This window comes from Leptosomus discolor, chromosome 3, assembly GCF_034619465.1.
Source record: "Leptosomus discolor isolate bLepDis1 chromosome 3, bLepDis1.hap2, whole genome shotgun sequence".
In the NCBI taxonomy this organism is placed as follows: Eukaryota; Metazoa; Chordata; class Aves; order Leptosomiformes; family Leptosomidae; genus Leptosomus; species Leptosomus discolor.
Window position 1 is genome coordinate 60,856,070 of NC_141393.1, and position 246,058 is coordinate 61,102,127.

The following is a 246,058-nucleotide window of genomic DNA, read 5'->3' on the forward strand; positions in this document are numbered from 1 at the left end:
CTCTCCTCCTGCTTGCTTATGGCTCTTCTCAAGCTTTGTTTACATCCTGGAGTTGAGAGACTTAAATTTCATGTGCGTGGGGATGGCCGTGTCAGCAGGCGGCTCTTGGGGCACACCGCTCTGCTCCCAGGAGCATGCTGTATCCTTTGCCTAATTAGAGAGCGTTTTCTTGGAGACAAAGATCTTGCCAGCCTGTTTACGAAGTGCTCCACAGGAGGTCTAGCAGAAACTATTACTTTGTCTTACAAGCCTTGCCTCGCATTCGGCCAGGCCCTAGGTGATTGTGATATTAATAGCAGTCCAATACCATGTTTAAAGTGTCTGCTCAGTGTTTAGAGGGGGATTCAGATTAGGAACCTCAAGGAATCCCCATGACAGTGACAGCTGATATATATACTGTTTCCCAGGAGGCAGGAGAGAGATGAGGGTCTCACGTTCCCCCTGTCACCACTACAAATAGTTCCATCCAGCTGATCTCACTGTAACGAAGTGACTCTCTTTTGGTCCCATGTGAGATCACCCTCTTATGCCCTTAAAAATCACCGTTTATGCCCACTGAAAAACTGGCATCCCCAGTTATACGCTGGATTCATTGCAAGTCAGGGAACAGCTGTGAAGTTCTCGCTGCTATGTTTATGTTCAATCCTGCGGCAAGACATAGTCCCCCAGCCAAGAGAGAGGACGACTGCACCTCATCACAAGATGGGAGTCCAGGAGTGAGTGGAAGGTACGCTAGAACTTTTGCTTTTTTCAAATAAAAATTAGGGTATTTTAATTTCAAGAATGAAGTGAAAGGAAAAAGAAAAGGGGGGAAAAAAACAAAACCATTTTGGTGTCATGAATTTCGTGACATCAACATGAAGATAAAAGAAGAGATGCAGAGGGAAGATAAAGAGATTAGAGTATCAGAATTATTACAAATATTGCCAGTAGCAGTGCCTGTTCCCAAGGCTGCCTGCCATTTCTCAACGATAAGATCCAGGTTTTCAGGTTTGGGTTTGTTTTGGGGTTTTGGGGTTTTTTGTTTTTTTTTTTTTTTTTTTTTCTGTTTGTGCTGGAAAGCTCCTAGCTATTTTTTGCTTTAGACTCCAAGATATTCATGCTGAAGGGTTCAGCCATTTCTACAAATGAGGCTATGGAAAACTATAAACAAAGCAGTTTTGTTGAGGAAAGAGAAAAGCTGAGGTTGTTTGGGGTTTGCCACACTGGCCAAGGACTGTGCTCTTTGATACACCTGTGAAAATCCAGCCAAATTTAGCCAAATTTTAAGTCTCTGAAAAACCCTACGACTTGCGAATAATCAGTGAGTCTTCCCTAGAGTCTGACAGCTCCAAGAGTGGAAGCATAGTGTAAAAAGCCAGTGATTCTCATAACTAAGGTAGAGGTATATATATTTCATGTGCTCAGTAAAAAGTTTGATGCTGAATGTAATGAGAAGTCCAATCCTGTACCCTTTGACACACAAGATACGTGATGTCAGTAGCGGTTCTAGCCTTGTGAAGGTTCCTATGGGTCTGGTATCTGCTGCTGAGGCAAATGTATACTCATCCAATGCAGGGTACTGCTGATGCAAGATGATATTTGAATTGAAAACAAGTTTAAAAAACAAAAGAAAACAAAAGAAAAGGCATCTGATGTTATTCTTGGAAACATTTTTTAGATTATCCTAAAACTGTAGAAAAAGTGAAAGTAAAATAATATTTTGATTTTCATAATAATCTTGCAAATAGTATCTTCCAATTGTGTTTACTCTTTCTGTAATCTATGTGTAGCTAGAGCATAACACAGAAAGAGAAGAACCATGGAAGAATGAAGAGATCAAGAAACATGAATTAGAAATTTGTATCCTTTGTTTCACAGCATGGGCATCTTTTTTTTTTATCCATAAGCATGAAAAATACTTAATAGTTCATATGGCCTTGATTCAGGAGAGAACCACGGATATTCGAAGAATTCCTTAAACTGTTTCAAACAGAGTTCGCTTCTCATTCACAATTTGCTAGGAATACTACTCAGTGAACCATGTCGCTCCTTAATAGAGTTCCCCCCCAACGTGGGTGATGTGCTGCTAAAAGAGGTTGTCCCAGGTATCATATGGGCAAAGGAGACACGCTGAAAGCATCAAGTTGCTGGATTAAGGAAAGCTCATCAGCCTAGAGCTAGGATGAACCTATAGGACCATGATTTCTGGAAAAGGCTCCAACACGCTTGCCTGCTGCCCTGAATCTCTATGGGAAAGCACAGCAGGAACTTCGGTAATACTCGGGGGTGGTATGGCAAGAACTGCATGAATACTCTGCTGTCTACTGTGGCTGGTGAACTCTGTCAACATCCTAACAGGCTGGTTTGCTTACAGGTAATTATGTGATTATATAAAGGTCGTGACTTAGAAATTGCCATGGACTGGACAACTGGTTAAAAAAAAGCCATGCCATCTGCTTTTATGGTTATATTAACCCCAAACTGTTTGACTGCATCTTTCCTGCGCTGTCTAGTCGTCACTCTCTTCTACATTGTGACAAATTGTGCCTATTATTTTTCCTGTATCATGAACTTTCTTTGTAACATCATGCTCCCACAGTGGTTTTGTTCCAGGAGAAACAAGATGTGCTGAGATGCCCTTGTGCCCAGGCCCCAGATAACTCTTTCTAGCGAAGGGTAAGAAAATGCTAGTGTACCAGAAAGCTCTGCAGGGGGAGGTTTCTGGCTTTATCTCCCATTTTCTCTCTGGGGCTAGCAGCAGGAGCAAACCAAGATCCTTGGGCCCTTCCGTTGGCTTCCAGTGCTCAACCCACCCCTTCCCGTGGCTGTCTCTTCCCCATGGCAGGGATGCCTCTGCCTCGCCCCCTGTTTAGCACTTGCTTAAAAATTTCAGCCCTGCATGGTGAGAGTTGGAAGCCTATGAGTTTTTCTTCCTTACAGCACCTTTTAGTTAAAATTTAGTATAAAATTAGCTGACCTGAAAGGAGACAGCACCAACAGTGCTGCAATAAAGCCATGCTGCTAGCATCAGGCTTTTTCAGTACCGAGCTGTACAGCTGGGCACAATACTCACTTGGAAATCCCACACTGCACACGTGATGCCTTTCATTAACCATATTATCTGGTGATGATGGTGCTATGGAAAGAACGCTCTCATAGGCACTTACAGAACCAGGCTGGGGAGGGAGGAAACCAAGGCATTTTTTTCCATTTTCATTACTGGTTGTAATCTATAGGGGAATGACTAGTTAAGCTGGCAGATGATGCACTGACTACAAGATAAGACTTGGAGTTTAGAGTCTTATAGGCCCTACCATGTGATACCTGTGGAAATGGGTACATAGGAGTAGTACAGACTTAAGAAAGGTTTATACAATTGCTCTCCCAATCAGGAATTAATGAATGTTCGAGGAACGCTTATATCTGATGTATAACGCAGCTTGTCATCCGCATACAATGAGACAAGGTGTAGAGAAGCAGTTTCCAAATGCATTGATCAATTGCTACTTGAAATATTCCATGCTAAATCAAAGAATGAGATGCTCCCCTTGGTTTCAAACTAATGTGTCAGTATGTTCAATGTGTAACTCTCAAGAGGGAGCAAAGATCAAACTTATTAAGAGAGCAAGAACTGTAGCCAAAACTAACACAAAGATGTAACTTCCAGAGAAAACATTTACAGATATAGTGCAAGAGGTGGGAAACTAAACATGAAAGTCAACATGGGGAAATTAAGCTCTTCAGACTTAGCCTATTTCCATCTTACGGGTGACCACAATCAAAATGAAAGCAAATACAAAAGGAGTCAGGTGAGAGTAAAAAAACAAAGCACATGTATTGGGAGCTGCAAGAGGAAGATTGTAGCAAAGCGAAAAGTAGTAGCCTCATTCAAACTTTCATTTTCTCTATTAAAATCTGGATTTATTCCAAAAGATTAAATTTAATCTTTGCTTTGAGGTTAGAAGTGAAAGCCACAAAGATTTTTTTCAGTTCCTTTCTTGGTGAAAAACTGAGTATCTCTCTGCCTTTGCAGGGGTTACTGGAGGCACAGTTTGCACGTGACCAGTTAGCCAAAGGGCTACAGACTGGGAGAGAGGATCAGGCAGAAAGTAGGAGGCTGCCAAACAAATATTTTGTCTACCTTATACTTTTTTTAAGTGTGTATTGTGCAGGTGTGAAGATTACTGCTGTGAAAGAAGTGGCACTTTCTAAGAGGTTTTCCAGAGGTCGGACCATGCTTTTTCAACATAGTGCCCCTGATTTGCTGGGAGAGTGCAGGGACTTGCTGCAAAGTGAAGCAAGTGCATCAGCCTAGGGGTGCCACAAAAGAGACCTCTATTCATACGGATCTGTACCTGTCTATACAGTTAGATTACAGTTTTAAAAATATAAATTAAATATTTATCTGTAGATGAACTTCAGAAGACATACCAATGATGTCATGATCCCTACAGAGGGATATATGCAGTTAATAAATCACATTGAATCATACAGTACAGAACTAGTGCTTTTTTTTTGGTGCTGTCACATGTACCGGCTGTTCTGGAGACATCTCACTTGTTCTGTTTCCCAGCATTGCCATATACTGACCTATTTGGCATCTGCGTATGCTGCTGTCAAAAGCATGTTTACTCCCGCTGTGGTGCTGGAATTTATATCTGACACGTGTTCCTCTTCTTCCCATACTCCAGCACTTAAACTCCAGATTCATTCTTTTCTTGCTCTTTAAAAAAAAAAAGGGGGACATATTTCTAGTGCGGCCTCATTTTTGCAGATCTTAATGGCTGCATTATTTATGCCTGAAGGCTGTTAGCAGAGACTTCATCTCTTTTCTTGTTTGCATCTTTCTGGTGCTTTCCCTCTCCAGCCTGCAGCCCATGGATGCTGCACTTCTGGGGATGCCACAACCCTGCAGCACCAAGCAAGGGCAATCCTCCTCTTCTCCAAGGCTTATTCTAAAGCACGAGGAGACAGATTTAATCCACAGCTGTGCCAGTCTGACCATCGAAGCATGTGAAAGACCAGACTGGTTTAAGAGGGCAATAAACATCAGGTTGTCCGAATGGGCAGTTTTGACTGATGTCTTGTGACTCCAAAGATCATATGATCTGAATTTTTGGGGTTTTTAGATATCCTATTCTTTTTTCCCCTGTGTCATTTTGGAGGTAGTTGTTTCCTATTTTTCTTTAAGTATTTTGGCATGTGGAAGCAAGCATGTGTACAACTAATTCAGAAAAGGCACCACCGGTGGTTACCCCGGTTCCAATTCTGCATCAGCTCTGCTTTCCACATTGTGGGCCAGCTGCTCCATAAATACAGGAGGCAACGAGCTGCAGGGTGGAAGGAAAGGTTGCTAACTGGTGCTGTGCTGGGAGCTGGCTAGCTTGTCTGGGGAGGCAGTGGTGTAGGCACGAGGCATATGAGAACTCCAGGAGGAGTCCAGGTTTGCCTTGAGGGCTGTAGAGTAAAGGAGTTTAGATTGTACATGAAAATGTTAAACCTGTTCAGTCGGTTCCCTCGCCATGAGCAGGATCCCGAGGCTTTGGAACCAGAAGGACAATTGCCTCATTCATTTCCTGAGGTTAGTTTGTTAAAAAAAAAAAAAAAAAAAAAAAGACTCTTTGTACCATTAACCTTGTGATTTCATGATTGGGTGCATGAATTGGATGACTTGGATAGCTGGAAATTCAGTGGTGTTGCTAATGCAGCTAGCTGCTGACTTAGCTCCAGCTGTCACCTTGATTTGATAATTTTTTATGTTACGAAGTTTACAGAGACAGAGTTTTCTTTTCAAACATGCAGCTGAGGACTGAAATAAAATAAAAAAGTATGGGTAGTTTAGCCAAGATATTTTAAAACCACTCAGCTTTTCACTATAATTTAAAACCTTTGCATCCTATACTAGTGAATCTAATAAACATAAAATATAATATGAAAATTACTAGTGCTAACAGTGAATTTGGCTGAGTTTTCCCTCTCTCTGTCTTGGGCCCAGGGAAAATATTCCAAGAGAAGTTCAAAAGCTTTTGCATGATGGAAAGAAAATTCCTTGTCTTTCAGGTAGCAAATGCTACTTCAGCATTGGAAATACAAGATACTGATTATGGCAGTTTTGAGAGGCATTGTTTTGGTTTAGATGGATTTTGCTAAACCAGAAGTCCTCCTCAGGAAAACCGAAAAAAAAAAGTTAGACCCATAAATCACTTAAATGAACAAAAGCCAAGGATAAACTGATACAGCTTTTGTGTAGTAAGAATTAAATTTCATTTACTAAAACCAAATGAAAGACAGTTTTGCTGACCTCCCTCACAAGAGCAGCAGCAGGTAAAACCTGACCCTGAGAGGTGCCAGCAAATGCTGCCTGGCTGCATCTCCCGCAGGAGAAGGGCTTTGGGTCTCACCCAGCTCCCACTCTCAACAAAGCGGGATGTGGAATTGCTGCTGGCACCCAGCACCTGGGAGAATTCAAAAAATCAACCATTAAAGCAGATAGAAACCACATTTCAAGAAAAATAGAATATGATTATAGAAAATAGTATGTCACTGTATTAATCCTTGGATGATAACTCGTGGAATTTACTGCTATGGGACACAAGTGACTCTTGTAGGACTCTGTTAAAAAAATTAACTACTGAAGTGCATATTGAAGACATCTAGTCACTATAGATTAAATTTATTTTAAAACTATATACATTTGCAGGGTTTCAACATAAAGCGTTAATTAACAAAGAGAAATCCAGAGGGTATGTATTTCCTATGCGCTTAGTATTTGGCTTCTTGGGCTCGCTGATGGCTGACCTGGAACCACTGCTGGGAGCAAAATAAAAGGACTCCTGCTTTCATTTGGCAAATTTTATTCCCCTGTACGTGTTCTCCTAATACAACCCCCTGTGCATGCAAGGCTTCTGGTGTGTTCCTAACAAGGCGCATAATAAGGAAGGAAGGCATAAGGTGTGAGGAAGAGGAGGGATTAAGAAAGATGCTGCTGCTGCGTATCACTCGGCGCAGGGCTTGGCATGTGCTTGCCCCCATGGTGGTTTACGAGCACAGGTTATGGAAAGGGGTTTGTCTGCATCACCCCCAATGTGACTTTGTTCCTACCCCAGTGTTTCATCACCCAAAGGAGACGTTTCTCCAGGGGTCTTGGCTTGTTATGTCCTCCGCGCTGGTCTTCCCGGGAGGATGCTGTCGCTTGTGTGCCATCGAGCGGGTTAGGCCGTCCCTGCGTTCCTTTCATTTATTTATTTTCCCCCCTCGTTGCACGATAAACATTTTCTCAGGGCTCAGTTGCTTGACACGAGCCCGTGCTGCCCGGGGATGGGTGCCTTCGCGCTCCGGGTTGCAAGAGGAGACAGAAACACTGCACTCTGACTTAAAAAAACAAAAACAAAACAAAACACCAAAAACAACCAAACAAAAAAGGGTAAAAAAAGTTTTTTAAAAAAGTATAAATAAATTTTAAAAAGGTTTGGAAAAAAACCCCAAACCTGTGCTGGCTTTCCAGGGCTGCGCTCAGGGCGGATTAAACAAACACTTGCGGTTCCCGCGGCCGCAGCCCGGGCGGGATCTCCCGCCTCCCCAGCCCCGCTCCCCAGCCCCGGGCGGCGGGCGGCAGCGCGGCCCCCCCGCGGGCAGCGGGCGGGGCGGGAGGGGAGGGAGCGGGGAGGAGGGGGCCCGGCCCGGCCCCGCGCTGCCCCCGCCCGCAGCGCGGCGGCACCAGACACCTCCCATTCCCCGCGGCGACTCCGATCCCGGCTCCGCCGCTCCCGCTCCTCCTCCTCCGCTCCGTACTTTGCGTCTCTCCTCCGCCGCCGCTCCTCAGTCAGCGGCGGGGCCGCGGTGCGCAGTGTTCCCGGAGCCGGGCGCGGGGCGCAGCGGCCGCCCGCCGAGCCGCCGCCGTCCCCCTGCATGGCGGCCGCCGCGCAGCCCTAGCCGGCCCCCCCGGGGCCCGGGGGAAGGCGGTGCGGGAGTCGCGGGGGGGGCGGGGGGGGGGGGGTTGGCCGGAGGCGGTGCCCGCGGCTCTCCCACCGCGGCAGCATGGCGCGGGGCGGCGGGCGGCAGGAGGCCGCCGTTACCGCCCGGGGCCGCCGCCCGCGGGGTCGGGGGCCGCTCGGCCTCCTCTGTCTGGCGCTGCTCTGCGGGCTGGGAACGGCCGAGGCGGAGTTCTCCATCCTGGACGAAGCGCAAGTTCTGGCCACCCAGATGAGGAAACTCGCCACCGAGGAGCTGGGGGTCGTCACCATGCAGGTACGGCCCGGCCCGGCCCGCGCCTCGCCTGGTTTTCCCTCCCTCCCTCCTCCACATCTTGCCCTTTCTTTCTTCATTCCTTTCTTTCTCCCTCCCCCCCCTCCCCGCCTGCCCTCCCCGGTTCTTTTCTTCTTTGCAAACTTTCCCCTGCGCGGGCCGCCCGGCTGCCCCAGCTCCGCTCCCCTCAGCCCCGGCCGGGCAGGCAGGTCCGCGGCGGGAGCGAGCAGGGCGGGCCGAGGGGGGTGACGGAGGGACTCGTGTTTATTTGTAATTTAGACAGCAGAAGCGGGCAGAAAACGCCCCCCTGCGAAGTCCCGAAGGCCAGTTTTTGCAGAGGGGTCCGAGCCCGGCCTTGGGGCTGAACCCGCCGCGCTGCGGGGCGGCTTGTGGCTCGGTGCTAACCTGCCTCCCGCCCGAGCATCTATCCCTCTGCTTGCTGGCAGGGAGCTGTAATGAGTCGAGTCCTGCCCGAAAACGCTCAGATCGGAGTAAAGAAATGCTTCCCGGCGCGAGCGTGCGTTTGGACAAGTTTATTCAGATGCTGTTAATTCATTTCGGGATTTGGGTGAAGGTGGTGATGAAGCAGTTATTTGCATCTCGGCCTTAAGGGCTGCATCTTAATGGGGTGTTCTGCGTAGGGACTGGTCGGACTTGCAGGGTGTGCTGATGCCTGCGTTATAGCCATCGGCTACGGACCCTCTCGGGGGGGGGGAAGTGAAATCGGATCCCAAGCGGCTTTCAGAGGAAGGTATGGTCAGTAGCAAATGCAGTTTTAAAAGCCTCCCAAATTGAAAAGGAGACACTTTCATAGGATCAGCAGGGGTCTCTACCCAAATGGCCTTTTATCTTCTCTAAACTGGCTTCATTCTCTCACCTCTGCAACATCATTGTGTTGAGCGGCCTCCTAGGGCTGTGTTTTGTCCGGGAAAACACTGAGCTGTCTCTTGTCCTTGATGCTAAGACGAGGTGGATTTAAATGACTTCGCTTAACAAGGTAGATTATTGATGTACTGAATTCAAGGGAGTCACTTTTTTTTCCGTGCATATGTATGTGTGTATTTCTCCTCGAAAGATACGAGCATAATCCTGTAAATGGTGAAGTCGCTGGTTAATGCAAATTAAGTCAGTATAATTATATTGCTAAATCTGTTTCTGGTGTTAAAAAAAAATCTAATACAATCATCTCAACACGTATTGTCTTTAAAAAAGCAACTCATAAAAATACGCGTGGTTACCTTGCTGTGATACACAAGCTAAGCGTAGGATGGGCCAGGTTTTCTTTCCAAGAATTGTACTGATGATACGAACTGGGGAACAATCTGGGTGCACAGGGATGCAAATAATAGTAAACATGGTTTTAGCATTAGTTGGATATTTAAGGCCACAAAGTAATTTAATGCAGTGAAACTGGTAGTTAAACTCCCAAAACCCTTTTCATACTGAGCTCTATTTTTATATGCTTAATATTTTGGCTGTCTTAATTCCCATCAAGCTAATGCGCAGTCTGTCCTTTGCACTCCTCTGTAACATTTTTACAGCTGTTTAAGATTAAAAACCGGTGGGAACAAACCTCCCCTGATTTTAGAAGCTTCTTTGCTGACCTCCTACAGTAGAACGAAAAATGTTATGACATGTGTCACTGCAGCCCGTGCTTCTCACTTGATTTTAGGGCAGAAATTTCCCAAGCCCGCGCAGGCGGGGCTGGGTGTAGCGGGTGCAGAATCACCCTTTTTCTCTGCTTGTGCAGGGCCATTGGTGGGCAGCAGTGGGCCAGCGGGCCCCTGGTGCCAGGTGGAGGGCTGCCTGTGCCGCAGGACCGTTGGCACGGTGGGAATGCTTGGGATGATGCAAACAGGTGCCATGGTGAGGCTTTTCCCTAGGCAGAAAGGAGGAGTGGGGGATTTTGGAAGAAGAGCGAGAGAGCTTTTGGGCTTTAATTGGATATAAATCTAGAGGTGTTGTCCTGGGTTCGGAGGGCGACGTGGAGGCAGGCCCCAGATCAGGACCAAGCGAGAGGAAGTTGTGGTAGCGAGAGGAAGGATTAATATCCAACCATTTGGGAGCTGCGGTTTTATTTAGTTTCATAAATAGTAGAGGAGGAAGCGGTGGGATTTAATGCTTCCCTTGCGTGCTGTCTTCGTGCTTTGGTCCGTGCCAGTTGTGGCTCCCACGTCTGCATGTCCTGGTGATAGGCAGGAGGTGGTGTCCCCAGCCGCTGGAGTGGGACGGAGCTGTGGGAGAGGGCTTTGGAGGAAGGACAGGTCTGAGCTGGAGGTGGGGAGGAAGCATCCAATGAATGAAAGAGCAGGTGGAAATGCTTAAATAGTGAAGGTGAGAGGTTGGTTTGGGTGTGGTTTTGAGCCTGGAAAAAAGAGGAATTTGTAGGTAGAGTCTTCATAAATGCAGGACGGGAGGATGAGATGGAGCCTGCAGAGCGGACACTAGAGGAGCAAGTGGAAGAGGTAAGAGGAGAACCATGAAACTTGTGAGCCTTAAATGCCTGTAAAAAGGGGCAGGGTGTAACGAATACGGAAGTCGTGAGGCAAAAAATAAATTGGATTTCTGCTGGAGCAGCCATCAGTGCTGTAAACGAGATCCGTCTCCTCCGCGTGGTATCTACTTCCTGCGATATGTTCTTCTGCTGCCTGTGTTTTATGTAATTACTCCAATGGCAGTAAGGACTTAGTGTTTTTAATCAAATCACATTATTTTGCATTGTTGAGAGGAGCAAGGTGCGCATGTGTCTATATTATGATATAGGCTGAAGCTACAGGGAGGATGAGGGTGAGAGAGATTTCTGATGCCAGCATCAGCCTGACGATTGTTTTCGGCACCTGCACCACTGCTTTCTATTTGTAGGCACTTGCGTGAGTGCAATATCTGACTCCTACCTTTAAGTAATGCTTTGTTTTTTCGCCCATGTAAGTGCTCTGGTTTCATATATAAATTTATTCCTTGAATGGTACCACATAGAGCAGCTGGGGATATTGTAGCATAGGTGACAACTCGTGAGATGCATCATTCGCTGAACACATTGGACAGCAGTTTAACAGTGTCTTATTTAGGTTTCAGATGAGAATATATGCCATTGTATTGTACGAAGTAGTCACTTATTGAGAACACATGTTGGGCACTGCAGTACAGAAGGATGTGCGGGTTCCTGGGTGTCTGTGTGTTACTGTCCTGGGTGTTATTTCTCCAGGATTGGTTAAATATAGAAAGTTCATTGATTCTCTGACTTCCTCTGTTGCACCGCTCTATTGTTGTTCTCGCTCCGTTTGACAGTTCTACCAAAACCACAGTTAATGACATTGCTGTGTCTTAATCTCGGATGTATTTCCTTTTATGCGTTGGGGTATGGGGTGGTGTGTACGTGTGTGTGCTTGCGCATTTTTTTTGCCCTGAGTAATGGTGGTGATCTGTTTACAGTTCTCCCAAAGTTTGTCAATGCTTCTTCGAAATTAACCAGAAACAGCCACACCACGATCTCTTACTCTTCCCTCTCCTTCCTGTGGGTCAGGGGAAGGAGAGCTCCATCTTCAGTAGCCCAACGTCATAATTCAGAGCTGGCACTCAGCAGTAATTAAAAGCTAAGCGCCCCTTTCTAATAAAATTATAACTAAATGGATGGTTGTGGCACAACCTGGTCTGTCGGTGGAGTTTCACCATCCCCATTACCTGGCTTGTGTTATCCTGGCTTCTCTGACCTGGTTGAAATTACAGAGTATGTGGTTGGTTGAAACAACTGAAATTCTTTGGTTGGGAGGTGAAGACAGGAAAAAATAAATCAGAACTTTCATGAGTATTTTGCTTGGTTTTGGCAAGGCTTAACCTTCTAAATCTGCACGGGGCGTCCAAGGTGAGGTCTAGTTTTGATAGTGTGGGGCAAGGTAACATCTCCACCTCCAAAGTGGGGATACAATACTTGCAGTGAGAGTTGAAAGGATTAAGCAATGCTTTGAAGATGAAAAGCGTCGGTGAGTGCTTCTATGACGTTCAAAACGCCTGTTGATGTTTCTAGCCAGATAGTAACAAAAGTTATAGGCCCAGAGGGCCTTGAATATTTTTGAAGGCAGCTCTGCCATCTTAATACTTTACACTTACTCCATGAAGGAATCACAGCCCTTTGTCATTGTCTGTTTCTGATCTTGGAGATTGGAAGAAAAGAAATGCATTTTGAAAACAGCAGTTTGCTGGTCATTTTTTTCCTGGTGGTGTTTTTTTGTTTTTTGTTTTTTTTTTTTTTTCCTTTTTAGATTAATACTTGCTCAGATGATGTAGTGATGTGTAAAATGACAAACAGCATAGTACAAGCGTCTTCAAGTTGATTGGCAAGTGTATTATTTATTTATTTTACTAATAACTTGTCTGGCCATATGTTTTTCAAGAAGAGCAGATTGTGCGCCAAGCAGAATGACATGGAGATGGGAAGATTTTGGGGGGTTTATGTGGAGAGGATGCCCTGACACCGTTATTCTGAAAAATCCACATTCGTTGAAGATTTCTGGGTAATGGCAAAGAGCTGCAGTCAGCAGAACTAACTGTCCACTTATTTAGTATCTTTGAAAATGAATACTGACAGAATATGGTATTTTTTTTTCTAATGGGATGGTCTTCTGGCTAATGACAGTGGATTTACAACTTAGAAGAGAGAAATCCCATTTGGAGCTGCACTGCAGACCAGTTGAAATGCCAGAACTGTGGCTCTCCATCTCTGAAATCGGGGGTTTCACACATTTCCCCTCTGCTTTCTATGGGTGTTTGCAATTAAATCTGTCGGTGACTGTGAGGTACTTGCACAGCAAGTGATGTAAAGCACCTCAGGTCCTCCAGCATCATGTCTGAAACCTGGACCTATGTGGACACGCAACCAAATGGCAACACAGCAAACCACTTCCCCCCCCCCCCCCCCCCTTTTATTTTCAGGTTGTTTCCAGCTTGTGAAGCTGAAATACAATAGAAAAATGTAAGTGAGGAAGGCTGATAAATGCTTGTCTTTTTTTCCTTTAAATTATTATTTGGCAGTAGTGTGAACTTTAGTAATAATTACAGAGTAGAAACCGGTGGAGTAAAACCTCATCTGTTTTACATGATTATGTCTTGGTTTGAACCCAGCTACAGCAGCCTTTTTCAGGGCTCTCTGAAAGCCCAAGACTGCAGCAGTTTTTCATCCTGTTCCACACGGATTCTTTTTTTTCTGGCATGAAACATTTCAAAAAGATAGAGAGGTCCTGGTGGAAGGGCAGTGAAAATGGCTGTGCGTAGGAGACAGAATCTGAATTTTTAATTAGGCTTTGAGTTGTTTCTTCAAAGTGTCGGGACATCGTTAGTGATGTAAGTCTTGTTGCATTAGGGAAGACTGACATTTCACTTCAAATGGGGAGAATGCAGCTGTCCTGTGCAGATAAAAGTTGCCGAGCGTGGTGCAGCAAGGTGGGTTGGTAGATAATTAGCTGTCCCCTGCGCTGCTGCGACGAAGGACCCTGCCAGTCATGGTGGGGACCGGAGGGGTTATTAGCAGCAAGAAATCCAAGTATGCTGTGAAGAGACTGGGAATCTCTCAGCTGTGGCAGGGCTGATAACACATATGTTAAGACGGTGCAAAACTAAATACAGCGTGTGTTAGCCCACTTTTTTCTTGGCTTAATTCAGCAGAAGAGGAACAGTTAGTGCCTAACAAGCCGAACATAGCAGAGAAGCTGCTCTGCTGCCAGTAGCTTGGCCAGGGACTGGTGAGAAAAACTATAATGCTTATTGTCAAATAACTTTGAGCACTTCACCTTGTTTCAGACAGAAAGGCAAGATATGTTTGAGAATGGAAGGAAACATGAAGTATTTTTGTGTGTGTGTTTACCAGTTAGTCTTTTATGTCTGTGGATAAAAGGAAGTATTAACAGTTTGCTTTTGTTTGTTTGTTTAACAATTACTTTTTTCTGCTCATCAATTCTTGGTGAGAAATCGGCAAAGAAATGATTGGAGCCTTCAGTTCAGTACCCTCATGTGTGGAAATGTCCAGCTATAAGGGAATACCCCAAATTTCTGTTATTTCCTTTGCCAGAGCACTCCACTTGAACTGCTCAGGGCTGGGATACAGGGCTACCTGCATGTGAGTCTGGCTCTCTGTGAAGCCTGGTAATGGCACTGCTTCATGGATCAGAGCTTATGGGGGCTTTGCTGGGGACCTCAGTCAGGGTTGGATAATGTCCCAGGATTTATTTATTTGTATGTAGTTGAATAGGAAAATACTAACTTTTTTTTTTCTTTTTTCCTGTACTTGGATAATGTAGTTTGAAAATTGAAATTTAAGTAACTTATTTGATGTATCAGCCTTTGTTTTGTATGTCAAAAATTCTGCTGAGGTTTTGACTAATAGCTGTACTACCTCTTCTGTTATCATAGGCAGAATAAAGTGTAAAATCATAAAGTATGGAGGGACTGTGTTCTGCAGTCATCATTTTCCTGTAGTTTATTGTTGTTTGATAATATGCAGTATTAATGAAATACAAAAGGATATTCTTGTGCTCTTGCTCCCATGGAAAACAGAGTCTAATAACATTGATTACCCGGTGTCTGTTGTGAAGGCATGCTTTTCTAATATAAAATAGAGTGCATGCTAAGTCATTGCCTGAGTCTTGCATGATGTGTGTTCTTCCCTGGTACAGATTTCCGTGCAATACTGTATGTCTAATTTAGCAGAGAAAATCTGAGTTGACTCTTGAAATAATCATAATGCCACAAGTCAATAATACTGATTTCCAATCCCATGAAAAGTTTTAATGGAGTCACTTTTATCAACTGCCTGCAAGGTCTCTGTAGAGTCTCCCAAGTTACTTTGCTAAAGTATATTTGCACAATTACAATCATTAGAATCTCCCTTTACCAGCTTCTTAGCCAGAAACAGCTGATAAAACCAGCTTTTCACTAGTACTGTTTCCTTTTGAGTTTTGCTCAACTTTGACTATGTGATTTGAGGCTGCAACCACTCTACTAGCAGAGTAGAAAAGCCTGAACAGGTTTTTGAGAAAAGCTGTAATTTTACTTTCAGCATTTCTGCGGAGCTCTCTAGCCAATGCTCCCTGTCCAGTTTTGGCCATCTCTTACACATACTCCTGCGATGCAGTAGGAATTTTTGGCTCTACTTATGATCGTCACAGGTGGGAATGAGGCCAGCGAAAAAGTCTTTAAAATAGACACATCTGGAAGTTGCCTTGAAGGTTTCTAGAAGCTGGAATGCCTTAAGCAGAATTTCTTGTGCGTTTGCCTTGGTAGGGTTATGAGAGTATTTTTGTGCCCTTTTTTTGTGAGTTTCAGACTAGATTGCATCTGAAGGCAAGTTCAGCTTGACGGTGGTGATATAATGGTACTACACCAAAGGGCTAGGGTGCTCCCACAACCTCCCTGTCTCTGATTCAGTCCCTGTTTCTCTCGCTTTCAGCAAAGGAAGTATTAGGAATATTTGCTCTTGGGCCATACTTTCACCTCAGAAGTAATATTGAACAAAACCTGGGGAGGAGATTAAGGTGGTGAGGTGGAGAGAAGGGACAGGCTCCCCAAAATAGCTATAGTGGTAGTCTGTTTGCCTGGAGCAAGTCCAGGCTCTGAGCCAAGGCTGGAAAGGGGTCACCAGCCCTTGGGAAGATCATGCGGAGAGCCAGGACGGCTCTTTGCTTTTTATTTGTTGGAAAATAAAGGAACCCCGGACTGTGTGGGTCAAGAGTGTAAGATTTTATCATAGCAGACTTTCCTTTTGTGTGAAGGTAGCATTTGATACTAAAATGAGTGGCAAGTTAGCAAAATATCTTTGTTTTAACCAAGTAAGCAGCAGTCTTCACCAGTTCTTTCCCAGAAGCCACGGTAGCACACAGAAGATCAGCTGTGTGATCCCTGTATGTTTGATCATTTCCTCTCCTTCCCCCTTACCGCGTGATGGCGGATGGGTGTCAAAACCGGTCGAAAAATGCTACAGCTGCAGGGAGAGGCATTTGGCAGCATCCGGATGACAGTGTGGCCAGTGGTGACGGCAGAGCTGTTCCTGACCAGGGACCATTCCACGTCTGCTGTGTATCAGGCAGGTCATGCATTATGGCACAGGACTAGTACTATTTTGCCTCAAAACAACGAGGAAGAGAAAAACATGTTGTGTGATGCTTTTCAGGCTGAAGTAGATGCTGAGATGCATTGACAAGCATCAGGTGAGGAGCGTTTCTGGGGAATACTCTACAACAGACACCTTGGTATGGCTATGGAGGCATGCGCTTTGTGGGAGCAAAATGGAGTTTTCCTGGAGTGTTTCCTTTCAGTGGTAGCCTGTCCATTGCAAATCAACATGTGGGCAAATGCCGATGGAAGATTGGTACCGAAGCAGGTTGTTTTCAGGATATTTTTATTGGTTTTGTTCATGGTCGGTGAACTAGCGTGTTATTTTCCCTTGTTTTTTTCCGATCTGGAAGTCATACAGTGTTTCTGACTTTTGATTTTGGAGACCTAAACACCATTTGGAGGAAAAGAAAGCAGCAGGATCTCTCATAGTTGAAAGGAGTGTAAAATGGAGGAGGAAAGGCCACTTCAACCCAGTGGATCCTAAATTGCAGTTTGGTGTTTTGTTAGTGGTGGAGGCTGAAGCGTGTGCTGTGGTTTGCGGGTTCAGCTTACAGTTGACAACAGCTAGCACGGTCAAGCCCTCATGGACTGGTGTATTCGAGAGAGGCCAAACCAACATTTGAGAGACAATTTTTGTGTTATATGGAAGGCATACGAAGGATAAAATAAAAGGATTTTTAATTTGAGGATAATACATTTAGCAGTTTTAACTTAATGAAAGGATATTTAATTTAAATATGCCACAACTGCAGTCTAGGTAGTTAAACTTCCTTGGGCATATTGTTTGCCTAAAGAATTATGTAATGCAAATTTCTTAGTTGTCTTTCATTTCTTTTGCCAGTGGTTATCCAGGACTGCCAGGTGTGATGTGGGATTTATTCCCTTGGTCTGGCTTGGTGGAGTGCAGCTACAGAAAAATTTACAGGGAAAACTGCACTTTCTGGTGCAGGCAGGAAGACAGGAATAAGTACTGAGGGTGGCTCGTCTGTCGTGTTACCCAGCAGTGGTCAGGTGTCTGTTTTTAAACTGCAAGTTTCAAAGTCTTTGATCTGTTAGGTTAAAATTAGGAAAGTTATTCCTGGATACACAGTTTCTTGTGTCTGGCTTATACGAGGTCATAATTTAAAAAAAAAAAAAAAAAATTAGAAAAATTAATATTCAAATACATTGCAGGAGGAGGATAAAAATTGCAAACTTTTCAAACTTTTTAAGCTTTTGATTAGCTTCACCAATGTCTAGGTCACAAATATAAAGCTAATGACACTGAAGTAGGCCACCTTCTTTTGTGAGTTGCTGCTCAGTAGTGTAATTTGGGAAAAAATGAAGTCTTGTTTTTTATTTTTGACTGACAAGAAACTATCATTTTTAAATTACAGTGTTCCGGCTCTTCATTTTGAATTATTCTGCTTTTGAATTCTGCTGCTCTTGTGTTTTACATAGCCCGAGATGATTTCGGTAGCTGCTCTGAGGGTTATGCTTGATGGTCTTGAAATTGTTAAAATCGGTTAGCTGAAGATCCAGCTGTTCTTGGCAGAGGTACCCGTGCTGTGCTGAGCTTGCTGCTGGGTCCGTGGGATTTTAGTCTGAAAGCTGTGTTCGGTTTTTAATGTTTTAGATATCAAAATACTGATGATACTGTAGTTCCATTAAAACTACTGGATGCAAAGCAAAATTTAAAATAGCCCCAACATAGCTGTGATAGTGGTTAACTAGCTTAATAGAATGACTAGTGCTTTATTTCTGTTTGGTAAGAAATTGAATCTAATGAATTTTAAAATACCATTCACCATAGTGTCATGTAGATGTAATTTTGCCTCCCCCTTCATATTTATGTATTTATTCAGTAAGTTGTTGACTGTGAGTCTAGAAATACATTAAAAAAATACATTCTGGTAATTGCAACCTCAGACTTTCAAACACCGCTTTTTCATATGTGTCCAAGAATAGAATGTCAGCCTCCAAAAATAAACGAAACCCAGCATACATCGCCATGGTTTTCAGTGTTTGAAACAGAGGATTTCAACTCGAGGAGCAGCAGCTATTTTGAGAAGGTAAGGAAAGACTTGGAATCGGGATGAAATGAATGCAGACCTGCTACACGAAGCCTCGTTTGAAAAGACCTGCTGAGTGAGCTCTCTGCTTCGAGTGTGTCGTCTGGACGATTTATTAGAGCCTGAAAATTCGTGCTAAAGGGGAAGATGAAAAATAAGCAGCTAGAAAGGGATGATACGGTCATTAAAAATGTTAGGAGACAGTGCGTTGTTTTGGGATTCTTTGTAAATGTAAAGTAAGTTGTTGTCCCCTTTGAGCCAAGTTAGATGAGAGCTGCTTTGCTAGATGCGCGTGTAGTGTAGGTCGGGCTTATTCCAGGCTCTTACCTGTTTTTTATTAATGCACATCTTGATGCAGCTTTGATACAAAGAAATGTTATTGTGTGTTCAAGGCCTTTGACCCATGAGAAGTGTAAGGCGTTCCCATGAAGTTGTACTTCAGGCTCTCTTGTGCAGCCCGAAGGTGCAGCTGAGCTGGGTTTCTGCTATCCTTCCAGCATTTCTCCACCATTTCCTGAGCTTTTGGTTGCTTCTTTTGTGTAATTTTTGCCATTCCCTGTCTCCTTGCTTTCTAGTACCACCAGTCTGCTGGAAGCAATTTCCCGGCCCGTTGGCATCAGATGAGCAGGTGGTCTTCCTCCACATGGTGTGCGTGGGGCTGAGGTGGTCAGTTCGCAGATCCGGTATGGCAGATAGTCACCCCCTTCCAGTCAGCACAAGAAATAACACAATTGTAACAGATGCCCTGAGATTTTGTGCTTGATGGAAGATATCCCTGAGGGACTGGTAGGGAGCTGTATGGATGCCTAGGGCTGTGAATGCGTAGACCTGAAGATCTGCAGGGCACTGTCTGCATGACAAAACCCGTCAGTTTTGCAACCAGCCTGTCTTCCTCTGTGGTCGAAACGAGGAGCTGGACTGGGTTTTTGCCATTGCTGCTAGGAGACGACATTTCATTTTAATACTGAAAACAGATGTACAGCCTTTTTGGGATTCTTGCTCTGAAATAAGGTTAGAGCCAGTGTTAGGCATTGGGCTCTGTCTGATTGCCTGCATGTCCAAAAATGTATTTAAAGTATTAAAACCTTGCTATAGCAAGTCTGTGGGCTGGCAGTGTGGCTAGTTGCAGATCTGCGAAGGCCAATGTGTGAAGCTGGAGTACAGCCATACCCACGCTGGTGGAGATTGTCAACTTGTAGCCTTGCTTTGATGCAGAAAGAAAAAAGACAGATTTTTTTTTTTTTTTTTTTTTTTTTTTTGGTGGAAAGAAAATAACTTCCTTTCTGACAGGGCTGGCAGGAATGTCTACCTGACTTAGTTATTCAAAAGCTTGGGAGATGCTTAGCCCCTGTGGGCAAAGAAAAGGTAGGAAAAAGATGTAGAAAGGGATGTAACAGAGAAATTGGATAAAGGGGCTGTTACTGCTTTGGTTTTGAGGAGAGCAGGAGCAAATGCTCAGGATCGACAGCTTACCAGTTCATCCTGACGCCATGATGAAAAAGCAGGATCCGATCAATTTTTTTTTTTTTTTTTAACTTTCCTGTTGCCAACCTGCCAGAGTAGAGATGCTGCTGTCCTCTGAGCATCATGTTTGGTGCAGGTACACTGTCAGGGCTTGAATCGTCCTTTCTGTTTTATCCCTGAACAGTGCTAAAGGCAGAGTGGTCATGGTCTGAGGTGCCTATGTGTCACCAAATAAAGAAATGAAAGGATTAAAACACACAAAGTACACCTTCAGCTGTCGTTGTGGGTACCAGACCTATTTGAGTATTACTGCAGAGGAGTTGTGAAGCATTCCCAGCTAACTCATTTTAAATCCCAGTTTTCTAGTAATAGACTTAAAAATCTTATTGTGTAGTTGAGTTAGTGACTGAGTCTTTACTTTATAATCTCTTTATAAAAATGTATGCACATTAACAGGACTTATTTAATAGACACACTGCCTAGATGAAAGGGTGCTTTGTGGAAGAAGGCTTTTGTGCGTTTCTGGATCTCTCAGCAATTCCTGCGGAGCTTCCCAAGTCTGGCTGACACCGAGCGGCAGAGGAAAAGACCTTCTCGCTTTCAGCTTGAATGGAGAATAATGGGGAGTCAGATGGGAGTGGGGGAGGGAACCCTGCTCCCGACGTGGGGCAATTGGTATGGGCACTCACCAGCCGAGCATTTAACACGTTTAGTTCTTGCTACCCCCAGCTGGGGCTTTGCATTTGCAATGAGCTCTGTGCTACCCTGGCAGCACAAGTGGGCCTGCGTCAACAATAGCGGCTTTCGAGCCCGGTGAAACTGAGACAACTTTTCTCAGCCCAGGTAGTCCCTTTAATTCTGGTTTGGTCCACAGATCAGATTTGTCTGTAATGGCCACTTACCAGAATAGCATAGATTTTTTTTTTTTTTTTTTTTTTTAATTGGGATCTGATGTTATCTTTCATCTTCTATTTAATCTATTTTTTTTTCTGTCTGTGGTTCACCACAGATTCTTGGTGAGAAAAAGGGTTTATTTCTCAAAAAATAAGGCTGCAAGGTCACAAATGTGTTCGGTTTGACCTGGCAAACTTCATGAGATCAGGAATCTAGTGGACATCTAATTATGTTTCAACTAGCAAAAAGAACTAAACTTCAACCAAAAAAATCCTGAAGTTCTCTGATAAAGGCATCTCCTTTTGCAATCACTGCTAATTCATGTGCTCTGTGGGGTTACAAGCAGAGAGCACTTCACCTTAATCCTGTTGCAAGGACCCCAGAAAATGTATTCCAGTTTGGAAAGGTCTGAGTAAAGATTTGTGGAGAAGATTATTTTTTTTAAAAAAAAAAAGGAGGGGAGGAGCGAAGCCACACACTTTTAATTAGGCTGGTAAAGCTGGACAGATGTGATTGGGGACCTTTGGAGTAGGATTTCTCATTTGGTCGTATGGTCTGTCCCTGGTGGGAAAGGTAGGTATACTCTGTATATTGGGTTATTTCTTGCTGGTTGCTGTGCTAGTGCTGCCCATCTATTTCTAAGAAAACAGCCAAATGAGGAAGAGCTGGGGACTGGTGGTGGTTGGGTACCTCCAAACAGATGTGTGTTGATAGCAGTAACTTGAGGTGCACCTCTCCTCTGCTTCTTGCCTTGGACCCCAGCTGCTTGTCTTCATCTGATTCCTCGTACTTGCTGATGGTTTTTCAGCTGCAGTCACAGCTGGAGACTACGTCATGTCAAGAAAGAGCAACAGTAGGTCTGTGTCTGGCTTGAGTGTGACTCATTTAATAAATAACTGTGTGTTGTAAGGTGGCACAAAAGTTTTACATTCAGAACTTGTGGGAATTAGGTACTTTCTGATTAATATTGGTAGGAACTTCATCAGGAGCACAGAGCAGGGACTTCCCAGCAATCACCCAAGTAGTCTGTTTTAGCATGCTGCATGCGGGTGTGTGATAAATGTTCATGTTGTTAAAATCTTGCTAGTTTCAGGTGAATAAACAAAAATACATGCTGCATCACTGCAAATCTCACCTTTCACTAGGCTTTCCATGCACGGGGGCTTGTACCACAATGGGATGTTACCTGTAACCTCACGCAGCTGGTTGAAAGTTGTCATGTTTGTGAATTTGGTGTCTTTCATAAGGTTTTTTTTTTTTGTGGCTTTACCAGTCGAGTGCAATTCTTTTGTAATAATGAAATTCAGCAAGCTTTGAACTGGTTTTGCGAAAGCAAGAGGTAATTGAGGTTGTTAGTTTATAAAAGGAGGTACTTGGAATAGATGAAGCACCTGAAATTTCTGTGGTTTGATAGCAATCCCCTGTATAATTATCTAATGCTTTTCTATCCTACTTGCTTACTGAAATACTTGGAGAAGCACACACAGTGTATGCTGTGTGGTAGTACTGTGAGCGATAAAAAGCGTACATGTTCTGAAAGCTAGAGATTTCTTTTTTTATAAACTTTTTTCATTAATTTCATTGCATATTTGCTGCAGGTTTTGTGTTCTTCACATTTGTTCTTCCGTTTCTTTAGGGGAGAGTTAGGTGAACATTGAATTGAAAATCAGGTTCCTAGTTTGTCAGATGAAGGTTTCTCATGAAGAATTATTATTTTTTTTTTTAATGTCTGCAAGGCATGCAGTAGCTTAGGGTAACAATATTTTTTCATTAGAAAAAATACACTATTATTATTATTATTACTGTTTTATTTTTGGTGACTAAAAACTGCAACAGGAAATGACCTGAGACACAGTTTCCATGACACCCTCTCACTTGAATCCAGTTTTCAGGAAGATGAAAGGCCAAAGCAGCCTTTTGATAGTGAACAGCTAATTGGGTGGCTGTTAGAGGCAGGTTTTTCTATGTGAAAAAAAAAAAATAAAGGGGAAAAGAAGTGAAACAGCTGTGTTTCTGGTACATATGTATAATCCCAGCTAAAGCTCTCCAAGGACAAGAAAATACAGTAATGCCTCAGTGAAACAAAAATTAAGAATCTTGGAAAGCATGAATGTGACTTTTTGGAGGGAGCTTGGATTTAAAATAAAAATCTACTGGAATGAGTGCATTAATAAATAATGGATTTGTAAAATCAGAACAGAACGTCTTGCTTTCTGTGAATTGTGGTGGTTGGGTTGTGTTTCTGTCTAGGCAAATCCCAAGAAAATGGCGATGTGCTCAGGTTTTTTTGCAGTTTCCGTTGCTCAATATGTTACTACCCAGAGCAACGTGTGGTTAGAGCAGCATGCAGCCTGGTCTGCTGTTACCACAGCTCATCTGAGGGCAGTTCATGGGCTTCCTCGCTTCCAATCGTTGCTTTTGCTCTGTGTCTAATAGTGTGTGTTTAAAAATGTCACCGTGCAAACGTAGAATGTAGAAATTTGTCTTTTTGGAATATAAATAAACTAAGTAACTAATGACAAGACCAGAGGTAATGACCTCAAGTTGCGCCAGGGGAGATTTAGATTGGATGTTAGGAAAAATTTCTTTACTAAAAGAGTGGCTAGACATTGGAACAGGCTGCCCAGGGAGGTGGTGGAGTCACTGTCCATGGAGGTGTTCGAAAGACGTACAGATGTGCTGCTTAGGGACCTTGTTTAGTGGTGGGCTTGGCAGTGTTAGGATAATGGTTGGACTTGATGATCTTAAAGGTCTAAAGGCAGTCCCACTGCCAGTTTTCCTCTGCAGACTAATGATTCTATGATGCTATGAAATTTAAGTCTGAGAAGTCTGTTCTGTTGATAACGGGAATGGTCAGGGTCTTAGTGTACATGTAGTCTCTAATATGAAAAATAATCTTCCTATACATGGCAAAGATGATAAATATCTAAAATAAAGTAAAATACTTAGCACAAGGACTTTTTTTTTTTTGATAAATAGTTCTAATCTCAGGTAATAAAGCAGATTAAATGTTAGATATTCAAACAGTTTTAGATGAAGTTTGTTTTACTTTCTCGGACTTGATGCAATATGAAGTGAGTGCAGGTTCCCTGTATCCATATAACTGGATGGATAGAAGAAGAGAGTACAGATCATACTGTCCTGCCTTGTTAATTTTTCCCTGTACCATCTCACTTGGGGAACTCCGTATGTCTGAACAAATTATTTCTCCTCCAAAAGTGGGTATTTTAAGTTGATAAACTTAGAAACCTAATTGCTGTCTGGCATCTGTTTTTGATTTGACGGACAAGTCCTGAAGGAATCCTAATAAATTGAGTTGTAGAGCAAGATGTGACTGATGCAATTTCGAAGTAAAGTAGTAGTGTTTGCTTCTGCTACAGTGACTATAGGTGTTACCATGCTGTTGTATTTCATATCTCTTAAAACATAGGCAGCATGCCACAACTGATAACATTTTGTTTATAAACTGTTGGTAACACTGTCCTATCCAGATAGTGAAGTGAGAAACTAGGTTTTAAAGTCTTGTTTTAATGTCATGAAAATAGAAGGTGCGAAGGACATCTTAACATGCAATCATACTGAATACAGTTTCAGATTTACTCCGGTGAGGTAGGGAGCCAGTAGCTTTGAGTTATGGATCCAGACAGAGGCTGTGGTTAGATGTGTTGGCAGATGATGGCACATCCAGCCTCGTGGCTGGCTGCTGTCCTTCTCTGGGCACCTACTGCTGCAGGCCTAGGGTTGCAAAGCAAGCTCATGAGAACCTGCTTTATTTTCATGAAGAATCTGTCAAACTGATTCATCCTGCAGCCTAGTGGCTTTGTTCTAATAGCAAACCATGCATTCAGGAGGGTTACAAAAGCAGTTGAGCTGATCCTGCCTGCTGAGAGGAGAGGGTCTTGCTTGCACCCCTGCTGCCACCAGGCCCAAGGTCCATCCCTTGGGCTCTCTGAGCTGGCTGCCCCTGCCCATGCCATAAAACATGACTCCTTTCTGCTGTCCTGAGATTAGCCTGGGCTTTCATGAATGGTTGGATGGATTTTCACGGCTTGCTCCCCCTTCAGTGGTGTTTTTCTGTCCAGATGGAGAAGATAATTGCTTAGTCTAATGTGTTTCTTGTTGCCGTCCTTGGGTTACCTTTGTTTTCCCATGAAGTTTTGAGTATCTGAATGGCAAAGTTGTTGTAGGAACCGTTTGCGGTCACTGTTGTCCTGGGACCTTGTGTGCTCTCCACATCCGTGTGGTACTTTGTTGGTCCTGGAAGTCCAGCTGCTTAGTGCTGTTTCCATCCATTGTTTTCTCCTTCCGAACTTCTTATGCAGAATATGCCATCTAGGTTGGCATACTTCAAACTAAGTGAAATAGTCTGGGTTTTATCTCCTGAATATCAAAGCAAGCCTTTTTTTGCATGCCCGAGATTAGGATCTCCTCAGTGAAAGCTATCTACAACAACAGTTGCTGGACTTTCACAAAGACTTCAGTGGTTCGTGAACCTAGAAATCTGCTGCACCATTGGGAAGCAACCAACGGGGGATGGGTCTGGAGGAATTTGGCACAGCTCTGGCTGATCGATGGAAGACTTTTTTGCTACACCATCCCGCGCTCGTAACTTCTGCAGTGGTAAGGAAGCAGCTTACTGTCTGAAAGGGCTGCTTCGACATGAATAAATAAAACCCTCTAAAACCAGCTTGACCGCTAGCATTGGGCAGCTCCTCTGCCTTCTCATATGAAGATCTTATTAGGCAACAGCCGCAGTCCCACTGCCAGTTTTCCTCTACAGACTAAGCCTGGGGGACTGCTCATTAGCTCCCTGCCTGCCTGCAAGAGAGTGGCATGTAAAATTAATACACGAAGAAAGGGCCACGGTCTGACACTGCGGGAATGCAGGTGGGCTGGAGCGATGTGCAGGAATTAAACTAACGTGCTAATCGTGCTCTTTGCAGGAGGCTGACTGCTCTGTGCAATTTCAGTATTTTCTGGTATAATAATCCCAGTGGGTTTTCACCAACTCTTTCCAGCTCTCTCTGCTGATATTGCGGTTTATATGAGAATTTTGGTGAGTATTTTGTGAGAATGTTGAGAAACAGATAGGTGTTCCCTGCCTTCAGAAATTGGAAAATATTTCTTTCTTTATAAACACAGCATGGCATTTGCTGCCACTCCTGTGTGACGGTGCTGTGTCAAGCGTGTAATTTCCCAGGAACAGTGTCTGCAGCTGGCAGAAATTTCTGTGCACTTTGGAATTTTGAAATCAAATCTTGCACTTGTGCTGTCGGTATAGATCTTTGTTATGGCACTCTTTTATTTTTTTTTAAAGGCTGAAATTTTAATATTGATTCCAGAGTATGTATTGAAGTAATTTGCTCATAAAATAGTCATTACATGTGCATTGTGAGAGGCTGAAAGACAATAAAGTTGATCTGCTGTTGTATGTGGGAGGGAGAGGGTAGCGTGCTCCCTGCAGCTGTGACAATCCTATGGGTCCTGCCACCCCAGGGATCACCCCTCTTTCCCTGTCCCTTTCTTGTAACAAATCTGTTTCATCTGAGTTTAAATTAAATCAAACTGAAAATGAAAAATGGTAGCAAGTCATTTGAGAAGCAGCAATTTAGCTATAATTTTGAAATTCAATGCTAAAGGAACAAGTATTTCATATAGATGCTGTTGCCAGAGCCCTGCTAAAATGTATTTATTCTCACGAGTACTTTATATGGAAAATGTTTAGCAGGCAGGAAATATGGAATCTTTTTTGCACCTTTTTTAATGTTTATCTTCAGAACAGGTGGAACAATAAATGCTTAATAAGGGTATTTGTCTTAAAGGCAACCATTCAGGAGGTTGTAGAACAAATAAATTGGAGATTAAGCAAAACGCAGGTCAGCTACAGGGAAGATAAAGTTGAGAGGGAAAAATGGGAACCCGGGTCTCATTTTCACTTGCACTGGTCTACATCACTCTAATGGTGTAAGTGCCTCGAGGGGGTTGCAAAATTGGTTTATTTACATTGGCAGGGTCTTGTATGCTTCTAGCGAAGCACAGAGCACTGAGTAAATGAGTGTTAGGCTTAAAAACTGCCTGATGGACTTTATATTTCATCATCTGTACCACTTGGTAAGTATTATTTTTAGCAGTCGTCTTTCTTGCAACATGCTGTGTGATGATTTCTGAATTTCTGCATGTCCAGCTGCATTATGCTGGTTTCCGTAAGTCAAGTTGCACCATGCCTCCGCTATTGCATGCCAGCCCGTCTCCTCATGTAGCAAATTTGGGGTGGAACCTACCACTTTCCACAACGCTGGCAGCTCAGTGATAGTTACTGAGTGATTACCACTGAATATACAGTGGTCCGTTCTGTGTTGAACGCTTGATGTCCCTCAGGCACTAACAGTATCGGTCCATACCACGTGGGTTTGGTGTTGCAGCTGTAGAACTTCAGAGGTTCCTTCCTTGGCGCTTTGCCCTGTCTCTCCGCTGAGGTTTGACTCGCTAATAGTCATGTTAGTGCAGCTATTTGTGGGGCTGTAGTATAAACTTGATCCTTGAAATGAATCCCTGGGATTTCAGGGATTCAGCACAGCACTAGCAAACAGTGGTGGTGGCATAGCAGAAGTGCTAAGGTTGATATTTCTTATGGCAGATTTGCTGCTTCTGCCCATGTACATGTAACTACACTGTTTGAGGTAAAGAATAATTGTGTTTTAAAACTCAGCAGTTTTAAAGATGGGTGATCATTGTGTGCCAGTCTCAAAGAATTCGTCCTTCAGAGGCTCATTCTCATTTGTTTTGGAATGAAAAGTGCATTGCCAAGAGGTGCCTCTTTGCCCTGCTGCTGCTGGAGCAGCTGCCTGAGCTGCTGGGGTTGGACTTCAGCAAGAATCATTGAGAGTGAAGCATGTACAGTGGCAAAACAGATATAAAACTGTTGTTAAACTATTTGTGTTCACAGAACATGGATTGAAGGGTTTGCTTATTAGCATTTAATACACAGAGAGAGATGTAAAAAGACCCTTAAGCCTTAAGCTTTTTTTGTGCTCAAAACTTGTGTTTCTAAAAAGTCGTCCATAGGCTGATTTTGACTGATTCTGGTCTGCAGAGGTAAAGGAGAATGTTTCAGTGCTTAACAGGGGCTTATAAGAAAGATGGGGACAAACTTTAGTAGGGCCTGTTGCAATAGGGCAAGGGGTAATGGTTTTAAACTAAAAGAGGGCAAATCTAGACTAGACGTATGGAAGAAATTTTTTACAATGAGCGTGGTGAAACACTGGCACAGGCTGCCCAGAGAGGTGGTAGATGCCCCATCCCTGGAAACATTCAAGCTCAGGTTGGACAGGGCTCTGAGCAACCTGATCTACTTAAAGATGTCCCTGCTCACTGCAGGGAGATTGGACTAGATGGCCTTTAATGATCCCTTCCAACCTAAAACATTCTACGATTCTGTGAGAACACTGTGGAAACCTAACCAGGGCTTGGAGTCAGTTCTGGTTGGTGCTGACCTTCGAAGAGGCAGGTTCCTTCAAAAGAAAGCACTTCCACCTGCCGGGTATTTCTCTAGCTGAAACCTGTGTTACAAGCAGCTGGAAGAGCTTCTAACTTGTGTTTGTTGCAAAAGACTACCATGCCCAAGGTTGGTGGGTGTCCTCTCCATGGAGAGATGGAATAAATGCTTAGAACACTTTGTTGTTGGGGTTTTTTTTGTTTGTTTGTTTGGTTGGTTTTTTTAAAACCAATATGTATGTTTACATTAGGGCTTTCTCAGCAATTGAATCTTGCAGCGTTGGGGTTTTTTTGTCATTGTTGTAGCTGGGTTTGGTTTTGGTTTTTGTTTTCTTCCATACATCTCTCAGCTCTGTTTTGGTGCTTGAACAGGACATGACACACTCTTAAAGTAAAACCAGCTTTGCAAGTTGTACATGTAAAATGGCATTGATACTGTAGAAATTGTCTTTTGTCCACTTTTTCAACAAGGAACACATCAAAAACTAGTTCAAGAACCTTCTTCCCCACAATTTCTTCTACATTTTTGCATTTGAGAGCTTTATTGTATGAAGCTCCTACTCTTTGTTTTAAGTGAGAGGAGTACTTATATTTCATCTATAAAATAACAGGTTAGAGTAGGGGGCAGATGTAACAGCTGAAGTTGCCTTTTTAGTTATCCACAGTAAAGGTGACTGCATCTTTTTGCAAATAGAAAACAAAGATACTATAGGTCATTCATGTTACGGCTTCTTTTTCCATTGCTTTGCAGGGGGCTGCATTTTGTACAAACAAAACCAAACCAGCAACTTTCCTGATAACTTTGGGAGGGCTAAGCAAGGAGGGTCACAAGTAAAGTGATAAGGTAAAAGGTATGGGTGGGTAGGAGGAAGGTACATATTAAATTTTGTTCTTGAGGAAAGGGCTCTGAATTGTTAGTACTTCAGGATCAAGCAACTAAACCTTCCCAAACCCTGCAGAGCTGACAAACCAAACCAGGACACCATCTGGAAATTATTCTCTGCTTCATTCCACGTATTGCTAGTCTGATGAAATAAAAAATTCCAACTCCTTGTAATTGTTAATTTTGTCATGCAAATGTGTTTTCGACTTTGAAAAGGTTTTGCTCTGATTTTCATGCTTTGAAGAAAACCTCTGTGTCCTTGCTGCTTTGGTTGAATAGAGGAGCAGCTTGCAGCAAGACATCAGCTTTTCAAATCACTTTTATATGAATAATAGCTCCTGGTTGTGAATAGGTGGAAATTGGATGCAAATATATGAAAAAAATATTAAATTAATGTTAGCATCTAGTGATTGCTATGTTTATCAAATAGAATACCTTCTTAAACTGTTTTAAAGTTCAGTAATTATCATTCATCTTCAGATGATATGCTCAGATGTTTCTTCCCTGGCTGCTACAGGGAGGATTTGGTTAGTGTTCCACTTTTTTATAGTTTGATGCAAAGGTCACCACCTCGTAATTCTTAACATGTGGAACAGAGCACATACTGTGGTGCGTTTTCTGTCCAGATAATTTATGGTTTTATTAGATAATGCTCATAGTGGAAACTTCGCTTTGTGGATGTGAGTAGAAACACGGTAGAGGAGGGAGCAGGTGGGAGCCAAGTCTGGTGCATGGGGGTGAGGGAATCTGGAAAGCCAGGGGCCTCACCTGGAAATGTGGAAGACAGAGGTGTGAATTGATGGTGTTTACTTCGTACTTAGTGATATTGGTATAAATACCACATCATTATTTTTACTTAAAAATAATACAAGTAAAGTCCATAAAAACCTTAAGGTACAGCTGCTTCATATTGCCACTTACTCTTCATTCAATTTGCAAGTGTAGGGAGAAACAGGAGCACACCATATTGCTTAAACCCCTGATTTAATGTGTTATGAGACACCAGAGAAAGGACTTTGCCTTGCATGGAGATAGGACTTCTGGAATTTTAAGATTTAATTTTTCTGAAACTTGATATTCTGTGACTTTTTCCTAACCCTGCCACTATTTCGTATTACTGTGCTGTACCACATCTGTTTTAGGATGGACATCACTTTTTGGAATCTTTTGAACTTTTATGTTGCCTGATGCTTTTGATTTTGTAACCTTAGCCTTGTGTTTATATCCTTGTTATGTTTAAGAGTGAAAAGACATAGAAAAAATTAAAGTCAAGCTGGGGAGGTGAGACAGAAGTGTTAAGCCGATTTCATGTAGGTCTGTCAGCTCTCAGTGTCTCTGTATAGCAAAAACTGTATTGTGGGAAGACACATTTAAATTGTGTCATGGAAAGCTTTTGGAAATGAAAATACAGATTGCATGCTGAAACAGAGAGGTAAAGTTAATTTGTGGATATCAGCAATTTATTAATTTATTAAAGGTAAAATTTATTCATTAAGGTAAATTATCAGTATCAGCATAATTAAAAATTTCCTGTATAATAATTTTTTTTTCTTTCACTTTCTGACTGTCAAACGCTGATACCAGTGTAGTAGTAACTGTGTTTGACAACAGGAGTATTTGTTCCCTGAGTAGCATTAATCTACTTCAATTCTGTCTGCTTTCAAAGTAGTGTTAATGCCTTTATTTCTCTTTGGTGTCTGAACACGCTAATCCTGATACCAAAGTGGATTACAGTGTCATTTCTGCATGTTCAGACGGATGTGCAACACACAGATAATTGTACAGAAAAGTAAAAGAAAGGGAATTTATTTAGATTGCCGAGCTGGAGGTGGTCTCTATACAGCCTTAAATCCTTAATTCAATTTCAGGTTCGCCAGTCAGTCCTGTTGGAATCGTGCACCGAATGGGGCTCGGCAAGCTGGTGGCTTTGCTTCATGCGCAGTGTTAACATCGGAAGCTGTTCTTCCACCAGAGTAATACCTTGACGCCTGTTCAGTGCAATTCATCTTGTATGCATAGAGAGAGGAATTATTGTATAATGCTTTAAAAGACTTGTAGGTTTCAGTAAAATAGTGTTTGTTGTAATGCAGCAGGATGTAGCAAGTATAGGCTTCTCATTGACATCTTGTTATTTCTGAATTTGGTAAAATTTAACGAATGAAAGCTTGGATGATTTACTGAAAACGAAATGAAAACTGAGGAAGAAGCCAATATTAAGCATTCTAATTTGAAAAACCCTTTGACTGATAAATATTTTATGTGCACTGAAGCATCCTCAAAAATTAAATATGAATGAATGGTAGGAAACCTTGCAGTACTGTGAAACATTGAGATTTTATAATTTCAAGTGCAAATGTCTGCCTAGGGATTCTTGATTATTTTTAATGAAGATGACACTGTACACATGATTGGCACAAGTGCTTCTTAAATAAGAGCGTTCATATAAGTAGTATCTTCTGAGGGAAATCACAGCAGATTTATTTTGAGTAAATGAGCAGCCTTTTCTCCAGAGGTTCCAAAGTATTTTATTTAGACAAAGTTAAACAGGAATTTAGGTTTTTAAAAAAAGGTCAAATAATTATCTTCTGTTTTGAAACAGAAATTGTTTTAGTTGTGTTAATTTACCAGCAGCAGTGGAGCTCGCTTCATAGTTTGTAAATGTTTGTGAAAAAGCAGCTTGTAATAATATTTACAGAAGGAACGAAAAATAGTAATTGCCTCTGTCATTGTTTTAATTTTAACAATGTGTGTGTGCATGAGTTCTTTTTGATCTTTTTAATAGGTACGACGCAACTGGCAATGACATCATGTCATGAAAGGAACAAATACTACCATTATAAATTTCCTGGGGTGTTGTGTTGTGTTGGGTTTTTTTCTCTGAAAAGCTGTTTCCCTCCGGTTTAAATTCCTTTTTTACAGTGGAAATCTGCTCTCAAATTCAGTTGTCTGCTCTGTTCCTCCTGCCCTCGCTGTGTTGTGCTATGTTGACCATAAATTACAAGATTGTGTGGATGTGCAGGGTCCCAGGACAGAGCTTGTAGGTTTGTAGCAACTGTCTTGTGTGTTTTAGGTTGCAAAACATAAATCTGATGTCAGTCAGTTCGAGACTTTTGTTCTTTTCTCCACAGCAGGGATAGCACAGGGCTCAGCTCCAGTCTGCTCTCCTCTTCTCTGGGCTTGGAAGGTGGCATTGGGAGTAAAACCAACTGAAAATAAAGGAAAAGCCTATCTTCAAAAAAATCTTCAGAAAAGGTCTAGGCTGTTTCTAAACATCTTGAAAGTTGTTTTCTTTTTCCTCTTTCCTCTTTGCGTTGCTTTGCAGCTGTTTTGCATTGTGATTTTTCTTGCGTATTTCCCTGTGTTTTTCAGTAATTACCTTGGCCACATTCAAAGTCTGGTCTGTTCAGAAATAAGCAGTTTTTCCAGCCAGAGTTGGAGGCTTGGGTGATAATCATACGATAAAATTGCATACTGATACAGTCCCTTAAAAACTTTTTCTAAACATCCAGAAATAAACTTCTACCTTAACTAGTGTGGGATGACTATACAATCCTGGCAGTCAAGGGTAACTAGGTTAAAGTGCTTGATGGGGGGTGTGTTTTTTGGAGTGTAAAAGAATAGTTCAGATGAGGAAGATCAAGGACTTGTTATTTCATGACTAGGTACGGTAATGATGCTTTTTGTATCATTAGTGATCTGCATTTGAAGGTGCTTTACAGTTTTGGCCCCTTAACCTTGTGCTTTTCCATCTTGTCTGCCAAAGCCAGTGAGTTATAAAAGGTAACTCCTTGCAGCAGGTTATTGAGCAGAGTCCCTTTGGGAGGTGGATGGTTTCTTTACATCTTCTGACAAATGATTGAGTCTAACATTAAGGATACTTGTCTGCAGAGTGGTGGTGGTGGGAAGAGAATGCGAGAGTCTCCTGCACAGCATCTTCTGGAGCCTCTTTGGCTCTTCTGTCCCCCTAAGTTGTGTTGTACAGTTGTGCTGACCTGGGTGGGTCCACATTAAACTGATTAAATCCCACGTTGTCATGTTTGTTTTTTAATAATCTGCGGAACCCGATGAATATTCAGTTGAAGGATTCCACGTATTCTTAGAAAAATAATATGCTTTCTTCTCTTTTGGTAATCTCTTAAGAAAAAAACAACCAACTAGAAAAAAAAACAAAAACAAACCCACAAAACCTTTTGCAGCTTCCAGTGTTCTTGCTTATTTTCTCCACATTTGCACAAGGATGTTGAACTTTAGAAATAAATAAGAGTATTTTCAAAGGGCCAAAGGAGCATAGTTATTGAATACCTTTAAGATTAGAGTGGGAACTCAGGAAATGGTGATGCTACTCAATCTCCAGCATGTGTGCCTGCAAACTCAAGTATAAATTAGAAGACTTAGTCTTTATACATCTTCTTTTAAAATAATTATATTTCTTTTCAGTCAGTGAAAAGGACTCATGCTGAAAAATAAATATTTGATTTACCTTCAATACCTGTATAATGTTTTTGTTCAATGTTATGCATGAATGTATTTGGTGCTTTCATCAAACGATCAACCTTCATTATCCTATAGTGAGTGTATTTTGCAAAGGCTTCTTAAAAATAATAGCTTACAGAAGCTCATAGTAGTGCAGGTCTGCTGGAGCTGGAAGTAATGCATTTCTGTCTTGAAAACTCTGGGGTAAACAGTGGGACATCTGGACACTCCCAGCAGAAAACTCCTGCAGTGACTCTGAGGTTATATGGCTTTAATGTGAACCACAGGAATCTGACCACATGGTGAAGAGTATCCCATTTGTTGAAATAGCTGCAAAAAGATATTCCACTAAGGAAAAGGTGCCTATGTGGAAACTCAAGGAACTCCTGCATTGTAATCTGAGGTGTCATCTTCAGGCAGGTGAAATGCCTTTAAGAGATTTGCTGGGGAAGGAGGCTTCTTACAAATTTCAACTGCTAATTTGTAGCATCCATTTTTCAAACACAATCATTCAGATGTTCTTCATCTCAGTATTGTTAATCAGCAGCTCATCAGAAGAATGCATACTCCAATTTTTAAGTTGAGGTTCAGTCTAAGATCTTGTACTCAGTGTTTGAAAGAAAAATATATTTTTAGTAATTTCAACAAAACTAATCTTTAGAAGGCTGAAGTAATTATTTTTAGTTAGGCTGTTCTACATCATGAATGACACTATTGTTTTCATGGTGTGTATTTATTGTGTTTAAGATGATAATACTGGCAAACCAGTATTTCAAATAATTAGAGGAGGAGATTAGAAATTCTGTATTGTGTTCTGATTTTTCCATAAGCCTTTTATGCTACTTAATAGTCTTTTCTTGAAATATGATTTATGCTAAAGTTGCTGTTGTGGCAGGAGAGAGAAGAGGAGCCAAGGTTGGTTTTATGTTTTGAAGCCCTGGTTAAATGACTCCCTAAATAACGACAACATGTGTCAGGGAGTCTTGGAGACCAATATAGTATTTACAAAAATTTATTGACATCTGCAGTGTCAAATCATGGACTCTGTTTAATTGAAATAATGGCACATGCCTGAATAGCCGCTGCCTGAACGCTCTTAACATTAACCAAACTTGAACTGTAGTGTTCGTCCTATAGAGAGAGAGACACATAGGTGATACGGAGGATGTCTGTGTTGGGGAGACATGGTATAGACACGGAAAGTGGAGGTATGCCAGAGACACATCTCTTTCCTTTTTGTATTGGGAAGACTTTCTTTGTAAAAACAAAGACCACTAAAAAGCAAAACACGAAAAAGCTCTTTTGCTTGGTGCCAAGCCCACCTTGGTCTGCAGCAGGCCCTTCTGGCCTGAGCCCTCTCCATCTCAGCAGCTGCCTTGGTGGAACCATCCCATCTTCTGGGATCCACAGTCAGGACCCCAGAGCCCCACCCTTGCAGCATCTTCAGTTTGTAAAACAATGAGGGTGCAAGATAAAGGACTCTTCTTTGCAAAACAGCTGATGATTTTTCGCTCCCGAAGGCTGGGTGTAGAAATTCTCGTGGTATGGCTTGGCCGGAGTGCTACAGAAAACATTGAGGCGAGTTTTGATCTTCTTCAGTGCCTTTCTTCATTAAATCTGGAACTTTCTCTCTCTTTTCTGGATTGGAATCTACTCTGCTCTTGATTAACACTGGAGGTTTTGTTTGAGTTGTGGTTGTTGGTTTTTTGGTGTGGTTTTTTTTTTTTTTTTTTTTTTACTCGCCCCTCTCATGTAAATGATGTTTTGCTATTTTCTTTGGGTTTTTCCTTTGCTAATTAGAAGAATAAAAGCTTGCATTCATGCACAAATTGTTTTGAAATGCTGGAGGAATTCAATTCATGAGCCTCCCCTTAGTCTCAATCTTGTAATTTTTTTTTTTTTTTTGCAAACTGATAACATCTAATGGCTCTGCTCTTTCCAGAAGATTACATTTGCTTTCTGTGGGTTGCTCTAACTCCTTCTGTGTCCTGAGATAAATTAAACATGAGGAAGAACTCTTAATCCGACAGCTCCCATCGAGCATTCCTCCAAGGTTTTTGTTTCATGGAGGGGTGACTCATGCTGGACCACAGATCTCTGAAAGAGCAGGGGAAAAATACTCCTAGGGACAAATTGAACTCCGTGCAGAGGAGCCAGCTGAAGGTGGGTTGCTGGATGCCATGGGCCAGCTCTGCTCCTCTAGCTGTTGTCCTGCAGACTGTGGGGGATATCACTGACCTTGGATGAGTGCTAGCAGTTCACTTGGAAAAGTGCTTTAGCAGTTTCTTCTAGAGCTTAGCTTCTTTGCTTTACTGGCCTAGCAGTTTTTTGCTACTTTGCACTGGTACATTGTTTTTGGGGGTACAGGATACGTTTACTTCTGTTATAGGTGTGTTTAAGAAGACTACCAAGATGAAACATAATGGGGAGAAGTTGTCAGATAATTAGTCCATTAGCGTGCTTGCTGCCTGAGTTCATTCCACCCCGGTTTTGGAAGCAAGAGGGGAAATATCGCATTTCCAGTGCTGGTTGGTGGATAATTCTCTCTTTATTAGCACCTAAGTGTAGTGAAATGTTTCCCAAAGCTCACAGAGAGTACAAGGGGATTTTGAATTTCAAGGTCAGAAAGAGTGCAAATTAAACTAACTCTTCTCTGCTTTTGAAAGTATCTGGTGATTGACCTGTGGTTTTAGTGCGGAGGTCATGATTCTGGGACTGGCACAGTGTCCTCAAAGAATCGGAGAGCAACTGAGGTGGGACAGGACCTCCTGAGGTCCTCGTGCCCTGCTTGGCCAGGTCGCTGTCCTGTTGGGTTTGGACACCTCCAAGGATTGGACTCCCTAAGCCCCTGGGCAGCTCTTCCAGGAGCAGCATGCAGCGTTCCCTGGCACACGAGCATGCAGGCATAGGGAGAGCTTTGCACGTGTAAGGTGCGCTGCTATAACAGCCTGTTCCTGCACCAAACCGACCAGGTTTGGTTTGAGAAGTGTTTTGGGAGGCTATGTCTGCAGGTGGGATATAGCCCTGGTACATACAGCAATTATTTCTAACCCATAAAATATGCTGATGTTAAACTGGAAGATATTTTAATTTATACACCGTCCTGTAAAACTCTGTCAAGAGCTTGATTTTCTAGTTGCAGCACCTATATGAGCCGGTGTGCCAAAACCAGCTGTGTGAAAATGGGGAAATGAGTTAACTCGCTCAGCTCAGCAGCTGAACTTGTCACCCTTGGCAGGCACCGCTGCTCTGGGCCACATGCTTTCATCGATGTGCAGGTCTCAAAGCACTTCAGGTTTGGTGAGGTCTTGCATCTGAGAGTTGATGTGCCTGAACTCCCCTCTGCAATGAGGGGGTCAAGTTTAAAGTCAATTTTAAGCCCTGGGTCAGTTTGAAATGTAACAGTTGTTTTCAAATAACTTTACTCCAACTCCAGGTTGGAGAAAATGATTGAGATAATAAATGATGCAAAGTGTTTATCTTCCTGAGTTAATTTTTTAACTTCTTTTAAAATTTAATTGATAAACTAAACCTCCTAAGACTTTAGAAGTGTAAAGAATTGCTCCCGCTCCCTTCTGCTTGAAAAAGGAGGGTGTGGATTATATCAAAGAACAACAATGCAAATGAGGTATGTGAACAGGTGACCTTAAAAGTCTTTTACGTATTAATACAAATAATATTATCACATGAGAGTATTCTTATACTTTTTATTACAGACACTGACTCGTATAGGAAGATACTTATGTACAGTCTCTTTCAGGTTGTTACTCATCTATTATTTTTCTCTTGAAGAAAGTGTTGGTGCCTTGTGTGGAAACAGCTGAGAACTGACTGCAGTATGTGTTAAAGTTTTAATCTTTTGTGTCTTTCTGAGTGCAGGCATTATTAGACAGTTATTGTTCGGAAGCGCTGCAGCAGCAGTTTCAGGGGAAGGCTGTTATCTTATTTATCATGTGTGTGTTGATGGTTCCTGCTGAGAGATCCTGAAAAATTATACTCTTGGACATTTAAAGAAAACAGTTCTGTAAGTGTGTTAGCATCAGCCCATTCATTTTATGCACAGAAGTTTAGTGTCGTGATTTATGATCTATAAATTCCTATGTTTAAGCATGTCATTGTTGGATTTTTTTCTGATTCAAGTTAGATCTCTTTTATTACCGCACTCCAACCTTAGTGTTCCTGTGCTGCAGCATTTCTCCAGACAAAACCCAACAGCTTCTGCCTTGATGATGCTAAACAGATCAGAAAACAAAATCATGTGCTTACAGTGTGTGTCTCTATGTCCCTTTGTTTTTTTTGTGGTGGGTTTTTTTTTTTTTTGAATGTTACATAAGTTGAACCATGTTTCTTCTGCATACTTGCTGTATATTGAATTCATGAACACATTGGACAAGCACAGTAATTATACTAAAAGGATATCAAGCTCTTTTGGCTATAGAATTGCATCTATATATTGGTCTGCTGCTTAAATGTTTCCCCATTTGTAGTTAGTCATTTTGTCATGAGCTTGAAAACAAGCCAGAGAAGTGAAACCCAGGGTTCTCCCAATAGAATGAAGTTTCAGGTCGATTTTGCTCCTGATAAATGCTCAAATTTATGTTCTGTTTAAAGGGAACAGGACCAACAAATTGCAGTGAGTTGAAAAATGTCCAGTAATCAAAAGGTTTTCAACCTAAAAAAATACGTATAAATATTTTAAGTTTCACATCCTAGAGGCTGGAATGGGAAATAAGTGTAAGGAGAAAAAAATCCAATCCTGTTGAGAAGACCATCTGCTTTATATTTTAAGGTTGGGTAGCATAACTTCCCTTTATCTGAAATACTGCCACATACATTGTCATGAGTATAACCTTAGTCAAGTTACATTGGCTAAATGAATAATCTTTTTAACATATGGAACTAATTTTCTTAGGGTATTTTCCCCTCTCACTCTTTTTTTCCCTCCCTCTTCTCTGTTCCCTTGAAAAAGAAGACAAAAAAATCTGCCAGTTCTTGATTGCATTTTTGGCAGTTACTCAGTTTTCCATAGTTTTCTTTCCTTGCAAATGCCTGAAGTTTTCCAAGGAAACACATTTGTAAGAATTGTGCTCTACTTTGACTGTTTTCAAGCAATGTCGTACCTACTTACCATCTCCCCTTCTGAATACGACTCTTGAAACGATCCCAAAGGCTTTTACCTCCCACAGGCTAATGACAGTAGATAAATTATAAATGCTAACTGTGATGCTTGCTACCATTGAAATTTAAGATCAAACCTGAATACTGGTTCTTATGTTGTCCTCTGTGTTGCACAAAATGTTTTGCTCCAGTGCTGGCCATGGACCAGGGAGCAGAGATGCAATGGACTAACTCAGCACATGGCAGAAGATAATGGTAGCTTGATTCATAAATAGTGAATTGGTAAGTGATCTTCATTAAGATAAAGATTGGGAAGAGAGGTGATGTCTTCCTGCTTAAAACCTTCTCAAATATTGGGAATGCATGCACCCATGAAGGTGTGTGTATATGAGCACGTGGAGTTACACGTCTGCAAACGCACGCACGCTTGCATCTTGAGTGCCAGGAGGGTTCACTTTCCTTATGGAAAAGCTGTGTCTGATAGTCTCAGCTGTTTCTCACAGTTGATTTCCCCCCCCCCCCCGCAAATTCCTCCTCATTCCAAGTAATATTCTGTAAATTTTATGTGTAAAATAAGCAAAAATATTTAAATGAAGCAGCCAGAGGAGTCTTTCAAATGATGATGTGGTTTAACAACACTCCAGCAATGTAGATAATTGAGCACAGACCAGCTTGGCTCATTAGTAACATAGAGAGCTTCTCTGAGCAGAATGCAGATGGTAGGAGATTGTCACGGTTTGAGGCTGGGCCGGCCACTAACAAATGAGAGACACAGGGGACAGGACAGCAGAACCATGAGCTGCATGAGCCTTTGCGTTTCCACATTTTTTCATTGAAGATACTGCTTGTGGTGCCTGCTCTCTGAGGAGAGGCTGCCTGTGCTCTGACCCCCATCGACCTGAGCTCAGCTTGCAAGCTCTGCATCATATTGCTCTTTGTCTACCTGTCTGATAAAGATATCCATTGCTGCTTGACAAATAACGTAATGAAAAAAAAGGTATTTCATAGTTAAATCCTTCCTGAAAAATTGTTCTTTTCTGAAACCCACAGAAAGAGAATGACATTCGCAGTGTAATGTCTTGACATTCCTTTTAGACGTGTAGCTGCTGTATCTGTCCCTGGGCTGAGCAGGGTCTGTAATACTGGGCTGCTACCGTTGTTGCTGTCATCTGACCGGGTCTGCCTTTTGCTGCGTTTTCCTCCAATTTACTTTAGCTTCTTAGATGTATATTGTAAATTCTTGGAGAAAAACACAAATCATGTCCTTGATCTCATGGGAACCAGCTATTTAATGTTTCTTGGTTTTAGAAAATGGTAACAAACCATAATGTGATAAGACTTCAGTCATTGCAAAAATAAACTCCAGACAGAAGCCACAGGTTTCCCTCAAAACAAGCTCACTCGGTGAGTTTCATCAGCAAAAGGATTTGTTTTATGTTTGTTTGCTCACCACTTTTTAAAACAATAGCCTTTGAAACAAGAAACAGACCTTAGTTAGTAACTTCTTGAAGTTTAAAAAGTGTTGCAGCCCTGCTGAACTAATACTGTGTATATTTGAGACGCGTACATTTTGCTACTGCTGTTTTGTATACTTTTGAAATATTGTTGGGTTTTTTTGTCCTGTCATTACTCAAATATGATGGGTAACAGCAGTCTACATTTTTTTTTTTTTTTAGATATCTTGTGTAGATGGTAAACCAGCTTCGACATTTCCAGCTCAATGGATATTTAGTAATCCTGTATTTGTTTTTCCTTATCTCTTTGTCTCTAAAAATGTTGTTTTTATCAGTAGGGAGATGAATTCCTATCTCGTCTGGCAAATAAAGTGATGTGCAAATGGTTGACTGCTCTGCGGAGCAGTTGCCGCTTCTATTTTGTTGGGGACCTTGGAGGTTTGGGGGTGGTGGCTTTTTTTGTTTATTTTGATGCAGCGCTGACAGTCAAACTGGGGACTTTTGAAGTATTTTCTCACTGCAGTGCATTGCTGCTGAGTTTATTTTAATCTCAATGAACTGGGGGAACAAGCCAATTAATATTTTACTTTTTATGCTAAGCTTGGTTTAGTCATCTCCCAGATTTAAAACTGAGTTGTCTTCAGCTTCAAACTATGAATAAAAATCTCCTAAGCTTTGTTTTGGCACACCACGAGGCTAAACCTGAGCTACCCCTTATCTCTGGCTTGGTGGGAAATCCGATTCCATCCCACCCGGAGATGCGGGTTTGGTGCTGTGCCCGTTCATCACTGTCACACCCCATCTGTGGGAGGCATTAGATGGTGGTCGCCAGAATCTTCCCAGTCCCAGCCTCAAGGACCCCTGCCCTTGTATCCTCTCATCGCTTCCTGATATATCTCGGTTATCAAATATTTGTCCTGTTGTTCAGAGCTAAAAGTGAGGCAGGCTGGTGTCACCAAGCAGCACTTGGTTGCAGTTAAGACATTGAAGGACATATCTGGATGCCACAGAAGAATATTTTCTAGGAAGTTGCAAGTGCTTTGACCCAGACAGGTAATTAAAGAGCTTAGGAAAGCAAGAGTCTCTAATGTATTGAAAATGTGTATTTGTAAAACAAACCCCTGCTTTCTCAGGGCTATTTCCAGGCCGTGGTCATCCTCTGCAGGCTTGTAGGGACACGTTGCTCGGCTCTCCTGAAGTCTGCATGTCTCGGAGCTGTCACGGATTGCCGGAAATCCTGCAGTGGTCCCTGCAGATACCATGATTTTTTAGGCTTCTGTTTGTGTAGCTAAATGCGAGTGCTGCGTTCCATAAGGGAAGGGGAGGATTAAGAGCATGACTGATGTGCGAAGCATTGTGCTGCAGGTTTCAGGTGTTGCCGGAGGCGCAGGGGCCCCGGGGGATGGCACAGGGCTTTGTGCTCAGCCCCTGCCTGCCCCATGGAGTTTAAATGTATAAAGCAGCAGGTGATAGATAGAACCAGCCAGATGAGTGTTATTTCTCTCTGAGCATCTCCAACGTTTGGGTAATTTGAAAAGAAAATTATACTTTCACTGACTTTCTAATTTAGACCTGGCTGAATCTGGAATTCATGTCACTTCTGAAATTTGCTTTTGGAACAAAGGGCAGAAAACACAGATACTTCAAAATTCATGTTTTGATGAAGTTTTCGGTTTTGCGTACTTCTGAATGTTGTGTTTGAAAACTGATACTTTGTGGTGGGAATAGCTGAAGTGAATGAAACAAGGTTTGCTTGCTGTGCTTGGGTGAGCTGTGGAAGCACAAAGGAAAAGTTGTAACAAAATGCTGGTTTCTAAACCAGATCTTGAAATCTAAGTCAGTTTGGATTGGAAAAAAAAAAAGTTGCTTTTGTTTCCTTTTATTTTTGTAAGTCAAACTTTGTGAAAATCTGCTTGATGAAATCAAGCCAGTGGCGTGGCTGAAGCACTGTGTGCACTTGGCAGGCGTGTTGTGGTATGTGCAGGGTTGGAGCATGACTGTGAACCAACTGTTCTCAGCCCAGCACCTGAGATAAGTAGTGGATACTGTAGAACGTGAAGTTTTGCTCTCTGCTATGTGCCACAAGAACAAAGCTGTTGTCTTTTAAAGATGTTTGGTTTAAAGGAATTTGAGAATTCCTGAGAAAATGAATCTTTTTCACTTAGTTGACCGATGTTCAGCAAGAACCTGAATATTTATAAAAATTATAATGAACTTAAAATAGCTGATGATGGCAAAAAGAGGTAGGGGAAATGAAGAAAAATAAAATAAAACGCTGTTTCAGGGCTTGAGGCAGTATGCGATGAGGAGGCGTTGAGAGTGGTGGCAGGGATGCAGATAGCTCTGTGTCTGGTGGAGCACCAGCTTGGCGGAGGGAAAGGCTGGATGCAGAACCAGCGCGGCGGTTGTGAGAGCAAGTGGTGATGGGTTATGGCAAATAATCCCAGGCGAGCATCTCATTAAACATGTGTGTAATTGTTCCTGTTGGAGTGAACTTAGCCTGCTGCCATCTGCTCAGCAGATTCAATTAAACAATGAGGGGTGGGAAGACTAAGGTACAGATGCTAATGCGCTGTGTAAACTACAATGGGCAAGTTCTCCTAAATATTTAGACTATTTCTGTAAGTTTGTGAAGGTGATAAGCTTACCCTTGCATCTGTGAAGTTCCCTTAACTTCATTTGGAGGTTGCCACTTAGCTCTGTTTTTCTGCCTGAAGTTAGATAACTTTAAGTTCGTGAAGTTAGCTTAAATAGAGCAGGGAGATGTTTTTAGCTTCAGGTGAAATTCTGCTTAGGAGTTCTTGAATAGGAAGAAGATACCCTGAGTAACGGGACTGTACCGAGGTAGGGGCCGAGCAGTTAACGCATAGCCCTGGGGAGCTCGGTGTGTGATGGCTCACATGGTTTCTCAGTATTTATTTAGTTTTTACTATTGGTTTAGGCTTGTTGTCTGTGATGGCATTTTGACTAACAGGCTCCTGCTACCCCCTCTCTGATATGCACAGTACTTTTAGTTATAAAAATAGAAGATACCGTAACATTTTAAAGATCTTAGTTAAATTATAAATCAAGCAAAAATAGGTTAAAAACCTAGCCCTGTGGCCAGATAAAATTCTGTTGGCACTGTGACTCTTATATACCTATGTATAATGTTCTCTGGCATTATTTTGAAAGTTCATAAACACGGCTGCATGTTAAAGGAGTGGAGGAAGGGGTCAGCTTTGTGTTAAGGACAGAAAGCTCCATTCTCACTAGCTGACAGTCTGTTTCCTTCTTGCTCCTTTTGATGTCTGGAGACTAAATGCTGCGTGGAGAGAAAAATTCAATTCATTTAAAACATTTTGCATCAAAATGACATGCTTTAATGTATTTTCTTCTGATGTTTAAATTATCTTTTCATCTCATGGCGGGGCGGGGGAAAGCAAACATGTTTGTAGTTAAACTACCCAAGCAGAACTTTAAACAGAGGTCTGGAAGAAGAGGAAGTTTCAATGTATGGATGGCTTTTAAGGGTAGATGCCTCCCCCTGCCCCCCCTTCTTGGCTCTCTGAGACTTGTAAACTGAGGGGGTTTATTGCTGCCCTTCCAAATGCTCCTTTAGAATTAAGAGTTGAGATTTTTGAAATTCCTGAAGTCCTCAGGAGGGAGAAGGATAAGGGAACGTGATGATCATAAGTGGAGCAGAGCACACCAAAGGGTTTTCCAGGCTGGTTTTGCCAGTTATAGCTGCCTATAGCCTTATTAGGATTACACTGGATTTGGATTAAATTTAGACTTCTTTAGTAATTGCAGTTGTTATCGCTAGTAATTTGGAGAGCTGGCTCTAGCTTATTGTGTTGCTGTAAACAAGAGTCTTAGTGATTTCACAGCTGTCATGTTGAGGGGGGGCTCAACAGGATCTTTATGAATCACTGTCCTTCACCAGATGTGGCCGTGCCTACAGATGCATTGTCATGTGTTTGTCTTAACGCTGATAGACGTGGAATCAACCCCATCAGAGAAATCCCAGCTCCCCTTGAGGCTGGTAGAGAAAAATCCCATTTACTTATTTTAAAAATTTTTTTTATGCCTCCCCCACAATCTAGGAAGGAGTTCGCCCTCTGTCTTCTTTCTGTTTATGTCACCAATCTTTGGTATATTTGAAGCCCTAAGATGTATTTCCCATTCTCTTTCCTACCCGATGCGCAGAAGCTCCAGTAAATGTCACACCGGTTGCAGTCTTAAAATGCCCTCTTGGACCACCCGCTGCCGTGGAGCAGCAGCGCAGCTCCTTTACGACTGAGAGAGGCTCCCCGTGCAGTTGTTCCTGTGGCAGGCACTAGCAGCCTCTCTCGGGTTTGGGCTGTGGTTTTGTAACAAGTCCAGGGTGCTGCAAACACCCATGTTTGCAAGGAAGTGTCAGCATTTTAATAAGGATTTGCTTGGAAAATTATTTCAGCTTCTATATTGGATATCTTGCTTTTGTAGAGGTTAGTTCATATACGATGGGGAACTGGCTACTTACTTTCTTAGGAAACCTGCAAACCCTGCCCTTTGGTTATCCCCAAGCTTGCAGGGCTTGGCATGCACCTGAGCAGGAGGACAGGTGATCCTTCATAAAGTAATGGGATTTTTTTTTTTTTGTTTGTTTTCCAGTGTGTAACAACCTAAATAACCTCATCGTATTACCATTACGTTTATTGATCATGAATAACCAGCACTATTCTTGTTTTGTGTGATACTCTTCTTGCAAAGCTATGTTGTGTTACGCAGCCACTGCATATTGCTATTAAGATAGATAGCAAAGGACTATTTTAGGGACACTTGTAGCTTTTCCAGTGGGAATGGCTCCACTGTCCCTAAGGGGAAAGCTGCCCTTGGAAATGAGAAATCTTGGCAAACGTCAGTGTAACCCCAAATCCTTGCAATCTTATTTTTCAGTGTGGAAGCAGAATATTAACAAGCTGTTGAGTGTTCTTTCCTCTACGTAACCACTGCAGGCATGGGTGGCAGTGTGGCTGTCGCTTGCATCCCTCTGGGAAGAGATGGGAAGCTTTCCCAGGACAGGACACAGCTCTCACTTCTATCTTCTGATACATCCTTTTTTTCCCATTATTGAGCTCGATCTGGTTGTGTTCAGAAGTGGGTCTCATTTTTCTCTTTTCCAGATACCAAATATATCGAAATTCAGCTCACAGCTTCTCATGTGTTAGTTGGAAACAGCAAATACTTTTAAAAATAGTTATGTTGGGTTAGATGTTTAGCACTAAAAAACGGTCAGTTCTCCACACAGCAGTAGCTTTCTAATGTGAAACACTTTTTTTATCACCTTATGTCAGCTTGGTAAATAAACAGATGTTCTGAAAAAAATCTGTTGTGTCTTTGCCTTCAAAACCAAAACCTCTTCATGCAGTTCCACAAACAGGTATAGATGATTCCCCTTGGGGAGACTCCCCAGGTGACACGGACCTTTTCTGACACCAATTTCCTCACCCACACGTTTTTTGGAGCTGCTTTAATGTGATGTTTGTGACAAAACTTCTCTTACGCATCCTTTCTCATTTTTCTTGCAGAGGATATTCAACTCCTTTGTGTACACAGAGAAAATATCGAATGGAGAAAGTGAAGTTCAACAGGTGAGTCCAAAAACCCCTTCTCACCACCTGCTGCCAGCTGGCGGCGTTACAAAGGCAGAGTCAGCTTAGAAATTACAGCTCTGTCTGGATTTATTGTGGCCACTTACGTAGCATCCAGCATATCGGATAACAATAAATGGAATAGAATATAAATGGAGATGGGGTATATGGGCTGATGATGTATTTGAGAGTTTTGCCATGAAAAGGATTTCCATCTACTTTGAGTGGGTCTGTCCTTAGAAACAAAAGAGCAGAGGCAGAGCTAGGGCCCTCATGTAGTATCTCACATTAATTGACTGGTTTACATGTCGGAAGTGTCTCTTTTAGAATTGTTTTAATTCAAAGCAAAAACACTAATATTGTTTCTGAATGCAGAACTGATATCAATTGCTTTGCGTAAATAAGGGACAGCTACAGCCTCATGCATAACTGTTGTGGTTGAGGTTTTTTTGTGATTGTGTGTGGGCTTTTCTTATGGGAACACATTTGAACCTTTAACTCTTCGATTTGACATAGAGATATCTCAACGCGTGGGCTATTGGTGTTTTAATACATGTGTACATTTGGAAAATTAATTTTGGATCCTTTTTAAAACAGATCAAATAGGTCACATTTTCTTCTTTAAGAAATTAAGGTACCAGTTCTGTATGCTCATAACTACACCTTTGTGCTAAATGTGATGAGAATTCTTTTGGTAGAAGAGGCAGGCACTGCCCTGCATGGGCTGTCTGGGCATCCGAACAAAGAACTGGCTTTTCCTTCCAGTTTAAGCATGGGAACACTTGCACAAACTTCAACGAGTAACCTGACCTTCCTAGGGCCCTGTCAAATCTGTTTTAATGTTCAGTAAAAACAAAAGTGCCTCAGAGCAGGGCTTTCCCTGGGGAAAAGGGAATTGCTTCTGAGCCTTGCAGGTAGCCTGATTTGTGCATGAGTGGCTGTTGCTGGTTTCCAGGAGCATATCAATACATTGCATGCTTGTGTGCATTAAAACTGGTCATGTAATACAAACAAATTAACACTCTGAGTCATGTTTACTGTAAATAGTAAAATTTCCAGACTTTTTTTTTTCCCCAAGGTCAAAGTCAAAGCAGAGCTGGATCAAATGGGATTGTGAATCCCTGCACACTGTATTTAAACTTTTGGAGAGTAGAGCTCAGCTTCTCTTTTATTTCAGAAGAAATATGGTGGCTTTTGGTGGGATTATGGTCAATGTAGGAACTAAATTAATTTGGAGAAAGTGGAATACTTCAGAAAAAGTTCCATTAACGCTGGGTTTCTGTTAAATCAAAACCAAGTCTTTGGTGAAGAAGCCTTGTCCCATCTGGCATTAAATTAAGGTGCGTAACAATGTTGACAGAAAAATATGATAAATAAAAGAGCATGTGATTAATGCTCTGGGGTATAAATGAGGCTCTTAGATTGACATCATACAAATTTTAAGGTGAATCGCTTGTGCATGTTGTCATAAAAATGACAAGGTTTGTGTTTAGGAAAAAGCCAGCGAAGTTCACCTTTGGTACTGCTTGTCTGTGTTAGATGTTTGTTTGGTGAGATACAGATGTGTGTGGGAAAACAACAGAAGAAACCAGAGTAATGCTTTAATCCTAGTAAATTACCCTAATTTTGATATTAACGATTGCTTGAACCTGCGGATAACAGTGTCTCAAGCATAATACTAGATGTTTGCTTTACAGGAGGTTTTTCCTCGCTGTGGTTAGTTAGAAGACATTTAACGCAAGTTTTTCCTGAAGCTTGGTTATTTTATGGGATACTGGCCTACATACTCTATGTGGCTGTAGAAACACATTTCCTATTTTCAGTCATCACAGTTGATATCATCAACTATAATACAAGAGTAAAAGATATGGGGAGAGGTAAATAAGCCAGGAGGATGTTCCCTCTTCTGGTTTCGATCTCACTGCCTGCCTTTGTTATGCCACCTTCCCCACTTTGCTTCTCAAGTGAATTGTGCAGAAGACTTTCCGTGCCTTCAGTAATTATCCTTAGTCTCTCCTGGGTTGGTTCTGCTTCTGCGTTATTTTTTTTTTTTTCTTACTATTTTTTTCCTTTTTTTTTATTAAGCAGTCACCAGTATGAATGTCATGACATGGGGGCAGCAGATGTGCCGTTAATGTTGTATTATAACCCTTCAATTATTTTTTAAATCTCCTCTCTTCCGAAAAAGCCCGTAAATTATTTTCCTTTTTTTTACAACCTCTATTGGAGAACACGTAGTTAAGGTGGTACAGAACTGAGTATGATGACATCCTGGTCTCTTCTTGTAAGTGGTACCTTTTTTTTTCCCTGGAGGTCTAGATACATGAGGCTCTGTATTTGAGTAGTTGTATCATTATTACTTATTTATACAATTCTGATGTGTGTTCCTATTACTAATTTGGGCATACATTTTTTTGTTGTTGTTGATGTATCCGTGAAATATTGTAAATAAAACAAACACAAAAAACATCGGATGCCCAAATTACAGTCCCATAGAAGAAATTTGCTGTTTGGCCTTTGGTGATGCTGGGTCGTTGGTTTATGTGGCACCCAAGGTCGGATGTGCACGAACAATGATGGTTCAGCAGTGCAGACGGGAGATGCGTGCTGTGCTTGGCATGATGCTGCAGCCCACCGTCCACCCTCGGGAAGCTTTGGCTTCCCTGTAAGTGTGCACAGGTGGGTGCTTGTGTGCAAAGGGACCATGAAAAGGTAATTGTCGCCCAAGTTTAAAAGTTTAAATCTGAAACCATCCTGACGTCTTAAAAGAACGGTTTGCTGGCTTTGACGTTGCGCTAGGGTTACGTTTTTCTTGAGTATTTCTGGGTGGTCTGCACACCGCGAAAGGGCCATGTGGGCTAGATTATACTTATCAGATGGCTTTTGAAAGCCAAAAGTGTTTTTCGGAAACCAAGAAACTGGATTAAAACTTCTTTGAAGTCTCAACTATCGCTTCTCCACTTAGGAAAAGACACTTCTTGTTTCCCAGCCGCAGATGTATGTATTCACCCTGAGTAGATATAAATAACTGTCTAAACACTGTAGGTAGTGTGATGAATTTGGAGCTGTCAGAGGAGAAAAATGAGGCCCCGGTGAAGCATAATTACTGTGGTTAAAAGCTCAACAGTGAAGTGGATAGAAGAATAATTGAGCACTTCTGTTTCATTAATAACCAGGTCTTTTAGCCCTAATGAATCACAAGCAATATAACCGGAGTTTTATGAGTAAGAGTAGTACATCGAACGGGATCGTCTTGAGCAAATGCAAACAAATGTAAGCAAATGAAATCCCCTGTTGCTCATTCCTGATTTTGTCATTCATTAACATTTTCTTAGCAACTGATACCCGAAGGCAATTAATTACGGTTTTATGTCAGCTGGGATTTTTTTCTGGCAGACCACTGAATTGTTGTGGGGGGTGTTTTGTTTTGTTTTGTTTTTTTTATTTATACAAAACTATGTAAATAATGACTTTCAGTTTGAGAAAGTGAAAAAGTACAGCTGTTGGCCTTCAGGCCTAACTATTTAATACGCTTGACTTTCTTCATGCCACACAAGGAGTGGTTTACCTCTTGACGTTGAACTGCTTACAGTTTTAAGGTCTGCAGTTACAGAATTAGTGTTGTATGTAACAGATAAAACCTCTTTTGGTTTGAATAGGTTATTAAAAATTGGATGGCAATTGCCAAAAATTACTCGGATTCCTTTCCTGTGAGTTATTTCAATATCAGAGAGCTTGCATACAATATGGAAATTTAGTGGTGTGAACTAGTGATATAAATAAAGTGCAAGATGGTTAGTTTTATTAGGGGAAAATCGAGATTAGCCATTTTCAAGGTGTTCGGCCTCCTGCCAGACATCTGGTTTCTGTGGTATAGAGAATATGAAACTGGGCTCCAGGAATGAGAGAGGACGGTGACATGGTCTTGAGCAGGAGCATATTTACCAGCTTCATGCAGAAAAGTCTTGGTACTTTGAACACTGTCAGGGCAATTGGAGCACAGCAGCAACATCTCTGCAGAGAGAAATTCATCATTGTTTCTTCTATTTCTGCCTTCCATGCATCCTGGGGTAAGAAGCAGTAGTATATAAAGTAATTAATTTCATTGAGGTAGTCATTTGTAAATATGTATATGTCAGCTGAAAATCACCTTGCTGGAATATTCCTGGGAATATTCACTCCTCTTTGAAGACTGGAAAGGACAGAGACAGGGGGAAGTTTTTAATTTAGAATAAGTGAATGCATAAACAATTAAATATGCCTTTTGTCATTATGTTTTTTCTTGTTTCATAGATCCTTCTCTCCATGTAACTCCTGTGTTTAGAGCTAAAAGGCTGTAATTCCTTTTCCTTCTAGCTCAGAGTGTAATTATCCTTCATGAAAACAGCAATAATAACCTAGAGAATCAATTTTGTGTAAATCTGCTAGGAACTGCTAAGAAGTTGAAGGAAGTTAGTTGGGAATAGGAACAGAATTGGGAGCCAAAACCACGGTTTTTTACACATGTGCAATTTTGTTTCTAATAGAATGAGGTTACTGAAAGTATTTTTTTGAGAAACAGTATATTTAAAACAAAATATCCCTGAAAGCTGAAATGTTTAATGATTTGGGATTGAGTAAATTGTGTCTGCGACAAGAATGTCTTTCAGAGTAACGCAAAGCATTCTTCATGCAATACAATATATTTTTAATTCAGAAATGCTTAGATTTCAGAGTTATAAAAGATAAGACTCAATGATCTTAAGGGCCTTTTCCAACCTAGATGATTCTAAATCAAATGGTTAAAAAAAATCAGAAATTAAATGATACATTACATAATCTAAAGTGAAACTTCCTTTTTTTTTTTTTTTAACTTTGCTACAAAGAACACCTACATATGCTTGTTGTCAATTGGCTAGAGAACTTTTTGTCTGAATTTGGGGATTATTTTTTTCCCACGTCTGACTACAAACTGGAAGATCCACAATTCAAGAGTTTTGCTTTGCTTTGCTCTTATACTCCTGATGGACAAAAATTCTTTCCTACATTGATTTTGCTGTTATACTTGAGCAAGTTCAATGAAATGTGTGCTATTCATTACAGTTAGAATAATTAGAAATTTTGCACAAGTGGGATACAGCTGCTGAGGATTTTTGACCCTGGCAGGACACTCATTTTTCGAGACACTTTTGAATGTATAGGACCATATTAGTGAAGGGCACATTTCTGTTTGCTTGTGAAGGGTTCTTCTCTGCTGACTATTATGGAAGTAGCATTTATAGACAACATCAGCTTTAGTTCCAGAAATATGGTAGAGGGTGGAAGTTGTGCCCTCTGAACTGAATCGGATGCAGGCGCTCACTGAATTTGAGACAACTCTCTAAAGATCAAGTAACCCGTTTTGCAAACTCTGTTGACTTTACGGCACATGGAGAGCAATAGACTAAGGCGAATAAAAATCCCAGATGGTGATGATATTACTATGGGTTTCTTTTACTGGATCCTTAGGGTGTTAGGCTGCTGTCATCTTCGGGGTTTCTGGAGGACTTCCACAGAGCCTGTGTGAAACTTGTTAGGTAATGCATCACTTTTTCTAAGCCTACTTCAGAGCCAGACCTCTCTTGGTTTTGGTTTTTGGTTTTTTGCTTCCTCTGTTACCAACTGCCAGGTGATGGGATTCCATTCAGAGCCATAGCCAGTCCTTGTTTTCCCTTGTTTCTCTTTGCCGGTTGATTTGTATTCTATTAGTTGTGAGGTTTTAAATAAGCTGTGAGACAGGACACAGCTACCTCCACCATGTTTTGTTCTCTACACGTTCCTTGCCAAGGTCAGTGTCACATCAGACAGCAGCTACACACAAGATGTTCTGTGTGTCTTCAGGGAATGTATTTCTTATAAAAAATAGTTAATGATACGTGAATTTAAGGAGCTCCTTTGCAGTTGCACTGATGAAGGGACTGATCACCTGATTTCTTTTACTTATTTTTTACCAAGATGTGATGTCTTTCTAAAATTCAGCTATGCCCCAGCCTGGGAGGATAGGCTTGCTGCAGAAACCCTTGTGCTGATGAAGGACACGGGCCATCAAAAGCCCAACTGGCTTTAAAGTGCCGGTACCTGTGAGACAGATGAACACATTTGCTCCCTCTGTCACCAAACTAGAAGAAAGTGTCTCCTGCACTGTCCTCCATGGCGGGAGGAAAGATGCTTTCGGCTGCCATCCCGCTGCCTCCAGTGTCGCACGTCAGCGGTCAGTGCCCATGGCTGACGGCTTTGACAGTCACACCAATCCAGTGCCAGACACCTGCAAAAACAGCACAGCAGCCTTGGAGAAACCAAACGTTGTTCTCCTGAGCAATGTTCTTGGTAGAAACAGGGTCCTGACATGTCTGTCCAGGGTGCTGCTCTGCCTGCTCAGCTTTTGTACAAGTGGTGAGAGAAAGCTCTGCGCTTGCTGCAGTCACTCTCCTGTGGGCCAGCGAGGTAAGACCTAGCTGGCACATCGGCATGCTTTAGGTTGGGCTGGATTTTTTGTTTGGTTGGTTTTGGACTGGGCAAAGAGCTTTTGAATTCTGTTGAGTGGAAATATATCAGTGTGCTGAAAAATGTAGACTTTTGCTGTTGAGCATGACGTCTCCCTAGCTATGAAAAGTGATATGCTCACAAGATGTTGAATTTTATGTTGATTAATTGTGGCCTTGTGATAAAAGACAGTGCATACTGTGTTGAACATATTTCCAGAATCACTTTCAGGAATTGTGGCCCTTTCTCCAGTTTTTGAGTGCACATTTGACATCTCCTTCTTTCGGGTAAGCCTTGGGAATCTTTGCCAAAATTACTGGCTGGTGGAAAGCCTCAAATAAGTGCAGCTCTCTTTGAAGAAATGCACATTGCACAGTTTCCTGCATCCTGACTGGATGCTCAAGAGTGTATTTTCAGTGTCATCCAGAGGAGCAGGAATGATTTGAATCTGTTAAAGCAGAGGTGTGGGAAGAAGCCGGTGACGATTCTGAGATCCTTTCTCAAGCCACGTCCCTGCTGGCCTCTGCGTCCTGGGTTTGTAGAGAAGCAGTGGTTTCTTCAAGAGCCAAGCCAGTTAGGATTAAATATGTTAAAATTTTCTAGACTAGGAATCTGTGGATGCACAGTAGTGTTAAGTTGTGGTACAGGGAGAGGAGTGCCTGGTGGATGTTGGAGCAAGGTACTTCTGTGTCAGGTTCTTCTGGTTCAAAGAGGGGATTTAAAAATAAAAATACTAACTAAACTCTTCAATGTGTAAGTGATACTTTTTGAGGAGCCCAGCAGTGTTAAATCCCTAGCTATGAGTCCATTATGGCATCCATGCCTGTTGACCCCATTGATGCATATTTTATATGCAGTCTTGAAAACATTAAAAATACCTTGGCTTTCAAGATACAGCCAGAAATAAAATCTAACCTTGGAGCTCTGCTTTCCCTCAGCGCTGCCTGAAAAGGAAAGACTTCAGAGCTGTGGAGCTTTGAGGGGAGCAAAGCTTTAAAACAAGCTCGAGGGAACTATGCAAATGAGGGAAATGTCTCTGGGAAAATTAGAGAAGCTCACTGATGTTGTGATGAAAGGTTGTCAGTGGAGATGGTGACAACTGAAGTGCATTACCCATGGGTGCTGCCGTAATAGAAACAGGTGTTACCGTCCAACCTGTCTGCAAACTGAAATGCTTTGGCTGCATGCCAGCTGCCAGGAAAAAAAAAAAAAAAAAGTAGAGCTAATGGCTACATTGTTTGAGCGAGCACTCCTTTCCTATTATTCAGGAATTATTAAATTAAATTAAAATTAAAATTAAAAACACAGAAATCTGAAAAAAAGATGAGAGGAATGCTGAGCAAGGTTTTCCACCCCTGCCCCCCCCCCCCCCCCCTTGGTTTTTAAAATGAGGTGAAGTGCACTTTCAGAAGTGACCTGAGGATAATAGCATTTTATGTCAATCTCAAGGTATCCAGATTTATTTTAGTCTCCATTAAAATGGGTGAATTTGAGTCTTTCTGTGAGAGCAGGAAATGTCTGTCACACTTGGTACCTACCCAAGGGTATACTCGAGCAGGGGGTGTCAGCTACCTGCCCCTTTTATGTGCTTGATTTGGGACACAGTTTTCCATTTTGCCTTAAAAATTTTTAAACAATTATCTTAGGACAGTTTCATAGTTCAATGTTCTGTCCTCTGATTATTTGTTATCTCTTTTCTTTCTGTACCTTTTGTAACCAGTGTCGTGTGGGTCTTGCATCCATCAGTATGCAACGGCTATTGAGCTCTGGACAGGTTAAAAAAAGCAGGGTGTATGTTGGAAAAAATAGTGATTTCTTGGTTAAAGGTTTTAGTTTTTTTATTTAGGAAACTGAGATGCTGATTTAAGCCTGCAGCTTTTATTCTGACAGGCTCTAGCAACTGAGTGCATCACTTCGCAAACTGAATAATGTTCCTGAGCTAATGATGTGAGTGTGCATGCATGCATGGGCATGCAAGGCATAGATGAGGAGCTAGGAAGTATGTATTATTTTTTGCTGTTGTTTTAATCGTTGAGAGCTGGAATGCCTCTTCAATCACTGAGAGCTGGAATGCCTCTTCACTGTCATGGATTTTTGTGCTCCAGTGAAGCCCAACTATGGAAGAAAAATTAAATTAGTTTTGTTAGGCTTCATCTGGATTATACTTTTTGATTTGATGAGTTAGAACCATTTGTTTTTAGTAATTTTTCAGCTGATTGGTGTGTTACCCTTAGGTTCTTCACATGGTTTATTCATTGTAATCAATGTTCAATGGAAAATTGCTTTTGGATCATCTTGTCATTGGTGACTCTTTTCTGAGTTAGCTGTTTTTAAAGTGGTTTTGGTTGTTGGGAGTATTCTCTTGCTATCAGAGGGCAGTGTGTTTAGGATTCTTCAAATCAGACAAACTCAGTTCTTCCAACTGTTCTTATGTCCGTGGGCAGGACATAGATGACTTCGTAGCTCTGGGAGGCTTCGGGTCCCTTGTTGCTGACATACACTTGGCTCTCTGCCCTGACTGAAGCGTTGGATCCCATTTAATAAAAGTAATGTAATGACTTTGAGCTGTTTAGAGGTTTTTTGGTGGAAGATGCAGTTTAGGTACTAAGCATTTGCTTTTTATCAGCTTCTGAGGTAGGGTCTCTTCTGAAAAATAGATTTGTCAGATCTTCAGACTCTGCACAGCAGGGTAAAATTCAAAGGCTGTGGGGTGCTTTTATCATTCAGTCTGAAAGGTGAAAACTCATCAACACCGAAACCTCATCTTGTACAGCATTCATTTATCAGAGAAAAGTGGCAATTCCAAACGAGAGTCCATTTGCTCTGATGCTCCATGTTAGTTTTGTTACTGGTTGGTAACCATGAAACTTAAATGCTTTGATTTAGGAAATTTGGCTTGTGTATGTTTGAGACCCTCTACACTTCTGAAGGACACAAGGAGTATGATCAGACAAAAAGATTGCCAGAAAATAGAAAAGGAACTACCCAGCAGCTTATTATCTAACAACTGGGAGCAATTTAATAGTGTTGGATGCCTAACATGGAGGAGACGTTAGTCCTCTGGTGCATTGGCAATAAATCATTCTACAAAACTAATTAGGTATAATTCTGCAAGTCATTTGAGCAAGGTCCTATTAAAACCTGTGCTCCTAGGAGACCTGTCATTGAGCTGCAGCATTTGCTGGGAACAATGGAGGCAAAGGCAATGCTATTATCAGTGTGGGCCTCGTTATTCGCATAACAAAGTAAATCATGATGAAATGTCCTGTTGATAATAGTTAGGAAAGACATTTGTCAGTCCAGGGGATCTGGAAAACCTGACTATTTCTCAGCACACAAACGTAGCAGCACCGTTAAGTTATCCCTGTAGAGTTTGGAGTGTACAGGGAGCAGGAGAGATGAGTATTACGAATTAACGGGCTAACTTCAGCTCTGAAGAAAGTTTGCAGAGATGCAAAATGCAATGTTTCTGAATATTCAACACTATAGTGTGTTCCTTAGAGATGATTCTCTTTCATTTAGGATGCATCTGGACGATGATTAAGTGTAATAGATATGTTGGTGTGAAAAGGATACCAAATGTGCCAGAGCAAATTTTGTATGTGCCTGATCAGTTTCATTAATTTCTCACTTTGAATGAAAGTCCAGGAGCAAAAGTCTTAGTAAATGTTTCTGATGCTTCCTAGGAACTGTGTTTACTGTCACGTTTGCTCAAATAACAGCCACAAATTTTTCCCTTCCCATTTTCCCCTGCAAAGTCATTAGTCAGGCTTGTTGTGAAGCGCCTAATGAACTAAAGACAAGCAAGCTCTTATCCAACAGTACTGGAGTGTCAGTCGGCCTGTGATGTGTCCCAGCAGGCTCTACCCTTGTTAGTGCCTTTGGACTGCTTTGAATCTGCTTGGCATGGAGAAAGCACCAGGGCCCTGCCTGCAAAAGACATGGGCACAACCATGCCTTTGAATTGCATGCCAGCAAGGCCCAATGCAGAGCTCGGAAGCATTGTTTGCAAAAATTTGTTGACTTGATTTTTTTTTTTTTTTTTTTCCCAAGAAACATTTGAAGAGAAGGGCTGAAGTATCCAATTTGCTATTTCTAAAGTTAGGCACTTGGTTTTTTTTAGAGGCCTGAGAATTGCTGGGGAGGGATGACAGTCTGTTTGTTTTCACTTTCTGAAAGGAGAGAAATACGATCGTCTGCTCTTAACAAGTAATAGCGTAACCTCTAAACCTTGTCCTGATTTGTAAGTGTTTGCTTTCATCAGAGGGACCTCTGACAACAAAAGGCTTGTGGAAGAATTTCACCTGTGTGAGATGGTTGTCACTGTTTTCTTTCTGTTATATTATAGTGTCAATTATAGATTTTTCGTTTTGTTGTTGAAGTTTGTGGTTAAAACTGTTGTAGCTTATGACTAGCCACGGTGAGCTGCTAGATCAATGAAGAAAATCACTCAGAAGATGCTCAGCTAAGAGCCCCCCCGGAAAGCAGCAGGGGATACAAAGAAAAAAGGAAGAACTGGGATGGCTTATTTTGCCCAAATTGCCATGAGAACTGCATGAAAGGAGTTGTGAAATATTTCTGCACAGATCTGCCTGTGCTGTTGATGAACAGAGAAATATTCATGGCAGTATTCGGGGTTGCCTGGATCCTGAGCTTGTTCCCTTAAGTAGATTCTGTGCACTGGCAGATGTACTGTTGGCTGTTTGCTCCTGAAGCAGTAAAGAGATTTCGCTGTAGGTGAGGTCTTCTGTAATACTATTATTTGGGTTTCCCTTAAGTGTCCGTATAGAGCTTCTTTAAATTGACTTGTGGCCTGTGTATTCTAGTCTCCATCATGTCCTTGTCAGGTCTTGCAAGAGCATCATATTGGAGAGCTTCAGTGGTGAGTTGGTAGTATAGGTAGATTTCATCCAGGTGTCCATTCTTAATGAAAGGGAAATTTGATATAATGGAAATTTCACTTTCATTCATGCAAAACTTGATATTCAAGTACCCATTGCTAGATAGTAAACGAGTCTTATCTTTTTGTATAGACTGCTTTCTGTGGCCTATAGTATTACTTGACTTCACAGTGCTTAAGCCACCAACATAGAAGTACAAAGAGCAAAGCAGGCAACTATTACCTTTAACACATGCAATTTTTACTTTCCATTTAAGTTTGTTAATAAGGAACGTGGTAATCCAGAGAAACTGGCTTAATTTTCATCTTTCTTAATTTTTTTTTTCAGTTGGCAAAAAAAATTCGTGAGAAGTTTAACCGTTACTTGGATGTTGTGAATCGTAACAAGCAGGTAGTGGAAGCGTCGTATACTGCTCATCTCACGTCGCCCTTGACTGCGATCCAAGACTGCTGTACTATTCCACCATCTATGATGGAGTAAGTATTAGAGTCTGAAATTACTTATGCCGTCATTTAATATGGGAAGAAAAAAGATTATTTCTTCGCTAAATAGCCTGTATTTTCTGCCACTCTTGTTAACTCCGAAAAAGGGGGAAGGCAGTACTCCAAAGGTGCTCCTTATCTTGTCCTCATACTCTTTTACGTTTCTACTACGCGCACGTTTAATGAGGAGCTCTGAACAAGAACTGGGACTCAGCTTTGATGGATTGTAAAATGAAACAAAAAGGAAAAAAGTTTGTTCAACCCTTAATTGCATGGAATAGCCTTCTATACAAAATGAGTCTGTCTATATCCAAGATACCATTTTTGCACTGAAACACTGCTTACCCTGGATAACTCTTCTGAAGCTGGTCATGGCACTTCTGGGTTTTTATTTTCCTTTGAAATGCAGTAACCAAAGTCATGAGTTGGTCAGTACGTCACATGCTAGAAATACTGCATTATAGTTTAATCAAATTGACATGATGCTGTTTGATACACAGAGGTTTACCAAAATTGAGGACATTGCTTGGAAATGGAATTTGTTAATTTTCAGTTTGTTTTGTTTTTAAATACAGGAGTTTTGAATAGTCTAAATCCAAGCAGTTGGTTGTCTTTAATCATGTTTTATTATGCTGTGTACTTGCAGAAACTTCTTTGGGTTTTGTAATTGTAGGAAGGTGTGATAGAAGGTCTGATTTTTCCAAGAAAAGTGTAATAATTTCTTTTAAATGCTCAACATTTTAAGCGTTGACTTCCATACGTGCTAGAAAAGAACAAGAGTAACTTTCAGTTTATGCAAACTTTGATTATAGAGCATATTTTCATTGTTTATATCTCAGTCTGATTTAAAAACATTTTAGAGGAAGGTAATTAGGGTAATAAATATTAAAAGCACTTTCTGCAATCTAACTCTGTAAGACAGCTCTTCTCTTAATGACAGAGTGCTTTCATCTTTTCTGAAGTATGGCATTAACCTTTGTTGATATAAGGATTTAAAATACTCACTGCATTCAAATATGTGGTATGCGTCTGTGTCTGGAGAGAAAGGCCACTTGCTGGTTTTGTGTTTGTTTTGATTGGCACGAAAGTAAGAAATCTCAATAGGGTTAAGCTTCACATGGCTCCAAAGAAACAGGTACCTTGCTGTTGGGGTGTGTATAGATTTAGTGGTCTTGGTGCAGTTCCTACTGGACAAGGTGCTACGTAAAATGCTGGCACATCTGATGTTCAGTGGCCAGACTGTTGGCAGCATTAGTAGAAAGGTCAAGAATTAGTTTGGGATGAAAACCTTTCTGCCCTCTGATCTCGTGCAGGAACTGCCAGCCAGCAGTAACACCTTCCAAGCGAGGGGTGAAGAGAAGGACAAAAGAGGAGATTTATCACCCTCTTGTCAGCATTGCATAATTTTTCATTAAAAATAAAAAGAGAGGTCTACTCTTAGTCTGGAAACTTTCATGAATTTCCTTTCACTTTGTCCTTCAAAAGTACTTAGCTTAGAAGCCCTTTAGAAATTTCTTTACTTTTGGACTTGCATAGGGATCCTTCACAGTAAGTGGTTTAAAAAACGAACCAGAAGTCACAGCTGGCAAAGCAGAGTTGAATTTTCTGTTTGCAGAGCTCCTCTTTCAGGCCTTAAAATATGATTCTCATTATTTAATTACTTGGATTGGTAATATTAAATCTGCTTAAATGTTTACCAAAGCAGTCCATCAGTCTGCAGGATCTTTCAGACAGCACTTTAGCAAGAACTGGTCGAGTATGTATGGTTGAGAATGGTGGCTTATCAAACCATCAGGAACATACCCACTGCCGTCTTCAGGAAATCGTCTGCAAGTCATACAAAGAAGGAAAGTAAAAACATGTTTTGCTTTTGAAACTTCACTTCCAAATTGTTAGCGCTGTGCTTTGTTGATTACCTGACTTGTCTAAATGCTTCTGCCATCATTTCAGTTGTCGTTTCTCCCCCTTCTCCAGCCTGCTGCTCTTCCTTTTGTTTTTCTTCTCTGTGGCATCTGCCTTCTAGGAGATTCCCCATTTTGTTTAAAAAAAATCAAGGGAAAAAAGCTAATGTTGATATCCAAGGTGGCATTACTAGGTCTTAGTTTGACATAAGCCTGCTAATGGAGAAAGTAGAACAGTTTGCATGGGAAAGATGTGATTGTTCCTGAAAAGCCAGGAGTGTACCAAATGCTGTTCCCCTGCTGACCATCATCTACCTCAAAACCTGTCCTCTTCCTGCTTCTTCAGAAAAGAGTTTAATTTTTAATAGAAATTTCAAAATGAGATAACTTTCTTTTTAAGCAGACGCTTTCCATCAAAATTAAAAGATTACGTGCTCATCAGGATCCCCTTTGTGCACCTCTAGGTCTGGTTAAAAGAGGGGAAACAGCTAGTGGGGCAAGTGTCTTTGCAAGCAGACGTATCTGAAATCACCAATAACTTTTTTTTTTTTTTGGTCCAAAGAGATACGTAAGCTGAGATTTTTGACAGAAAATATTAAAAGTTAAGATACTAGCCTTAATGGTCAGATTTTGAAGAATTGGAACACATGTGTGAGTGTTGTAATGTGGCTTCAGGAATTATTTTTAAAACAGACACAGGTATCTTGCATCTGGATATTGTGATCATATTTTGAAGGCTACTAATTTACTTGAACTCTTCCACCTTTAATTTTTGGACTGATTTGCTTCAGCTATGAGGAGACCTGCGCTTGTGAGAAGTTAAATTAGACATGCTATTGCTGGAGGCAGCTTAGCCTTGATGTTTAAAAGATGTGTGTTAACGCTGGGCAGAAGAGTGCTAGTGTTTGAGCAGCAATAATTGTAATAGTTGGTTTAGAGCATTTATTACCTGCTGCTATAGAAGAGGTCACATTTAAAAAGACAACGGATTTGTCTGTACTATTTGCTGCTTTCAGGAGATACTTTCTTTTAGATTGTACCTTGAAAATATGTGTGTCCTTAGGGCTATCTTCTTTTTGGAGGGTTGTGAAATATTTGTGTTACGACTGCTTAATTCTGTGTATTCTTTTTCTTGGTGTAGGGTGGTGTTTTGTCACATGGCCTCTTTACTTGAGTAAATATTTGATGCAAGAACAGTGTCAGAAGCACATTATCTTCAGGGTATGTTTTTAAGGAAAATTTGAAGGCCTGTCCTGCAGCATTTAAGGCTGTTTATCACATGATGTTCAGCCTCTAAATGCAGGGTGACATTTGAAATTCTGAGGGCACTTTGTGCTGTCAGGTGATTCTTCCATATTCTTCCACCAGCCTTTTACATTGCTGTCTAGCTTATTGACATTGCATTGGGAATGCAGCAAGTTTGGGCTGGCTTTGGAAAAATTACTTGGGGAGGAGATGATGAACTATTATGTAGAGAGAGGATTTTTTTTTTGGTGTTTTTTTTGATGGCTTGGTATCTTTAGTTTATGTTTGTTGTTACCATTAACAAAATTATCCATGTGTGGACTTGCGTTTGCTTGTATTTATCTTGAAAATCTAGGCATTGGCTTTGAAGATAGTTTGTCATGTTGCTTGAGATACACAGTGAGAATACCACACCTGGTGGCTGTAAGCAAATGATACAAAATAGGACTAAGAAAGCACAAACTGTGATGTAAAGTGAACCTGGCATTTAAATTGTATGTTTAGGTGAGTAGTCAGATATGACAGGGAAAGCAATATTTATTTTATTGCCATTAAGTGGTGTTGGCTTTTGCAGTGAAGAGCCCAAATGAGTGAGTTTCCATATGATTGTGATCCCAGCCCATAGTGACTAGTTCTGAATTAAAATTAACGGTGTGACTGTGCTTTCGGTTGCTATATTGTACCCAGCATATACCAGCCTAACTAGTGTAAGTACTAGCGATTGTGTATTTGTTCTCCCCACCAAGGTAGGTTTGTGCAGTGGAACTACCTTAGTTTGGAAAGTGGTGAAAATAAATTAGATTAGGCAAAAACAACTTGATGAGGCAGTGCAGTTGGTGGCTGTTGAGCGATTTTGGCAAGGGACTTTTCCATAGGCCTTAATGCGACAAATATTTAACCACCTGATTATGCTCATCTGGTTTAACAAAGCATTTAAGCTTGTGCTCATGTAAATGGAATCAATAGATGCTGAAGTATATACGTAAGTACTGCTGAGTAGAGGCAGATTGCTAAATTGGAGCAACAGAGCAGGGACTATGCATTTTTCTCAAGTTTTTGCTGTTCCTTTCTTCAGATATAGTTGTTTGCATTTTCAGTTCTGCTTAATCAAGGTTTGGGAATAGAAATAACAGGATGGCAATGGAGGGAGGGACAGCAGTTGAGAAGAGCTTTCAGTTAAGCTTAGAAGTGGGTGGTACAAAGATATGGTATCTGCCCTACCATCCAGGCTATATTTGTGTCCGTGGGGTCAGAGCCTGGAGACTCGCTCCTTTTCCCAGGGCTGTGTACCACATCGAGGAAGCACCCATAGCAGTTGAGAATAGGTGTTGCTCCAAACAGAGTTAATATGGATAAAGTGCTCTGGGCTCTTAGCAAAATGTATGGGTAAACTGATGGCAGGTAAGGGAAATGGATGTCAAGTGACATGCATCTTCTAATACTTGAAGAAAACCCTGCTGGAAAAATAAGGCTTTGTGTTTCCTTGCTAATAAAGACTGCTAAAGAAGACATGAGAAACAGCATGAAATCTGTTTCCATACATTCCTTATCATGATTGAATTGGGTGGTTATTTACAAGACAATGTTTTAATTAAAATATCTTCCTTCTTAAGAGGATAAATACCTGTGTGTGCAAGACGGTGTCTACTTTGACATGCCTGAGATGTTTCGTTCCTGAGAAGGCCCTCGGTAGGGCTTTAGGAAGTTTTGGAACTGAAATGGCCTGATGTACGTGGGGTGCAGATGAGGCTGTAGCAGAGTGTCAGCAAAAGGGTAACGGAAAGAATAAACAGTGTTTATTTATCAGAAGTACAGAGCGCTGGCAGCTTACCTTCAGTGGGAACTTACGGGATACGTGTCGGTTGTGAAAAGTGTCTAAATAGGGACTTAAGTGAGTTTTGGGAAACAGGATTGGTAGCGTTAGCTTTGCATGGGATTGTAACTTTGCACATCTGCGTGGTCTGACTTGTGAATGACAACTGAAATAGCTTTCTCCATAAAGATGGTGTTGGGCTGGGTGGCAACACGCAGATCAAATAGGTGTTTTATGTTGGATATTTGCAGATGAAAGAAAATCAAACTCTTTCCACACAAAAAGAAGTAGTCTGATAATGTGTGTAATATTTGAGTATTTGTTATCTGCCTGGTATACAAAATGCCTTTTTCAGGAGAAGCTGTGATTGATGCTGGCTGGCTCTTGTAGGAGACTTTCAGTAGCTTTATATAGTTCTAGATTTGCCAGGTAAGTTAAAGTTACGTTCACACGATAAGTACACGTGAAGACACAGTTGCAAGTGCATACTTTACAGAATTGGTGCCACAGAGTACACTCCAGTGGTTGTCTGGACGTAGCAGAGCGCTGCATATCTGCAGTAAAATCAGCTTCTGAAGGAAAACCAAAAGAGGCTATAACTTCTTATTCAGATGCTTTTGTGAGGAAACACCCAGCTCCTGTGCAGCTTTTCCAACACAACCCAGAGAGGATGCTTTTAAAGGGAGACAAAAAATCTCCCCTAACTCAGTCTTGATACCCCATTTCTCCTGCCCAGTTTTAAGGCCCATCATGCTCTGCTGTGCTACAGCATTTCATGACCTCACATGTCTGTGAGAGAAGGCAAGGAATGGTTGAGTTGCCTGTGACTGGGACCTGAGCAGGGAGAGAAGGGCAGAGTTGCAGCGCTGGGAAGCTGATCTGCATGGTGAGGGGTGGCGTGGCCGACTGTGGTCCTCTGATAACCCTACACCTGCAGAGGGGGCATGAATATACACGTGTGCTGGTGGAAACATCCCCTTTTCTCTTTGCTTCTACCCTGGAGGACAGAAATGAATTTCACTGTTGGTTTTTATGGAAAGTTTTCATGGGTCGCCAAAAAACATGTGTTGAGAGGCGCATTGCTGTTCATTAATGCCTTTGCTTCTGCTGCTAACATAGATGTTTCAAGGCAGCTGGAAATCTGGTTTTGTTCTTTATTTATCTGTGCTGATAAGAGCTTAGGGAATGCATTTATCTAAATTTGTGAAAGGAGATGGAATGGAGAAATATTGTTGGTAAAACATAGTACTTGGCAGTGTTGCGTTACAAACATTAATAGGGCTGTTTGAGTAAGTGAGTTACAAACCTATTTTTGAAAATCATTTACTACCTGACTCTGATACCGCCTTCAGAAGTGGTCTGGTTTTTTCTTTTTTAAACAGATGGTTAAATATTTGCGAATGCAGTTCAATTTTATCGCAGCTCTTTCTGTGTTTATCTTTCCTCTCTGGAGCAGTTAAGTGGGAGATAACAGGAATCCCATTCAGTTCCTTCAGTTGCCGCAATATCTGAAGAGCTGCACTTCCGAAGGAGAAGTGGGTGGGCCACACTATAGATGACATTTAAGATGTATTTGCTGTTCTTGCAGAGTATCAGACTACAGTAAATGCATGTGGGTTTCTAGAAAATGTAGGGAGCATGCATAGTGCTAGTCTTGGCATGACCTTGTTTTGTCGATAAACTGTAGCAGGTATTTAGGAAATTGCTCTCTTGGACTGTTGCTTTTACTTCATAAATGTGGCGGAGTTCCTTGTGAAAAAGTGGGATTTGGAATAGTTTGTATTACTGGATTGCAGTTCTCCTTCCAATCATACACTTTCTTTACATCTGAAAGCAAGTATGCTTTGACTTTTTCAAGCAGTAGTTGAAATAATTGAACAACTTATATGCCTTGCCAGAAGAAACTGGTTAACTGAATCATCAGTACCTTTTTTTTTGTTGAATTTATTCATAAAAACATTGTTTTCCAACATTCTGTTTAGATGCGGTGGGAACCATATATTCGAGTGTTTATTTAAATATGTAGAATATGAGTTAAAATCTTGCCTTATAATCAAGAAAGCATGCCTAGTTGTGAATTTCAAAGGAAATGCTGAATTTTCAATGAACTTACGTAATTCCATTTGCATACTAAAATCAGCTTTAAATTTGTATGAACGGAAAGGGAGGGGAAGAAATGAGTCTTAAAACAATGAGAACCCCTGAGTAGCTTCTCAAGTGTCATTTTTATATGCAGCGCCCTCATTTTTTCCTAAACTGAAACTGTACAAATGAGGTTCATTTACACTGTAAATTCAGGCCGAACAGAATCCAATTGGAGCTCACTTGAGCACTGTTTTGATGTAAGATTCAAAGCTTCTGCAAATTTATTTTATCTTCTACACTTGCTGATCTCCTGCTTGTAAATCCTGTTGAAGGAGAATAAAAATGAGTGCAGCCTGATGGGAATTTAATGTCTGAAGTTCAAAGCAGTTTGCACATCAGAGCAAACGTCAATCAAATGAACATCTTGCAAGCTAGGCAGGGAGCGCGTTTTTCCATGGGGAAGAGATCAAAGTGGGAGTCGCAGCTCTGTTTGCTCCCTCGGGATGCAGTTTCGATTGGTTGTTCATTAAAGTGAATCCAGAAGGAAGGGCTTTATAGAGAGAGGAAGGGGGATGGGGTGAGTGGGCCTGTCTTGAAACTGAATTTCAGCCAATGTCTTTTAGAATCGTAGAATCACAGAATGATTTGGGTTCGAAGGGATGTTAAAGGTCATCTAGTTCCACCCGCCTGCTATAGGCAGGGAGACCTTCCGCCAGACCAGGTTGCTCCAAGCCCCATCCAACCTGGTCTTGAGCACTGCCAGGGAGGGGGCAGCCACAGCTTCTCTGGGTGACCTGTTCCAGTGCCTCACCACCCTTATGTTGAAGAGCTTAGAATCATAGGATAGTTCAGGTTGGAAAAGACCTTAAGATCATCGAGTCCAACTGTTAACCCAGCACTGCCAAGTCCACCACTAAACCATGTCCCTAAGTACCACATCCAGGTGTCTCTTAAATACCTTCAGGGATGGTGTGTCAACCCCTTCCCTCGACAGCCTGTTCCAGTACTTGACAACCCTTTTGGTAAGGAAATTTATGCTAATGTCCAATCTAAATCTCCCCTGGTGCAACTTGGGGCCATGTCCTCTTATCTGATCACTTGTTACTTGGGAGAAGAGACTGAGCCCCACCTTGCTACAACCTCCTTTCAGGCAGTTGTAGAGAGTTCTTTCTTACATCTAATCTAAATCTACCCTCTCTCAGTTTAAAGCCATTACCCTTATCCTTTCCCTACGTGCCTTTGTAAAAAGTCCCTCCCCACCTTTCTTGTGAGCCCCCTTTAGGTACTGGAAGGCTACTATAAGGTCTCCCTGGAGCCTTCTCTTCTCCAGGCTGAACAACTGCAACTGTCTCAGCCTGTCCTCATAGGAGAGGTGCTCCAGCCCCCTGATCGTCTTCGTGACCTTCTCTGGACCCGCTCCAAGAGGTCTATGTCCTTGTTACATTGGGGGCCTCAAAGCTGAACACAGTACTGCAGGTGGGGTCTCACAGTAGTGGAGTAGAGGGGGAAAATCATCTCCCTTGACCTGCTGGTCACACTTTTGGACAGCCCAGGTTACAGTTGGCTGTCTAGGCTGTGAGTGCACATGGCCGGGTCATGTTGAGCTTCTCCTCAAGCAACACCCCCAACTTCTGTGCAGGACTGCTGTCAATGCAGTCGTCACCCAGCCTGTATTTGTTGCTTGGATTTTACTCTTGTTTAAGTAAGTACAAAACCTAATTATGTCTAAATATAGGTTTTGGTGTGTTTTTCTGGTGATGATTTTGGAGGATTTCTTAAGTGTTGGCTGTGGTGTTACCACCTAGAACATTTTTGGCCAAACCTCAGAGGAGACCTCAGTCAACCATCGCTGTTTTCATCTGCCTTGTGTCCTTGCTGCTGGCAAAAGCGGGAGACACTGGTAAAAATTAAGTATCCTTTGTGCAGAGAAAGGGTGGTGATCAGTGCTTGTTGGCAAATCTTAAAATATTAAAGTTTTGGAGTTTTTAACTTCTTCCAAAGCAAGTGATGGGAAGATTTGTACAGTTTGAAACTCGTGTGGAAAACGTGCAAGGTATAGATACATTGTAGGAAAGATAAAACCAGTAGTTACAGCCAAGAATATAAGCATTTAGTGTAAACGCCACATGGCAGTGTTGAGGCTTTAGTTTTAATTGTTGCTTTAATCATGAAGATTGCCAAATAGGTTAATAGCACGTTCTTAACTGAAATGACTTAGAGGCACCCAAAAGAAGCACATGGAAAATTCTCCAGTGTAATTAAAATGATCGCAAATACTGCAATATAGATTTGCCACAGTACTGTCTTTGCCCAGTTTCTGGTCTTGGTTTTCTGAGGATGTACATTTGCAATGGGAACTGGTCTCTTCTCAAGGTCCTTCTATCATAGAACAGTCACACTTTAAAAATACACTCCATTGCAAGGTGCAAAAAGTCAGTTTTAAGGCAAACTGGACCTGGAAAGAGATTTGAAGTAAATATCCCACATAACTCAGTCTGGAGCAGTCCTTGCACTAGGATGACAGGTCTGTCTGAGGGCTGGTCTTTAATTTATGGGCTTTAAAACAGTTCTTATTCTTCATATTTTATTTATATCATTTTCCCATTAACTGTATTCTCTTTTTGCTACTTGTGTGCTGTAGCAAGAGAAAGAGGTGGGCTGGGCTGCAGTAATTTTTTGCTTTCCTTTTCCAGCTCTGCTGCAGATTATTTGGACATGTATGTCTTCATTTTCCTGATGGGTAACATAGTACTTGCTTACTGAGAAAAGCTGAGGGATTTGTTGATTTTTGCATTAAAGTGCTTCAACATGCCGTAATAAGAAGTGCGATGTTAAATAGTGTATTTATAGCTGAAACACTGATCCCCTTGGCCCATAGTGATTGGTTTGGGGCTGCAGCATAGCCCGTGGCAGGGCAGTTGAGGGTGATAGCTTTATTTTTGCCTTCCTAGAAAGCATGCCAGAATTGGACCTGGTGTTCATCTGCTTGAAGCCCCATGTTAGTATCTATCATGACCGAGAGACCTGAATTCAGTTTGGCAGCTTTATGTGTACGAAGAAGTGGTGTAGCAATACACTCAACGTTTTGAATCAAGGTACATACAACTTCTCTGCCAGGTAATTTAAAGCGAGTAGTTTGGGTAGTGTGAGAACTACATGTCAGGATGCACATGTCACTTCGAGTGAGTGTGAGTGGCGACTTTTGGCATAAAATAAAACTAGAGCAGAGGAAGATTCCAGATGATTTTGAATTAAATCCCAGCATTTACTGCCTGTGTTCTGAGACATGAATAATGTTAGTTGCTAGCAAGGTATCCTGTTGCCATCACTAATAAGATTTTGATGGGAGCACTGGGACAATTAGCTAACATCCTGAAAAGTCATTATTTTTCCCTAAGAGTTTGTTCTTTAGTATTCCTCGGAAGTTATTTCTTTAGCATGGAGATGTGTAATTTGCAGTCTCTAGCTCTTCTGCGTCTGGTTTTGCCCAAAGATAAACATACTTTTTGTGAAACCCTTCTTTTATCAATCAGTCTTAGTCTTGAGATTCTTTAGCCAACAAAAAATCAACAACATTTTTGGTTGCTTGGTAGGAGCTGTAATTTTTTGAAGTGGTTACATTTTAATGGGGATATGAAAAGCCACAGCCTTGATCTGAGAACTACGTTCTTGTGAAATGTCAAGTCTTTTCCTCGATGGAGAGGACTTTGGGGAGTTTTCAGAGAGCAGGTTGCCAATAATTCAACAAGCAGCTCCCAGCAGAGTGGATGAGCCCATGCAGAGCTCCATGCTGTCCTGGTTTGGCTGCTTTCAGTGTCTGATGTAGCATCCCTTCCTGATCTTACAACCTGATGGTGGTGGGGTCTGATCAAGAGGACAGGAGACCTTTCTATCTGTTTATTCATCTGTTTCTCCCTCTCTCTTCCTTGCCATGAAGAGTGGGGATGATGCAGAAGATCATCAAAAGCTCTTTGCTGCTATCTGAGTCTTGAATCAAAACACCAGCGCTGATGGAGTTGATGATTATGCTGTTTTGGATAAAATACCAAAAGCACCGAAAATATGCGTCCAGTAAGGAACCCACAGCACTTTTTGTAGCGCAAGGAATTTAGCTGCCTGTTCTTGTTCCCACTGTATATGGCATTATTCACTTTACTCGTCGCAGAGTGGCTTCCATGTGTTGAGCAGCTGCCACAATTAAAGATGTTTCTTCAGTGAGCAAGTTCATAATTGCATGCGTTAGGTGGGAATGGAGGAGGGCAAGCAGAGCCAAATGTTTGTGTTTGTGTACGGTAGCCTGCCTATGTCAAAAGACTGAGGTATGTAAAATATTTCTAAAGAGATGAGAGAGCGAATTTGTGTACAGACTGCTCTGGGGACTCCCTGACGCAAAAACTTGCATTCTTCATCTACGTTGGCATCTATATGGTAGAAGGTTTGCAACTTCAAAATAAATCTGCCTCCCCCCCCCCCCAATATTTATATAAATATATTGACCAAAATTGATAGAGCTGTCTTTATTCTATGTTATTTTTAAAGTGTATGGTGGGCAGGAAATTATTTCCAAATATGCATGTCATGAGGGGGTTTTTGGGGTTTGGTTTGTTTTGTTTTGTTTTCCCTTAAGTCTGTGTTTGAGAATGGATCAAAAACTGGTGCCTCAGTAACTCTTAACTGTGCATTTGTAGTCTCATTCATCTCCTTCAAGAATAACACAGTTAAAGATGCACATAGTGCTTATGAGTATAGATTAAACTAATTTTAAAGCATGCCAGTTTAAAGAGACATTGTTTTTATTGATATGTCTGTGTGGCAGTGGAGGTATTAAAATTAAGCATTTAGTAATCAATAATGTTTACCTTTTGCATATGCAAAAATGCAGTTTGATCAGAGCCTCTTCAAACAGAGCTTCTCATCTGATGAGCTCTAGCTATGCAAAATGAGACTTCTGGTGACTCTACAAGAAGTATAAAATGAAATCTGATGTTAAGACCGAAGAAGTCAGTGTCTGAGGTTTTGTTCTGCATTTGCATAAAAGACTATTTTACTTACATGTAATTCAGAAAATCATTAAGGATTTTAATAGGAAGTTCTTGGGAAATGACTTCTGTACTCGAAGCACAAATTTCTAAATGTGTGAGAGGGCTATGCTGTACGCTTCACTTGTAACACAAGTTAAAGCTCTGCCTTAAGAAAAAAAAAAAATCAGCCCAACGTTATACACAGTTATCCTGGCACGAGTCATGGACAAAAGGGAAACCCATGGCTTCTGTATGCAACAGCATTGCTGCTTGCAGTGAGCTCCAGCGCTCCTCTCCAGAGCATTTGTCTGGTTTTGTAATGCTAAAATTTCTGAAAGTGGATCCAGTCACCTACAGAGGTGGTGCTCTTAAGCCTAGCAACAAATATTTTTCTTTTTCTTCGTTAATTTTCACTTCTAAGTCATAAAAGGTTTTCCTATGTCCTGCGTGTGAGGACCCCATTAACTGAGAGATGGAGGCTCTCAGCAAATCCTGCGTCTGGCTGACTCGGGGCTGCTGCATCTATGTCCCTGTAGAACGAAACTGTTTTGAATTGGGCTGAAAGAAAATATGTTGAATTAGGAGAGTTCTAGTTTGCTTAAAAATACTTGCTTCCTGTGGTCATAACTTGAAATTTTCTTGTGGTAACCAATTCCATCTGTCTGTGGGTTTTGTTTCTGCTAATTGTTGTTTCAAGGGGATGATTTAGAAGTGCATTGTTTTATTGTCTGTTTGTGTCTACAAACCCCGGCCTTTACAGCAAGCACTCTGTAAGGACGGAACCAGAAAATCAGTTTCTTTCCAGTCTTACTGGGCACCATATTTGTTGAAGTAGTTGCAACTAACTGAATTTCAATTTCTTGATTAAAATCTTCAACCAGAAGAACGGTGCTTGTTGTTCATACCATTTTTGCTTGCAATACTTTGGGCCTCCACTATGTGATAGCATATATGTATGTGGGTGTGTTGGTATGTGTACGAGTAAGTGTGTGTATGAAAAAATGTAAGATCAGTTTTTAGCAATTAAGTGCAGTTGACAATAAGCAACTAAATAACCTTAAGCACAAATATGATGTGTGTTGAGCTAAATGGAAAGCATTAGAATGGCACTGGGTGACTGGTATGTAGACGTAAGCCGGTGATTGATGTGCTTTTGATATTAAGTTGGTCAGTGTCTTTTGATGTAGCTGTTTTTTTTGTGTAATTAGCTGTTTTCATCTTGACAGTATTGAACAAACCCCTACTCTGCCCAGTTTCTCTCCAAGACTGATTTCCTGTTGTCTTTCATACCACAAAGGCTAGTTAAGGCTCTTCATCCAGAACGGGATGTTACGCAGACCTCGCTTGCAGTTTGTTGTAATTTCTTAGGAATAGGTTGATGGTAGAAAAGTTCTTTGATAGGAATTAAATAGTTTTCTTAAGTACTAGAATAATCACACCCAAATCATCAAAATTTTCAAGGTCATGAAAATGTTAACAAATAAAATTGGCCAATGTAAACGATGCAAAACTGCATTTAAGTCCTTGAGAGCTTCAGAAGTGTTTCCAGTTATTTTTAGCCCTTTAAACACCTTTTTATTTAAGTTTTGTTAAGGCATTGTTTTAATTATATTTTGTCATCATCAGAACTATGCACTAGAATACTTTTTGCATTAGAGTTATGAAAGTATTTGAATTATTTAACCTAACCGAAATGTAACAAAATTTCAGACTGTCAAGTTCCTTCTGCTATTTGGAGTGTAAATCCTCAAGTTTTGGTACAGTTTTCTGTTTACAATGGCTCTGTTAGATCTTTTTCATAAAGACATAAAGAGGAAATCCTCTTCATACGAGAATAAATATTTTTAAAAATGAAAGATGAGATATTAGTACTGGTGAAAGAGTCTCTAGCAAGAAAAGGTTTGGTTCAACAACAGGAGGAAGCATTTCCTGATGGCATGCCTGAGTGCTACGTGCATTCCTCAAGCTGGAACCTCTACTGTTTAATCTAGATGAAAGAGCACACTCTCTTATGACCCTGTCTTTCAAGGAATACTGTGGAGGAAGATGCAACACATCATTGTAGACAGCAGATGCAATCCAGCCATGATGAGTTTATCCCCCCTGGTTTTGGGTTTCACAATTTTTCCTGGACCCTTAAGATAGATATATGATGTTGGAGTGTCCAAAATAATTATTTTTTGTTGACATTCATTGACATTTCAGGAAGATGCATTTCGCTTGTAAATGCTGTGTAGGTTTAATAGTTAATGTTAAATTGCTAATCCTTGTCATTTGTTGTTGTCATTTCAGATTTGATGGAAATTTTAACACAAATGTTTCTAGAACTATTAGCTGTGATAGACTGTCTACCACTGTCAACAGCAGAGCCTTCAATCCTGGACGTGACTTAAATTCTGGTAAGTGGTGTAGTTTTGGGTTTTTACCTTCTGTTGTAGGGTGGGTTTTTTCCCATTAGACTTTAACATTTCCTTGGCATAGAGAATTAGCATTGATTGCCATAGCAACAAGCTTTTATTTCTCCTTGAAACTGTCACACTGCGCTTAATTTGAGATTTCATGATTGAAAGATGATACCTAAAGTAATGCCCTTAGACTAAGTGCTTTATAAAAATGTCATGAAGATTTTATTCCAGCCTACTGTGGATAATTTTGTTGTGGTTTATGCATTTTTTATTTCTTCTTCCTTTTTTTTTTTTTCCAAGGCCCTTTCCTTCCTAGGCCTGTCTACTTTGGCATCAGTAGTGTCAGCTGCTGAAGGGGCCATGCAAAGAAGTTTCTCTGATCTTCTTAGCTGAGTTCAGTTAATGTGAGGCTGTGGTTGCAGTGATATGCAGAAACTACAAAATATAAGGACATCCTAAAATACTTCCTTTCTTTGTCTTGTCAGGGCATTTCCATCTTGACAGTCAGTGCATTTGCCTGAGACACTTAAAGAGCTAGAAATATGCTTAGAACCAAAATACCTGTGACTTATCCCTGAAAAATTCAGCTTCTGGTCCTCCAGTGCAGCGAGGGTTTTTTTTGGGGGGGGGGGGTGTTTGTTTTTGTTTTTGTTTTTGTTTTTTGCATCCTAGTCACTGGAATTAATACATGGATTTCAGGTTTTTTAGTCATAATTTTATCTAGCTGTTCCATCTTTTCAACTTTTTATGATGCCTTTTGCTGGATTTTGTTTATTGATTTCTTTTTTTTAAGGGTTTTTTTTTTTTGGTCAAGTAATGCAGACTTGAGAGAATATTTTTTAAAAAAAAAAAATTAATTTTCAAGTGTCTTTTGTAATAAACACTGATTTATGATGAAGTGGCAGACCCGCCATTCCACCCTCACCATGCACAGAGCATTTGTATATTTTTGTAACAAATAGCGTGAAAGAATCCCAAATTTCTCTGTAGCCTGTCTTACTGTGTCCCTTCTTATAGCTTTGCTTTCTGGATTTCTAATGAAATCTAAAAAGGAAAAGTAAAAACCAAAAGCAGAATGAACAGTCCCTGTAGGTTCCTTTCCATCCCATCCACTGTATACCACATCTTGAATGCAGGTGCTGGCCAGACAAGCTAATTTGCTGACATACGTCTCCTCGCCATCGTTTCTATAGTGTTTTCCATCCTAAAGCTAGGCAGTCTTTGTTCACTTACCATGATTCGCTGGGCTTTATTTTACTTATAAGCTATCTCTATTTAAAAAAAACCCAACCAAACAACAGCTTATTAAAACAAGGTTTAAAGTTGCATGCAGTTGTTGGTTAATCAAAATAATTTTTGAAAGCAAGTTTTTCAGACACTGTTATAAAAGCAAAGCATTGAATGAATCACCTAATGCTTTTTACTTAAGTAAAAAACTGTGTTCCTTTTCTAGTGCAGAAGATGGATGTAAAAAAAGTATTAAAAAAATATTCTTTCTGGAGTGGTGGAAAACAAATAAGCTATAGTTTCCCTTAAACATTTTTTTAAATGTCTGGTTTGAATTCTGACAGAAACAAAGTGAGCATTCAATCTTGCTGTCCTGGCTCGTCTGTAAGGCTTGAGTGCCTCCTCTTCCCTTGCCTTTGGCTTCAAAGCTTCCTGATGAAAGCAGTATCTTCAAAAAATAGCATTGGCAGCAAAGGGCAGCAGAAGAGAAGAGGGAATTGGAGCGATAGTAAGAACAGGGAAGTGCTTCAGGATTTATTGACGGCAGACTCTCCTCCGGCTTTCCTATTAGCAGCTCTTAGAAACACAGCCTTTGGGGGGAGTTTCTTTATTAGCAAGAAAACACCTGTAAGAGAGGAATGGAATTGAAAGAGTGGATTGATGCAAAAGAATGAGATGGAAACAGGTTTATCTGAGAAACAAAAGTTGATACTGAGTACACATCTCGTGAAATAAGAAGTTAATTTTCTGTAGGTGAGCTGCAAGGAATACCCTTAGCCCTCCCCTCCTTGTGCAAAGGTGTTTGAAAGTCTGAGATGTTGGTTCCCACCTTCCCTTCCCTTCCCTGGGCCTCAGTTGAGAACATCTAAACCACATGAGCTCCACCACCCCAGCCACAGAACAGGAGACTAGTGTGGCTTCAGGGAGGAGTTGCTGCCAGGAGGGTTGAGCAGAATAATGCTGGTGTGGAGTGGGACATCGCCGCTGTCCAAAGCAGTGTCCCTGTATCACTGTAGAAGTATTTGGGTTTTGGAATAAACTGGATGTGGGAAGGCTTAGGGCCAGGAGGCTGAGTGTTTGTTTTACGGGTGGAGGGTATTGTGTTGATGGTATCTGTAGCACTTACGTAGTCATGGACCATGACCTGTTGTGCCTGAAAAGCAGTCTCTGCCCAGAGGAATTCATGGTCTAAGACAATAGTTGGCTGGAGACAGACTTGGAGTATAAGCAGACCAGCAAGATGCTTTGGTTGGAAGGACAAAGTGCTGTCAGTGCACCAGAGTCTTTACAGCTGTGAAGATGGCTGTCAGGTTAGAAATGGTTTTTTAAAGTACTTATTTAGTGTTATCTGTCTCTCAAAACGCTCTGATTTTTTCTTATTTCTGCAGTGACCTAGTTCTGTGAAACTGCTTACCTTACAGGATCTGCTTAGGACAGAGCACTTTGTCTGCACAGGGCTATTTCTCAATAAATCTACATGTGTGTATTCGTTACTCTAAACTAAAACCACCTTTGAAAGAGGATGAAGATCAAACAAGAAGTTCATTCCTCTGATCTCATATTTTTCTTACTTCTCTTCTAAGTGTCCTTACGTAGAGCTACTGAGGAGTATCTCCTGCGCTTTGGATTCAGACTCTACCTCAGCCTAAATTAATTTTCTGCTCTAAAAGACCTGAGAGTTGTTGGTACATCTGGGTGTTTTGATCCTGTCTCTCCTGCCTTGCTTTGCTTGTTCATACTTGGAGGCAGGATGGGAGCCACAGCTTTCTAAAACTCATGTCATACTTCCTTTCCCACTGAATGCAGTGTGTTGGGGAGGACCCCAAACGTGTCAGCCTCCTAGAGAAAGGGTTTGAAAGCACTCTGCTCCTTCAGCCCAGAAGCAGGAGCTCCCGTACTTTTCTCTGGTTTGCCCACAGTTTCCAAAACCAGCCTGGCCTGTCCGTCAACCAGGTTGTCTTCCCGAGTGGGTGCATCATTTCATTCTTAACATAAAAAGAAAAATTCTCCTGAGTGTCTCTCTTTTCGTGCCTGAGTTTTGCAGTTTAACTAATCCAGCCTATAAAAAGCTCTCAGCAGAACATAAATTTAAACTCTGCTCTGTACGACCTCAGTCTCAATTCTTTAAATGTTAATCTTGGCCCACTCTGCGCGCAGCGTAAGAAAGTGGGATCAGAGTGGTGAAGCTGTAGGTGTTGGAAGGGAATGGAATTTGCACCGCAGACTCCGGGCAAGCCACAGAGGCAGAGCTGGGAGAGCCCTCGGTGCAGACAACAACCTCAGCTTCTAGTCTGAACGTTGTGTTAAGAAGGGTAAGTGTAGCTCATGAAACTTGCAAAAATAAAGAACTTTTTTTTTTTTTTTTTTGCAGTGTTCTATTGGATTTTTGTAACGTGAAGAGAAAATAAAGATTGTTCTTGGGGAAAGGAGGAAGAAGAAAGAAATAGATATACTTCTCTTCTTTCAACCCTTAATAAAATGCTTTTGCCACTTTTTTCTTGATACTAGGTGACTTTTTTTTTAATGTCTTGAAAAGGTTTTGTTTTGTCTTGGCTTGAGTTTTCCATTGGATTACTTTTAGCCATTACTACAAAACAGATAAGGAGAGAATCTTTATTCTTCAGATGGAATCACAGGCTTCGGTTAGTTAGATCAAGAGATCTGTCCTCATTGGTGTGAGTAGTCCTTTATCTATTAAATAGACTCAAAATCTTACACAGAGCCAGTGCATTATGTTATCAAATTCTTTCATGGGTTGTTTTTTTTTTTTTTTTTCTTCATTTTGAATAAACAAGGAACCAGTAAATCTTTATTCTTCCCATCCTTCAAAGCGCTGAAATGTCTGTTTCAAGTCAGGTGTCTTTAGCAGAGTGTTCTCCCCCAGCAATATGGAGAGATGGTACCAAGTTGCTCAATAAACTTTGTCTGTGTCTTATTCGAGGTGTTGCTAATTTAAAATTTGGAGTGCCTTGGTCATGTTCATTGTATTGCTACTTTAAACTGATAGTTCAGGTGCATTAGAACGTTGGGAGGTATTTGAGCAGAAGAGTTAATACCTCCCTTCCAAATCCTTTCAATCAAGGAAGCTGGGCTCATTCCTTAAAATGGAAGGATTTTTTTTACTTCTTTCCCCTTCAGAGTCAAAAGAGCTCCCAAGGCATGAGCCAGGGCTCTGTCCTGGCTCATGCCATCAGCAGAATTTTAATTGGGTTTGAGCTACAGAGCCTTTTATTTCTGGTGAAAATACATAAACTGGAATACAATTTCACTCAGAAAATCCTGGATCAGCTTTGTAGACTTGGAGAGTTAGAGAATATCTTTACTTGTAAAATACACACATTCGCTTTCTGCCCTTGTTTCTGGGGAACACTAAAGTATTTTCATGATAATTATTTTTAATGGAAGGACTTGTCGGAGAAGAACTGCAGCATGTGTTTTGCACAGAGAATTAAACTTTTCTTTTTTTGCGGGGTGAGAACCATGAGGTCTGCAGCTCAGTAAATGTAAGGCTAAAGAAGAGGACTGTAAGAAGCTCTTTCATAATGAGCAATTATGTTCAGTAGTTCCTTTTTTTTTTTCACTGACTGTTTGTGCTGTTCTTTGAAGATTAATTAGTTAATGATTTGACTACTCTTTGAAGATGTAAAGTGGTATCTAGAAGTGCTAAGTGTTATCATATCTCATTCCCTTTGAAGTTTTATAAACTCTATCACACAGGGCTTTCTTTCTAAAAGTCCTTTTTGCCTTATGAGATATTTATAATTAGAGAGAATGATCATTTCAAATACTCTCATGTTAATACTTTCCAACTTTTTCTGTCTGCAGCAGAATTTGGGGTCAGATAGTGCTGCATTGTAAGTGGAAGGGGCAGAGGTTTCAGAGTGGCTTGGCAATGCCAGCTCATGGCAGCTCCTAGTTGGCCACTTACATCCCCAGTCTGTGTCTGGAATTAAGGGATTCCACTAAGATTTCTGCATTTATAAGACTGACTCTTGGCTTCCTCCAAGTAGTGTGTTATCAAGGCTGGGTCTTTATTTAGTGGTGATGCTCACTTTAGAAAAGCAAAATCACTTACAATACTGTAATTCCGGTTAGAACAGGGAGACGGGTACCACCTTAGACTTGCAAAAATCACTTGAACCTGACCAGAAAATGAAAAAAGTAAATTACTTTTTGTATTAAAATGGGAACCACAGTCAAGCATATGGAGCCTGGAAAGTGAGTATCAGCCCTGCCCATTTGTGCTGGTGCTGCCAAGGGTGTGATTTTGATGGATTTAGCCTTAGCTGTAGGCTAGGCAGGCAACTCATCTCACAGTACGAGTTTTGTTGGGGTCTTTTGATTGTGTCATCTGTCTAGAGGCTGGCTTTTCTGGAAGGAAGAGGTGAGAATAAAGTACAGGCAAGCGACTGAGTGGAAAGTTTGGGGGAGTAAAGTTAGGCTAAAAAAGAGCATCTGCCGGCTGTTCTGGCAGGGACCAAGAAACAAGGAAATATCTGCAGGGCATTCTTACAGCTTTAGGGGATGGAAAATAAGAGTGCACTTAAAGAGAAAAAGTATGTCTCTTTCAGCCATGGCTTATCTGCTGGGAGATTATCTACTGTGGTCATAAGAAAAAGAAAAAAGGAAGAAAAAAAAAAGCAGAGCTACAATAAAATTGGTAGTCTCTGGGGAAGGTGTTATTGAACTAACATACTAGCTGAAGGAAAACATGAGCAGACCTTTGTGAAAAGGAGGAACAGCAGAGAGAGGCACTGAGGCTGTAAGAAGTTTGTTTGAAGTTCAGAAACAATTGTTTTATGGGGAAAATACTCTTGTGGGGAAATAAATACAAATCATGGCCTTGTGGGAATGAGGAGTTTATCTTTAATACAACAATGATTTAAGATTAAACTGGACATGTTACTTCATTCAGGCTTTAACTGAGTGTTCACGTCTGATTTGAAAATACATTTTTCAAGTTCTCTAACACCTAACAAAAGCTTAAGTACCAGAAATTCAGCCTCTTCATACAAAACAAAACAGTTGCAATACTCCACCCCCAGAACTGTGAAATCCTAATGGCTAGACATAAAAGGAAGGATTTAAATGTTCGATAATCTGACCCTCACTGCCTGTGCAATCACGTGAACCAGCGGCTCAGCCATAGTGGTCTGGCTGAAAACTGTGTTGTCTAAAAGAAGCACTCGGTGCACATGATGGACTCTTGCATAGGTACTCCATGCCAGCACCTAAATAAATAACCAAAAATGAGGATGAGTGCTTTTGGAGGGGGATGAGGAGAGAAATTTCTGGTAGTCCTAGCTATAAAAGCTAGAAACTCTGCGTGGATTAGGCTTGTTTTGTTTTTAATTAAAGTTGATTTTTGACTGAAGTTTTCCAAGGTACCTAAGTTTGGTAATATTAACATTTCAGATTGCTTTGTGTCCCTGCTACACAGAAAGCATAGTCCATGGTCACAGAAACCTGCTCTTTGTACGAATCAGAAATGGTGCTGCTAAACTTGTATCATATCAGGTGTGCAAACAAAACAAGGACTTAAGAGAAATTTAGGGGGAACTTGAGTGAAACAAACAATATTTGCAAATTTGTTTGACATTTAATTGCAAGGTCATGGGTGCTTTTTTTGAATGTGTGGAAATTCATGAGACAAAGGAACCCTGCTCCCAAGACCATCACCAGACGGATTTTACCTGTGCACAGGGGAGAGAGAGAGAAAGAAACAAGCTTTGGCATCTTTGTTGGAGTTGAACTGGTAATTTTTGGAGAAGGATGAGAAAATGAGAGGCGTGAGCACAGTGTAGTTCTCGTTCCTGACACGGTCATTAATGCAGGAAAACCCTCATCAGCTATTTCCCATCTTGTTCTTGTTTCTTCCTCAGTCCATTGAGGCACCAAATTCTTCAAAGCCACAATCGTGTAATGCTGCATCTTTGTACAGAGTCCGGCAGGGTGCAACCAGGACTTCCACTGGGACTTTCAGGCACTGTGGAAATGTAAAAAACTATGGCAAAAAGGGAGTGAAAAAAATCCCCAAGACAGTGGTTTTTACAGGGTAATTATGCTGAGCTGAATGTGGAGAGAACATCCTGGCCACAGCCAGTCTGGGAAATTTGAGTAAGTGCTAAACTGTTGAGGATGTTGAACTTAAACTGTACTCTGTGTGGATATTCTGTTGTAGGATGTCTTGACTAAGGTTCGAAATGTCCCCTGCAGTGATTTCCAACCCAAATATTGGCATATTTGATAATGAATGAGATCCAGGAGATGAAACTGTCTGGCCTATTTTCAGCATCAGTCCTAAGGGAAATGCTGAAAGTAAATGCTCAGCAAAAGGTGAAGCACTGTAAATTGGAGCTCCCCTCTGCCAGTTCTGGCTAGTTTTATAATCAAAGAATATGAAAGGAGAAAAAGCAAGGAATTACCTTTTTTTTTTTTTTTTTTTTTTTTTTTTTTAAATGCAATTTAAGCTGATGGGATCCATTTTAACTGTTAGGTAAAAACTAAAGATTTCAAACATTCAAGTATAATTTTCAGTTTGCTGTAAGCAGAGACGATGATTTGCCCTGAGTGGAATATAATCCTGTTACTGCTGTGGTGGTGAGAGGGTTTGTGCCTCCCATGCTAATGACTTTCTGTTCCCTCTCTCCTGGGAGTGTTTTTACTCTCATTTTAAGGGGCTCAGCAAGCCTACGGCTGCCTTCACCAGCATAGCAAAACTATTGCATGAGATGAGCGGCAATCCCTTCATCTCACCAGGCTTTCAGGGAGAGAAGTCAAGGTGCATGCTCCGGATGGCAGCTAGAACATTTCCACCATGTTACGAGGCAGAAATCCCAGTGCTGCTTCTGCCTCAGGTGATTCAAACACGACTGTTCCCACCTGGGCTCTGAGTGTTTGGGATTTCCACAGTGTCTGTACACTCTGTTGGTTTAGCTTGGCATATTAAATAGCTTTATAAGATATTAGTGCAGATGGTCTCAGCCCTGGGGTTGCTGCTTTATTTGGTTGTTGGTTTTGGTGGTGTTTTGTGTTTTTACTATTGTAGTCAGTTTTGTTAATATCACTAAGCTGTAGCTTTTGAGTTGCTTTAAGTGTTAAGTAGTGCTTCCTTAGAGATTATTTTAATAAGAAAGCGGACACATTTTAAAGAGAATGAATGTGACCTACAAACTACAGGAGGGTTTGAGATCTGTACCCTATGGTTATATTCTGAGCTCAGTTCCTGCTTGACTATATGACTTGGAAATGTGTCATTTACCTTCGTTGTTCTTCACTTTCTGTCCACGCAATGAGTAACTAATAATTGCCTGCCACAGAGGAGTTTGAGAGGCTTGAAGGAAAGTTGTGATATAGCTGCTAAGAACTGTTATTATCATTCTTTGTGAACTTTATGATCTTGAGAACAGGAACGTGGCTGAGATGTTCATGGTGAGGATGGGTGGAACCAGCATGGAGCCACCACCCGCCAGCTGGCACTTGGAGAGTTTGGCCACTGCATAACCCTTTGAGGGAAGGTGCTGTCTTTTCGCTGAAAAGCAGCTCTTTCTTCTAACAAGCAGTACTTGTGGTGCCCACAGCCTTGTTAATTATGGCACAGAAATGAGAAACTTGGGGAAATTCTTAAGTCCCAAGAGTGGGAGCTGTACCTATCTACCCTTACACAAACAGGAGAGCATGATGAACAAAGGGGAAAGATTCTCCCTTTTTTTAAATGTTTTCAACTATTTCTGTACAGTGAGTTTTTCCTTGACCCACATTTGCATGTGAAACTATTTTTGCTGAATGTTCACGTAGACATTTCTAAACAGGTGTCAGAATAGGTAATGTAACAGATGGGGTTACAGAGCTGTACGCAGCAAACCTGTTTAATGTTTTGGACTTATATTTCAATACAAAGAACAAGTGATTTTTTTAACATTAGAGTTTTTTTCTTTATGTGGACAATGTATTTATCATTACATGTAAATGTATGTATGTATGTATGTTTACATATTATATGTAATTACCTTAATCTTGTCCCTCCTTGCTCCTGCCTTGGCTTCTTGGAACCCAGCTATGCTTCAGAGATTCAGCAGTTGTCATCGCATATTAAAGAAAAGCTGTCGAATCCAGTGTTAAATTTCGAAAAGACTGTAATGATTTGCAAACCAGATGTGAAGCTCTATCAAACCTCAAATAGAGCTGCTTGTATTTTGTGTTGGGACACTGGACATAGTTTTCCAAGCACATAGATGAGAGGCCTTGAATAAACATACCTCCATGTTTGACCTCGCTTTGTAACTCTAAATAATTTTTGATTTTTCCTCTCCAACTTTCAGTTCTTGCTGATAATCTGAAGTCTAACCCAGGGATTAAGTGGCAGTATTTCAGCTCGGAAGAAGGCATTTTCACCGTTTTCCCAGCCCACAAGTTCCGGTGCAAAGGCAGCTATGAACACCGCAGCAGGTATGATTTGTCTTCTTACAGTTTACTCGGCAAAGCGCTAAAATTGGATTCCTCAAACACTGATTTCATTTCAGGGTTATGCTTTGCCAAGATGACAACATTCCTGAGTAACTTTTGATGGAGTCCCTTGGGTTTTCTTATGTTTATTTTCTAAAGCACCAGTTTTCACTTTCAAGAAACTTTGAAGTAAAATAAAATTACATGCGGGTTCCTCACCTCTCCCAAATCAAGTAAGCTGTAAATAGCAGTAACTTTTATATTGTAGGTCAGCCTATAGGCAAAATTTGACTTATGTTTGACTCATACTTGACCCTTGTTAATAAACTAGTGAACATGTATTCTACTGCTTTGGCAGGTGCATCGCTTTGGGGAGGTGGGTGGAGGGGTGAGAGACTGGAAAGGGGATAGGGAACAGCTTTTTTCCAGTCTCCACCCAAGGTTCAAGTGGCACATCATAGATAGTAGGGAAGCAGCAACAGTGGAAGCTTTCTTTTTCTACTAAAAAATGTGTAGAAAAAAGGATCAAATGGTGACAAGAGTTTTCCTGCACAGGGGAGTATTTCTGTTCTGTAGGCATGAAGCAAAGCAGTTGCAGTGCAGTACTTTTTCCCTAGCTTTTGCTGTCAGTACTGTGGGACTGATAAAGACTCAAGGGTGGCATCTTCTAAGAAAGCACAGTGGCTTTGGTATCTCTGGTCACAATTAGGTACTGGTACCAGTTAGTCAGTCTATGTGGAGGAAATATCAGCACATCTAGGTGCATTTCCATGTAGCTGAGTGCACAGAGACTAAGAAGTGTTCTGGTTCCCTGTCAGTGTTGAGCAATCAGGTGTTTACAGATGTTATCTTCTATGTGTCATCAAAGCATGAAGCGTCTGGGCTTGACTAAGTTTTCTGTGGTCTTGAAAGGTGTGGTCTGAAGATGTGAGTGCCGGGGGTACCCCTGTATATTGATCAGAATTTTGACGCTACAACCATTGGTGATTTTATCCAAATCACTTAGTCTGGGTCACAATTTCTCCATGGCTAAATAAGGGATATCTTTTTGCTAATATTTACTTCAGAGGGTGGGTTGGATGGATTAATTAGTTAATACTTAAGTGCTTTGAAGATCAAAGGCCCTATTTAAGTTCTAGGTATTAATACCAGCAGAGAGCCGCAGGCTGTTTTACAATGGAGAACGGATTTGTGCTAGTTGTTTATTGCAGTGCCTTGTCTAAAGTCTTCTGCATTTCCTTTACTCTTAATAAGATTTCTGTGGCTGCCTTTGATATAATAAAATTTAGATCCCGAAACTCACACTTGAGACTAACTAGTTTTGGGTCTGGACTAATGAGGGAAGAGAGTTCTGTTGTCTTTTTTTTTTTTTTTTTTTTTAAATCCTTCCTCCTTACTGAAGATTTTCCTAATTTGTTCCAGGCTGAAGCCTTGCCGTGAGCGCTTGTGAAATCTTTTACGCATCTCTCACAATATTGAACTGGATCTGAGCAGTACTTCACTGAAAATGTTTTTTAATGTTAGCCCAGACACATGGCAGCACCGCCTTCACCAGGGTTAACTCAGATTGGCCATGGGGTTTAAAACTGCGCAGACCCAAGGGGTTGTGGAACACAGCCCGCGTGAAATGCATTCAAGGGCACCAAGAGAAAACCCTTTCTTGGCCAGAAGCCTTCCCTTATTACAATAAACCAAACACCTCAAGCTAATGCAACTCTGCACAGTTGCACAGGTTTTTACTCGTCATGTAACCATCAAATACCCAGTATTGTACTTACTTTTACACGAGTAAGGTTCCCAGCACTCAACATTTATCGTGAGGTATTTCTTGCTTGTCAACACTTAATCCAAAACTTGGTGTGAGCTGCTGCAAACAGCAATCCCAAACACTGCTGCTGTGTCAGCAAAATTGTTTATTCCTAGCTGAAAGCAGTTGCTGTGACAGAGGGAGAAGGATCCGACAGACACCTGATTTGGGGTAAAAAAATCAGAAAGAGAGTGCAAGCTAGGTCCTTTTCTGTATGTTCAGATTTTCAGCTGGTCTTCCTAGAAGTAGTTTTCATAAAACCAAAAATTCCTGTTATAATTCATTGTTTTATGTGGGGTGTTTTTGGTTTTAATTCTTGACTATTTTCGCTTGTAAATGTTGTAGTGGAAATTACAAAATGACTCATGACAGTGGTTTGGGTTTTGTTGTTCTTCAGGCCTGTCTATGTTTCTACTGTTCGACCTCAGTCCAAGCATATCGTTGTCATTGTCGACCATGGGGCTTCAGTCACAGAGACGCAGCTTCAGATTGCCAAAGATGCTGCTCAGGTTATTCTGAGCTCTATAGATGAACACGACAAGGTAAGTTTTCTCCAAGCAATGAGCATATTTTCATTGGTTTCAGCCATGCTCAGTGTTTTCAGTTTTCACCAAAGCAGGGTTTTTAACTTGTGGTCCATGGACTCATGAGGATCTGTGGTCTACCTAATGGGTGATCAAGACTTGAACTCACTTCTGGAAGCCTGCATTACTGCAGGGGAAACATTTGGAGATCCGCAGGCTGAAAAAAAAAGTGAAAACCACTGGTCTAAGGTGAAATTTTGTTTCTGAGTAATCTTGAAAGGCTCCTACATCTTGGCAGAGACTTCAGGTGATGATCAGCAGTGTGATAGAGTGTGCAATGAGGAGAACCATGCTCTGAGCCTGACAACTTCTGAAGTACTAGGTGGCTTTGAGCAACTCATTTTACTTCTGAGGCTGTCTTTTTTTGCTTGTGAAAATGGAAATTATTTATTCTGCTGCTGTGCTGGCATAAGCTGAAATGTAATTAGTGTTTGGAAGATTCCCAGACAACTATGATATCAACAAGGAATGGATAAACCAAAGGGCCAAGAAATCTGGGTTTTATTTTTCGCTGTGCCATAGATATTCTACTTGACAATGAGAAAGTCACTTAACCTGTAATTTAACTTAAAAAACAACTAGGGGCCTATAAGCTGATTCTGTAGGACCACAGGCAGTCCCCAGTTTGGTCTTGACTTTTAGTAGTCCTCTGCTAATGGGACCTTGATCATTCTTTCTGCTTGGGTTTTTGTTTTTGTTTTAGTTTTGTTTTTTTTTTAGTAGGAAAGGAATTTCAGTCAAATCAAGTTGAAGAACGACTGATCATAATCTTTACCTTAAGTCTTCTCGTTAGCAGCACAGGAAAAACACTTCTAACTTCTGTGCTTTTAGAGAGTTTTAATACTGTAAAATAATGCTTATAGTTTAGCAGAACTAATAATACGTGTCAAAAGTGTTTGTCTTAATGTAGACCTGTAATGAAGAAAATACGTTTAAGACACATACTGCTTGGTCAGTAGCTCAGTGGTTATGAAACCTGTTGTACGGGTATACAATTACTGCTTAATTCTGTGACTGTCTTGCATCAGTTGTAATTTATAATAAAGTATGCTACTCATTTAATAAGACTGGTATGTTATGTGTGTATTAATGCAAGTTTTAGCACTACATGCCTTAACTTATTTACAGGATAAAAACTGGTGGTAGGTTTGGCTTGCTTTGACTGAAATGTTAAAACAGCATAATGCTTTGCCTATGAAAAGTTCTTAGAAGGTTTGTTGTTTTTTTTCATTTTCTGTGTGCACTGCACTTTTCTGTAGGCACTCAAGGCTTTCCTGAGAATGCTCTCTGCTGATTTTATTTTCAGTTATCTCTAGTTCACTTAGGCTTCTGCCCAGAACAGTGTATTAACTATTATGTAGGAGCAGAGCAAAGCTGACTTCGACTGAGAAACAAAGACTGAAGTCTCTTTTTCTTGAAACCACCATAAGTCTAATCCTTTTCAAATTTGATGGATTTATGCCTCAAGCATTTATTTTTTAACAATTGAATTTTAAATCCACGGAATCTCTTCAGTTGGCTTATCATTGTGTTTTCTATATCGGTGCGTAAAGAATTATAAATGGTAAGGTAATCCAATATAGTTTCTTCTCTTTCAAGATCTCCGTGTTAACCGTGGCAGACACAGTCAGAACCTGCTCGTTGGATCAGTGCTATAAGACTTTTCTGTCTCCTGCCACTAGTGAGACAAAAAGGAAGATGTCCACCTTCGTTAGCAGTATAAAGTCATCTGACAGCTCTACACAGCATGCAGTGGGATTTCAAAAGGCTTTCCAGTTGATACGAAATACGAACAATGGCACAAAACTCCAAGGAAGTAAGTCTCTTGTTGTGCAATCCTGGTTATTTCTGAGGCTTGCAAATGTTTTCTTAGTGGAGATTCTCACTTTGACAGAGGCCAAATGAGTGTAGTGTCTTGAATATTTTAGTAAGTAGCATTTACTTGATCTGGAATCTGTGTGAGTGACTGAATATGGCAATTCCCTTTTAATTTATTTCACTTGCTGGCTTTCTTTTGAACTCTAATATGAAATTGCAGGATTGAATTTCCTGATAGCTGAATTATTTCTCAAATGTGTGCAGGGGGAGTCCTTTTAATGAAAATTGCTGTTGCTGCAGGTTCATTGACTTATTGCTAAAACACACATGTATGGGTCATCCGCCTAACTGAAATCCTACAGAAGTGGCCCTTCTTTTCAGGGAAAAGGTTTTTTTGAGAATAGCAATTGTGGATGATATTTTATGGAATGTGAGGTTGGCCTGGCAAAATTTTCCTTCAGCTAAGAATATCCTCCTGAATTTTGGTGTATGCGTTACGGCCTTTCTCCTTCTCATTCCCAAGACTGGGGCTTTTTTCTGTTTTTTTTTGTAATGAGGCTGCAGTGAAAGGTGTGGAAAAGATAGATGTAAAGTTGAGCAGCACGTTTGCTTGCCAGGAAGCCGTGGAAAGCAAATTCTTGAAGCTGTGCTCTGAGTGCTCTTTGGAGTCGAGTAACATTGCCAGTGCCGTGGCAGGGTACAGAAAGCAGATGGATCTCTGTTGGTTTGGTCAATTTATGTAATGCAGATCCCATAGCTTGGTCCTGTGCCTGCTCCAGTGGGTGCAAATTCTTCATCGTCCTGAAGGGCACCAGCTCAGAACAGAACAAGGTGAAAAAGAAGAGTCCAGGAATGAAAGTGCTTTGGAAAGACTAAGGAAATGTGATCCTCCTTCATGTGGCTTGCCTTCAGTTTTATAAAATGGTGCTTCTGCTATTAAAGGTTCAGCCAGCTTCTGAACTTTAGGCCATAGATGCAGTGAAACATCTGACTGTACACTGCTTAGCTGAAAGGTAGGGTTGTCAAGGGCAGGTTTTTACCATCCTCTGGCAAAATGATGAAAGGAGTGCAACTTTGTAGAAAATAAAAAATAAGTTAAAAAAAAAATAATAATCCAGCGCTGCTGAAGCTGGCTGGGTTAAGATGTATTAGTCGTCAGTAGTTATTCCAAGAACATCAGCTGTAAAGTCTTGCAGCATCCTCCTATGTATCTTTTATGCTTGGCACTGTTTGTATGTTAAGATTAGAAGGTTTTGGCATATTTGTCATTACTATGTAAACACATAACACATACTTTCACTGGGTTTCATACCAAACAATTATTTTGGGGCACAAGTACAGAAAGTTAAAAGAAAGGCAAATGCTTTGGATTTAGGTTTTCTCTAAGTGTGAAAGATTTTGAAGACCTAATGTGTATATAGCAAAATTCATGGGGCGAGACACAATAGGTTTGAGAAGAGGATGTTTATAAAAAATGTCTCATTTTCTTGTAAATAATCTTTTCATCTTTTTAAAAAAGAAAAATAAACCTAGAAAAAAAAATCATTCATTTCACTGTTAATTTTCTAACATCCTGTTCCCAGAGAACAATGTGTGGGTGTGTCAGGGAAGCTATTGAGATACAGCCTCGCTCCCGAATTTGCACTGGAAAAGTTAGAAGGGAACTCCTGGTATGAGAAGGAAGAATTGTGCCATTGAACACGTCTTAATTTCCTGCCTTACGCCAGTTCCTATTGCAGTCCTGCTCAGCAGACCCTCATCCCAAAGTGTAAGATAGTGCTCTGCCACTGAGTACCAACATGCCCTGAAACCTCTAGGAAAACAGGTATAGGGGGTGGTATGTGTCTGTGTATATTTATATAAAAAATTGCAATGTAGATATTTAGATTATATACACGCATATGCTATAGATAGGTAAATGCAGTAATGGTACACTGAATATAAGGGTCTTTCCCAGCTATCAGAAGTGTGGCGTATCAAATAGCGCAGGATGATCAGCTGTTGAATGATAAGATGCCCTGTTTAGCACTGGTCCCTAACGCAGACTTAGGACTGTCTTGTGTTGCTCCTGCTAGCAAAGCTTTTTAGACTGCATCATAATGCCTGGCTGCAGGAAATTAATAGGTATGCTATAGCCTAGGACACACATGAACAATTTTCCTTAAACTACAGCCAAAGCTGTATTAATACCTGGCTTTACTTTTTTCCCCTAGTTGTAGCTTTTTTTTTTTTTAAAAAAAAGGCAGAAATTCTCCCAAAATTAACAGCTCCTCTTGTTTGTATCAGAAGCCAATTCTGGCTGAAATTCTTTGCAAGTCACAATGGCAAAATGTACAGGTCAAAGCATTCATACCTATTTAAAAAAAAAAAAAAACAAACATGGGAAAACCACGAAAAACCCCAAATGAGGTAACAAATTTGGTATGTAACCAACTAATCTCATGTGCTTCAGATTATATGGTGGTGTATGATCCCTACAAGTGTCTTAATTATATGTATAAAATACTTGTAATGCTGAGATACAATATGATGAAACAGGTCGGTGTAGGCAGCGATTCGAATTTACATCTTCAAAGGCTTTGAGGCAGGCCTTTCACCAAGAACATACTCTGCTTGGAAAATGTGTTCGGCTTCATGTGAAACAAGCCGATGATGAATGGTGGTGTGCCGTGTCACATTTCTCCAGAATTAGCTCTAGCCTATGCCATAGGAAAGCATCGGGTGACTTTCATCCTGCAGTGTCCTCCAGCTATCACGCAAGTCAGGGACTAAATTGCAGCAGTGCTAATCACAGAATCACAGAACAGCAGAGGTTGGAAGGGACCTCTGGAGATCATCTAGCCCAACTCCCCTGATAAAGCAGGTTCGCCTACAGCAGGTCACACAGGACTGCATCCAGGCGGGTTTTGAGTATCTCCAGGGAAGGAGACTCCACAACATCTCTGAGCAGCCTGTTCAGTGCTCTGTCACCCTCAAACTAAAGAAGTTTTTCTTCATGTTGAGGTGGAACTTCCTGCGCTCCAGTTTGTGCCTGTTGGCCCTTGTCCTGTCGTTGGGCACCACTGAAAAGAGCCTGGCCCCATCCTCTTGACACCCGCCCTTTAGATATTTATGTGTTGTTAAGGTCCCCTCTCAGTCTTCTCTTCTCCAGGCTGAAGAGCCTCAGGTCTCTCAGGCTTTCCTCATAAGAGAGGTGCTTCAGTCCCCTCATCATCTTTGTGGCCCTCTGCTGGAGTCTCTCCAGTAGTTCCCTGTCTTTCTTGAACTGCAGGGCCCAGAGGCACAAAAAAGCCCAAAATGCAGGCATAAAGGAGGAGTGGGTGAAGAGGTCTTCTACAGGGGTTTTGTGTTTCTGCCGTACCATTGTTGGGGTGCCCGCCACCGTGCTACAGCAGGGGCTGGTTACACGTCCAAACCTTACTGGAAGGGAGGACAAGGAGGGCCCCGTGATCAGCAGCAACTGCGATACCGAGCCCCCTGCACAGCTCTTGCAGCAGCAACGTCTGGGAAAGCACCGTGCACTTTTCACGTAGGAAATACAATCAGATGCTCCCCTAGGATGCAGCGCAGCTCGGCTCTATAGAATTGCAGGACAGGAGAAGAACAGCGGGTCAGGAGACGAAGCTTGCAAGTTTTTTGCTGTTGTTAAGCCCTCTCCATGGAGTTAAGAACAGCTTTTGCAGCACGCTGCATGCTGGTCTTGGGCGCTCCTGCCTGGTTGCAGCCAGGCCAGAAGGTGCCTGTGAGGTCTGCTCAGGAGAAACAAGCCACAGTTCTTCTGGGTGGCTGGTAGGCGCCGAATCAAACAGATGTTTGTTAAATGCTGTGAAGGGAAGTTTAATAAGAAGGATGTAATTCATAAGACTGCAGTGTGTTTATCCCCTGTAGATTCCTGTGAATCTCACAGATGAAGCTGTTGGCAGTATATGGTTGTAAGCAGATGTAAGGACTCTTACCACATGACTTTCCTGAGTTAAAAATCTGATGCGCTTTCTCTTATGATATATATATATATAATTATTTTTAGATACTGATATGGTCATAATTTACCTCTCGGCTGGGATTACATCAAAAGATTCCTCGGAAGATGATAAAAAAGCTACTCTACGTGTCATCAATGAAGAAAATAGTTTCCTCAATAACTCAGTAATGATTCTTACTTACGCGCTTATGAATGGTGAGAAATGTTTTTGTATTTCCAGTGGATGAAAATTCCTTTTTGTTGTACAGCTAGTTTATTAAGCTCATGCAAATGTAATTGTACGCCTTATTGAGAGCAGTTTGGTAATGGATTTTGGCCCATGTAATCCAGAGGCTGCATCCAGATGTTGCTCCTTTTGTTTATAAAATTGTGTGTCACTATATGCTTATATATCACAGTGCAGCTGCTCAGGATGTAAAGTGTTGTTGCCTGAATGGTCTGGTGGCAACCAGACTGAATTAAATTTGATAACTGTTGCAACTGTAAACCTTACTGACCCTACCCTTGTTTCCCAGTGCCACAAAATGAGAGTATACATGACCTCTATTTCAGTCATTAGCCAAGGAGCATGAATGTAACATCAAACGTAATCTGAAATGCTTTGATACCTTAGGAACCAACTTAAGAATGAAATTAAATATGAAGATCACACACACAGTAGTTTGGCGTCCTATGCCTTTTCCAACAAAGCATTTTCAGTAAGAAGGCTATATGTTGTATTTTAATAATTGCACATGGACTCTAGCCAAGGAAACTAATGCTTAAGCTAACTTGTCATTTGACTGTAAATTCATATACTCATTTGAGACTTAATATGTACAAAAGTCTTTGATTTGTCTGCAGGAATTGAGCCTGGGACTTGTGTAAAATGTGAAACTTTCCTATTTAAGCTAAAGAACAAAGCCTGTTATCTCCCAGGACATATAATGCACTCCTGGTCCTTTATGTGGGCTAGGCACCGGTGGAGAACAAAGAGCTGTCCTGTGGATTTATGGGTCACATAAGTCTTTGTTAAAAGATCTTTGTTTAAAGTGGTGATGTGAACAACATGTTAAACTTTTGCACCGTGCAACGGTATGTGAGAGGCAATCTTAATAAATTTTGTACTAGCTGATTACTTTTCCTGAAATTGTACTGGTCTTTCAGCGCTTTACCTTATTGCTTATATAAGCCTATAGTATATTCAGTCCTACAGTTTAGCTTATGTATGGTTTTACTTTTATTTACAGTACCTTGGAGTAAGATACAGAAGTCTTGGTGGAAGTTAAACTTCTCCTAACTCCTTCCTTCTATTTCTCGCACCTCTGTTTCAGAGGGAGTGACAGGTTTGAAAGAACTGGCCTTTCTGCGAGACCTGGCAGAGCAGAACTCTGTGAAGTATGGGGTGCCGGACCGAACAGCCCTGCCTGTGATCAAGGGAAGCATGATGGTCCTAAACCAGCTGAGTAACCTGGAAACTACAGTTGGCCGATTCTATACAAACCTCCCCAACCGAATGATTGATGAGGCAGTCTTCAGCCTGCCTTTCTCAGATGAAATGGGAGACGGTAAGTGCTTACATTGAGTTTAAGTATAAAAATGTAAGAGATTAGCTTCCTTTTGCATATGTATTCTCAAATATACTGTTATCTTATAAGATGATGGGTTTAGGTGTGTTCCCATGGTAAATATAAAATTAGCCTTTTGTGCCATTTGTTTTTTTATCTGCAGAAGGTCTAGTTATGAAAATAGTGGTAATAAGATGTGGAGGAGATAGATTTAGGTTGGATTCGCGGGTGTGAAATCTGTTCTTATGTTTATGTAAGTATGCAGCATCCATAATTTAATTTGCAGAGAGAAATTCTTTTTAATCAAGGGAAGCAATCTTGTCACATTGAAGTGACAGCCATCACCATGCTGCACCATTATTGTATTCGTAATTTCAGTACTTCTGCATGTCTTGAGGCCTTACAGGGAAAGATCTCAGGGGATTGTGTAGGTCCCCATAGTGGAAGAGAGAAAAAGGTGATATCCTTTGAGCCTCCCTTCCCTGTGGAGCCATGGATATGACTTCTGAGTCATCCTTCCTGCTGGAGTTCCCTTTATGCTGTCTTTGCACCCAAGCAGTGGCTCTTCACGACTAGTTTAGCATCCGTCCTCCACTGTCGGGCTCTGAAGATGGGGATGCTGGACACTGGCAGTCAGACCTCTGGGGGAAGGCAACCATCTTAGCAGATGGCATGAAGAGAGATTATTAATTATTGTCCAAAATTTGCTATCCTTAGCTCTTCCTTTAGCTTCAGCACACTTGGTCTGCCCCTAGCGCTGGGCAGAAGAGGAAACCTGAGCTGGCTGGTGACTGCCTGGCCAGTCTGGAGCGAGTGATACACTGAATTTAGTGGAAGTCTGGTGACAGTTTTTCCATAGACTAGGAATGTGTCCTGAAGAATATCTTAAGGCAGCAGCTGTCTGCAGTCTGATTCTCCCATCAGTTTCTAATTTGCGTTGACATGGCAGGAAGGTGCATGGATCTTCCCTTTTATGTTAATATTAGATGCCATGTTGATAAAAACTGTGTGTTCAACTTGATCTGATCTCGACACTACATCCAGCAGTGGGGAGACTGAAGGCATAGGTATTGATAGAGACTTCTGGGAGTGTTTCAGCATGTGTGTGAGATGGCATATGTAAGAAATGCAGAAAATAGTTTTGTTTGTGCTCAGGTAAGCATGCACTGTAGAGTGATCCTTTTTGGGTTCTTGCTGGAGACAGGTTCAGGAGGTAGGGAGCAGGCTGAGGCTGCTCCCACAGTGCTGGCAGAGCTGCCTCGGCTGGACACACACCCATCCATGGGTCCCACTGCCTGAGTTAATCCTTGCTTAAGCAGCATCAGTTGTAAGCCACAGTGGTGCTGCCCCCTTTACCTCTGGGATGTGGTGCCCTTCCTAAAGCTCTGTGTACATGCTTGGAAGGTCAGAGTTGTAGGGTTTACCCCTGCTAGTTCTTGGGTAGCTCACCCAACATTTCTGTAGGAGTGCTCCAGTGCTCTGTAAAGAGATGTGACCATCACAGTGATGTTACGAAATACGTTGGCGGTTATATATTGCTTTGTCAATTGGGTAAATTCTGTATTTCTTCATTCAGGACTTTGCATATTCGTAGTCTCAGCTAGTACGTAGGAGTAGTTGAGGGTTGTGCTGAATGGTTTTCAAGGCCTGCTGAGTTTAGGTTGCGCGTTTGTCTTGTGTGTTGAGTCACAAAACAAATTCAAGACTATTCCTGAGCAAATCTCTTCTGAGTCAGAATGCTTGCTACTTTCTGCATTTCCTAACTTCGGTAATTAAACTGTATTACTCCTTTCTCACAAAGCCGTATCCAAGCGTAATGGAAAATTTGAGCAACAGAAGGATTAGAAATGGTGCAATAGAGAAGGTTTGTCTTGCATAAATTTCAAAGTCTACTTAAAAGCTTATACATGCAAATGAATTTTGTATTGGTTTGAAGGAAAAGAGTTGCTGAGTTTCCAAATAGTGGTGTAGGAAGTAAGAAAAATAAGGTATTACCGAGAGTTCTTACCTCAGGCATAAGATGCACCCAAAACCATTGTGTAATTATGGGTATGATTCCCAGTACAGTGGTCGTAAGTACAAATTCTCTTCTTCCCTCCTCCTTGTTTTTTAAATTGCATTAAATGATGCTAAAGGAACAAAATACTGTCTTGGCTTTTCAGGCAAATGCATTTCTTACCTGTGAGGCATCCACTTGTAGGCTGACAATAATTGTGGTGTGTATTTTAATAAATTGATTAAATGTACCTTAGGTCACCATCAGTAACATAGAAATCAACTAATTAGGGAGAGTGGCTAACAACAGCCAGACATGACAGATAACTGCTCAGCCTCCTTGTAGGCGTGCCAGTTTTTGTCCATATTCAACTATATAGCGTTGTGAAATGATAAAACACATGCTCTCTTTCCTGTAAAAATAATTAACTAGATGTTACTGCTGATGGTTTTATGTTATTTCTCTCATTCTAAGGCTTGATAATGACCGTCAGTAAACCATGTTACTTTGGAAACCTGCTGCTAGGGATTGTTGGAGTAGATGTTAATCTCGCATATATCTTGGAAGATGTCACCTATTATCAAGACTCCTTGGGTTCCTACACTTTCCTCATTGATAATAAAGGTAACTTTTTGGCTCAGATAACCCCTTCTAGTCCCACTGAGGTCGTCAGCCATCAAAAGGATACTGTTAATTCTCATGTCTCTAAGCGATGTGTGATAGTATTGATTAAAAGATTAGTTGCATGTTGTTTGCTTAGTTTTGCCTGTGAGTTGTTGGAGACTGTAGGTGGATTCATGACTTGAAATTTCTGTAGTGGAGTTTCGATGTGGAAATGCTTGCTTGCTGTTGAGATTTTCTGCATGTGTAACAGCTGAGGTTTTCTAGATGTGTAGGGCAAAAGGCAGAACTGGTGTATATGTGTGTTCAGCTCTTTTCCTCTGATCCCAGCCTCTTTTTATTGCTTGGTTCTTTGAGCTGTCTTTCATTTGCAACTTACCTAGTTCTTCATTTGCAACTTCTTTGATGATAATATTGCTTGTTTACTGACATTTGTTAAGCCTTTGCAAAAACTGTATGTAGTTACTGTGTTGTTTTGGGTTTTTTTTTCCTATAAATATTAATCCTGGGCTCGGTTGTTGCAATGCATTCGATGTCTAGGTTTGTGTCTTTATTTTTTAGGATACACTCTTATGCACCCATCCCTTACGAGGCCATACCTGCTGTCTGAACCACCACTGCACACAGATATTATCCATTATGAGAACATTCCTAAATTTGAGCTGGTGCGCCAGAACATCCTTAGGTAAGGAATCCTAGGGTCAAGTCCAAACATTAGCAGTCCTTAGGGCACTAGCAGTATTTCTAAAAGAATTTTAAGGGAATATAAGGTAAAGTTCCTTTTCCTACAGTATCTGGATACTCAAATGGATTTACACACACACACACACACCCACACACCCCCCCCCAAATGCAGAACAGTTCTGGTTTGCTTTTTCCTCCGATTTTCTTCGTTTTATCATTTGGTGTGCTAAGCAGTGTTTTCCACAGCTGATCTCAGGTATGCTCTTTCTAATTTGTCTCTTCCATGTCAGGAAGATTTTCTACTGTTTGGTTTGGGTTTTTCTTTAGCCTTTGTCTAATCTGAGTATGTGTTTTAACTCAAAATGTGGTGGTACACAAGTGTATTTTCAGCATATATACACTTTTCTTCACCGAAGACAGATAGCAGTTAATCTCTCCATATCTTATGATACTTTTACAAATGTACAGTAGACGGGTTTTGCTTAGGAGCTTTCTTAGTGTTTAATAAAATGCTGTATGTTTTATTTGCCAATATAGCATTCCCCTGGGCAGCCAGATCATTACAGTTCCTGTGAACTCCTCGCTCTCTTGGCATGTAAACAAACTGAGAGAAGTTGGAAAAGAAGCCTACAATGTCAGCTATGCCTGGAAAATGGTAAGGACTTAAAGTGACACTGTTGCAGGATGGCATAGAGTAAATTCACGTATTGAAGAGTACATTAATGTATTGAATATAGCAAAGCATTGCTATATATTGAAGTATGAAAGGTTTGAATTACTGAGAAACCACATGAATGTGGAGTGTTTTCTGTTCCAGTGAAGAAGCAATGAAATTACCATTTCAGGTTTGTTACCATGTCATCTTCAGAGATGTGTCTGTGTGGCTACACGTGTCCTCTTTCTTCATGAAGGCACTCGTTTCATCAGACATATCTAATGTGCAGTTATGTAGAGGTTATACTCGTGCTTTCCCCATGGAAGTAAATCTGTACTGGTCTGGATGTCACACTGCAAGCCGGGTGACCCATAAATACCTACCAGAGACCACATTTGAATACCCTGCTGAGGCAGCATGTAGTATTAAGTCATTCTTTTGCTTAATACTGTTGTTATGTTTGGGGCAGAGTAGTACGATCCATTAATTAATACAGTTGGGAAAATGTCAGCTCTCATTCTGTCTTGTTGCAGAACTATATCAGTAGCCAGTGATGATGTTTACTGTAATTTAACGCTTTTCTTACAAACATTAGTTATATTGAAGCTTTCATTGGAATTGAGTACAGGGTGTGTGCAGGCTATATTACCAGTTGTAAGAACTTTAAGAATGCTTCTAGCAGCTGTCTTCTTTTCTTCAGTTTTGAACATATCTGAACACTAATCTTGACCCAGGGATCAAAATGGAGTCTAAGGTTAAATATAATCCAGGTGAATTTTGCTGCTGCCAGAAATAATTGGCTGTCGCTTTGTGCCAACAAACTCAAGAGGGTACTTGTGGATCATTTCACAGTAGTAAGTTAAATCCAACCTAAAAGGTGAAGCTGAGCAGATTTAAGAGATTAAATCTGTCATTGTGTAACAGAAATGCACATAGGAGGGTGCCTGGAGTTAATTTTCTGATGTTGTAATGCTACATTAAATATCAAACAGGCTTGCAGAGCAGCAGGGCAACTCCACATTTTGCTAGTCTGATGTACTGTAGGATACTTAAAATACACAAACCAGTAAAGCATGGGACACATGCAGTACACAGTCAAGAGAGGTAATGATAAAATCTTATTTTCAAGAGTTAATTTGTCTGTATTCTTCATAAAGGGGATACCAGTGTGGTTTTTATCAGTTGTGAAGCTGAAGCCTTTCTGTCAATGACACTTCAAAAAGCATCCACGAAACAGTGTTAGAAATTGTTGCTAATTGAGCAACAAAATTAAAGTCTTAATGTAATCTTTTTTCCTGAAAACTAAATATTTTTATTTTATGCATAGACTACAGAAAAGTATTTTTCATACAACTTAGTGGCTCTGATGTATACAGGATGATTACAGACTGAAATGTGGCTGTATGGGACTGAGTTGCAGTAATCAGACCACTGAAGACAAGTGTCTGTGTCTGTCCTGGAGACCAATATGGCTTGAGCACAATCCTTCTCTCTGTTTTCTGTAGGATCAAGTCCACATTAGCTTCCTTGAAAAGGAGTTGTCTGTTGTCAGAGAGAGTGGGAACTGTGATTGAGAGTGTGGCGAAGTGTGGTGCTGCCTTCCAGAACTGGACAAGATGAGCAATTAAAGAAAAGAAAATGAATGCTAAATAGAAAATAAGTTCTGTAACTCCTCAGTGTTTTTGTTTCTGTTTGATGACCTGCCCATGTTTTTCAGGTCCAGGACACATCCTTTATTCTGTGTGTCGTGGTAATACAGCCAGAAATACCTGTTAAACAGCTGAAGAATCTCAACACTGTCCCCAGCAGCAAGCTCCTGTATCATCGACTGGATCTGCTGGGCCAGCCAAACGCCTGCCTGCACTTCAAGCAGCTGGCTACCTTAGGTAAAGCTTGCTTGCAATTTGTCTTGACCACCTCATGTGTGTTTCTGTAGAGTGTGGTGGCAGAGCGTAAAACTCTTCTCACAAAACACTGGAAATACTCTCCTCTTGAGAGGCTTTTATTTCCAAGGCTGACTTTTCTGGTCAGCTGCTACCTGCTTATAGCTCTTCGTTGATCATAGCCGCTCTGCTCAATGGCGAGCAGTTGAGTGGATGAACGCAGTGGGACTGCTCATCGGAGAGTGAGATAAATGCACCGTGAGTCTTGCTTGATGAAATTCCCGGAAAGTGGAGAGGGGAGAGAGTGAGATGTGTCTCGCCAAGCTTAAAACTAGGTTCTCTTCTCCTGGCTGTAAAGCAGTTTATTGACAAATAACATAAGTAGGATGAAGTCCTAGCCATTCATGCAGGACTGCTATTCTTTTGACTTTGGATTTATGCAAGTTTTTTACTGCCATAAGCATTTAATACCATCGATCCATGTGAAGTCAGAAGTTAAGTCTCTTGGGGGAAACGGAGAACTTCAGTGGTATAATGGTTTCCAGACCCTCCCTCTCTGCTTAAAAATTCTCAGGTTATTGACACGTTCATGTTTTTGATAAGTTAAACTGATTTTACTCTACCTGACCAATTTCAGTCATTGCTCAAACATTACTGGAAAGAGGGAGAGTCTCCATGGCGGTGTAAGTTCTACTGTCTGGAAAGGGTAGAGAATTTTAAAAACATAGTACATCCTAACAATGGAGGGTTTTTTATATAGGCATCATAAGTTGCAGGCTTTCATATTGAAGTATTAGTCTTGGGGGTTTTGCTAAAATCTGTGCTACATTATAAGAAGTTCTGAATTAAGTGCTTTTGTTTGTAGCAAGGTTTGAAGGTCTCATGGTGGATTAGCGGCACAGTTGTGATATTTTCTTAGCTATACTGCAGTTCCACAAATAGCTAAGTGAGATTAGACTGGACGGAGTTATGGAGGAACTTGACAAACCTATGGAAATTGCTTTCCCAATTGTTTTAAATACAGGGGGGTTTCTTTCTTTAATGTGGATTCTAGTCTTGATTGTCTTATATCCAGAAAGACAAGGTATAAATGGAAAATATCCAAAAAACGCAGTACTAAGCTGACAAGTGGAAAAACTTCATACAAAGCAAAATGCAGTCACATCAGAATATTTGGTATGGGAAGCAGATGAAGGACTATAACAGAAGTTCGTAAGTGATGACTGCAGTACATATGGCTGCTGGATGTGTGGTGATGCATTTTAGAGGAATGTGAATAAAAGCAGAACACTTCACATACTCCAGTGGAATTTTTCCTCTGGAGACCATTACACACAGGGAAATTGGGTTCCATGGGTCAAATGTTCAGAAAAGGCGTTCTTCTCAACCTTCTGCCCTGCATCATCATAATCGTTTTTCTTTTTAAAAAGAAAAAGCTGTCTGGTATTGCAATTTCTGCACAATGAAAGTTTACTTTCTAGTCTGTTCTGAAAATCAGCCGAGACAGCTACTCTTTTATTGGTAAGCTCCTTCTTCTGCTCTTGTAGCTCTCAATTTGTTCACTTTCTGTAACTGGAAGTGCTTATTTATCATTTTCCTCTGCCGTGCCTAACCTAAACATGGATAATGAATTCCTTCTTCTTCGGAACAGTCTTTTCTTAAGGGAAAACAGCTTCTATAATCTTTCGAAAAGTAGTAATTCAGAAATGGTTTAGACTTTGAGAACAAGGGCACTAAAGTCTACCAAATAACACACAGAGATCAGAGTAAGTGGACTAACTTTGTGGCTTCTGTTTTTTGAAGCAAGAAAGGTAGTTCGTGTGCAGCCCAAGTTTTGTCAGTACCTGGGGAGGCAAGCTGTGCTGGTAAGTGCTCTGGTTTGGGTGGAAAGCATCACATTTCCTGCTCTCGTTCACAGTCCACCCTGAAGGAGCTGTGCACTTACATCCTGAGGTGTGGGAGAGTGGAGGAACAGGCAGAGGATACCCTTTCGTGGTATGAATGTGTTCACTATGCAATATGTGCAAGTCATTGTCCTTAACTTTCTCATATTTTGCTATTTTTAGAAAGCCCTACGGTAATGCTCTCTGCAGGCAGCTTCTCTTCTCCTTACGAACATCTCAGCCAGCCCGAGACGAAACGGATGGTGGAGCATTACACAGCATACCTCAGTGACAACACACGCCTGATTGCCAATCCTGGCCTTAAGGTGTGTCCTCGGTGCCAGCCGCTCTGGTCAGACCTGGAGACCCTGGTTTCCTCATGTCCCATGCCCTCATCCAGGAGGGGAGCACCCAAAACACTGATCTCCTGATGCTCATAGGGTTATGGAGTGGTGATTTGGAGTGGTATTTCTGTGCCTGGAGAGATGGCTCTGGGCCTCAAGGCCCAGAGGAGTGGAGAGAGGAGAGAGAGGGCTTCCTCCCCAAGATGGGGGGAAAGAGTTGATAAGCGGCTATTGAAATAAACACTAGAAAAATTAAAGCTACAGTAAATTCTTAGCTGAAATGTCTCTGCGTTCTTAGGCATATAAATGAGAAATTTCAATTTTGTGTGCAAGCGGAGCGGTATTTGTATTTCCATGAAGTAAAAAAGCAAACTCTAAAAGCTGCAGAGATAACAACAACGATATTTCATTATAATAAGCTTTTCCTTTGCTTGGAATGTGCCAGATCCGTCTGGTGTGAGAAGACTTTAAACAAGTAATTGAGTTTAGATGATCTCCGATCACTCTTTAAGAAACCCCGTGAGCAGCTTATTATCTTTTCATGCAAGTCTAAGAGGAACCCTGCTAGGTCTGCCTTTGTTTTGCAGTTCTCTGTCAGAAATGAAGTAATGGCTACCAGTCACGTCACAGATGAATGGATGACACAAATGGAAATGAGTAGCCTGAACAGTTACATTGTGCGCCGTTACATAGCAACCCCCAATGGGGTTCTCCGAATTTACCCTGGTTCCCTCATGGACAAAGCATTTGATCCCACCAGGAGACAATGGTGAGTTTTTAGGGTCCTTTTATCAAAGCTTTGGATAATCTTGGAGGGCAATAAGGAAAATATTTGGTATCGATGTCATAGCCTGGGTTTTTTTTATGGCCAGCTATAAGCTATTTAACCAGAAATATTTTCATCACGGGTAAAGGGCTTGGTGCTTAAATACAGCTACATAAAACCTTTATTGGTTCTAATTCCAACCTTTTTTATTTTAAGTGATTGTTTCTGTTTCATATCCCTGCTATGGCAGATGGGAATATAAATATTCAGAAAATGAGCATCCCCTTCAGGGAGTAGCTAATTCGGGAGTGTTGTCAGCTTCTTATGCCATTTTTGGTTGTTAATGTTTTAGTCTTTTTGTTTGTTTGTTTACAGTGGATTTCCTCACTAATTTAAAGTAGGAATTTGCTGGCTCAACTGTGCACTATTAATTATGCACCAGCATGTGATTTGGGAAAATAGTTGTATACATTACAAATGAGAGCCTGAGATGTGGGAGTGCTCTGGAGTGTGTTTTGACATGTGTGCTTTGTCGAACGGAGCCAGCCAGGTGCTGCTGCACTGTGACACTGGCAAAGGCATGAGCCAGCACCAGGTCCCGGCCCTCCAGCTGTACGGGGAAGGCTCTGACTTGCTGCTGGCATTGGCCATTCTGTATCTCTCCTGACCCTTGTTTTCCTGAAAAAAACCCCATTACCATGGCTACTCATTAGCTTCTCTTCAGATTTTCTTCCTTGTTCTTTTTTTTTTTTTTTTTTTTCCTGACAAGATAAGGTAGTGGAGTTTTGTGCTCTTTTTTTGTTGTGAGATAAACAGGGCGCATTCATGTTGGGAATTAACTGAGTGCACTTTCACAATCTTTGTCTCCATTTTGAAAGCTCTCAAATTATTTTCATTATCAGTTTTAGGAGGGGTTTGGGTTTTTTTTTTGCTTTTATACTTCACTGATTTTCTCAAACCAGTTTTGAAAAAGCATCCATACACAGCATGCTGTAGTGTCTTGGGTTTTGTATAGAGCCAAATGGCAGTGTTTTGGAAAGAAGATGGAAGCAAAGCACAAGTAATAAAGTAGGATTCAGTCACTTGCACAGCGCAGCCCAGACTTGTGGGTTAGTATGCTGTGGTGGGGGAAAGCAAAGTAATAGATTTTTCATACACAAAGGTGTTTCCAACAGTTGGAATGTTTTATAAACTTCCTTATGTCACAGGAAGATAGTTGACGTGATTGTGGCTTATTTTATGTTGACAGTAAGTTTTAAGAGATTGTGATTTGTTACCACTTTCTGACATCTTTCTAGATTTTCATGTGTGAATTCTGCCTATAGGATGTCCTTTCTCCTGCGTTTGCAACTTAATAATTTTGCCAGTGTTTGAGTTTGAGACTCTGCTGGCACTAAGTCATATGTTGTTCTGGGGAAAAAAGTCTACAATGATGTTAATCGTATCCTATGCAGAAGTAAATTGAGCTTTTTTTAATGCAGTTCTATGTACTGAGGAACCATTTATTGAGCAAGTCCGGTTTAGGTCTGGTCCTAATCATACTTAGGTACTTCTTTAATATTAAGAAACGTTAATCTGGTAGCACGTTGTTCACAGTCTGCAGAATTCAAGGTTGTCTTAACATTTACGGTAACCCTTTTCCACTAATTGTGAGTGTTTCTTTTGGCTTCCCTTAGGTACTTGCATGCAGTGGCTAATCCAGGACTAATTACCTTTACTGGTCCCTACTTAGATGTTGGAGGGGCAGGCTACGTTGTTACGATCAGTCACACAGTTCATTCTTCCAGGTAAATGGTGTTTTGAGATTTGCGTCAAGCAAGAATACTCTCAATTCTCAAGAGGTGCTTTGGCTACTTGAGAGAAATACACTGAGCGACTCATATGTGTTCAAGAACTGAAAACCAAACCTGGTTTTAAAGAGCTTTTGTTGAAATGTAATATAACCTTCTGTAGATTTAAGGAAATAGTATATTGAAACACTGTGAATGCTTGTTATATGAATAGGTTTATATTCTGTGGGCTTATTGATTTGCAATATAGATATACATATATTGTATAATAATATATACAGTAGAATAGGTAATAACGATATACAGTAGAATGATTGGGGAGAATGCGCTCCTGGATGGACGTGAGATGAGGTGACACGCATGCAAGTCAAGGACCTAGGAGGAGAGGGATAGCTTTCATTAGACAGTTTGGGATATGTTCCCTCTCTGCTGGTAGTCAAATACTTTTTCATCAAGACTGCTAATCTAAATTTCCTGAAGTTACTCACACTTACGCTTCTGAAGTTGTATGTACCAGGGTGACGTCTGGAAGGGAATAAGAAGTGAAAGCAGATCTACCTAACTGCAAATGGAGGTCAGTCCACAAGATACTTTTTATTAGAGGGCTGTCCGTACCCCAGAAACTGGGGGAGCTCCACACCTGGGCTGTTTAAATTTGGCACGTCTGGGCAGGGACTTTCAGAAGTCAGAAGCACTTGAGGAGAAGTCTGTAAGCCTTCAACTGCCCTTACAGGATTGCAGAAAACAAATCGGAGTGGAAACAGCTGCCCGTGCCTTTGGGATCAAAACCAAAATGGACATCACAGCCATATAGGAAGGAGCATTTTCTTTATTAATTAGTCTTCTATGGCTTAAAAAAAGGAAAGGAGAAATTCTAATATGTCTTCATTAAAAGTTGATCAAGAGAATCTCGATGTTTCCTTTACTGTCAGTACAGTTAATATGAACATCCTGTCAGCACTGGAACGACCCTTGCCTCGAGGACCAGACTTTTTTTGTTTCAGCTTCCTCTGGCCAGGCCCCCAGCCTAAGGCCGAGGTTTGGTTTCAGAAGTAGGATGTTTAAAGGAGGTCAGTTTATAGAATATGTACTAAACCTTTCTAGCATAAGGTCTCCCAAATTTCAGAAATGGTAGCTTCTCGTTTTGCTTTTCACACGGAGTCGCTTCCAAGACTTTCACTGAGCACCTGGCTTCTGCTCATGCTCCATCTAAGACCCCACTGGTACAAAGATAACTTCTAACGTTGCACTGGTAAATACAGATGACAAAGCCAGCAGAGCCCAGGACGCTGCTTTTCTACTCTTCTCAGAGACATCTTGGCTTTGTTTGGGATTTCCCACCACAGGACATCTGCCTGTCCTTTTTGGCAGGAGTATTATCAGGCCTAGAGCCTGCATGGTGCTTCTCACAGAGGAGTTTACCTAAGGGAAATAAGCACTTTTGTAAGAAGAAAAGTGCAGTTAATCAAAATTCTGATTTTTATCTTGCAAATGATGGTTCAGTTAGCTTTAAGAACTTAAAGCTCGCGCGGGTTATTAGAACATGATTAAAGAACGGTTAAACAAAGTTTGGCAGATGTGAGCGTGACTCCTGAGTAAATATGACCTCTGAAGCTTATAGTCACATGCGGTTATAATCCCCAAAGAAGTCTTAGTTAAAAAAAACTAAGGAGGAGTGGGGGAGGAATCAGTAGAGTTGATAGTCATACTCGCATTAGAAACTGCTGTGTGGGTTTAAGTAACATTAGTTTATCTGGAACTGATGCTTACCTCTCATCCCCATTTTATGTATGTTTTACTCTTTTTTTAGAGGCTGGGAATAGAAGATTGATGCAAGAAGTTATTTAATACAGCTTGCATCGGCAAACCAGAAGGATTTAATGCTTTTAAATAAAGCTAAAATATTTACAGCATTCCTAATGGCTTTTTGTCTGTTAGGACAGAGCAGTAACTTCATAGCTTGACACCTTGTCCCGTGCAGTTAAATGTATCTGTGCAGCTTCACTGTCATCCTTTTCCCCGTTCCTTCTCTGTGAAATGACTAATGTTAAAAATAAATTAAGTGCAGGTTTTTAGAATCTGTATTTATAAATCTACAAATTAGAGTTGACTACATCTTCACTGTACCCCTTTGAAAGCAAACAGACTTTTCAATCCACTAAACAGAGTTGGTTTTGTATGGGTTGGAGGTTGCCACCAGCTTCTACTTTGTAGAGTCCAGCTGTGCTGCTCCATTATCTTCTTTTTCTAAACATTTTTATTCCTATCTTCAGAGATAAAATTATTTAGAAAAGTAAATTTTAAAAAGTGGTAAGTCAAAGATGTCTCCTTTTTCATCAACATGAGGCCCACATAGGTGCAGACTCACATGCCCTGCAATTTGAGGATGAGCTGATCATTCTGTGTCCCTCAGGGATGAGACATAACTTGCTCTGGCCATGCCATCTCAATGCTGCAGGAAGCAGAGTTGGAGAATTTGGGTGTTAGAAATGTAGGAGTGACAGGGATTGCTCAGGGACAGGGATTGCTCAGGAGCCTCAGGCTACTGCAGACCACCACATCATATAATAATTTTCATAACCTGCCTTAATAAATGTTAATTATTTTCCTCTATTATTGTATTAGAAGGCTTTTGTTTGAGAACCTTGCTGCTCTGATGCCCAGTGAGAGTTTGTACCTTAGCTCAAGTGCATTGGTTCAGGAGGTTTTGCATATCTGGATGTTTCTCCTGAGGGGAAGGTGGGAGTTTGCCAGGACAGGAAGTTTTGGAAAAATAACAACATAAATAGAATATAATTTCTCTTTGGAGCTTTCAGCATTCAAATGGTCTCAGCCAAATGTCAAGACTCTGCTTCTGCCAGGAGGGCTCTTGCAATTGCTTCACTGATTGTGAGGAAAGTTAAAACGATATGACTGAGCAAAAGTAGCACTTTTTTACTTCTATAGAGCTGTAAGAAAATACGCTTCCATACATACAGCCTGAGACTGTTCTGTTGGTCTTTGATGTATCAGTTGCTAAGGCAACTGTATGTTCCCAAACTGGTGTGTAAAAATAGGAAGACAAGCGCATTTTCAGTATGGGCGAAATACTGCAATTCGCAGCAGCGCTTTCTGCCGGTGCTGGTGAGCACCCTCAGAGACCCCAGGTTCTGCCCTTTCCGTAAATGACCCTTTTATGGTTGCCCTACACTGGGGAAAGATAATGAATCAGAACATTTGTGAAGTGATACGGTTGTAAATGTCACCTGGCACTCCATAGGCAGTGGGAGGCAGCGTCCAGTTAACATGAATAACTCCTGTTTAATTCCAGCTAGCGTGGATAACTGGCCTGCTAGTAGGATGTGATTTGAAGCATTTAACATGGCGGTCACTAACCAGCACCTAAATACCACCTAGCTGCCTGGTGCAAGGTAACCTTGTTGATGTCTGCACCTTGGCCAGCTTTTTTTACTGGCTGAAATCACTCCCATACTTTGAAATTTTAGGGTTCTAGCAAAATGTCTATGGCAGCTTCATAGTCAAGTCCTAACACTGTGAGCTGAGCAAAGAGGAGCGGTGCAGAACATAACCCCCCCCGAGGCAGTGGGGATTCAGGTGCTAGAAATGCAGGAGCTGTCTCCTGCGTGCAGTTGTGCGAGTGGGGAATTTTTAATCCTAATTTATGTTGCTGAATATTAAATGTCTATAAGCAGTAGGGGTGTATGTAAGAGCCAAGGGAGAACAGGCTGGTCGGTTCCTAGGTGTGACCCAGTCCTTGCTGAGCTGTCTTCTGTCTCCATGTTCTTGTTATATGAGGTGCAATTTATGTGGAGAGACTTTGCAACAAATAACTAACACTCTTAAGATACTGTTCTCTCTGGGTACAGCTGCTATAATTGTTCATTTAAACACAGGCAGGGTGAACTGAGCTTCAGGGTGGAGGTGTGGATTTGAGCAGGTCACTTATATGCCAGGGAAGCCAGTCCCCTTTTCAAATAGGGAACTGAGTAATTAAAATATTAATTATTAATACAGCCATTAAAGCCTTTTTCCTTTTTTCCCCCTCTCTTTGCAGTGCACAGATGTCTTCAGGGCATTCGGTGGCAGTAATGGGCATTGACTTCACCCTGCGATACTTCTACAAAGTTCTCATGGACCTGCTGCCAGTTTGTAACCAAGACGGGGGAAACAAAATAAGGTAAGCTGTTCCTTCCAGGCAATAAGTATCTAAAGCCTTTTATTTCTGTTGAACCAGATGACCCAGAGGTACTTTCCAACTGAATTTATTCTAGGATTCTGTTACTTTCAATGTGTGTTTTCTGATTTCCACTAAAATTTGTGCTTGTTCTTCTCATGAAGATTATGTGGACTTCTTTGTTATTCAAGATCAAACTGTCATCAACTAAATAAACAGTCTGCAGGAATACAAAAACGGGAGATGACTTTTTTTTCTATTTAGGCTTCACTGAAATCCTGGGGAAAAAACCCCATTGTTTATTAAATGAACACACTTCCCATTCTCTTATGTTTGTTTTCATTTTCCCTATTTAGTTACTGTGAGCATGTAGTAATGATGTATTATCTCTAGTTATTTTAACTGTGATTGTTAAAATATACTTTCATTATATTTTTCTCAGAAATACATACTACAGCGCTAGTCAGAAGTTGTCCAATTTCATCTGGAGTATCTAATTTTATTTAGACCTATGCGTGTCTTGTTTCTCTTTACCCTTTTTTGAAAAAAATCATGTCAGGGGGTGGATTCTGGTTTGGATCTGGAGTAACTTGATAACATGGTTTGAGCATTGTTGATGTTTCTTCGTTTGTTTTTAAACTTTAAATTTGGGAAGGGAAGTGGTTTTCTGTCATCCTCCCAGTTCTTTTGTGGTTTGGGTATTTTTTTATATATTTATGGTGTATTAAAAAAAAAAAAAAAAAATCAAGATTCCTGGTTTGGCATTCCTCCCGCCCCCCATTAAAAACTATTAATGCAGTGGGGTCAGGTGCTTTATTCTGCTTCTACATTCCCTAAATGAGGAATTTCAAGCATATTGTTAAATGCTTTGTTAGACCATTCTGACATAGAAGCCGGATCACAGCCTCTGCATAACTGCAGATACTAAGACACAACTGTTCTATCTGGCAGGCATTTGGGGTTTTTAATGTGTCTCTACTAAGCTTTTTCTCTCTGCAGTCATTCTGGGGTAATCACAAGCCTACTTGTTCTGCTGCTTACTATAGCATCTCTCAGAAAAAAGGAGAAAATGCAACATCACTACATGAATTTCTAGTGCAAAACCCAGGCAGTTTGGGGCAGTAAAAAAAAAAAGAAGACTAAAATGACTCCTTTCATGACTCCTTTGCCTGCCTAAAGCATACAGTCCCATCTATTCTGTGCTGATTGTGTCAAGTTATATCTTCTGTTTCCCTCAGTGAGCCAATGTAGGTAGAGCTGTACATAGCAGCCTGCCATGGGAATCGTAGACTTTAAAGCCACCCGAAGTGTCCGCTGGCCCCAGGCAGGAGGCCGGGGCAGCGGCACAGCTGTGGGGCCCAGCTAAAGCCCTGCGGCAGAGGGGGACATGGCTGCTACCCCGCTGGGCTCTTCGGGAGCATTGAGCGGCCGCATTAACCTCCTCCCGTCTCCCTTCTGCAGCCACCGATTCTCTTGATCTTGGCGCAGGCTGTGCTGTCCCCGGTGCTGCTTGCTCCTCTGCCATCCCGGCATGGCTGTCTGTGGCTATGGAAACGGGAGATGCCCAAAACATTACAGATTAAAACCTCGCAGCACACTGGTTTCTATGTATGGGCACAGATCTGACATCATTTCCCTGAGATCACACAGGAAACTAGTGGGAAGAGTTGAAAAGGGAGAGGAAAGGTTGGGAAGTCTGAGAATGAAGCAGGAGTGATTTATCTCCCCATTAAATTTGAATTCTGAAGCAGGAGGTCATTAAAAGAGAGTGTGAAATCTCTGTTTAATCAGTAACATAGTAGATTAAGAAACTGTTAGAGCTTTTCGAGTTCATTATGCTTCATTTATTTCTGGATCTTCCCCCGCCAGACAAGACAACGCACTGATCAGTTTTCTTTTTTATTTCTAATAGTTCCATTTTCGAGTCTTGATGGTCCAGGCTTGCTGTCACAGTAACAGATTGAAGAGCTTCAGGGACATATCCAATCTATTCTTTAAAGACATCTTGCAGAGAATCTGTTTGGTGGCCCTGTTATTTTAATAATGGAAGACTTTAAAAATTCTTCCTCTAGCTGTACATTTAAGATGATGTTTTATTTCACTGTATTTCTCTAAAGACCAAGGAGGTCTAATGGGAGGCGTTCCGCTTTGTTTGTTGTGGGTAGGTGCTTTATCATGGAGGACAGAGGGTACCTTGTGGCACACCCAACCCTCATCGATCCCAAAGGACACGCACCGGTAGAGCAACAGCACATTACGCACAAGGTCTGGCTCCTTAGTTTATTCCTACCGTTTCTAATTTCTGACTGTAGAGAGAGAAGCTTCTGTTTGTGTCTGATTTCAAAAGCTTAAAATCCGATCTTTTTCACTTAGGAGCCTCTGGTAGCAAACGACATTCTGAACCACCCAAACTTTGTCAAGAAAAACCTCTGCAACAGCTTCAGTGACAGAACAGTTCAGCGGTTCTATAAATTTAATACCAGCTTAGTGGTAAGTGTGTTTTTCTGTTTTATTTTGCTTTTGAATGTACTTTGGTTGGGTTGGGTTTCTTTTGGTGGAAACGCAAATTCTTGCCAGGATCAGCAGATGAGGCTGGAAGCCAGCCTTCTGTGTGGATTGGCCTCCGCTCACCCTCTCCAAACACAAAATCAGTGCTCTGGACTGCCCAAACTGTGCTCACACTGGGAGTCGGTTGACATACAAAGGATTACGGATGTGATTGCTGGCCAACTGTGGTTGACATCTGCAAAGTCTCATCCAGCATCACGAAAATAAGAGCAGTTCTCTGTTGTTAGATGAGGACTTCGCAGCAGTAGTTGGATTTCTTGCTTTGGATCGTCTGACCTGACCTCTGGCTTCAAACTCTGACCAGTGTCATGTCCCCCTGTGCAAAGTCCAAAGACTGCAGTCTTTGGAGACCTGAATGCTCTGCGGACCCCACAGGTCATGCGTGAGCTTCCTCTTGTGCTCAGCAGCGTTGAGAGGTCTCAGCCAGGGACTGTCGTCTCTTGCTGCGCTATGAATGCAGCACCACAGATCCGCCCTTGCAAGATCACTGCAGAATTATTCAAAAGATGTTAAGCCCTGTGGGAGAAGCTGCTCTTTAAATAATACTTTTCAATTATTACTGGGAGGAGAAGGTAGGAAATCAGCATCAATATTTGAAAGTTATGTCAGAATATGCTGATTTATGTCAGGTAGGCTTAAACTTTTCCCCCTACTTGAAATGCAAAATAGAAAGTGTATTGCTGTAAAGGAAATTGTATAGGACAGAGCAAAAACTTAAGATTGTGGCATGCAAATAGGAGTCAGGAATGAGTCTACCAACCAAATAGATCACAGCATTACAGTGCTATGGTGTATTTTTTTTATAGTATGTGTGCCAGGAAGTTTTCAACAAGTCACGTGGTGCCTCCGCATCAGAGCAGAGCCTCTTTGTGGAGGTCACTGGTGGCTGGCACAGTGGGGATGGGTCTGTGAGCGATGCACGGTGTGAAGTGTAACCTGCTGTCAGCAGGATATGGGACTCAATGCTGCTGCCACGTCTCGTAATGGTTACAAGCCAGGCGTATTTTTTTTTTCTATCTTCAGCAAAGTCTTTGCACTCAGCAGTATCTTGGAAGCAAAACTCAACAGGTTGATGAACAATTGTATGAGCCTCTTGCTTGTGAAGGCAACATTCCCGTGCTTTTGTGTTCCCGCAGCTCTGTAGTCTTCCTTGGAAGGGGGAAAGTCTTCAGCTCTCTAAAACGATGAGTTTCCGACTACACCATTGATACTATGTTTTTTTCCTAGGGTGACCTGACAAACCTTGTGCACGGCAGTCACTGCTCCAAGTACAGGCTGACGAGAATCCCAGGCACCAATGCCTTCGTGGGAATCGTCAACGAGACCTGTGATTCACTCGCTTTCTGTGCCTGCAGTATGGTAGACAGACTCTGCCTCAACTGCCACAGGTGAGCAGGGGATTGGAAATGAATGGTCCAGGCATTTACTTCTTCCCCTCTTTCTTGATTCAAGGTTTACAAATACACATTTATTTTATAAGCTAAATGAAAACATGCAGTGCAAAACTGAAGTGAAAACAAAATAGTTTACCTGTGGTATTTGTAAGAGACGTGGTGACTAACCATACCTCTAATCCTTTGCCATATTGTCAGTGTACTAAAACACAGGGTGGTTTGTTCTTGACACGTTTGGGTAAATAATGTTAAAAGACCACAACAGATTCAGTTTCTCAGGGCAGTTAAAAGATCAGGCCCTTTATTCTGGCATATTAATACCCACGATTTTTTGTGGATTGACGTAGTTTTTCATTGAGGGGATCCTGGCGCTTGCAGGAGTTTTTGCCTACACCAGCATTGTGATGTTTGTTGCACTGGCAAGAAGGATCCTCGTGTCTAGATCTGAGGCTTGTCCGAGGGATTGTCTGCTTTTTAGATTTCAGGGGGTGGGTGACAGATCAGAGAGGCTGTTACTGCATTGTCCTTGATCCCAGTGCAGAATACAGCAATGCCTGCATTCCTGGGGGAAGGAGAAAGGCTACTGAACAGCCTTCTCCATGGTGAGCTGCTGTGACGAAGCTGCACAGTGGGGTTAAAGTCATGGTACAGTGTCTGATGCGTTTTCTGTGTGTTTTCTGCCCCTGAAGAATGGAACAGAACGAATGTGAGTGCCCTTGCGAGTGCCCTCTGGAGGTAAATGAATGTACCGGCAACCTCACAAACGCTGAAAGCAGGTGAGAGCGAACCTCCTCTTAACGAAGAGCATGTGACAGAAGTTAGTGAACAAAATGACTTGTTTGTTCATGCTAACTTATAGGGGATGCAGGATAGAGTAGACAGTATTTTCAGTAGAATTAAGCAGATGATGTGTAATAGGTAAAAATGATGGTTTTTATTGATTGTGCTTTGACTGCTTTTATAATACAAGGCTCTTTTTGCCCCAATGTAGGAATCCAAGTTGTGAAGTTCATCAGGAGCCAATGACTTTCACAGCAATCGATCCAAGCCTACAGGATGCTCTCCCGCAGTGTATTAACACTCAGTGCAATCAGAGAACAGAGAGCGGGTAAAGCAGCCTTCTCCATCCCTCAAAATATCCTGTGCTCTTGAAATAATTCAGTAAAAATAATTCTTCCTTACACGTTTTAAAGAAAAAAAAAAAAATTATGAGATATTGTAGCACACACTGATGATGGCATTACGCTGCAGTGCACAAACAGAAAACCTCGGTATTCCCGTTTGAGTCGCATACACCAGTAATAGTGAACAAATGGTTTTACCGTCACACTTTGTGACTCTGAGAACTGAGGGCTGTGCAAGTGGAAGATTTACTGTTGAAAGGACAATGAATTCTTCCTTTTTTGCAAAACGGGTAGTGCTGCTGTGTTTGTCTGCCTTCTGGAGAAATGTGTGGAGTGAAGTGTTCACAGAAAGCAGACAGTACTTTGGCAACAGTGACTTTGGAGCACGTTAAGAGGTGATAGCTGCTTGTCAGCTTCTAGTTTCCTGCTTCTCTGTTCTACTTCTGGCATTACCAAGAGAAGCTTGAGGGCTTGTTTTTTGCTAGTTATAAGCGGTCTCTAGGGAACCGAGATTGCTAGAACATATCGTGCTCTGACCAGACTTTCCAAGTCCTTTCTTCCATCTTCCAAAGGACTGCAGAAAAAGGGTGGAACCGTAGTCAGGCTTTACTGTGCTGAGAAATGTCTTATTGGAGGAGTTACAAGTAGGAAGTTTTCCCTTTGCTCAGGCTGAGTGATGGAGGGGAAAAAAACAAGCAAACAGACTTGGAAGATGCATGCAGAAGATGCAGCTTCCCTGTATAACTTCCCTTGTGGTACTTGAGCATTTTAGTGAGAAGTTTTTGTGGCCAAATGTTATGTATGTGGGGATTTATGGATGATTTTGGCCTCCCTCTGTCTCATGTTTCTAAAATAGACTGAGCTATGCCAAATGAGAAGCGTTGAATGTGACAGTGAATGTGGTTCTTTCATTTTTAATTCTCAGGGATTGCTTTGGTGTGTTGGACTGTGAGTGGTGTATGGTAGACAGTGATGGGAAGACCCATCTGGATAAATCCTATTGTGCCCCTCAGAAGGAATGCTTCGGTGGCATTGTGGGAGCGAAGAGCCCCTACGTGGATGACTTGGGAGCAATAGGTAACTCGGCCTGTCTGAACGGATGCGTTTAACTGCTTGTATTCAGTAACAGGCACTTTCTGTGTCAGAGAATGCTTCACATGACATGTTTCTCTCTTGTGCTAGTGGTAAATTGGCATAAATGCTGCATCAAGCATTAAAGAAGTAGCATCAGGACTGTTGTGGGTATTAGATTTTTGAAAATATTGATGTGTAGCTGTACATTCCTGTCTTCAAGATGTACCCTCTGAATTTCTTCTCCTATTTAAAGCGTGCTGTCCTGCATGTGTGCAGTTAACCACCTAGAAGGCCTTCAAGATCTTCTCTAATCTTCAGAGGTGTTGATTTAAACCTTTCTGCAGAGCATTTATGCGTTTTTCCTCTGTTTTGTCCCTTTTGATTTAGGAGATGAGGTAATCACTCTGAACATGATCAAAAGTGCACCAGTTGGCCCAGTGGCTGGAGGCATTATGGGCTGCATTATGGTCCTTGTCCTAGCAGTATACGCATATCGCCACCAGATACATCGGAGGAGTCACCAGCACATGTCCCCTTTGGCTGCCCAGGGTGAGCTGATAACTTGAGAGAGGAACAGTAGGGTGGGGATTAATAAAAAACACACAACAACAAAACAAAAACAAACCAAACAACAAAAAACCACCCTCTTTCCTTGGTTTTGTTTTATTTCTGTTTTGCGGACCCTTGTAAAAGTCAGGTCTCATCCAGCGTGCTTGTGTATTGCTGCCCTCTCCTGGGTGCAGCCAGAGCCGCTGCTGCCCGAGGAGAGTCTGCCCGAAAACCTTAACATGCAGTTCTTGATGCGTTTTCTAGAGCTAAAGCGGTAAGCCCAGCTTCACAGCTTTCTGGGCCTTGGCATAGCACACCGATTGTGTGTGTTTATTTCTGCACAAGCGTGGTGTTTTGGGGAGTATTACAGTTTTCACACCCTTTCTGCTTGGGCTGTTCAGGACATGTTTTTTTTTTATTTGTGCTTCTGGTCCATGTGAGGTTCATGAGGTACTTATACATAGATAAAGCCACTGAAGTCTGAAAGACAAAACTGTGTTTGAGAGAAAGAATACTGGTAGAAAGATACAAAGGTGAGAAGTGTGATCAGGGCTAATTACCTCTATATTTGATTATGCCCTGGCTCTATTTTGAATCAATTCACTTTCTTCAAAACTGAAAGCCTGTTCCTTTCAGGGGGAGGTGGGTGTATCATTTTTCTAGTACCCCTAGCCCCGTCTGTCTTGGAAAAAGAGCACATCAAGCTCAGACTGCATCTCTTCACACAGTAATGCAAAGTGCTTCCGCTATACTACCAGGGTGACAGCCATTAGTAAGATGATCCAAAATTTTTCTCTTAACAGTTGCATTTTTCTGTTTGTAATGGTGTGTAGAAATGTCAGTGCGTATGTCGAACCTGGAAAATGATAGGGACGAGAGAGACGATGACAGCCATGAAGACAGAGGAATCAGTAAGTACCAAGTCACTTTGCTGTGAAAAAAAAGTTAGGTTAAATAAGCCATTTGCTTTCTTAATACACTAGAATTAGAAATACATGAGGAAGCCTTGTGCTGATTAGCAGTAGAAAATGACAGAACATAAACTGAAACTTCCAGTGCACCTTTAGTCTTATGCTGAAAAATTATGGGTTTTACTTTTAAAAGAGTAATCTCGATTAAAGCTGATAGGCTTAAAAATTGCAATTGTGACAGTACAGGGAATGGAAAACTTCTGCCTTTGTACAGCCTTGGAAAGCAGAGGCCAAGTCTGGCATGTACGTTCAACAAATGTGGCAGTAAATCTTACTTGCATGGATTTGGGATGCTTGTACTTCACCAGTCAGTGAAAATGGCACTTTGTGTACGATACTGGTGTACTCTAAGATGAGCCGGGCATCTACACTCTGGGAGAGCTCTGGAGTCAGACCAGATCCCTGTCTCTGGGCCCTCACTAAAATGGAACTAAAATAATAGCCAAGGTCTGAAACTGTGTCAGCTCTCAAAGATTGAAAATCAAGCATGTCTGAGTTTCATGGCTTGCACCTATTGGTTCTCCAAGTCTTTTTTAGTTTCATTTTGAGTGGGCTTTCAGTGCTGCCACAGGTTCTTTAGCAGTGGCACAGTAGTTCTCTAACTTCTATTAATTCAAGCAGACAAGGTGAATGAGTTCAACTAGATCTCGTCTATTCCACATTTAAGCACCATCTCTTTGCTCCTACTCCTCTGTCGCTTGCCCATCTTCTTAAAAGAAGTAGTATTTGAGAAGAATTAGTTTGTAGAAGGCCTATTGCCCTGTGCCTGATTTGTCCCACTGATAGAATTCAGTAAAAGCACTTCCTTTAAAAACCGGTTCTGTTTCTTTCTCTCTCCCAGTTAGTAACACTCGATTTATAGCAGCGGTAATAGAGCGGCACGCCCACAGCCCCGAGCGCAGACGCCGGTACTGGGGGCGATCAGGAACGGAGAGTGACCACGGTAAGACCTTGAATCACTGCCCTGGCTCCAGGCTAATGATCGTGTTTACTCGGTTTCCGTCAGATGTCTGGCACGTTGCAGATGAGGCTGCCAAAACCAAACCAAAACAAAAACCTTTGCTTCTTATTGCTTCACAGTTCAACAGTTTTGACACCCATCAGCAGAGGATAGTGCCCAGTGAGGGAGCTAGTTTTGTGAGAGCGGTAGTGTAGCAGCAGCTAAATGCCATGCTGCCCCCGTCTGATTTGAGTTCTGCCAGCTTTACTGGGTGACCAGAATTCAGACCGACAGAAATGGTACTACCTTTACCACACTGTTTTTCCATCGCCAACCCTAACAGGCTAGATGTTCAGTTGAGATAATGGACCTCTGCTACTTAACGAGAGAAAACAAATCCGTCGCAATCAAGTCAGCATCTCTAGTGCTCTTCTCTTTGCCATGACATGCACATCTTTCATAAAATTCTAGCAACACGTGCTGGACACCTGCATTAGCTGGGGTAAGGGAAGCATGGATGTGGAGACCAATGTGTCAGGTGCCTCCTTAGCCTTGCTGTTGCACATTCAGTCTGTACCATCACCGCAGAGGACATCTTGCATCACCCTTAAGCAAATAATGATCAGCATTAACTGTGTACCTGCATAGCAGTGAAGGGTATTTGGCCATGTGTGTTTGCCACACACACACACTCTTCAACCCTGTTTAGGTTCAGGGAATTTTGACGTGTCTCTCACACCCTCAGACTAAGTCGTCTTAAATCTTGAAAGCTGTTAGAAGGGAGTAATGCTGTTGACTCATGAGGAGGCTTAATATAAATTAAGAGGAGGGTTAGACAAGGCAGTCTGCCACAGATGTCAGCTCTAGCTGCGTGTCATAGTGGCTGGGTATGTTACAGCAGACCTGTTCAATTAGTAAGACAGTAGTTGCCCTAATGGAATTGCTGAGGGACAGGAAATCTGAGGGCCAAAGCCTTGGAATGTGGATGAACAGATGTCTGAGAGGCAATCTTGCTCTAGGAGGAATTACCCTGGATTTGGGGCCAGATTACCTGTGCTGAGGCAGATTTGCTAGACTAATGCTCCTTTTGCTCCATTTCTTGTAGTCGCAGTAAATCCTTCCCATCTCTCTAGTCAACATGTCAGGGTTAGCAGGGTAACTGTCTACCCATTTCTGAAACGTGCGCTTCTATTTTTAGTCTCTGTAATTCCACCTTCTTCAAAGGGCTACCCAGTCTTCATCCCCAGTTCCCCTATGCCAGCTAGAAACCGTGACTCAGACCATGGGAAATGAGAACCAGCTTTGGGTACTTGGCCTGATACTTTTACACACTTCTTTTAGTTGTCTCAGGCTGAAAACCTGACCAAGATGCTCAGAAGCACTAGTGTTTTTTCAGCTCTTAGCCCGGTTTTCTGAGAAGGGTAATTTTTCTCATTAAAGCAAGATCTTTCTCCTTTTAAATTTTGTTTGTGTTTTTGCATTTAGAAATATTGACGTGGTTTTGTTTGTACTGCAAACTGGTTTTGAGTTGTAACAACTGGTTTCAGTGGTGGATCCAAATCTCATGGTAACTACTAGCACCTGCTATAAAAGAAAGAGACAGAAGAATCTCCAAGGGACCTGTTCAGAGACACCTTCCTCACTGAGAAAGCACAATCTTGTCTTTCAGGGTTAGCTGTTAGCTGGCTTTCTAGTGACATAATTTCCTTAGGATATCCCAGTGAATTTAATGTCTCCTTACTCCTACAGACGGCTGATCTGGTGGTTTTTAACTTCTCAGGCTCCAGTAGCAGATATTGTAGCCAAAGGAAAGCCTTGAGTTAATTGCACTGTGTGCGCCTGCTTAGCTGGAGGCATCAGTGCTGTTTGGCTTAGTGGACCTGCTGTGTGAAACACTTCCCAGGTGGATTCAACAGATTTCTTTAACTGTATGCAAAGCTCACCAGTGTTGTTAGACCCTCATGGGTGAAAAGTGCTCTCTTCCTTTTAAGACAAACCTGTGATTATACAACAAGATGACGTGGAGAAGTTTTGCTGCTTCTGGATATAATAGCTGGCAATCCTTCCTAGGGAAGACTTAGTTTGATAGGAATAGAGGTGATGGTGGTAGATCCCACCTATTTTTTGTCTGTAAGAATCCAAGTAATATCTTACAAGATACCACCCTCAAAAAATTCTGTTATGCTTTTTTGAAATCAGCACTAGCAATTCTCCTGTGACAAACTGTTGAATGCCTGATTGGTTTTTACTCTTTGGGGTGGTACAGACCATAGGTCCCCACAGTTTATAAATAAAGACAGGGAAAGGGATCCATTATGAACTTACGGGAGAGGATGGTTTTGTTTGTTTCTTTCTTTCTTTTTCTATTTTTAGAAAATTAAATTAATTTTGTAATTAATTAAAGAAAATTAACTGGTTTATTCTTGGTAAAGCACTGACTGTGTCTGATTCCATGAAGGGTGCAGCAGTCAGTACCATGACATTTTAGTCTGGCTTTTAATTCTCAGTTCTGCTGATTTATTTTCTAGGCTACAGCACTATGAGTCCTCAGGAAGACAGTGAAAACCCTCCGTGCAATAATGACCCATTGTCAGCTGGTGTTGATGTTGGAAACCACGATGAAGACTTGGACCTGGACACCCCACCTCAAACCGCTGCCCTGTTGAGTCACAAGTTTCACCACTACCGGTTACACCACCCAACTCTTCACCACAGCCACCACTTACAGGCCGCAGTCACGGTGCATACTGTGGATGCAGAATGCTAATGAACAACGACAAAAGAAACGTAACTTGCGAACAATGATCTGTGCAGCAACGGGCAGCTTTGTTTCGGTGCTTTTCACCAGGAACGATTTCACTAACTTCCTGAGTAAACCGTTAGGCGTAAAAGCTTTACATTTGTTTAAATGTAAGGTTGGCTCTGAAATGGAAGGGAAATGTGCTTGATGAATGGACCTGCCATAACATTTAATAAAATGGAGCAGGAGGCATGTTAGACCTCCAGAAACAGGGACACAGGTTTATACAGCAGCTGAAGCTTTGGAAGCCCTGTTATGCTGAGCCAAGAGGAGAGAGAGCGAGCTTAAGAGCCAGAGATGATTTGGTTTCCTTAACTGGAAGAGCAGAAATCTGTGCGGCTGAAGACTAAGAAAGTGCCAGATAGAGGCGGGGGGGGGAAAGTCTGTCGCTTTCTCTGCAGTTTGTTTTGCGCGTAGAAAGTTCACTGCTCCGACACTTGCTGTATGGAACCGGGGACAATGCATCTCCAGATTTTTAAGTAAAGGATTATTTTTCTACTATTTATTGAACTTGAAACTTTGGGGGGAGGGAGGGGAGAAAACATGTTAGCAATTCTCAACAACTACCACATATATTCTGTGATGGTGAAGTGGTTCTTCCAAGGAAGACATCTGTTTCTTATTAGCTGATATTCATCCACTGCCCCACTCTGCAAAAGGGAAAATGAAGAAGTCGTTTCTGACGTGTTTACATTATGAATGCTTTCTTTTCCACAATTGTTTTCTGTAAATATTACAACCTGATTTATATTAGTATTTTCTTCCTGTTTGCAGAGGAGAAATCCTGTACTCCATTAGGAAAATTCTGAGAATTCTGCCCATAAACCTCTCCATCTTCACCTCTCTGATCATCCTGAAAGGTTTCCTGTGTGGAAGTAATAAAGAATTTGTTTAGCATTAGTTCCCAGATAATTCCAAATGAAATCTGTGCCATTCTTCTGTTTCCTTAGGACACTGTCAAGATCAGACATAGGGTTAAACCAGTGTTTCATAAAACTCTGGTTACTGTGGAAGGTATCTTTCTGAAATCATGATTTTAAGCTGCTGCTGTTTGTCTGGAATTTTTAACATTGCTTGGTAATTCAAACGAAGATTAATCAATCTGTCTACAACACAAAGCATCATAATTATAAATTAGTTTTAATTCACAGTGTTGTATTTTAGATTCACATTTTGTGATTACAATGATAGAGAAACATTCTTGCACTGTGCATATGATAAACATCCATTTATATGTAGTTTTTTTAAAAAAAATCACTTGTTTTAATATGGTACTTAATACTGTATTATGTAAAAAATTGGTTCTTAAACAGTACGGTAAAATAACTATATGTGTGATATCAGGATACCCCTTTATACTATGTATAAAATTAAAAGCTCTAGTGAAATAAACTGTATATAAAGTATAGTTCTGTGGATAACTGGCTGGATTGAAATTGTCCTGTCTCAGTTTCCTTTAATTTTCTGGCTGAATGAGGGCTATACCTTGAATGAAGCATTTGGTCAGGTTCCTATAGTTTTTATCGACAAACTTTACATATAAATGACAGTACTGACATATGTTTGAAAGCTTTGGGGTTTTAGCCTGTCAGTCATTATTTGGGAAATGAACATTTCTTGAAGTGGTCAGCCACTGCATAGACTCACCGAAGCAAATAATTGGTGAGTTTCTTCTTACGTGCTATTGAAAGCTCAGTTACACTGGATTTGCCATTCTGCTGTGTTTGTTGGGTTTGGGTTGTAGGTTTTTGCTGACCAGACAGCTGTAGAAATCTATTAAGCACTGCTTTATGCTCTCATAGGTCTGAATCTGATGCCCTGTAACAGTTTGTGTGTCAATCTGTAGAGCCAACTTGCTAGAATTTCTAATGTGGAATCCAAATTAATGCTGGTGGTTGGATAGTGGACAAACTGGCCGCTCTGTCAGGTTTGCCTTTAGAAGAAAATGCATTATTTTCATATTACTGCTAGGCCAAAGAACAACCAGGTGTATGTATACATTTATTAACCCATATGGGCATATTTTGTAGTGCTTTTTTATAGTGTGAATAAGCACATACATTGTAAAATGTGATCCTATGAATTACTTTCTTAACTACAACACTGTTTCAGTGGAGAGATTTTTTTCTTTGGTTGTTCTTCACGTTACGTGCCGGGTAGAAACTGCTTGCAGCGTTCTGTTGCAGCCCTGCCAGAAACACAGCAAAGTGTTGCAGAACATCCCTCTTTCAACAGCTACCGAAAGTCGCAGCAACCAAACCCCCTCGCTTTTACTTTGAAAAGCTTCTGTAGCGCTGCACCTCGCTGCTGTGCCGTCACTTCTGTTCTTGATTGGTGGGGTCCGGACAACCTTGCTTATACGTGAAGTAATGAGAAGAGCCAAAGCTCTTGCTATTAAGGAAAAACAGATCTAGAGATGTGCCAAATCACGACTTCAAATGCTGACAGCTAACCCTGCCCCAGCAGGGATAAAGGTGATGCTGGTAGAGATACTGCTGTTATTCATTTTGAAACAAAACCTGGTAATGGATGTAACTGAGGTTTCTAAGAAGCTGCATGATAGCTCTTCCATTTTTATTGCCCATGTTGTGGCCATGGCCTTCCCTCCCCTTTATTATTTTACTGTATTGACTGAGGAGCAAGATCATAAAAGGAGCAGTTGGACGCCTGCCCTGTATCCTCATTACCTGTAACTGGTAGACTTTATGGCTATTTTTTCCCACTTGTTGCATTTTTGAAACTTGGTTGTATTAACTTCCTGTAGGTTTTCTTTCATTCTTCCAGAAAAAGTTCATTTGAAATGAACACCAGTGTTGCCTTTCGTTTGTGGTCACTAATGTTAAATTGACTCGACGCTTTCAGTATTTGAGCACTGTGAAGTGTATTGATTTTTCCTGTATGTAACACACAGGTCCTCCGTCCAAGTAACCCAGCAGGCCTGCCCAGAGATAGAAGCTGTTTGCATGTTCAGAACATAATGCTTGAAAGGGAATAGAGAAGATTTTTTTATTTGTTTATGCTATTGTCTTGATAAAAAATGTGAATTTGGAAAGAAGAGTATGTTACAGTTTGCCCATGAACATTTTATAAGGCCACTTAATCCATGAAGTATTATCTTTACCCTTGCCCTTGACAATGAGAGAGATGAGAATCTGTGAGATGTTCACATGCGCAGCAGTAGTTGTAACTATAACTGGTCAAAAGGAGGTCTCCAGCTTTCAAAGGCTTTATTCTGTAAAGTGACCCAGAAATGGCGATGAGGATAGAAAGTGCATTTGTCAGAGTACGAATTATGGTAGCGTAAGCTGGCAGCGAGTATGGAACAGGGAGAAAAAAAGTAGGATGCAGAAGTCCTGGATCAAGTTAAGAAAGCGCAGGTAATCCAAAAGGCTGCGTGCAAGTGCAAAGATTAATTTGCAGCATTCGTAGCTCTTAGCTACCCGTTTCATTTGTTTTTTAAAAGAGTATCCCAGCTATGGCTGGGCTTTTCAAAGGAGCCTGCATGAGGCTTTCAGTGATGTTTGGAATATTAATTCCTACAGCAGTTAATTCGGTAACTTGGGTTGTTTTGCTGTACAGCCCCCTCTTTGCCATGGATCCTCACTATGAAAAGGTAAGGCAAGTGCCATAGAGTGTTTCATATTACTTATTTGCAGTGCTTCTGCGTGATGAGAGGTAATTATTTTCTCTACTTTATGTGCTGTGAACTGAGTCACGGAAGGACCTTGGCCCAGAAGGGCTTGTGTTTCTGAAGCCAAGGCTACAGTGGAATTTAGACACTCGAGTCCAAGAGTGAAGTCCTCCAACCCCTGCCTCGTTAGTGAAGTGCCAAACATAACCGGTACGTTTGCCAGCGCATGCGCAGAGACACTGCCAGTTTTATCTCCATTGAGGAGCCTGATGCTTCCCTCTTGCCTGCGTTGGATTGTGCTTTTTGAGGTGGGGTCTGCAGATCCTCTGCCTGGGAACCCAGCGGAGTCCGAGCTGGCAGAAATTCAGGCGTATCTAACGCTGCGTGTGAACAGGAGTTTCCGAAGTGAGTTACTGACACTGTGTGGCAGCCTGCACCGTTCCAGGCAAAGGCTTAATCGTGTTCTACTTCTGCAAACTCCCAGTGAGATTCTCAGTAAGCAGTTGATCTAATAATATATTAAAGGAAAAGAAATGTCTGAAGTACGAAAGAGATTCCTTCAAATAATCAGATCTGCTCGATTTAAACAAGGCTTTTGTCATAACGCAGCACAATTCTATGCCCATCAGAAAGTGGCAGTCGATACCAGTTAGCAGTGGCGGTGGCCTGAGCAGAAGAGAAGCACAAAGTTGACGGCAGAGCCGGATCATGCGTTCAGCTCATGTGGCCTCATCTAAAGGCTGTGGAAGAAATTTACGGTTGTTATCCCTGGGCTGGTTTCATCAGTGGCAGCAGCCGATGGTACTGTGCTCAGAAGCTGGGAGACAGCAGTTACAATTATGTTTTATTCTCTTTTATTCTACATTTTTATATAACTGACCCTGGCAAAACCACCAGCTTCTTGGAGCACTGCCTGAGCAAGTGCTCTTCGCTGTTACTGCCACTAATGGAATGAAAACGCTGATAGCGAGAAAGGGAAACTTGGCCAAAAGCATAGTGCAGGGACCTTCCTACCCCACCCTCCACCTGGCAACGAAACGTGAGGGCACGAGTACAGCAGCCTTGCCACGGATAAAAGGAACAACCTTGGCCCCTGCACCTCTCCCGTCAGCATTTTTTACAAAGTCCGCATGAAAAAACGCGCAGGAAAAGGTGGTGCCACGCCACACCAAAGCTCTTACAGAACTGGCCGTCTTGCTGCTTTAAACCCAGGCCCACCACTTGCAGAATGGGCCAGTCTTGGATTAGATGACCAAACTGGAAATATTTGGCAAACGTTGATGGATTTTTCTAATTTTAAAACTCTTCCACTGCGCTGAGAGGTAATGAAATCAGACAGATGCTCTGAGATGAGTTGGCACTGAGACCTGCAGGAAACTGGGAACTTGGTCAAATAGTTTTAGTATACTTATTTTCAGTTTCCAGCTTCCTGACACTTCAACAATTAACTTGCTCCCAATATCACCTCTTGGCATAATGTATGCAAATCACAAGCAATTGGGAGAGACTGAGTTGAACAATTAAACTACATGATCTAATTCCTGCAAATTAATAATCACCTCTTTCAGTATGTTTCTTTCCATTGCAGCTTAACTAAGGAAATCTCTATAACCAAGTCAAAATGTGTTACTGCTGTGACCTCAGCCAGAGAACCTGGGTGACAGGAAGGGGATGGGTTTTTTTTTTTGCTCCCTGCGAAAACAGAACGAACATGGAGAAGTCGGACACTTCAGTAAGTGTGTTTACAGCACAGTCATGTTGCATGACAGTTTCTATGGAAACCTTTTTATAACTGAATAGCAGAACATTTTAAAGTCTCATAAATTTTTTAAGAATGCATTGGGAAAGTTCAGCTTGCATTACATCCTGTATGCCAGTTTTCCATATTTAACAAGTTAACAGCAGTTTTAAGGACAAAATATTGTGGGGGTGTTTCAAATTCCAGCCTCTACTGGCAGGGATATATCACTGCCTGCTTCATCATATCAAACAAATTGCTGGTAAGATGCCTGTGCACTCCCAGTATGTACTAGCTCTTCAGTTAATCACGGCAAAGATTTTCTTCAAGTTTATAATGAGCCAGAGCTGTAGGGGCTATAAAGGAGATAGTAGTGGAGATGTACCCATTTACCCTAATGAATGCTGTAATTCAGTATCATGTCTTCACTATTTTTTGATGTGAAATAGTTCACAGGAAACTGTGAAATTATCAATATCTGTTTCCAATGCCTAGAAAATAGTCCTTTACAAAGAATCTGAGACAGAATGATTTGAAACTACAATTTGCAGCACATTAAGAGGTTAGACAATAAAAATAGTCCGTGTAGGAATGTGGGGCTGTACCTGCTTTTGCTAGAAATCATAGAATTGTAAAATGGTTTGGGTTGGAAGGGACCTTAAAGATCATCCAGTTCCAACCCCCTGCCACGGGCAGGGACACCTTCCACTAGACCAGGTTGCTCAAAGCCGCATCCAACCTGGCCTTGAGCACTGCCAGGGAGGGGGCAGCCACAGCTTCTCTGGGCAACCTGTTCCAGTGTCTCAAGGAACATTTTATTTTTTAATACTAAAATTGCCAAAATGTACTTTCTGACAGTAAGTTATTACTAAATTTGAAGCTGACTCTGAATGAGGAAAAATTAAGGCCTATGCAGAGAAGACTGGTGATTGAAAGGAGGGATGGCATTGCTTTAGGAGAAAGTATTGCTGAGGTTCCCCAGTGAGTATATTGGCTTTTAGGGGCATTTATTGAAGAGGACTGTACTTACAATAGTTGTTCGATCTTGTTTTCTTTTGTTCTCAGTTATTATTCAAGGAGCTGGATTTGTTTTGTGGTGGTTTGGTTTGAGATTTGCTCTTTTATTGCTGTCTTTAAATATAACCTTCACAGGGATTTGCTAATGACATGCATTAAGCAACAAAGGTTATAAATTCTACTGCAAAGACCATGATTCCCAAAATAGACCATTACATTACGTTTCAGTGGAATGATTTCCTCAGAATAGTCACTTGCTTTATAAGTTATAGCTTTTACACCTTACATCTTTTTATTTGCAGACCACTGTGCTACAGAATGGAAACGGAGGAGAAGTTGCTAACCAGTCTGTTACTGAGATAACCTATCATTCCTAACACGCTTGGGAGCAGTGCTACACCAAGTTTAATAGCTATCAGGTTCCACTTAAAATCTTCAACCGTGGGCAAAGTCACTTGAAGTGGTTTTGCATGTGTATGGAAGAGTAGTTCCAGGAGTAAAGAAACATGCCATTTTTGGTCCTACACAGCAGTACCTGACATGTTCCAGTGAACGTGAGCTACGTATGGCACATGTAAGGCTCCTGGAGTGTGAGCAAAGTGAAAATATTTATTGGCAACTCTGAAGGGCACGTGTGGCTGTTGTGGTCTCTGAAGCAATCTGTTGCCCATCTGGCATCTCTTCGACAAGATGGGCGCTGGTGGGATGTGATTTGATGGGCCTGAAGGCTGATCCTATATTACTGCAATTCCTAAGTGCTTGGAGAATGAAACATTAATGAAAATATCTCTGGTATTAAAAGAAGCTTAGCAGTTAGCTGGGAGGACTTACCATGCCACAATACCTGTCTCAACAGAATCTCAGTCTAGACGTGCTGAGTTATTCTAATGGTTAATTAGCAAATTGTAGCCCTGCAGAACAAGCGAAGCCTGAGACCATGCAGTAGCTGCAGAGAGGGGTTACGAAGTTTTTTGCTTCGTCACAATACTGAGGTGTCAGTTGCTGCTCACTGTGCTGTTCTAGGTTGGTAATTTGGTATGAAATTCCGTTTGTTTCTTAATGATCCCCACTTTTACTGCACTACGCAACTGAGAATGCTGAAGGTATGAAAATTTGTTAGGAAAATGGTGAAAGGAACTTCTTTCCGGCACCTCTGGTATACTTTGGAGGCAATAGGCATTTATGAGATAAATGACTGAGCACCTAGATGATCATCACTGAACTAATTATTGGTGTCGACAACTGAATCTACATCTTCTAGTTTCAAAATTTCCATTTCCTAATGAAACAAAAGCAGCAGCTAGAGCTTGAAACTGTGGGCATAATATAGGCTAAAGAGAATGGCATTGTTTACACTTTGTTCTCACCAAGTGCTGCTAGCAATCGGGGATTTTTATGGAAGCTTTGAATTTGCAGCAAATGATGGATTCCTCGTTTCAGGAAACATACCAGCCACATGGTTTCAAGTTTTAGAAAATTGTTTAGATTTCTCTTTCATTATAAGAAAGCACTTCTCTGAAGAGGTCACAGATACATTCCTAGTATCTCGTATACCTGGGAACATCAGGTGGGCCTTTGAGATTCAGCAGATGTTCTAAGTCCTGGCTTTTATTTTATCTGAACAGATCTGAACTTGTTTGTACTTTTGAACATGGACAATTATGCCTGAGTACACTTTAATTCGGAAAGAATGTTTGTGACACAATTCTGTTTTAACACTCTCATCCCATAAAAATGAAAAAATAGATATGGCTTGTATTACTCCAGAGCTGCAGAAGCATGGGTAAATTAATCTTCAGCTTAGAAGAGCTACAAAAGCAACTGCTGTGGATGTGTACATTACTCTTAATTAACAAGGAATTTAGTAAACTAAATTACTGCAAAGTGGCTTATCTGTGTAATAGCATCAAGACAGCAGCACAACTAAAGTTATGCCTGCAGATCACTGTACTTTTCTGCTATCTTTTAAATAGTGCTTTTTGCTTTTGCAGCAATTTTGAAACGTAATGGAAGTGCATTAGAAAACTGAAGACTGTTTAGAGTGCAAAGCATAAACATGCAGGGCTTTGTTTTGAAAGCAAAACACAGTGAGTAACAGCATACTCGTACAGACACATGTATACAATGTCTACGTATAGCAGGATGGTTTGTAACTAACAAGATGAAATTCTTTCAGGAAAATACATACATGCATTGGCTTGCTGTCCTCTTCCTCTCCTGGGTACTGCTGTGACCACTTGCATTTCATCCTGAGTTGCACCATCTCAGCATCTCCCTGAAGACGTTTGTGAGAGGGTTCACTGGCATGGGTCAGCAAGGACTGTTCAGTCTACACTATTTATTTCACTAAGTAGTTACAAAGTAGTGAGCAGTTACAAAGCACAGGGCTGAGAGCAGGAATGGCTGACCTGAAGGAGCCCTGGCCAAAACCATCATGGAGTAACCTGTGCTACCAGCCTGGGGTTTTGGTACTTGTGGCAAAAACTGTGTGGAAAAATGGGAGAATTCCTGAAGGCAGAAGATTACCTTGTCAAACGAGAGAGCTGCGTACCCAAGGCATTGATAAGTCTGTGGAGGTTCAAGGGAGGCTGCGTTGTTGGCTTGCACAACCTCCACACTGCACTGGTGTGCCCGCCGATGCTCTGCAGGCGCTCCAAAGGACTCTGGTGGCTTACTTGATTGGTGACCAATTCTGATTGTTCTTTTATTTAAAATTGTATTTTAGTTCTCCAGGTTCCTGCTTTGAGGCTGTACTCTAGTTCAAAACAAGGATGCATCTGGGTTCAAGAGGGACCATTTCCGCAGCTCAGGCTGGTTATTCGTGCTGATTTGGCTGATGTTGGTTGTCCCATGCGGTGGCCCGTGGCCTTCCCCCTTGTTCATTTTCACGGACCACCTGCACGAACAATGGCAATATCTTTCGTCTTTCCTGCTCCTTTCATGCAGCACTTTGTAGTTGCCTTTTAGTGCAGGCAATTCCTTCATCTACTGGTGGGAAGATGAATACTTTTACCTACAAAATACAACCGTTTAAATATGTATCTCTAGGCAAGAAAAATGCTTACATTTCTCTGGAGCTATTTACAACTAATACTGCAGTAGTTTTATTTTTTCATTAGTATCAAACTATTACTTTCTGAACTATTTCTTTTAGCAATGCACCTTAACTGCTGATGACTTGCATTCAGATACATCTGCAGCCTATCAAAACAAAAAGGCAGCTTTTGAGAAGGTAATTGCTATAGGTAGGATTATTTTTCAGCAGCATACAGGTGAACCAGAGTGTCCACCTTCAAACTGGAAAAATTAATGGTATAATTAATTACTCTGCTGTCACTACTTCATTAGCTTCCTGAAACTGTATGATGTTTGAGCAGATCCATAATGTCTACTGTAATAGCTTAATCTGGTAATTATTTCTGAGGAGATAGTTAGGTGTTTCTATATTCTTAGCAGAGCAATCTTCTTCATGGTCCCAGAATAATTTACTTCACATAATCTATGTTTCAGATAGGCTTTGACGAGACAGTATTTAGAATCCCTACTTCAATTTCATAGCTTGACCTGAAAATCAGTTTGTAGATAGTCAGTAGCAGACTTTTCACTCATAAATTTTTTTATCTTTGCCCAGGATAATTTTATTGGTAGCATGATTAATACTTTGTAAATCCTTAGGACTTAAGAAGCCTACACCTCACAGCTTGTGCTGGAAAAGATATTTCATAGTTTTAAAATGCAAATCTTCATCTGAAATTTAAAAAACCAGCAAGTGTATACTTATTCTTCAGTTACATTTCTCCAAGAGTGGTGACCTGTGAAAAGTATTTTTCTAAGAATATGAAATTTTCTTTAGATCGGATCTCACACTAATAATTTGTTATAAGAGTTTTTCCTCATTCTTGGTTTAAGTATGCAGGCTAAGCTGATATTGTTCAGGAGAGGTTGAATTTGGCTGTTCTCAAATTCTCCCGTGACAAATACATGAACTATTTACAAATGTGCTTCAGATCTCTGATTTCCAAATATTCATTGAACATACTGCAAATATTGAAGGAGGAGGAACGTTACCTGTTTAAAAAAATTAGGGAAAAGGAAGCCCTTGGACTGAAACTTGTCAGCCTGCACAATTTTTTGATAATACACCAAAAAGAACACAAAGTACTTTATTGTTTGCTCAGTAGTTTTAAAATTAATTTTAGAAGTAATGAAGGTCCAAGTCTTAACTTGCTAGCTTTGGCTTGGAGTAAAGCAATTTCTAAAACCACTATTGTTATTTGGGGGAGGGGGTGTGTTCTGTAACTGGTAATCCTTTCTCTAAAATGGCACTTTAAACCTAGTTAAGAATTATCATACAGGATTAGATTTTCTTGGTAAGAACTTAGTCACATATACCAAATTTAACTCAAAGTGTGTTCCTAATTTCCTTCTTAAGACTACTGTTTTTCAGGTTTGGATTCTCTTTTGCCTGTTCTTTGTGGTCAGCCTCGTATCTAAAAATGGATACAAATATTTAAATTATTCTTCATTCATTTATAGCAATGATGACAACAGTAAGAGCTAGATTTACTGTGCTGTAAATGACATTGCAAGTAACCATGTGAAGGAGAAAGGAATTTTCCAAGAGAACAATCTATTTTATTTTTTAAAGTAAGTGGTGACGAACGGAGTGAAACATTTTTACAAACTGAGGCTTCGTACAAGGTAAAATTTCTTAGTGACTCCCAGAAATACTTTCCTTCTCTCGGGATGTTGTGCTCCCTCTCTTCACACGGCAGTCAGAAGCCCTGTGCCTGCCTATCCGCCATTACACGGTGCTTTGCCACAAGAGGGTGACTTTTGCCACAAGTGCAGCACCCAGGGGTTGGTTTACCTATTTGGATACTTTGTAATTTGTTTGGTATGTTTCTGATGAAGAATAAAATTAGAACAGATCATCTTTGGCCATCGTGCCTGCTAACCTCTGATGGAGTATTTGGGTTTGCTCGAGATCAGCTTTATGGTGTTATTCTGCCTTTCAGTCTCTGCGGGTGGACTTGTATCAAAGGAAGGTATCAACAACGGGACTTTGGGGAAAAGATGCCTTCTGGGTGAGACGAAGGACAGCGTCCAGGCCTCGACCTCCTTGAGGTGCCGCTATCGCGATGGCTCTTGGGCTGATTTCCTTCGTAACGAAGCCCCAAACTCTCCTCCAGAGTGCTTGCGTCCTTCCCCAAAATCTGACTCGAGATTATGTTACCGTGGGGACGAAATTCACCCTCCGACCCCCGTTTATCCCCACACACGCCGAAGAGCTTTTTAGCCTGAGGCTATTACGGGCACTACGGAGCTTCGCTCGAGTTTTCTCCGTTTCCCCCTCCCCGCCGCGCGTTGTCCTCCTCTCCTCACAGGGGATTTGCGTCCCTTTCACCGCCTTTGTGCAGCACCGGGCCAGGGCCGGGGTCGGGGCACCCTCCGAGGCCAGCAGGGAGACCAAGCCCGCTGTCCCCTCACGGGGCTCCTCGGCGGGGGCTCTGCGGTCCGCAGCGTCCCGCCTCCGCGGGGCTCCGCAGATTTCAGCCTCCGCCGGGCGGGACAGGGAGAGGGCGGCGGGCGCGGCCAGCCAGCGGGGCGGGGCAGGCCGGGCCGGGGGCGGGGAGGGCGGCGGGGCCTGGCGTGGCTCCCCGCACCCCGCCGTGCCGTGCCCCGCGGCTCCCCCGCCGCCTGCCCGCCCACCACCGCGGCTCCCCCCGCTCGGCCGGGCGCTCTGCAAGATGGCGGCAGCAGCCGAGCGTGGAGCGGAGCTGCCCGCGGAACAACCGCGGGGGGCTCGGCCGTCGCCACTGGGCCGCGAGGAGGTGGCGAGGCGCTTGGCGAGCACCCGCCGGGAGCTGAGCAACAGGCGCAAGATTCTGCTGAGGAACCTGCCGGCCGAGAGCAGCAGCCAGGTACGGCCGCCGCCTCCCCGCAGCCGGCCGGCGGCGTGGCGGGCTCCCGCCGGCGCCTCAGGCGGGGCCGTGCCCGAGGGCGGGGGAGCGCTGCCCAGAGCGGGGCCGGGTGCCGCCGGGGAAGCCGCTCCCCACGTCTGGCGTGAAGGAGGTGGGGGGCTGCCTGGCGTTTGCCTCGTTCCCGAGGGGCTTCGGGGACTGCAGCTTCCCTTCCTCCACCCCCGGCCCCGCGGGTCGGCTTGGGCTGCTCCTCCCGACGCCTTCTTTAGCAGATGGCTTTGTTGCCGCCGGTAGCTGCGGTGCCTGCGGAGAGCGGCTCCGGCTCGTCCTGCCCCCGCGGCGGGAACTGTCGGTTTCATCGTGGGGGGCGACGCCGGGCTGGCAGGGCACGGCTCCACGGCAGCTTCGTGCCGGTGCCCGCCGCTAACCCGCCCGCCTGGGGGAGCTGGCGTCGGGCCCCGGGGCGTGAGGGAGCAGCCCCCCTCCCTGGGCAAACCCGGGGTGGGGGCTGCGAGGAGCAGCGGGTTCTTCTGCAGGGCGGCAGCAAGGTGTGCGGATCGGCGAGGCTAATGAGTGCTCTAATTGCACCGGTGTGGCTGCTCCTGAAGGCCCGTTAGCGGCATTCGTGAGGAGGCACCTGTGTACTCACGGCGTCCACGCAGGTCGGGCGGCTTTACGGTCCTGCAGCACTTTCAGTTGCTGTGTAAAAGCAAAGCTAAAAAGCTTCGAGTCTGGTTTTTTTTTGGTGGTGGTGTTGTTTTTTTTTGTTTGTTTATTTTTTTCCTGAGGTGAGCAGCGTGTAGTCAGTGAAAGTGATTTTCTGCAGCCTGTTGGCGGTTTGGGAAAATTTCGCTCAAACTACTGCAATTCGTAGGAGAATGTCAGTGAACTCTTAAACCTAATACATGTGAGTCAGATTTTGAGGTGATTTAGTTGTACAGTCACTTACCAGTTCTTTACCGGCTCCAAATATTCAGCTTGATGCACAAGTATTTAAAAAAAATGTACTTACAGCTTTTGTTCTGTTCACTCCCAGTGGCTCTTCCCCTCTCTTTCTAAAGCACAGGCAGCTTTACTACCTGCGGGTAAGTGCAGCACGTGAAGGCTATCATTTTCTCTGTAACTCCAGGAGAAAGGGACCATTCATTTTGGAGAGAATCTTTCAGCAATCGGTGTAACTTGAGCCAGAGTACCCAGCTTGCTTGACACTGCGCTGCTTGGTGTTTTGTTTGCGCATTTATGGTGCCTTTCGGTCTGTTTGGCCCTGCTGTAGCGCAATTGTAGGTAGAATTTTAGATATGACAGTTTTGCTATGAATCCTGCATGGTGTTTTACACGCAAGAGCCTCACTTCTATTTATAGCAACCTAATGTCCTGATCAATAGCAAACTCGCAACTTGGAAAATGCTGCTAATCTTCATCGTCTCTTCAAGAAGCCATCATGCGTGGTGACTGTGTTGACAGAAGGGGCTTACTGGTGTATAGCAAGATGCTTGCTGTGGATAGCCAGAACAGGATCATTCTGTCTGACACTCCAACAGTTGCATTACTTGCTCCTGTTGCACGAAGGAAGTACTTCACAAATTCACATGTGGAATGGTTAAAAGCATATCTCACCTATGTGGAAGCCATAAGGTTTGGCGTTGCTCAGTCAGACAGAGAACGCTTACAGTGAAATACTCGTGTGAAGGTCCAATTTGGCAGCCACACGGTATTTTGGAAGTTTGCCATTTTGTTTTCATGACTTAAAAGTAGCACTTTTTCTCTATTTGTAAGGATCTAATGTTCACCTGTGACTAGGCTAGAACAGTACCACCATGTACAGATCCTGAAATACAGTTTCAAAATATGTAATTTTAATTTTTAACATCGTTGAGCTATTGGTATTGGCATGTAAAGGCAGATAATAGTGCTATAGAGAGGAAGTTTCTGTCCTGGAGCAGTTTTGGCAAGGAGAAGCGTGTTTGTGGTCAGGCATGTTGAGTATACCTGTGTATTTGGCCATCATGCATTTCGAAAAATTACCATGAAACTTAACATTTCTTCTTTCAAATCAACACCCTTGGTAAACACTGTGCAGAGATGTTTTGCCTGTTGTTTTATTATTGCAATGATTGGTTAGTCAAGTAAAATCAGATAAGCTGTTGTGAACCTGGCCAATTTATTCACCATCAAGAAAGAGATGAACATCACTAAAATGCAGCAAAGTCTTCCAGAACAGGTTTTTGTAAATGTAATTATTCATCTCTAATCACTGGGGTGTTCAGTTTGCTATCATTTGTTGTTGTTATGTGAAAAGTGAGGTCAAGATTTACCAAAATAGTTTTCAATAGTTTTTGTATAAGCTGTTCTGCTTATATAAATTGGTGGAGATGCTCAGTTCTGTCAGAAGGTTCATCATCTTTGAAATGAGAACAAAACCCCAATTTTTTTTTAGGTGAAATTAGCTAAACATTTTCCTCTGCCAGTTGTAGCTACATATTAACTTTTTTTATTTATGATTGTACTTGTAATCTTCTGTTACCTTTGGAGTTCCACCTGTGTTAAACTGATTTTTTTTTTTTTTTTTTTTTTAAATTACTCTTAAGGCCACAGAAGAAATGTACCTTAGCCATGAAGTTTCTGAACCAGAGTACCACAGGCTTGTAGTCTTAAAAACCAAACAAACAGATCTTTAAGTGTCAGAAGCATTCAGAACTTTAGGTGCTGGGTGGCTATTGTTAAGGGGCAAAGGTTGCCTACTTTTGAATCTTGGCAAGTGGGATTTCTCTCTAAATGCATTTGACAACATCTGTGTTCTTAAGGAAATCCAGAGCCTGTTTTCAGGAGGAAGGACAATCTGAAGAAAGCACTTTGCAGTCAGTCATACCAAGTCAGTCAGCATTCCCTTATGAGCTTTTTTCATTGGGTGTGAGTATGAAACAAATCCAAAGGGGGAACAAATTAAGTCAAAATTATGTCAAGGAGATTCTTTCTGCATTGGGCTTTACAGCTCAACCTGCAGATATGTGCAGGATTAGTATTTCTTTAAGTAATTTTCTCACTGGAGCCATGGAGAAAGATTTTTTTGTGACAGATCTGTGGTAAACATTTTTATTAGCACCTTCACTGTTCTTGAAGGCAAACTCTCTATTTACTCTTGAGTTGGCAAGTCAATTGATTTTGTAGTAACTGTCACGGTGAAGTCCTCCCGAGTTGCCGGTTAGTTCCCCATATTCATCCTTGTCTGGTTCCTCCAGCACAGTACCTGAACTGTGCACTTTATCAAACGTGTGGTGTGAAAATGACCTAAAAATGGACATATGCTGTGGCTGTGACCTCTAAATCTTGAGATGAAGTGCCATTGGTGTATGTACAGCTATATTTTTGTTACTTTTTAGATTGCTGAACCTATAAAATTAGATAGAAATGCACTGGTTACTGCTCTGATTCCTGTTAGGTGGGTCAGTGTTTGAGTAAAACAGCTTACCAGATCTTAACTAATGTCGTGTTTTCCCTCCCTCCCTCCCTCAATCTGGTGTTTTTCTGTCATTGTAGCTATGTGCAAACCATATTAAAAATCTGCTAAGTATTTTGTTGTGCTTAGTGGGTGTTCCTTCTCCTGTCAATCTGATGTTGCTCTGAAGCTCTGGAAGAGGTGAAATCTGATTACACACCATGCACTGAGAATGTGGGACTCCTAGGTGTTTTTCTGAATATATTTTAGATTTTGAGGTAATACTGTCCTAAAGAGATAATTCAGTCCTGAGTGTGGACCAGGCTGCATGGAAGGTCACAACGGGCCTTCCTCTTTCTCCATGGAGCTTTGCTGCTTGCATCAAGAACATTGCACTGCGTACCAGCCTTCACCTACAGGACACACTCTCCAGAGAAACGATCCTCTCTCCTCCTACAGCCCTTGCAGAACATACTCTTCTAACTTGCCATTCCTCCTGCAAGAGCAAGGAAGTGTCATCTGCTCTTACCAGAGTAATCATTTTATGGCTTCATTAGGACGAAGGGCCATAAGCAGGATCCCAGGAATCCTAGCAGGACAGTGGTATGTGATGTGTTACAGACAGGCAAGATTGTCCCATTGGTGTCAGTCTTTTTGAAAAATGTCAGATAGAGGGTCTGTTCTTGTTGGTGTTAGTATCCTCTGATGCAGTGTTGTGGTAAGACTGGCGTTTATACCAAGAATCTTTGCAAAGAGACTTAAAAGTAAGCTTGGTTGTAGTCATTCATTTTACTCTGGTCAGTGCTTGGCTATGAATTAGCAATCTCTTGGTTGGACATCTCTTGCGATTGCCATGTTGTGCATGCGTCTCCCTGAACTGTCATCTCTGATGAGTCAACTAATCCATTTCAATAGTGAGGGACGCGGTTGCCTACAGTGGTGGAAGTGCAGTGTTCAAAGGCCTGTGTCGCAAATGGCAGGTCCTTGGAACTGTCATAAAACTGCTCCGAGTGCTCTGGGCAGAGGGAGGGGAGGAAACAATAACTTCTTCTCTCCTTTACTGGTAAAGAGATGCCAAGAACTACAGGATGACCAGAGTGTAAGTGAGGTTGTATGTTACTAAATGGGAAGTTTTATTTTGCTGGAGTATTCTATGGCAAGTCAGCTTCTGTTTGTTTTGGGTTTTGTAATTACCCAGTTAAATTAGAACTGTTTTTGCTTTCCCCCAAGTCATTGTTTTTTCACCATTAGTGGTTGCTTATTTATGTCTGATTCATTTCCATAGGAGCAGTGGCTCGTAACTGTGATGTGACCAGCAGTCTGGTGCCCTTGCATACCAATTTGTATCCCATGGAGTTGCTGTTAGGAAGAGTAGATCTTGGATTATCTTTCTTGCTAATCGCTACCGCGATTTGTAGCAAAATCTGCAGTCTTCACTCCTAAGATTAGCTGACCAATGAGGGCTGTTCACTTTTTGATTCCCCACTTTTCAGCTAAGGAGCTGGTGTTCTGGAAGATGCACTTGCTTTCAACCTGTTTTTTCTGTGCTTGATTATCTTTAAATGCCCCCGTATTACATTCACATTTCTGCCTTTCTTTAATGTCTGAGGCTAGAAAATAAATCTTATGGGGGGATGCTCTACTTTAATGTAGGACATGGAGTAAAGTAGGGCTGATTAATTATGTTAATACCCTGTAGTTCTTCTTTGGCATGACAGGATCTAAAGAAAGATGAAACATTTAGGTGTTGGTAAGAAACTGGTGCAGTCCACCCGGGATAGGGATTTATTTTGTGTTTTGAAACCTAATGTACCCGTCCAGTTTTTTTCACTGGTGTCTGTTCCTGATCAAAAGACAAATCACTACTCAGCATGATGCTATTTCTGGTGGGGTTCTGGGGTTTGGTGGTTTGGTTTTCTTCATTCTCCCTGGATTAGCCACAATTTTTCCTTGTTCCTTTTTGATCGAAAGCCTTTAATGAACTGTGATGATTTGAGGAAGTACTCTCTTCCCATCTGTTGTACGCCAGACGTTTAAGTAGAAAGGGCCTTTGTGTTTTAGTTAGTCCTCCGTCACACTGACTGAACATGAAAGGCAACTTGCTGGATAGTGAGTAGCTCTCATGCCTTAGGATGTACATGCTTTTTGATTTTCATTATTGCTTTTCTTTTGCTTTGTGCTCTTGTTCTCTCATGTTACCTCTTCTATGTCTTTTTCATACCGCCCAGTATACCCAGGATGATGAATTTAATTTTCAGTCCCATAGTGTTCCTCTTATCAACATCCTAATATGTCTCTGGACGATCAAAGAAATACATTTTTCATTCCATGTCCATCGTAAGTAATTGAGAAACTGTTGTTTTTCTGTCTTAATGTTTTCTTATATTACTTTAGTAAAGATCTTTGGAGGATATGATCTTACAGGAGTGAGAGTCAATTCTCAAACAAAAAGTTTGGCCCCAAAGGCAGTATATGGTCTAGAATTACAGGTTTAATTTTATTTCAAGCATCATAGTTTGTGACTGTTCGTGGAAGTGAAGAGGGAATGTGCTGAGCAAAAGCTTTAGGGCACACCTCAGTGCTCACTGTTCCTGGATGCCTGGGCAGGTAGACATGTGCTACACATCTTAGACTTGATCCTACAGCCATTGCTCATCCAAGAACTTTCTTTAAATGCAACATTGAAAAAAACTTGAAAATTTGTCAAAGAAGAGAACATGCTGTAGGCTATGGTAAGCCCTGTATTTGTCTGGAATCTTGCTTGTTAGGAGTAAGGGAGGATTTATCTGGCAGTTGATGCCCGGTTGGTGAAAATTTGAGGACCTCCTACCTCTGTGGTCACTAGTAGTAAAGAGGTGTTTAAAATTGCACTTTGCGTCAGACCTTGTGCTTTGTTATCTCACCCTTTGTTGGTGCTATGTACTCCACTTCTTACTTTCCAATAGAGTCTCTGGGATTTTCCCTCAGTAACAGATTATTATTTTAAACCATGTTGATGTTCTCTTGCTTAATACCTTTTTTTTTTTTTTCTCCCCAGTAGATCTTTATGTTTTTTAATCTCTGCAGTGAAATTCGTGTGTCTTGTCATGGACTTGAAGATTTAGTGGTCTAAAATTTGAATTAAATGAACACCCCAGTATATCATTTGTAAATGTAAAGCTGTCCTGGTGTGGCTGGGACAGAATCACAGCCCAGCCATGCTAGGCTGGCCATTGGCAGCTTCAGGTCAGCCAAGGCAGCTGACCTGAGTTTAGCTACAGGTGTAGCCCACACCATAGTGTCATGGTCATTATAAATGGGGAAGGTTTGCTGAGGAGAGGGAGCTCCTGTGGGTTCTTGCTGAGGTTCCTTCTGTGCCTTCTCTGGCTTTGCCCAAGGACTGGTCTCCGGTTAATTGTGATGACTGGATATTCATTTGACTGAGTATAACTGTGTATCTCTGTTGATATTGGTGGTGTTTCATTAAATCTGTTGCAGTCCCACCCATGGGTCTGCTCTCCTTTCTCCCAGTTCTCTGCCCTGGCTGCTGAGGGGTCATTGATGATCGAGTGACTGTTATAGTTTAGCCCTGGGTATAGGCTCAGCATAGACAAAAGTTTTTTCCTGAATAGTCCTACTCTTTCCTGCTCTGCCTGCACAAATAAAAACAAAGTCTTTTTTAGTTATGAGATGATTTAAAACTTCTTGGTTACCTAAACATGTTATTTAGTTCAACTACTTAAAACGTAATTGATTCCCATTTCAAGAATAGGCATGTGAAGTTTAGGCCTTCAGCTACTCACTGAGCGCCAAGTTATAGACCAGGCTTGTACAGTGTTTGTATTGGAAACACCACTAAAGCTTACCGTAGAAATCTGGCCAGGCACTGTTATAATTGTTGAATAGTTTTGTTGCCAGGATAACACAAGTCGGTATTACATCTAGAGAGAGAAAAATACTTGGGTTTAGAGTGTTGTAGGCTTTATACCTATGGTATGTTGTTCCAGGTGATGACTGAGTATTTCTTGCATATTTCTCCTCTTGCACTATGAGATCCTGGGTATGAAAAGCTGATGTTATTAGAAATAATACATTGAGTTTTACTAATTTCATAAATAGGGCAAATAGACCTGTTAATGACTCCCTTTCTTGTTTGCATTTCAAACCATGCATGTAATAAAGCATAAAGACAGATGCTCTCTAAGGCAGGCATTCTTTCTGTTTGAGAGATGCAAACTTCAAATTGCTAGTATGTGGTAAAAACTCATGTTGCCAGTTTTTCTACCCAAGACAAGACAGGACAGGCCAAGAACTGAAGTATTTCAAGACCGCATTTCTTATGGTAGTAAATAATACATTTTTAAAAAGTATATTCAGCCTGTATTTACTAGTGGTTTCTCTTAAACGCCTTTTAATATATTTGGGTTTGCTTTTTCTGCTAATTTTAAAGTATGAACTGATTATTTTCTAGTTAGGACTTTAATTTTTACTGATGAGAAGATTAACTAGCTTGCAAAGTCTGCTTTTAAAAACTTTGAAGGTTTGAAGGGCTGCATAGTAGCTGAGCATTACTGGTTACATTTCTGTTCCAAGATGTTTAGTTAGAGCTGCTGCCACAGCCCGCGTATTTATGCTAGTGCTGTTACTCTGAGCAAGCTCTCTCCTCCCTTTTCTCTCCTCCTCTCCCTTTCTGCGGTACATATCAACCTTGCTTTGACCAGGGACGCATCCTCCATGGCCTGCCTGGTGGGGGCTTTGCTCAGGTACAAACTCACCTCAGTGCCCAAGGGTTGGTGCTGAGTTTTATGTCTGGTTCAGAAGCCAACCACAAGTCAATCCTAGGAGTGCAGTAGTTAAAGGCCAAGATAGGCACCACTATAAACAGTGTTTGTGTTGGAAACTTCACAGGATCCATGGCTGCTGTATGTCTGCCAGATAGCTTTATAACTGCTTACAAATTTTTATGTCAAAATATTATAATCTAGCCTGATGTTCAGTGCGTGATGCTTGTGACAGCAAGACCTTCAGCATGTTGGTGGATGTTGCTGTTTTGTGTAGACTTAATATAATGCAGCTAAATGATGACTATTGGGGCAGTTGTCAGTCACTTCTTTTAGACTAGCAGATTCATTTGTTTATAAAAGAGGAGAAAAAAATCCATTAGGAGAAGCAGTTTTGTAAAAATTATGTGGAAAAAAATACTAATAGTGGCTAGGCTTGATGATCAGATGGTTTGGATGTGGGTATTGTGAGTGTGGGCAACATGGTGGCACTGGGGCTGGCAGCCACCGCTCACGTGTGGTGCCACCACTGGGTTTGTTACTACTGCTTTGCTAAATCTGTGATAAGAAGCGGTGAGTGCTTGCCTTGCCTTTCCGGCGTGGCTGCCCCAGCACAAGGCAATGCCATGCGAAGGCTGACCCAGGGAGTGTGAGAGGTTCTCCTACCGCAGAGCGTGGGTAGGGGCTGACGGCTTCTCCGTGGGGGTGTGCAGTTGTGCCAGTAGGTCCTGATGGGGGGAGGGGGCTGGTGTAGCTTGGCTGGGGGTGCAGAGGCCAGGATCACTGGGTGCATGAGCTGGCAGGCTGGGAACGGGGAACGAACTGTGGCTGTTTGTTTCTGCTGTGCTCAGGGAAACAGCCCTCTGCTTACATTCCTTGCAAGTTAATAGGGTCGCACCAGAGAATATACCTGATTTGGATGACCTGTTTCTCCTCCCAGGGTAAATGCTCCTTCCTGACCCAAATACCAGCTAACTGCTTCCACCAAAGGGACCTCAACTATGTTGAGAGTTGTTGGTGTACGATGTTTGGTGGTGCACAGCTGAACCTGGTTAGGAACAGCAGGTAAAGTGTTCTTGTTGCTTTTCCTGACAGTTCTGCTCTGAGCTGTTGAGAATAGAAACTGTTAACAACATTGAAATGGTAGTAGTGTTCATTCTTTTGTAACAGACCTAGATGTTGAAAGATGCTGAAGGTAAAGTCTAGAGAAGTGCCCAAGTTCAAAAGCCAGCTTAGTAATTCTGAAAATATTATGAAGAATCTTAGTCTAATGAACACAGATATTTACATATCTTTAATTTGAAGGAGTATATGTTTCCTTAGGAGTCAGCATGGTGTGTTGTATTTTTGTAAATTTATGTGAAAAATGCTTTCAGTGAAATACTGAATACACAAACCCAGTTCCGCAGGTAGAGGTCTCAGCCCTGCCATGGGGGCCGTGAGAGCACAAGAACAAGTGCCTGCCTGGAAGAGCCCGTTGCACAAACCTGGCAATGTTTGCAACAATTTGTGGAAATTGGTGTTAAAATCTTTACTAAAACTCATTTTCTTTAATTAGGTTTTCATTTTAAATCTTACTTATGTTCTCATCACTTTTTTTACCTATGTCTTCATGGGATAATTATGAAGTCTTGTTCAATGCAGGCTATTTTCCCCCTCAGTTAAAGTTTCAAACAGTTACTGCGAAATCATGTGGAATCATCTGATTCCATGTGATTTAGTAAAGCCTTTGACACCATTTCCCACAGCATTCTTCTGGAGAAACTGGCTGCTCATGGCTTGGACTGGTGTACTCTCTGCTGGGTAAAAAACTGGCTGGATGGCTGGGCCCAAACAGTGATGGGGAACGGAGTTAAACCCAGTTGGCAGCCAGTCACAAGCGGTGTTCCCCGGGGCTCAGTACTGGGGCCAGTCCTGTTTAATATCTTTATCAATGATCTGAGCAAGGGGATCAAGTGCACCCTCAGTAAGATTGTTGGGAGTGTTGATCTGCTCGAGGGTAGGCAGGCTCTGCGGAGGGATCTGAGTCAATGGGTCAAGGCCAACTGTATGAGGTTCAACAAGGCCAAGTGCTGGGTCCTGCACTTGCATCACAACAACCCCACACAATGCTACAGGCTTGGGGATGAGTGGCTGGAAAGCTTCCAGTTGGAAAAGGACCTGGGGGCATCGGCCGACAGCTGGTTGAACATGAGCCGGCAGTGTGCCCAGGTAGCCAAGGTGGCCAACAGCATCCTGGCCTGTATCACAAATCATGTGGCCAGCAGGAGTAGGGAAGTGATCGTGCCTCTGTATTCAGCATTGATGAGGCCGCACCTGAAATACTGCATGCAGTTTTGGGCCCCTCACTGCAAGACAGACACTGAGGTGCTGGAGCATGTCCAGAGAAGGGCAATGATGCTGGTGATCTGGAGCACAATTCCTATGAGGAGCGGCTGAGGGATCTGGGGTTGCTTAGCCTGGAGAAAAGGAGGCTGAGGGGAGACCTGATCGCTCTCTACAACTGCCTGGAGAAGGAGGTTGTAGTGAGGTGGAGTCGGTCTCTTCTCCCGAGTAACAAGTGATAGGACGAGAGGAAACGGCCTCAAGCCAGTCAAGGTTTAGATTGGACACTGGGGAAAATTTCTTTACCGAAAGGGTTGTCAAGCACAGGAACAGGCTGCCCACAGAATTGGTGGAGTCACCATCCCCAGAGGTGTTTAAAAGACATGTAGACGTGGTGCTTAGGAACATGGTTTTGTGGTGGTCTTGGGAGTGCTGGGTTAATGGATGGACTCCATGACCTTAAAGGTCTTTTCCAACCTAATCGGTTCTGTGATTCACAGATGACTTTGAAAAGAGTGTTCAGAGCTGTTTGAAATATTATTTCCTGCTATTTAATCGTCATACAAAACGTTCAGTGTTACTCTTGTAAAATAATATTGGCAATAAAAAAGCTAAATGTGTCCCCCTTTTTCAGGCAGGATGGAAGTAACTTCTTTAGAATCTTCAATGCCACAATACAGCTGAGCTGTACAAAACTGTGCAGAAAGTGTCTCTCAGTCTCTCACAACTGAGAACAAACTACCGTCTAGTTCTCTTTAGAGAGATGTCCACAGTCAAATCGTCTACCTGACTTGAATCTCTGAATTGTGCCTGGTGTATTTTGCTTTTCAGAAACCACATCCTTATCACATCTGATTAGAAGATGGCTGGTAGCTTGAGAAACCCTGCCATGTTTTATTAATGTAGTATTTGACAGCTGTTAACTAGTGAAACTAGAGATTGGTGCTCACTTGACTAAAAGGTACCTGCACCTGATACCAGTCATGGAGAACCCAATTAACCTTTAGGCTATATATATTGGATTAGCAAACGGGCAAGTAGACTGGGCTGCTGGAAATTGTCTGCAACTTCAGACAAAGTTGGTTGATTATTTTGCTTACTCAAATGGTCTTTCGCTATTGCGTATGGGACTTAGCTAAGTACAAGAATACATATATCCATGTTGCTACACATGGTTTCTTCTTGGGGATGATTAATGTTTGTTTCTGCATTCTCATCAGTGAAATGATAATAGTTCATGTGGTTTTTGTGAGTCACCTTGTTCTTGTTGGGGAATAGCTGTAGCAAACTCTTCTTATACTTGCTCCTACCGCACCCCTGTTCTGTCCTCATTAATTAGTGGGAGCAAATAATGTTCTTGGGGTTGAGTCTTCGTTAAGCATCTGTGCAGTAATTGATAGAGGATACTTTCCAGGGGGCTGTTCTGGGCATGATTATCTGCTGGTTGAAAGAATATTCGTTATTAAAAGATTGTTAAAGTGAACTTGAGCAGTTACAGGAAAATAAAGCAACTGTTGTATTTTATGACAGTGTTGCCTGCCCTCAGTAAACTGCATGATGTGATGTTGCTGGTATTTCTTGTCCATGTGGTATTTTAACTATGCTAGCTGTGCTTTGAAGAAACTGTGACGATTTTGCTATTTAATGAACTGTGATGTTATTCCTCTTTATCAAAAGACACCCTGTTGTGCTTATGTGACTTTATATAATGAAAAGTAAATTAATCAAATTCAGTAAGCCAATTTTTTATATGAGAGAAAAACATTGCTGCAGGAGTATAAACGACTCTTTTCCCCAACAAACATTTGATAATGTTTCTATGATGAGATTTTCTGTTTATTGGGAAAATTTTTGGTTTGGTTTGGTTTTTTTGGTCTGGTGAAGTATTTATCTGATGTTACTTGTACTTTTCTTTTTCAGGAAATCCATGACTTACTTAAAGATTACGAAATCAAGTACTGTTATGTGGACAGAAATAAAAGAACAGGTAAGAACTTAAAATCTTCCAGTGTCATATGTTTCAATTCTGTGATAACTGGTGAGGAACATCATCTGCCAGGTATGAAGTCATCAGCTTCTGTGCTGTCACATAGCTTGATCATCCCTTAGTGCCTTTTTTGGCTGCATAGTTTGTCACCTTCTGCTGAAACCAGTGGAAAGCTGGAAACTTTACTGATATCAGCCAGAAGTAGGTTGCTCCACCACAGTATTTTGCAGGCATATGCCCTTAGTGAGTGTCTCTTTGAGACAAAACTAACCTCAACTATCTGATTTCCTTTGGAAAACTAGTCCTGAGGCCTCTCTTAGGACAAACCATGTGTGCCTATGACATGATCAGAGGAAAATGAACCTAGCTCCAGATGCATTTCTGTCAGGTAATATAAGCCAGAAGCAATTTATTAAAGGAATACTTAAGTCTTTGAAGGAAATGCTGTCCTGAATTAAATCCTGAATTATTTCAGTCTGATCTTCCATTTACGAATTAGTACTCTAAATAGGGGATTCATCGATTTTTAGTGCTTGTGAGGTACAGAAACGGACAAATGTTTCTCTGCATGTCCCTGTCCTTCCAAATCACCATAGGTCTTGCAGCTTGGGCTATGTCTTGAGGCAGCCTTGGTTTCCAGGACAAAATCTTAGTGCCGTCAGATTTCTATCAGGATGTTCTGAGGATAATGATGTTTCTTCAGACCTGCCTGTAAGGACCAGAAATTTATGCTTTACTGTCCCATTATCTTGCAAATTTGATTTCTGAACGTGGAATAAGACCAGTTTGTGTGTGAGGTACTATAGTCTGCTACCTAACAACAGACTGAAGGTCTATATTCAGAGTGAAGGGAAATACTTGAGAATACTTGGAAAGAGTAAGAGGAGGATGAATTTTTTTCATTTAATCTAGATGGTCTCACATATAACCATTTTTTTTTTCTTGTGTTTGTGTTGGTTTTAGAGTGTATATATAGGTGTGTCTTTGTGTGTATATATGGTACTCTTCCTATTAATGTGATTTTTTTTTTTTTAATTTTTTTTTTTTTGGGGTGTGTTTTACTGCATGTGTCCGCAAATTTTTGTGACTGGAATACACTGTAGGTGGTTTATTTTTTTATTGGCTTATCATTTGGATAGATTAAATTACTTTTATCTCTGGATTCATGAAGGCTTTAAAACTGTTTGGAGGCCCTAATGTCATGGAATTTTAACATGTTACTGTACAGTCCACAAAGCTGTCGAGCCTCTCAGCTCTTCCCACTCATGTTCTTTATATTGCAGGTTATTTTTGGTGTTGCTAGTTTTGCTGTGCAAAAGGCAAAAGTTCTGTTAGCAGTTTTGACTGGGTCAGTGGGTGTTTATGTGTATTTATTCCATCTTGTCCAAATAAGTACTGACACAACAGAACAGCCGTTCACCCAAAAGACGGACATACGTATTGTAGTGCAAACTATTTGTGTAAGGAACCCCATTTGTGTAGACTTTTTTAAGCTTTTTTTTTTTTGTTTGATTGATTGGTTTTGGGTTTTTTGTTAGGTAGATTTAATGACTTTTTAATTTAATGGACATAATTGGAACTTTGGTGAGCTCTGTAGATGTTTTGAATTAGATCTTCTAAAATTCTCTTTTCACTTGATCACACAAACTAATTTAAGATTAATGATAAACTTGGGGAAGTAGCCTTGACCTCGAAACATTGGGGAAGAAAAAATCTTATCTTAAGCATCTAACAGTGCTTTTAAACTTTGTTGTGTTCTATCCCTATCTTCTATGTAACTATCCTTAGAATACCAAATAGTATCCTGTTAGAGAAATATGTGATGATATGTCAGAATACGGGAGAGCAAAACAATGGAGATTACCCAGGCACATTTTAATCTATTTGAGAACCAGGTTGCCGATTTCCATGCCATCTCATCTGAGTGCTGGTATACCTCTTCGGTTACGACAGATTGTAAAACCCACTGCAAAGGCATTGCTTGTATGTTAGTACAAACTGATTGTTTTGAGGTTGCATAACAACATTCAGTTTGACTAGAACAGCAAAACAGATCTCAAATATTATGTATATGTCACCAAGATTATAATTTCTCCTTTTTGTTTACTTTGTAAACTGCTATAAGATAGTGACAGACCAGAACTTGCTTTAAAACACCCTGTGTATGTTTATATTTTAAATTGGAAATCCTCATTTAGACTGTTGTAACTAATGATTATTAAGGCATGAAGGAGAATGTTAGTGCCTTCTGGCTGGCTCTAGGACCATGAAGTGGTAAAGATATGGTAGGCAGTACAGTGATCCCTTTGTCCACGGCTGCATGAACCTTCAGTTACCTGTGGGATGATGACAGGGTGCAGATACAGTGGGCATTGCGGAAGTCCCTTTGTCCACTCCTGCGTGTTCCTTCCAGCTGCTTGTGGGACCATGACATGGTACAGAGGTGGTGGGTGTTGTGACATAATGCAGGTACAGAAGAAGAAGGTGCCTGCAATGCTGAGGGTATCTCTGTGTGAAGGGCAGGACGTGTGTCTGTCTTTCCCTGAAATGAACCAGAGGTTTTGCTGGGGATGCTGTGTGCTGTGCACTTTAGTTGGTCACTGGAAGAAAACACATCAATTGGCTTCCATCTGCTTGCTTCACTACAGACTGTTACATCCCCTTTAATTCACAGGGTATGAGGCACAGATGCCAACTGAACCACAGCAGTTCCCCTCTGAACATCAGGAAACACTTTCTCACTGTGAGGGTCACCAAAGCACTGTTACAGGTTGCCCAGAAAGGCTGCGGAGTCTACATCATTTGAGATATTGAGGACCCACCTGGATGTGGTCCTGCGCAACTGGCTGTGGGTGGCTCTGCTTGAGCAGGGGGTTGAACAAGATGACCTCCAGAGGTCCTTGCCAGCCTCATCCAGTCTGTGATTCTGTGAAATGCTTTACGGACTGAAAACCCAAAAAAGATCCAGCAACCCCAGCGTGAGAATTTGTGGATGCTGTCTTTGATGAAACTCAGCAGAATCAGTAATGTGTTGACTTCAGTAGAAAATTGAATTGCTTTTTGTTTCCCAAATGTAAAATTTTGGTGTGTTACAAGTAGTGAAGTTGTGTGTATCTGTGTTTCTGTAGTCACTTTTTGAGTTAATTACTCATGATGTCCAGTTGATAATGCCAAATTTTAACATATATATTACAACATATCTCTCTCTTTCTTGCATCTTCAGGGTAAATCCCAAACTCTTATTTTCCCTGTGACTTATACTGGTGGGTTTTGAGGGGAGGGAGAGGTATAGTAATGACCTCTGTAGCTGAAGAGAAGCTGTGGTCGGTAATACAACTTGTTGTGGTCTCTTACAGCGTTTGTTACTCTGTTAAATGGGGAGCAGGCTCAAAATGCAATTCGGAAGTTTCACCAGTATTCTCTTCGCGGAAAAGAAATATCCGTGCAACTCCAACCAACAGATGCTTTGCTGTGCATTACTAATTTGCCCACTTCATTTACGTTAGAAGAGTTTGAAGAACTTGTGCGTGCGTATGGCAATGTCGAGAGGTGTTTTTTGGTCTATAATGAAGTTACTGGCCATTCAAAGGGCTATGGCTTTGTGGAATATATGAAGAAGGACTCTGCTGCAAAGGCAAGACTGGAACTTCTGGGGAAACAGTTAGATGAGAGCACTCTCTTTGCACAGTGGATGGATGTGAACCAGCTGACGACAAATCTTATTCACTCCAAGTGCCTTTGTGTAGATAAATTACAAAAAGACTATGCTGATTCAAAAGAACTGCTCCAAGCATTCTCACTGAAGTATAAACCCATTTTCTGCCAGGTATGTTGAATTTGTATCTTTTGGAACATCATGGACATGATTTAAGTAGCTCTGTATTTGTATCTCCAGTGCTTGCTGCCTTATCCTTTCATTTTTCATTTAAGTTGTGAATGGTTATGCATCTGCATTGCAATATATGATGTGGTACCGATGCTTTATTGGTATGGGTTTGCAGTGATTGGTCAATGTCATCTAGGAGTTCTGCAGGAGACCATTCCTATGAAGCGCCAATAAAATGTTTGTAAGCCATCCTCTCCTCATATATTTTATTGGAAATAAATTTTAGAAATATTTTAGAGAGCTTTTAAAGTAAACGTTGATGATGATTTTATTGCTCAGTAAAGAAAGCCAGAGTGTATGAATACCATGAGTGCAACGATGTAGGTGATGAAGAATATATATGTGTATAATTAATATACATAAGAAACCTCTGCAAATATCTAATGTGTTTTGTCCCAAACTGGCGAAGGTGTAGGCTTGGGATCTTATAGTCATCTGGGCTTGCCAGCGGTAGAAGTGGTACATCTTTTGGAAAGCTCTCGGGTACAGAAGAGGTAGATCCTTGCTAGTCTTTGCAGGTGTAAAATTTCCTTCTCATCATTGTGGCTTGTGAGATAGTAGACCACAACTAAAATGTTTCTTGTAGAATTGGTGCAGCCCAGCGTACCATAAACAGGCAGTAGAAAGAAAGCTTGCTTTATAGTCACATAGTTTGGTATGATTTCAGTTGTTTATTTGGTTTGCTTTGGGTTTTTTTTTTTTCTTAAGTATCTTGGAAGACTGCTCAGGGATTAACTTTGGGGATAAGTAACCAGAGATTCTCAGCATCAAAGACTAGAAGGTCCATCAGGCTGTCTCGTCTGACCACCTGCAGGCTGTCACAATTTCCCTGGTGCTTTTTTCAAGCCCCAGTAATTTGCAGTTGGCTAAAGTACATCCTTATACTCTCTTGATCCAAATATACCAGGAGATGCATAAATTGGAAGTAACTCTTCCCAGAAGCTGCCCATCCCTTGTAGTTTTGTACTTGTGTCTGTGTTCTCAGTGTATCTGGCTTCAGCTTCACCTCACTGATGACTAGATTGAGGAGGCTTTGCTCCCCACTGTTTTCTTCCTGTAAGAAGGTATTAAATGCTGTAATCAAGGCACTTGCTCAATGTTTGTTTAATTAGCTAAACAGATTGGTCTTCTAAAGTCCTTTACTTCAGAGCTTTTTTCCAACTGTCAGATAATTCGGAGGCTGCTACCAGCTCCCCCAACAATTTTTCAACATCCTTTAAAAATTCTGAGGTTCAAAGAATAACAGGCTGCTTTATCAAAGATGGCTTTCACTAACAGTGTTCTACTGTGTAGTTAGAGGCACTTAAAAATTTACTTTTACCTTCCTTCTTAAATCATAGTGATACATGGGTCACAGCTGGTGTAGGTGAGGAGGATCTGTTTGTGTATGCATTCTGTTGGTAAATGGCACTAAATACATGTTTCTATAAAATACAGGGATTAAACAGTGTGCTTTTGAATTAGGAAACAGGCACCCAGTCAAAAATATATCCAAGAAAACATTCTTGGCACGTTCTTGAGTTACCTATCACCTGCATAAACACACTAATAGGTGGATCATGGGAGTATGATAATAGAAGAAAAATAGGTTTACTTATGATAACGTAGGATTTATTCTCAGTGATTCTCAGAGAGTAAACGTGTGATTTATTCTCAGTCATGCCTTATGTTTCCACTAGGCATCCAGCAGGTACTGACTGGTAAGGGAGACTCTGTGGGGAGGGGCAGCAGAGGTGCTGGTTTGCAGACATAATGGGTGAGTGATGGAGGCAAACCCCATGGGCTAATGGGGGAAGCAGCCCTCCTGAGAGGGAAGATATGAGGGTGGAGGTGAGTTAACAAGTAGTTCAAATTTGATAGATGAAAAAGGGAAGATGACGGATGATTCTCTTCATAGTAGTGCTAATTATATATATATATTTATGGTTTTTTGAGTGAGATGACCTAAAAATTAAATACAAAGAAAGGAGAAGGAGGAAGACGCAAGAAAGTGTGGAAAAAGCAAGGAGGGGTGTGTGACGTGGTGGGTAGAGACATAAGAGGAAAACTAGGAGAGGACAGGGTAGCAGAAACCTGGGTGGGGAGGGAATTTCAATAGACAACCACTGGAAGTGCCTTTGTCTGGAAAATGTCTCCTGGAAGAATTAATATGTTTTAGAAAAACAATTAAAATGTTAGTTCACACTCCTTTTATTTCATGTCTTCGTGACTACAGTCTCTCTTTTCCTTCCTTTTCCTAGTCTTGGCTAATCCAGCCTTCACACTGCTCCTGCACTCAGATTGTCCCTCCAGTAGGGTCACTTAGACCGTTTTGCCCATCTGCTGGCTTCACTAACATAGCTGTCTTGTGCTTCTTTCATGGCTTAATTCTGCTGGTAACTGATGCAGTATTTATCATGCAAATATGATCTTTTACCTAAAATTCTGTCTTTGTTTAATCAGTTGTTCTATCACCCAATGACTCGCCACCCAAGGAGGATAATTGGGAAAAAGAAAGGAGACTCACGGGTTGAAACGGAAACAGTTAATAAAATAATAATATATAATACCAATATAAAGGCACAAAGTTATACTTGGCCCATGTAGTGGTTGTGAGGAGCGTGCTCCCAGCAGCAGATGCTAGATGTCACATGCCACTGCAAGCACCACAGCTCCAGCGACAGTCACCACAACAGAGGAGCAGGACTCGGGAGTGGAATGATGGGCAAGACCCTCCAGGGATGGGGACTATTGAGGAAAAGAGGCCGCTCCCAGCAACCTTTCCAGTTTATAGCAAGTGTAGTGTTTACGGTACAGAATACTTCTGTTGGCCAGCTTGAGTCGGCTGCCTTGGCTTTCCCTCCTCTTAGCATTAGCACCTGGCTAACTAGAAATTGCTAAAGACCTTGATCACTATGGAGACCCGCATACCAGGCTGGCTATGAACTAAAACAGTGTCTTATCAGCTTTGTTCTCACTGAATTGGGTACTGCAGCCTTCTCAGAAATGCAGCGTTCCTTTTAGAAAGTAGAATCTGTGATTCTATCCCAGTGAAACCAGGACAAATTCTTAGCTGAACTCATGAAATAAACCAGAGTTTATACTATGGTTTATTTCATGTTATACCAAAGTTAACGTTTTTTGAAATCAGTTTGATTTCTTCTTCTGTTGACAATAGAAGTCTTCTGTCAGGAAGAGTCGAAGCCAGATAATTATACATGGGTCTTAGAAAAATGGTTTTTCCTAGGAATGACAGGAACATATTTTGTCCTTTGCTTCAGCAAAATGGACCAGAAAACCTCATTCCTTTCTTATGTCGACTTTAAATTGTCACTAGGTCGTCTCCACTGTTACCTAGATAGGGACAGAGGGCTTTTATTCAGTACCTGTTCACCTGGGAAGTTTAAAAATTCCTGATCTGTTTGCAAGAATGCTTTCACGTGTTAAGGGAGTTTTAACTGTGCATGTAACTACAAGTATGTTCCATAGCTGCAAACCATTCTTTTCACAGGTACTTCAGGTCTTTACCCATGCAGCTAAACTGATGTCAAAATAAAATACAATGCTTCTGCACATATACACACATACATATACATAACAGATACATAGCTTGTGTGTAGTTATGTATCAAAATATGTGTGTTCACCAGAGCTCTTCCCAGAGGCCAGTCTTTAACAGTGGCATTAAAGATCTCAGCACCCTCTTTTTCTTCAAAATCTTTGAGATTTATATTTCAATTGTTAGTGTAAGTTTGTGGGACCTAATAACTCAGAACAGGTTGTTTTTATCCAGTGAAATCTAGAAGAGATTTCCTCTCTTCCACATCAGAGCTAGTATCAGTATGTCGTTTTGGGACTGGAGATTTTTGTCTAAGCTTTATTCCCTCCCTTTTCACCCCCTTTTTTTGTTTGATTTAAATCTGCTCATTCTGCTATAAAACTCTGCAAACAAAGGATGGAGCACTGTTGGACACATAAGCCTGTTTCCAGTCTGCTTGATTGATCAGTCTGGCATCTTCTCTTGGCATTAAATACAACCACAGTCTTCATATTCTCCTAAAAGGCAGTATGTATCAGTGGAATGTGCATTGTTACGTGTTTCAACAACTATCATACAGTCTGATGAATGACATTATTATTATTGTAGGCTTAAAAACTGAACAATAATGCATTTATAATTCTTATCTTGCAAAGTGAAAATACAGCTGTGTTCACAATTTCCTTCTCATTCCTTCTTTATTTTGAAAATATGTGTTAACTACATTTCATAGCTCAGGCTAGGTTGGGATTAGATTGAAGCGAAGGTGGTAAATCAAGTAGCTAGAGCACACATGCTGAATATCAGATGCAGCTATGATATTTAACTTATATCTAGCACATTTGAGAAAGAAACATACTGATTTGGGTAGAGGTGAACATAAGGCGTCAATGGTTTGTGAAGCATTTTGCAGGCAGATAGGTGAAAACATTGCAAGGCAGTGCCTGAAACCCTGCGTTTTGCTCAGTGTACTGTGAAATTTTGTTTCAGTTTGCTCAGGATGAAGACAGTTGTATTGGTGACTTTGCGGTGGTTGAGTATGAAACTGCGGAGCAGGCTGAGAAAGTACAAGAAGTCACTGATGGCATGACTATCAAAGGAAAGAGAGTCCAGGTGTCGTACTGTGCTCCGGGAGCGCCAGGCAGAAGCACGTTAGCAGCACTTATAGCAGCGCAAAGGATGGTAAGATATTTGCAAATCTGTTTTCAGAATGGGTTTGGTACACCTTGAGCAGCCTGAGCTGGGTCAGAGGAATTCAGCTGCTTTTCATTCAGAAAAGGAGCCAAGCTTTTGGAAGCGTTAGCCTTTTGTTTGTTTGTTTTTTTTTATCTGGACAGCCCAGTTTGGTCTCCTTCCTAGGAAAAGCATGGCCATATGCTGCAAGGAGGAAGGGTGAAATACGGCCATAAGATATCGCAAAGTTATACTTGCATAGCTCTGGGATATTAGTAAATTCGATTTTCTGTATGAGAAGTTGTTCCGGTTCAAAACGAAAGTAACTGTAAGTGGAGTCATTTGACAATTAAAGCTTGGTTTAAAACAAAGAGGCAAGAATTTGTCTATTTTAAGATAAATTTCAAGGTAGGAGAAATAGTTTAATTTCATGCCTGATATAGAAGAAAGCTTTTTACACCCACATGTCTTATCAAATTATTTCCTAGAAAATTGGATGTGATAAGTGTTATGTGGAGCTGTCTTAAAAGTAGAAGCAGAACAGGCTCATTATTTCGGCTAGCTTTAGCCCACATCTTTATAAAAGAGATGAGTGGTGCTATTGTAAGATAGTGTGTGGTGTTCGCGTTAGCGGTGCCTTTCACGTTCTCCTTTATTGATAACTGTATTGGTTTAAGGGGGGGGGGGGGAGAAGAGGCATCCCAGGAAAAATAATACGCTTGAAGTTTTGGGGGAATAGTTTCTTAGGTGTTTTATTTGAGGGAAAAGGAGCATGAAAAGGAACAGGATACAGGGAAGGAGATGCTGGGATTATTTTTTGTCTAAAATATGTACATTACCATCGCACAACTTTGAGGGATTTAAATGTATTCTTTGTTTTCTCCTGATCCTAACATTTTTGTATCTCTCTCAATTGGAGATGAGGAACAATAGGAAAGGCTTGCTTCCTGAGCCAAATCCAGTGCAGATCATAAAAAGTTTTAATAATCCAGCAATGTTGCAAATGCTGCTGCAGCCTCAGTTGCGTGGACATGGTGTTAAACCTGGTAAGTTGTTTTAAAACTGTGTTTAAAAAAAAAAAGAAATCCTGTTCTTTGTGATATAAGGCTTTAAGCAAAGGAGAGAAGCAGGAATACCATTTTAAAATATGTGCAGACACTGTTTCAGTGTGTCTGTGTAGACAATTTCACATTTTATGAAAGCAAAAGCAAGAGGTGGACTGCTACACTGTTGTGTCTGGGTAAAATTTAGTGTTACCTCAAAATGTGCTCACGTTAACTCTGTGGTCTCTGAGTGTTTTTATTAGAAATGGGTTTGAAATGAAATATCTTTTGCAGTCATCATTAAAATAGCAAGTTTAAATCTGATTCTGGATTGGAGTTTTGCAGCCTGAGTCTTTCTCCTGTTGTTTCCAATGTAAGTCGTTATTCACTTGGGTGCTATCGCAGTTGAACACAGCATTCCATAACGGCATTAGCCAAAAACATTTCTTTGCCTTCTCATTAGGATGGATGTGAATAAACATATTAAAAATGGTCTTACCACATTTCAAATGGTGAAAGTATTAGGAAGAGGCGTGAGAACAGATAATTTGAGGAGTCAAGTGGGGACAGTGAAGAGTTTGTGACATAATCTCCTGACAGAAGATACATGGAAATGTTGTGTGACATGACCACTTTAGTGAAGAAACACTTTAGCTGATGCTGAAGTTTCAAAGCAATTTAGATAATGCTATGATATTACAGTCTCAACTGCAGGTATTTCTGCATCTTCGAGCAGAACTCTCAGTTTTAGAAGAGCTCCGTGAAAGTACATCTGATCTCCAATATGCTGTTAACTGCAGATCAAAGCTGGGTGTGTTGAAAGGTGTATGGTGACCTTTATAGTATACAGTGACCTTTAGTGTATTATCACTTATAGTGACCTTTAGTATACTTGAAAATCTTGTGGAAACCAAATGTGAAAAATACAGAAGAACTCTTCTAAAGATCTTTACTTGCCTAACTTATAAAACACTGCAACTTTGTCTTCTGTTTCTAAAACAGTTCTTGGAGCATCTGCAGGTTTACCGCACCTTATCAATTCAGCAGTTGGCCCACCTTTTTTGCAGTTGAATAAAATTCATCAGGTATGTGGAAAAAAACCCTTTTGTCAAAATACATATTTGTGGAGATCTTGGCATGGAAAATATTCTCAAAGTTGTAAGAAATTACAACTAAAATCAAGTGTTCTCGTTAAAGCTCTAAGACAAGCACCCTATTACGAGATGTCTACGGGGATGTAAGAGCAGACTGCTCACTCTCTGCAAGTGAGTTATTTTTATCTTAACTGAGCTTTTGATTTGCAAACACCTGCCGATATGGAGACAATTGGCCATTGCTGGCCAAAAAAATCCTCTTTAAATTAGAGCTCTAGGAGCATGGCCTATCCATTTCTCTTGGAGCTGCCCTGTAGGGACTTGATTGTTTTGTCTTATTCAAGCCAAGAAGCTGAACATCATTATCTTCCTTTTAAAGCTTGCGGGGACCAAAATGTGCTATATATGCCATAAAAAATATAGTAATTTGTAGGTGTTACTTCTTTGTCAAACCCCCCTCAATGTTATGAGCTGTTTAAAGTGTTCTCAGGAGTATCTGTAATTGACTGTAAAGTTGTTACAACTAACATACAGACAGCAGAATTTCTGAAAGATACTACAAAGAATATTTGGGATGAGTTTGTCCTAGACATTGGTGATGAGAATATGCTAGAGTAGCACCCACACCAGAACTCCTCCCTGCAGCAATTCACTTGCCCAGTAGCCTGTCTGGTCTCCGCCTTGCATTGAGGTTCTGTCAGAGATTTCTCCAGCTCTGCCAGGAGCTGAAATTTGCCTTTAATGTTCATAGTAGGGATTTTCATAAGTATCTGTGAGGGACTGGAGTCAATCGCTTTGACTTACTATTTCTGGTGCTTGAGAAACTCCTATTTAAAAAATACTCCCCTGAAGTAGTTCTTATTTCTGCTGTTGTTTTGGCAAACACAGACTTATAGATCTTAAAAATGACCAAATTAAAATGCAGAGATACTCCTTATGTTAAGTGTATTTAGCTTTTCTATTTTTTTCTGCTAAAAATGGGAGGTCAATATATTAATTTTGAATAAATAATACTTTGCCCCATCAAATGAGTTGCTTTTGTCCCATACAATGAAAAAAATAAATCATTCTTTGCTTGTACTCCTTTTATTTAAATGACATTTTCAATTGGTATGTTTAGTTACTGCTGCTCTGCCTTCAGCCTTGGAGAGTCTGTGCTTCCTTGGAAGGCAATGTGGATGTTTTCTAATCACAGCTGGAGACAGGCATGTTTTACACAGTTAATGGTGTGATTGATGATGATCCAATGCTTTTTGGCTTAGGAGTGCTGCAGCCAAAGAACTCTGTGTTTTCTCTTTAGAGAGACTTACAAGTCGTAATTCGCTTCCAGGGAGCTTCCTGTCATTTAACTAGCTCCAAACCTGGTCAAATAGCCCAAAATTTATTGACACTGATTTGACTATCCTAATTCCTTCTGAGGCACATTTTTCTGTTACTCAGTGACTTACTTCAGAGCATCCTCTAAGGCCAGACAACCAGGTCACCATTTTTATTATCTTGAAATTCAGTATTGTCACAAGACAGGGGGACAGACAGTGCCTTGGCTTGGTTCTCTCCCCACCTCCCCAGTCACACACTGATTCAGCTTCCTGTATGTCTTGAGTTTGCTATTTTATATTCAAGGTCTTGTAACATAGTAAGAAGAAACAATATTTTTAGGATGATTATGCCACAACATTTTAAAATAATTGATAAAAAACGATTCAGCAGAGAGGAATTTTAACAAATGGGTTATTTATTCAGTAGTCTTTCCACTCTGGAGATAGCATGACTTTCAGCTTCTTTCTTTTAATTTCTCTTAGTTACAATTACCGTGTTCCAAAATAATGCATTTTAACTTTGTCAGTGATGTGTTTTCCTCAGTCATTCAGCAGTTTATTAAATCTTCATTAACCCAGAGACTTTCTTGTGAGGATGCTAACCAAACTGATTTTCCACCCTCGTGTTTCTGAAAGTTTTATCATTGAACTAACATGTTTTCTTTATGGATGTAACCAAGTTTAGAAGGAACAATCACTGGTATTGGTGACAGTAAACAACCCTGGATAATGTCTACTGGAAATCACTAAGACAATTAAAATAGCAGATGTGTAACTAAGCTAGATATGGCACTTCTTCTTTAATTGCACATTTCTGAGTCCAGAAGACCATGTTATAGACATAGAGGTTTTTTTCCTAGGGAATTTGACCCTAACATACAGCGATACAACCTAAACTTGAAAATATTTGCGAGATGTTTTGCAGGAAGCTGCAAAATCTGCAAAGCCATACATTGCAGAGCTGCCATCTTTTTGGGTTCCATCTTGATTACCTGGTTTTGGTGACCTTTTCTATGTAGGAGATTTCAGAAAACTGAGGGAGCCTATACTCATTGTGATTTGACACAGTCAGTGTCCCATCTATCTATTCTTGCACCTCTGTGCAAAAAGGTTTGTAGAGCAACCTGTATTTTGCCTGGCAAACTATGTTTAGGAGCTGCTGCCAGAAACACAAGTCTGAAGCCTGTGTTCAGCTAACAGGAATCAAAATGTGGTTTTGTGATCCAGAGTGGATGTGGAGTTTCTTTGAAGCCCTGAGCTAGCCAGAGCACATAACACTGAATATACCAGTAGCAGAGTCTGAGTGTGGTGCCCCAAAGTTGCAATTAAGTGGCTCAATTCTGGTGGCAAACTGATCCAGAAATTTTTGAATTAAAAATATTAGTATTTTATAGACTTGACAGTTTGTAGGCACTGTGGTTTGTTAGCTTTTTAACGGTTCTGGAATGGAATTCCATGTAGATAGCTGCCACTAAAAAAAAGGAAAAAAGCGTACCTGGATATTCCTCTTTGAAAGTAAAGATGCTGTTTGGTAACTGTAAAGCAAGGGATGAGAGTCCCTGCCAGTCACAACAGAGTCCTGCAAACTGTATAGATATTTGGCAGAGATTATGTATTAGAATTGCAATGCAAGGCACAATGCAGATGTTAACAGACAATGAAGTCCTTATTCATAGAGCTCTCGTCCCCTGAAGTCCTTGTGTCTCATCTTTCTTATTGGCGCGGTAGGTAACTCCCCTAGCTAGCCTGTCTGCAGAGGCTTCAACCACATACAGCTTTCCCTGTTGGCTTAAACACAGGGGCTGCAGCGGAGCCTGAATTGTATTTGGAGTGTACTCTTGATCCTTCAAAAGCTGTCAGAAAGCATTCTTGTGATTGTGAGGTGGAAAAAAAAAAAAGGGCTAGGCAGAAGAGAGGTTAAAAAAACTTGAAGTAACTTTCTATGAATGAAGCAAAAATGTAGTTCTGTGGAGGAAATACTTTTCCTTTGCTGTATTAACTCAGAAACAAATTTAAATTTCTTTGAGCAGTATCATCTGAAAATGTTTCAGGAATGTACTGTTTTCCATGACTGTCAACCAATGCTGCTTTTAATAATTTCAGAGTTCAATTCTGGGGAGTACATCTAACTTACTGCTGCAGAGCCCTGCTCACCTGCCATTGCCACAGCAGCAACTGATGAAGATTGAAAATCTTCAGGCTAATAGTGTAAGGTCATCGCTTCAACTTCAACTGTCTTTGGGCATTCTTATAACTGATAAATCAAATAGTTCTTTTCATCTAGTGTAATTTAGTGTATCTAAAAAGATTAACTGAATGTGAAAATTATAAGAAGTAGCTACAGACAGATTATTTTAATCATTTACACAGTTTTCTATTCTTCCTTATAGAAACCGGGTTTGCTGGGAGAACCTCCAACAATGCTACTTCAGACAGTACTGGGAATAGGGGTAATGCCATCAGTGAGTTCAGGCATGGGAACCCGTGGAGAAGCTCTTAAGTGTAAATGACATTTTATTTCATACCGGATCAGTAGAAATGCTCAGCTTGAAATTCTGCACCTACTTTCTCCCACTTTAGCAAAAGCAATAATGTGTTTGAACCTTGTCCCTGCACAGTAAGGTAGGCAGAGAGCTGGACAACAACGCACGTTACATAGCTGTAGAGTTAAGCAAGGTAACAAGTTCTACGTCTGCATAACCAACTGTAACCTGCTGGTTTAAGCAGGAAGCAAACTTGAAATATCTTGCCTTGATGCCTGGCTTCTCTCACCTGTTTGTCCAGGAAGAAAGACTACACTGTGGCGTTGGTTGAATGTTTGCAGGTTGTTAAATATCCTGCTTGCTCAGTTGCTACCATTTTTGGCACACTTGGAGTGAGTTTTTATTTAGGAACAAAATTGTGGTGTTTGTTTTTTCAAAGCAGATACATCTGAGTAGCTGAAGTGGCACCACAAATAGATTTTTTTTTCTTTTGCATTCATTTCATTAAGCAATAGAGCTTTAACGCCCAGTCTGTGACAGATGTCAATTCTGAATGGAAATTTCTGTGCCAGTGGTGCCCTCAATTTTCATGAGGAAAGATCAGTTGTGATGCTGCTTAGTGCATCTTTTTTCGTTACCTCTGCTGTATTCTGCAGTTCTAGACATGGTCTGAGTAATGGTAGTAACCAGGAGCAAGGAGAAGCTTGAGGTTGGGCGGGGGCAGGGGCAGGAAAGAAAGCTATGCTGACTGCCTAGATTTTAACTTTGGAAAATACTTTCTAGCTCTTGTTTGTAAAAAGGAATTTTAGTAACACCAGTTGAGGTGAAGTTTTTTCCCCTCTATTCCAATAGAGGATCCTCTAGGATGATGTTCACAGGTTTTTTGAAAGTGACAGGAAACACTAAGTAACTTCTTATTGTAGTGAACATTTAAAAAAGTCAGAGTTTTCTTCTATTGTATTAGCTTTAGAGTTGTTTGCTCCTGGGATAGTAAAAGAACAAAAACTATCATCAGAATCCAGTGTTCTGGGACAGCTGTAAAATAGGTCTCTAAATGTTTTCCTCATCACTTAGTAAAAACCACAAACAAAATGTACAGATAAATCTTGTCTAACAGAAAAGTTTCTCCATTTATGGTTGACTGCAGCATCTAATCTGACTCCAATTCAAACAGCAGCAGCAGCAGCAGCAGGGATGGGCATGCTGCCATTCTTTCCGAATCAGCACATTGTTGGACAAGCTATACCAGGGCAAAATAACTCTCCAGATAAACAATCGACTACCGAAGCGGTTGTCTCGGGATCGCAGCCTTATCATCAGACCTTAACAAACCTTTCTGCGGGAGCTTTGCGGGCTGGGCATGCCAAGCAACAAAACCAACTAAAAAGTACTGATACAAGTTTGGGGGTAAGGAACATTGAATACAAATCTTTTCTGTTTTCTTGTGTGCAAGTTTTCTCTCTCTTGTTTTAACATGCTTAAGAGTTAACTGCAACTGCTTGTTGTAGTTCTTCACTATAAAATTTACTAGATCACAGGATCATTCATGAGACATTTTAAGGTCATTTCAGTTGTGAATAATAGGGAGAGAACAATAATGCCCTTTGGTGGTCCAAATGAATTAACAAAGGAATCTTTTTACAATGCTGGAGTTTTTTTTTTTCCATGTGTGTGCCTCATAGTATTTGATGATGAAATTATCTCAAGGGCAATGTAGCATTTAAAGACTGAAAATTAAACTTGTGGCTGAATTTCATGACTAATCAGGAGCAATTCTGGCGGTATGTAGGGCCTTTGGGTTTCCAGGTGGCATGTATGTATATACGTGTAGGTACATTTTCCACTTTTAATACATAACCTCTTAGCCATAGCTGAGAGAGGCTGTATCAGTTTTAATATTTATTCCCTTGAAGGTGGAGGGAATGGGTCTGAACCAGAATGGTCTAGTTTTTTCGGAAATTTTTTCCCATCATTAACAGAATTTACTTTTTTTATAATATACATAAATACTTTGATATTTATGGGAAATGTTCTTAATTCAGACCAGATCTGTGTTTTCCTTCCATATTTCTGAAGCATCTGAAGTGATAGATGATATACAGTATTGGTGTTAGCCTTTGTTAGACAGCTTTGACACTTTTGGTCCTACTTCAAAAAGTACACTTTTTGGGGTTTTTTTAAATAAATTTTACTGTAATTAAGTGGAATTTTGCCTATGTATAGACACACATGGCTAAAATACATAAGGGTGTATGTGTATACATACATAAAATCAGTGTTTTATTTCCACATTTCATTTAGTTAAAAGGAAATGTATAATTAAACCTTTAGCAGTCTAGATAATTAATTAATTTCTATGAATATTGTTTAATTGTTTCCTTTTCTGCATCAGTAGACAGAAGGCCCAGTTTGCAAAAGTCACTTCCTTGACAAGACAGCTGCAGTCTATATGCTGATACGGTCACGCTATCTTAAATGCCTGCTTTTGTTTCCAGATAAGGATTTCAGCACTCTATTGAAACTTTGGGTTTAAAAACTGGTCTCGCTGGTTTTGAAAAATGGTTGATGAATAGTCTTTTACTGAAAATAGTAGTGTACCCTTCCTAGTCCCTCATAGGAAATGCTTCTGGTGGTTTGGAGGAGTGAGTCAGTCCTGACACTTCATTTCCACTCATAAACATTTTCCACTTTTAAGTAAGGGCTTATAAATAGAGTGATCAGTAAGATGTGTTACGATGACAGACTGCTGGGTCGTGTCTTCAGGCCAAGGTTCGTTTGGCCTTTATTTGCTTGTGACTCTGGGTGAAAAGAGTTGATTTTGGCTGGGCCCTGTACTTAATGCTGACTGTCTGCATCTGGGGCCATTAGGGTTGTTATGATTCTTTAACTTGAACGTAAAAGGTTTTCTTTTGTTTGTTTGTTTTTTAGTATCCTTTAGTAACTTACAGTCTAAAGAGCAACATTCTTACAAAATTATTTGGCAAGAAAAAAGTACAGGTGATGTGTGACCAGATAGTTGTCCCCAGTATTTATTTTAAAAGTTTTCCTGTTACGTTCCACAGGGCTAAGCTTTTTTCAAAGTCCTGTGGGGACACTTCCCTTGTTTCTGACAAATGTTTTATGAATATAATGCACACTGACCTGCCCAATTGTTTCACAGACTCCCTTGAAAAAACAGACTTCGCTGCTAGGAGAACCACCAAAAGAAATACGTCTTAGTACCAACCCCTACTTGAATTTGGCAAGTGTGTTGCCTGGTATATGTCTTCCAGGTAAGCAAGCATTTAACAGCTTTAGCAGCAAGTTTCCTTGTCCAGAGTGTGGCAAATCAGTATTCTGTTGGGCAGGTAGTTCCAGTTACAACCTCAACATTTATCTTGAAGGAAATCTTGTAGCCTGTCTTAAAATCATGATGTAATCTATCCTCATAGTTAATATTTTATTTGGGAAGGGTAAATTTTCAGAGTTAAAGGGCTTACTGATGTAGACAAACTTCTAGAAAGCCTTTCAATTGTTAGTAGCACTGATTAATTTTGAGCACAGCCTGATCTGAAGTACCAGATTTCTGTTGTAATCCCAGAATATTGCTAAACAAGAGTGCCACCTCATTTGTGCAGTTTGTGCAAACCATGTCTTCATTGTGTTACGAACAGCGATTGCCAGCAAAGCCTCTAGTCCACCGCAGCAGACTGGACTTTCGAACATCGTGGATGCTGCTGTGTCTCAGGGAACTACATCACAACACGCAGTGGAGAATTATTTGAATTACTCTCAACAGCATGGGGAGTACACGCAGGTATGTTGTTTTGCAGTGCTTTCTTCTGAAGCCTGCTTTGTCACTCGGTCGCAGGATTTTTGGCAGAGGTGTGCTCAGAGATCCCTCCCTGAGCTGCTCGTTGTTTTTCTCTGTGTACTTTTAATGCGCTTCTTGCTACACATGTGGTCTGATAGCCCTGTATGCAGTGGAACAGCATTGCCCAACATCAGGTACCGCTCTGCAAGGGTTCCCGGGCTTTCCCACAACCCCACCCTTTTCATCAGACTGAACCTTGTAGGTCCTCCTCACTGACAGTTTATCTCTTTCAGTGTACAGAGTAGTTTTGGCACAAAGTACACCTAATGCCTGTCAAAAAAAAAAAAAAAAAAAAAAAAGAAAAGCTTCAAGACATTCCCTGCTGCAGTGTCATAACCACAGAAAGATTGCTTCTTGAGAACGTGAATTTGGTGCAGTCGGCTAAAAAATTACTGTCTTATAACTTCTGGCTTGGCTTTTGTCTTGTCTTCAAAACCATAAAGTTTTTCTCTTTCCCTTCCCAAGAATTTTTCAAGTTTTCTTGCGCTTTCGCTAGGTCCCAGAGAAGAGTGTGTTCTGTCTAACAGAAGTTCCTGTATAGCTTGGGGAATTCTTGCAGGCTCTGCCAGCTGGTTTCACTGCATGGAATTTCTTCCCCGTATGCCCATTGGGTGATCGGAGCATGGTAATTGAGGTGGAGGGCTGCCCCTGATCTGGAGAGTGTTGCAGTACTGGGCTTCACAGACATCGCGACGCTCTGTGAAATAACATTTCCATATTTCATTAGCCATCACCGGTCTGTGTAGAAACGTAATTATATACAAATCAAATACGAGAACTGGATCATGGTACCAGCAGGTAATCTGTATAGAAATCTTGGGTCTGCGCTGAGACACCCACCCTGGCTCTGCCGTAGGTCTCCTCCTGCCCTGTCCCCATCACCTCCTCCCCAGAGTCGCCTGATCTCCCCTCCTGTGGCAGGGAGACAGCAACGAGCTGCGCTCCTCTCCCCGAGGCTGCTGATGGGGAAATCTGTGTTTCTGCAGAACTCCTAGGGTAGAGCAGGGCCGCTGTGGACGTTGGTTGGGTCTGGAGGACAGAGGTGTGGCTGGACATAGGGGTTCTTTTGTGTTAGGAGGGTCTCAGCCTGGCCAGGAGGGCTGGAGGGGATGGGCTTGCTGCACGGCATTGGCTGCAGCAGGGAGCTTTGCCAGGGGCCAGACCTTCTGCTGGTCAGATCAGATGTGGTGACAGTTGTGGGTTAGAGAAGCGAGAGAGATGTCCTGCGGGACTTTGTGCCCTGTGTTTCATGTGAGCACTAACTTAGTTCTGAGTATTGTGTTTGAATCTGGTTATTTGCTTCAAATTCGTTTTGATGCCCCCAGGAGGTAGTTCCTAACCCCAAATCTTTAAAATACTGTCCAAAAAATAGTAGTATTGCAGTATTAGCATTATTAGTATTATCTTAGTAACGTGAAGGACTCAAACGATGTCACTTAGGTGCAGAGATGCCCCATGTCATCATTCAGCTATATTTGTGCTGTCTGCTCCTTCCATGTGACAGAAACGCTTGCATCTGCTGCCAAGGCAGCGATGCCTCGTGTATCTTTTAAGCACTTAACGTAGTTTTAAATGTTTGGTTTGAGCTTTATCGCTGGTCTTAAACATGTTTTGATGCTTCTTGGAGAGCTTTGCCTGTGATTCATTCTCGTGTCCTGCGAGGCCATAAGAATTGTTTTCGTTTGAAGCGATCATAGTAGACAGCTAATGGGAAGAGGTTTTTTCCTCCTTTATAGGAGGCTGTTCAGCAGTGGTATCAGCATTATGCTCAGGCATATAACTCTACCCAGGCAAGAGTCGATGAATTTGAAAATGAAGCCTCTGAGGTGAGAAATAATTTTATTTTCTTCCTGTCTCCATTGGCTGTTTCTCCCATCAGCTGTAAGGGTGCTTTTGGAGTCTGGACACCTGCTTTGTTTGTTGGTAGTGGCTGCTGCCGTCGGTACTGCAGAAATAAGGGGCTGGAGAGCGTGGGGACGACTGGCACTGCATGGTCACCACCTGCAGGGCATCCCTGCACAGTTACTCTCCAGGTTTCATACTCACGCTTTTGACTATACCTGGCGTAAATACTCCTCTCTCTAAGATCTCACAATCCAAAGTTACCTGTAAAGTTCAAGAATGTATTAAAATACTCCTCTTCAGGAACAGCACACCATAACGTTATTTTGCTGTGAGTCTGTTGAAGGATTGTTTCTCACCCAGGCCATTATACAGCCCAAGGTTTCTGTGACCAAGGAAAAGAACAATTTGGGTTTTTTTTTTTTCAAGGAATTGTGTGAAGTAAACCATCCCCCAAAGCCTCTGTTTTGCTCAAGAAATCGCTGCATGCCTGAGCTGCTGTGGATTGTACACTCCTTTTTAGCAACTGAGTGTGACTCAGATATTTTCCTGTCTGCTGAGTGCTCATTACTCTATTAAGTGAAAATGAATTATTAAACCTATTTTCTTTCAACTTCTGGTTGATCATGGATCCCATTCTGCATTTAGGAATCTACAGGCGGATCTTACCCCGACTACAGTACCTGCTTGCAGGTCTTGCCTACACTTTACAGTGGAGCCCAGGGATCACACCAGCCAGGCAGCTTGCAGCTTCCTCCACAAAACCCATTAAATAAGGTGAGAGGAGAGACCGAGCAGAGTGGTTGCAGATGCAGCCCGAGCCAGCCGCTGGTGGAAGCGCTTCTCATTTGTCTTATGCTGCCACCGAGTGGTCTTTGGACCCACAACAAGCCGAGGCAGAGCTTTCCCACTGCACCCGCATTCCTCCGGATGCCGACTGGCTCAGGATTTCACGCAGCTCCTGGTGGATGTGAAAAATAAAGGCAGTGGTTGGGCAGGGTGTGCCAGTGCCAGACCCCCTCGGAGCCCTCCAGGACCCTGGAGATCAGTGCTCCTCGCTGGCCAGAAACCACCAAAACCCAGAGGGAAAGAAAGGCTGGATCTTTGTGAACAAACGTCATGGAAAGGTGGTATCTGTGAGGGTGAAAGTGCAGAGGTGCCTTGAAGGAGGCAAATAAGGTAGGAAGTTAGCAAAGGAGGAGGAGGTAGTTCATTCACACTGGTTTTAGATAGGATTTTTTGCCTAACTTGCGGGTTTTTTACGGTGAGTGCCATTGGGATAAAACCTCTGAAGTGGAATGAGCAAGTCAAGGTGGTTTCCACGTTACCTACAGCCTCCACTTTTTAATACTCTTAACTGGATCCTGGGGGGAAAACCATTTTAAAACAGCTTTGATTTGAAATTATAACAGATGTCAGATGCAACCTACTTCAGCCAGACTCACTGAGCAAAGCTTCCCTTCTCTGCTGCACACAGCAGATCGTTTTCATCAATAAAAGATGTGGCATGGAAGCGGGGAGGACCAGCTTAAAGGAGGCTGGAGTCTGGACTAACAGGAGGCTGGTTTAACACAGGCTGGGACGATGGGGATAATAAAAGCTTTGTTCAGTCAGAACAAAGGACTTTTTATTTCCTGAGTGCCTTAGAGGTCCTGGGGAGTTCATACCCTCCTGCTGTAGGTAAATCACGTTGCTCCTGGTTTTATGGATGGGAGAGACCTTAAGAGCCAGACTGTCATCTGTTTTGGAGGGGCCGCAGGCAAGCTGCCTTCAAGAGTCCAGCCCCAGCCATGAGATCGATGATCCTCTCTCTGGGCACTTCTGGAGGGACACTGAGCCCCGGCTCTCCATCCTCCAGCGCAGCTCGTGGCCCTTTGCACACGCGCCGAGAGGAGCCCCAGCTGAAGTCAGCAGTCACATCTCGGGGAGCTCAGGGGCCCGGCCTCCTGCACAGCTCTCCATCACAGCGTTAAATCCCTTTGCTGCGCAGAGGTTAGCAGCAGGATTCAGCACATGATGTTCTGGCATTCAGACTTGGCATGAGATTCCTGTTTTTTGGAGGAGATTTAGAACACACACAACTGTAGCAATGCTTGACTTCTGGATAGGGGCCAAGGCCTGGCTGGAGCTGGCTTTGACATGTCTTGGGTTAAAGATGGCCGAGGCCTGAACATGTTGCCATGGGCTGTGAAATCTCTAGCTTTGTGCAGCAAGAAATTGAGCTTTCTGGTTCCTAACAGCTCTGATATGACTGGAAATGAGTGAAATTGTAACAAGACGAGGTGGTAGTCTGGGGTTTGAGCTAACTGATGCCTTTCAGTTTATCTCCAGTCCAAAGAGGAAAGCTTGTATGTGAAGGTGATGTTCAACAGCTTGCTTAAAGTTTGTCTGGATGCCAGATGCCATAAAAGGCAGAAAGAGAGTGGTTGGTCCCTTGGCATCGACAAAACAGAAGTACAGTTTGCCTCTGCAGCGAGGTACTTTTCTCATTCCTGGAAAGAAAAGATAAATCTCGGTGTAGAGGGCACACAGACTGGTCCCCAAGAGGCTCTATATCACTTCAGAGCGTGTGCTCGTGTGCATGCGCTTGCTTTGACCCTGCAGCCTGGTTTTCTCCTGCTCCTGTGGGCTGCGTTTCAGGGCTTCAGAAGGACCATGGTCGGAGAGTTGTGTGAAGCAGGCAGTGGTGATGCTGCGCTCTGCCATGTAAGCCAGGACCTGGTGGAGGGTTGCAATACATGGGTGACATCCCCACGGCTGTTAGAAGTGCAGGAGAGAGGACAGGGGGAAAATTAAAAGCCTTTCCTCAAGCAAGTTCCTATTTATGATAAGGACAAGCGCAGGCTGAAATGAAATTCGACTTAGCAGAGGGTAATTTGTTGCGCATGCGAATTAGCGAGGGGGCTCCTGAGAACTGCTAGGAAGTGTTGGGCTGGGGGACGTTTGGTCAGCACAGCTGTTCTTGTGATTGAGTTAAGGAATTCGTGTCCCGGTTTGTAGAACATCTTAAGGTTTCTAAAATGTTTGCTCCAACATGGACGAAAACCCCAAGACTTCTGATCTAGGAGCCAGACTTAACCCAGGGCGGGCAGTGTGGTTGGGCAGGGTGTGGTGAGATCGGGTTCAGGGGGTTACAGGGCAGGTGCTTCAGTCTTTTAGAACAAGGTGACTGTTTAAGCCATTTGGTGATGAAATTAGTGACACGTTGGGGGAAAGAGAGAAGTGATTAAGAGTGATCGATTAGGGCGGTGGGCTGGAATGTGTATGTACAGCTTCTGGTGCTGTAGGTGCGTGGATAGTGCAACGTCCTGCTCTGATGGATCCCAGAGAGGAACCGAACCAGAGCCTTGCGTACCCCTTGGCGGTGGGGCAGCCTTAGGTCACCTGTGCCCTCACCAGAAACCCTGCTCTGGGACCCTCAAGACTTTATGTGTTTCAGAGTGAGGCATTTTAGTTGAAGTTTCGATTAAAGAACTGTTAACTGCTCTCTCCTTCACTTCAGTACCACGTGTGAACTCATGCCTGCATGTGGCAGGTGCTTACCCATCATCCACAACACAAACCTGCTTTGGCATGGCTGGAACCCAAGGCCTTCGACACCTGCCTTGCTGTGATAGCTGCGCCAGGCCGGTTTAACCAGAGAGAGGAATGAAAAGTGGCCCGCTGGCACCTTCCTTTAAAGGATGAAGATGGCCAGAGCTGCTGTGACACTGCAGGGTGACAGCATGGCCGTTACACCACTGATTTTTAAATGTGCACGGTGGAGCGGGGCCACTGGCCCAGCCAGCCCTTTGCCCTCACAAAAATGTGTGCACAGTGGGGCAGCAGTGCACTTTTACCATTGGTGGTTGATTGGGTTGGGGTTTTTTTTTTTTTTTTTAGGGAAAGGGCACAAACAGTGACTCATGAGCTGTGTATAGCTGGACCTTAAAGCCGAAGGAGTCGGGCCTTTGGAGTCTGTTACTGGCTCCTGGTCCTTGGTAATTCCAAGACTGGAGCTTTATTTATTGACACTGTTTGCTCTGGATCATGTGTCACTTGTTTTCTTCTTGTCCTCAGGTGGCTCCGACAAGAAGTGAGAAGCGAGGCTCTTCGTACCTCATTTCCTCCCCAGAACCTGGCCCCGTGGAGTACCTTGGCCAGCAGACTCAGGGCTCCGCAGTACGTTACGCAGAATCCTCTCTCAAAAAAAAGCGCGTTTATTGAGACCTAAATAATCACTCCTGCCTTAGGGGGTGAAGGCAGGCTTTTCGTACCTCTGCTATTTATTGCTGCCTTAACTTCAAACCAGTAACACTTCTCTATGTGTGGGTTATAAGTATCCCAAGAGGAACAACCCTGTAACGGGCAAACTTGCCAAGGAAACGGTACGTATTGCGACGAGGTTAGCCATTGCGCGGTAATCTGACCTGCCTTCTGAAAGGATGGGATGGTGTCTGCTTTGTCATCTGCCGCTGAAAGAGCTGAGGCCGACAAAGCGAAGTGACTCAGTGAGTTTTGGTAGCTTACCAGCCGAAAGCAATAACATCACTGAGGAGGGAACGCTGATCCTTTCTCTTGTCCTCAGACTTGAGGAAGTTAAAAGATGAAGTCTTGATAGTAATTTTTGCATATTTTTTTAACTCAGAATGTGAGGGATTTTTTCAGTCTTACTTTTTCCAGGATTAAGAGTTCTGCATTTACAGTCTTTATATTTTTAATATTTCCTCTTAATCCTGGAATGCAGATATACCAAATGTATTACCAGAGCCTCTGTGATGTTCTCAATAAATGTTTGTTAAAAGGAAGATGCGATACCGTGTGCTGCCTTGCAATACTGAAGTCAATTTGGAGAGGTGATACTTGGACAATGAAGTAACCTTGATCTGCTTTTAGGCCAGGACCCCACAGCTTTTCCTTGGAGTGATTTACAGGTTGTGAAGGCACCCGTGTGAAGTGGTGTGTGTGGCAAAGCACTGTCCTTCTACCAGGCATGCGTGCCGGTGAGGCAGGGCTGCGGGCAACACAGGCGGGTGCTGGAGCATAGCGTGGCTACAGGTAACAGACATCAACTGCCTGTTGTTCTTTTTCTGACTCCAGGGTGGGGGTGATTCAGAGTTAGAGCAGAAGCACTACTGACCTGCTCCTTGGGTGACTCTTCAACCTTGCCTTCCTGCTCGTCACTGTTTTATTTTTTTCTTTTTTTCTGAGCATCTTGACTTTTGAACAAATTGCCTGCCCTCCAAAGCCTGCTAGAGCAGAGCGTCCTGGCTCTGGTTGGCACTCCTCCTTCTCTATGACCTTTTGCATGAACCAGTTATCACTAGAAGGAAACAATATTTACTCTCTCTCCTCTCCCAGGTGTGCGGGGCGGGCTCACACCCCTGCACTGTGAACCCCAGCAGCCTGTGGGCACAGCCTCTGCCCAGGGCAGATGGTACCACACACACACACACACACACACACTCTTTCCCAGCTCGATGTGTTTGCTGGGGTTTTTTTTCTTTTCTTTTTTTTTTTTTTTGAGACTTTTTGTATTTTTAGCTATTAATTGAGCAACTCTGGCTGGAGTTTCTGTTCTGCTGTTAAGCCTTTTAGCTGAAGACGCAGAAATCATTACTTTTGAAATCGCCGTTTGTCACAGCTGATTCATGAGCCCTGTGCTGGCAGCGTGCGGGTCCTGCCTTGGGACCCCCCTGCAAAGTCATTTGGACTGAATTCAGTGAGCGCTAAGGGGAGCACCCAGGTCCTTCTTCGTTAGTCTTGCTTGAGAATACTGAAGCCATTTTTCAATACTGATTTATTTTAAAAAAAGAAAAAAAGTCTTAATCTCTGACTTTCAAGCTTCGTGATGTGACCGGGATACATACATATTTTTAAAGCTTAAGAAAAGAAAGCCCACTCTCTCCATCCCTCCCCTGCAGCTGCTGATGTAGCACTGGCCTGAAGGGCAGGAACTGCTTCCCAGAGCCCAGCAGCAGCAGTACAGGCTCGAGGGCCTCTTCCGGGCTTCTACCTGTATGTGTTGATAAATTCACTTGTAAGAGCTTGTTCAAACTGTTTGTATATGCAACCTTCTCAACTTGTAATGCTTTTCAATGAAAATAAATTGTTGGTACGCAGTTAAAGTGGATTTCTGTGGGAGGAAAACAGCCTGGGGCTGCCTTTACAGGGAGCATGTAATGCAGGGAGAGGTTGCTTTGAAGTCAACATGTTCTGATCACTGTTCCTATGGAAGTTAGTTACATGTAAAAGTCTTTCTCTGTTTAATTTATTTTTAAAAAATACACACACGTGGAGAAAAAAAATCTTTATTAATTTGTTTGTATAAAGAGTAACAAAGTGCTTACTGATTTGAATCGGGTTCATAAGTGACATACAGAAAAACATAATACTGTAAAAATAAATCTGACCTTGTTGAAGCTCGTAATTACAATTTTATATATATATATAGATAGAGATATAGTTGAAGACAACTTTCTGTTATTGCCAGAACTGAGTAGCTTCTTGAAGCATTTTCAAAATCCAGGTGGGGTGGGACAACACAGTTGCCCAAGTTCAAGGACATGGGTCAGCAAAAGGTTTCCAGTTAAACCACTGTTTCTCAAAGCCCCATGGGTTTACAAAACCAAAATACAGAGCCCTCACTTGGGTTAAATGCTGAATCTGGTCCTGACAGTAAAACCCACATGGTCCCAGTCTGGCCCCACCGGTTTCCCTTTGGTTAACTGAATCTGAATCCTGTGCCAGTGCAGGGGGTGAGTCGGTAAGTCAAAGGGGAATGAACGGCTTTACAGCAGGGCTAAAATGGATCAAGGTGCTGGCCAGTGAGATTGCTGACCACAGCAACGAGCACGGCCTGCGCCCCTGGCAACAACGAGCCCGTCTGGTGTGTTCGAGCGGTTCGACACTGCCCTGCTCGCTCAGGCCTCTCTCTCTTTTAGGTCATTATTCTGTAAGGTGAGTGATCCCACGCGCACCTCCCTGTGCCGCAGGGCACCTGCAGCACAAGCCAGCGTTGCGTTTGCACCTGTAACAGCCGTGGAAGCGGCGGCGGGTACAAACGTGTACTGGGGGAGGGGAGGGCTGAGGTCAGAAAAGCAAATCGATTTATCCAGAACCTGGGTTTCTCACTGAAATGTGTAACTACACAGGCCGAGCCATGCAGTCAGGTGGTTGAACAGGACGGTCAAGCAATTTTTAATAAAATAAAAACTCAGGACTGGAGCCTAGTTGTTGAGATGAGCTGAGGATTTTTGTCTTCTCTGGATTTTTTTTGTTACTAAAATCAGCCAAACCTTTTTTAAAACCCCAGGTTTTTTAAACTAGTTTAGTTATTCAAGGCCTAAGGGGGCAGAGCAGCCTTGTTTTAATGCTGCAGCTTGCTCTGACAACTGCAGCACTTTTTGACACTGCTCTTCAGTCCGCATTCCTCGGGGCAGCTCCAGTTGTGGCAGGACCATAATGAGCGAGAGATACAACTGCCTTGCAACAACAACAGCAAAAGGAGTTGAAGCGATTGTTTCTGCCATACCTTTTAATGAATTTGATCCAACTGTTGACTAAAATTAAAAAGGAACACTGTTGGAAAAAGAATCCTTTAAACACGTTAGCACAGTCAGAGTACAAATTACAGTAGTTAAAAAAAAATGAAAGGTCTGGGGCATCTGTATTTTGACACACATTTGAAGTACTGACAGTATAAAAAAAAATAATTACATTTTACTCATAATTGCTTCAAATCCTTGAATCAGATTGTGAAAGGTTGTCCGTTCATCATGCTTGAATATCCAGCATTTCCTCATCAGCTGGTCCACCTAACAACAAAAAAAGAGGAAATTTTTATAAGGACGTGTGAAAGAGTTAATTGTTTTTTCCAGTAAATGCAACTGAGCAGATTCTCACTGCTGTGAAATGCAGAACAGTGACAGAAACATGCATGTCTGTCTGGGCTGCTGCTCACACAGGCGCTCTGCTTTTCAAAAACCAGAACGATTCTGAATGAACTTTACAGGGATCCAGATGCGATACTGAAACACATTCTTAACCCCGCTGAAGGGGTGTCACGAACTTGGGAGCCTCAGTGTTCAAAATCCATTAAAAAAATAATGCTTAAAAAACCCTGGAAATGCCTTTTTAATACCAAACCTGCAGGCTTTCCTACCACGAGTAGCCAGGCCTGTTCAACCACAAACACGTGGCGCTTTTGCTGCTACTGCCCTGCCAAAGGAAGGGCACCCCGATCGATCGGAGGGTGGTGGGTGCATCCATTACCTCCTCCGGGCAGTTGGGCGGACGTGGCAAACGCTTTTCTTCTTGCAAGACGCGCACCAGCCGCGCCACCGTCATCTGTCCCTGCGTGGGGCCGATCATTTTCAAGAACTCCTGTGAAGAGAGCAGGAGTCAGCTGCGCCTCCTCTTGCCCTGCACCAACCCAGGCCTTTCAGTTTGACATTAAGGTGACATTTGAATCTCAAAATGAAGATGAACAGCAGATGCTTATCGTACAGATAGTGTGCACCGTACGCTCACATTAGAAAGCATACTTGTAACTACGGTTTCCTCACCAAGACATGCAGTCACCACAATTTATCTCTGTACAGGGTCTTTCACTGAAGACAACCATGAGGGTTGTTTTCGTAAGATAGAGAGATTCATTCTGCTTCTCGTTTCCAAAAATAACGATTATTTTTTAAAAAAATATCTGCTTGAAGCGGCTGTAGCAGCAACTTCTTTCACAACCACTTACTGCCATGGGACTGGACTCTGAATCACAGTAGGTGAGCAGTTCATACAGCGTCACCCCGAACGACCAGACATCGGAGGCGATGTAAAATTTACTCTGAAGCAAGCACTCTGGAGCATACCTGTGGGCACAACACAGCAGCGTTACACGTCCCCCAGAGCCGCAGCTGTACTCGTACACGCACAGCCCACACGCATCTGAAGCAAACACACATGTTCTGCACTCGTTGAGCCCTTGTACATCAGTTAATGCGCCCACAGGGCCTGGGGCGGCACAGAAGCGCTTGATAAGGTACAACTGTTACACAGCAGGTCACCATGAAACTAAAGGAGACCAAACCCAAAAACAAAATCATGGGAAAATGGGTTATTAAGCACAGGAAGAAATAAATGGCACAAGAGTAGATAATCTACCAGGTGCCTTTTTCTTGCTCTGACTTTGTATCTTTATTTAGGCCTCTTAGCAGAACAGGAGAAATCTTCAGGATGCCTAAAAGCCTGAGTCTACAGGAGCAGACAAGTTATTCCACTGCACAGTCTGGTTAAAGTAAATGAGTTGTAAGTGACTACCAAAAAACAGGGCTGTCGAGGTCGTCTTTGACAGTGTAGTACTCCTTATCGGTCTCGATTGCTTTGGTGAGACCAAAGTCACCAATCTTCACTCTGTTCTCGCTTTCGACGAGGACATTTCTTGCTGCTAAGTCACGGTGGACGTACTGACAGGAGCCCAAGTAGTCCATTCCCTGAGAGAGAAGAAAGCTGTTCATGCCAGTTTCTCCAATACTTTAATCACTGTTTTTGTCCAGCTTCCCCTTCAAATGCTCCCGTGCTCATGTGGTAATGCTCTATCCAGGCTTCCCATGGCAGGTTCTCCCTCTGTTGGCACCTCCAGGGTCCTTTTCTGACACCACCACCCCCTCCTTAAACTCTGCCTTTGGGTTCCTCATCTGTTGAGACTGCTGTTTCTGCCTTGTGCTTTTCAGCTGAGCAGCCGCCATCTTCAAACCCTCCTCTCCACAGCGGCAGCTCCTTTGTGTGCTGCTAAAACCGACAGTCTGCCCCTACGCTCCTTACAACTGCCCAGCCCCCCGTCACCACAAAAGCAGTCTCTCGCAGAAAGCACACTGCTTCATGGGGCCTGACTGCGCTCGCACCTCTTCCTTGCTTTAGACTTCCATGTCGCTCCTTCCCTCTTGCCAGCGCTCCCTTCCCAAATGCCGTCCTCCCTCCTAATGCTTCAAATTCTGCAGCAGGAACAACTTCACAGAGTCAACTTTTATGCAAGGGAACCTGGTAATTATTCCCTTACTGATCCCTGTACCAGTAGTACCTGAAGCACGGGAGAGACTGCTCGAGGGCTCAGGACCTTGGGGACAAAGCAAGGAGAATGGCTTTGTGCATCAAGCCTCTCCCCCCCTGCCCTCCTCACTATTGAATTAAATATTACACGAATCAAACAGCAGAGCTGCAGGAAGGCTCTGGTGCCAGGCTCACCTTGCAGATCTGAACCGCGTATCTGAGAAGCTGTTTCAGATTGATTTTGTTCTTGTTCCGGGGGAGATACTCCTTTAGGCTCCCAGAAGGAAGAAATTCCATGATGAGTTTAATCCCACTTCCCCCTGAAAACAGACATTTGCAGACATGTGACCCTTCTCATGTCATTAACACCTTTTGTACAAGCCCACCGCACTGGTGGCATTTGTTCTGTTCCGGTATCTCACAACCATGGCCAGACGATGGGCTAACTCCCATCATCAGCCACTGAACCAATCCAGAGGAGAATTTATTCCAGGCAGGACAGTTACTGAACTTAAAAAGTCCCTACAGTTTTTAATATTGGCTTAAAACACTCACTACTGCAAATGCCAAAGTCTACGGCAATAGAGCTCTTTTCTGTTCATCACGGATGCTTCTAACAATGACCTCTGGGTTTAGGGGCTATGACCCAGCTGCAATGGTCAGCTCGCTCCTGGAACACAGGCACCATCAGCCTGCCCAGGTGCTCACTTTTTTAAAACAGATTTGGTGAGAACAGCAACCACGTTGCTCACACCCAGGTTAGCCAAACACTAAAATAGGCAGGAGGACGACTTCAGAGAAAAACGCCTGCTCCTTCTGTGAATAGAGAGACCTAAACCCGAATAGAGAGACCTAAACCCGTAAGATTGAGCTAAGACTGTTTTGCTTTTTAAAATGCTTCATTTTTAAAGGAAAACCCTCATGCTTTTAGTGTACACTTTTAATATTCTACGTGAAGATTTACCATCTTCTGTGCAAATTCCCTTATATTTGACGATGTTGTCATGGTAAAGATTCCTCAAGATTTCTATTTCCTTCTTGAGATCAGCGATGTGATTCCCTCCACTCTCTGGCTTTAGAGATTTAACTGCCACCTGCTCCCCTGTATTGTCGCCTTCTGGGTCGTATCTGCACAGTTCGACCTTGCCAAAGTGGCCCTAATGGTAAAAGACAAGACAAGACGCATTATTTAACACGGCACTCACTGACCGCAGCGTCGCCGACGCACCACGTGAGGCATTTAGGATTCACATCTTCCTGTTGTGACACAGAAAGCACCACAGCTGCGTACTACCCCCCCCAACACTCAGCGGTGTTCTGTACCTGACACTCTTCTTACCTCTCCCAAATCACGGATTCTTTTCAAGAATCGTTTCTCAAAGAGGGTGGGATCGACCTCTGCAACGGGCTTTTTCTCCGAGACAATATCGGGATCTAGGAGTGGAAAAAAATGTCCCAGGTCAGTCAGATTCCTGGAAGGGCACCTTGGTCTCGAAGCTTCAAGGCACCCTGGCTCACTTCCAATCTGCCGCTGTTGGCGTGTCTATCCCTGCCGCCACAACTTCTCTGGCTTAAGTCCTGCCTACTTTTTGATGGGGAATTCCTTCCATTTTTCCATGCCAGCCTGTCACTTGCCGATCCTCCTCCCTCACTTTGTGGGTTGCTTGCCTCATCTTCTTCCAGACTGATCCAGTTTTCTCTTGGTGTACTTCCCACTCTGTGGTAGTTATTCAGCTTCCACGATTATTTATTACTAGGTGTGGGACATAAAGTTTTGCCCTTAATTGATCATCTGTTAGTTACTCTGGAGTAACTTCAACATAGGACGAACCAGGAACCAGAGCTACCTGCGTTAATGCTCTGCTTTGGTCAAGGGAGCCCTACGGAAATCTCATGGAGCTCCAAGATTGTCTTGAAACTAACTTAAGCTGTTGTATAAAACACGGACCGCCGAATGAAAGGCAGTAACACCGACACAACTTAAGCCACACATTCGGTGTGAATTAAACACTCGCATCCTATTTGCACTCCTTTACAGAAAGGGCTCGTTCCATTGCGTGGGGACACAACCCTCTCCTGTCACTACGACCATACGCGTGGCAGAATGCTGCTGTAAGGTGCCCAACTCCGCCTCCCCCACCCCTCCCTCCAGCTGGTAAGCAAACCCGTGCCTTACTTTGTTCCTCCAGTTTGTTGATGTCTCTCATGATGGCTCTGAAGAAGGGTCTCTGATGGGGGTCGTAGTTCATGCACTGTTTCATCAGGTCAGCCAGTTCCTTGCATGAAGGTGTTACCAACACAAAATGCCCCTCATAGAACCTCTCCTTCTGTAAGGCACAAAGGGAAACTCCGGCATGAATTTCAGCTTTTAACTTAATAAATGCGTGCTCTACATCAGAAGGTGTGACCATTAGAGCCTTAACTCATTGTGAATGCAACTTGGTCAAGGAAATCCTCCTTTTCAGCAGTAACTCTAAACCGTTCCTTACCAGTAGAGGATTATTATTGAGCTGAACCTGGTGTAGTTTGGAGCAACCACTTAAAACCCAGGAACTTTCTAAAATGTACTGAAGATGTCACCTTTCAGAAATTATTTTTCTGCCGGGCTTGCCATGTTACTCATGCACGGGGACAAAGGGCCAAGTGGAAATGCCTGCCAAGGAAACACCACAGTACTGTACACTCTTCACAACCCTTGAGACGGTACCAGCTTCAGGGTAGATGGGATGAGGGTGGGCTTTGTGCATCTTCTAAGCTCTGCTGAACCACCCCAGCCGTCTGTCACATGCAGGAAGCCGACTGTAGCCAGGGCAGCGAGCTTCTTTCAGCCACCTCCTGTTAAAACAACCTGGGCAGCAACTCAAGTACTCGGTCATTTCCTTCAGACAAGCAGCAGCTGCCTTGCTCCACTGCCTTCCCAATGCAGCAAAACTTCAAGGGAGGAAAGGCATGTTTGGAACACGTGCTGAGGGACTCCAGCAGTGGTGAACAGCAACTGCCAGCAGTAGGGCAGAACAAGATTTATTTAATGGGTTTTTTTTAGATTTCAGAGCGACCAATTATGGCGTCCCACAGGTTCTAAGCCCACGTCCAAAAGAAACAAGGCAGAACAGAAGAACCTAGCTGCTTTTGACCAGAACCTCAGTCAGTTTGTTACTGGGCACAGGGGTTAGAAAAGGGCAGGTGTGAGAGCACCAGAAATTCTGTTTAACTGTTACTATGCCAAGTTTTGAAAATCCCCACCAAGGTCAGGTTGAAGCAGTAATTAGCGATTTTTGTAGTAAGGACAAGAACTCCTGCTGCAATCTGCGGCCATTTAGATGGACCAGCCCCTCCTCAAGTCCAGCCGAGCTGGTTTTCCTGTAAGTTGAAAGCAACTCAAATTGGGTCTGGAAACTGGGTCTCTGCCAAAGAGGATGTATCTGGGATGTCAAGGTAAAGTTTACGTAACGTAGTTTTACCTCTGCTAACGTCTTGTCCTTCAGTGGTATTTCTCCGTTATAGCAGATTTCCCACAGTGTTGTACCAAAACTCCACTTATCTGCTGCAACACTTAAATTTTTGGAGTCTTCAACGCATTCAGGTGCAATCCAGGGGATTCGCTCAACACATTCTTAGATAAATCACAGAATCAATGCATTTTGGAGTTAATATCGAAGGACTAAAAAACCAGCCTTCTAACTTAATGATTCTTGATTACAGCTGCTTAACTAAAGTAAACTAAAGCTGCAGTATTTATCCAGTTCCAGGGAAATCTTGATTCTCAAATCCCTGTTCGCAGAAGGACGTTTCTGCAGCTTTTACAAGCTCGTGCCTTGAGCCATCCAGAAACTGAGATTCCTTCTGTATTATCTCACTAGACTTAACATGACTTTTTAAAAGAAATTAATACAATAAGCACCCACTGTCAGCAACACTCCTTTACTTCCATGTAGCTTCCAGATTCATGAAAGCTGATTACTTCTATTCTAGAGCCAGTTCTAGCTGGTGTAAATCCTGTTTCTTCCTTTCCCCTTCCCCGCCACGCCAAAGAGAGAAACCTGACTCCCATACCATACCTTGCCTGGACAGCACAGTTATTGGTATTCCTGGGTCGCTCAGCTTTATGAAAGGACCATATTCAGTGTCAATTCCCTCTCTTGCCAGTAGGATGTTTTTAGTACACACATTTCCATGGACCAAATCCTTATCCTCCTACAAGTAAGGGAGGAAAAGAACAGTGAGCACAGTGAGACAGCAACGTTCTGCAAGTGCTGTAACATACCTATAGCACAGGGGATCACTGTAAAATACTCCATGCCGAAATCGAAAAAATACAGCCTGGAAGAAATTATCCCAGAGGAAAACAGGGAAAGAAGGAATAGGGAAACATACTGTTCACACTTAAGCATTTGTATTTGTAGAGCTGATGCATTTTGGAACGAAGACCAACGTTCTATTCCTTTCCCACAAAGAGCGTAATTGCAGGCACCTACAGAAACTGGTGGCAAATGCAAGCACACAGCCTGTTTGGCCTGCTGATAAAAAAGGAGCTCATCGTCTCCGAGAGTCTTTCCCCTTATTTAAAGCAACATGATGAACACAAAGAGAATACCCCACACATTGTACAGTCCCACTGCTGGAGAAAGGAAATTCATTAGTTACTGATGGACACGAAACCTCTGCAGCGTGACACTCCGGCAGCTATAGGCAATGCTTTTGTCACGGCGCCTTCTTACCAAGTAGCTTAGCGCGCTTGCAAGTTGCTTGGCAACTTTGAATTTCCAAGGAGTTGTCAGAACGTCGCTTTTCCGATGCATGAACAGATCCAGAGGCCCAAATTCAACAAACTCTTCTACCATGATATCTACAAAGCCAGGTGCATAAAGTCAGTACTGCAATAACCAGTGTCAGGAGTAACCCAAGAAGCCTGTCGCCACCTTTCCACCACCCTCAGGCAAGATGGTTGTAATATCTCTTTATTTCACCTTCCTCGAAGTTTATTTCAGTGCTCAGAGTCCAAATTAAAAGGCTGAGAGAGTGGCTTTATGTAGTAAATGAACAGTAAACCCAGAACAAAGCATTTCAAAGTCCACAGGGCAGAGTCTTCCCAGGGCAATCGCTTCTGCCAGAAGGCTGATTTCTACTGACACTACCACTCTCACTCTGGCATTCCGACCTCAAGGAATCATCCTGTAAGGCACTTATTCAAAGACAGCACTGGAAGAGGAAACTTGTTAGTAGAAAGGAAGGACTTTGCAGCTGCTCTGCTCTTCCAATTCCACTTCTGTCTGCACTGAAAAATCAAGAGGCAGCAGCTGCTAATCCCGTCTCCCCCCGTGCTAACACTGAACTGAACAGCTGCCCTGTCCCTACCGAGCCCGCTGCTTAAGCGTGCTGCTTAGAGATGTTCACTGCACTCACTTTCAACGTCACGGACACAGACTCCATGGAGGAGGACGATGTGCTTGTGAGACACCTGCCTCATCATGCTTGCCGTTTCAAAGAACGCCTGTTAGAAAGGGAAGGAGGTTAGCCAGTAAACTGCTGGGCGCTGCCGCAGCCACCCGAATGTTTAACTAATATAGAGCGTCAAGTAACAAAAACATCTGCAAAAGATCATCGTGTTTTCCAGTAACACAAAGGGTCAGCAATGGTAGGGATGTGCCACCCCACTGTGGCAGTGGGGCAGCGGAGAGCTGTCAGATGCAGTGGTGGTCAGCACCCAATGCTCCTCCCCATGCTCTCGCAGCCATGCATATCCCAGCTCTTTGCGTCCCCCAAGTGACACATTATAGCCTCTCTCAACAGATGACTGAGCAAAATGCAAGTCCGTTGCCCCTGGCCACATTGCTGACAGAACTGGTGACAGACTCGTAGCCCAATGCACAAGGCGGAGGTAATTTCTGGGAGGCAGCAGCCCCCTCGCTGAACTCCCCGGCTCTCAACTGACACAGCTGCCAGACCCTGGCACTTCATACCACAGCAAGGTCTGGGGCCGTTTTCCTCACGCTTATAGTCTGCACGTGGGCAGGCTGGAAGTGAGCACCGGCCTGTTCCAGCCAGACCCGCTGCTGCTGCTTGGCTCACGAGATCAGCTCACTGAGCATCTCAAAAAACGCTGGTCAATGACGGATCTGACCACCTAAAATGGTGAGATACACCTTCAGCATTTTCCCATTCCCTCACTATGCATACAGCCCCCTTTTTTTTAAAGGCTCTTCATAGTTAGCCACGTATAATACAGTGAGGCCCAGTATTTGTAGTACAACAGACAAAAAGGAAAAAACTTGCCAAAGAAATGTGTCTGTGGCTGGGGTCCAAGACTTTGAGGAGGACTTTAATCTCCTTTTCATTTTGATATCCTTCGTTCTCATCATCTTTGTAGTTGAGAATCCCTGAGTAAATCTGTGTCCTCGTCCCTCTTCCAAGATGTTCGCCCTAAAACGTAACACACCGTTTAGTTTTCAAACCAGGACGTGAAGCAAACCAGTGTGGATTTACACAAATACTTGAATCTGCACTCTGTTCTGCCTCTCCAAGCAGAGAGCGGACTTAGCCCTCCTCTTGATCTAGCTACATATAGACTTACAATTATTACAGTGAGAAACCAGTGATAGCGTGTATTCTTTGCTTTAGTGGTCTCTCTGACCACACTCACTACTGTAAACTCAACTTGATTCTAAAGGGCTGTTACATCTCCATTAACATCAAACAGGTTCAGTGGGATTTAACGCTGTTAGACTAAACATCAAATGAATAAATAGTAACTGGCCTCTTACTTGCAACGAGCTGCTATTGAGGCCATCTTTAATGTGTTTCCAAAAATTAGAGGAAGTAATATTTCAATGGAACACTTTGTTTGGAAAAGCAATTTCCTCCTAAATAACAGAGGATTCCGCCTTGGGCTATTTTTGCAGGAAGCCTGCATGCTGACTGTAAATATACCAATCAAAAAACAATTAACATCATCTATATCTGTCCTCCCCGGTCAGTGATGTAATTTGAAAAAAAACAAACCCCAAACTTCTGATTCAACTGAAGAAGCTTGATGTAAAAGCCTGATGTAAGAGCTCAGGTCTTTTAGAAACATTAAAGGTGATTTGTGCATTCAAGCTGCTGTGGGTTTTTTGAAGTTTATTCAAGTCACCTGCATTGTTAACTGCAAACAACTCAGAAAATTTGGGTACTAGATCAGTTTGGAACACAAAATTTTGAATTCAGAGCTTTTGAATACTTCACTCTTTTTGCTGGAGGATATTATCTTAAACCTCAAGTTGCCTGTTTCTCTGATATGGCAGGCTCTGAAAGATACAGCCACATTTAGCAACACACCGGCCAGGAAAAACAGCTCTTAAGACTTTCATGATTTTTTCAGAATGACCTTAGAAGCACCTCCTTCCACAGCCGTTAGAAAATTGCTCAAATATCAACTTGATTTCTAGTGAAAGGCATTACTTCCAAGCTTCTCTTCTTTTTCCACACAAGGACATAGAAACATTTAGATTCTGCAACAAGAGGCTTTAATACAAATAAAGATTCAAATTAAGTTTTGCTGAGGAGAAACGGGAGTGGAAGAACCAGGCGGCATTTGTACTACCTGACCAGGTACGGTGGGCTGCCATACTGATTACAAGAGAGAAAGTTCAGCAGCTACCTACCTGCATGATCTCTTCTTTGAGGATTCGATGGAAACTCAGCTGCCCTAGGTGATATACGGGCTGCCATTCCTGCGCCTTCTTGGTTGCAACCAGCAAGTTGGAGATTTCTAGAAGGCAGGGAGAGAAAATATTCTTTAAGACTTTTCAAAGGTAACTGCATTCACCCTTCTCAGTCAATAATGTTACTGTATACGCTCACTTCAAGGTAAATCCCCAAATGAAGGAGAAGGAGGGAGAAAAGAAGAAACTTCGACTTAACTTCTGCTCAAGTAACTTCTATTCCATCATTCAACAGAGAATTCACTAAAGCGGAGCTACATATTTTACATTATATATACAAAGTTAGTATTAGCCACGTTGGGGCTGATATTAAGAAACTGAGTAGCGTTTACTGCACAGAGAGATACCCAGGACTGAAAGAGGCAACACCTCTGCTGTACATCAAGTAAAATAACACACACTCCCTCCTGCCAACAGGTACGTCTCCTTTCCAGTGTGCAGGTGGGTAAGGGGTAGCTGGAGTCTCGTTTCCTCTCTTTACCTCCTTGAAAATTTCTTGCGCTCTGGGAAACAGTAACAGTCTGTTTCCAGAGCACTGGAATGAAACTGGGGAATGGGAAATGAACAGAAGGAAAAGACTCCAAGGGCCGGTGCTTCCTCCGCACTGGTCAGGGAGAGGCACGGTTAGACTCCCAAAGTCTTACACATGGATTTTGTCTTCCTGTGTTTAACAGCAGGCATTATTTATTATGATACGAAGGTTTTAGATGTCTATGTGTATCTAGCCTTCCCGTTACTGCGAACAGAACACGTGCGTCGGGGCTAAACCATGATCTAGCACTCTGAAAACGAGCAGTAATGAACCATACACTGGAAAAACTGCTTATTTCTGCATCACCTAAATTCTTTGTGAATAACCAATTAAATAGACAGGTTCAAGAAGTAGAAAACAAAACAGTGAACGGCATAATAATGCACTGGATCCCACTGTAACTAATGCCAATGAAAAGCTGAAGTGGGCAGTCAACTCCTTGACCTGTTTTATTTTATTCCAGATATAGCTGTCAAAATGTAATCAAAATGTCAAAATGTATAATCTTGCCATGCTCCAGACAATTACCAATGTTCTTCAAAGTGCTGATAAGCTCAGTGTCTATCTACAGAGTACTCTCCTCTAAAACGGTCAGAACAAGCAGGTAATTAATATAGCTCAGTTATTCCCCTTATTCTAACAGGAAACCATTATCTGATCAACACAACCACACCACTGTGTTTCCTCTTTCATACAAAATTCAGCTACAAGACACTTGTAGTTTATAGCAAACAATTTTAGTAAGGGTTGGCATTAACAGTTTAACAAATGCACGATTGTCCCAGCCCTCTACAATCTGACCTCACAGATGGATTTACTGACTGCAAGGCTGTTCTGCTTGCTAACAGTTGCAGACCAAGCCTTCCCTGCTGCTTCATGAAGATTAACGAAGTAAACAACATCACAGAGCAAGAGCAAACAAGCTTCAAACCAAAGGTTGCCACAGAACCACTGCAGGCTGCAACCCTCTTTTGCTAGAGGAACACAACGTGATGCCTGGCAGCACTGCCTGGCATACGTGACTCGGTGGAGCAAAGGAAGAACCTTATATGGCCCCTGCTTCGCCGCAGCATTTCAGCCCATGACTCTGAGTCAGCTGTGACTTTTTTTTTTTTTTTGAACAAATCTAGAGATCCACCTCTGCCATCGATACTGCAGGGCCAGCTGTTTAGGTGCCAAAAGGGAAACCAGAACTTTTCTCACTGTCATTTGAAAAGTTCACACAAACAAGGCTCATGAGAAGCACCAGCCCCTGAGCATCCTGTGCTGAGCTTGTAACATTGAAAGGAAACCCCTAAAACCTGATTGACAGTGCTTGCTTTTGCTTTTTGGCAAGACTCCTCTCCTCCACAGAGAAGGAAGAAACTTTAAATGTAACTTTTTAAATGACAGAAGAGCTTCACTCAAGAACACAGAGCAAACTGAAGACACTAAGAATGCCTCCTATTTCTGGAGTTTGTTTCCTTTCAACAACAAAGTTTGTTGCCCCTCTTAAAGGACAGACTACCTCTTGGTTTTGGTTGACAGCACCTCTTCAGTGTAAAGCTTATGTTGTCTGTCCGAAGTATTTGTCCTTTCAGGTGATCCATCAGCTCTTTTAATGATGAGAAAGACTTGTTTGAACCGTGTAGGAAGTACTCGCCTTTCTTCACCTCAATCTGGAAGTTCTTGTACTGGATGGAATTATTTATCATCTGCAATTAGGGGGGAGCGAGATAAAAAAGAAAGCATAATCATTAAAGTGAAAGAACGTTTTAAAGTCATAAGAGCTCCCCAAAAGCCTTTGAAATTACACGCAGGACAAGTTGCTTGCTCCTAAGCTAGTGTACTCTAATCAAACTCCAATGAAGCAGAAAAAGGCCCTAAAATTCCTATAACCTTCAGTCCCAGGAAGGCTCATAATAACGGAGGAGCAACATAAAGGTGCAATCATCTAACAAGCCCAATTATGGCTTCTGTGTTTTGCAGAGCCTCAGAGTATGCAGAAGCCCTGACTCTTCAGAAGGACTCTTCACTTCATTTGATCAAGAATTGCAGAATCTGGGCCATGGTTTCAAAATCTCAACTTAAAAATAGCAAAACTCCCTTTCACAACTCAGATAGTTCAACAAGTGAAACAAGATTTCAGGCTGTTCAAACCTTCCCGTTTCACTCAGATGCAGTGAGGAAGAATGACTGAACTGTTGTACTTGCCCCTCTCAAGCCCAAGCCCTTTCAAGTTCTACCCTCTACTCCTGCTTCCTCGCCTCTACCACGCTGCAGCTTCACATCACCTCTCTCTTTCCTCTCTAAGCCTCGCAACAAGGTTGAATGTTTTCCAAGACAAAATTAATTTGTTTCAATGCCTCAGCTGTCCTGTCCGTTACAGACAGCATTGACCATAGTTTTTTTTTTGCAAATGTCTACAGAAGATGAACCCAATGTCAATGCTATTATTTCCAAGAAAGTTGGGGTTTTTTTCATCATTTTGTTGTTTCTTGTTTCAAGAGAAGGGAAATAGTTTATATGCCTTTACACTGCTATTATTCTTGAGTGAACACTTTAAATATCATCCCAAATCTAGCATGTCGGCTGCAGACTTCCAGCTGAGGTCAGCAAAATACAAACTTCTGTGCAGTTGCGGCACTCTTCTACTTCTATCTGGTTCTCTTGCCTATCCCACCTCGTGAGCTTTTAGTTATCACTCATCTTTCACAAAGCATGTTCCACCAGGTCCCCTTCTGTGTCCTCTACACATAAAGGCAAGTGTCCTCATGCACTGTTCTTTTACAGTTTGTAGGCAGAAATACATTCATATAATTAAATCCATATTCAAGAAACATTAGGTAAGTTGCAGTGACAAATTCTGTACGGCATTCTCACACCATCTGAGTTTAAAAAGCTTAATTTCAAATATATTCATGCACAGTTTTATTGCTATGAACAGAAATGTTCTGGAGGTAATGAATTATATTTGTAGAGGTAGCACTGGATTTCAGGGAAAATGAAGCTGTGAGCATGAGTATCTACCCTCTGCTATCAAACAAAGGTAAGAGTGTCTGACCTAAAGAACATAAATATATCAACACGGATTACAGGGAGCTTCACAGGGAGCCTTCAGCTCATTATCAGATTACTGCTGGGAACGCCACACCTGACTTACCTCTGAGCCTTCAAAACAAGTCACTGTCATGAGAATGTGGTTAAAGTTCGTGCAGCTCCATCTCAACACATACATTCCTGCTTCGTTCCCTTCCTGTCGCAGTTTGTTGATGGCGTATTCCGTGCTGAAAGAGTCAACGTACAAATGAGGAAAAACAACAAATGAGCAGTTGAATCCAAAATCTATTATTAGTAAATACACAGGACAGTAATCCTATATTTGGAACAAAAATGTGTAACAGCAACTTAGAAATATTTATATTATTACTAAGACATGAGTTAACTGTGTGCATTACACACAGTCACATTTAGCTGCAAAAGAGCAAGGGAAGAAAGTTTTATTAAGCTCTTAGCATGCTTAATGGGGAACTTTCGCATCCAACACAATGCGCACATAAGCTCTCAGTTTTCTATATATTGCATCTTCAAATATAAAAGGAAAAGCCAAAAAAAAAAGGTGGGCAGAAGGGAAAATAATTGCTTTAGCCATTTAAAAAAACAGCAGCAACACCACAACAAAAAAACCCTAAACCAAACCAAAACAAAGGCTTTGTGCCTCCACCCAAGGACTCCCAGGGCCAGTGTAGATACAGTTCAACTTTGTTTACCTAAAATATTCCCACCTGTTCAACTGACAATGATCTTTATTGCTATTAGTGAACGAAGCCTCAAAATAGTCCAACAGTGAGGAAACACTGGTTTTATACACGAGTAAGTTGATGTGGAGAGAATCAGTTACACTTTTTCCATATAATCACTAGAAAAAATAGTTGTTCTACAACCTTTTGTTAATAACAACCTTCCAAATGTCAGATTTCCTCAACGGATTCAACATGCACTAGTATTAAAGTTCAAGTCAAAACATAAAAATCAAACATTGTACTAACCAAATGGGTCCATGGCATCCATTTTTTATGTTGTGCTCAATCAGTGGGGGAGCCACATCTGTGCAGAGATAATGGTGGGCATCTGCTGTAAGTCTGAAGTATCCGTCTATCAAAGATGCAAATGACAGGGCCTCATCATGTGAGGACAGTTTTAATTCCTAAACAAAAAGATATTTTAGTAAAGAATTTTTACAGTTCTGTTTAAACATTTCAGGAGTTTTAATACCCAGCAATTTTTGCACAGAGTGGCTAAAAAATTGTCCAGAAACCTAGGACAGAAAACCATACATAGTCAGGGAGCCAACACCGACCACTCTCTATCCTTCTCACTCATTAATGGCTAAAAACGTTCATTCTCCAGGGTGACATGTTCTGCTGTAATCTAGGTGAGATCTGTAAGGCAAACTCTTGTGCCAGCCTTTGGGAAACGCCGCAAGTTCAGGACTGGGGCAGTCACGGTGGACATGAAGCCAAGGGCGCTCTGGCAGCTCCTTTCCAGATTCTAACAGCTGGTAGTCCACAGCAAGAAGAATCACATAGGACACTAAAACTGGATATCTATAAACCAACCCTCCTCTCCTTCCCTCCCAGGTCCTCTCTGCATGTCTCCTCTCTGCCATCCGTGCTGAGCTCCTCTTTCTTGATGCTGCTTTTAGCTATCCAAGCTGTACGGAGGACGGCCATGGGCTGAGAAGTGTAGCAAGGAGGCCACCAGGCACTGGTGGTATGCAGTAACAAGCGTAGAGAAACAACTGTGCTCACCAACTTGCTGCTCTTCTAGCTAGCACTTTCGCATCTGTGCACTGCTGAGGACAGCACATTTAACTGTTATTTAAGAGGCCCATTAAATAAAATGTTCCTCAAGGAGGTTGTCACCTGCTGCCCTACAACACTCTGTCGCTACAGCTTCCCATGGGAGGGAAACTTATCCAAGGTTTGGTTCTTACCATCCTTTTGTTATCCTGCTTGTTAATGCTAACTGTAGACTCCTTGATGACAATGTGGGTGATTTCAGGAAAATAGGAGAAATTGTTCCATGACTCTCGAATTTTGTGTTTTTCTTCATCCTTTTTGTTTTTGCCATCAGACTTTTTCTTCTTCTCTTTTTCTGTCTGTACAGACTGCAAATATTTTGGATAAAAGTAGATTAATAAAACCATATCTTTTTAGCATAGTGTTTTTACACTAAAACAAAAATTCAGGCCAAATTAATCCAGCTATTTTATTCTTGAATGCTTTTTGCACTGAATTATCAATTCATTTACATGTCCAGTGTGTCTGTATTGTAAGGATATACTTCAGTCAAGAACTGTCCATAAGACAGTTTTCCTGAGGATAAAAGAAACCAGTCATTAGCTAGGGTAACTCACCTCTCTCTCGGTATGCTAGGAAGAATTTTAGTAGCAGTACAGGGCTGAAAGGTTCTACTGAAAGTTCTAAATTATGTACTTGAAATACTCTTTCAGACCTCAGCCCAAAAGCCAGAACCATATTCTTCTCACACTGCACGCCTGAACTGCTGACAGCAGATGAAATTCTGCATGCAGACCACAATGAAGCTGAGCATCATACACGCCAAAAATGATTGAAAATCATTAGTAACTACTTATTTTAAAATTATAAATGTTCAGGCTGAGCAAAGCTTCCTGCTAGTCACAGAAAAGTTCTCACTGAGATGAAAGTCTTTGGTTTAGGCATTTAAATAAATATAATCTATAAATCAGCAGAAACAGGAGCCTTACAAGAAACAGGCTGCACTTCTTGCAAGCGTTTCTGCTCAAATACCAGTTCTTCCTCCCCGCCCCCTACATTAATATTATCATTTAAAACAGAAATTCTCCATCAAAGATAGAGATAGTTAGGTTACATCTAAACCGAATGAAGCACAATACTTTCTATGCTACAGAAGATAGCCATCAGCAGGGTTCTCATCACTGTGGGGAGCTGAGGCAAGCAAAAAGAGGTCCTAGATGTTCAATTTTTTATGTGGAGAAAAGCTGTAGAGTATGTCATAACCCCTTCAAACCCAGAGCATATTTAATATTTATGTACACAAAATACAGAAGAGGTTAAGCAAAGTGACCTCTGTTAGCAGCACTGAAACAAGTAACAACATATATCACTGACGTGAGAAAGCTTAGCTTCAATGTTGCTGTATTTTAATTTATTCATGAAAAGTCTACGAGTATGAGCAAACACGGCACCTGGGGTGCCATATACAGAAAAAGTGTTAACAGACCCTGCTATCAACACAGAGCACCAAACCATAAGGGCCTCCACAGACATTAATCTTTCAAGACTTGTGTCTGGTCTTACAGTCTTTAATTTTCCTGGTGAACAGGCTGCCCACAGAGGTTGTGCAGTGTCCGTCCTTGGAAGCTTTCAAGACTGGAATGGATAAAGCCCTGAGCAACCTGCTCTGCTCTCAAAGCTGAACAGGGTCTTGGACCAGAGACCTCCTGAGGTCCCTTCCAACCTGCACAATTCAATACTCCTACAAAAGAAGCCCTTACAATAAAAGGCTGATCTGTAGTGTCTGAAGATCATGATCATTTTTTAAACAGTTGTTATGCCCCCAAAAGCAATCCTCCAATTTCTATTTACCAAGGGATACTTACATTTGGCTTGAGCCTCCACTGGATTCCATTGTTTCCTGTTACAATGACTTCATATAGTGGGAGGATCTCATTGTCTCCGCAATTAAATCTATTTATCTCATTCTCAGATGAAATCAGCAAAAAAGAAGTCTCAAAAATTTCTGCTCCATAATGTTTAGTCAAGGTCTCCATTGTTGATAAGTATTTAACTTTCAGGTCACGTGGAGACACACTACTGTCGCCAATGGTTTTGTTGTTAAACTCTTTAAGGAAATGCTTGAAAACATTATTTATCCGAATCCTAGTTAAGAAATTCCTCTGTCTGATGGTCTTGTTCAAAGTTTCAGGAATATAATGCTTGTAACTAGAAGGAAAAACAATGCTGCAAGTTAATGGCGCTGTCTCCTAAACTTTTAACTATCTAAAACGTGAAACTGCCTTACTTTGAAAGTAATTTACAGTGAATAAGATGCAGTGAACCACTGTGTGGCTGGTACCGCAGCAGAGGTTTACAGCATTAATAGCCAACAGAATTCAAATAATCACCTTATCTGAAAGCTTTTTAGATGGATCGAGCCCACTCAAATCAATAACACAACTTATTCTAACAGTTTTGTCACTAGGTTGCCACTTAACACCATGGCCATTTCTGAATGTACTAACCCAGAACCCTGACTTTACAGTAAGTCAATCAGTACCCAGCACATCGGTTTGCTGGGTGCAGTAGCTGCACAGATTCTGAATACTCTCCAGGTTTTCTAATACATATCCCTATTGACAAGACTAGAAAGACTGACTTAGCAATGGTAGTGTTGGATTTCGTCAATCAGCTCCCTGTACAGCCAGATTCTGGAAGGTAAAATGCTTAAAATCCCTTCTGGGAGAGAAGCACAGCAGACCCAACAGTGACAAAGAAGTTATCCCAGCTCACCTGATATCTTTGGGAAGCTCCGGAAGCTTCACATTTTTCTTGACAGCATAGTGAGAGATTGCAAGGACAGCCATCCCCAGGCATTCGTTTTCAATTTCATGAACCTCTTGATCATTTTTAGGATCACGGATTGGTGCCAGGCCTTTCACTAAGTCATACTGACCCTTAATAGGAAGCAAAAAAAAGAAAGCTACTGGGTTTGTTATAGCTTATATATATATTTATATAGTTTACATAGTTTTTATTTGTCATAGTTTCTCTCATAGCAATATGTCACCAGATCTTGCCCTCCTCGAGCAAGAAGAGTCACCCAAAATTGAGAGGCAGGACAGGGAGGGGTAGGGGAAGAAGGGAAGAGCTGTGCAACAGATGCAGTCTTCTCTTAGACCAGTGAAGCAAACACACAGGCAAGCACTGGTCACCCCACAAATTCTGTCTATTTGTGAAGAACCAGGTGACAACATTTATAGCCAAAAATAGTTAATATTAAAAGAAAGTATGCTATAAAAATATAGCCCTTTTTAGACTGTGAGACAGACAGTTTCTTTACACATTCTACATATGGGCAGATTGTTCTTCATGTAGCAAATTCTCTTCTCTCCACCATGCAGAAGTACGAAGAAAACACTTATCAACACTAACAGGTAAGGTTACACGTACTTTAGATGTTTGAAAACAGGTCTTTAAAGCAACTTCTAATGGATCAAATAGTTTTTGAGGGACTACAATGGCAGAGATACTTGCAAGCAACCTCTTACCTGTGCAAAGATGTATTCTAATGAGTCTGCATCAAGTATAGGGGTTCCTTCTGGTGCCAGCTTCTTATCATAAGAGTTCTTTGCCTTCCTTGGGGAATGCCTCCACACTGAGGGTTCGTTTTCACTAGTCCCATGCCAGTTTGTAAAATAGTATCTTGCAAGAAAAATAGGAATAAACTTTAAAAACTTTTGGGGAAATCCTTCATTTACATTAGATAAGGATTTTAGACTTTTAAAAGAAAACCAGCTAAAAGTCAAAATCCGTCAATCTTCTGCCCTGAGGTTGCAACTTAAGTGGTCCACTGCTGAAATTGCATGCTTGACCTGAAGAACTGAGGAAAAAATGGTGTTTTAGTCAAATAGAGTCTCACTCCTAACTCATGATACCATGTCTGACTGTCTGTCACATCCCTGCGCAGTCCACCGAACAAGAAGTCGCCACTCAGATGACAATTACGTTTCCATCACCTCTGACAACGCTTGAGCAGCGTAGGAGAGTGTAATGCTTCTACTGTGCAATGGTTGGCTCATCCAAAGGGCTAACAAGACTTCAGACCTCCTCCTCTATAGGCACCGAAGCAACTTGCAGGGCAGAACTGCTGCAAGTACCTTCCCGGCCACAGCGGGGAGCAGCGCGATGCCTCACTCCCTGGAATTTCTGCTTCCCTCAGTTTTTGCATGGAGCTGGTGAAAAACGCATCAATTCAAATCATCTGGTTTTAAAGGGCCACAATCAATCTTCTGTGTATATCGCAAACAGGCTTTTTACTCGTATCTGTATACAAGGCTATTGAATTGAAAACCTGCTAAAGGAGTTGTCATCTGCTGAAAATAAATGAAATTTCAGAGTTCAAGCCTCTGATAGCACCTTTTGAGAAATATTTTGCCTAAATGATTCCAGAAATTTGTGTTTATGTGGGTTCTAGTAACATTTAAAATCAAGTAAAGTTCACTTGAACTTGGTCTGAATCAAGGTGCCTTTCGCAAAGATTCATGCTTGGCACATGATCATGAACTACTTACAATTAAAAGGTTACAGCAGAGCAGATTTACCCAACTGCTAAGTAGGAATGATTTTTGTAAGAATATGTCAATCTAATTCCAGAAAAGCATTCAGCATTATCCAGAGCAAACCATGCAGAATTATCACGGGGGTGTGTGTGTATATATCTATTTTACTGCATTAATACAAAGGGATATGTGAAATCAATGCTTATGGACATCACAGCACAGGACAACCTGCATGCAAACCTGCATGTTTTAAAATCCATTACTATCTTTTCATGATTTGTCTCTGATCAGAATGGGAGTTCACTGATTAAGCCCTAATTCTGCAGTGATCAAGGCTGGCGTGTATCAGCCTCAGTGCAGAGTCAGGACCTTAAAGAGCAAACCAGAATTTTTCATATACTTTAATATACTTCAAAATACTTTTACTTCAGCACCACGTGTTTTAATAACATGTGCTACCTGCACAGTAAGCTGATCATATCTATAGCATGAGTAGGAACATCAACATACAACTATACCAAGAACTCCTGACAAGTACTGTAAGATACTGCAAAATGCCTTCGGTTGAAGCACAAAAAGCAGAGGAAAGCAAATCCTTCTGCCTCCAGGAAATGACTTTGTTTCCATATGCTCCTTTATAAGATAAGTGATAATTAATAACTTCAATTCTTTTGGTATTTCCTGAAAATAATTATGGGCAAGGTATTGTGTATTGTTTGCAATTGAGAGGAGAATTTGCTCCTTTCCCTATTAAACTGCACTAAGACAACACTTATAAGTTACAATAGAAGTTAGAGCCCCATTGTTTGAGGAACCACGTAAATAAAGATGGAGAGTCTCTGCCTTGAAGAGACCAATGGACTGGCAGTAAGGGGGAGACAGACGATTACTATTACACTTTCACAAACAGAAAGGGGAGCACAAGCTCTCCAATTCAGAAGTCCTGCAGATGAGCTGGAAAGGCGACCGCACGCTCCCAAGTTTCAGGAGCACGACCCACCCCTCCTTGAGAGCGCTTTAGCCCAGGGCAGGCACTTGCGGCAAGGGTGAGAGCCAGCGGGGGAAATCTCGGGAGTCAGCCCAAGCAGGTCACCCCTGGGAAGGGGCAGTTTTTCACTTCACCCATTCAATCTGGCCAAGGAGTGGTGGAAGTGCTGGAGGGAGACATGCTATTCTCCTTCACCTACAGCAGCTCTGATTCCAGAGTTGCCAGAAACATGTGTATTGGGTCCCTTCTCTATGCCAAGAAACACTACTACCTCTGGCTTAAACACCAGTCCAGCTTTGGAACAGTTAAACTCCTCCTCCATCAGCTGGTGTGATACTTACTCCAGGATATTGCAAAATACTGTGGTTTCTTATGTTGTAGACTGCTTTTTTGTTGTTGTTTTTAAACTTGAGGCAAGTGAAAGAAATACAGGGCTAGTTAAAAAGTTTTGAGTGAAAAGCAAGTGCTGCAAAATATTATCAAAAGTAGAGCAGCTGGCACAGATCTGATGGGGAGAGGAGGAGGACAGGAAGTCCACATAGTCAGAAACCAAATCTAAAGCTTTCAGCAGTGGGAGAAAAATCAAACATCTCAAAGCATTTGAAACTACGCAGTCACATACCTTCGTTTTATACATATGATTTCAATAGGACATGACTAAATCAAATCTATCAATGTGATGAAATTTCAGAAATGAAGCTGTCCACATAGAGATTACTCAGGCTTTAAATGATTATATACAGTCTAACACACTGCACGATTAAATAAGCCCAGTCCATTTTCCTTTTTCAAGAGGAACCCTCTCTCTTGCAGAGCTCAGAATAAACAATATTCATTTAGAGAACAGTTTCACAATCCTGCGTTGCTTGCAATTTTTCAGTGCTCTGCCCTGCTCTCAGTCCAGCTGCCCAACCCAAGACACACAATAGATCAGAAATGAAAGAAAGGAAAACACCACTTCGCCAATGCAGTACAGTATTCCTAGGGAGATGTTAGTCTTTAGATTTTAGCGCTTAACTCATACAGGCTCTTCTTAAATACATACGAAATTATTTTTATATAGATAACTATTGGCCTAAATTTTGCCACTTTTCCTGCCTGGAGTACATTTGACAACTGAGACACCCCTCCCAAACTTCAAATTCCAACTCCAAGGCTTAAAAAAATAAACCACCAGAACTTCTAAATACAGAAAGCAGGGCATTTCCCACAGCTTCATTCTATTAAATGGCAGAACAGAAAAAAAAAATCCAGAAAATAAAAGTTCAACATAGATTAATTTTGTCCATATACCTAAAATCTGATAGAGATGTGAACAGCCAGAGATTTATAAGCAGGAGCTGTTCAAGCAGTTTTAAAGAAAGCGGTGTTACCCACCACGCAAGTAAGATGCAGTAGGAATGTAAGAGTACCTGGAGAGAGCTCTCATCATTCACCCAAAGCAGAAAGATATAAACACCAAACGCAGCAGAAACTATTTTTTAAGAATTGAGCTAAAACCAGCATCATACTTCTCATCAGAAGATTAAATTCCCTCAACTACTCTTTTAAAATACCACCTCCTTTTACTGAGAAAAGCAGACCACATCAAAGAATTTCAGTGTCAGGGGAAAACACCCCAGACTCACATTATACCCAGAAATTTTTTTTATTATTCAGTATATGGTTAATCTGGCTGATCTCTTAAAGCAAGAAAGGGCACTTAACACTCTGTAAGAGGCCATTAGAGTCCTCAGAGCTTCTTTTAGAGAGTCACTCAATTCCATTATTGTATGGTGTTTATCTGCCAAACTTAATCACAGCTGTTTAAATCTGAGATTAGCCGAGGTTAAGTCATTAATACCACTGTGTTACAGAAAAAAGAGAGGACTATAATATCCTCTTCCTCTTCTAAAAATAGGTATCAGTATTATAATTACTTGAAAAGCAAAGATCTTTTTGTTGACTGTCCGTATTTTTTTTTCCTCATAACAGTTCATCTACAACCAACAACAATTCTAGTCTGGCACAAATGTAATCAGATTTGGAACACCTTACAGTTCAAACACCACATTTTCAAACCTCTCTCTTTGTATTTGCACAAGCAAAATGCTCGTTATTCTCTAACAAGCCTAGAAACGATTTGGATGCATAACCTGAAGTTTATACATGCCAGTTCTCCCATTAGAACGTACAAGTGATAGTCATGCTGTCTAACTAGAGATTATTAGGAAAAAGATGTTAAAATGCATACAGCTGTACTACCACTTGAAGTTTTTTCTCTACAGCCCAAACTGACTATGTACGCAAGTATTACATTTTAAGACAAAGAGGGAATATTACGTAGAAGCTTATTTTCTTACAGTTGTACCTTGAAGAATTGACAAAAATGATCTGTGGACTTGCTTTAGGAAAATGGGTAAAGTTTCTAGACTAATTATTGCTGGAAGCAAAGCTTATTCCATATATTTTTCTCCTATATCATACACTTAAAGCTCATATTGACACAAGAAGACAGAATAAAAATTAAAAAAAAAAAAAAAAAGGAGGCAGTATAATGTGCAGCTCTATCAAATCCTAAAAGGAGTACATCCTTCCTTTAGCTAGAGTATGTCAGAGTGCTCAACAGTTGTTAGCACTACTGCTTTCATCTTCCAGTGGATGAGGGCTGGTGTACCCAGTCAACCCCAGAAAGCTCTACAGGCTACGTGCTATATTTTAAGAATGCCACCCAAAGCTCAACCTGATGGTACACGATGGATAAAGATCCTGGGAACAACGATTTCTATTTCCTGATGCCTTCCCCAGTCTATTGCATGCCACCCACAGCGAGGTCACACAGATTCCCCTACAGTCCTAGAGGAGAATTTCAAAAGGAAGCGCATGTTGCTTTTTCCTTTCCAGTTAATAGTAAAATTCCCATTGACTTCAGCAGGAGTACGGTAACACTTCAAACGGAAACTGAAACATGCAAAATACTGACATAATAAAGCAACATTTTTGAGCCTTTTTTTTATTTTTTTTTTCCCCAATTCAGCTTTTAGCTAGTTCAGTCACCTACAGCTCTGTGGATACAGGTTCTTGTGGTTTTTCAACTTCTGGGGCTTTTTTCAAGGTTATATAGCAAAGATAAAAAAAATTAGGACACATTTTAAGCTTTTACTGTTAATCTCTTACCTATGCTGTGAAAAGCAAGCTGCTGCTTCTGGTTTTGCTTTCCTGCTTCTTCAGTGAGTTCAGTAGTAAGAGTTAGCACATCTACATACGAGTAAGGAATCATTTTTCAGATGTTTGCACTTACCTCATTCGATAGTGGAGCCGGTGTGATGTTTTTTCATCTATCTTAAAGACCTGGTTTGGTGCATACCAGAGTCTTTTGTTTTCATCATACAGTGCAAAGAGATTATGGCACAGAGGAGATATAGCTGTCAGAGAAAAGTAAACAAATGTATGAATCACAAGGCTACAATACATATGCATAAAGCAAATACCGGATCTTGCAAAACAAGACCATAAAAAGAAACTGCTACTAGGACTGGTTTAAATCACAAAGTTATGGTCAAAGTGGAACTGCAAACTGCACATTGGTTCACTCCATCAGTTTTAGCTTGTATTAAACAGTGTATCATTTCAGCTGCTTCTGACATCAAACTTACTCTGAAATCCTGATTTTGCCAAAGGTCTGAACTTAAGAGGAAATTACTTAAAAATTGTCATGTTTTCCAAATCACAGAAATGGGTGTTTTAACAAACGCACTCAGCAATACCACAGCTTTGTTCTCCATTTTATTTTATCAATAAATTTTACTCCCATGGTTGAAAGAAGGTTTTAGCGAAGCGATGAAAATCCCCTTCTCATTAGCAGACAAGCAGAAAGCGTAACGTGTCATTTTTCCATTCTTTGCTAACTCAACAGAGGGTTTTCCAACAAAGAACAGACTTTGCCTTGTATGTCTACGCTGACCTGCTTTAACCTTTGCATTTACATCATCCCAGAGAAAAACAGGCTACGGTATGTTTACAGGTCTATGGTTGTTTGAATTCCTTGCTTCAGTTCCCTGCTCAATAGGCGGCAGTACCTTTTTGCAAAAGCCCTGATCAGGCAAGCAGCTCTCTTGCAGAGAGCAGTGTAGCACAGGCTTAAGTGTTTTTTTGAAATTAGGTCAACTGCAGAACACTTTGGTGGGGTCTCAGCAGATACAGTGAAACCATTTCTAATCTGACTGGGGGAGAGAGAGCAGAAGAGAAGAAAAGCAGCCAAGGAAATAAAAACTAAACAGCTTAATTGCAAAGTTCACAGAAGGCGGGGTTGACAGCCTTGTGCAGGTCAACAAGCAGGATGTAGATGCCATCAGTGATTCGAGCTGTGATTTACAGGAGAGACCAGCATCACAGGCCTGCTGAAATGGGTAAGACTTTTGGACTTTACTACCACATGCTGTGTGAAAAGTGACAGAAGGCAGAAATAAGTTCCCTTAAGGAAAGCTCACTTTAAGTGACTTCTTCAAAGGTTTTAAACTTCCAAAGAAATTACCAGGAGCACTTGCACAGTATGTGGGTTCACACCCATCAGTTCACAGCTCTTCCATGCTGACATACAGAGGTGGGTTTTACTCATTTTCATTCAAAAACAACATGAGCACTTATTTGATAAGGTTTGTCCTTCAGATTCCCATCATTCCTGCCTTTCCAACGGAAGAGAAGCAATTAGGCAAATGAACTGAAGGGTACTCAATGTTACAAGAAACAAGATGACATGGTATTAGGTCAATGGTTGGACTTGATCACAGAATCATAGAACCATTTTGGTTGGAAAAGACCTTTAAGATCATCAAGTCCAACCATTCTCCTAACACTGCCAAGCCCACCACTAAACTAGGTCCCTAAGCAGCACATCTATACGTCTTCTGAATGCCTCCAGGGATGGTGACTCCACCACCTCCCTGGGCAGCCTGTTCCAATGTCTAACCACTCTTTCAGTAAAGAAATTTTTCCCAACATCCAATCTAAATCTCCCCTGGCGCAACTTGAGGCCATTACTTCTTGTCTTGTCATTAGTTACTCATGAGAAGAGACCAACACCGGCCTCACTACAACCTCCTTCCAGGCAGTTGTACAGAGCGATCAGGTCTCCCCTCAGCCTCTTTTTCTCCAAGCTAAACAACCCCAGTTCCCTCAGCCACTCTTCATAAGGCATGTTTTCCAGACCCCTCACCATCTTCGTTGCCCTTCTCTGGACCCGCTCCAGCACCTCAATGTCTTTCTTGTACTGTGGCGCCCAAAACTGGACACAGTACTCAAGGTGTGGTCTCACCAGGTCTATTCCAACCTAATGATTCTGTGACATAGGGAAAGAAGACTTTTAAAGCAGCAGGAAAACTTATGCCCAGTTTGCCTGTTATACAGCCATATTCACCACTCCCATACAGGCTGAATAATATGTAGTGTTCCATGAAGCTGGGGGAACACAAAATTTGGATCAGGGGCGGGAAAGAACCTTAGAATTGTAAATATAAAAGTACGCTGGTTCACAAGGCCCAAACATAGATTAAATCCATTAATTCCAGTAGAATTACATAAATGTTCAAATATTTTGCTGAGTCAAGGACCACAGTGACAAAGCAAGAAATCTTCATCATACATTTATGCATTACTGCAATTGTGCGCAGTTCAGGTTACCTTAACTGGTGAGTCACTCTCTGCAAAGAAGTGTCAAGTAACAGAAAACTAAAATCACAAAAGCAGTGTATAGGTTTTGTTTTCATCTGGCTTTTTTTTTTTTTTCATTAGCCCTTTTCAAAATGTTTTCTAACATCAGGACAGATCCTGATAGGCTTACCAACCAGTACACAAGGTAAAACCAGCTTTGTGTTAACTTATTTGTATATGATGTCTCCTCTTAAAAGAAACCTAAACATCCCACCTAAATGAAAAAAATCAGTATCTGTATCTGCCAGAAATCAAGGTGGGAGATCATCACTTTATATGAATCTCAAAACAGTCTCTCCCACCATTTCTTCCTCTCCAAGCAGTTTAAGAACTGTCCAAACAGACCCTTGGCAAAAATTTCCATCCTAGACCACATGGCATGCATATTTCTTCTACAACCACTGACTCACATGCAGGGAAGGATGCATCACTTTCAACACCGTCAGGCCTTGCCACTGAGAACTTATATAAAATCCAAACACTCACAACACCTCTGGGCAGCTTCAATGCACAGCTCCTCCGAAGTAAACTCGCCACTGGTGTAACAAATAGGGTTTTTATCTTGCAGGTAGAAAAGTATTTCTAAACCCTGATGCTGAGCTTCCAGGTTTACTTCGCTCTTCTTTGTGCTTCTCATTTTTGCACAGAAAGCCATGGCTTTGCAATCTTCTTTTACATTTAGATACTGGAAGTGGAGGAAAAATAGTTAAGGAAAAGGTGAGGAAGAGTTTGAATATTTGTCAGAACACAAATCCATTGCTTAATGAGGCTACTGCATACTATGATAGGCTAGGCACAGCGTTTCTCCAAGTCTTCACACCGGGAACATGATTTTTCAAAAGCAGTACTTTTCACAAATGAGGGGGAAAGTGAAAAAAGAAACGTCAATGATTATTCTGTTTCTGGTAACTCTGTTCCAAATAATTCCCTTCTGTTCTGGTGGTTCCACAACTATGCTAAAAGGTTTCTCTTCTTACTGTAAAGCAGGAATAACTTTCACATCCTTAAGCACCTAACTGGCTGAAAAACAATACTTGAGGCTGGGTAATATAAACAGTACCACTTATATTTCCTTTTTTTTTATTAAAAAAAAAAAGTTAGATTCTATTTTTACAATCTCCTTAGCAGCTAAATGTTTCTGATAGTTTTTCTCTCCTCTCACCCTTTGTTTTCTAAACTCCTGATACTTAATGTGTCATGGTGAAATGAGCTTTATTGGAGAGGTTTGGGTTTTTTTTTTTCATTATTACTTCTCTCTCTCCAGAAGGGAAGAGTAGCACTAAATAGGTCTAATGCAATAGCTTTTAGACTGCCAAGAATGCATACAAAGACAGCTCAGACTCAAAAGAAAAGGTGTGTTGCATTTTATATACCCAGTACTTAAACAGAAAGAGTGGAAAGGAAATAGATGAGCACATACTCCATGTATTATAGGGTCTATGTTTCATGTTTTATTAAGCTTTAGCTCAGTTAGTAACAAAAGCCCAAACCACTAGTTTGATAGTTTATGAAATTAATCCTCCCACCGAAAACAAACAAACCCAAACCTCAAAAGTAAACACACCTGCATTTATGTGACTGTCTGATCCTCTGCACAACTGAAATGGGTTATCTTCACACCCTCCAAGAGCAACTTGACTCTGCCTGACAAAAAAAAAAAAAAAAAAAAAAGATTGTCAGAAATGGCTTTGTCCAGTTTGAGGCACAAAATATACGGTCAGGCTGATAAAACGCCACTTGCAATCCAAGGGAATCTTTCCATTAATATAATTGAGATGCAGAGCTAGTCTCAACCAAAGACAGAGCAAGCATCTAGGAGTCTACGTAAGTCCACTGATTTCTTTTGGCTCTTTGGATGCACTGGCTGAGATGCAAACAAAAAACAGCAGGGAAGCCTTGGTTATTCATTGGGGTTTGTTTTTTTTTTTATATTTTCAGAGTATCAACCATCAGTTTGGTGTTGTACTCACTGCAACCCTTAGCTGTGACACCAAAGGAGCACTCCTGTCTTTGCTTTACCTTCTTCAAGGCTTTTAAAGTCACTCCATTCTTCATATTTTTAACTACATATTGATAACTCAAATTCTTCCCTAGTCTCTACTGTTTCTTCCCCCTCCAGATTATCATGGTTTTTTCTTTGTTTTATTCTTCTTTGCTCTATGAAAGGTGCAGAGCGTTGGGTGGCTGTCAGAAAGTAAGGAAGCTACTCAAGGGAGTGTCATTGCAAGGTCATATTTCTCTCAGAGGAACCTTGTTCACAAGGACTGCAGCCTGCGACTTCAGTGCCTTCAAGCAGCACGAGCATGTTCCAAAAGCCTACTTTTTTTTTTTAAGCCTTATCTAACACCACAAACCACCTCAGTATTCTGGGGCTGGTTTGCAAAACTACTCGCACCCAAAGTTAGAGGTTATCCTTATCACCTGAAGCAAATCGGGAAAATATCACTACCATCTTCTTTTTAATGGCAGATGCAACAGTGCCCCTCTATTTAAAATATTACCTGATACCAGGGCTGTAAAATCAATGAGACACTACAGGAATACTTAAGAAGCAGGTGGGGAAAGAGTGGGCATTGGTAAGACATCTCCCTAGTCCCAGTCTGATGGTAGAGCACGGAGCATCAGTGAGAGAGCTGGCATGCTTGAAAGGCATGGGTGTATGATTCTTTCCAAAGGGGGACAGGCTGCTCCTCTCCCGCCGGGGATAAGCCAGACAGGGAAGGAGTCTGGACTTCTTGAAGAGCAGAAGGATGTGGGACTCTGTTCAGCATCTCCAGCGAGACTCCCGTGCTCTGGCGCAGGTCCCACGTCACTGTCCATCAGCCATGGCTCCACGCTTTCCAGAGGAAACCATCCCACTTGCTTCTCCTGGCGTAGTCGCTAATTAAGTGCGACAGTAAACTAAATGTGACAAAATGTGTCTAAAGTAAACATGACAGTACTGCTGGTTTGGTAAAATCACCCACCACTCATTCCAGGCTGAAAGACTCCTCCATTTATATTCTTCATCCCTCCTTTTTCTCTTCTCCCCTATCTCTGCCAAAACGTATTTGAACTACGTGTGTATTGTTTTTGCTGCAACAGCATTAGGCCTTCAACTGCATCAGCAGACTTCAATGAATATTGCTTTAGAAGCCTTAGGCTGGAGAAGTTCTGACACTGCCACACAAGCTTCCCTTGTGCTTGGATAGTGCCCAGCAAATGTGATAAAATCATACCAAAAAAAATGTAATATTTAACAGCACAGCACATATTTACGATTAAATTGCATATTCCTTCCACCCATGCCACTTTAATGATAAATTTGAGTTTCCACACACATTCCCTCGGCAATAACATGGGGAAGAAGTAATTGAGAGCATGATTACTGGAACATGCAGACAAGCCAGTAATTATTTCTGCACAGCATCATAAAATTTAAATGCAAAAAGTTAAAGACACCAGTTTTAATCTCATCGAAAACACTCCCTTTTAAATGACATGTCTTATAACTGAAACTCAATATATTTTAATGTCTGTGTGGGCATAACATTAAAAAGATTGTCCAGACGTTTTAAAATGTGAAGGGAAATACAAAACCATTGCCTTCTTGCAGATTCATAAATCAAAACTGTTGCTTTTCAACACAGCATTCTTTGGTTTTGCTTAATGGCTTGTACTCTTGTTTCTAATCACGGCAGCAATTCCCAGAATACAAAAAAACCCTTAAGTTCTGCTTCACTTACAATACGCTTTGGTGATGAACCAAACAACACAACATCCAATCTCTACCTTACTATTTACTAATAAAGTTTTCCAGATATTCCTGTGCTCAATGTCAGGAATTCACCTTTTTAAAAATTAATCTTAATCTTCCAAAAAGTCTCCACTGAGCAAGACAAATTCCTGCTCTATCTTAGCAGCACTCTCTCTCACCAGTCCCACACAGTAATATTATTTGCCATACAGGTCACAGCACCCGGTGCCAGCCAGGACAGCGCTACAGCAGCCCTTCACTCCTCCAGACCCTGCTGCCGTGAGACTGTCCCCCGTGCAAGGCTCACCCCAGTCCTGGGTGCATGACTCAGAGCTCCCCATGGCCATTACGTTCGGTCTCTTGCAATCTTACGCATCACATTACACAGCCCGCGTGCTTCATCTCAGAAATCTGAAGGGGATTTTTATCCTTTGCCTTTTAAAAGGTTTCAGAGCCTCAGTGGACCATTGTTTTTTGTGTATCTTTTGCAGATTAACTCCCTCCCTCATGAGTGTTTCCCTGATGAACTCACAGATACTGGCTGTATCTTTTCTCAGACTGCATTTTGCTTGGCTTGCACCATGCTCCACTGGTTTCTGCCTGGACAACAAACTCCACTTTCCCCCTTCATCCTTGCAGCACTTCCCAACGCTTAACCCATTTTCAAGCAGCACTACTCCAGGGGACATGACATAGCACAGACAGGGATGCCTTCAGGCTCTGCTGGGAGCAGTCTGACTGATAGGACAGCATTTGATTTTTTTTTTTTAGAGCATATTTTCTCTTCACCTGATTTCAGCTTCTCGTGGTAGAAACAGTCTTTTGTGATGGACGCTGCAAAATATTTAGGGGAAGGTAGGATGACTATTCTTGATATATTGCTTGGTAGCTCCACACCTCGAAAGCTAATGCATTACAGCCTTTCGAGCCCTCCTCAAAGCAAAGGGTTTCTCTGGTCATTTAATATCCTGACTAACATATAAGTACATACCCGACACCTACTTAAAAGTCTTTATTTCAGTAGCAGACAAATTCAGCTGGCTGACAGGGTGAGCAAACCCCCAGCCATGAGCACTACCAGCAGAGGGGGACAGAGACTCATCCTTCGTGCTAGGGTTATGAGCCGCAAAATTAGTGATTTTGGGTGCACACAGGCACAAAACCAAAACCATGCACCCACAATTGCCAAAACTCACACCTAATTTCTTTGGACGAGGTGAATGAACAGATCTGGAGGCCACAGAACATATTGTTTTCTCATATGATGAAGCCCTCACAAAATTTTGGTATCAGAAAGATTAAAAGTTAAAAAATAGGGAGAGGGAATTCTAGAAAGTGGGATGTTCAAAATCAGTTTGTTTCTGGTTTAGCTATTAAACTATTTAGACTTAAAGAAAATTTGAGAGAAAAAATATTTGGTAAAATCTCAAGTCCCTGCCTTTAACTTGCCATAGCCAAGATCCCCTCTAAAAGTGGTTCATGCCCAATAGTCCCAGCATTTCTAATGAAAAAAAGTCAAATGTACAACAACACTGTTTGTTAAATAACCCCTTTAAACCTCTGTATTCCTCAAAAAACAAAGAAAGAAAAGCTGGGGGCACAAATTAAATACTTCAGAAACTATTTGCAAATCTCCCTTGAATCAGAATTTAATCCACTGCTGTGGAAGGAGGAGCCCAGGAAAGCCCACCTGGCTCCGAAGCCTCCTGTGAAGCTGGGGCATATGCACCTGGCCCTGCTGAGCACCTCCCCTCAACAAAAATACCCTGAAACACAAAAAGAGCTTCCCTTGAGTATGGAAACAGCATAAAACCGTCAGCTGGGAGATCCTTCAAGGTATCAGACACCAACTTATGCCAGCTTCAAGCTCCACTGGGCACTTTTAAGAAAACTTCTCACCTGAGCTCAAACAAGGCTAGAGATGCCACATCGCTCAGGCTCCCCATCCAAGAAGACAAGGGATTTGTGTGTTTCCAACCTCAACTCAGTTTGCTCACTCTCAGTGGGACACATTTAAATTCCTCCTGGAAGAGCTGCCGCAATTACCAAAAGAGAGGCACTGTGATGCGGAGGAGACACAGGCAGAGCTGCCGTGCCTGCCAGGAGAAATGCCCTCAGCTGCCTGAAAGCTGCTGCCTATCCCAACTGGACCCCACGGACCCAGGACCCTCTGTTTTCCAGTCATAAAACATTTTAATGGGCAAAGGGAAAACATGAAAGTCACACAGATTTTGAGAAGAAACCCCCCCAGAGCACATTCATGCTTAACCTGAGGCCAACCTGTGCACCGAGCCCTGCTTGGATTTAAAATGCAAGCTTTGCTTCCTGCTCGTTTTGGGGTGTCCTGACGGGAAAACAAGACACCAGCCAGTGCTGCTGACCGCCCCCCCCCCGCACCAGCCCTCCTACACCACTGCCCCTGTGCTCTCCACACTTCCACCATAAACAAAGATCATGGAAGCAAAATGCAACGACGGAAGGCCTGTTTCAGGGGCAAAAGTCCCTAAAATGTGAGGAGAGGAAAAATCCCAGAAAAAATCTGACCAAACCAGAACTTGCTTTGAAGCATCATTTGCAAGCTCTTCTTTTCTTCCGCACTCAGCCAATTTAATTTCTGGTTTCATGATAGAGACAAAGCCAGGGAATGTTTAAGATGGCTTATGCTAAGAAAGTAAGAGATAGGCGTTCCCTAACCATGCAGGGCATACCATTTTTGTAATATTCACAGTTCATTTTAGCCCAAAAGTTCTCAATTATTAGGATTTTTTCAACACACTAGCACAGAAACATGTCACAGCCCATTCAGCATGGGACATGCATCTAACCTAGCATAACCCGTTAGAGATTCATTTAAAATAAAACCAGGTGCTCTACTTAACTTCATAAATTTAAACAAGCAAAAATGACAGTAACAATATGATAGCGAAGAGCAATGAAGCAGCACATTAAAATCCCAAATCACTGACAGGGCCATTGCGCTGCTGACTGACCACCCCCCACCCCCCCCCAGCCACCCTGGGAAGACACAGCTGTCACCGCGGCAAACCAAGGTTGGACCAGCCTTGACTAACTAAAGCTCACTGGAAAGAAACTTCATTGAAGTAGAACATGACCCTATGCAGAGCTCCTTCAGGTCTAAAGCTCTTGTCCAAGTAAGTCTGAGGACAGCAAAAGGTTCAGCACCCCCTCCCTGCTGCCTACGGTGCCCATGTCTTCTTCAGACCTGTGGATCTGCTCACTACACTAACTCAGCTCTTGACACTCCCATTCGCTAACAACAAATAATTTAAGATTAACTAGATTAAGAATAACAATTATTGGTGCTCTTTCCTGGGGATCTTTTCAGTCATACTAAATGAAAATGCTTTCGAAGTATTATTCCTGGAAATTCAAGAACCCGAATACTATAGGGCAGAATAAGGTTGCCTTTTTAACTGTATTTGGGTCCTTTCTGTGCACATGCAATATTTCATCATCTTTATGTATGTGATCACATCCTATCTTTTTTTCCACAGGACTCTTTCACTGAATGTGCAATCCAGCATTTATGTTATTTTCTTTTATTCAGAGTGATCTCACCACACGCTGTTTACCTCTACCCCAAAACCAGAATTACTAATTCCCCTTGGGTTTTTCTGTAGTATTCATTCTGCAACATGACTGATCTATGTTGTAAAACTTTGTTTTAAAAATCAGGCTGAGCGCGCATATAACGGAAATTTTCAGCAAAAATAGTTAATGCGCAGCAAAGTTCTTAAGAACTGAAAAACACGGTGCATATGACTGGGTATGTCAGCCAGCCTTCATTATTCACACGCATATATAACAGATGTTATATATTTCCATTTTTAGCAATCTAACTCTGAAAAGCAGAGGAGGCAGACTCCTGTTGCATTCACTTACTGATTGCTTCAGACCAGACTTAATGCTTTATGAACCCACTCAAATTCACTGTCACACTATGAGAACTGACTGTGCTCGTTTCCTGTGCTTTTCCAATGCCATTTCAGCTACTTCTCTGAATTTCGTGACGTGTCACCTATGTGGGAAGAAGCTTCTCAGCTTGCTCAGAAAGCTGCATGTTAATTTACCACCTTTATTGTCCCGTCTGCAGCGGCTGTTGCAGATGCATGAGCACGCACACAAAGTCACATTTTCCTCCATATTACTTGATCTTTCCAGCCTGATGTTCCTTTGGATACGGACTGGGCTTCTACGACAGGAATAATGACCAACAATTACCAAGCGGTATCAGTTTCTTTGGAGGCAAATATATTTACGTATCAAGCTTCAAGCCATCATGGAAACCTACCAAACAATGACATGATTTTTATGTAATTACAAAGTAGCCAATACTCCAAAACCTATTACATGCAAACTAGAGGACAGTTCCTTTATTTTGTTTCCCACAAGCCAATCATCTAAAAAACCACTTTATTACTAAGACTGATGCTAATGGGACTGAAGGGGGATTCCAGCCTTAAAGAGATTTACACGGACAATCTGGTTTTATTCCTGCCTGGGATACAGCACTAATGATCCTCTTCCTTCCTTAACGTTCTCCTCCACGCCACTCGCCTACGTCCCCGCTCTGCCCTGCGCAAGCATGCAGCTAGCAGTTTGCACCTTTCAGATGCGATGGAAGTTCGTTGGCGAAGAGCCACGTCATCTTCCCAGCAATGAAGCAGATCTTCAGGAAATGCGGCCTCTTCCTGGTGGCACTGCACTAATTTAAGGGGTTTCCTGAAGTTTAGTTCGGACTCGTGGAAAAACTTTCAGGAAAATCAGTCAGTATGGCAAAGACCTCCAAATCAATGTTTTCTTGGCAGAGAAAGCGTTAAGGATGTGCAAAGCTTGTTCCTTCTGGGTCTACCTGGCAAGTGATCCTTGTCAGGTCACTAGAACTGGACATGGCAAGACTACACATGTGCTCTTCGTGCCTCAGTTAAAAGGTAAAACTTCAGTGAAAGCTAATATAACACGCCTCATAACTGGGGCAGACAAAGAGTGAACAAGGGGTCACATACACCAGCTCTGCTAATGCACCGTAACTCTTTCAACTCAGGAGTCTTTGGTCACATGCCAAAGCCAGAAGTCAGCACAGCACTCAGGTCTACAAGGAGGTGCTGAAGCCCAGGGAACAGCTCTACGTTTTCCAAGAGAGGAAAACAAGCTGTAGCCATTGAACAGATCCGTCAGAAAGGCAGGGGTGGAAACAAACATAGAAAGAATGGAAGAAAAACCACGACAACACTTCTCTGCCAACTGGAAGACTACAGTGGGCTAACGTCATCACACAACTCATTGTGCTGTGCATGCACGTGGCAAGAGCAGCCATCTGGCTGGGACAGTGCCGGGATTTAGGAGCACAATGTGACAAGACTTCTGCAAAGCTTCAACACCTACCTTCCTCTTCCACAAAACAACATAGAAATTCAAGGTCTCTTTGCTCCCTGAATAATTAGGAACTACCAGCAGTTTTCCTAAGCAGGAGAAGCCACCAGGAGAGAGATGAAGCACTTTCATTGTCCATGTCTTCCAGATGAAGGTCTGTAACTGCACAACAACTCCCCTCTTTAACCATACTGGAAACAAGAGAGGTCACTTTGTCCTGCTCTCCCAAGCCTTAAAATCTCAGAAATGTCACTGTGCTGAAGTGTTTGATGAATAAAACCTGATGTCTGGGGACTCGCTATGCATCTACGGGCTCTCCTCCCAAGTTCTCCTCACAACTAAAGTGTTTTATAAGCCACAGTCCATCTGATCTCCACCTTATTCACTTGACTGATTTCATTTGCTCAGCAGTCTGAGCATATGGAGAAGAGATGAACATCGGGTCCTAGATGTTCCACCCTGGCACCGCACTGTAATTACTTCGACTGTGAGCGTACCTCGAAGGGGGCTGTTTGTACCCCGCTGTTGCAAAACCACCACATCACCTTTAGCATAATACCAAAATGATACATTCTTTCAGGTACAACAACCACCTCCATGATCCACTGGTGCTCCTCAACAAGGGAATCCTACGTTTTACTTATTCTTAAGGAAAAAGTGAGCTTACATTTATGATGATAGCACCCTGATTTCCAATCATGTCTTAGATCCTTAGTAAAAAACAAACCAAAACAAGCAAACAGCTGATGTCTAGCAGAGTCAAGACTGATGAGATGGCACAAGAAACATTATCAGCACGTTTCTTCCGCAAATGAGTAGAGGAGAAGGAGAAATTAAATGACTTGCTCACTTACCCTGGAAATCAGTGCCACCATTGGTAACTAGCCTGGGTCTCCCACATCCCACTCTGCAGCCTCTAACACGAGAGGTAGAATTAGAAGCAATAGTTCCTATGTCCGGAGTAGGCAGACTTCAGACACACTACAGCTTTCTAATTTGAGGTTATGTAAAACATGCAAAGTGACCAGGACTCCTTGGTGACCACAGAGCTACTGCAAAGGTCCCCTCCTCCAAGACTCACCGGCTCTTCACAGACCACTCTAGCAAAGCTCCCAGCACAGTAACCACACACGGTCATTTCCCTCGTGTTGGGTCCTGTAGCCACTTCCTTGAGAGCAGCTACAGATGTTCTTACTTAACCTTTTTCATTTTCAAATCGTATCACAAAATGGAGAATCTTGTCCCAGTTCTCTCCACCCCCTGCTTCCTCCTCCCCGGAGCCAGGCAGCACTAACTGCACTGGCTGCACATTACAGTGGTGGCAGCAAAGACGGTCTGCAAACAAGCCCCACACTCCCTCCTCATCCCCTATGTCATCCTCCACCATCAGCCACCACATGCAAGGCGGTCACTTGGCCTCAGAGAAGGAACAGGTGAGAGAAGAGGTTTTGCTACAGCAAGATTTCTTTACCCAAGAGGAGGAGCTCGCCCAGCATCATCCTGCAATGCGGCTGAGCTGCCCAGAAGCAGTGCTGGCACCCCAGCACCTCCTGAGAAGCAGGTATTACTGATAGCAAAGAGCAACCTCAAGTTGACACAGAGCCCTCAGAAGAACGAACTGAAATACTGGCACCTCTTTGCATTCTACCCAGTTCAAAAACAAGTGTCACTAACTCGTTGCCATAAGCACTTAAATCACTTATAAAGGCTTTAAAGAGTTCTATGTGGTCAACATCTACTCTGCATACAGCAAGGCAACTGAATCTTCTAGATTGCTTTACTCACAAAGATTTCTGGTAGTCGTGTGCTTCCTGTGGTGGCTTTGCACTTTGGTAAGTGTTTTTTGATGGTTTGCCCTTTTTATTTTTTTTTTAAATTGTGGTGAAAATAAATTGTTAAAGTTCACTCTTAAGGGCCCACCATTTAAAACAAGTCATAAACAAAACCAAACAAAACTTTACCAGTTATCTTCGTCCTTCTGTTCAGAACAAACCACCAACAAAGACACCCTCTAACCAACAAACATTCTTTCTAGAACTCTGTTGCAAAACCATACAATTTCATGGCAAACTTTGGATTTGCTATTGGCAGCAAGAGCAATATGCTCTTCAAACTCTCTTACCCCTCTCTGTTCTCTGCTCGTCTTTTATGAAGTTAAAAGTCACCCTGCTCTAATGCTGGTAGTCCCAACTGGAACACTGCACGCAACTCTGGGTGGAGAAGATATGACCAGATGGTACAAAACCAGTCTCAGGGTTAAAGACAGCGTCTCAACTCAAGCCCTTTCTGTTAGGCACTATATATATATATATACACATTTCCGATGCAACAAAGTAAAAAGCTGAGATTTGAAGTGCAGAAATCTCTGTAAAGCAGCAGGTGCACCAGCAGCAGAGGACGTGCTAATTGTAGCTGTGTGGTCCCGTAAGCCACAGTGCAAAAAGATCTGTAGAGGCCATTGCACACAGTAAAACAGAACAGGAACGGAGCAACAAGAAAAATTTCAATGGTATTTCAGATCTGAGCACAGATCACCTCTGGTCTTACCGAGAGGGCTCCAAGTTAATCCAATTTGGCAAAAACCACTTTGAGGTACATCCTTACATATAGCTACCAAACAAAAGTCATGAACCTCTTTCTCCTCCTGTCCTCCCAATCTCCTCTAGCAGCAGCACACCTTTCAGTTAGCTCAATCTAACCGCACAGATCAGCATGTGGCTATGCAGCAACCATCACAACTACTGAAACCAAGAAAGAAAAACATGCATCATCAACAACGAAGAACTTTTAGGTGGCATCTCTGTCCTTCAGCCAGAAACTAATTCCTCGAAAACCAACCAACCTGGTAGAGCAAAACTCAGCAATAGGAAGAAACAGAGCTTAGCTTTAGTTTTTCTCTCCCCCTCCTTTCTCCCAGTATCTGGAAGAATACGGCAGTAACAACTAAGTTCCAGCACTCACTCAGCGTTCCTTCACTGAGAAGGACTCAAGGGGACTCCAGCTGTTCTTTCTCCACACTGTGAAGCCCTTCTACCATCAAAACAAAACAAAACAAAACAACCAAACAAATAAAAAACCCAAATCTCAACTCCTGGCTGTGCTTCCAGGTCTAGAAAGCTAGAAGCACGAGTCCAAAAAGCAGCGTTACCTCTTCCTCTGCCAGATATAAGCTGCATTATGATTTCTGCTACATCGTGCAAACCACCGCCTACACTTGAAAACAGATTGTAGCTCTCCTCTCCATGACTAAGCAGAGTGACTCCAGCTTTCCCTGCCCATCACACTGGTCACCCCATACCACCACACATTGTCACACACTGCGCAGGCCACCAGAGCATCCTGGACAGTGACCTACCAACACCTCAGTCTATGGGGAAACTGCTCCTTCATATCCAGGGATGATTTTTTTGTTGCTTGTGAGATAATTTATACACAGATGTTCTCTTGCAAAAGAGTTAGCAAGTGTTGCCACGGAAAGCCACAGCCATCTGAGACCAATTTACAGAAAGAAATGAGCTCTACAGAAGCTATGCCAATGCCACCCAGAGCTTTGAAAATCAAATACCCTGACTTCCAAATAAAACCTATTTTCTGGGAAACTAACGAAGGAGAGTTAGTGAAGAACCCTTTTCGACCTTGCCTCACTATGCCTATTAACTAGTGTATTTTGAAGAAGCTTTTGCTTTCTCAGACACTGGGCTTCATTCTTCTCACTACAGCAAATCGCAGTCACCATGTCTGGAAACAGGTGTACTACTGTGCTCACTAGTGCTAAAGCAGTTGATAAATTGAGGGTAAATGTTCTAACGGTGGTTACTTAAAAACGGAAAGCATTCAGGTTAATTAAAGCTACAAGAAACAGTAGGGGGGGAATTTTTTTTTTTAAATCTCAATTTATCCACATAGGCACACAAGAGGCATGTTCAATGAAAAGTGAACAATACAGAGTTTTCCAACTCAAAAAGTTCCCAAGGGAAGTTATTGGATTACACTAGTTCACTGTGTATAGAAACAAATGTTCTAAGTTTAGAAAAGCTGGAGGAGAGTGTCCAGCTTAGCACTTCACATTAAAAAGCTAACCCAAGGAACAGGCCTCCCACAAGCCCCACCTCCGCCTCCATGTCTAATGCCTGGAGATGGGACCTGTACACTGGGACAAGAGAGCTGCATGCACACAGAGGAGCTGCTCACCAAAGTGCAAGGGCCACAAAGTGGCTCAAATGTTGTATTTGCTCTTAGACCTCTTCTGAAAGGCAAAGGCTGGATGTAGAGGTCAGCATATGTATGAGCAGATGGGCTTCAAAATAGGAATGGCCTCGGCAGACAGTTTATTATTTCAGCTAATGAGTCCTAATGTCATTTTTGACTGCTTTCTCACACTGCACCGCTCCATTAAATGCATTTAAACAGAATTTCCTACTGGTTCCCACCAGCATGACGGAGACCAGAAGGAAGATCGGTCCCCAGAAAAGAAAACCAAAGTCAAGTTCTGACATTGCTATTTGAAGCTAATTGTATTTTTTAGCTTTTAATTTAAGCAACTACCTCTCCACAGTGCAGTATGTATCCACTGGCATGATCACACCTGTGTGTGTTTTTTAAAGTATGTGTATGGCTGGAGAATCTAGAAAGATTTATTGCCATTGAGATCTAATTTTTAATATGAGTGGGAAACACAGTTCTTTACTGCCCATCTGTTGGGATAAACATACATAGCAATTACTTTTTATTACTGACTAATCACCAGAGTACACCTGTATTAATGGTTAGCTGTAAATACATTTACCCCTATGAGTCAAGAGGAAGGAACTGCAACTAGCTAATCGGCTTGTCTGAAGCAAAATGAGATGCAACGCTCAAGTCCCTCTTCTAAGCCCATTCGGTCCATTTCACATATTTATTTTCTGCTCTCCTCACCATTTCACTTATGCCAGAGCTTCTTGGGGCAGTCAGTAGGTCAGCTCATCTGCAAGGACTGCTGTGCTACACGCTGCAGCCTTACCACCAAGGACTCCGGGGCTGGAGCTAGATGATCTTTGAGGTCCTTTCCAACCCAAACCATTCTATGACTCTATGACTCCTCGTGCTGTGTTTCACGCATCCCAAAGGCCAACCCAGGATGGCTCCAAGTGTGCGGAAAACAGAAGAGTACAGAGAACGGTGTATAAACCAACCTTTAGAGAAAAAGAATCACAGTGACAAAACTTGAAACTGGTTTATTTTTAGTCTCTGCCTGAAAAGCTATGAGGTAGGCACTCATCTCCAAAAAGCCAAGCACAGTTACAACTCTTCTCCCACAAATGAGCAGTATGGGTAACAGCTGAAAAATGATCTTGCGCTGATCTTCACTCACCTTGACGTCAGGTAAATGGATTGTTAAGAAAGAAGCTGTGTTCAAAGCAGGTTTCCCAGCCACAGCTGAGAGGGGACCCTGGCAATACTCACACATTGCACTTTTCACGCACATCTGGCTGAATGCAGATGTCTGCCTTTGAGCTAGACACTGTATGCTACTCTCATTGTCAATCTAGACAATTAAGTCCAAGATATATTTTATCTTATCCTGAAACAGAAATCTGAGGTAGACTGGACAAGGTTCCATGTCTTTCCTCTGACCGAGAAGGAATCTCAGACATATGCATCTAAGTTTGGCTCTTTAAACTGGAGATTCAAATGCTGGATGAGCGGACTCTCCCCCAGGATATATTTCAGTTTGCTTGCAATTACTTTTATATTCTCAGGCTGTAATGAATCCTTATATCGCCTACCTTACTTCAAAAAGAGGAGGTAAGCCCTAAATATCACCTGTAAAGGCAATAAAGAAATTATATGGTACAGATCTCACCCTAAATCCTTTTTCTCTGACCCCAACTGCGACAAAGATTGGAAAAAACAACATCATTTTTCACAGCTGCACGCTCTTTTCTTCCTAAAAATCATCAAATACAAGTAAACTGGCAAAAGTCACTTGAAACAAAGGAAGCCAACCGGTGAACACCAAATGAAGCTATTTAGAAAGCTGTCTGAGTAGACAACTCAAGCTCTGCCAAATAACAAGGATCCTTGTGCCTCTCTTTGGTCCGCAAAGCAGTCTGAACTGCAGTGGCTCTGCAATAGCAGGATCAGAGGCTCCTCCTTTACTGTTTCAGCCTCCTGTGTCCAACCTGACAGATGGTGCTTCCTGCTTTTTCACTAACGTGTGCACACACACAGAGTCATCAACTGCTCCTTTCAATGCAAATATGGTGTCAGTCATATCTCAGATGCCCTCTGGTACTAAAATAGCACACATCTTCCATGGTTCCATACTGATTCTCCCACAAGAGTTCAGAATATGGGATAGCTGTGATGTTATGAAGGCCAGGGTGCCAACTGCTGCAGTTAAGTCTTATTCATCAGTTGTTTTCTGCTTGAAATAGAGAACACCCTGATATTCTTCTAGTATCAGTTCTACCTCCTGAGGCAACTGAAGTAACTGACAATTTAGTGTTCAAGCACAGGCAGACTTGGCCACAAACAGCTTGTTCTGCAGGAACACGGGGCTGAGAAGGAACCCATAAATCCAGTCCACTCCTCCACCACTATTTAACAACACAGACATAAGCATTTCCCCAGCTTGCACATACCTGAACTGATAATCTGAGCAAAGCAGTACGGTGTTTCAAGACACCGTATCAGTAACTACGGATTTTTTCAACCAACCGAAGTTCTAACAATTATTTTCAGCAAGTTCTCTACTGAATTTCCACTATCCAATACAATCGTGAATGCTATGGCTTGACGTGGTGTACTTGCGACAATTAAGAGAATTGCTGGTGTGAGTCTTTTGTCAACTATGAGCTATATCCCAGTATGACTCTGTCAAACAAACTAAATATTTACACTCAATTCATTCAATCTCTTGGACAAATACATACACTATTTTTAACTAACCAGAAAAATAGGAGTAAATTTTACATGTTTACCTCAGAGTTGTGCCAAAAGGGGTTCAAAGGTGGTAAGACACATCAGTTGGCTTTAGCGTACAACAGCGAGCAGTGGGACTTTGTTTCTCTCTTCTTAGGGAGTCCTGTCTGGGTTACGGATTAGAGAGTTTGTACTGCAGATTGCACAATTACCCTATAGCTGATGGTTTGGTGCCAGGATGATCAAAGCTGGCCTTTATACTCATCCATACCCAGACAGACTCTACTACACTTAGCATTTGACATAGAGGTGTGGCAATGCACACGATCTCACCTCATACAACAACTTCAACCTGGCAGTCTAAGTACTTTTCTGCCTAGAAAGACTTACACCTCTTCTGGTTTACCAATCCAGTTTAACTCTTCTACAAAACTCTGGTACGGCTGAATCATCTCATGTTTATTTACAGTTCACCGATTTCTCTTTTTAGAAAACATTTGCTTGCGCTATTTCTGCAGTTGCTGCCTGGTAACTTGGTGATCTTTCCTTTAACCACAAAATCAGCCTCCTATGAGTCTTATACAATGTATAAAAGCTAAAAAAAAAAAAAAAAGTCTGAGTAACATATACTTCATATTTCAGAATATCACATGGCATTCTTCAAAGCTCAACTATAAGGTCTCTTCAAAGTCAAAAATTACAAGAGGAATATAAACTTCCATATTTTCAGGAGTCTTATCTGCATTCCCAGTCATGTCTTTCTATTATGAAAATTTACAGTAGCTCACTGTTTCTCAATTTCCAGTTTTGGCCAAGAGCAGTTTCATAAAAGTTTATGGCCAATTCACTTTTCAGTCCAGGTATAATTTTATTTCAGTTCTCTAGAAGCACGCAGCAGCAGACACTGCTTAGCTGCAGTTCTCCCTCCCTTCTGATGCCTCTCTCACAACAGCAGCTTTGGATGCAGGACTACTACACTGCTGCTGTGATTCAACACCGAAAAATCATGGAGCCTTACTTTGCTCCCTACCCCCAGTAAGCCCCAACATAGTAGCTGTACATGCCACAGGTCAGCTTTTCTTCCTGAGAGGCTGACAACAAATGTTATCTCAGCTCTAACAGCTCAAGCAGGTCCAGTTTATCCACAATCAACCAAAGAGCCTCTGGTTCAAAGAACTGTGACCCCAACCTCCCTCCCTAGCTCCAGTGCCAATATGAAGCTCAACAAACTTGACTGCACACTGGGAAATTTGTTCAGCAGTAAGAAAAGAAAGCAACTTCCAGCCAGCATATTGATTCCACTGCTGCTCCGCAGCAAATGCCCCAACCCATGGCTACAGTCATTTCTGCAACACCTCGCCAAGTGATGGGGAGGGTGGAGGAGAGGCAGGGGCAGACCTGTGTAACAGCGAATCCACAAACCACACTCTTGCACCTTCTCTGGCCTGAGCCCAAATCCTCACTCAGCAGCAGTAAACAGGAAGCCACCGCTGAACTCCATGACACATATGCACACCCCGAGCAAACTCCTGAACTTCTTCCTCCTAAAAATACAGCTGTCAACATCTGTAAAAAAGAGACTATCATTATCTGTAAAGAAGGGAGTCAGGGCTGCACTTTACTGCTCATCAGAGCTCCCCTCCAGGAGTGGTGCATGTTGCTGTCCTAAGAAGGGCAGCACCCTACAGACTATGTGCATTGCAAGCACAGTTTCACAACAGAAGAGCTGTGACTTGTATATTCCATTGTGGCTAAAACCCAGGAATATTTTTTAAAATACATTACATCATGTCTCTTATGAAACAGACTTCCACCTGGTAAGGTAGAAAAGTACCTCTAGGTACTGCCAATCTACTCATCACCATCCCTCCTCGCCACTTCAGCTGTGCCACTGCTGATCTGGCTCTAAGGTCCAGCCTCAGTGCCAATTTATCTGCATAGGTCTAGGTGCAGTGTTGTCAATACCGCACTGCAGTACTTCTGGAAGCATCAACACGAAAAAGAATTACACTAAGAGCTAAAAATCTCTGAAAAGGCAGGACTGAAGACGTCACTCCAAGTCAATAAAACAAGCTGTTGCCATGAAAAGGGGCTTTAAGAACTTACTACAGCTTTTAACTACCTTTCCTGTAAAGAGGTTAGTACAGTAAATGTGAGTAAGCAAATATTAAAAATAGCTAAGCAGGGACACTCTTGTTCAATCGCTTTCAGCACTGACTCAAACACGTATGACTCACCCCGAGTACCTCCTGCCATATCTACTTTCCCAGTGCTAGCTGTAACATCTCTTACTTTTTACACACTGGACAACACCACTGCCAATGTCAAGACCTCCAGGACGGAGGGGTTGTGTGTGGCAATACTCACTACTAAAGTTTCATCAGTTTTCTACACATTCTTGCAACCTTCAATGATCATTTTTAAGCAAATGATTCACAGGATTACGCTACAAAAGGACTGAAAGCCAACATCAAAAAGGAATAGATATTAGGGAGCTGTCATACTTAAATCACTCTCAAAAAGTTCAACAGGCAATTACCAAGCATCTCACTTCAGAAAATAACTTTCTTACCCTCTCTCCCTCCTATCTGCAGCCGCACTGAGTTACTAAGTCAACCTCTAACAAGATCATCCTCCTAGAAGTCCACAAGTTGTGTAGAGGCTTTCTGGATGCAGTATCTCTGCCGTTCTTTGTTCAAACCACACAAAAAATCAGAGAAAAACCCTTCTAAAGCAAGTCTTAGTCTTACTTACTGGAGTTTACAGGAACTAGTGGTCATATATAGGGAATTTCCACATAGTTAAGTTTGTAACTTTTATACTTTGACTGTACATTTACAATCAAAACATCAGAGGAGAACGGAAAAGTTATTACAAAACCTTCAAAATAGATGTGCAATTTAATCAAGACTAATCAAGCTTATCTGATATCAATTACGATCTCTTTAATACATATATACTATAGGTGGCAATATGTCATCCTGTATTTTATATACAGGAACAGACCTCCAGAACTATGTATATGCTTAAAAATCATATATATCAAAGTCTTTGCCAGATTTGCAGTAACATCCCCTGACCCAAATAACTTAATTTTGACACCCATGCCTTAAAAGAGATCATAAAGAAAATGATAAAGGGAAGAAGCGAGAGTGGCCACATGTAGCAAAGCAACATCTATACCCTTCGGAAGCTATTTTTATTACATCTTCACTCCTCATTGACAAAATAACAATGGTATGTTTCCTTTGGGGTTGAGTGGCTTTTCTGGACATCAAGGGTAAAGAAAATACAGGCGGAGAATCATTATCCTGAAACCTTTGTGAAAAATACTTCATATTTTATGGAAGCCCCAAGTGGTTGAGTCCTATATTTGCACTACTCTATTAGGTACCTTACACATGCATTATTCACAGTAACTTTTTTTCTGTATCAAGTTGTGCTAGCCTTAAAAATTATCACTTTCTGCTACTCTTTGCCAGGAAAAGCATAATATAACTAGTTTGGGGGATGTTTTCAGCATAACTCAGAAGAAAGGGAGGACAGATAAATGTTATGCTCAGACTGACCCATTTACTTAACTATCAAACTGTATTTGCCTGCTTCCAAAACTAACAAAAACTAGCAGTAATGAAGTCCAAGCTCAAACTGTCAAGTCAGAAAAACAGGAACTGTGCTCTAGAATTGGGGTTTCGTATTTCCCCTTTTGAACTTGATACCAGAACTAACATTATGTTTTGCGTTTAAGAGACCATGAGACAAAAAATCTTCTCAATTTACAGGGGCAGGGTAACCTTAAAATCAATTGTTTTCCAGTTAGAAACCAGACTCTGTTCTAACTTCGACTAAATAGAGAGGAGCTTCACACACGGTGTACTCCTTTTCATAGTCCTACAAATGAGAAAACAGAGAAGAGTGAGCTACAGCTGAAAAGGAAGGGTGACCAGAGAGGTCCTCTCGTGAAATCCCACTGCCAGGAAATCAGGAAAGACAGAGGAAAAAAAAGAAGAGAAGGAGAGGTGCCAGTCTGAGGAACTTTAAATCACACCTCTCCCCTGTTTGTATACACTGTGATGAAATTGGATGTTTTACAGTTACAATTCCAAAGCCCGGATTTCAAAACTATGGAGAAAAGGAACTTTTAAAAAAAGAATCTGGGCATTTCATGCTTTGCTCCAGGTCTGCAGCCAGACAATTTGCAAACACCACAGTGCAGCTATTCCAGGCAATAAATATTTAACTGTAGTGGGCAATACTTCCTACAAATAATACTTAAGAGAAAAAAAAGCTTTGGGGAGCAAATATGTCTGTTAAAGCACATGCACTTCTGTAAGAAATAACGGAAAATAAAACCAGGGGTGCACGGTCCATACACTGACTGCCGACTACCCAGCCTCCTAGCTCAGCAGTCCAAGATGGCTACCTAAGCCTTAGCTCTAAATACTCTTAACCATAAAAGTACTTCCTTTTTTCTGTCCTTAAAAGCAACTTAGAAATTTAATTACAAGCTAACATGCAGGAATCTAACAACAAAACCTCTTCCAAATTTCATTATGTTGTTGGTTTATCCTAACATACAAACATCCCCAGTCTGAAACTGTTCAGCCCTTACAAAAATCTAGCCTCGTGGCTTTTAGGGAGACCAGAAGCTCCACTCCCAACCACTGCCCTAAGTCACTGCAATTGCCAGAAGGCTGTTATCCCATGAAAAAAGACTCAAATTTAAAATGCATCAACACATTAAAAGAATCATAATGCCTGACTAATTTCAGAATTTAAAGACGAGTCAAAAAAACTATTGATTTGTAACCTAACACTCCAACACACTGAAAGAGTATTTTAGTACAAAACAAATATTAGTTACATTAAGCAGATCTCTCTATTGAAAGGTTAACTACAGACTTCAGATGAGACTCACAGAAATTAGTCAGAAATGAGCTCTACAACCTTTTTTTTTTTTTTTTGAGATAAAATTATCTGTAATTCCTGTACTAACTTGGATGTATCACCCCTCCAGTTTTCTTAAGCATTCTGAGAATCACCATGCAAACTTCGCAGAGAGGAAATATCCCATTTTTCAAACAACTAATCAAAACATTTCCCTGCATCTTAGAACCTAGAAGTCTGGCTGTAACCAAGCTGCATTTCTGCCTTGGTGTTTACTTCTATGTCACAAAGTAAAATCTGTTCATTTTCTCAAATGGCTAACTACACATAAATCGTACTTACTCAGCAATTACAAAGCCAACATTTCTTGTTATGTGACTTCTGTGCATATGCAGTGGTTATCTTTAATAATCAAGGTTATCTGCAATTAAAAAGTCTACTGCACTTCTCCATTCTATTCTAGACAGTCTTTCTATGCAAATACAAAAAAAAAAAAATATTTCCCTCATTCTAAGGGGGAAATAAAAAACCCCAGTGTGCTGTCGGTCTGTAGACATTCAACAAGTCAGCAGTTCAGAACTTGTCACTTCCATGTCTGTACATCATGAGGACTAACATCACAACACACATCATGTTCACCCAGTAAACACCACCTTTGTATCTCCACTAGTGCTGCGCTGGCAGCTCCTGTCACTGTTTCTCAATCACACAGATCACACTCAAACCCAGATGATAATCCTATAGCAGTACTCCATCCTCACAGGCTTCTGAGGCATAAAGCAGTGGGGAGGAGGGGATTTCAGCACTCCCCACAATTTCTCCTTTCCACTCCAAAACATGTCTTATGCCAACACTCAGGATGGGAGATCATCTTTGGAGACATATTTAACAGTTTCTGCTCTGGCAGGATCTTCACCCACATGGAACAAGGATGTTCACACCATGCCCGTTCCACTCCACGCCGCTCTGCTCAAACCACAGGCTCTTGTGCAGAAAAAGAGGTTCTCGATAACGCTTGTCAAAATGGCTCATGCACAATTTTATTTTTTAAAAAAATGCATGACTCCTACAGTTAGGAGAACCTCATTTTCTGTTTTCCTACCAAGCCACTGGAAAGCTGACTCTCAGTATCCATTGGCTTCTAACAAGAACCCATAGCCTTCCTCCCTGCTCCCCTCCAGTGTACAATTAAGCTCGTAACCTCTTTTGAGAATCTGAAAGTCTAGTGGAACAAAACATGCAGGGAACACTCTCATGAGCAAATTCACCTGAATTTAAGCAAAAAGACCACAAGCCTTTTCCACAAGATCACCATGAGTAGAATTCAATTCCTAACATCTGCAAAGAGAGAAAAATCTGCGTGCTGCTATTTCCTTATCAGTCATAGCAAGGAAGCAAATGTACACTTAGAGATTCAAGAGAGATTCAGAAAAAACTGCTCTCTATTTTTTTTCCTTTGATGATAACAGAAAACCTGATTTGTTAAGTGTTAAACACATCAGAAATACCACACCACTTTTTTTTTGTCTCAAGAAATTCTGAGAGCTAATGGATTGTGACCAGAAGTCACTGAAATCAGGGCAAAGGACTTCAGGCTGCTTTAAACTTTGTTTTCCACTAGTTATCACATACTTAACTTAGACCCCTGAAAAATACTTTTGACAAAAACTCTGAAAGAGCCACCCTGCCATTTTAGCTAGGAATGATGAAAGCTTAATTGAGAATTACAGAAGCCAAAACCATCATTTTTAAATCTTGTGCATTCTCTTCTGTTTACTGTAACAAGAGAGCAAACAGATGTGGCAAGGGAAACAGAATAAGCATACCAGATATTCCAATAACAAGCCATTTGTTTTTTCTTAGAGGACTGAAACACACAAGTTTAATCTGGCAATAAATCTAACTACAGAATTAAAAATGCACATATTGAGGTGCTAATGTTATTAAACCTCAACTTGCATGTCACAGAATGGCTGAGATGGGAAGGGACCTCTTGAGATGGCTGGCTCCCAGCCCTGCTCAGGCCAGGGCAGCTAGAGCAAGCTGCCTGCAATGTCCCCAGCGGGGCTGTTCATCTCTCTGCAAGAGACAGAGACTCTGCAGCACCTCTGGGCAGCCTGACCCAGCGTTTGACCACCCTCACGGTACTGAAGTCTTACATGAAAAATGCTCTGGTGTCCTAATCATGGAAGAACTGTTTAGTGGACAAATTAAAAGTGTTATTTGTTTTCTTAAGCATAGTATGGCATTTTGCCTTACAAAAACCAAATCAGGACCAAATTAAGATATTTCTTTTCCTAAATCAGTGCCTTGGAGTTAGAACAAGACCACAGCTATAAAATCATAATATGAAAGACAAAAGAACACAAAATTACTACAAAATTAATTGGATTGAGCCCCTTTTCCCTCCCCTCCCCTTACATTACTCATGCTCACATGTGAAAAAGTACACCAGTTAATTTTTTTTTAAGGTCACGGCTCCTGAAAATAAACAGGACCAAATGCAAATCAAATCAGGAAGATATACCTCAGCTGTAAACTAAGACAACTTGAGCCAGGACTCAGCATCCAAAAATCAAGACAGAAATGCTGTTGCAGAGTTCTAAGTCATCAATTTATAGCAGAATTGCTGAAGAACACCCATCACACAAGGCTTCTCCACATTATTTGACTTCACAGGTCAAATTCCCAGTAAGGTACCGTCTCCTCCTAGACCCCTTTAAAAGACATTTTATAGCTCATCCCTAATTATGGATGAGGCAGAGACAGACGGGGCAAACAAAACTACCCCATTTTAGCACATTTTATAATGGGATGTTTATGGAGTAGACTGCTTGCTGCTCTACAGAACTATGCCCTGTTACTTATCCTTAAGAAAGGTCTGATTCTAAATAAGTCCTGTAAAATTAATCTCTATTAACAAAGAGATATATTACACTGCTTCTTAAGCCTCTGGTTGGGGCAAAGCAAATGATATGTGTTTGGAGGCTGTGCCCTCTCTATGAGCACATACCATGAGATGCCCCACTAAAACCAGTAGAATAGGCTTTTAGGACCATTAAGTGTGTATTTGTTTACAAGATTAGGATCATTATGTCAACCTTGCCTGCTAATTAAACTACTCTCAACTTTCCCTGTCTCTGGAACTGAGTAACAATAGTTTTTGAAAAACAAACCTTGAAATGGTCTGGGAAAGCTGCTGATCTCCACTGCTTTTAAAAACTTATAAACCATATCTGAGAAAGAGGATTTTCTTTTAAAGTATAATTCAGTCATTAGGCCATACCCTAAAATATTTCTAAAATTATTTTGGCTGTGAGCAGATGTACACGCTCTGTACAGGCAGCAGAGCCTGGTGATGTTACTATTTCACTGGCGGTTACCAGTCTTTCCTGGCAAAAAAAGGAAGCGTGCACAGTTCAGCTGCAGGGAGAGTGGCAGCTCCTTCCAACAGAAAGGGAGCAGTAAACACCTCAGGGCTGGTACATCTCAAGTGGTAGTACGCATATGTGCAAGCTGTCTTGGCCTTAAATGCAGAACTAGTGCTGATTAAATTGCTTTAAAAACACGAGCTGAAATGTGTAGTAAATCTTATTTCCAGCCGAAGCCATGCAAAAAAGTTGCAGTTCTAACAAAAGCCTTTGCCAGCTTCAGCAAAATTATCAGGAAGAGAGAGAGATTTCCACCTCAGCTGTATTTTAAAGGCTGAACTCACCACAAAGCTTGGGACAAATCAAGTTCTTTATGTAATTACTCAACTTCACCGAGATGCACTGATTTGTCTGTGCAAAACTGAACTTGCGTGGAACTCTGAAGACAAACAGGAGTTAGCAGCGTGTATACACACAAACGAGCCCAGAAGTTCACATTAACTGCTAATTAAATTTTATCACGCAGTTAAGTAACAAAGATACAATGGATTGAAAAAGTCCTAAGGAATTTGTTCATCAGAGAAAGCATGAAACAATCTCAAGGCACACAAAGAGGTTGTGCCAGCACAGCAGAGGTGAAGCTAATGCATGATCCAGATTTCTCTCCCTAAAGAGGCAGAGTCCTACCATGGATTTGTAGGTTGGCAGGTCCTGCCCCGTCACATAAAATTAATTATTCAAGTATAAAAAGCGAGAGGGTGGTTCTACATAAATGATTCTCTGCATGTTAACTGACGCACAAAGCACGTCAACAGGTATATGCTGTGGTGCAAGCCAGGTCTAGAGAAGACTATTTTGTGTACACTGGGCTGTACGAAGGAGTTAAACTGCTTCCACTTGAAACCATATTGGTGTTTCTTAGGCAGGATTTTCACAACACTGTGTCCAAGTTCACACATCCCTGTAAAAAGCAGGGGAGTGAGCTTATGAGAAGTCTTCGGAACTGGAACAGGTCTCTGTCAGAGCACTTTAGTTGCTCAACCGAAGGGGTGACATGCCACAACAGGAGTGCCTTAAGATAGCGCTGTGATCTGCAATGTGAAACTACAGCCTCGACAATACCCTAACAGCACTGCTTACCTCCTCCCTCCGTGCACACACCGTAAGCCAAGAAAAGCAAGGGCTCATTTTTCACTTAATTCGACAGAAAACTTTCAAGAACACAGTGTGATTAAACCTGGAGATATTGCACACTTTCGTTGCAAGGTAAACTTTCAGCCAATACCAACAAAGGCAAACAATTAATCTGTATGCAGCCAAGCTAACACGACTGGCATCTTAGCTTTCAGTTGTTTAAGGCTGTGCTGGCATACATTTGAGTATTCAGGATTTAAAAGGTACCTTTTTTTTTAAGCAAAGTGAGCCCTCTGTTTGCTCATGTATCTTGCTTATATAGATGTAACTTGGCCGCGTTGCAAGTCACGTGTACAGGAAGCTGAAAGGAGTGTAAAACCCACAGGACTTTTTTTTTTTCTCTTAACTTGGCAGAAGATAGCTGTTCTTCTTTTGTAAAAATGAAGCTTTAAGTCAGCTATCCCTGTATGTCCTTTCACTTACCAGCTGTGGCTTTAACAGTGAAATCAAACCCCTGCCCTCCTGTACTAATAAATTCCACACTTGTAAGAAAGGTGTTCGTGGCCACAAATTATAGCTAAAATAAGTGCTGATATAAAACAACACAAGCTGATTTCTTCCAGGTGATGCTGGTGGTAAGACAAAGGCTTCCAGGTGAGAATCCCAGTTGCCAATGCTTGTGCTAACAACTCGCATCTACATACAATACCTTCATCGAGTTATGGGGGCTCGTTCTATGCCATCAATAAACACAACCTCTATGTTCCCTTCACGAGGGCAATGATACAGCAGCTTGAACAAAAGGAGAACTTTGCTTAGCCACGAACAGTTACGACCCTTCAAAAAAACGGGGATCAGACAGGCTCCTTTTCTCTGACTACACCAGTACTTTCCAGAATCTGGACAGACTCTTGACTACTCCCTGTCTTTAGGGGACAGAGTTATTAGGAGACTTTCTAAAAATCAATATGTAACAGTCAAATAAAATACACTTAAGCCATTCTCTAAGCCAGGCACGATGTTTCTAACAGAAAAACAGAAAAGTCACAAGGTTGTAACACCATTTCAGAAGAACATGGTGCCCATTATGGCCTGTAGACCACTCAAATACACTTTACCATTAGAAACAGTGGAAGGTAGCAAGCGCTAAGTTTTGGAATTGCAGCTGTAACTTCAATAATGAAGTCAAATGCACCCTTCTCTTCCTTCAGCTTAAGTGTTAAGAACAAGAAAGAAGGGTAAAAGATTCAAATACGGAAAAAACCCCACAGTTTAATACAAATGCAATGCAAATCAATAGCAGGAAAAAAAAAAAAAAAAAGGCAAACAGTGAATTTGTAATCTTTTTCTGTCAGAGGAGAAGGTAACTCCTGTAGAACAGAGGGCTCTGGCAGAGGTTATAGACCTGTAAAGGGTGACAACAGAGGCTGATACACAGAGGTCAGGCTTGCCAATTCAGCTGTCTGGTTCCTTTTGAACTTTTAAACTCTCTAAATAGATGGGCTCTGGCAATTTCAAAATTATTAGCATCTGTTTTGCCATCCTTTGAGGAAAAGTGAAATCCAGAAGTGTTCAGGAAGTGAAAGGTTATTGCTTGTGCATCTTCAGTAAACATGAAAGACACTGAGTGTATAAGAAAACCATATCAAGTGAACTGCAAATGCCAGCTTATAGCTGTTCCTGATCAAAAACCTCAGAACTGAGGCTGGCCACACTTTCTTTCCACGCAGGAGAGGCCACCAGCTTGAGTTAAGATGTGAGAGCTTGACATTCTAGGGACAAAAAACCGAACCCGTGCAAAAATAGCAGATTTAAATGTAAAAGACTGAGCCTAATGGAACACTGAAGCTAGATCTACCTACTTGTCTTTTGTCCCCTCAAACATCTTAGTGCCCTATGAACTAATACAGCTTTATAAAAACAAACCAAAACAAAACCCTAAAGAAACAAAAATCCTGCTTTGAATTTTTTATTACACTCTGGTAAAATCCAGAGTGCAGAGACAGGTATTTATGGATGGCAAGCAACAGGAAGTTATTTAGACTGTACAACTGCCAAGGCTTTTAAGGACTGTTTTGTTTAATGTATCTCTTTGTGCTGGTAGTGTCTCAAAACGAGTATAAGAGTTAGTTCTGCCAAATTAATTTCCTGAACAACTGAGCCCACATACAAACAAACTTCTTGCAAGTGTTCCCTCTCCTCCCTCACTCCCCTGTCCAAGTCACAGATCTAGCATGGGCTGCTTCATTTTCCTGAGCTAAAAAAGCATAAGGCTTAGATCTGTCCTCCCTCCTGACATGAAAGGCGTAAGGATTTTTTTCCAGAACTGCTGTCTCCAGCACAGCCCTAGGCACGGTAGCTCTCTCAACAGATCTAGGTACAACCTCTGAGGCTGAACAAGAACTTCTTCCTGTTCAAAACAGCATGAGTCAATATTACCTCAATCTCAACTTCCAGCCAGTAAAATTAAGTAGTTTAAAAGATCTGAAGTGGAAGACCTGCAAAGTTATTTTGACAGAATATGCACCAGATTGAAGTGTAATTATTAAGAGCACAGCTAATAAAATTAAATATTTTGATACCCTGCTAAATTCCAACTGGAGCATCTGATGAGTCTTCAAACAGCTGGAAACAACAGGAAAAACAACACGGAAGGAACAGTTTAAACAGCACTTGGCATCCAAAATTGCTAAAAACTTGTACTATATTCATGTATTGGTGCCTCAACAAGCTGCGGCCCCTCTCAGATCCACTCTGCAAACAAGGGAGATTGCGTACCACAGTCTGAGGAGCGTGCAAAGCTTCCTTTCGGAGTTTTCTCCTGGAAGCGTGAATAGCAGCTGTCACTTAGATTTTGTGTTCAAAGGGAATTAAGCCCTTGGGGACTGGGCAGCATTTCCAGGACAGAGTGGGGGGAAAAACGTGCTGAAGGAATAAACAGGTTGTTTAGTCAATGTGAGGCACAGCTGAGATTAAAACACCTCAAGGCTTCTAAACCCATCAAATCCTGCATTAGATGCTCAACCACCTGCAGACTGACTCTTTGTCAACCTTCCTGTCCCCTCCTCCAGTATACACATAGGCAAGCAAAGTCTTGACTCAGAGTAAATTCTATGCGCTTCAAAAGTTAAAGAATATAGCATTAAACACTGAACTTATGCAATTTATTGGCAGACCATCTTTTATGTAGAAGCCCAGCTTCAAAATACTTCATAGAGCAAAAATATGTCCAAAATACTTCATAGAGCAAATGTGCATAAAGGCACTTCATATGTATATTTATGATGGACGAGTTTCTTGAAGCAGCCACCTTGCAAATGCTTGTTCTTTACTAGCAAGTCCTTGCTGCTACTTTAGGAGCTCCTTAGCTACAGCAGAACAGTGACTTGGTATTTCTGGAAGACTGTTTGTTTACTATCAGAACTGCTGACAAAGCAGAATCAATAGCAATGCTAAGCCACTCACTCCAAGACAAACAATTTACCTATTCTTTGGTAGCTATAGCTGCAGTTGTTCAGAATCTTAACTCTGCAGGTAGGTTCCTCCTCAAACAAAAACTCCAATTTGATTTTTCCCAGGTTTTCACCACCACCTTGCTCCATAGCTCAGGATGATGTATACATCCTCCACTCTTCCATAGACTTCCAGTTCTTTTCCTTTATTTCCTACCCTACCTTTCACATCCTGCAGGGGAAGAAGTCTAAACAGAAAAATGTTATGGGCCAGCTGTTTTAAAAGTGTAAAAATAATCACATAACATGCAGAGAACCAAATTCATGTCACTTATCAAACAACTAATACAGTGTCAGGGGATGGTAAAAGGTAAAGATACGCCATATAAGCAGTACAGATGATACTCTTCCAAGTAGAAGCTGCTCATCCAGTTTCCTGGAGCTCAGTTTTTCTGTCAGTTATGCAACTTACGTAACATTTATATAACTAGTTCCGGGTAAAAAACGAGAATTCTCTAGCCAGCAAAACTGTTTGTAGTTTTACAAGTGAAAAGTGTCAGGACCTCTTCCTTAACAATCCACCTGTTTTCAACAGGCCAGGAACCGCTAAATCACACTTCCTCACTCCCTCCCTGCCCCAAATTTCAGTCAAGAGAAATTGCAACCAGTTTGCCCAAGAGAACCATCATCAACTTCTTTTTCCAATAACCTAGTACTTTTTAGCATTGTTTCAGTTTTTTTGAAGGATTGGGCAAACTGGGAAAACAAATACTGGATGGGGTACCTGAAGTGCTGCTAAAGACATCAAGTGAGCGAGTAGAATAATCCCCCCTAATCTGTACTTCATGTCCTGTATACAAACTGTAGTAATAGATGAAGTAACAATTTAGATGCCGAGCACCCAAAATGCCGTACTTTTGAGATTCCACTTCCCTTCTTGATGAGGTTCAAGCATATTTGTCTCACTCTACTAGCAAAATTGAGCAGTATCAGTCCATGAGAAAGCTTTCTTTGCACAAGGCAGGCTCTGAGTGTTACCTGACTGAATCACGTGCTTGAACTGTAAAAGCCATTTTCTATCAATTCAGCAAGCGTTGGCCATTACCAATACCTGAAATCTAATGGCATTTTAAGTGCTTTAGAGATCCAGAGCAACTCTGGGTCTGTTTACAGGAATAATGCCTGATCTTTAAGAAATTGCAAACTGTTGGACAGGCTACAAAAGAACAACTTGAATATTGCCAGCTTATTGTCCAGAACAAAACATTTTGTCATTTTTAATTGCTGTTGGACATAAGACAAGTCAGGAACCAAGACCCAACTCAGTCTTCTCTCCATAACCTGGCTTCTTAGCATGCTTTCTGGTTCATAACAATCCTTTTCACATCTAAATGTAAACCAGTCTTAAGGGTGTGTTGTTTTTATGTGTAAAAGCTTTAACCTCTCAAAACAATTCAAACACCTTACTCTTTACGTAAACTCAGAGGAGCTCACTCTTGTGCAATCCTGCCCAATATAGCGTACAGATTCAAGGGTTCTCCATTTGGCTTTGTGCTGTATTTTACACCTCTCTTCCTCACACCAAGTTGGGCAGCAGCAAGGTGTCAAGAACCCTGAGGCCAGTTCTGCAGGCAAAAAAGGTGTTTCACCTCCAAATCAAGGGAGGATGGGGAGGTACATGGTAGGAAAGAGGTGAAATCTTTCTGCCCACAACAGCAGGCATCACTGTCAGGATGCTGCCTAGAAAAACAGAAAGATTTTCCCCCTCTACGCAAAAAAGGGAAGCTGGTTTCTGTGAATTCAGTCTTCTATTTCCAAGACTGTGAACTACCACAGAAGCACCCATCTAAACTTACTGAATTGGTATCATGTATTCTTCCAACCAAGAACCCTGGCTTACTTCCAGCCCCCCAAGTGGTAAGGTAAAAGAATTAAAGTAAGTTTAAACTGCAGACTCTGACTAAGGAAAAAATGGGTTTAAAAGGTATGTTGATTTTACCCACTAAGTCTGTCCAATGACTGTTCAGGTACACTTCAGCTTTTTCCTTTGCAATTCATAGAGGCTTGCTTTCCAAAGCTTTTGTATTAGATATTCTCCCCAGATCTTCCTTCCCATTTGTTTTTCAAATAAACTCATTGAGCAGACTAGTCAATTTGGACATAGAGAAACAGCATATTCTTGAACAGTTCAAGATTTACAGAATCTACCTCTCAAAAAAGGCCACTTTGAAATTAATTCTGAAATATTTTTGCAGTGCAGAGACTTCCAGGAGTTCACAAACTTAAAAGCTGTTGCGTTTATTTTCTTGCGCAAATTTAAACCCACCCACCCTGGCTTTTTACAGGTTTTTCATCTAACCTTTCCCAAAGGTCAAACGTTTGCAGTTTCGCTCTGTATGAGCATAGTATATTCTCTGTTCCACTGGACTTTGGGGCAAACAGCTTGCAGATACTTAAGAGAAGATATTTAAGGAGAACTAATCCGCTAAAATCATATTGACTAAAACGCTTGTAAAATCTACCTGCGATCAGTAACTTTATAACACCGTGAGCCTGATGCGATCTGTTGTTTACTGAGGCAGGAGCAGCGTGTCCTTAACTGGCTTTGTATTTCAAAGCACCTGTCTCGCTGTCACCTAGCACAACCCCAGATCAAGGTGCAACTTCCTGTGTGTTTTAAAAACAAGTGCCAGGAGGAAATGCCTGCCACTCCCCATATATGGTCAAAACTGAACTTAATACTGAGCTCCAGCAGCTGGGAATGAAATGGTAGCAATGTACATACATTCTACTCAAGAATATAATTGCAGAGAATCTTCTATAAGCAAGAGTTAAACAGGACTAACCAGAGTTAAGTTTAAACACCAATGCAACTCTGAATTATTTCTATCTCCCCCCCAAAAAAAAGCAACCACCAAAAAAAAAACCCCACCCAAAACCCTTCTTGCACCACACTCATCTGCCCTCCAGGTCTCTATGCCTCAAAATACACCCCCCTGACCCCCAACCCATCGGAGCAGCCGCCCCATTAGCCACACGCTTCCCCAGCACCACCTCATCCTCCTTCTAAGCACAGACTCAATGTCTGTTTAAACAGAGCCAGGTCCAGTCTCCCCTGCCACACCGACCAACTGCCATGTTGTCTTTCTGCCACCAACCTGCATGGTTAGCAGCAGGGTTGACATGCTTCAGACTTCTGTGTCCTAGCTCTCTTCATATATGAGTTTTCTCTATGTATTTTGAAAACCCCAACTCAACAGGATTACCCAAACAACATAGCAATTGTTTCTCACACACAATGTACAGCAGAATTATATTTTTACGTGTCTGGAGAAGGTGGAAAGTAGGCGTAACTTGCCAACTGCCAGGTTACCTGCTCCACATCCCTGCTTGTCTTTTTGGGTGATGCAGATGCAACCAAGGGGTGACCTGCCTACACGACTGCTATTACCATCCCTGGGGGAAGGAGCACCTACAGAGTAGGCCTGAAAGATGGCCAAAAAGCGTCTCTATCCCTTATACAGGAACAGATGCCAGATTGACAGCTGGACCTAATCAATTTTTCCAAGCCCTTCATTTGCACAGAAGCGCAAGGCAGCTGTATCTCTAAGCAACTCCACTTGCAAAGAACACCAAGGACTCCCGTAAACTCACGAGGGGTCCGAGCTCACCCAGCAACACCTGGGTATTTTTTAACTTCACCCACTTCCACCAGTTATTTCATCAGAGTTCCTCCTATGGCCAAAACCCAGCCTCCCCCGCGAAGGCCGCGCAGGAATCGCCGCTCGCCGAAATGTGGCTCTGAAAACCTCTTCCCAGCCCAGCACCGCCCGCACCTCTTCCCACCCCCATACCCGCGCCGGCCCCTCTCCGCTGAGGGGAAGCCAGCGGCACCGCACACCCGAGCCCAGGCGCCGGCCCCCCCATACCCGCGCCGGCCCCTCTCCGCTGAGGGGAAGCCAGCGGCACCGCACACCCGAGCCCAGGCGCCGGCCCCGGGCCCAGCCGCCGCGCTGAGCCCAGGAAGGGGCCGGCACAGCCGCCGGGGAAAGCCCCGCGCTGTCGGCCATCTCAGAAGCCTCCCTCAGAGCGAAGCACCCGCCGCCCGCACTACCCTCCCCGGCTCCCCTCGGCCCAGCGCCCGGCCCGGGCCTGGGGGCGCGGGAGCCCCCTCCGGCCCCACTCACCGCTTCCGTCGCGCCTCGCCGGGTGGCGGGGCAGGCCACTCAGCCGCGGCCCCACGGCGCTGGGGGGCGGCACGGCTCGGCCTGGCCTGGCCTGGCCTGGCCCGGTGCGTGTGAGAGCGAAGCCCGGGGTCTCCCGGCAGCGGCGGCGGCGGCAGCAGCAGGGCGGCGGTCCCGGCACGGCGGTGGCGGCGCCCGCCTGCGGAGCATGCGCTGAGCTGCGCCCGCCCGGGGGTGGCGCCCCGGCCGCGGCCGCCTCCCGGGTTGAAGTGGGTGTTGGCGGTGTGGGGCTCAGGGCTCTGAGGAGATCTCAGGGCCCTCGGGGAGGCCGCGGGAGGTGGCTGAAGCCCTCAGAGGCCGCCGAGCCCCGGCAGGAAGGGTCCTGCCTAAGCCGCAGAGGCGTGTGCGGGGCCCTGGGTCAGGGAGATGGCGGGGTGGGGGGGTGTAAAATGGATGTGTCTCTGGCTGAGGTACAGCGAGGTCAAGACTTCAGCGGGTGTGGTGGGGTCAGCACCCGGAGATTTAACAGTAGGTGCCACCCGTCAGACGACATATATTGTGGAACCGTTCGGACGGTGCTGAAGTTACGGAGTTGTCTCCGCCGCCCCAGGGCTGAGGCCATGTCTCTACATAAGTCCAGTGTCTGTTGTGGTGTGGGCTGAGCTACTGGTGTGTTTGGATCACCTTTAAAAAAGGCCATCTCTAGCCTTACGCAAACGTGAATGAGGCGGCATAAACAACTTTGTGTTTACACCGAGGCAAGGAGACATGCACAATTCTCCCGTCTGCACAGAAAAGAAACCAGTTTCTTCATTGCGGTTTCAAACTCTTGTTTCAAAGTCACAGGAAGCGGCACAAGTGGAAGTAATACCAGTAAGAAAATGATTCAGTTCAATACAATTATTCCCTTCTTCCCACACGCACACACATATTTGGCATTTTTTTCTGAAAGAAGAGCCAATCTGCTGCTGTCTTTTGGGGGAATTGTCCTAGTAGCCAAATCGGTCATTAAAAAAAAAATGCCCTGATAAACATGCTGTCTTTCAACGTAATGGTAGTTTCGTGTAATTCAGACTAACCAGAGCACGCTGATAACATCTTTCTGTCAAGGTCTTCTCATGCATGGCAGCACATTGGTGTGCAAGTCTCTTTGCCTTTGTACGCCCATACAATCAATCGATCTTAGCTCATCCACCTTGTGCCCCAGCAATCCTCAGTTTTGAACCTTTTCTCCAGGAAATCAACCCAAACCTCTTACTTCTCCCACACAGGAGCTGGGAGGCGGGGGCTGACTGCGTGTGAGTGCACATGTGTGCATGTCTGGGTGGTTGTAGTTTACAGACTAAAGATAGATAACCATTGATTATTTTTTCCCATCTCCCGAGAGGAAACAAGCCAGCCCTTCCCCACAGGTTTCCACAGCTGTTAGGGAACCAGCAGAGTGTAATCTGGGTGCTTTCACACCCTGTTAACCTTTTTCCTTAGCCACATGTGGCATCGTTGAGTCTGGATTAACCACGCACTGTGGGTGCACAGGAAAGCACTGTAGTCTCACCCTGTGTCCACCTCTCTGGTGATAATATCTCAGGTTAGAAAAGAGCCTGGAGTTGGAAGGAGAGAGGCCAAACCCTGCAGATGTGCGCGGCTGTGCCACAGCTTTCAGGCCCAAACTTTTCTTGCTGTCTTGTTCCCCGTGATCTGCCTGCAAGGGCTGTGCCTCCGTTGACTAGCTCTCATTCTTGCTAGCGCTTTCCATGGCTGTGCCTTTATAATGATAAAACCAGTTTTTCTTGGTGGGTTTGCATGCTCAATAACAAACTAGATCTTTTATTATTTATGCTTTACAGGCAGGGCTTGTCTCCTAGCACAGTGATAGATGCTGTAAATGTCCTTAAGTCCAGAAGCTCAGAGCTGCAAAACAAAGCAAGGCCAAGGAGGCGGCTGTGACGGAAGGATTGCATAAGGGGCTTAGCCTGGGGCTGCTCGTGGCTGCAGCAGCTCAGAAGAGAGCAGCTTTACCTCTGCCTCCATCTAAATCGGTGCCCAGAGCCCAGGACCATGTCCAGGAATGACCCAGACTCCCAAAGGCCATGTCCTTCAGCAAGAATTAAATTCTCACGTACTCACACACCCCACTTTAAAAAGTGAGGCTGAGCTCCTGTGGCACTTACAGTCTCACAGACATTGTATATTCAGTCTCCTAGTCCTGCCTGCAATGTGAGCTTTTGGCTTTTTCTCCTTAGTTTCAGGACACTGATGTCTGCTGATTGCTACTAGTAACATATAACTGGGATGAAATCAGTGTGCTTCTAAAAATTACTCCAAGAACTATGTTAATAACAGGGGAGGTTTTCCAACCTACATCCAAAATGGTCTGCTTTTACCACAAGATACCATCCTATGGGAAGGATGCAATTTTGTATTAAAACCTTTAAAGTAGTTTTCTCTAAGGAGTTAATTGCATGTATTTGTAGCTGAATATGTTTTCTTGCTTATAAAGAGAACAGGCTTGCAAAGAGCTGCAGAAATGGTTCTTTCCCCTGTAAGCATTGTACTGGGGTGCAGTGACAGGTCAGAAGAATTCTTTTGTTTCTTACGTACCTCTATATTTTGCAGCTTCCAGGATGCACTGATACCCTTCACAAGAGAAAAGGCAAAACACAGATGACTAGGCCTGACTGTCTTGGTATTTGTGAATTAAAAATCAAACTAAATTCAAACAAATTCTCTCTTGTCGCCTTCTTTAAAGAGGTAGGGATGGATGCACACATTATCCCGTACTTGCCTGCTCTGCAGTTTGGTTTTCAAGCTTCCAGAAGCCAAACTTGTCCTTTGCCTCTGAAATGATGATGTTTTCACACTACTGTAAACAGTATAAATGTTTAGAAAGCTTTTCTTTCATGGCATTTCAGGGTACAGTGAGGGGCCCTGCACACAGTACAGTGCTTTAAATCACTGATGCTGTCAGCTTGGGTTTGACTGGGCCTTTACATAAACGCGATTGAACGCTATCTAAGTGGTTTCAGTTTGTCATTGATTTGTTCCTGGCAGTACTTCTGGAGCCTGGCTCTTCTCATACATACTAGTGAAAATCAGGAGGAGGTAATGAAGTCAGAGGTGCTGTGTAATGTGTAAAATGGGCCGCTGACTTCCAAAGTCAGCAATTCCTTAAACTGTGATAGTATTGGAAAGTACGCTGAGAATAATTCTCTGTGCTCTTCTATGCTTTTGCAGAGTGTCAGGCTATGCTCAGCGCTGCTCAAATTAGAATTTATTTTTTAAATGATTTTTTTTTCCCAAAAGGGAAACATTCTTCCATTTTTATCTCCAGGAAAAAAAAAGTGGGAGTTACGAAGGAGGGCAAGTCGGGCATTTTTTCCTCAAGATCAACAAAACTGATCTTTTCACTTAGAGTTATTTTTCCTAACGCAGAGAGCAGAAGCCGTTGTCTGCTGGACCCACGCTGGGTTTGGTTCACCCTGCAGCCAGAGCATGGGAAGCAGCCAGGACGCCAGGCCAGGAGGAGCAGGAGGAACAGGCTATCAGGCAGCACAGCGTTGGGTCAGGCAAAGGGGGTCACAGAGCAACAGCCTTAGGTGCTCCAAACCATCTGTGGGGTGCCCGTCAGTTGGGTGTTGCGGGTGAATTCACCCTGCACCCTGCTCCCTCTCATGTCTCCCCATGAGCAAGGTGGATAGCGCTGTACACCATCACCAGGCAATATCTTAGAGACTGCGAGGCCCCCGGATACAGCAGCGATGGGGTGGGACTTGCCGCGGGAGCTGTATAAATAGATATGCAAGTGCACAAGTTCTTTCATCTGATCTGTTGCTGAATTTATCTTAAACTTCCTGTGCTCACGTAACATGTGTGAAACTGTGTTTGTGACACTGTTTTCAGAGTGCTTGTCTCTGCTTGGAAAAGCAAGTTAGAAAATTTATTTTGAGACATCAGGAACATGTGAATTGCTTCTTCATAATTAACTACTTCCAAATATATTGCTCAACCTTTTTTTTTTTTTTTTTACTTAAGTGGGGTTTCTAATAATCTCAGTTTGGGTAGGAGAGGTACTTCATGTCGGCAGTCCAAATTTACTTTGCAAAAAAATGATTAAATTTTGTCTATCCAAAGCAGCCCTTGTTCTGAGGGTGCTGTGGCAGCTGCTGCTGAAAGCCAAGCTGTGGGGGGATTTCCTGCGCAGGGCTGAAGTGAGCTGGCAGAGTGGCGTGTAGGAGGTGTAACACGTAGCTCCATTTCCCGACTTCCCTGTCCAGGGGGCTGGAGTTCGCTTGCTTTGCTCCAAGCTCGGGAGCGTGGAGATGCCGCTGCCATGTCTCAGTCCTGCATCAGGCGTGTTCATGTTGCTGCTTGCCTTCATCGTCTGTTTTTTCCCATTGCCAACTTTCTATTTCTTCATCATCCCCTTAACAAACCAAACCAACAGCATTATTTGCATTTTTTTTCCAAGATTTCTTTGCAGATTACTCTGCTCTCCTGAGATCTGCTCTGCTCTCATGAGACCGCATCTGCAGTGCTGCATCCAGGTCTGGGGCCCCCAGCACAAGGACATGGAGCTGCTCAAGCAGGTCCAGAGGAGGCCACAAAGATGCTCAGGGGGCTGGAGCACCTCCCCTGTGAGGACAGGCTGAGAGAGTTGGGGTTGTTCAGTCTGGAGAAGAGAAGGCTCCGGGGAGACCTTAAAGTGTCCTTCCAGGACTTAAAGGGGTCTGACAGGAAAGGAGAGGAGGGACTCTTTGCCTGGGAGAGTGGTGATAGGATGAGGGGTAACGGTTTCAAACTGAAAGAGGGGAGATTTATATTAGATATGAGGAAGAAATTCCTTATTGTGAAGTTGGTGAGGCACTGGAACAGGTTGCCCAGAAAATTGGTGGATGCCACTTCCTTAAAGTGTTCAAGGCCAGGTTGGATGGGGCTTGGAGCAACCTGGTCTAGTGCGAGGTGACCCTGTCCATGGCAGGGGGGTTGGAACTAGATGATCTTTAAGGTCCCTTCCAACCCAAACCATTCTGTGATTCTATGATTCTATGAAAATTATACCTTATGTTCACTTGTTGCGAAGCAGAAACTAGGTTCGTGTAAAGAGCTGTACAGCAGCTGCAAAGGATGGAGTCACACCAGTGCCTGTCGCTGGGCAGCTGGCACACTGCAACCAGTGCAGCCTAAATCTGGCTCCTTATCTCAGCCATCACTGCTCTGAGACATAATGGAGCAGTGTGGTTGTGGTGGTGATGGTGGCCACCTTCAAATCCCACTTCTGATTCCCCCTCCACTGAAGTCAGACTCATTTGGTGAGCACCTTTTTATTGTGCTTCAAGCAGACTCATAAAATATGCAAAGACAGATTGATACTGCCCAGAACCTCAAATGCATTTTCTTCACCGCATCTGCTTTCCAGCATGGCTGTCTCCAGAAGGATGAGCTTGGTGTTGGCACAGTTCACAGGTACCCACTTGCTGCCTGGCTGCCTGCCAGCCACACCACTAGAGCTAGACGCACTTGCGCGCATATATATATATATATCTATATCTATATCTATCTCACCCAGAAAAAGCTGTGTGTGCAACAGTTGGCTTTTATAAGGGCAAGTCTAGCACTAACTGGAACTGGAGGTGGATCTGCTGGTGGGGAGGGATGAAGCAGAGCAGTGACCTCAACCACAGCAATAATTAAATGTTTTAAGATTAGAAACTCCACGTTTCTTATCAAAGCATTTGCCTTTCTGTAATGATACATAACTGATTCCCGTCCCTCACAGTCCACAGATCACAGCACTTGTTTGCATGGCTGGGGGCATTTCTCAGGTCAGTGTCCAGAATCCAAGACCAGGTGCCCCTGTTTGTTTGAGGAGAACACACGTAATAACCTGGAGCATGCAGCATTTCTAAAGTCTTTAACAAATTACTAGCAGCTGGGATATACAGCCTTGCTTGGACAACTTCCAAATCACATTCTGTTGCTGCTGTTTTTCTCATGTGTACTTTTGGAAACTACATTTGCTTGGTCTAGGTTATAAAGCAGCATTTTTATGTGCCATTTGCCATATTCTTCCTCCCTCTGCTGTATGGAGATAGAGAATTAAGATCATGTTTGCAGGAAGGGTGTTGCTCATAATGGCACAGAGCATTCAGAAATACAAGCCGGGTGGCAGACAAACTCCAAATCTGGAGAAATGTGGACTTTGTCCTGAGCCCATTAAGGACAAGCAATATCACCATCAGGAGCTTAGTGCCCCAGTCTTCGCCTTCGTCCTGCCACGCTGCTTAACCATATGCACCGTGGCTTCAGCAGGACTGCGTGGCTGCTGTGAAAGGGTACAGGAAGAGAAAAATGAAAGATGTCAGTGATCTTAGAGACAGAGAAAGGTGAGATTGAGGCTGCTCTCTGCCACCCTGGATTGTGTTTAAAATGGCAGGGTCTACTGGAAGAGGGTAATTGTTACAGTGCATTTGGATATTGTTAGCTATGGGTTTCAAATGTATTGAGAGCGTTCAGGTGGCAACACAAAATCTGGTGAAAATAGCTGATGTTACTGTTTCATTCCATGAAACCTATGGAGGTGAAAAGCAGTGTAGGATTTTTCTCTCATTTCATGTAACACTATTTTTCCTCATTTCCTCTTAAGTGAAACAAGCTATACTTCATGCAATTCTTTTAAAAGGCTGCGGCATGTTTCCTTTAACCTAGCTAAGTTAAAGGGGTGAAAAAGTGAAAAACCCTTAGACTAAGAAGGAACTAAATACATACTGTGCTCCTCTAATAATTTTCAGATAAAACACTCACTGTGGATTGTGATTAAAATGAGTTTTCCTTTAATGGGGATGCAAGTGCAACTGCAGCAGCATGTCACATTTACATCCAAAATTAATTAGGCTTCATCAGCAATAAGCCTCTGGAAATTTTAATTTCCAGAGCCCCATCGAACACAGCATGTCCAACCAGAACTCAGCAAGGCTTTGGATGCTGGAGGGGCAGCATCACATGCTGCCTTGAGACATTGTTGTTTTGCACCAGGTGGAAATTTTTCTAAAGCAAACATGTGACTTCTTTTACCACTCTGGGAACATGAAACCAATACTTTTAAGGAATTTGTTTGCAGATGAAATACACCAAATCAGCAGGTAATCCTGGGCACACGTCAGAAACATCAGCATGGAGCCTCTCGTGTTGCTTCTGCTGTCCGGTGCCCATCTAAACCAGCACAGCCTTTATCAGTGTGCTTCCACAGGAAAGGTACCGACTCCTCCTCATCCACTTCCCTCTGGAAGAATCGCTTCTGCTCTGCTGCTCCAAAACACCAATCTGAAAAGGAATCTGTGTGTTCACATTTTTGCTTTTGTGTTTTCGTTGAAGTCATGCTCTCTTTGTTAAAAAAATGCAGGAGGTGAGACTCCCAGTTATGCAAAACAGCTACCCGTGTAACTTCAGAGTAACGATTAAAACCGCTGATACTCAGACCTGTTCCTTACCTCACCTACTCCTCTACCAGCCCTTTCTCCAGAGCTCTTTGCTACGAGCTCCTCGCTACTCCCAGACCAAAACTGCCTGTGCTGGTGCAGCCCTTGACTCCTTGCCTTGAACTCTCCAATACCATCAGCCCCAGGGTGGTCCCAGCAGCAAAGACGAGACCCACGGACGGTGTCTTCTTGGGTGGAGCAACACAATGGAGTTGGGATGGGGTCCATGGCTCTGTTGGGCATCCGCCAACACCTTGAACAGGAATCATTTGCTCTCTGACACTTATTTTTAGGCAGGAGGAATCTGAAGCTTGTGCAAATGTTTAAACACATGTCTCTCTTGAATTATTCAGTGTACTTTGCCTGCTTCTGGAGTTAATTAAAATGGAGGGCAGTTGATAGCAAGCTCTCACATTCACTGTAGGGAGGAGGCAGCAAACTGTGGCAGAGGAGCACTGATAACCACCCACCCTCTCCTCCCCTCCTGCACTGCAAGCTGCTGTGCTCCCTTGGCAGTACTGACCAGCAGCAGAGCACCAAATCTTTATGAGTTTGCCTTAATTTAAGGAAATCGGTGCGTGCACAGCACTGGGGACTGACATGTCCTGAGCTATGCTTGAGGATGTGGTACCTGATTTCAGAAGATCCAGAGAACCACCCAAACCAAGAGCTGTTTCCCTCCTGAGCAGCATCACACTCTTTTGTCCCCCAGTTTTCTGCTATGGTTGAATGAGCCTTTTTCCGGCATCAGATGCACATCCCTGTGTATCAAAAAAAAACCAACCCAGACTGAGTGCAGCTCTTGTCCTCTTGAAGTCAGCAGGGAACTTGAGATTGGGATCAGAATCTCACCTATGAGCTTAAGTACAGGTCCGAGCCACAGCCTTTTGGAGTGAACAGGGGTCATTATCCTGGCTCCCAGCAGTGTTTGGTCCCAGAAAGCCCGTAACATTAGCCCGACATAAATGCACGATCTCATGTAAGAGTATATTAATGCATACATAGATCCACGCCCCTCTCCTGCTCCTGTGAAATGTTATGAAGAGCAAATCATGTACTACGTTGCACAATCTTACTTTTATCATCTGCCTGAATACAGAAATGATAGAGGTAACTTTGATACTGTACCTCACTGAAACACTCCGTTCCTGATGAGTATTTTTGTCCCCAATCACCCATCAATTAAAGTCACAGTTTCGCTTTGTGAATCACTGACAAAAACACAGGGTTTACATATTCTCCGACTACTTGGCTAGTAGCTATCTCCAAAATGTGAGATACAGTCAGAAACATTTTATGCAGAAAGGAGGAATGATCGTGTCATCCTTTGTTCACAGAGTAATCCTGGGGACTAGTCTTCCCAGTAACAGGCCATTGCCATTACTGTTACCACACAGTGTTCGCACCGAGTGGAACAGGACCCCTCACCTGGAAACAGGAGCGAGAACGTAATCACAGCGTTCCACTGAGAACAGCAAAAAGAGGAATGCAGCTCCAACACATTGATCTGCTTTTACTCTAAGAAAGTGACAATGTTATCACAGTTGAGCTGAGCATATTTGTAAAGAACAAATCATGTTGAATTCTCATTGAACTCATGAAATTTTTCAGGCAGGGTGCTCTAACTGAGCAGTTTTTGGAGCTGGCATGCCAAGAAGGTACCTCTGCACCTGAAGAAAACTGATGTTGCATGGCTGAGCCAGGGAAATTTCTGATGATGCAAACAGACTTCACCAGAGTCTTCATCAACTTGTTTTTTTCATTCCACTTTGTCCAACATCTCCAGGTTCACATTCAGAAATGGCTTAACCAGACCTAAAACCAAGTTACATTCTGATACCTCTAATATTTGCACATATTGGGACACTGCAGTTAGGCTACTTGATTTGTAAAGATGTTTAATCAGGCAGGCCTGGATTAAAGTTCAAGTTCAAGTGCTCTGTGCTGTCCAGAGACGATTTGAATGAACAGTAATTAAAACACAGTCTGATTCACATGGGGCACTACTGCTGGACTTCGAAGCCATGGCTGCATGCTTGAAACTCGGTTGGGAAGGATTTTTATTTTAGTATAACTAAAACGAGGCTTTTTGGTACTGATGCTTCACGCTGAACAGTAATAGAAGTCACATTTTTTTAAAAAAACATTTTGGGGAAAGGCAACATCTTCACCTGGTTTCAAGGCTGAATGCTAGCAGACAATGGAAGTCTTTTATCCCACTGTTGTCAGAAGCCGATAGCTGCTGGCCAGCTTGCTTGGAGCAGAAACTTCGACCCTTAAAAGGAGGACTTGTGGATGAGAGCCAGGAACAGAACAGCCGTTCTTGTCTGCAGCCTCGCAGCCCTGAGGAGATGTCGCAGGAGCAGAACTGCTGTTCTTCTCATGCAAAACGTGGGTGGGAAGGTGATGGCCTCCAGATGGGAAAAGGGACTTTCCTGATGAAAAAGCCTGAGAACCGCCGGGTTAGAACAAATCCATCTGGAATTGACAGCTGAGACGTGTCACAAGAAAATTGCCTTGCCTCAGAATCAAAACCATAAATTATGGAAAGTTTTATCAGAAAATGGATGGTCCTCAGAGACCTTATTTTTGAGCAGAAAGCGATGCAATGTATCACTGTATGCATGTTGTTTACATCTTGCTTTAACACGGTTCGTGGGAGGAAGTGCACCACTGCCAAAAAAGACTTGATAGTTGCATTGTCCACGTGTAGCAATATTTAGACATAGCAAACCCACTAGTATTTATAAGTCTGTCCCATTATGGTATCAGTAGGACGCTACAGGAAAAAGAGTAGGCCTTTATGTCTACTGAGCTAGAAAGGGAGATAAAGGCTCCCAGGAAATCTGATCAGAGAGGTGTTGTTTTCAGGCACAGACAGCGTTTCGGTTCCTGTCCCATGCCAGAGCTCGAAGCTGTACTTGTAGTAACAGGAAACGAGAATCACAATCTGAAGCCAGAGGCACATGTAATTCAAACAGGCTCTTTGCTCTCTTTCACCAGTACTCGACACGTGCTGCAGTACACAGCAAGCAGCTTTGCTGCACGTCCCACTAAATGAGCCGGGTTGGTCATTAACCCTCAAATCCGACCCAAGGCTTGGTAGGTGAGGAACCTTATTCCTTGGACCTGGTCCATAACAAACCTTGTATCTGCCTCTGAGCACTTATCTATTTCCCGTGGGAAGGACAAGAACTTTTCAGTTTCTAGTATGAGTCAGCGCCCCGACCGTCTTCATCAGCGAACACCCAAAGCCATCCTTGGGGCAGCACTGGGAGGACCTGGCTGAACGCCATGCTGCTTCCAGCTCTGAACTCCACTGCCACCTGCCTTTCTCCCAGGAAAGGGGACACATGTTCCCCAGGCACCTGCTGGCTCCTAAAACAACAGTAGAAATAGCTTAAAAAAAAAAAAAAAAAAAAAGATGAAAGCCAGCCCTGGGCAGCCTGCAAGCTTACAAACACTCCCACAGCTCCTCTTCTCTCTCCTTGATTCTGTAACCAAAACAGGAGTGCGGCACAGCACGTGAAAGAGGAGCCCAGGCACGTTGCTGTTGTATAGCCAGGGACGGCTGCAGCTGCTGCACCGTGGGAGAAGACCACCTCTCCTTTTGGGGATTCCTGCTTAGGTCAAGGGGTCCCTGCAGGCTTCAGAAAGAGACAAAAAGGAAGCTGAGGGTTGACTCTACTTAGATTTTAATCTATCTAGAACTTAAACTCTTGGTAGCAGGATGTCTTTTTCGTCATTTGCAGAGTTTCTAGCACCAGAGTCCTCCTCCAGAAACACTCAAGCCACTATCGTAACACCAGTAATAACTTTCCCCGTTTAAGTGACGCAGGCTAGCAAAATGTTCTATCACGGCTGTACGGCACTGACCCCGTCTGGGCTCACAGACATAGCCAGCAGCACGGTCTGGCAGAAACGCCTTCCAGTAAAGATCAGAGAAATAACATAAACCATCTAATTGCCATCTTGGAGCAGAATGCTGGCTGAGCTAATCCCCGTCCTCTCCCCAGAGCAGTGAGCAGCAGGGCAAGGCCCTGGACAGTCATGAATCATCCAGTCCAGAAGGAAGAGTTTTCTAAACACCCCTGGGTTAATGACCACACTTACCAAGAATAAATTGTGACCTCTAGAAATCGCTGCATCAACCTTGGCAGCCGCAGGGCCATACACTTCCCGGGGGGGGGGGCGGGCGAATGTGGGGAACATGCACTTCACTAACATGTCTGCGGATGTCTTATTTTATGCAAAAATAATAATAAAAAAAATCCCTCGGATTTCACCCTCCGCGACACAACCTGGCCCGCGGGGCCCCTCTGCTGTCGTGCCCCAGCATTGCAGCCCGACCTCGCACCCCTGCGCACTCCAAAACAGGGACAGGCAAATCCCGGCCTCCCAACACGTAGCACAAAACCCACGGAGAGCAGCTTTGGCCAAGAGCAGGTTCCTTGAAAAACCTCACCTTTTCTAGGTATTGCGATGACATTGTGACAGAAATTAAGGTGGAAATTTGCCATCTCCTACTCACCAGGGCTGAGACATCCCAAGCAAACCCTGCGAGAGGCTGTACCAGCTGCATCACTACAACCCACCGCATCACCCCACTGCGCTGCCCAGGCTAACCTGCATCCCACCATCCATTTCCACACATTGAGACACACAGAAAATAAGTCACGAGACTCTTTCTGTGATCTCTTTAACAAGGAGTACTAAAAGGTACCTAAAAAGGGCTTTACTTTCTGTATTGCTACAGAGTAATTTGTTCTTGTACCAAGTATTACCCATTGCCCTTCTGCTCTTTAATACCTCACAGGACCCTTCTTTCTGAACCACTTTTTAACATTTCCAAAGCACAGCATTTCTGGAAGATCCTCCAAGGCAAAAGAGTCAATTAACAGGCAAACTCTCAATAAAGTACATTTTATTCAAACAAAACAATAATCTTTTGACTTTGGTGCATCTAAAACAAGCACACTCCAGCAGGCCACTGCACTGTACCTACATCAGTCCGTCGGTCCCCGGGGCGCAGAGAACAGGCGGCGCGGGGCCCCGTGAAGCTCAGATGGCTGCCATCCTTCAGTTATCACAGTACTGTACCTTTACAAGAGACAGCATCAGCACTGTGATAACTGAGCCAGGGCAGCCTGTCGGTCATTGCAGCCCCTCCACAACACTGCTGAGCCTGCTCCGTCTCCTCATCCCATACGCCCCTCAAAAACCCCCCATCACCCCCAAGAGATGCGCAGCTGCCAGGTGAGAGGCTCAGGAGCGTTCAACAGAAGTGGCTTTGCATCAGAGGTTTCAGTCCAGGAAATCATCCAGATAATTAGTGCTGTCTTAATGACCATGGTGGCTTCTGCACTGCAGCTCAATGTGGTTTTAAGTAGTCTGGCCAAACCCACCAATGCTGGATTTAACAGAGAAAGGGTAACTAACCACTCTCCACCTCCCACTGGAGAGAACAGGGCACCCCTCTCTCCTTAAATTCACTGGAGCTATCAAGAACCACTTGGTTTATGCCACTTCAGTATTGAATGTCATGAACCAGACAGTCAGCAGGTGTAACAGCAGAGAGCCAGGTAAGTTAATGGAGCTGCACCGCTTGCAACAGCCAAGGAGCGGCATCATTAACAGCGTGCGGACAAGGGCAACACCGCACCGTGACCACGCTGTGCTGAGCCTGCCTGGCTTTCGCCAACGGCGCAGGCTGGCGCATGGTGGAATTTTACAGCACTGCTGACACAATCAGCTAGGCTTAACCAGAGTTTGTCACACAGGCTCCTGGAGTCGGCATCGCAGACACCCATTCCTGGGCCTACCAATGGCTCTGATGGGAGCGGCGCCCAACACCAGGCAGACAGCTGCGTTCATAAGGGACTGTGGCCAGAGCGAGCAGAGAAGGGGCCTAAAGGCTCGAGGTGCTTCAAGTATGCAGCTGCCATTTTTAGGTCTTTGGATCCAAACACAAAATTGTGAAAGAAACAATTCCACTGCAAACTAGTTAAATTACAAGGTTACATCAACTTGTATTTTACACCCCCCTCCCCCCCTTTTTTTTTCCCTTCCCTAAAAAGGGGCATTGCCGAAACGATCACAGAACCATTTCTACCACACCCCTCTTTAGTTAAGGGAATCAAATACATTGAGTTCTGAAATGAGTTTTAAAAACACAATGGTTTTATATAGTAAAAGTTAAAGCGTTAAAGTTTTTATAAAAAGTTCATTTATGATGTTGATGGACTTCTCAGTATAAGTTGCTTTCATGTTTCTACCAGCAGGAAGCAGAAACTCCAAAAGTGGTGTAACACTCGAAATAACTTACCTGGAAAAGAGCATGTCCTGAGATGTCAAGGAGACTGGTTTTAAAAGAGAAATACGTAACGCTCAGCTGGATCCAGCTATCAAAATGGTGCCTTACAAGTTTTTAACTCAAGAGGGCAACGGAGAGACAAATATGAAATACCCAAGAAGCACGCAGTGGAAAAAAATATTTGTACATTTTAAAACAAACTACAAACATACATTACATAAAAAGGGGGACAGTCAACAGATTATGCAATACTGAAGTAAGATGACACAAATGACAAACATATATCCTAAAACTTGCAGATTTACCACCATTTGCAGATCAATCGTTAAAGAATCCGCTGTTGCTAGAAAAAAAAAGAGACAACAAACTTGGTAAAAAAATATTAGTAAGTTCTCTACATACAGTGGTGACTCTGAAAAGGAAGGAAGCTGCACAACTAATTAACCATCTGCTCTCACTGTGAGGTGTTTTTACACAGTTACTATTCCAGCAGAAAAATTCTACTGATTTCAGTAGAATGGCATAAACGCAGGATTGGGAATCCTGCATTTCACAGGCTGAAGTGATGAGAGAAAAATCGCTATTTTATAGTTCCAGTATGCCTTGATCACTGTTTCAAGCTTTTATTCCGTGCTTCAGCAGTTTCCATTACGCTATTTAAAGGGAGAAGATACACGACCGCAACGATGAACAATTCCCCCCCCCCAACACCCTCTGGCACAAAGACTGCCCGAGTTACATGCATATTCTAAGGGCTGATGCCATTTTCTAGAGAGAGGAGCTACCTCTCCCTCCAATACAAATATGGTTTGTTTCCTTGCATCTAACACACACATGCCGCTTTTAGCTTTGCTTCAGTCAGAATGAAGATACACAGATCCGATACAAAAAGCCCAAATAAGTCCCCTACTATTACCTGAAGAACCCCCTTTTAAAACAAAATCCACACTAGTTTTGGAGTCTAGTACACATTTTTGGTCTTGTTATTCCTATGGCATTGCATATTTCCACATGCTTTTTCAAAAATTCTATAGTTTCCAGTGTTTGCTGCCAGTTCTTGATTTTGAAAGCCTTCTAAATTTGTCTGGCTGGTTTTTAAACTCCAGTTCCACCTCCTGCCCCTTTGGGGCTGGCGAGCCTATGTTATTTTTTCACTTCCTTCGTCTGAACCAGAATTCCTTTAGCATCACACCGACGGTATTACTGATGGGTCCTGACCCACAAAGCTTGCAACTCCCCACCCCTATGCACAGGTCAAGTATCTTCGAGTACTACAGGCCACGCTCGCCCTGCCTCTGCAGAAGCTTATGAGGTGCACCGGCAGCAAACCAGATTTCCATCTTGATTAACGATATTTAAACAAAAATCTGTGGAGGTCTGAAGAGGAAAAAAAATAAACAGCAAGTTACGAGGATACAAAGGTCTGACGAGCGATTATACGGTTTCGATGAGGGGGACAGAGGCTGCACCAGAGGAGGAGGAAGGCTGCGAGAAGTAGGGGTCCCTAGCAGCCCCCCGGGCCGCCGCCTGCTGTTCCCTCCCAACTTTCCTTCGACGGCGTTTCCCGAAGCACGTTACCTGAGACTCGGGGCCAGGCGGCAGCCTTGGCAAGGCAGCCGCAGGACGGCACACCGCCGCCGTCAAACTACCCTCACACAGTCCCCCCCCCCGGCCCCTCGCGCCTCCCCGCTCGCCCTCGCCGCCGCGGGAGGCCAGGGGGCACAGCGGCCCAGGCCCCCGCCCCGCTCCCCGCCGTCCTCCGTCCGTCCGCAGCGCTGGAAGGCACCCGCGGCAGGCTCGGCGGCGGCGGCCCCACTACCCCCGCGGCCTCGGCGGGGCCCGGCGGGCGGCCGCACCCCCGCGGCGGCGGCAGGCCCCGCCCGCGTAAACACCGCCGCCCGGAAAATAATAGTGCGCAACGGGGGGGGGGGGGGGGGCGGGAAGCGCCGCGCCCCGGCCCTGCCGCTCCCGCGCCGCAGCCGTTCCCCCGCTCTCTCCCCCCCCCCGGCAGCCCCACCGGCGGACGGCGCCGGGCTGGGCCGGAGCGGACCCACCTGCGGGCGCGGCGCTCGACGGGGCCAGGGGCGGCATGACGCAGCACGGGCTGGCGGCGTGAGGGCCGCCATCTTGGTGTGTTTATGGCAGCGCAGCGCGGCCATGTGACGGGC

General features: G+C 42.3%; 3 protein-coding genes and 1 long non-coding RNA gene across 7 annotated transcripts; 2 read left to right on the plus strand and 2 right to left on the minus strand.

The window, feature by feature from the left end:
• Positions 1-8,019: 8,019 nt before the first annotated feature.
• Positions 8,020-118,961, plus strand: CACHD1 (cache domain containing 1). Its single transcript, XM_086462166.1, has 27 exons — positions 8,020-8,229; positions 45,713-45,775; positions 57,505-57,653; positions 72,017-72,123; positions 81,678-81,804; positions 84,006-84,150; positions 85,792-86,008; positions 90,038-90,187; positions 91,306-91,539; positions 94,010-94,159; positions 94,718-94,841; positions 95,378-95,495; positions 97,213-97,381; positions 99,445-99,587; positions 100,193-100,374; positions 102,048-102,158; positions 106,216-106,338; positions 108,501-108,600; positions 108,709-108,825; positions 110,131-110,291; positions 110,987-111,073; positions 111,289-111,405; positions 112,347-112,498; positions 112,883-113,044; positions 113,878-113,955; positions 114,857-114,958; positions 117,484-118,961. Exons 1-27 carry the CDS (start codon positions 8,020-8,022, stop codon positions 117,720-117,722), a joined length of 3,837 nt encoding a protein of 1,278 aa, XP_086318292.1. The 3' UTR covers positions 117,723-118,961.
• Positions 118,962-129,891: 10,930 nt separating this feature from the next.
• Positions 129,892-166,988, plus strand: RAVER2 (ribonucleoprotein, PTB binding 2). Its single transcript, XM_086463213.1, has 14 exons — positions 129,892-130,065; positions 142,507-142,573; positions 145,930-146,399; positions 150,966-151,157; positions 152,068-152,194; positions 153,194-153,276; positions 156,708-156,812; positions 156,995-157,106; positions 158,265-158,494; positions 160,248-160,359; positions 160,741-160,883; positions 162,677-162,766; positions 163,431-163,559; positions 166,842-166,988. Exons 1-14 carry the CDS (start codon positions 129,892-129,894, stop codon positions 166,986-166,988), a joined length of 2,181 nt encoding a protein of 726 aa, XP_086319339.1.
• A 2,068-nt stretch (positions 166,989-169,056) lies between these two features.
• JAK1 (Janus kinase 1) lies at positions 169,057-197,720 on the minus strand. 4 transcript variants are annotated; one of them, XM_086463313.1, is made up of 24 exons: positions 197,525-197,718; positions 194,631-194,754; positions 189,352-189,505; positions 188,594-188,757; positions 187,684-188,026; positions 186,013-186,186; positions 185,066-185,223; positions 184,180-184,303; positions 182,545-182,731; positions 180,446-180,552; positions 179,079-179,225; positions 178,209-178,296; positions 177,524-177,651; positions 176,864-176,999; positions 176,267-176,418; positions 174,982-175,132; positions 174,145-174,239; positions 173,770-173,962; positions 173,001-173,125; positions 172,077-172,249; positions 171,511-171,628; positions 171,036-171,146; positions 170,481-170,578; positions 169,057-170,246 (listed from the first exon to the last, which is right to left on the minus strand). In XM_086463313.1, the coding sequence occupies exons 1-24, from the start codon at positions 197,691-197,693 to the stop codon at positions 170,096-170,098; spliced, it is 3,570 nt and encodes a 1,189-aa protein (XP_086319439.1). In that variant the 5' UTR covers positions 197,694-197,718; the 3' UTR covers positions 169,057-170,095. The 4 variants fall into 4 exon arrangements, with proteins under 4 accessions (XP_086319439.1, XP_086319441.1, XP_009951063.2 ...); XM_086463315.1 differs by having other exon boundaries at positions 170,210-170,578; positions 178,209-178,300; positions 179,080-179,225; positions 197,525-197,720; XM_009952761.2 differs by having other exon boundaries at positions 170,210-170,578; positions 197,525-197,720.
• Positions 197,721-236,909: 39,189 nt separating this feature from the next.
• On the minus strand, positions 236,910-240,703 carry LOC147415874 (uncharacterized). Its single transcript, XR_015183425.1, has 3 exons — positions 238,430-240,703; positions 238,209-238,338; positions 236,910-237,422 (listed from the first exon to the last, which is right to left on the minus strand). It is a non-coding gene; the product is annotated as an uncharacterized LOC147415874 (long non-coding RNA).
• Between the last annotated feature and the right edge of the window lie 5,355 nt (positions 240,704-246,058).

Coding starts and splice junctions, on each gene's coding strand:
- CACHD1 (XM_086462166.1), top strand. CDS start 8,020: ATGGCGCGGGGCGGCGGGCGGCAGGAGGCCGCCGTTACCGCCCGGGGC. Junction 86,009..90,037: donor TGGCACAAAACTCCAAGGAA/GTAAGTCTCTTG, acceptor AATTATTTTTAG/ATACTGATATGGTCATAATT. Junction 94,842..95,377: donor GTGCGCCAGAACATCCTTAG/GTAAGGAATCCT, acceptor TTGCCAATATAG/CATTCCCCTGGGCAGCCAGA.
- RAVER2 (XM_086463213.1), top strand. CDS start 129,892: ATGGCGGCAGCAGCCGAGCGTGGAGCGGAGCTGCCCGCGGAACAACCG. Junction 142,574..145,929: donor GGACAGAAATAAAAGAACAG/GTAAGAACTTAA, acceptor GGTCTCTTACAG/CGTTTGTTACTCTGTTAAAT. Junction 158,495..160,247: donor GTACTGATACAAGTTTGGGG/GTAAGGAACATT, acceptor ATTGTTTCACAG/ACTCCCTTGAAAAAACAGAC.
- JAK1 (XM_086463313.1), bottom strand. CDS start 197,693: ATGGCTTTCTGTGCAAAAATGAGAAGCACAAAGAAGAGCGAAGTAAAC. Junction 173,963..174,144: donor GAATCCGTGATTTGGGAGAG/GTAAGAAGAGTG, acceptor TTTTACCATTAG/GGCCACTTTGGCAAGGTCGA. Junction 173,126..173,769: donor GGGAATTTGCACAGAAGATG/GTAAATCTTCAC, acceptor GTCTGTTTTCAG/GGGGAAGTGGGATTAAACTC.